This window comes from Molossus molossus, unplaced genomic scaffold (assembly GCF_014108415.1).
Source record: "Molossus molossus isolate mMolMol1 unplaced genomic scaffold, mMolMol1.p scaffold_m16_p_2, whole genome shotgun sequence".
NCBI lineage: Eukaryota > Metazoa > Chordata > Mammalia > Chiroptera > Molossidae > Molossus > Molossus molossus.
The window spans coordinates 140,364,604-140,606,745 of record NW_023425355.1 but is presented as its reverse complement, the minus strand read 5'-3'; the positions used below and the strand labels follow the sequence as shown (position 1 = coordinate 140,606,745).

General features: G+C 39.9%; 2 protein-coding genes and 1 pseudogene across 9 annotated transcripts; all 3 read right to left on the bottom strand.

The window, feature by feature from the left end:
* Nucleotides 1–5,525: 5,525 nt before the first annotated feature.
* Nucleotides 5,526–156,009, bottom strand: GPM6B (glycoprotein M6B). 6 transcript variants are annotated; one of them, XM_036271352.1, is made up of 9 exons: nt 46,597–46,643; nt 40,747–40,827; nt 38,304–38,423; nt 18,307–18,493; nt 16,464–16,620; nt 13,401–13,572; nt 11,124–11,197; nt 9,985–10,050; nt 5,526–6,729 (listed from the first exon to the last, which is right to left on the bottom strand). In XM_036271352.1, the coding sequence occupies exons 3-9, from the start codon at nt 38,404–38,406 to the stop codon at nt 6,580–6,582; spliced, it is 909 nt and encodes a 302-aa protein (XP_036127245.1). In that variant the 5' UTR covers nt 38,407–38,423; nt 40,747–40,827; nt 46,597–46,643; the 3' UTR covers nt 5,526–6,579. The 6 variants fall into 6 exon arrangements, with proteins under 6 accessions (XP_036127245.1, XP_036127243.1, XP_036127247.1 ...); XM_036271350.1 differs by lacking the exon at nt 40,747–40,827 and having other exon boundaries at nt 46,597–46,674; XM_036271351.1 differs by lacking the exons at nt 5,526–6,729; nt 40,747–40,827 and adding an exon at nt 7,651–8,287 and having other exon boundaries at nt 46,597–46,902.
* A 38,350-nt stretch (nt 156,010–194,359) lies between these two features.
* On the bottom strand, nt 194,360–218,504 carry GEMIN8 (gem nuclear organelle associated protein 8). 3 transcript variants are annotated; one of them, XR_004960663.1, is made up of 6 exons: nt 218,401–218,504; nt 208,875–208,919; nt 207,565–208,003; nt 197,808–198,039; nt 196,985–197,069; nt 194,360–194,870 (listed from the first exon to the last, which is right to left on the bottom strand). XR_004960663.1 is itself a non-coding variant. In XM_036271685.1 (4 exons), exons 2-4 carry the CDS (start codon nt 208,884–208,886, stop codon nt 197,783–197,785), a joined length of 708 nt encoding a protein of 235 aa, XP_036127578.1. In that variant the 5' UTR covers nt 208,887–208,919; nt 218,401–218,504; the 3' UTR covers nt 197,442–197,782. The 3 variants fall into 3 exon arrangements, 2 of the variants coding, with proteins under 2 accessions (XP_036127578.1, XP_036127579.1); XM_036271685.1 differs by lacking the exons at nt 194,360–194,870; nt 196,985–197,069 and having other exon boundaries at nt 197,442–198,039; XM_036271686.1 differs by lacking the exons at nt 194,360–194,870; nt 196,985–197,069; nt 218,401–218,504 and adding an exon at nt 211,026–211,097 and having other exon boundaries at nt 197,442–198,039.
* A 10,206-nt stretch (nt 218,505–228,710) lies between these two features.
* On the bottom strand, nt 228,711–229,871 carry LOC118636552 (annotated as a pseudogene).
* Between the last annotated feature and the right edge of the window lie 12,271 nt (nt 229,872–242,142).

The window sequence follows — 242,142 nt, the reverse complement described above, 5'->3', positions numbered from 1 at the left end:
GAAACATCTGTAACAAAAATAAATAAATTAAAAAAAATAAAAATGGCAAAAAAAAAAAAAAAAAAAGGAAAGGAGAAGGGGAAAAAGAGAGGAGAGAAACATCCATTGGTTGCCTCTCACATGCACCCCGACAGGACTAAACCCACTTCCTGGGCATGTGCCCTGACTGGGAATTGAACCCGAGACCCTTTGGTGCATGGGAAAACACTCTAACCAACTGAGCCACACCGGTCAGGACAAGTCCTGCATTTTTGAAGTTTCATCTGTGTCCCTTCCTCTCCAGAGCTGGGCTACTACCTGTCAAACAGGAGGCCACCTTCTCCAACTTATCCTCCTGATTTGTCCCTCAAAATAAAGACATAGGTTTTTCCATTTTAGGCTTCAGAAATAGTACAATATCACTACTGGTTTTTACTTCTGACATCTTTTTCTTTTTTTTTTTTTTTAATATGTTTTTTAAAAATTGATTTTAGAGAGAGGAAGGGAGAGGGAGAGAGAGAAACATCGATGAGCCAGAAACATCAATTGGCTGCCTCCTGCATGCTCCCTACTGGGGATCAAGCTTGCAGTCCGGGTATGTGCCCTGACCAGCAATTGAACCAGTGACCTCTTGGTGCATAGGACAACGCTCAACCAACTGACAAACCAGCTGGGCTCTAACATCTTTTTCTAGAGAATCAACCCAAAACTTTAGATGGTAAGAAGAGGATAACATTTACTGGACATTTAATGTGTGCCAGGTACAATGTTAAACCTGCACCTGTATTAACTCCGTGCTCTTACAGCCATAAGAAGTGTTGGTGCTATGACTGTCCACATTTTACAGATTAGGAAACACGAGGCACAGAGAGGTTAGAGACTTGATCAAGGTCTCATGACCGTCCAGTTGTGGAGCCAGGACACCCAGGTGTCGAGACCAGCACTGCCTCTAGCCTGGGCTGTACTGGAGCTGCTCCGGTGGAGGACATCCCAGGACTTGGAATGGCTCACCCATTGGATGCTCCTCTCCAGAGTGATGTTTAGAAACTACATATCACCCAAATCAAGGTAACCACACTCAAACACAGCACCAGCATAACTTCCACACAAGTAAGAGAATGCCTCTTTGCTCTTGCCCTGTTTCTTCATCTTTGTACACCTGCAGCTGTCAGTCCAGCATCTTGCCGTGGGAGCATCTCAGGAAAGTTCTTTCACAATACTGCTGTTGTGGTCACCAAAAGTGCACCCAGACTGCTCTAAGGGTGAACAACCATCCCAGTTTGCCTGGGACATGAGACTTCATTGCTAACCAATGGCCACCCAGCTCCTAACAAGGATTTGTCTGGTCATTCTCTCTAGGAAAATCCTAGAGCAGATCATTTTCCTTTACAGATACAAGCTGGGCTGAATTGTTTTTGCCGGTGATACTTGTCTGGCCCTTGAGTTCTATAACAAAGTGGTTGCCTTTCAAACCTTTGTGATTGTGTAAGCCCCCTTCTTTGTTCTTCGTGCTGCCCGGTAATTGAGGGTGTTTCAAGATTGGTCAGTGTCCCAATGATGAAGATCATAGCACCTGGATGCAGTTTGATTGGAAACCAGACTCTTGGCATCTAGGAAAGTATGTACAGTAGTCCCTTTTTATCTAATGTTTCGCTTTCTGCAGATTGCCACCCATGGTCTGAAAATATTAAATGGGAAATTTAAGAAATAAAAAATTCATAAGTTTTAAATTGTACATTGTTCTGAGTAGAATGATGAAATCTCACACCATCCTGCCTGGCATGTGAACCCTCCCTTTGTCCAGCGTCTGCATGCTGTGTATGCTATGCACCTCTTCGTCTCTCAGTAGCCATCTCAGTGATCAGCTCAGCTGTTGTGGTATTGCAGTGCCTGTGTTCAAGTCCCCCTTATTTTACTTAATAATGGACCCGAAACCATATACATAACTTTTGTTTTTTTTTTGGTGGTATGTGCCCCTAGCAGGAACTGAACTCAAGACTCTCTGGTCTTCAGGCTGATGCTCAACCACTGAGCCAAAGTGGCCAGGGCATTTACATAACTTTTATTACAGTATGTTATAATTGTTCTACTTTATTATTAGTCATCGTTCATCGCTTACTGTGCCTAAGCTTTATCATAGGTATGTGTGTATAGAAAAAACAGTATATACTATCTATGGTTTCAGGCATCCACTGAGGGTCTTAGAATATATCACCTGCATATAAGGTTGGACTACTGTAGTAGACCTGGGATAAACTGGCTGCTCCCTCTGCACTTGACCTGGGTGTATAGCTGTGGGGGCGGAGTGTTCTTACACCTGGTAAGAACTGCTGCCTTGTTTGCTATAGCCCTGTGGGACTTGCAAATATAAACTCTGCTGGCTGTCAGAGGCAGGCAGTCTGGGAATCTGTCCCTTGGGTGGCAGCTGCTAAAGCTGGGGCACAGATGTGTACATAAGCTCCTTCCTGGGAGCTACCGGTGATTTGGAACAGGTGGGGGAGGCATCCTTGGTTTCTCCAGTCTAGGGAGGATGGCAGTCAGCCTCTAGATGTGTGCTAAATTAGAAAGAAGGCTGACCCTCAGGCAGCAGTTTTTAATAAATACAAACAGACCCTTTTCAAGTAAAGACCAGGAGTTGGTGAGTCCTCTAGAGCTGGTTAAGAACTGTTTTTTTGTTATAGTCTTGTGGGTCTCCTGGACACAATCCCTGTTGGCCTTAAGAGCTAAGTGTTTGGGAGCCCATCTCAGGTGGGAATCTTAAAAGTGAGGACACTTGATACATGGGGTGCAAAACCCTTTGCTCTTCAGGGAGAACCATGGGGTTGGGAGTTCCCTCCTGATTATATTGTGGTATGCTGGGGATAGGGTTTATGGTAAGAGCATTTCTCAGACTGTCCTACCTGTTCCAGTGTATTTTCTTGTTCACTGCATGTATAAGAGTAGCTCAGCTAGTTTTTGGATTTCTTTCAGGAACACTTGTTCCACGTGTAGGGGTACATTCGATGTATCCATGGGAAAAGAGAGTTCAGGAGTCTCTTATTGTCACTATCTTGGATCAGAACCCTCATATAACTTCTTACTACTTTATAATGTTACTCAGTTTTTTCCCCACCTTGTATTTCAAAGCTCTTGTCTAAATAACTCATGTATACTTGGCTTTCTAACGGGGTTTGATAGCTTCTTTCTTTTTTCAGTCAACTATGAGAGTGAAACATTGATCGGTTGCTTCCTGCAGGTGCCCCAACCAGAGATCAAACCTGCAACCTGGGTATATGCCCTGAGTGGAAATCAAACCCGAGACTTTTCAGTGTAGGGGACAACGCTCCAAGCGACTGAGCCACATTGGTCAGGGCATAATAATGTTTAAATATCGAAACAGGGAGGAAGATTAGTGGGACAGTTTAGAAAATGAATGTTCTTTGCCAAACCTGACTTCTATTTGCATTTTTATTTCCTCAAAACTTTCTGTAGTTTTATTCATCCTAAATATTCATTTTGAAAGAGTTACCTGAAGTAAAATCTATAATTTTCCACAAACTTCTGGAACAAGTTAGCCTTGCTCTACCTAGAGAAAGATGCCATCATTTAGGAAAAGATGCTAATAACAAAGTGCATTGCCTCTTTTAAATCTTACAGGATTATGGCTATCATAGCATTAAAAAGACCTAAAAGGAGTTTTTTCAAAATGTTTATTGTGCATTTTTTGGTTCTTATTTTTCAATAGGCAAAGTATTTTTGTTTGTTGGTTTTTAAATGAGTAGGACTGTCCCCTAAAAGTTTGACTGTCTTTTCATGTATAAAAGTTGTTTCACATGTTTAACTAGAGAAATGGAAAAATCTCTGCTCCAGCCTCTAAAGGTTTTCACATTTGTGGCAGGATTACTGTTGATCATAGACTGCTTGTAGTCTTATCTAGCCATGATTTACACAAAATTTATTCAGGCGATTCATGTAACTTAAGAAATAATTGCACAGATGCTACATAAGCAGAAGGTATGAAGTATAGTGTGATAAATAGCAAACTAATTGGGCTCCCGATTTATTCTCCTGCTGAGTGTGCATGAAGGGCGATGATCCAGAGGCAGCACCTCACTTAGAAATGCCATTGTGGCAACAGTGACAAAAGCTGGTCCTTACTGAGAAAGGTCAGAGGGAAAAAATCCAAATGTCATCATGCTGACAGAAGTAGTTTAAGCAGACTAGAAAATGAAATCTTCAGTAACAGACTTAGCTCTGCTGCTCTAGAAAATATCATTAGCTCTAGATCTTTTTAAATATCCCCAAGTAAATCTTCTTTTAGCAAACTTTTATTCCTTGGGTTTGTAAAATTAGCCAGTGACACATGGATTCTAATGAAGGTGATTCCTTCTACTTTCCCCGAACTTAAGTTTTGTGTTTATCTCATAGGTATATTGCTTTCATTTATTGAAGCTAGTTAGAAAATTTCTATACTTTTCACAGAGAACTATAAAGCATTAATGGTACTTTATGTAAAATATAGCCCAGTGGGTGATGCCATTTTCTCAAATTGCTGTTGCTTAAAAGATTTGTCAGAAACAAGACATGTAGCACCCTCTTATAAACTCGATTTCATACGAATGTGACATCTTGATTATGCATACTATTTAAAAATGACACCATACTGAGGACGGAGAAAGATAGTATTTATGTATGTCAAAAGGCAACTGAATGAAGCTATAATTTTATTTCATTTCTCTTAGTACATCCACAACTATTTCCACCTAAATCTTTAAAATAAGCATACACAAGTATTGACTATTATCTACAAATATTTATTGTAACACTTGAATAGAACTACAGGAAGCCCTTGGCACTGATAGAAAATATTGATTCACTGTTAGGTTACAAAAATTTATACATAGCAAAATTTAATGCTCTTTACATAAAAAATATTAGACTACTTAAACAGAACTTTCAAACATTCTTGGTAGTAGCTACCAGAATTAGAAACGTAAAATTAGGCTTTAGACACTGCTTCTTCTAGAACACTGGACTCTAACAGCACCTGCACTGCTGGAGAAAACATTAAAGTCTGTCATGCAACAGGAAGACACACCACCAAGCTATTCTGCAACAACCGTTCTACACAGAAGAGAGCTTCTTCCAACTAAAAAAAATAATAATCAAGGTCCAAATAGGCATTTTTTAGGCATTAACAACAACAGAAAGAATCCAAATGAAATATACTGGGTGTTCAATTTTAATAGCATATTGATAAAGGTATGCTTCCTTTCATTGTAATACATTTCTGCACATGTATATGTTTTAAAATCCAGGAAACAGTCAAACCACAAGTTAATTCTTAACATGAATATACATAGTTAACCCTATATTATGCAGCCCCTTTTCAAAAGCACTGATGCACCCAACAGTTATATGTATCATTTCATAAAGAACAACACAAAGTTTACCATCACTAATACCCAATACCTATAGTCACTTAATATTCTGGAACACAATGATTTAGAAGGCAAGTTTCTTTTGAAAATGGCTTAAACTCAAGCAATTAGTTTTTTGTTGTTGTTGTTTTGTTTTTGCTGAACATCGAACTTCTATTATTCCAGGAAACTAAGACTTAGATAAGAAAAGGTGAAATAAATACCTACCCTAGTTTAAATTACTTAAGTATTCAAGTCTATAAAAGTAGGAGGTCTGTGGTCTATTTGTAATTAGGTTATAGATAGTTGGTATGAAACTGTAAACTCACTTTTCAGACCACATAAAAATGGTTTAGAATGGTGGTCATTTTAATAAGGTAACACTTCTTAATTAAGAAAAATGTTTGTGGAAAAAAATTCTGTGAAGGATTTTGGGTCTCCCGTTGTGATATAAGTTCTTAGAAATTTACAGCAAATACTCATTAAGGCAGAGCTGACATTTATTTCCCAAGAATGACAACAAGTGGGCCATTTTATTGAAATGAGGTCTTTTATAAAATTGATTCCAGAAAGCTTGTCAATGAGTCAGATTTCAGCTTCTTTTATGGTAGGTATAGCAGAATTGTAGTAGCACATTTTAGCATTATTGAAAAAACGATTTTGATTGGATTATGAGATTACTGTGTCCTTGTCAGTTGTAAGAATCACATTATCTTTGATGAGCCACAGTTTAATAAATGTCAGCTGTCAGAAATGGAATTTCGCACCAATTCCATTTTATTTCCTATTAGATACATCTATTTGAGGACAGATGGCATACATGAATTTATGGTCACATTCCTTGATGCTGGTATATCATGGGCCCCTATCAAGGAGTATGCCATATTCTCAGTGCCTATCTTGGAAGGATTGCTCTAGCAATAAATGTGAACATGCCACAAATTTCAAAAAGATGAGCAATCATTTTGTCAAGAGTGTTGCCTTTTAAAATGGCTAACGTATTCTCCAATATCTGTTCTAAAGAAAAAGGTTTACCTACTGGAAGGTTTTCCTAGAAATACATCCCAGCAGCTTGCGACAGACAGTGAAGTGTTTGCAGTTCTACATGAAATTGTTGGCGGGAAACATCTGTACCGCAGAGCAGCTGTCTGATGATTTGTCAGAGCTGTCAATGCGTCGGCAGAAGCACTCTGGCAAACATTTATGTATAAGAATTGAGTTGTTCTTTTGACCGGGACTGGATATCTTGCAGTTCCTGTTCTTCCTTTGCTTTGATATCCTGGTAAGCCTGCATTTTGCTGGCATCCTTTAAGTAAGCCCAGTTAGAAGACAGTATCATGAGGAAGTGGATCTGGAAAAGAAGGGTGAGCATGATGGCTAGTGAGCATGTAAGAGGCAAAGCAAGCTGCTAGGCAGATTAGACGGTCTTGACTGTAAAAGGGGGAGAGGGTTATTCTGTATTAATACTCATTCTGCGATCAGAGGCATCAGATAACTGAGAGCATGCTCTACTAGTAGGCTCGTAGGCTCAATATTAAAAGGCTGAAGAAGAGTTAGTATACAGACATAATGAACTTGAAAAAATGGCCAAAGTTATTGTTAAGGAAAGGGAAAATAAAATACAAGAGGGTGCTTTTTTTTTTTTACCATTTTGAGAGTAATTTTAAAACTAATACAGAAGTTCAGTAACACGTTGGTGGTTATTTTTAAATAAGTGCGGTGCAAAGATCTTTCCTATCTGTGGATAAAAATCAATTCCTTAAAAAGCCTAAAATTGTGAACAATGTTTATTTTGAGTAAATAATAAAAAACTACATATTTAACATGGAAAAATTAAGTGAACCAAACTTAAAAACTATAAGCAAAGTATGCAGTCTCCGTGTTAACAAATTTTTAGTAGTAAAACCACATTTTCCATTTTGTGACTGCCATTATTTCATTTCAAAAATGTAAAAATCCTATTGGCATTCTTTACAGTTGATGTGGTCAACACTTTCCCATTTATTTTTCTCATCTTTCCTGCAAAATCTACATCTCAAATTCCTTATATTTCATATTTCCTTCTCAACATTTTTGAGACTTTCAGATCCAGGAACAATTTCTCTTCCCATTAAAATCTTATGTGCAGTTTGAGAACTGGCTTTGAGGAATCAGTTACTACTCACCAAAAAAGTTTAAGGTTATCAATTTTGTGGGCTCTGAAAGGAAGGATTGTGTTATATGTAAAAAAAGAAAAACACATGTATAAATCCTTTTTTTCAGAGGAGAAAACAAATGGGTGGCCTTTATTTTACTTCAAATTTTCATCTGATTTATTTGAGGGGCATTTATTTGGTTGTCAACCATATAATCATTAAAAAAATTTTAATGAAATTTAAAATACATTTGTAAAATATTTTCTAGGAGTCTGACAAAACAAAATCTAAACTAAGATGGTTCTCTTCCATTCATCTTCGGCACTTTTTTCATTTCACCATTGAACTTGGTTATCAAGCCAGTAAAAATAATGGTGTTTCAGTTTTAATACTTCAATGAGAGTTACTGCTCAAAGTTTAATTTTAAGAAAATTAATTTTTAATGGGTGCTCAGCAGTGTTAGTAAATAACTGAATCCTTTTCAAAATGAGGAAATAGCCAGATCTCATAATTTTGTAATTTGTGTAGGTAAGTCATCTTATTAATCTCCCATGCGGAATGAGTTGACTAAAGCTATTTACAAATTACTGATACAAAACTGCAGAAACCTAGACTCTGCTTTAGTCTGTGGTGTCAGTGATATTCATGCTACATCATACAGCTCTCTAAAGCTCCTTATGGGCCTTATGCAATTTAGAATTTAGTGCAGCAATCTTCCCGACTCTTAAACTTCAAAACCGCATAGTTATATGTAGTAGCCATCATGTAGATCAGCTGGTGGAAGAGAACAAAACATGACGTAAGATATAGGCAGTGAGGGCTGGTGCCACGACACTTCTAAACTTGGGTGGGGCGGGGTACCAACTCAGCCTGAGGTGTTTCTTTTTCCCAATTACAATCACAACAGGACATTCTCATGTCTAGCACACACAAACCTTTTCTCATTTCACATATACCATACCAGTCCTCGGCTCTGTACTCGGCTCTGTCCTTGGCATGTTTATTAAAGACTAGGACGTGTTTAAAAAATGACAAGATAGAGTTCTGGGTCAGCAGCAGAAGATGAAGCTACATGCTCTGTTTTCCCTCGTCTTTTCCAAAACTGTCTACTCAGCAGCAGTTAGTCCTCTCCTGCCTGTTGTTCAACCAAGAGAGCAGGCAGCAGCCCAGAGAATAGGTCACCACTGTGACTTAACAAGTGCTGTCTTTTCCTGTACTGTCATGAGAAGGAATGACTTCCTTGGAAAACCTGGGAATGACTCATTTCTGAGCAGATGATATGCCCCCTTGCTCTATCGATCATAGGTTTCTTGAAATCACAAACTAAGCCCTCCCAAATTATGTATCACTGCATGTACATACATATGCACACCTGTTTGTGTTTATACACTTCATTATTTGCAGATGATGTATTTTTGAACTTGCCTGTGTCCTAAAATGTCTTTGTAACCAAAAATGTTGTGACCTGAGGGTCGCAGAAATTCAATCCTGTATTTCCCCAAGGAGCAATGGCTCCATGTTTGTTCAGTGTTGGAGGGAATTTTAGTGAGCATAACTGTGCACCACAAGATCAGGGCTCATAGCACCTTCACACTCATTCATGGACATGTGCAGAGTGGTGAAAAAGTCTCTCCTTCCAGCGGAGGTCAACCAAGGTGACACTGCCTTCTTGTTCCAGGTCTGTCTGCACACAAGTGTCCTTTTATAATCCGTTTAGTGGCATGTGTTTTGCATGCTTGTGATTTCACTGTTTAAATATTCCCTACTTGAAGTGTTGTGTAGTGTTTTAAAGTGCAAGAAGGTTGTGAGGTGCCTTATAAGAAAATACATGTACTGAATGTTTTCCATTCAGATATGAGACGTAGTGCTGTTGTTCAGTGTTAATAAATCAACAATGTATACTAAATAAGATGTCTTTGAACAGAATCACACAAAACAAGGTTATGTATTTGATCTGTTTGACAAAAAATGTGACTAGAGGCTCGCAGAAACTTAATCCTGTATTTCCCCAAGGAGCAATGGCTCCGTGTTTGTTAATTCAGTGTTTGGGGGAATTTTAGTGAGCATAACTGCGTACCACAAGATCAACGGTCCAAGTCTGCATGTATACTGTATATGCACATTTCCTTTTGGAAAAATGAAACAGGTAATACCTCATGTAACCATTTGTCCATGATTTAAGTCATGAAAGTAACAGCTAAATATGCCACAATGCAATGTTTCAGTTAGTTTACAGGTGTTCCAGGTATTGGTACCATCTCTTTCTTCCACAGAATCCAATTTACATTACCTATAATCGGTGTCTGGACAGCCAACTAGTATACCTTGCAGTCTAGATATGTGGTAGGTTTACATAGGTGAAACTGAACCAACCCTGAGTCCCAGGAGTGTTTGCTGGAAGGGAAATCTGTCATTGTAGAGACCGCTGGGAAGGGGAGCTAGACTAGGCCAGTCCTTGGGCCATTACTCACCAGGGCAATGACGGTGGCACCAGCTCCAGCACAGGCCACAATGAACAGGTGGTAGGACATGTAGAACTAGGAAAGAAGAGAGCACCAACATAAGCATTTCATGTGTAATGAAATGGCCTACACCCGTTCCAGTGTGCTGGCGTCATCTTTCTAGCTATCTCTGCAAGGCTGGGTGTAAGTATGCACTCCTGTCAAGCCCAGTTGGTCTCACCTGGTGGGTTTTAACATTTTCTGATGCTCAGGCTGTACCCTAGACCAATTAAATCTGAATATCTGAGGGCTTTGCCTCAGCCAGCTCCTTGATGACTGCAAAGGGCAGCCAAGGTTGGGAGCCCCTGCTTTGAGCCAGCGCACATAGTAGATATATAGAATGACCAGCCAGGTGGGCAGAGTCTCACTATTTCAGTAACTGATTGCTTTCAAAAAGCATATTAGGATGCTTACACATGCAAACTTCTAGTGCATTTGACAATTTTATAGACAGTTGTAAACCAATGCCTGATGAACATTCTGGGGCCCAGAGATTTTAAAGCGAAGTGTGTTAGGATTGAGTGCCAATGAAGGGTGCACTAGAAATAACAGCAATCACTCTGAAATATAAATGATTAACTGTGACTTGATTTATAAAAATTTGGCTTACATACAATTTCAGGGGACTCTTTTCTCTGAAAATTAATTTGTATTTTTTCTGTGACAAATGTTCTAGTTTGGAAAACTATCTAAAGGTGAAAGAGAAGAGTCTATATACAGGGTGTCCCCAAAATGTATACAGGGTGTCTGTAGATTCTAAATGAAATATATTTTAATAAACACTGCCTTTATAATTGTTCAAAGTTGTGTATACATTTTTGGGGGACACCTTATATATTCAGATTTGCAGGATTGGGATCACTCCTAAATTGTTGACAAAAGAGATTGCTAAAAGCCTCACTGAGAGGGCTGGACCAAGAGAAAGGGCCATCTTGTAGGTCAAAAATGCCTGCGTATTGGTGAGTACATACAGTTTACTCTTTAAAGTCTGCAAAAGAGAGTTTTTCTTAGCAGCCTTTAAGCCATTGCTCCTGCTCTTTTTCCCCAGGAGAAAGGACACTTTTTTGCCATGTGATCATCTGTGAGCCTCTGATGGGAGGGGGGTTTACCTCATTTGTGTTGCAGATGTTCTCTAGGGCGGAGCCGCATATTTTTCCTGGGAAAGCATTCCAAGGAATGATACCTGTGAAGTGAATCCCAATACAAAGTTAGGTATTAGTGCAAACTACAACACTTTGTGCCGTCCTGAGTCCTCACCACTTTGGAAGCCAATCACAGTGCAATTGTAGGCTATGTTCTTCATCTGCAGAACAGGCGTTTTGGAGTAATTGGTTAAGTTCCATTTGGACTATAGGGCATGAGCAAAGTCAGGTAGTCTATAAGACACTTTACCTGATATAATTTTTCCTTCAAATTGTGCTTTGTTTAGTTGAGCTGATAACTGTCAGAATTGATTTTCAAAGCAGGGTTTTCTCTCCTATGAATTTATGAACTATAGTTAAGCAGCTGCAGGATGACCCCCCTCGTAAAGCATTTCATCATGCTGAAGTCAAGTCCATTTCCCCATGAATTTCCTGGTCTGTGGCTTTGTTACTCAAGCTCTTTGTTAGTGGTTTGCCATAAGTTCCGAAATTGAGAGTCTGTGCTCAGAAAGTTTCATGGCAGTTCGACAGTTATGTATATCTTTGCTTTCATATTCATTTTTATCATTTTACATATATTTTGGAAATACTTTGGGATTGAAAACTCTGACCTTCGCCCTGGCTGGTGTGGTGCAGTGGATAGAGTGTCAGCCCATGCACCAAAGGATCTTGGGTTTGATTCCCAGTCAAGGGCATATACCTGGATTGCGGGTTTGATCCCTAGCCCTGGTCGGGATCGTGTGTGGGAGGCAACCAACTGATGTGTCTCTCTCACATCGATGTTGCTCTCTCTCTTTCTGCACCTATCCACCCCCTCCTTTCCTCCCTTCCACTCTCTCTAAAAAAAATCAATGGAAAAAAATATCCTCCATTAACAACCATAAAAAGAAAGAAAGAAAACTCTGACCTTCATCACAGAGAGTGGGGCCTGCACAGTCTGTGGTCTTTTTCGCCGTAACTCCAACTCCCCCCTGCAGTGACATTGCCCATTAGGGGCTGCTGCTCTTTTTGCCATTAATGAGCAGGTGAATGCTTAAATATTAAACACAGCTCAAATTAGATTCCTCCCAGGAGGTAAGGAAGGAGGACTTTTTAAAAAATCCTTATTTCCTCCATCTTTGTCTTGGGTCATGAGTAAGTCTTGATGCTTCAGAAGAATGGGAAATGATGAGTCCCTAAATTGTCAGTGAAACCAGTGATTTCAAATATAGATTTAAAAAAGATGATTACCAGTGATGGAAAATTTGTAGTAAAAATATTTAAGAACAGGGAAATGGCATACATTTAGACATTCATTTACAAATACTTTAAAAATCAGCTTTAGGCTTTGTTTTCAATCCATCAAAAAGAACAGTATGGTTTAGCCTTAGTCTTTATGAGAAGAGATTCTTAGGCTGAGCTTGATGGGCAGTTTAAGGCAAGTTTTGTATTATGTTGTAAGGTAAGAGGCTGAGAATAAGCCACATGGGAAAACAAGCAACAAAAATGAAATACTAGTCATTTCTCTCTCCTTCTCAAAGCTCTGACAGAATAGTTACTTCTTCTTTGATTCTAATGAAAAGCTGTTTTCTCCTAGTTGTTTCTGCCAAGAACAGGATTTCCTGCCATCCTGGCTAGAAGCACTAATTAAACCCCTTACGTAAGGGGATGTCGCCTTCTCTCATTCAGCAGGGAAATCAAGTCTCAGATTAATTGGCAGGTACAGCAATGGCCTTCTGTGGCTTGTCAAAATGAACCAGCCTTCACTGCCTATTAAGGCAATCCCATTTATTTGAAAACACATTTGAATCTGTTTCCAACAGCTAGCTTTTATAGAATATATTCTCATGACTTTAAAATACATTTGGATTTCATGTCGTGTTTTTCACGACATATTTTGGATAGAAAGTAAGATGATACAAAACTGAAAAACTGAAAAGAATATGTTACATTTTTATAGTGGACAGTCAGAAATCTTTTTTTTTTTTTGATTGAACTGAATTATGAAATAGCTTCTCATTATAAAAATTTTTTTTACTACATACTTGAAAATATAACAAAATGTGGAATGGCACCTTTTAGCAACTAAGAGCCTAAATGATTTTTTCCATACAGAAAAGAGCATATTGAGGGAAAGAGTATACACTCTTCCAATAGAAGGATGTATGAAAGAGATCATGATTAAAAAGATGCCCATGTAATAACCAAGGTACAGGCGTATGCACAAGAGCATAAACATTAATGGGGGGGATTAAAAGGAAGTACCATATTGTCGGATATCCACGCAGATCTGTTCCACACCGGCTGTCCCGTTGGTCTGGGGTGACTTGATGACTTCACAAGTTGACCATATGTTGTAGAACATAAACACAGGCACCGCAGAGAAACCAAACACGCCAAGCCAGGCCACTCCCAGCACGTAGGTAAGGAAGACAAACTAAGCCAAAAAGGAGGAGGAGAAAGAATTGTCACTGAACCTTCCAAGGTGCATCCCCTGGGAGGAATGATTCTGCATTTCCTACATGATACCAAACTTGTGTGATGCATTCAATTCAGAGCACCAGCTGGGCCACAGTAGCGACAACGCAAAGTGACAAGAAAGAGGAGAACGAAGGACTGGCAACTGGAGCAGGGTGGTCACACTCTCCAGAGTTAAAGGATGGAGAGTGTTACTACCTGAAGCGAAGTTAGTTAAAAGTCCTTCTTTTAACTAATAAACACCTGGGACCTCAAGAGGTGATCTCCCTTGTCTAAGGTCTCAGAGCTAATTAGTAACAGGACCTCCCATGTGGCACTCTTTCTAAACATCAGTTCTGTACTTACCATGCAACAGTGTCTGGGTGGTTTCACAGGCCACTTGAATTACAACTTCACATTGATTTCTCCAAAATTACCTTTATTTTATATAATACATGGGTGATATAATAGCAATACAAGAAGCCCTTTCTCAAAAGGAACTTCATTAGTTTCATGATCCTGTGACATTACTAAAAGCATTAGATCTTGAACCTATATTACAAGTTTAAAACAGCCTTGAACACAAGCATAATACACAGTGAATCTGATAAAATGGTAATTTCCCTCCGGTTGTTTTCATTTTTAAGATTCACACTAACTGCAAGCAGAGCCCTGGCTTAGGACAAAATCATCCTGTTCACTCACATGTTGCCATGGGCAATTTCAGGAAGAATGTAATCATATTGCTTTAATTTCTTCCTAACCTGCCTTGACTACCAATTTTCAGAAAACTTTAAAAGGCTGCTTCAAAAACATCATGATATTTATATTTTCAGAATGTGCACCCACAGAATGTGTGGGTGAAGGTTTGGAATCCTAGTTTGGCTTTTTAGTTTTTCAAGCTGATGCTGATGACCTGACGTTTCCATGTAACTTTCTACACTGCAGGAAATACCTGGATGGTGCCAGGCTGGCCTGGGGGTCAGGCTCAGACAGGCCACCTCCTGTTGGTCATCTCAGGAAACTGCAGAAACAAGGCATTTTATCTCAAGGACATTTACACTTTGGGAAGTGTTTGCATTTCTAAAAGTATTCAAAAGAAGCAGATTTCAGCAGTTGCATAGCCTTCCTTCCCTTTTTTTAATTTAAAAAATTTTAATCTACACCTGAGAATATTTTTCCATTGATTTTCAGATAGTGTGGGGGGAGGGGGAGAGACAGAGAGAGAGAGAAATATGGATGTGAGAGAGACACATTGATTGGTTGCTTCCTACATGACCTCGACCCAGGCCAGGGACCAAACCACAACCAAGGCACGTGCCCCTGAACGGAATCAAACCCATGACCCTATTGTCTGCAGGCCATCATGCTAACTGCTGGGCCAAACCCGCCAGGGCTTCCTTCCCTCTTTTTAAGGGTGGACTACTCCAGACTAGGCTTTCTTTTTCTTGCTATTCAGAAGAAAATGTGACTTTCTTTCTAAGAACTCCACAAAGACTTCAAAAAGGGCTGGTGGTTCTTTGCTTGGTGAGCCTTCCCTTCCTGCAGCGTCAGGGCCCCTGAGGGCAGCCAGTGCCAAGTGGAGAGGGCCCGTGGGAACATTCCAGTCCTGGTGGCCTCCAGCATCCAGAGTTCTGTTCTTAGTGACAGACCATGAGTGGCCTGCAGAGCCTAAACCAGTTGCCATCTAGCCCCATGCAGACACGGTTTGCTGGCCTCTGGTCTAAAGGAGGACAAAGCTTAAAAAGAGCTCATTAAAAGACAGCGTTAGAGCCCTGGTGAGTTTTCTCAGTGGTTAGAGCTTGGGTCCGAGGACCATAGAGTCTCAGTTTGATTCCCAGTCAAGGGTACGCACCTTGGTTGCAGGTTTGACCCCCCTGCCCCGGTTGTGGTTGTGAGGGGGGCAACCAATATATGTGTCTCTTCTACATCAATGTTTCTTTCTTTCTCCCTCCTCACTTCCCCTTACCCCCAACACTATCTGAAAATTAATGGAAAAATATTCTTGGGTTAGGATTAAAAAAAAAAAGAGTTATAAAGAATGCATCACGGAGTAACATTCAGAGGGGATTGAGTGGCTAGTGTGTGTGAGTCTTTTTTTTAAGGCTCACGCAAGGATATTTTTCCATTTATTTTTTAAGATTTTTTTTTAGATAGAATGGAAGACAGGAAGAGGGAGACAGAGAGAAACATTGATGTGAAAGAGACACATCTATTGGTTGCCTCCCATTGACCCCAACCATGTCTGGGGATCGAATTTGCAACCCAGGTGTGTTCCCCTGACCAGGAATCAAGCCTGAGACCCTTGCATCCAAGGGCCGATGCTCTAACTGCTGAGCCAAACTGGCCAGGGCCATGCGAGTCTTCATGGCCAAAATCTACATTCAAGACATGCAGAGGAGCTTTAAGACAATATGCAACTTATCTCCTTTCATTGTGGGGACTTTATATATGAAAAATCTTCAATAGCCTCATTACTTATATCTTGATGAGGGGAATGTTTGATTTAATAATATCAGCCATAGATTTTAATTTATTATCAATAATATATTGAAGGCATTTTCAAATTCCTAACTCGAAAATGTTAAGAACACTACAGGCGTACCTCGGTTTTATTGTGTTTCACAGATGTTGTGTTTTACAAATTAAAGGCAAGACTGTCCACCAGCAACAAGATTATGACTTGCTTTATGGAGATACTTGCTTCATTGCGGTGGTCTGGAACCAAAGCTGAGGTACCTCCAAGGTCTGCCTGTATGTGTGTCATGGACTCTCCCTCCACTCTCAATCGTCGCATAGCGTTTCCCAGCTACAAAGTACAGGGAGGCGTGGTTCTGGTTGTGTACCAGGTGGTCGGAGGTTCCTACTCACCATTCCACTGATGCATCGGCCGCAGGCTGTGGTTTTAAACTCCCCGTGCAGTTCTTTCACTGCGCTCGTGGTGTAAAAGCCTTCAGCCAACAGAATGATCCCATACAAGAAGAAAAAGGACGCAATTCCATAGATGACATACTGCATCAGTTGGATTCTACGGGAAGGAAGAAGAAAGCCTGAAAAGTTAAATCCTCTGCCTGGTAAACAATGTTTTCAGCCTCTGGAAGGAGGACATGGGGGGGGGGATGTTCGTGTGACATCTCCTGCCCTCTCATGGCTGCAGTGGGCTCATGGGGCATTCCGGACAGGCATCCCTGCCCACTCAATCTCATCCTGGGCCTTTTTTTCAAGGTGGGCCCGTTGTTGAGTGGGGACAGCCTTCCCAGACACTCATCCAAGTCCTGTGCTGTGTGGGTTACAATCCTCATTTTGCAAATAAGTAAACACAGGCATTGAGGAGTTAAATTATCCACCCAAGGATGCGGAGTTAGTGGCAGAGCCAGCATTTGAACTCTGGTCCAATGTACGTGTTCCTTCTGCCATGTCAAATGCCTCCAAACCAGGCCTCCTGGTTAATGTCATTTTGATAAAGCCACTAAGCAAGCACTCAGGGCTTCCTTAAGGAATAACTTGGGCAGATGTTTTTTTTGCACTGAGATTCTCACTACATAAGTGATAATGTGCAAGAGGTTTAAGATACAAAAAGCCAAGTCACAACTAATTTTGTCCTATGAAAGCTGACTGGGACCTAACCTTTGGCCGCCTGGGGAGCTTTCGGAAATACTGGTACCTAGGTGCCAGAGATTATGACTTAATTGGTCTGGGGCAAAGCATGGGCGTGGGGAATTTTTAAAGATTCCTGAAGATTGAGAGGCACTTATCAAGCTCACTAGCTAAAGCAACACACCTTTCCTGGGTTCAGTTGTGGTAAATATTCTTGGTGGTCTCTGCACGCAGTTGGATTCACTCATTAAATCACTTGTCCTGCTTGATCCTCCTAACCTCCCCTACCCCTGGTCATTTCTTTGGATTTCATTCATACGGAGAAAAAATAATAATAAAATTGCCTAAGGACTCTTCCAACATGATTTCATTATTCCATAAAAATTCATTCATGTCTTTTTCAATCGGGTGGAGACGTTTCTTATGATCACAGGACACCTAAATACTGTGAGATTTTGGCAGTCAAGGAAAAAAAATAAAACACTGAAGGCAATGGAGAAGGAGGAAAGTATATGAAGAAAATATACTGCTGCTGGGCTTGCACAGTTAGGAGAACCTGCATGGGAGTTGTTAAGACTCCACTGAGAAGGATTCCAGAATGGGGAGGCAGAGTTTTGAGCTCAACCCCATTAACTTCCCCTTTTATGCATTGGAAGATGTTCTGGGATTTTTTCTTCTGCCTGAAGAATTAATGTCAAAAGTCTTGCGCCTATAAAATTAGAGGGTAGTCCTCGACAAGGTTTCAGGGATGGTCATTTCCTGTGAAACCACTGGAGGGCGCCTCTTACTTGGGAACCATGATAACTGGTGTGATGACTGGCAGCATCAAGCTATCACCCTGCCACAGGCCCCCATGTCCAGAGCTACAATGTGTGGAGTGTCTTATGTGAGTGCTTTGCCATTCCCACATGAGATCCCAAACATCCTGGGGGCCAAACACCCACTGCATTCTTGGTCCTTTAGTTTTCCTTCTCTCATGGACCTTTTTATATCTATGTACAATGAGCTTTCATGGAAAGCATCAGCTTTCTGCCAGGAGAGCGAACTTGAGTCTTTTTGAAAACATCATGGGATTGTTGCATTTTAAATACATTTTTAAAGGAAAGCAGGTACTTACACCTCACTCAGCAAGGCATGGTCACTGGTGTTGGTGGAGAAGTGTTGCTCAAGAATCGCCACAGTGCCCGCCAGAGCCACATGTCCACAGCCACAGAATAAGGCGACCCCGGAGAAGCAGAGGATGGTGGCCACCAGAGAGGCATAGGGGACTCCTCCCAGACACTTGATGCAGCACTCGAAGCAACCTGAACCCAAAGGAGAGAAAATATAGCTGTTATGGGCAAGATGCCTCTGGTCTTCATGAACACGTTAGCAGAGAAGGTTCTACTTTTCCATCTTCTCAGATTCTATGGTTATAGTGCAATATCCCAAGGGCCAGTGGGGTAGTTGTCAACATCTCATATTCTGTGAGTGAGGACCCTGGTTCTCCGAGAGGGAACAAAGCTTAATGTGCTCAGGGTGAGTGGCAGAACAGCCAGTGACAAATAATTATACAGTAAGATACAATTCTAGAGCTCTCCGACTGACCTGGGGTTGGGGGGACCTGCTGAAGTGATGCGGAGCAATCGTTCCACTAACAGTCAAGAGAGGACAGTAGTGGAGCCACAGGTCTATGAAGAGAAGCCACCATCGAGTTCCCTGTAACCTCAACTTTCTGGGGTTCCAAGTACCTCTATTTCTGTAGCAGCCAAAGGCTTTGCCTGAGCCTTTACCTCCTGGGAAACCAGAAGAATCAAATACAGTAATTATACTGTTGCTGCATTCAGAAAAATATGAACGTGATCATTGTGGAAAGGTGATGGGTATTTTGGTCTCTAGAAGTACAAAGTCACCAAGATCCACTCGAGTGGATCCCCTCCAGTTTCACTCATGTCAATATAAGAAATACCTTCACTTTGGAATAAAAATATCCCCCAGCCCAGCAGCACAAGCAGTCTATTCATAGTCCTCCTCCCCGGCTTCCATCTGCCCTCTTCCCCAGCACACATGTTTAGAATAAGAACCCAGAACTGGTGGATGACATTTAAGTACTTGAAGAAGGAAAAGGAACAGAAGGGAAAAAATAAAATAAAAAAGACAAAATGAACATCCATGAAGTGAAATGAAGGAGAAAGAGCCACACTTCATTCTTCATCTTGAGAGGAATAAGACTTCTATTTATTTTAAAAATAAACTTTTACTTGAGATGTCCATGGAGACCTCCCCAAGGGGCAAAGCCAGGTGCCATTTTCAGTTGGGAGACATTTATGTTTCAGTAGAGCAGTGCTGGCCTCAGGATAATATCACTACCTCCCTGACCTCCCGTCCCTGTTTATATTATCCAGGCCCTTAAGTAAATGGCTTGTCAGGGAAATCGAACTGAATGCATTATGAGGTCTAACAGCAATCAAGTGCAGTTCATTACTTCAAGGCAAGCACATTAAGCCAGCTACATTTGTTTTCCCCAAATGGTCTTTACAGTAGACAGGGAATGACTACCCAGCATAAAACACTGGAGACAGGCTTTTTTCCATTTTGATGAGCATCCCGTTTTAAATTAGCATTTGCTTAAACCCACCACATTACCAGATTTCTCTGCAGTTCACTGGAAAATGAAAAAAAAAATGTCAGGACTTCATAAGAAAGCATATTTCCTTTTATTTTAGAAGACGATGAGTTGTTTTCATGAAGACCAGCCTCCCTGAAATTGATTTATGAAACTGCATAAAATGGGAAGCTGTGCACAATACAGTTCAAATTCACTAGCAAGTCGGTCCATGAAAGAGTTTCAGATACGAGATTTTTGAACAAGGATGATGGACTTCAATCTTATTTTGTCATATGACTTTCCGGGGGCTGAGGTGAGGTGAGGTGAAACAATGCAACTAGAAGTCCAAATTCTTTCCATGCTCCCAAACCAAGAGAAATCCCCAGCCTCGATGTGTCCCATTACATAAAACAAAATAGACCTGCATGTGCTGTACCTTTCACAACTTTCCCCACTCTCAGTCTTTATGATGTAAGGACAAAATAAATTCCTGCTTCCTTGGCTAATGAAGTTATATCTGGTCCTTACTGGATAGAGATGTAAGGCCTTGAGACTGTGCTGTCTAATAGGGTAGCCCCTAGCTCATGTGGCTATTTAAGTTATTTAAAATTAAATAAAATAATAAATTCAGTTACACTAGCCACATTTTCCATGCTCAGTAGCCACATGTGCTATTTGCTACCCTATTGGGCAGAGCAGATATAGAACATTTTAGCATCACAGAACACTGCTTTGGAAGATACAGTTTGACCTGCCACATATTTGATTTTCTGTAACATGAGCTGGGCTCTAATTGAGTTTTACTTTAGGTTTCATTAATTCAGTATTTTTTGAAGACCTACTGGGTGCTAAGCACTGTGCTTGGCACTGGAGACACAACTATGAAATCAGACGTCTTCTTTGCCTTCAGGGAGACCAGTCTAATGCTGCAGACAGACACAACAAAATTATTATAGTACAGCATGATAATATATAGACTGCTTCAGAGCCAGTGGATGGTGGGTGGGGAAGGGAAGAGAGGACAAGAAGGAATAGAATGTATACTGGAGAGGGATTAAGAAAGACTTTCTGCAGAAAGACCTTATATTCAGAATACAGCTCGCTGACATGGCGACATTACCATATGCTCAGATCAAATCCTCATTCATTCCTGAATATTTTTGTTATATATATACTTAAATAAACCCATATCCTTTTTCACCATTTGGAGTTAGGTTAGGTCTTATGGCATAGCACACTTTGCCCTTTAACAATATAACTCATCCTTCCAAATCCAGTTGCCACTTCAAAAGTCTTTCATCTGAAGGGTTATAGCATTCTGCTTCTTTCAAAGGAAATAGCACCGCTGATCCCTGACTAAAAACGACAAGTGGGGTTAGAAGAATGCTGTTGTTCAGTCCCAAATTCACTACATCAAGGCTCAAGTTTCCCTCCAATTTATATCTCTGTAGGACTCCATATATCCCATGCTGTGGGTCTGGTTTTATAACAGCAGGGGAAATCAGGGATTCAAGAATTTGGGGGAGCACATTAGCGAATCATAGTCTCTCTGAAGGTTTTTTTTTCCCCCTCACCCAAGGACACTTATCTATTGATTTTCAGATAGAGTGGGAGGGAGGGAGAGAGAGAGAGAGAGAAACATCATTGTGAGGGAGACACATCGATTGATTACCTCCTACATGAGCACAACCAGGGCTGAGCATAGAACTGCAACAGAGGTATGTGCCCTTTACCGGAATTGAACCCATGACCCTTTGGTCCATAGGCCAACACTCTCTAACTACTGAGCCAAACCGGCCAGGGCTCTGCAGGTAACCACCCTAATTGAGGCTATAAGGACTCTGGATCCTATAGAACAGAAGTCACCATATTGGTCATCATTCCACATGCACAGATAAAACTCTTACGGACCCTGCCCACCAATGTAAGTAAACGCTTGTGGAATACAACATGGGAAAATTTATAGGAAATAATATAGCTGGATGTACCATAGCTTATTCTAGCTTGGTTGACCAGTTATCTGCAGGGCTAAAATTGTATGTGTGGTAGATATCCAACCATCTATAAATGGATTGCTCCCCACTGTACATTCTATGTCCATCTAGAACCTATTTCTATCCACAGTGTATTTCTGTCCATAAGATATCGTTGAACACTGGGCAGTGTGGTCATATGCCACACACTTATGCCAGAGAAACCAAAACTGCTGCAAAAAGTTAGTAAGAGCCCTGACTGGTTTGGCTCAGTGGTTAGAGTGTTGGTCTGTGGACTAGAGTCCTGGGTTCGATTCCAGTCAAGGGCACGTACCTTGGTTGCAGTTTGATCCCCAGCCCTTGTTGGGTTCGTGTGGGAGGCAACCAATCAGTGTGTCCCTCTCATATCGATGTTTCTCTCTCTCTTCTTCCCACTCTGTCTGAAAATAAATGGAAAAATATCCTCTGGTGAGGATTACAAAAACAAAGTAAGAAAAACCTAAACATGTTTTCTAAATATGGATATCAATACTGTTAGTGTCCTCACATTAACAGCATTTCTCACTTGAAAAACATGTATGTGTGTATGTGACAGAGGTGGTGGTGGGGGCCACGATGGTGATATGTGTCCATGCTGGCTCATAGGCATGTGACTTGTGCAGTCTTGTGGGGCCCTGTGCTTGGTTTAATGCTCTGCTGTTGCCATCTTTAAATTCTTAATAATGTTTGAACAAGGGTCCCTGCATTTTCATTTTGCACTGAGCCTGCAAATTATGGAGCCAGTCCTGGATGTATTTGTGCAGGAGGAAGCAAGAGGGATTGTTTTTACTTTGTATGTCCACAGTAGCATTCTGTTTCATTTCACCGTGTTAGATAGAAAGAGAGCCTACAAGGCAGACACCACCTTGTCTACCATATCATCCTGATGTACAGCAACCATCAAATTCTACATAAAGGGACTAGTTTTGTTCTAGAATGAATGACTTCCCCTTTGCTCTGAATCAGAGTAGCCATACTTACTATAGTATCCAACAGAGTCAACGGTTCAGTTCTCCTAAACCAGGGGTAAGCCTATTTTTTTTTTGTAAATAAAGTTTTATTGGAACACAGCTGACATTCATTCATTTATAAATTGTCCATGGCTATTTTACCCTATAGTGACAGAGTTAAGTAGCTGTGACAAAGAGTGTATGGCTTAAAAAGCCTGAAGTATTTATCATTTACAGCAAAAGTTTGCAGACTCACATCTAGAAGCACTGACATTCAGAATATGGTATCAGAACCAGCAACATCAGTATCACCTATGAAATTCATGAAGAGGGTGGACTCAGTAATGTGTTTTAACAAACCTTTCATGTGGTTCTCACATAGGCTCAAATTTGAGAACCACTATCCTAAAGAATCCTGCAAGCTCTTTACTGTGTCAGTTCTACCTACTTTATTTTATTACCATGCAAATTCCACTATAATAAAAATCTAACTCAGCAAAATGATTCCTGGCTTCTGGCTAAAATGGATTAACAAGGATCTAATTCATTCTCTTCCCTGGAACAATTAAAACACTGGACAAAACATACGAAACAGTGATCTTCAAGATATTAGACATCAGGCCATGAAGAACCATCCATGGCTAATGAGCCAGTTATTAAAATACTCAACAGAACCAAAGAACAAATGTTAGATGACTTGTAACTTATTTTGAAGAAGCAGTTGGCACAGGTTCGTCTGAAGGCACAGTTCAGCCCTCACTCAAACAAGAGAAACTCTTCCCATAACCCTGCTATTATCATCACTTTGGGTATTGGGGTGTCTCAAAGGTCTTGTTTAATTGAAGCTGTCAGTTAAGCAGAGTAATAGATATGGGTGAGGATGGCAGCATTAGAAAGGAGGGAGCAGCTGTCTATTCACTTGTTCCATTTCACTCAATAAGTGACCATTCAATGCTCACCAAGTGTCTTCGATGTCCCAAACACTTTGCTGGGCACTGGGGACTCAAGGGTGAGGTAAGATAGGTATGGCGTACACTCTAATGGAGTTTATAGTCTGCGGGGAGACAGACACTAACCATATGGTTCTAAAGCTCAGAAGTGCTAGGAAAGCAAACAATGGGGACTGACTTAGGCTTCTGCGAGGTGGCCAGGGATGGCTTCCAGAGTTTATATATGAAGGATGAGTTTAGGTTAATTAAGCAAAGGGAGATAAAAATGGGTTAGGGAGGGTGTTTCAGGAACAGAATGAACAAAAGCTCCATGGTGGAAAAGAACAGAGTGTTCTCCCGGTCATAAAAGAAACCAGAACACAGAGTACACAGATGATGGGACAAAAAGGCAGGAGGGATCTATCACAGATAGGCCACTTAGGGTCTTAGGCCACCTTAAGGATTCTGGATTTTATCCTCAGAATGCGAAGACATTAAACATTTATAACCACAGGGAACAGAGTGTTGCAAAAGATCACCACTGAGGCTGATGTGATGAGAACAAAGTAGAAGTGGAGATGAGTAGGAACTCTGTGTAATGGTCTACACAAAAGATGACAGGAGCTTGGACCAGGGCAAAGGTGGTGGAAGTGGAAGAAATCAATGGGTCTGATAGATGATTAAGATGTCAAATGGGCACAACTTGGTATGGATTTGATTGTGGGGTTGGGGATGGATTGGTGAGTACCAAGGATGACTCCTAAATGTCTGGCACATACAACCAGATGAATGTTGTGTTGTTCTCTGAGCTAGGTTGGCCAGAAGAGGGCTAGGCTTTGAGGACAAAGATGTTGAATTTCCTTTTAGACATGTTGAGTTTGAGGTGATTGGATGTCATCTTAAGAGAGGATTTCTGGTAGGCAATTGGATATGTGGGTCTGTAACTCAGAAGAACTAAAGATGGATGCTGTCAGCTTCTGATGGACAGCAATGAAAACTTTCAGAAGTCAAGAAAACATGAGCGGACCATCTATCAGTTGAAAGTGCTTCAGATCCTTTATTTTGCGAAGTGTGGTCCTTGGACCAACAGCATCAGCTTCAGGGAGCTTGGGAGAAATGCAGAATCTCAGGCCCCACCCCAGATCACCTGAATCAGAATCTGCATTTTAACAAACCCCTGCCCCAGGTGATCTGTGTGCACAAGAAAGTTTGAGAAGCTCATTTCTAGTCAATAGCCTCATCTTCCCCTTCGCAGGAGTGGCATCTTGAGCCCGTTTAGTGTTGGTTTTGTGTTAAACCGTGCTTGGTGTTTTCCCCTTAAGAAGTGGCCCGCTGGGCTTGGCCATAACTCTAGCAAATCAAATGGCAAGTTCCAGGGGCTGCAACAAAGAAAACAAAATGTTCCAAGTTGTTCAGCTGTCTTGAAAAGAGCACAACTAGAGTGCTTTTTCTGAGCCAAGCAAGTTCTCTTAACCTCAGAATTTTGGACAAAGATGCTTTAGCACCACACCACAGATGGGGTCTGAGAAAACAGATTTCTCCCGACCCTGCCCCACCCTGGGGCTGAGTGTGCCTAGACAGACAAAGGATCTGCATCTGTGATTCAGGCTGTCCCCAGTGTGAGAAGTCACAGGAAGGCAGGAGTTTTGAAGTGTGGAGGTGGTGCCAAGCATCAGCAGAGCACCACACTATTCAAGTTGAGGCTAGCTAAGGAAGGTCAGTGCTTTTCTTGGATATTCCATAAATTCACACTCAGGTTTTCCCAAGCTTCAAACCAGCAAGGACAACATTGGCTAACGTGAACCAGAAATGGCAAGGAAAGCATTTATTTATGGCTGTGATTTATTCAAGTAAAAGTAAAAAACAATGCTTGCCTTCTAGAATTTTGTTAGTAATTATCAGTACCTCTCACTAACCCCCTAGAACCTCTTATGTTAATAATGTTGTAAGCCTTCACTTAGCCAGTCTTGCTGGCTAAAGAGAATTTTGAATTTAAGTTTTGATTCTCACAAAAACTCCAGTGTGATTAGCCTAAGACAGTTTAAATATAAACCACATAGTAGGGAGAAAGAAATACACATCAATGCTTGTAACTCTCAATGGCCAGTTTGTCTCCAGCATCTCTAGAACCTTTTGTGCAGAATAATAGAATAAAACACATTTTGTCCTTGGGCTTGCGGATGGCCGTTGCTGTGGCTGTGAGTTCATAACGGCCCAGTGATTTGCTCCGAGTTGTCTGTGATCCTGGCTGCAGATTTAATGCTGGCTCAGAATAAGGGCCAATGGAACAGGGCTCACATTCTTCCCCAGGGAATAAATGTCGCGCATGCGTGCGCGCGCCACACACACACACACACACACACACACACACACACACACACACACCATGCTCTATAAGTACAGCCTTCCTTGCTACTTTACTGATTCCTAATGAGCCACAACATTAAAAAGACAAGAAGTAGCCAAGGTTTGCAACTTTCAAACAACCAGCATCAGGAAAATGGAAGCGGCAAGAATCGAACTTAATAGAAACAAAAGTGAATGTCAGCAGCGATTCTCAACAGAGGGGTACTATGCCCCCAGGGGACATTCTGTAATGTCTAGAGATATTTTTGGTCATCACAACAGGGGAAGAGGGGTGCTAGTGGCTCCAGTGACTGAAGGCCAGGGATGCTGCCAAGCCTACACTGCACAGGACAATCCCCCGAGTATCTGACCCCAAATGTCACTAGTGCTGAGTTGGGGAATCCCTGGGACAGTGTGAACAAAAAAACGATATAGAGTTTAGACCAGTGCTTTTCAACTTGGGATGATTTTGTTCCCCAGGGACATTGGGCAGTGTGTAGGTAGACATTTTCAGTCATCGCGACTGTGAGAGCACTGTTGGCATGTAGTGGGCAGAGGCCAGGGATGCTGCTAAACATCCTACAGTGCACAGGACAGACCCTCTCCCCAGCAAAGAATGATGGGATGCAAAATATCAGTAATGGCACAGGTGAGAAACCCAGATCTAAGGTTACAATTACAATCTTGGTCTGAGACATCTACAATTTTTAAAAGAGCTTAAGCTCTGGCCAGTGTGGCTCAGTTGGTTGGATCATCCTCCTGTGTACCAAAAGGTTGTGGGATTGATTCCTGGTCATTGTACATGCCCAGGTTGCATCCCCAGTTGGGGTGTGTGCAGGAGGCAATCGATGTTTCTCTCATACATTAATGTATCTCTCTCTCTCTCTTTCTCCCTCCCTCTCTCAAAATTTCAGGGGGCGACACTCAGGAATGAGATGTTTTACTGTTTTTTTTGTTGTTGTTTTTTAAACTCCCTGAATGATTTCAATGAACACCCAGCGTGGAAAACAAGTATTACAGAGCAGGGTCGGCAAACTGCGGCCCACCAGTCATACACAGCTCTTCACATGGGCTGTGAACCAAGAATGCTTGTTTACATTTCTAAATGATGGGAAAAAAAATCAACCTTAAAGACTACTATTTCACGACACATGAAAAATATATAAAATTCAAATTTCTGTGTTCATAAAAAAGTTTGGTGGGAACACAGCCACACTCATGGTTGCCACGGATATTTACCATCCCATCCTTTACAAGAAAAGTGTGCAGATAAATTCCCTGGGGAGCTTGTGAAAATGCAGATTCTTAGGCAGGTCTAGGGAGAAGACTGTGCATTTTTTACCTACTGCACAGTGGTGATTTCGTTCTGCCAGTTCACTGGCCCTACACTGAGCCACGAGGGCAGATAACAGAGTTCTCAAAGGAGGGAGGGGGTGTGTGCAGCCCTGGGAGAGCCTGAGACTCTTTCAGAAGGGTTAGGAGGTCCACACTTTTTATAATAGCACTGCGATGTTATTGAACTCACTGAGTTGATGTTTGCACAGTCCAAGTGCTGCTGGCTTAGCATGGATCAGGCAGTGGCACCAGTATACCAATCAACTGTGCATTCTTCACCACCATGCTCTCACAGTAACAAGATAAAAACAAAATGGACAGTTTCACTTAAAAATGCAGGGAAAAAATGATAAATTTTATTACACCTGAACCCCTGAATATACACTTTTGAAAATTCTGTGTGATCAGATGGGAAGGATACAGAAAGCACTTTTGCTGGGTACCAATGCCTGATGTTGTCTTGAGGCAGAGTACTTGCATGATTGAATTACAAGTTCAACTGGCACCTTTTTTGGTGGAACATCATTTTTTCTTGAAAACATGGCTGACAAGTTACAGTTATTAAGACTTGGGTATCTGGCAGAAATTTCCTCAAAAATGTCTGTATATTTATTTTATTTTATTTTTTAATCTTTTTTCAATTAATTTATTTTTGTTGCAGATGTTTCTTTTTTTCCCCCCCAGAGACACTCTCCTTCCTATCCCCCCCCCCCAAGCATTGTTCTCCCTTCCATTGGTTACACATACATGCGTATAAGTTCTTTGGTTTATCTCATCCCTACACTCCCACCCTCTCTTCTGAGGTTTATCAGTGTGACCCGCACTCCTTTCTATGTCTCTGGGTCTGTTTTGTTCATCAGCTTTTTTTGTTCCTTATATTCCACAAATAATGTGACTTTTTTGATATGATATAATGAAAGATCTGCACAAGTCAGAGAACCAATATTTTTCAAATGACCAAATGTGTGATACAAAATTATTCTTGAATATATAGCTGAAGTACAGCAATAGATTTTAATGGAATACAGTATAAAAAGTTCATAGATATAGTTTCAGATTCCACAGAACAAATAATCTTTTAGAAACCACCACTTGTTGAATTCTGGTGTATTATCAAGAAGAGTTCCACAAATATATGGTAATGCCATTAAAACATGCCTCCCTTCTCCAGCTACATACCTGTGAGACCCTGAGTTTGCTTCATATACTTCAAAGAAAACTAGATACCCCAAGATGCCTTTGAATGAATGTAGAGGCAGATATCTGCAGCTGTCTAATATTATGCCAGATATTAAGGAGATTTGCAAAAATGTAAAATAGTATTACTCTTCTCATTGGTTTGATTTTGTTTTGGAAAATAGTTGCCTTTCCTAAATATTATTTATGTTAACATGTAATAGGTTTATTATTGGTTTATTGTTATTTTGAATCAGTAAGTTCATTGCTCAATAATAAAATTTCCATTTATAATTTCTAATACAGAAAATATTTATAGATATAATCCACATGAGCAAACATTTTTGGGGTCTTCAGTTACTTTTTTTTTTTTTTTTGCATTCACCTTCAGATAGAGCAGGAGGGAGAGAGGGGGGAAGAAAGAGAGAGAAACATTGATGTGACAGAGACACATTGAGGGGCTGGGGACTAACTGCAATCAAGGTATGTGTCCTTAGTGGGAACCAAACCCGGGTCTCTCTGGACCGAGGGCTGGCGCTCTAACCGCTGAGCCAAACCGGCCAGGGAGGGGTCTTCAGTTACTTTTAAGAGTGTAAAGGGACCTAACCCCTAAAAGTCTGTGAACCACTGGTATAACACATTAAGAAGGTATCAATAAATCAATGGATGGGGAGCTTCCTGTTAAAGAGCTAACTGAGAAATCACCTACATGATAGGTAGATTGCTTCTCAGTTCTCTCTTGACCTTCTTGTAGTCATTAATATAAAAGTTCAACTATATAATTCTAAGAATGCTGAAACTTTAAAAATAATATGAAGGGAATTGCTTTTCAGAAGACTCTTTTGAAAAGCTTGTCCTAAAATCTATTAAATAGATTAAGATCTTAAAATAAATTTACTTCTAACATTTGCAATATGACTGAGCAGTAGATGATAAGCAATTACATTAAAGTAAAGATACATTTACATGGTGAGAATAAACAGATTCAAGAAACAGACACTTCTTAGCCTCTTCCTTTGCCTTTGTGGGAACTGGCTTTAGCTTTCCTAAAGACCATGTGTGTGTCTTAGCCTAGTGAAGTTGGGGAGCAAAGAATCAGGGAAACCAGTGGTCAGTAGGAGAAGGTAGCTTTAAGTTTAGATGTCACAGATTTTAAGAAAGATCTGTAGAGTAGTCAAGAAATTTGAGAATTATCTGCATTATGAAGCGTTGGCAGCACAACCTTCCTGACCATCTGGGCGACAGCATCTATGCTTTCCTGGATTCCACTGAACTCAGTGAGTGTCTATTGAAGTTGTGCTGTATGTCAAGCACTGTAATGGGGCATGCAGGAGTTTGTTTTGCCTTCCCAGCATTGACTCTTTGGAGTGGGATGAGGGACAGAAACTCAGAAGAAATCATTAAAGCAGAATAAAGAGAGAGATGATTCAGGGACATGGGGAGTGAGGTAAGACAGATTTCCTTGGAGCTAAGGAAAGGGTATATGGTGGCAGCAGTGTGGACAGGCCTTGAAGAACAGAAGGATCCTATGGTTAGGACAGATGGAAAAGTACGGGGGAAAGAGAGCAGGACCAACCTGGTGAGGGGTGCATTGGGGGAGTTCACGGTATGGCCTAGTTTATCAAGGATGCCAGGGCAGTGTCAAGGTGGGAGCCGGAAAGCAAGTGGGGTCCTCCTGTGGGGGGACTTTCAAGCCAGCTTGCATGGCCTCATTTTGCTGGTAGTGAGGAGAGAGGGAGGGTTTGTGAGCAGGTGAGTGACATGATCCAAGGAATGCTTTTAAGAGGTTAATCTGGCCCTCGGGTGTAGGCTGGATTGGAGTGAGTGCAAACTAAACTCTTCAACTGTAGGTGGTAGCAGAATGGGTATTTTGGAGTTTTTTTTTTTCCCCAAAGTGCACAGGGTGTTTTCAGTGGAGTCAGGAAGGATGAAAATCAGACAAAGCTCAGAGCTATTAAGCAGTTGAGGTCACACAACATTTTATGGGAATGGCTTGGCAAGAAACAGTGAAAGAATTTATGCGAACAAATCTCCATAAGGGTTATTCCAGAAAATGTAAACTAATCCAGAGAGACAGCACTCAAATTAGTGGTTGCTTGGAGAGGGACCCGGGGAAACTTCAGGATTGATGAACATGTCACCATCTTGTTTGGACATATACATATGTCATAACTTATCAACCAGGCCACTTTAAATAGATGCAGTTTATGTGTGTCAATCATACCTCAAAAAATGTTAGGGAAAAAAAAGAGACCCATCTTTTAAGTTCAATTTTTACAAAAGACACTAGTAATTTTAAAAGGTTGTGAATCCCTTTGGAAACTCAGGATTGGCAGCAAAGGGCAGAAGCAACATCAACCTGGGTGGGATGTGGTTGCAGAATCCACATCCCCCCATTTGGTGATAGGTAAGTGAAGGGCTACTGTCATTGAAGAGAGAAGACAGTGCTGTATGTGACAAAGGATGCATTTCCACTTTGAATCATTTATACAGTTTGTGGCAGGCACCCTTCTAAGACACCCCCAATGATCCCGCCTCCTGAGATTCATACCCTTATGTCATTCCTCTCCCGAGTGTTGGCTGGACCTAGGGACTTGCTTCCCTGAATAGGTTTTAAAAGACTGTGGCTTCTGTCTTGCTAGCTAGCATTCTTTTTCTTGCTGGCACACTTTCTTAACCCTCTCACTTGGTCTCTCTGGTGAAGCCAGCTGCCATGTCATTAGGGAGCTGTGGGAAAACCCACATGGCAAAGAATCAAGGGAGGTCTTGGGCCAGCAGCTAGTGAGGAACTGAGACCTCAGTGCAACAGGCTGTGAGGAACTGAGTCCTGCCAACAACCACAGGAGTGAGCTGGGAAGTGGATGGTTCCTTGGTTGGGCCTTCAGATGAGTCTCAGAGACAGATCAGCTGAGCCCATACTTCCAACCTACAGAAACTGAGATCAAATATATTGTTGTTACTAGCTCCCAAGTTAAAGATTAATTTGTAAGGCAAAAACACATAACTAACACACTGGTGTTTGCCTACAGCTCAACAATAGAATCTTTTTTCATTTTTTAGATACACAAAGATGTAATGACCATATAAAAACATCAAGAGGAGTTTCTTTTTAATTCAATAGCATTGTCTACTAAAAATGTGGTGATTTGGCTTTGGAGAACTTGATAGTAAATATGTATACAATTTGCCTGTGAGTTTCAAATTTATGTTGTTCTTCAGAAAGGTATTTTGAACTGAAATAACACTTTATCAAAGATGTTATAATGAGGAGCTATTTCCTTATCCAAGGTTATGACCTTCTATGTGTATGGTAGTGGTGGTCAGACTTTAGTGTGCATCTGAATCACCTGGGGAGCTTATTAAAGCATACCAATCCCCAAAGATGGTGGGTGGGACCTGGGAATTCAAATGTTTTCCCAGCATCCTTGGTGATTCTGATTCAGGACATTAGAGGCCCATATTTCAAAAAATCACTTAAAGAAATGACCCCCAATATTACATTTAATACAATATAAATGATCTTTTCCATATCACAGAAAATAAAACTTGCTGAAGTACACTGAATGAAACAATAGACAAAAACAGCTCCATGACATCCATTTAACAGGACTTGGTTTATTATGGGAATACTCGGAGAAGGCCTTGAAAGAGGCCAGAGGGGCTGAGCTTCCACAAAGAGCCAAGGGGCCCTCTAAAGAAGGGCCGAGCTTTCCCCTGAAGCCTGTGAGACATGATCTCCTCTCCCCACCAGGGAGCAAGAATTCTAGAGCCTGGAGAGAAGAAGGTGGGGGCTCTTGAAAGGAGAAAATTTCAGGAAACTGAGTGACTAGCAAAATTCTTAGGCGTTGCCTACCCTAAGTAGATTGTATTTGCAATGTGTGCTAAGAAAGCATTTGCACTAAGTCGGTTGGCAATTTCTATAAAGGGCCAGATAGTAAATATTTTTGGCTTTGTAGGGCACATAGTTGCAACTGCTCTATTCTGTTGTTGTAGCAGGAAAGCAGCCAGCCAGGCTGTAAATGTATGGTCATGGCTGGTTCTAATAAAACTTTATTTACAAAAACACTGAACCATGATGGAGGCTCCACAATGCATACAAAATGATTAAAGTTTTGTCCCCCTTCAAATATATATCAATTGTTTTCAGAAAAGACCTCAAACTTATTTGCCTTACAACCTCAGTTTAGGAAAGAGTAACCAAAGAACAGTTACACTAAAGAACAGTAACAGCCCTGGCCGGTTTGGTTCAGCAGTTAGAGCATCAGCCTGTGGATGAAAGTGACATGGGTTTGATTCCCGGTCAAGGGCATGCACCTGGGTTGCAGGTTTGATCACCGGTCCTGGTTGGGGTCATGTGGGAGGCAACCAATCAATGTGTCTCTCTCACATCGATGTTTCTTCCCCTTTCTCTCTCTCTCTCTCCCCTCCCTCCCTTCCACTCTATGGGAAAAGAAATATCCTTGGGTGAGGATTAATCAGAGAAGGAGAAGGAGAAGAAGAAAAGGGGGAAGAAGGAGGAAGGAGAACAGTAACAATATCCAATAGCATTTCCCAGGATTCATATCTACAGGTGTCACTCTATAAAGCGGGTCCATGAGAGAGAAGTCCCAGGTTCAGCCTAGCCAGAGTCAGAGGGTTAAAGGCTGGAGATTTCAGGGAGTCTGCCTTCTCTGGTCACACCTAGGCACATTCACAGAACCAAAAGTGTGACCTAAGTCACAGCAGTGAACAAGTAAGAAATATGCTTGCCTGTCTCTCCCACATCCCTCCCTCAGGTCCCTGCTCCCTCTCTCCAGGTTCCCAGGAATCCATTCTTGGCAATGGAAACCCCAACACTTGGGCTTCCTGCTAAATTCTCTTCCTGTGAAATACCACCATTCCCCCATACTTCCCCCCACGCTCTCCATTGTAGTCTATATATGAGAGGGCTCTCTCTTTGGACCTCTTGAATTATCTATATCCATCTTAACCCAAGCATCAGAACACTTAGGATTTGGGAGATGGATGGGGTTGGGGGGATTGGTGATCAGTGAAAGGGGTGGTTTTTCTACTTCTTACCTGACAGAGTGAATGCTGAACTGCAGATTTACAGGTGCATAAATAGTCATTCTTGGCCCATTAGTTTATAACCTATATTAACTAACAGCATCATGCACATCACTGGATTGTATTAAAGAACATGATAAGGGACATTTGAGAATTTCTCCCAAGCTCCCATCAACTACTTTCTCCTCACCCTCTCTTTGACATGAGGAAACAAACCATTCACACTTTCACTGCTCATCCCCACACCCTTTCACCAAGATTTCAAACAAAGGAATAAGAGGGCATGCTTTCAGACAAGCAGATAAGAGAATCAAAGGTCACTGGCAATTCTTATGCATGCCTCTCCACAAGCAGAGAGGGAAAGCAGAATGAATACTTGAAGCAATTCTGTCTTTTTCAAAGCTAAAGAGAGGTCTAGATCTTGAGGGTAAATTCACTTCAGTTCCTTCCTCTCTTCTCTTGTCTTGCTCCTGGACTTTCTTCTAAATTAGTGTTTCTCAAACTTCAATGTGCATAGGAACCATCTGGAAATCTTGTTAAAATGCAGATTATGATTCTGTAGGTCTGGGGCGGGGCATGAGACTCTGACTTTGCAATAAGATTCCAGGTGATGTCATTTCTGCTGGTCCACAGACCACACTTGGAACAGAGGATCTAAATTCTCTTGTACAATACTCTGAAGCCTGTGTAACACAATCTACAGTAGCATGAAGTAGTCCCTACACAGTAAGCACAATAGTCCATTGAACACAGGTGTAGCATTAACTATTCCTTCTTTCACTAATGCTACGATCTCAGATGGTCATCTCAGGCCTGGTCCCTAAGGCAGCATCACACAGGGTTTCCCATGTGGCCATCCATCCTTTGATTTCTTGTAGGCCTAGAGAAGATGTGGGTATTACAAGGGGTAAAGAAGTTAAAAATGAAAAAGTAATGAAAAAAAAAAAAGCAACAGATGGTGAAGGATTAACTATCCAAGTCCTAAAAATGTAATTCTACTGGGAAGTTACACCAAAAAAGTAAAACATGGAAATATCAAGGTTAAGGGAACTGAAGCTACTGGACTTTTCCAATGGGGAATAAGGACGTTGGAAAGTTGGGGAGAGGTGGTCTCGGCTATAATAACTGCATGGGTGGGAGAAGCATTTTCCTTTGGCAAAGATCTCCTGGTCAGCTTGTATCAAAACCTCTTTGTCCCCTCCTCCACTAGAAAGAAACTGAGAACTCTGCGGGGGGGGAAAAAAAAAAAAGACAAGAGCCATATGGAATTCTCTATTTTTTCTCTCACACCATCTGGTTTGGAATCTAAGTACAGAATGGCAACTGCTTTAATTTAGAAGCCAACAAAATCTCCAAGCAACTGGGAAGGAGACAACATGGCTGGGTTCAGTCCCCTCACTCTCCTACATGCAAGGTCTCTGTGGCTGGCTCTAGACACAAATGGTTCTGATTTCAGTCACTGCACAGAAAAAGTTAGAATTACACATAGAGATCATTTCAGGATCTTGGAAGATGATTCAGTAAAACAAGTTCAGTGATTTAAAAAAAAATTAAATATTTTTCTTTATTGATTAGAGAGAAAGGAAGGGAGAGGGAGATAGAAACGTCGATGAGAGAGAACATCGATTGGCTGCCTCCTGCATGCCCCCCACTGGGGATGGGCCCCAGAACCTGGGCGTGTGCCCTGACCAGGAATTGAATCAGTGACCTCTTTGTGCATGGGTCGACACTCAACCACTGGGCTACACCAGCCGGGCAAGTTCAGTGATTTTGTTTCTCCCCGTCAGACCTGCTTGTTCATGGAATTCTCACATGAAATATCACCAGCAACCAGATACTATTAGAGTTCTACAGTTTCTCGTCATACCATTCCAGAAGTCTAAAAACTCTAAAACCTAAGGATTATTTATTTATTTATTTATTTATTTATTTATTTATTTATTTATTTATTGGTATAGGTCATCTGGCAACAAAACCTATCCTGATCTAAACTTATTTGATGCCCAAACCCGATTTGAATGGAAAAGAGGCTGTTTCCAGGCTTCCTTTACCCAACATAGGCTCCTCACAAAGATTAATGTGTTCCATTTGTGGGAGCACCCAGACCTTGCTGGTGATGTCATGTAGCTCACAATGTATGTGCCATGTTACTTTTCAAAAACCCAAACTCTTCTGAACTCTGGAATAAATCTCAAAGGTTTCAGAAAAGAAATTGGAGTCTCGTGTTTTTCTCCTCAGCTGCTATGATGCTTAGAATGTCCGTATTTTGGTGTTTGGTTATAGGATCAAAAGCACGTCTTTTTCCAATGCTCTGACAGGGAACTGCTCAACTAGTGGACAAAATTCATAAAGAGCAATTGCTAGAGGGCTTTCCTCTAATAAGATATTGATGTTTACTCTTCACCACACAATGCAAGGACGATTTAAAATTTTTTTTTATCTTGGTTTCCAATTGGCCTGATGTCTTACAACACATTCTTTTTTAAAGTTTATTTTTTATTTATTTTTTATCCTCACCCGAGGACATTTTCCCATTTTTTGTTCAGATAGAGTGGGAGGGAGAGAGAGAAACATCGATGTGAAAGGGACACATCAAGTGGCTGCCACCCGCACTACCCAACCAGGGCCGGGGACAAACTGCAACCGAGGTATGTGGCCTTAGCGGGAACCGAAACCGGGCCTCTCCAGTCCAGCGGGTCGTCGCTCTAACTGCTGAGCCAAACCAGCCAGGGCACATTCTTTTTTGTTAAATCCTTACCTAATGATATTTTTCCATTGATTTTTAGATAGAAAGGAGGGGAGGGAGGGAGGGAAGGAGGGAGGGAGAGAGGGAGGGAGGGAGGGAGAGAGAGAGAGAGAGAGAGAGAGAGAGAGACATCAATGTGAGAGAGACACATCAATTGGTTGCTTCCCTCACAACCAGGACTGGGGCTGGAGACTGAGTCTGCAACCCAGGTACGTGCCCTTGACTAGGAATCAAACCCACAACCCTTCTTCTACTTGCTGAGCCAAACCAGCCAGGGTCCAGCACGTTCATAAAATGAAGATTCTTTTCTCTAAAGTAATTTCTGATAACTTAGGGACCTTCTTGTTCCATTAATAAATTTTCTAGTCTCATTCTGTGCTACTGAAATGTGCGCATCTAATGGTGCTTTTTGGGGGGGGGGGGGTTAAAAAGCAGCTTTAACGAGATATAGCTTACAGATAAAATTCACCTGTTTTAAGTGTACAATTCAATGGTTTTGGGTAAATTTACAGAGTTGTGTAACCATCACCACAATCTAATTTTAAAACATTTCCATCACTCCAAAAAATATCCCTTGGACCCCTTAGCAGTCCAGTTACTCCCCTCCCCCAGCCTCTGGCAAACACTTTGTATCTCTATGGATTTGTGAATTCTAGAAACTTCATATAAATCAAATCATACAATAGTTGGTTTCTTGTGACAGACTTCTTTCACTCAGCATCAAGTTTTTGAGATCCATCCATGTTGTAGTATGTGTCAGTAATTCATTCCTTTCAATTGCATGGATATATCATGTCTAATGGCAACTTTTTAAAAAACCAAGATTTCAGAACCCTCCATTCTTTAAAGGACCTATAAGAACAAATATGTGATGTCCCTTCTTGCTCACCTTTTCTAGCCAGCACTGCTCAGGCACACAAGGTGTGGAATGAAATCCAAAGTCAGACTTCATGTTAATTAACCTAAAGCTACAATTTAGGTTTTAAAATAAAAATAAACCATTTTATTAAAATAATTACAGGTGTTATGACTTTATAATTCAATAGGTGTGTTACATTGTACCTCAGGATTGTTTCTTCTAGAGTTGTAGATTCTACACTGTCATTTCTGAGGTATTCCTGAGAAAGTAAGAAACTGTTTAAGAAAACTGATTATTTGGGTTCATGCAAAATTTCAAAACTATTATGTTTATTTGACCTGCCATAATCCCTTTATAGTCACATTTTATGTAACTTAAGATCACTGAATTTTAGCTCACTGAGCTGAGTTTTAAGACTTGTGTAGACTTTGGGAATGTGGTGGATGTTCATATTACTTAGCATTCTCCCCCTTCTGAGTTCCCCAATCAACTGACACACATTTCACCCAGGTCCAGCACCTAGCAGTTCTGAGAGACCAGTGTTCCTCATGGGCAAGGAAACCAGAAACTGGACCCAACAGACCTACCTGATGGAATTGGGTAGTTATCCAATCCCCATTTCATGAACTTTGACTTTCCCATCTCAAAGGCAATGATTGATGTTAAATCAGAGTAGTGCACAGCAGTGGAGCCAGCAAGAAATTTGGGGACTCTCACAGTACTCTTGGAGCCAAGACTCCTTGAGTGTCCTGGCCTAGTTCTTGATCCCAATGTGGACATGGGTGATATCTCCCCCACCATTATCAGTTCAAACACTGGAAATTCTGTGGTTAACCCAAAAGGGTAGCTCATTGTATACTACTCCCTTTGAGAAGAAGAGGTGAGGGTGAGGAAAGGGAGAGGAGGGAGAAGAAAGAGGCGAAAGATGGGGTGGAATGGACAGAAGAAGAGAAAAAGAAAGATGATTAAAAAAATTTTAAAGGGCCAAGTCCACCCATGCTCCTGTGAACAAATTAATGAATGCATCAAGCAAAACATAAAATATCACCAATTTGAAAGAACCATTACAAATAATATTAACGATAACAGTTGACTTGCTATTAGAATTCACCCCAAGGCTGTATTTACCTGGACTGCTCAAGGGGCTAGCCCTGTCCCCCAGGGTTGGCACGGGATGGTACTGGCGGTTCTTTGAGCCTGGGTACATCCAGTGGTACCTGCCAATTTCCATTTCAGCTCTGCTGTTCACTGCCAATTTCAGGTGGCAAAGAGTCAGTGTCTCTATCTCCAGCAAAGATTCTATATCAGCATTTTTAGTTATTCTTTTACCATATTGTTCAAGGAAAGGGGGAGTTTAAAAATACGCCATTGGAATGCAATCTTTCAGTACCATGTTATCAACTCAGCATGATAAATTGAGAATGTTGAAATCTGCTCCTCTGTTTTTCAATTTAAATTTACAAAAATCACCAAAATTGTCTTTTCTTTCCTTATTTTATCCATCTCTCCCACCCCTACCCCTTAGAGTGTTCATTTTGGGCAGACACTCTTTACAGTAAAAAATCTGGCTTTTTATAATAATATTTTCTTTGTTTATTTCTCTTATAGAACCACAGAGTGCCATAATTACTGCAGTTGCACAAGCAAAGGTGACTACAGTCTCACTTTCCATAATGGTACCCAGTCCCAGCCTTGAAAATCTGGCAAAGAACCCAATGGTCTGTTGAATCTTGGGTGAAACTCCTGTCCTCCTATTGACAGCCGCAATATTCTCTGTCACCTCATCCTGAACTCAGTACTTTCGAGCCTAGAGTGTTCTAGATGAAACTCCGACTCAATGATCTCCCAGTGTTTTATAGACCATGGGCTGCTGGGCTTGGACCACTGTTTATTCACACACAAGGTAACAATGTGTCTCCTGGGGACTCAGGTAATATAACTATTTGATAATATAACTATATTTTCTACTTCTTAGGTGACTGGAGAGAAAGACCTCTCCTAATTTGGCTGACACAGAGCAGGCTGTTGGTAACTATTAGCTAAATTACAGTCTTGAAATCCTTATGAAACCATAAGGTCAGTATGCCAGTTTATGTTTGTGAATCCCATAAAACCTAATAAGGGGTTATGTCCTCTGGGGTGCCACAAATATTTCAGGATAAAAAATAGGATTCTAGCACTGACATAAAAATTATTCCATCAGAATGTCAGGTTATAATGCTCCATTTGGCACCTAAGAATATTAAAGATAAGGACCAAGGAAACAACTACATTGTGAGGCAACACAGAAAATGCCCTAACCAGGTACACTTCAAAGCTCACAAAGGCTTCATGAAATCCCAACTGCACTCCCTACAATCTCTGAAAACCCTCAAGGGATTTCTGATTGGGTAGTGGACATATACTTTTCTAGGTGATGTTTTAGAGAAAGCTTTTTTTTTTTGGGGGGGGGGAGCTTCAAGTTAAAGTAAAATGTCTTTTAAAGGCTTTTAAAGACATTGAAAAGGAAAAAAAAAAGATGCTAGGACAACCAGAAATGCACATTGAAAGTGTTTGACTGTTTTTGTTGTCCATGATGATGCCAGCTGTAAGTTACAGAGTACTTATGGTGGGTGGTCATCATGCAAAGCATGTTGCAGCCGGTACCTCATCTGTCATAACCACGCAATGAAACAGGTACTATTCTTATTCTGTCTTTACAAATGAAGAAACCAAAGGTAATGAGAAGGCAAGTCACTTGCCCACAACCATGCAGCAGGGGTGGAGGAGTCTAGGTATGAACCTGGGCATTTTGACTCCATTTTCTACTCTTTTGCTGAAGTGGTGGTTACTTCAACAAGAGTTTTTCTGAAGTCCCTTTGGAGGTGAGCTATACTTCTGTGTCTCCCAAAGAAATGTTTCAGGTTCCAAGCTTCTGATGTTATGTCAGGGTTCTTAAATCTTCTTAACTCTCAGCCTTCCCTGGATTTAGATTTTTGCTTTGCTGTTCAGGAGATTCCCTCTTAGACCTGGGTTGTACTACATTTTCTGAAAGCAAAATGACTCAGTGGGGCTGGTGAAGGAACCAGAAGAAGGTCCAATCACATACTATGACCTGATTTCCTCTTGGTAAAGTGGCTGTGAGTCCTCCATATTGACCTCAAACAAGAGGATTCCATGTAGCTCTATCACCTTTAATCTTAAAAATGTCATCCTCCTTCACAAAAAATTTATCTCTATGCACAACACATAATAGGTGCTCCCCAAAATGTGTGCAGAATACATATTTTGTTGAATGTAAAGGAGCTCCCTGAGACCCTGTGGACCAAGAAATGGATACCCCCAGGTCTCTCTGCACACTGACGTCACCCAGGCCAGGCTATGCAATTCAGGGACTCTCTGCATGGAATACATCTGTTTTCTATCCTCATCTCCTCACGGGGTGGGGGAATTTCTAGGCATTCAGGCAATCAAGCACAGGCTTCTAGGCAATGACAATGAAAACCATGGACTGCCCTACACTAACATGTCTTCTGGGAACAACATGGCAGCCATGCCTGAAATGCTTAATTCAGCATAAAAATACTACTACCCCAGCAGATGTGGAGATGGGAGCAGCAAGTGGATGGACGTCTTCCAATACTTCTGGGAAGGCCTTTTTACGACAGTGAATCTTAAGATATGAAAGAAAATAAAATCATGTCTATTTCATGCATTTGAGCCAAACTTAAATAAAGATGTTAAATGTAAAATTATTTATAAAATTTCAAAGAACACAGTATGCATTTTTTTTAAAAGGACAGGGTCCTAACACTTATAAGGGAGTCACATGACTGCAAGGAGAAGCCTCAGCTTGAATGGTATATTAATATGTTAATTCTGGGCAACTGGCAAGAAATGAGAAGTTGTGCACACCCAGGATCCTGCCTTACAGAGTAAAGACTGCAAACATTCCCCTGAGAGAGTAGGAGAGAGAGATGGGCAGGAAACCAATCTATACTCTTGGAGAAGCACAAAAGACTGTGACATCTGAGATACTATTTATGGTTGGGGCTGAGGTGAGTGGTGGTGACTGATGGCCATAGACACAACTGTAGTTGGTCATCACCAAAGGTGGATATGAAACAAACAATGGGAAAATGAGTAAAGAAAAACAAATCAAGACTTTGTACACCTTTTTTCTATTTACTTAGATAATGTGATTTAGTGACGAGGCTGAATAACTGAACTGCAGACTGCTAAACTTTCTAGCATCTAGGAAATTATCACTGGAAGCAACTGAGTGGCAAAGACTGAGCTTCCTAGAAAGACCACATTCACTAGGCAAGGTCTTTGAAAGCTGTATCTAATATCCTTCATTTTTAGATACTCTTTAAAATATGAAAGGAAAGCTATAACTACACTATAGAATATAACAGAGGCCATGAATGATGGCTCTTATTTTGTAAATAAAGTTTTATTGAAACATAGCCACACCCATTGTATCCATGGCTACAATGGTAGACTTGAGTAGTTAAAACAGAGATTGTGTGGTTCACAGAGCCTAAAATATTGACTCTCTGGTCCTTTACAGATGATCCTTGATTTGAATATAGCTAGTAAGGCTGGAATATATAAAGAATTTAATGCTGCCCTGGCCGGTTTGGCTCAGCGGTTAGAGCATCGGCCTGCGGTCCCGAGAGACCCGGGTTCGGTTCCCGCTAAGGGCATGTACCTTGGTTGCAGTTTGTCCCTGGCCCTGGTCGGTCGTGCGGGTGGCAGCCACTCGATGTGTCCCTTTCACATCGATGTTTCTCTCTCTCTCTCTTCCTCTCTCTCCCTCCCACTCTACTTGAACAATAAATGTCCTCGGGTGAGGATAAAAAAAAAAAAAAAGAATTTAACGCAATTACTCAAGTCAGCCTACAAAATAGGAAATTGTTTCCTCTTATTACATGTTCTCTGAAGAGAAATATCACTGGGCTGGCTAAGAATCAAAATTCTCTCTGGCATTGTCGTCTGCTATTTACTCAGCCACTAGTCAGCAAAATTATGGTCAAAACCAAGATTAAACTACAGATAATGGTCCCTAAAATGAGTTAGTGTCCTTCTACTCCTATAACATAAGCTGAGAGGATGGAGGAAGAATAAGGGTTCAAAGTAGAACATTATTAAGTGAATAAATAAATAAACAAATGAAGGAACAACTAGGTACAATTGTGAGCTGGCACTGTGGCCTCCCTCTCTTCAAAGCCAGTGTGTACCACCTTCTTCCTCGGTCCCACAGCCATCCTGTTCCTGGCCAACCATTTCATGTGGATGTACATCTGGTCCCAAGGAGAAAAAAGCTCTCAGATACATCAAGACTAGTAAGTCATGTTGTTTAGATTACTCACTCTAAATCGACCTGTACTTCCAAAGAGCAGAGAAATAGAAATTTTAGCGTTATAATTTGAATTCAAGATTTCCACTCTATTTCAAGGTAGGCAAATACAAATGTCCAGAAGTGGGTCAGAATTCTTTGTCTAATGAAATAGCAAGACCAAGTCTTGAAAAGTATGCGAATGGCAACGATAATATAAAAAGTAGGAGATACAGCAAATGGCTCATTGAAATCTTCTCCACACTTAAATTAGTTAAAAAAATAAAATAAAAGCAAGCTGTATCATACGTCCAGCACCATCTGGCCGGTCACGCTTTTCTCTACAGCCTATCCCCCAGACACCCTCTTTTCAAATGTCCTCCTTGGCAGATTCTTATAGGGAAAAACTGCATCTAAAACATTCTCTGTACCATATTCATATAATTGAGATAGAGAACATCAATAAAAATCTTAAAATCAAATAATTCATAGATCACCAGAAATAGTGTAACATGTTAAATATGTCACTCTGGGTTTTAAACATACAGTTCATATATTCTAGAGGAGTGATTTTCTTCCTAGACAAAAAAAGAAGAGAAGTCCCAAAAGTGCACACATTTTGAAAAACAAAAACAACAACAAAAAATAAAAATAATACCTAACAACCCAAGAAATTATATCTATTTGATTAAAAGCTTTAAATGGATGTGTTAAGTTTTTAATCAAGTCAACATTTTCAATTCATTTCTTACTTTGACTATGTCCTATAATTTCTGATTTAATACATTTTTCTTCCTATGTGGTTAGGAACTTAATTTGATGCCTGTAATTCTGGAATTTATTTCAGCAATGATTCATAGGAGCTTAACTAGCCTGACTGTAATTGCTTCAGAAGCTTCCAATTTCCTACATGTAATAAAAATAATTTTTATCACCGATACTTAGATTTTTTTCACGCAATAGAGCAATTGATTCAATTGTTTTTCTACCTTGTGATTCTGTACTCCTAGCAATTGCAGATGCATTGGTTTCCACAAATGAATTGTCATCAAGTAATACTCCACAGAAATAAATAGAAACATAACTCTCCATTCTGTATTATTAAGTCTCATAATCTATTTCCTTTGATTCTAATTTGTTTCCTCCACTTATTCCATTTCAGTGAATCTGCTTACTCAATTCTCACATTTTGATTTAATTTAATGCTTCCAATTTTAAAACTGCTATTTGTAATAATTTGGCATTTCTTACATCTGTCTGAGAAAACCTGTTTGCTTTCAACAATAAAGATACATTTAAAAAAAAATTCCTGAGTAACTACCAAATAGTTCTTGTGAATTTTGATCATTCAGTAGTGTTTTGTGACAAAATCTATGAGACTATTTCAAAAACACATTTGCTTTCCTTTTTAAAGAACTTGGATTATGTTTTTTTTAAAATAGGAACAAAGTCAATCTTAAAGAAACAGCTCTCTTTGTCCTGCCAAAACACCCAGGAAGTGACACTAACCAGAAAAGTTGAAGTTGATTTATAAAGCTAAATTTAATTTATATTCTTAATAAACACTGTACTAATTACCCAAAGCCATTAATTTAGAAGCTACTGGGTAATAGCCACTGGGCAATAATACCTCAAATTAAGAGACAGATATCACTTCTATTGCTAACTATTAAAAACAAAGGAAGGAATAGAGCAGAAGATTATATGTGCATAAAAAATTGTGGGAAGTGACAAAATATATAGGATTAAATTTGGTAAAGTAAATCACTGTTGAGAAGTTTAAAGGAAAGAAAGAAAAAAGAACAGCTCTATCAGCTCAAGAATTATATAATACATTCTCTAATTATGTCAAATTTTAAATGTTAATTTCAATGAGGTTAAACATTTATTTTATACATTGAAAATGAAATCTGAAGGAATACTGGTGTGACAAACTTGCACAAATGTGTGATTATCGTTTTGTATCTGTGTGAGTTTTGACTTGTGCAGTTATGAACTTATTCATCTAAACGAAGATTAGGAGAGAAGCCACCCTCCAGAGCAACATTTATGGTAGGTGGGTCACATAGAGATCACAGCCCCAGGCTTATATTCTTACTGCAGCATGTACCATATATGTGACCAAGGCTTGTGTTAACATGGCATTTTTACATTCCTTAACAAATAGCTAGTGTTTACCAATTTTGGTAATTTTTAAAGTTCCTCCAGGAATTATCTTTTGCTTCTAATTTTATCACTAAAAGCATAGCTTACGAGATTTCATACACAGATTGTCAATGGATGTAGCAGCAACCTGTGGGTTTGGTGTTAAATAATATTTAATTGACATAAAATAATAGCGGTCTGTAAGACTAAATGATGATGAGCTCCACAATTGTGTAGTAAGGATTTCATATTGGTTCCGTGCCCCTTGCTTGCTTTGGGAGAGAAAAACGAAAGGTATGTTTTTGCGGAGACCAAAATGGTTTTGTCTGCCACTGGCAGACACCCTATTAATAAAAAGTGTGTGCTAAACAGAGTCATCTGCTTTAGGAAAAACCTGCTATCCACTGGGACAGACTTCCTCACAACAATTGTTATATTACTTATTACATCTCCAAATTTTGTTTCCGATCATCATGGATATGAATCTTTAAACTGTTATCTTAGTTCCTCAGCCTCATAAATTCTCTTATTGCTATTTGCTCATTTATGTACATTTAAAAAATACACAAACAAGAAAAGGCAGGGTTTCTGGGGGCTTTTGACTGTTGTTTGTTTTTTTGGGGAGGGCAGTTGGTTTGATGCAAGGATTGAACTAAACGACCAATTTGAAAGTTGAAGTGCTATGTACTTAATGCCACTGAATTATTCACTTAAGATGGTTCAAATGTCCATTTTTATGTATGAATATTTCACAATATTTTGAAAATAATAAATTTTAAACATGAAATTTTTCTGTTTAGGATAGATACAATATTATTGAAGTATTGAGCACAGAAGAAATCCCATGTGAAAACAAGCAGCCTCAACCCTGGCGGCATGCTGTTAAGCTGAAAACCTGAAATTGTCGTTTTTGTCATGTAAAATGGTTGACAATTTCACAGTTCAAGCTACATATTCCTAAGTAAATTCCATCCTGGAGAATTACTACTGTTTAGTGACTGGCAGTGGACCACAGGGCCCTGAGAAATACCCTCGCACGATGGCTTTTGCTATCGGAGCCACTGCGGTTACAGAATCCAGTCCTGGGCCTCTCTGGTAGTCCATAACTTTGGGGCAGGGAGATAAATGACCATGCAGTGAGATGCCCTTAACCTAACAGCAGTTGAACTGATTCTGTGGGTATCAAATTTGTAATCAGTCATTAACTAGGAAAAGATTAATTTTAGCTTCTATTTTCTGCCACTTTCTTACCACAAAAACACTGCCCCCCCCCAAAAAAAAAAACTATTCTATATGCCAAAATCATTATATGTTCTAAGATTCCCTTTCAGAAACAGGACTGTTATTGATTTCCTCCCCCAAATCTCCAAGTCATAAACAGCAGAAGACCACCCCCTTCCATCATCACTAGACAACAGAGCTGACAGACCCTCTCTCAAGCTCCAACTTAAATGGCTATTACATGTCATAGCCAGGGCCTGATACACAGAAATAGCAATCATATTCAATAAGAAAATGAGAGAATGTCTAAATCATTACAGCATGAGTAGAACCAAAGCATATTTAATATGCATGCCCCTCCAGTTCTTCCTCAGCATGATCAGCAAAACAATGCATATGTCTCTGGACTATAGCATGCAGAACATAGAACCTAACTTATGACATTCCGTTAATGGAAAAAAAAAAAAGACAGTTTCCCTCAGTCCAGCTCCTCAAGGTGACAAGCTGCTGACACCCTTCTGTGAAATACCACGTTCGGTAGGAAGATTTGGAACAGGACTGCGTTGCAGAAAGGCTGCTCTATTAATTTAACAGCAGCAAAAAAACCACCCAAAAGCAAGACCGTGTCATAGGGATTACTTCTGAGCTTTTTTACAAGCGACACAAAACCGGGCTACCCCCTTTTAAGCACCCCCAGTGAAAAGCTTTAAACAGGCTATTGTCAGCTCTGGGTACCTTTTCTCTCTTGGCTTTGTTCAGTATTTTCCTCGGCTGCAGTTTCCATGGCTGGCTTCATACCATCCACCAAAAATGCTTTTCCCCACTCCCCCCAACACACACTTTCCCCTCCTCTTCCTCTTTGGACTCCCCTCCGTCTCTTATTTACACTTGCGTGATTGAGAGGTTCTGTTCTTCACTACAGTAGATTAGTCCTTTCCAAGATGCAAAAGTCTCAGCGTCAATTTCCCTCTGCCTACTGGTCCATAAAGACAGCTGCCAAGGAGCAGGCAGCCATACGTCACCGAGGATCCCAGTTATAAAACAGCCATTCTGTGCCCGATTGTGCCTCCAATCTCAATGCGGCTCAGAGGGGGGAAGGACCGCTCCCCACTGGGCCCCTTCCTCCCTGCTCTCCTACACACGCAGCGCCCTTCTTTCTCCTTGCCAACTGTGCCCAATGAATGCTAATTAATTCTCCCAGGAGAGAAGAGATTCGTGACATCAGAGGAGGGCATGTGGAGAAGAAAAGAGCCCCCTCCTACCACGTGACTCAGCTGGCTGGCCATGAAGTATGTTCTCTCAGGAGAATGCATGTCTTCCAGAAGCAAACACTTTCTTTTCCGTGGGACTCCTATATGGGCCATCACAATTGGTTTTATGTCATTTACCCCCGACCCTGGCAGAATATAGTCAAGGGACTTGCCCACGGTCTCTATTTTATTTGCTTTCTTTCAAATTTGTCTTTCACCCAATCTCTAAGTAGATAGATAGATTTAATGTGTGTGTGTGTGTGTGTGTGTGTGTGTATGAAAAATACATGAGGGAAAACAACCCAAACATAAGTATAACAATAGCAGTGTAGCAATTTCATATTAGAACCCCTTTCCTGGTGTCTAGCTAACATATGTGATAGAAAGAAAACCTCTAGCTCAAGCCCAATTAATAAAGGGACATCTGTCCTTATTTTAAAATAATCATAATATGCTACAAATATATCTAGCTGATATTTTGGTGGCTTCTTGGAATGAAAATCAGAATAGAGTGTTCTTTCTTATTGGACGTGGTTATTTCTCTATAGAGCTTTCTTCACTAGAACCCCAGGCTCAAAGTGAAAACGGTAGTTTCAAGAGCATTCCAAAGGCTCAGCATAAAAGCTATTGTACCAATAATGATTTTGATTGCTGGTTTCACCAGCTTTCTTGCATACCCAGATACCAGTGGACCAGCGTTCTCAACGTTCTCATCCAAGCATATAAGACTTATTGTGGTTAAGCCATGTGTTTACAAGCATCACTAATTTCTGCACCATGTTTTAAGCATTTGGTTGACCCATTTAACTTCATTTTCTCTATCAAAAAAGTTTGTGGAAACTCAAATCAAATATAGGGATGAATACTTATAACCACAGGGCAAAGCGTTCCCTGACCAAGAACAGTGTCTGGCAGTTGGTTGGGTTGAGCTCTCATCTTAAAAGCATACATAAAGACAAGTTAGATCCCTGGCCAGTTTGGCTCAGAGGGTCAGGGGCACATATCTGGGTTGCAGGTTTAATCCCTGGTGACCAAACGGGAGGTGACCAATCAATGTGTCTCTAACGTTCTCTCTCTCTCTCTCTCCCCCTCCCTCCTTCTGTTCCACTCTATCTAAAAATCAATGAAAAATATCCTAGAGTGAGGATTAACAAAACAAAAAGACAAATTAGAAACAACTCTCTCCAAAAATATCTCTCCCAAGTTTTAAGGGTTTCTTGCTCAACTCTTAAAAAAAAAAATCCATAAGATCCTGAATTAAAGTCCTTTAACAACCTAACCTTTTAACACATTAGGTCTAGATAATCCTCAAAGCCTTCCACATTCAATACCTAAGGCTTTGTTAAACCAAAAAAGATTTTGAAAACCAGTTTAGCCTGTTCCAACATTAAAAAAATTTACATCTCATTTTTCACTTTAACCATTTTCCTAGAAGACCACACCCACAATCAGCTATTTTTTAAAACCATGGCCCCAGACAATTTTATTGTCTCATGGTGAGGGGATTGACAAGCATGGCAGTCTAAAATTTCAGACTTTCAAAAGGAGAGTCTTTGTGTAAATATACCACAGCTTTTTTATCCACTCATCTGCTGATGAGCACTTGGGTTGCTTCTAAATCTTGGCTATTGTAAACAATGCTGCAATGAACATAGGAGTGAACACAATACAATATAGAGATGATGTATTACAGAATTGTATACCTGAAACCTATACAATATAATTTTATTAAGCAATGTCACCCCAGTAAATTCAATAAAACTTTTTTTAAAAGATGAAAAAAATACAAAAAACAAACAAACAAACAAACAAAATCAGATTTATTTGGGATGAACTACCTCCACAGGAAAACCTGATGATGATGATGTGTCCAAATGGGATGGTCTTAGACATTTTTGCAAAGACTACTTAGGTGCATTCAGACAGAAAGATAATAATTATCAGTTTGTGACAGGTTTGTTCTCCCTCGGCAGTTCAAGTGAGAATTAAAACCAAAACAAAATTCAATTCAGCACAAAAGGGGACAATTGTGATTAGCTATCTTATTGGTTTTTATTTTAAAAGTATCTAGCTAAATCATTCAATTATAGAAGTGCAGAATAGAATAATTTTTTGGCTATGACTTAAGAATATTAATTTTAAATATTGGTAAAAGTGGGAAGGCAGAATATAGAAGATATTCCAAATTTAAGGACAACTCCAGTTCTCTAGCACAGTCATGGAAATCAAAACCATGGGACAAAATATTCACAAATTCTCTAGTTGATACCTTTGTCTACTTTCACCCTGAAAAACTCCATGTATCATTTAATGTACCATGTATAACTAAATATATCATTTTTGCCTTATTCACAACTTCATCATTTTCTTTTCATTAGGCCAATATCATATGACAATTCTAAAAGTTACCATTGTAACTTTATAACAGCCTCAAAAACCTCCTGGGTGTTTATGATAAACCATCTGAATCAGAAAAAAAGATAATAGAGAGATTGTTATTAGCACGAAAGAAGAGTAGGTGTTTATAATGTTTCTTAGGTATGCATCCACTTTTGGCTAAAAAAAAAATAGATACATAAAATGAGTAAGGATGGGAAATGTCTTGCAGAACTGAAAATTATTTATTGAGCCCATGTGTTAAGGTAATCTGACTGAAGATAAGAATACTTCTAAAAGCCAAAACAGGAATAACAAATATTGAGACAGAATAGATGTATTAGATGAAACCATACAAAATTGCTAATATTAAGAAGAACAGTAGTTTCATATGGTTCAACTTATATATTTACATGTCTTCTGTAGAATTCCAGCCTATTCAGTGAACATGCACGAATAATCTTTCAAGTACTAATAACCTTCCAAGTATTAATATCTACGATAAGCACAGACATGCACAAGAGATAGTGCTTATCTTCATGTAACACATAGACTAAAGAAACCCTCCTAAACTGGGGCGATTTTACCTGGTAGAAGCACTGTGGTATCACAACAAAGAAGATGAGAGGAGGGGAGAGAGAATTTGGAAAACCTTCTCAGAGTTGAGTTGGCTATTGCAGTTGGGTAGAAACCTGCTAGGTAGGAAAAGGTTGGAAAAGGAAAGGTAAGGAAGGGCAGGGAAGAACAGGATCGATAAGAGTAGGTAGGATACAGAAGGAATATGTAGGGAAGGGAAAAAGTGTTCCAGGAAACACTGAAAACATGCAACATGAAAAAAGGTATTGTCAAAGTGTTGGGGAGATGATTCTTTTGACAGAAGGTCCAGAGCATAGGATGTGTGGTGGGGCTGGTGGGTAGTGGAAGGAAAATAGAAGGAGATGGCTGAACCAGTAGGCTGAACACTTTGCTAATCCGGAAGGCAATGGGTGGAGATGGAAGACTTAAAAACAGATCTGATCTGTGCTTTAGAAAGTTTATTCCATTGGTCATATGAAAGAGAGTGGGACAGGGCCAGACTAGAGGCTGGCAAGCTATTAATAGTCTCTTGAAATAGTATAAGCAACAGACACTGAGGGCCTGAACTATGGCATGAAGAGGAAGTGTGGATCTGGATGATATCTGATTGGATACCTATGCATGGGGGTGGAAAGGAAGAAGGATGTGAAGGGGAGTCTGGAGTTTCTAGCTTGGGTGAGCGATGAGGTGGTCATGCTGTGGACCAAAATGGGGAACCAAAGAGGAGGCAGAAGTTTGGTAGAGGAGATGAGCATGTATGGTTTCTGGTGCCCTAGGACATCCCATAGGAGCTGTCCAGGAGGCATCCAGGAATGTGGCTCCAGAGGAGAGAAGCTGCCTGGAGATGAGGATCTGGGAGTCGTTGGTGCAGAGGAAGCCTTGGGAGTACAAGACGTCCAGCTCTGCCAAAATGTCACCTTCTCAGGGGATCCTCCCTGACTTTATTGTCTAAAATAGTAGCTCCCAAGTGCCCAGTCCCATTTCTTGGGTTTGATTTTCACTCTTGCTTTAACAATGACCCAACACCGATCTCTCTATTCTTCTATTTATTGTTTCTCATCTCCACAAGAATATGAACCCTTTAAGGGCAGACTTTTTTGTCTGTTTTGTTCTGTACTGTATTACCAATTCCTAGAACAGTCCTTGGTACATAATAGGTCCTCAACAATATGTTTTAAATAAATGGTGAACAATGACCAAGGAGAGATACAAATTACAAATATGCTAATATTAGAATTTGAGGAACATTGACTTTAAATATAAAGGTAATGGAAAACCTTTAAAGGGAGGGTAAAAAAAAAAAAAAAAGTTAAGAAGGAAAAATTAGAAAAGCAGAGGAACAAGACCAAAGTGGGATTATTGAATTAGAAAAAGATTCTATGAAGGGCATAAGGTTTACAGTGTCAAACAGTGTCAAATACTGTAGAAGGAGAAACAAGGAGGAGGAATGACAAGCAGAAAGTAACTTTTACCACCAAATAGTTGTTGGAATTTCCATAAGAGTTTTGGTTGAATGATGGGGACAGGAGCAAGACTCCCAAGTCTTTTTCACAATCCTTACTCTCAAAATTGGATGGTACTGTGGTCCAATTGAAATGTTAATCTCATACATAGGGCTGAAGCCTATGCCTGTACATCTTGGTCCAGTTTGCAACTTAAGATAATTTTGGTTTTTCCTCTATGAACTATTCCATTAACAACCTTCCCAGGTTTATTTTTATCTCTAACAATTCTGGTTACCAATTCTACTGTATATATATGTGGTGGAGGGGTCCCCCACACCACCAAGCAATTCTCCAACACCAGTAGGGTGTCCTACAATTTAACTTAATTCTTACACTATCACCTGGAGATAACATCAGATCTTATAGGTTAAGGGCTCAGTCCCACAAAAAATGTCCTCACTTCCACCCTTCAGAGGCAAGTCACAATTCCAGGTTATCACTTGGGCTTCTGAGCTTCTGGCTATAGATCAGAGGTTCAGTAGGTCAAACAACCTCCTCCTTGGGTTCGACTGATTTGCTAGGGCTCAGAGATATATTTTACTTACTAGATTTCTGGTTCATTATAAAGGATATTAGAGGATATGAATCAATAGCCAGATGTAGAAACGCATAGCACAAGGTATGAGGAAAGGGATGCAGTTTCCATGCCCTTTCCAAGTGAGCAACTCTCCCCAAGTCTCCCTCCACATGTTAACTAACCTGGAAAGTCTCTGAATTCCCATTATTTTGGTTTTTATGGAGGCTTCATTCCATGGGCCTGATTGATTAAATCATTGGCCATTGGTGATTGAACTCAATTTCTAGCCTCTCTCCCCTCCCTGGAGGTGGAGTTGGAAGTGGTGGCAAGGACTAAAAATTCTAACCCTATAATCACATTGTGGGGCTTCACTGGCACCAAGCGCCCAAAGTTAGGTTACAAAAACCACTTCATTAACATAACTAAAGACACCTTGTGTTCTCCATCACTGGAAATTACAAGGGTTTTAGGAGTTCTGTGCCAGAAATGGAGAGGAAGATTCTTAAAATGAATCATAACATCACAATCTAAGTATAGTAAATTTGCTTTATGTATCTAATATGCCTGTAATCTAAATGACTCATGGAAGTGTTGAACACAAAACCAAGGTGAGAGAATCCTGTGTATGCACTATGGACATCATCCTGATTGGTTGACTGGTTCATGCAGTCATTCATTTATTCAACCACAATTCATTAAGCACTGATTGCATGCTAAAAATTGAATCACTATTCTACATTATATGATTATGATTGTTCAGTCAACTGGGAATTCATTGAGTTCCACAATCATCTATCTACATTTCCTTATCATAGTCACATAGCTATCAATAAAGTATGTCAAATGTCTATTCCTTACAAATTTCTGGAATTATATTTTGGGTTTCTTTTGGCTTCCAAATGACCCTTCAGTGGGAGGTAATTAATAACAAAGAAGGGATGTTTCTACATTCCCTCAAACTAATTCCTCTGAAATTTTCACATTTCATAGAACACTTTTCCCCCAAAGTCCAGCCTCCAACTCAACACCTAGGGACAGAGCTTCCTAGTGGTCCTGCAAAGCCTCATTCATCTTTCCAGTCACCTCATTGGATTGTTTCTTTCCTTCTGGTGATGGATGCTTCCTCCTTTCCAATGACCCAGCATGCCCTCCAGATTCCTTAAGTTCCTTTATCTCTCTTCTGAGTAAGGAGCTAAGACTGCATTTGTGGAGCACATCATGGTGACCACCTCCAACAAAGGCAATTCAGAGCCAGTGGGTTTCCCAAGACCTATCCCTTCCACGATGTTTCTGAGGCTTAAAGGGCATTCACATGTCCCTGCATAATTCACATGCCCAGGATAACCCTTCCCCTTTGACCCTCAAAGAAAATCAATACCCAGAGCAATAACCCAAAAACCAAAAACAACCTCACTTCGCATTTTAGTGTGAAAATCCTCCACCTGATCGAATGGATGAATTTAAATTGTGTTTTAAAAGAAATTGTTAAATGACTACTATTCTCACATTACTCAAAATCAAAGATGTGTTCTAGCAGCAAATATCTGAGTCCTTGGAGAGAAGAGAATTCTGAAATCTTACATTTAAAGCAGAAAAGATACTCTTTATATAAACTAACAATAATATTCAAAACATTAAGACCCATGCTGTATTCAAAATGTTGCATAAATTAAGAAATAGAGAAACTAAACTTATAGCATGGAGCCAGAAATTTAGAATGTGATTTTCTAGAATTGGCTTCTTTCCATAATTAGATCTTCCCAAATTTTTATCAATTTGGCAAAGCTTTCTCTCCTATTAAGAGAGTAAAATTTATTTAAAACATTTTTTTTATTGCTTTTAGAGAGTGAGGAAGGGAGAGGGAGAGATAGAAACATTGTTGAGAGAGAACATGGATCTGCATGCCCCCCGCTGGGGATTGGGCCCACAACCTGGGCCTGTGCCCTGACCAGGAATTGAACTGGCGACCTCTTGGTGCATGGGTTGATTCTCAACCACTGAGCCACACCAGCTGGGTGAAATTTATTTTTTAAATTGATTTGAGAGAGAGAGAGAGAGAGAGAGAGAGAGATTGATTGATTGATTGTTCCACTTATTTCTGGATTCATTGGTTCATTTGTGTATGTGCCCTGATGGGGATCAAATCTGCAAGCTTGGCCTATCAGGACAATGCTCTAATCCACTGAGCTACCCAGCCAGAGCTGAAATTTCTAATTTTACATCCAATGTGTGTTTTAAATGACTTTTAATGCTTTATTCTTATTCTCTTTCCTGATGTATTTCCTCAATACCTCCTCTATATTCATTATACTTTCCTTTCCAGGAAATGACACCACATAAAGCTAAGAGCTGAAATGACAAACCAAATTGGATGATATATATAAAAACTCTTACAAATTGCAAAGCTCTGTAAGTATAAGCCATCATCATTAGTGTTTCTCTCTCTTTTTTTTATCCTCACCCAAGGACATTTTCTTTTTTTGCATTTATCTTCAGATAGAATGGGAGAGAGAGAGAGAGAGAGAGAGAGAGAGAGAGAGAGAGAAAGATTGACGTGAGAGAGACACATTGAGTGGTCCACCCACACAATCCCAATTAGGGCTGGGGACAAACTGCAACCGAGGTACATGCCCTTAGCGGGAACCAAACCCAGGCCTCTCTGGTCCACAGGCCGACGCTCTAACCGCTGAACCAAACCAGCCAGGGCTAGTGTTTCTCTTTAATGGTAGAGGTGGTTCCCAGGCAGGCCACTGTCACAAAACTGGCTAATACCTGATAAGCACACAGAAACCTCTGCTAGCCAATCTTTTTCCAATCTAATCAGCCGTTCATTTAACAACAGGCAGTGTCCTCAATAGAAGCGGCATGAGCCACCAAAATAGCGATTGTTCAGTTTGGCAAAAGCAATTTGAGAGGTGATGAGCCTTTTATTTCTGGAATAAAATGCCACTAAACCTCATTTTAAAAAGGAGAGCAAGAAGATACATTTGGCAGGAGCAGGCTGAGGCTTCATATGATGGAAATTGTTGTGGCATGAAAAGTTTCAATATAATAGGCTAGTGAATGGTGTGGACTGCATTTGTCTGTCCCAAAGTCAAGGTCAGCGTTGCCGCTTCTCTCCCATCTCTTAAACCAGCAATGTTCAACCTCAGAACTAGTGACATCTGGGGCTGGATAATTCTTAGGTATGGGGGCTGTCTTAGGCATTTTAGGATGTTTAGCAGTATCCCTGGTCTCTACTTACTGGATGCCAGTAGCTCCACCCTTTGGTTCTGACAACCAAAAATGTCTCCAATCATTGCCAAATGCTTTCTAGAGGGCAATGCCACTCCCAGTTCATAACTATTGTCTTAAATCTACCTTTTCTTTCTTAAGTTTCCTCTGGTTATTGTGGTATTCTGTTGGCCATTGGTTCTCATGCTTGGCTGTACACTGGAATTATTTGGGAAACTTTGAAAATACTGATGCCTGGGCCCTATCCCCAGAGATTCAGATCTGAGAGTCAGAGGTGTGTGGTGGTCACAACAAGCTTTTCAAACCTCCCCCAGGTAATTCTAATATGCAGCCATAATCAGAGCTGTTTTATAAAAATAATAGAGGGAAGTTTGATGGATGGATAAGAGACCAGAGAGGCCAGAGTCAAGGTGATCACACTCAAATGGGGAAGAGGTGGAGACACCACACCCAGTTAAGGCAGAAATACAAAACTGGGCATCAAGGTGAGGGAGAGGAGCTTCAGAGTTTATTCTGAGATGGGAGTTCATTCCAAGCTGTCAGGTTAGATGCCTAAAAGGATGGCAAATACCATAGAGAATACTTGGGAAGACCAGGCGATGTGTTCATTTCCTAGGACTGCCATTACAAAGCACAGCCAGCTGGGGGGCTTTAAACAACGGTAATCAGTCTCGCACAGTTCTGGGGGCTAGACATCCAAAATAAAACTTTCAGCAAGGCCATGCTGTCTCTGAAGGCTCTAGGTGAGCATTTTTCTTAGCCGCTTTTAGCTTCTTTCCCTGGCCATCCTTGGTTTGTAGATACATCATTCCAACCTCTGTGTCTGTCATCACATGTCATTTTCCTTGTGGGCCCATGTCTCTTCTTCTAAGGACACCAGTCATACTGGACTAGGGCCAATCCTAGTTGAGTATAGCCTCATCTTAACTTGTTTATATCTACAAAGACTCTATTTCCAAATAAGGGCATTCACAAGGTACCAGATGTTATGACTTCAACATATTTTTCTGGGAGACACAATTCAACTCACAATAGGTGAAGAGAGTTAGTGAAAAAGACCATCAAGTTTGGAGACAATTTAGGCCATATCTGTGCTGCTGCTCTGTCTAAGCAGAGTTTGGAAATGAAGGCTTGAGGGTTACCAGCAAAGAGGAGGCAATTATCATCATGGGAGTGGGTGAGATGCCAAAGGAGCTGATACAGAGGAGAAAGTCTTGCTGGTACCACCCAATTCAGGGGTCTCTGGTGAAAAAGCTATTCTCAAAGGATGCAGAGGACAATGAAGGAGATCCAGGGCAGGGCCCTGTCAGAGGGGAGGAAGGAATTTTGAGGAGGAGATGTTCCACAGTCAAGGCAGCCAGAAGGCAAGGACTTGGCAAAGGTCACTTTAAAAGGAAATTTCAATTTTCTTACCAGTGTCAGTAGAAAGGTTAGAGTGGAACCCAGTTCAAAAAGGAGCTACTGATGGACTTGGAAATGAAGAAGAGTAAACAGAGGCAGCCAACTTTCTAAAGAAACTAGACAGTGAGAGAAAGGCAAGAGAAAGATTCAGGCAGATAGACAAAGGGGGGAACACAGTAAGGAAGAGAGTCCCAAAATGTTTTATGCTGAAAAGAAGGCAGCAGTTGAAAGAGAAATTGAAGAAGATGCAAGTGAAGGTGAATAAATGATGAACGGAGATCAAAGGAGAGGTGGAGGGCCAGCTGTGGGTAGGTGGATGGAACACTTCTTTCTCTGAAGTGGGAATGCGGAAAGAGGAAATAGAGGGAAAAGGTGAAGTTGATCCAAGATTTAAGGAAGTTCTAAAAAGAGGTGGTGGTGATACAGAAGTTAAAAGAGCAACCTGTTTGGCATTAAGAAGGGTACATTTGTTAGTCCACATCACAGCCCTAAGAGGGAGGTATTATCAGCCCCATTATGAGTGACATAACAGAAAACATGATGCTCTTGGTCTTAGTAGGGGAGGCAGCTTGCCCTGAGTCTAGACTGGGGACCTGAGTCTTCAGGGGATCAGAGAGCCCAGCAAAAATCCAGCGGATCAGAGACTAGAGGTGGAGTGAGGAAGACAAACAATATTTTCCTTACTGTGTGTCTTATTATATTGGGGGGAAGTGGACCCCAACAGGATGGAACCATACCTAAAGCCAAAATAGAAACAAGGGCCAGATGATGGTTTTTAAAAGTAGTTTTGATTAAAAAAGGAAAATTTGTATGTCCTGTGTACATAAGACATACATCAGGAGCTACACAGCCGATCTACTGACAATGTGTTTCCTGATTAACTATCACATCCTGGTTGGGAACTCAGATCCCTCATTAAGAGTAACACTCCATCAATGAGCTCCCCGTCTGAGGGCTCCCAAAGAACTTGTCTACCAAGCGCACATCAGCCAATATGAAGAAGGGCAGGTCTTCCAAACCTATTAGCTGTTGAAAAGGCAGCTACTGGGATCTCAGTCATGTCTTTGAAGCAGCCAGAAACCATGGAAGCTAGAGTATTCTCTTAGCCAGAAAGAATTGGTGGCTCAATCTCACAGCTGGGTGAACCTGGGGCACTCTGCGGAGAATTTCCCTTACCTCATCTGCCAACACTCCAACTTATACTGTCTCCCCAGCTCCCCTTCCCTTCCTGAAAGGCACAGCCCAAAGCCTGCCTCCTTGGGTAACTGCACCCATTTTCTTCTTCTTTGCATTCTAACCACTCCTCAGTCTCTCAGTTATAAATGCAAGCATCTCCAAATGGCAGCTCTGTACACTGGAAAGACATCTGACTTTACCTGCCTCCCACAAAAGTGGGAGACAAAGACTTGTGCCAACTTGGACTAACCTGAACCTCCAATGTTGTACCCACAAAGAAGGTGAGTCTCAATGTCTTTGTTCTGTTTTGCTGAAGGAAGTCATTTTCAAATTCAAGGTTAAATCACAAGACATGTGGGCTGTGAAAATTCTCACAATGGAAGTTGGAAAATTATGGGATGAGTTTTGTGGGGTAGGGATAAAGATGATATTAACCCTTTCAACTCTGAGACCTCAGGTGCAGTGAGGAGGTCTTATGCTTGCCTGGATTCAAGAGTCACTGTCACCTATCCCTAAAATGGAGTCCATATGTGGATCAATGGGTTTCTACCTGCTGGGTTGCCTGGTAGAGGTACTTTCTCAGGCAGGCACTGAGAATCCCAGGCATCCCTTGGGGAACTGGACCCCCATAAGCCCATACCCAACAGTGCTCACTTCATATTGATCTGAGCAACAGAAAGCATACACAACAATGGGGTCTGCTTATATTTTCCCAGTCTTTGTACATGCTTGTCCACAATTATCATTAAGTCATCACAAAAACAAAACAAAACAAAAAACTGTAAGCACAAGCTACCAGGGACACTTGTTCAGTTCCCTTCAAGAGCTATTTTCATTTTCTATAGGTGAAAGATCTGGCTGGATGTGGAGCTCAGGGACCAAGTTCAGTGTAGTGTCCAGAGGGGCCTACTGAAATCACACGAGATATGACAGTAGCTCAGGAGTTAAAGAGAAAGACCAACACTCAGGGATGGAGATCTACTCTGTATCAACACTGCTACAGGAACTTTAATCCAAAGTCTTTCATTTCTGCCTTCATGATGGCAGGGAGAGGTGAGGTGTGCATAACCATTCCCCTTGTATAGATGAAGAAACCAAGACCAAAGGGAGCCACAGGGACTTGGTCAAGGTCACACAGCTGGTCAGAAGATGAGCTGAGCCTTGACTCAGGCCATTGGATGCCAAATTTGGGAACTCAGGACTCAGGCAAGAGCTGAGCTAAACAAGGGCTCAGGTGTCTAGATGAACAGCTGCATCAACTGCTTCTCTCAGAGATTTCAGGTCACCACCAAAGACTTGCTCAGAACAACTCTTTCACAACTTTCTACATTCTCCCCAAACATGGCAGTCTGGAGCTCCCTGCACTCATTCTCCAAAACCTCTGGTAAAATACATGGCTGCACACCTCCCCAGCTGAATAAGGTCCTCATGTCTGTATCCTTGCCCACCATCTCTTCCAGCCCAGCTCCACCATTTACCTACTGTATGATGCCACATGGCCTTTATGGGCCTCAGCTTCACCATCTAGTAAAAGGGCTCACAGAGAACTTCCTTCATCAGACTATTGTCTCAGCAGTGACATATTTCACATAGAGTCTTAGCACAATGCCTCCTACAAGGTACTTACGAAGTGTTAGTATTTCTACCCCGTAAGTGCTTCATGCTCCCACCACCATCATACAGATTCAAGGGGGAGGTAGAGAGAGGAAGGAAGAGCTGGTGATTCTACATCCTTCCAGATCTTTCCCTGTTCCTGAGGGTTTTGCTTGTCAACCCTTGTTTGGCCTGACTGGATTTCTAAGGGCATTCCCTACCCCCAAATCTCCCCCATACCTCCCTGAGGAGGTATGGCTTCAATGTGATACCTGCGATTAAGTTGCAAATAAACAAATGGAACTGAGATAAAGAAGACAATGAGATTGAATAAGATGTGCCTCCAAGGGCACTCTTTAACAAATTGTCAAAATCGAGTTTCTGGAATCTGGAGGATGTTGCAAATACCTGGGTACTCAGGACCAAATTAGATTTGCCTCTGATTTTGTTTTTAAAGCACATGAAACCCCACCCTTAGAAGGACCTCAAGCTTGGTTTAATACTTTGATGTCATTATCTTGAAATTCTTAATAACATGATCTTTGAACTTGTGTTTTGCAAATGAAGTCTAACGGGACAATGGAGCATGTGAGCTGAGGAGCTATGAGCTCCTTGCCACCTTATTTGTATATAATATTTACAATGCCCTGGTGAACCACATAGGAAGTTCAGTGGGATTAAGTCAATACAAGGTAAGCAGTTATGTCTACTACTGAAGAAGCACTGGCTCTGACACTTGCCAGTCACAAATACTTGAGCAACTCATGCCTGAACTTCCACTTCCTCATCTATAAAAAAACTGGTCAAGATGCTTTGTGAAGCCTGTCCTGGCTCTAAGGTCCTCTAGGCCATTGGTGACCACTTTCATGGTTATAAGGAATAAAAAACATCAGGTATGGAACCCTGTAACCCCCATCTCCATCACCATTCCTACTGATCTAAGTCATCCTCTAACTGTGCAGGTCAAATGAATTTTTATCTACTCTGTGTGACATCTGAATACCCTGGGATGGATGTCACTGGGCTCCTGGCATTCTTTGGAGAAAGATACCACCACCTTTTTCTTTGGAAGTATGTGGCCCAATTAACTTTTTCTCAACTTTGATCTTACTAACCTATGTCCTTTAAGCTCTCAAAGCGATTACACTGAAACTTATCTTCATATTGCTAAGAGTACAAAGAAGATGGAAACCAGTATAAAAACCATTACAAAAATATTTTATAATAAAATGTAGACCCTGATACCCACTTGGAAATATATTTTAGAAACAAAATGGATGAAACAGTGCTATTCAATAGAATATATGAACATTGAGCTTCACATTCTAATGTTTTGGCTTTTTTTGAAAACAGAAATCTGGTAGAAAGAGAGTTTTAAGATTAGTTAAGATCTCTTCGTGGACTGGTTAGTATAATTTTTAGTACAACTGAAACAATATATTTATGTACTTTTTACAATGAAAAAAGGGCGACTGATAGGCTAGGATAGAAGGACTATGACATTTGTCAGCCCTCGAACTGCCAGGGTAGATTGAGGTAATTTGGGTGAGCACATGGCTGTCACTTTGTTCTCCCTCTACTGTAGATGTGACCTTCCTGAAACTACCTACTCAGATGAAGGACACTGAATATCCCAGACAAGCAGTCTTACATCAAATGATCCTGATAAACACACCAAAGTCTGGAAACCATTGATTTACAGAAGAGTATGATTAACCAACATTTAGCCTGACAGAATATTTGGGATTCACCAATACATAGCTTGACAGAGTATTTGAAATTTACTTTCTGATGTTAGAACACCTGCTCTTGCTAGTTCAGGAAAACCCCCAGGATTTGTAGATACATAATTCAAAAGCCCTGAGATAAAAGTCTATAGAAAACTAGTGTGTATTTTTGGGTTAGCTGCTGGGTGGGCCAGGGTTGGTATAAAATATGAATTGCACAAAAATGTGAGCTATTTCAGTTAATTTATTGATGATGAGAATTTACACTAAAAACAACAAACAACAATGACAACAACCCCTACATACTTTAAAATACATTCACATTTATTCAAATGAAATACTTTATTAAATTGCTTCTTCTGTTTATTTTCTGGGATGGAAATTAGGAGAAGTAGGATGAAATCATTTAGGTCCTTTAGTCCACTAAAACAGTCAGTAGGCTCTGAAAATTGAAACCATTAGGACAACTTGAAATAACCATCCCTGCCAAGTCAGATGCAAAATATCTTAGTACGCAGAAAAGGTAAACACCAATGAAGAGTAAATGTTGGCAATCTCACCGAAATCTACTAATAATATTTTACATCCATGATTCACACATGATGTCTTCATATTGGGGAATCTACAGATTCAGAGCATCTCAATGGAAAAAAGTAAAATCTGAGGAACAACCTCTGTATGGTCTCTGATCTCAGCAATGGACATGGGAATGAGGCCAACTGCCTATTGGTATACACAGCCTTATCTGTGACTTGAGCTGTGTTTATCATGACTAAAGGGGAAAGGTGACACTTTTGCTGGAAAGTAAGTTTGTCTCCAGGCCCAAACAATAAATAAGGAGGATCCCAAGAGAACTTTTGAGTGTGACTGCACACCTGCTACAGATAATTACTGTGAAGGCAGAGAGATGCTGGGAACTGAGACAAAAACTGTCATAAATTTCTAAGGCAGAGAGAACAGAATTCTCTCTCATCACTAAAAAAACTCTACAAGAGATTTTTCAACAGGTCACTCATGAATACTCTTAGTAGAAAACTGATTTCTAGAAGCCAGGTCCTTGAAGAACAATTAACACCAAACTAACTTGCTTTCTTTTTCTATTTAAATATATAATTTGTGAATTTATCATACTTAAATAACAGTAAATTAGAAAAAGAATAGCTTCTTCCCAAGAACATTTTATGAAACAATTTTATTCAAATGATCCTCTTGTATCTTTAACATTGTTCATTCGACCAGTCAGAATCTTTGTCATCAGTAGAGCTCCACTTGGAGTCACCTACGTTTCAGAGCCTGTTATCTTTGCTTTCTTCTGAGTTGTCTGACACCCATCACATCTGAAAAGTCTGTGGAAGATGTTGAGATCTGCCCAGCGGACAAGTACCCACTCACAGGACTCATAACTTTATTTATTTATTTTAAATTAATTTTATTTTTGTTACAGATGTTTCTCCTTTTCCCTCCACTGATTTCCCCCTCCCCCTCCTTCCCTGCCCTTTCCCCAGCTTTGTTGTCCATGTCCACTGTTCATGCATACATGCATATAAGTTCTGTGGTTTATCTCTCCCCCACCACTCCCTCTTCTGGGGATTGTCATTCTGTACCCCACTTCCACATCTCTGGGACTACCCCATTCCTCAGACTGTTATGTTCATTATATTCCACAAATAAGTGAGATCATATGATACTTGTCTTTCTCTGTTTGGCTTGTTTCACTTAGGATACACAATGGAGTACTATGCAGCTGTAAGAAAGAAAGATCTCTTATCCTTTGAGACGACATGGAGAAACCTGGAAAGGACTCATAACTTTAGATGGGTCAAGTAGATTTAGTTTCTCCTAAATTATATAGTAGTCATAATTTTTACATCAACAGCATACTGGATTGCTAAAATCAATATATATATTTTTAAGATAGGATCACTAAACCAGGTGAATGTCATCTTCTATGCTGACCTTGCAAGCCACTGAATAAAACCCTTCCCATATTTTTGGAACTAAAATAATGTAATGTTGGCAACACACCAGTACACTTTAAACATTATGTTCATTCTGTGCTTTCAATCAACCAACAGTTTAAGGCCACTTACACACTCAAGTGGAATCAGAATGGCCTCATGTGCTTTCAAAGTGGTTACTAAATGGTGGATGTCAATGCAGAGAGGAAGGTTGCGTTGTGCCATTGGGTTTTGTACTTAGTCTATGCCATGGAGATGGCAATGTCACACAGGGCCCTGAGACGGCAGGCCACTTACATTCATTTGACCTCCTAGGCATGTAAGGTGAAGTCACTGAACTCATGTCACATAGAATTTCTTCACAGAAACTACAATGAGAAGAATTTTGTTCAAATCTTCCCTGATTTTCTGGCCCTGCTTAAAATGAATGTTACATGCACACAGAATTCTAAAAGCAGGAGGAAAAAATGTAAAACCATGTAGCTCTTCTGTCTTCTTCCTGTCTTCTTCCTGTCTGTAATCAGGAAAGACAGGATGAAAGATTCCCATTACTTGACTCACAGTCAAATATTCTCTTGTTTTCCCCTTGATTCTCTTGTTATCAAAGTCAATGTTCTGTTAGGATGCGGCTGAAATGCTAAATCTGCAATGCACACATTAGACACAGGTAATTCTTTTTATAATATACATCAGATCTTTGCAAAAACACACTCATGTATTTTACAAAATACCTTTTAAAAGTTAAATTGTATTGGGCCAAGACAGAGTATAATAGAGAAGACAACATAAATCTTTGGAAATCAATGCTTGTTAATGTCAATTTGTCTTTTTAATGAAAAGCCACTGATAAGCCATGCCATTGGATTAAGTGAGCTAATGCATGCCATGGGCTTTGCACAAGAGCTAGGAACACTCAATAAAAAGTAGCTGTTATGATTAATAGGCAAGGGCAGAGTGGGGTTGGAAAGGCTATTTCAAGAAGGCAATAAAGCTCCAGGATAGAGCTTGTCAACCAGCCCTGTCCAGAGCATAATGGATGGATAATGCTAACCTGCTCCACCCGCTCTTGGGAGCAAATTAGGATTACTAGCAATCAGCTCCCAAGCTGAGTTCCCACTCATTCTTGCCCACTCAGGAAAGAAGATCAAACTGCAAGGGAGTAACAGTCATGTATGATATGAATAGATGCATGCATTTATAAAAACAAGAAGGAAATCAGTGCATATGTCCCTGCTTCATTCTTACCAACAGATTGGAATTGCTCATCAATTGTACCACATGAGTGTGATACATTCCACAGCTGAGAATGGATGCTTTGGGGAGATATGAAATGCCTCTAAGCACTTCAAATGATAAAGCATTGAAGAATCCAAGCTCTTGTTGTTATATGGCTAAAGAAGAAATGCAGTAACAGAAAAATAAGAAAATTCTTGATTTGAGCTAATTCTTCAATTCCTGAAGCTAAATATGAGTTTATAGCTTTTTAAAGTACTTGCCTGACCCTAGGGGTTGGCATACAAAGGATAAATTGAACATGGTACTGTGATATAAAATGAAATTCAAATATATTTAGAGAATTTAAACATATTTATTTCTAATTTGTCATTCTGATAATTAGCTTGTATAAAATACAAAAAAATCTTGCTTTGAGCGATTTGCTACGTAACCTTTTCTGTTGCTCTGCCAGTTTCATGGGTGAAAGTGGCAGGTAATTTGTCATATTCACATCAAATAGTTGATCAGGCAATATGTTAATTATCCAGTATATTTACTCCTTTTTAGAAAGTAATTCAATTATTTTCACTATTTACTGCCAACCTTAGTGGAAGATTAAAAAGAAATGGGATATGAATTTCAAGCATGTTAACCCCATACTTGTTTTAATATATACAATGGGGGGAAGAGACAAAATATTTTACACAGTTTAATCTGCCTATGATTACTTTTATCATTGTGAATAAAAAGCAATTTGTATATTTGCTGTAATGCCTCCCAGTTAGACTGCCCTAACCATTCTCTAAAAGCTCTGCCTAAAATTATAACTGTTGAACTTTCAGCCAGAACATTTCTATTCCCTTCTCTTTGCCTTCCTCTGCCTCACCCATCACAAATACAGATCTTGTTATTTCTGGATTAAAAACATATTAAGACTCACAGTCAGAAATACACAGGAGATGACAAAGGCCAATTCTTTCTTTTTAAAATATCTATAATTTACTGCTAGCAACACCTAAGACATGTTGTAAATATTTTAAATCTTAATAACTTAGTTGTTTACTTGACACATGTTTATCAAGCATCAGCTATGTGGCAGGCAGGGATAGTACCAGGCACTAAAAAGAGAGGAGAGATGGTTTCTTATTCGAGGAGCTAAAGTGCTCTTGGGAACAGTGGGACACCAACATTCACTTCTGATTCAGCAAATCTTTACCTGTCCACTAGTGTGTGTGTGTGTGTGTGTGTGTGTGTGTGTGTGTATGTGTGTATGGGGGAGGAGGGTCACTGTCATGGTGGCTAAAATCACAGAGTATTTATCTCACCAGAATGGACAGTCCCTGAGTGTAGACTTCAAATCTGATTCATTCCTTGATGCAGGCCTAGCATCTGGCACAGGGCAACTGTTATGGGTGTTGTTGACTGGCCATCAAGAAGGATCTGGTCCTCAGCCTCCCCGAACTCATACAACCCAGGGAAGACAGGGGAGCCATGGGGCTGGGATGGAGCAAAGCTGAAGTTCAGGGGAGAATGGCAGATAAGGGCTGGGGCCGAGCTTGTCAAGGAAGGCTTCTAGAAGAAACACTCTCTGAATGGGGACCTGAGCGATAAGTAGCAGGAGTTCACTTCCTGTGATACTTTAAGGAATTTCAGAGTTTCTTTGAGAGTCTTAGACCACACTGCAAAAAGTAGGAGTTTAACATTTGACCCAACTTAACCAGGAAAGGAAGTCACTGAACTCCTCTGTCTCCCATCCTCACCCATACAGCTGGATAATATTTATCCACTTTAAAGTGACAGGGAAGATTAAATGAGAATGTAGCAAAGTGGTGGGAATAGCTCCTGGCTGCTATATTAAGTATTAAATATATGGTAATGTAGATAAAGCAAACCATTTTTATGCAAGATTTTTTCCAAGTTGTAGCACCATTATCAGCAGTCAGCCTGAACCATCAAGAACTCTAAGAGGGTTTTGCACATCACTGAGTTTCAAAGCAGGGGCAAGAAGTCTGACTTTTGGGGTTTGTTTAACTCCCAGTTTCATTCAACGTTTACATTTTTAGAGTGAAAATGTATAAGTGCATGATCACTGCCACATGTGAAAAATGCTCAACAATGTTATGCACTAGCTTTTAGCTCCTGGAGATAAGAACAGGGCAACAGCTCACAGGTATAACAGAGCTGATTCAGAAACACATGCAAGACGTCACCCAGAATGACATGGCTCTTAAATACTGGGCTTGTGCCATCAGTTGAGGTTAAACAAATGAATGAACAAAGCATGTTAAACCATTGCTTTGTGATCTCTGCAAGTTTGCATGAGACAAGTCTTGGGCTTGCAACCAGTAGCAGTTGGCACTTTAAATCACTAAAATAGGTGGCTGATCTCTCCTTCACTCTGAGATCCTTGACCTGCTGTGATATCAATCAGAAAAATAGATTAATGGTAGCTGTTTACAACCTGTGATTTTAATGCTAAAGCATGCTTACCATGTTAGCGAACAAAACCCAGACCTTAATTTAAGGTAGAAACAAATCCACAGTCTCAGTCAGTACCTGCGTGAATCCAGGTACATGAGCTACTTCTTTGTCAAAGTGAATGAACCAGCTCCAACCCTAGTTTCTAGCCAATGAAGTTCTGTGAGTGTAAATAATTTCCATTTCTACAGTGCAAAGACTTATCATCTTTTTGCTTTTCTAAATTTATCAAAAAGAAAAACATCCCTGGCTGGTTTGGCATAGCAGTTAGAGCATCGGCCCTCAGACTAAAGAGTCACGGGTTTGATTCCAATCAAGGGCATGTACCTTGGTTGTGGTTAGGTCCCCAGCCCTGGTTAGAGTGGTGAAGGAGGCAGCCAATCAATGTGTCTCTCTCACGCCCACGTTTCTCTCTCTCATGTCAATGTTTCTCTCTCTCTTTCTGTTTGTCTCTCTGTCTGTCTCTCTCCCTCCTTCCCTCTCACTCTATCTGAAGATAAATGGAAATAATATCCTCAGGTGAGAATTAAAAAAGAAAAAAACAAAAAACAAAGATGCAACATTTACTTTTTTCTAAAAAAAAAGCACATTAGAGACCATTGCAATAAAGACATCCTATATTTTTGTTTCACACCTAATACACAGTCTTCCCTCTGTATCTGTGGGTTTTACATCCCTGGGTTTTGCATCTGCAGATTCAACTAACCATAGACGAATATATCTGTGAAAAAAATCTCAGGAAGTTCCAAAGAGCAAAACTTGAATTTGCTACGTGCTGATCACTACACTGAACCCATGGGAAGGAAGTGATTTGTAGGCATATCCTACTGTAGCCTATACCCAAATACAGTCTATCCTCAGGGCATCAGTTCCAGGACACTCCGCACAACCAAAATCCCCAGATGCTCAAGTCCCTTATATAAAATGGCATCGTATTTGTATATAATCTATGTCACACACCCTCCTGAATACTTTAAATCATCTCTAGGTGACTTATAATACCTAATACAATGTAAATGTTATAGAAATAGTTGTTATACTGTATTGTTTAGAAATAAAGTTTCTGGAATTTTTTCCCCTGAATATTTTTGATCTGTGGTTTGTTGAATCCCAAATGCAGAACTCACGAATATGGAGGGCCAACTGTATAAGTTCTATGCAAATACTATGCCATTTTAGATAAGGGACTTTAGCATCTTCAGATTTTGGCATCAGAGAAAAAGGTCCTAGAACACCAAGGGGACTGTTACATCATCATTATTCACTAAGTACTCAACACAAACCTAGAATTCAATTAGCATTCATTTTATAGCTTTACATAATGGTATAAAATTCATTCATGAACTAGATAGAATACCCTACAAGTACACATGAGAAATACACAAATTGCCTCCAATGAGTCATGTAAACTTTCAGTATGGAAGTACTTTTGCAAGTCTTAATGGCTGTCTGGTAATGTATGCATTATTCTTCAGTTATGAAATTCACACATTTAAAAAAACTGAACTAAAATGTGCCCATAAAGAATTAAATAAATGTACTTCCCTGTATAAAAATCAGTCAGTCAGAGCAGGAAGGAAAACATGTTTTTCCCGTGGTTGACTATAGAATTCCACATTCAATACTGTCATCTCATTGTATAGAAATCCTGGCTAAATTTGCCACATAAAAATTCAAGCTTAACACATAAAAATGTAGCTACACGTATAGTTATCCAAGGAGAGAGCCAACTGAATAAGCCGAAGATTCGAGAAAAATAAATACAACCCAAATTGCATTAAATTGTGATAAGACAGGGCTTTGAAAACTCAAGTATGTAGATAACCATTCAATCATGACCTTGGCATAATCAAGTTGTTGCTGCCATTTCAAAACACCAACTTCTTTTTTCTTGGTTATGCCTTGTCTAGGAGGAAGGTCCCTATCTCCACCCTGAGTCCCTGCATAATTTCCCTACTCTGACACATTTAATAATTTTAAGCACACAGCTTTCCTGCAGGGGGTAGGGGGTTGAGTCCCCTATAGAACATGGCTGTCTAGCACAGATGACAAGAGAAGGTGCCTGGGGGGAGGGCAGAGCAAACCCATGAGAACCCGCTCAGCTCTGGGCAGCCCACAGACCCAAGGGGCTTCATGGGTGACTGGAGTTGTCACCCTATTCATCCCCTTTCTCCCTGCACAATAGGGAACCCAGAGCCTGCAAAAAGCCTCCTTCTCTCTTTATCATCATTCATATCTCTACTATGACAGGCCGGAAAAAAAAAAAAGACTCAGAGGGGAAATGTGCCTCAAATTAGCATATTTCTCCCCTTCACACAATGAAGGCTTTTGAGCTTCAGCTTTTTAAAAGCAGGGGAAAGAGAGGAGGAGGGGAAAGCAAGGCTGCTCTTAGCAACAGTGTCTGAATGTAATGATTTGCTTCCCTCAAAGCGGCTTGTGTTTTTTGATTTTCTTAAAGCAAGCCTCCTCTCAAATGGCCTCAGCACTTATTACAAAATATTTATTGGGCCACTGTGAAATAAACATCCTCCCTCTAGTCATTAAATTGCAATTAAACTCTTTGATTAAAAAATAATTACAAATCCTAAACTCTTCCTCCAGACCTGCGATGGAGCATGACATCTCCCTTCCTCCTGGAGAAATTGACAAAATGAAGAAAGCCAGTTATTTTAACTACTTATTGAGGGAAGTCCTCAGAGGGGACACCTTTGCCATGTTTATTTATATGTTTCTAATCTCCAGTAATAAAACAAAATAAGCTGAAAGGCAACTTGGGTGCTTTTATTACCCCAATACTGACTATGGGGTACAAGCCATCACTTGATGTCACCTTTTCTCAGAGGCTGTGCCTGTCACCATTGTCTTTGCTCAAGGAGAGTCCTAAAGCTACAACAGGCACAGGCTAGCAAACCAGACCGGAATGTTGAAAGGTCATAAAAACATCTATCTAGTAAATCTGTAAGAAGTCAGCAAAAGAAATGATTTGTATTCCATGTCACTAAATATTAATTATCCAAAAGATTGAGTCTCAATTCGAGAAGGAGAAATTAAGATTTCTGTGGCTCAGAATGAATTCTTTGAAAGGGTTCTGCCCTTTAACAATAAGTCAAGATCATAATGGATAGTTAAAATGACACCCTTCTTCACACAAGCTCCAGTGCCTTAATCATGGCCCGAGCACATTGGTTTTCAGGCTCCCAGGAAAGGCAGGCCTGGGAGATTCAGAGTATTGGAGCTCTCCCAAGGGCCACGATGAAGCCAGGGGCCAGCTCAGCTAAGCTGGGCTCTGGAAGGCAGCCCCCGCACTATTGCCTTCTCCCTTCCCAAATGGAGAAGAAAGCAGCTGAAAATAATATTGGGGCCATTTGCTTTGCCTCCCAACCATGCCCCTGCAGAGCTAGCCTCCTGCCTTTATTAAATGCTTAGACACAGCCCCCTCTCCCAGGCCTAGGTCCCCCCGATAGGAACCACTTTTAATCTTTGTGTGTGTGATTTAATTTGTACCTCTCTGGACATCCATGTCTACATATGTATAATGGTCATAATATATTCCCACATTACCATATTGTTTGGAACAATCATTCAAATTCTATAAAATCCCTTTATATACCATACACATTCTCTATCTCTCTACAAAATCGTGTTGCATATTAGTTGGCTATAACTTGTCCACATTGGATTACTTACTAGATGTGTGTGTGTGTGTGTGTGTGAGAGAGAGAGAGAGTTCGAGAGAGAGAGAGTTCGAGAGAGAGAGTTCAAATCTCTCCTTGGTCTTTTATCCAATCTCTCCTGACTTCAGCTTGGACAGTAGCAATAGTTGTCTTACTGGTAATCAACCCCAACAATCTCCCATGTCAAATCCCAGATCAAAGTGTATCTATCCAAAATTAACACTTTCATTGAGTTGTTCCCACAATCTAAAATGGAACCCCTGCCTACTAGCTTCAGTTGGCTATCAGACTCACATGGATCACCTTCCTCCAGATTAAGTCATCCATGCTCACCCTCCATGCTCCTCCTGGTTACTCACAGTACTGTACTTTTTCGTCTCTGTCTCTTGGACCAATTTCCTTCTCACTCTTCCTTCTCCCCTTTCATTTGTTCTAATTCTATTCATTTTCAAGGCATGATTCAAGGGCTATAGCTTGTGGGAACCCCTCCCAATGATTCAGTTCTCACCACATCTCAGGTCTATGCCCCCTAATTTACCACATTATTTCATTCTATCTTTTTCCCCAATGCATCCATGTAGTATTTAAATCTTACATTCCATAAAGACTTTGACCTATGATGGAACAGGGACCATATATGTTACTTTTTTGGTGCCATGCCAAAACACCTAACCTAGGTTTAGAAAAAAGTTGTCACATTCAATGAGAACTCACTGATTTTTCAAATAATAATTATCAAATTATTTGCAATGTTTATTTCCTGTGGCTTTTAAAGCAAGAGTATAACATTTCCATCTGAAAGAAATAAAAATGGACCACATAGTACCATCTCTTTTACAAAACTGGTAAGTAAATAGCACTTTATTACCAGAGAGGAAAAATCTGGAAAAGTATATTATAAAGTGTAAATTTACATATTTAACATATTACATTGGTAGGGTTCAATATGTAGAAATGCTAAGTGGTTTTAATTTTCCACCTACAGTTTGTGAAGCCCAGGGGCTCAAAATGACCTCAATGTTGAACAGGAGGCACATCCATCTGCCAGCAGTAATTGTTTTATTGACCTGATTAAAGAACAACTATTTTCATGGTCAAAAAGACCTATCCAAATCCATCAGCCTTAGGCATACAATAGCAGTAATTAGAGATGCATATTTTCCTAATTAAAATATGAATCAATAGGCAGAACATCAAATAATGTATTATTAACATTTATTCAACATATTTCTTTCACTTGTTATGATGTACGATTAAGCCAACGCCCTTTTAAAAAAAAAAGTACCCTACAATTCATCCTCTTAATGTGTACAATTCAATGGTTTTTAGATTATTCCTCCCTTTCCACTTGTTCAAATTCTATGGTTGCAACTCTCACCATAATTTAATTTGGAACATTTTGGTCATGCCTAAAAGAAATTCTGATCACATTAGCAGTCAATCTCCACTCCTCCCTACCCTATCCAATACCCCAGCTCTAGTTTTAAGCAGTCACTAATCTTTCTCTATAAATTTGCTTGTTCTGGACATATGATATGTAGTCCTTTGTAACTGGATTCTTTTGCATAGCATAATGTTTTCAGGGGTTATCCATGTTGTAGCATGTTGCAGAACTTTTTTCTTTTTTTCCTTTATTTTATTTTTTTCCATCACCATTTATCCCCATTATACCCTCTTCCAAGTCTACTCACTCTCCTCCCCTCAGCAATCACCGCACTATTGTCCATGTCTATGAGTTCTTTCTCTTTTATTTTTCTTTTTTTGCTCAATCCCCCTATCAACACCACCTCCGACACCCCTCAATTGATGAATAAGATTCTATGGAATTACATACTCATTTTGTTTATCCATTCATGCGCTTGTGAACATTTGGGTTGTCTTTACTTTTTGGCTATTATGAATAATGCTGCTATGCACATTGGTGTACCAGTTTCTACATAGACATATTTTCATTTCTCTTGGGTATATATCTAAGAGTGGAATTGCTGGGTCACATGGTCACTCGATGCTTAACCATATGAAGAACTGCCAGACTGCTTTTTAAAGCAGCTGCATCATTTTACATTACCACCTGCAATGTGTGAGGGTTCATTCTTTTCCACATTCTCACCAACACTTGTTATTTTCAATCATTTTAATTCTAGTCATTCTAGTGGTATGAGTGATATTTCATTGCGTCTTTGATTTGCAGTTCCCTAATAACTAATAATGTTGAACATCTTTTCCTTTGCTTATTCTTCATTTTGTATCTTTTTTTTTAAGAGAAGTGACTATTAAATATTTTGTATATTTTTATTTAGGTTATCTTTTTATTATTGAGTTGCAAGATTTTATTAAAAATATACTATGATGGATACAAGTTCCTTAGATATATGATTTTCAAATATTGTCTTATACTCTGTTAGTTGTCTTTTCACTTTCTTAATGGTATCCTTTGCAGTACAAAAGTATTTCATTTTGATAAAGTCAAATTTATTTATTTTTTCTTTTCTTTTGTTGCTTGTACTTTGGGTGTTGCATCTAAGAAACCATCGTCTAACCCAAAGTCATGGAGATTTACTCTCATGTCTTCTTCTAACAGTTTCATAATTTTAGCTTTTATATTTAGGTCTATGATACATTTTTAGTTAATTTTTGTGAATGGTATAAGGTAGGTATCCAACTTTATTCTTCTGCATGTGGATATTCAGTTGTCCCAGTACGATTTGTTGAAAAGAATATTTTTCCCCCATAAAATCGTCTTGGTACATATTTTAGTCCATTTCATTTGCTATAACAAACTATCATAGACTGGGTGGTTTAAACAGCAAACATTTATTTCTCACAGTTCTGGAGGCTGGAAAGTCTAACATCAAGGCATCAGCAGATTTCATGTCTGGTGAGGTTCCACTTCCTGGTTCATAGACAGCCAACTTCTCCCTGTCTCCTTACATGGCAGAAGGAGCGAGGGAGCTCTTTTATGAGGACACTAACCCAATTTATGAGGGTTCAACCCTCATGACCTAATCACCTTCCAAAAGACCCACCTGTAAATACCATCATATTGGGGATTATGTTTCAACATATGCATTGGGGGGGGGGGGGCACATACATTCAGTCTATAACAGTACCCTTGTTGAAAATCAATTGACCACAAATGGCCTTCCATCCAACCTATTCCAACAGCCTATTCCAAAAACAAAACATTTCTTATATACATAGAACATAGATTTTATTTTTCCATGCAAAAGTAAGTTGAGTATATTTGTATTTATATGCTTTTAAAAGTTATTTAGCTTTCAGCTTGATACTAGCTTCATGATTATAAACTAATTTTTAGCGTTTCTTTAAATCTTTAGTATTCTCTGACTTCTGTGGGATGCTTTAGCTTCTCAAGGCCAAGGACTGACAGCAATTTTGTAAGGAAAATTTGTATTAGCAGGTGTTGAATTTTCAGCTACATATTTTGTAAGAGGTATACATCCACACAGAACCTTGTGCAACCTCCAAATCAATGAACCTTGTTATGCATTTTCTTTGAAATATCCCCTTCTCTATGAACAAAGTTGTGTCCTTCTGAGGATTCTTCTCAAGCCACAAAGGGGCACTGTGCCCAAAGTGGTGGGTTCTTTTTCTCAGAGAGAATGGTTAGGGAGTCCTGTTCCAAGAAAAGAGTGCCAAAAATCATGCTCTCCACTCTCCATTCCTTTCTCCCTTTCTCATTTTCCACCTTTCTCTTCCTCTGCCATTTGGCTGGCTCCCTATAACATTTAAACCTATGGTTTTTACACCTGAGCACTGTTTCTATGGAATTCTGAGTTTTTCTATGGAATTCTGCATTTTCTCTATGGAATTCTGAGTTTCCACACATCTATCGATCATATCTCCCAGTCATCCCTAGAATATCTATTCATTTGCCTAATTCTGATCTGTGTCCCTGAGCACTACTATCCATGTTCTGAGGCCCTCTTTGAATAAAAACAAACAAACAAACAAAACAAAACAAAACAACAACAACAAAACTAGACTCTTACAAAATCTACTACTCATGAAAGGGCTGTCTTACACTCATTGTAGGCTAATATTTCTGTTTTCTTGTTCCACATAGTGAAGTGTAAAGAAACCTACTCTGACCAACCAGAGAAATAAAGACTTCTTTTCTCTACTACCCATCCTTTAAAAAATTTACTAATTTTTTCTTCTTTGACTAATCATCTATCCTTGTACTGATTTACACTTTTTAGGCAAATGTCAGTACTGTGGTGGACCACCAACATTCACATCAACTGCTCATTTCTTGCCCTCATCAAATGCATGTACACTAAGGGTCAGTGTTTTCTATGAACTACATCAATGAGTCCACTACTAATGAACAGAGACAAGCAGATGATTTGGTTGTTCTGTCAATGTCTATTTGTATTGAGTTTCCCTCCAGCATTCGTCACATTTCCACATGTTAAATACATAAACATGATATTATAAATCTAAAATCCCTAAACCAGTAATGATATAAAGATGAGACCTTACAAAAGTGTTTGAAATGAAGGAAGATACCATTTTATACATCTACAACTATCCTTACATGCGAGTTTTGGCCATAGTTTTCAGTGTTAAACAGAAGAATTTGGCAGAAAATCAGTTAAAAGAACAATACAGCAGTTTTTAAAAATCCAAACTTTTTTTTTTATCCTCACCCGAGGACACTTTTCCATCCTTTGTTCAGATAGAGTGGGAGGGAGAGAGAGAGAGAAACATTGATGTGAAAGGGACGCATTAGGTGGCCACCACCCACACGACCCAATCAGGGCCGGGGACAAACTGCAACTGAGGCACGTGCCCTCAGCGGGAACTGAACCCTGGTCTCTCTGGACCACAGGCCAACGCCCTAACTGCTGAGCCAAACCGGCCAGGGCCAAACTATTTTTAATATAAGTAAATAGTCACAGACTAACTTTTACTATTTACCAATGAGTTTCTCAAAGTCTACTAAAATAAGGATTCATGTTCTTTGTGGATTTCAGTATATTATTTCTAAATATCCCATCTAAACTCTAATACAATATATATTTTTTTCTTGATTGATTTTAGAGAGAGAAGAAGGGAGAGGGAGAGAGAAATAGAAACATTGATGAGAGAGAACATCGATTGGCCGCCTCCTGCATGATCCCCACCGGGGATCGGGCCCACAACTGGGGCATGTGCCCTGGCCAGGAATCAAACCGGTGGCCTCTTGGTGCATGGGTCAATGCTCAACCACTGAGCCACACCAGCTGGGCAACCCTACTACAATATTAATCCCACCTATATTTTTGTATCGTTTGAATACATTAATTATGATTCCATTCAACCTCCTCACCATTACTCATGCCCTCACAGTATCAATTTCTTTTAGAAAATGAAAGTGTTTGCTAATCCATTAGCCACTCAGCTTTAAGTGGATTAATGCTGGTGCATTAGAAAATGGCTCCTACACATTACATCAAATGAGTAATTCCAATATTGGAGTTTAAAATAAAGCCAAAAAGGCCCTCCAAATTATAGCTTTTACATTAGCTGAATAGCAGGGTTCTTTTTCAAGCAACTTTACAAATACTGTGATTTAAAAATTGATTTTTAAATGATCTGTTTTTTCTTTAATTATATTTGTTTCAAGATATAGAAGGTGAAGTACAGACTAAACACCTACATTTTCTTTCCATAGTCTAAGTCTGGAGCTACATGGATATTCAGTGGCCATTATAAGATATTAAGGGAGCTACCAAAAACATGAACTAAGGATTTCAAACACTTTCCTGGTTTACTGAGATAATTGCCCCACATTACAAATGTTCTTAACTGGAAAAAACTCATGTGAGAATGAGATGCCACTTCACATAAACTAGAATGGTCATAATCCACTACATAATAACAAGTGTTGATAAGGATATAGAAAAACTGGAACACTCATACATTGCCTGCTGACAGGAAGTAAAATGGTGCAGCTACTTTGGGAAACAACATGTAAGTTTCTCAAAAACTTAAGCATAGAGCTATCATATGACAATTCCACTCCTAGGTATATACCCAAGAAAAATGAAAACATATGTCTACATAAAAACATATACATGAAAGTTTATAGCAGCATTAGTAATAATGGCCAAAAAGTACAAACAACTCAAGTGTCTATCAATTGGTTAATGGATAAACAAAATGTGGTCCATCCATCTAGTGGAATATTATTTGGCAATATAAACAAAGTACCAATACATGCTATAATACATATGAACCTCAAAAACATGCTGAGTGAAAAAGGCCAGACATAAAAGAATACATATTAGTCCATTTATATAATATATTCAGAAAAGGCAAACAGACAAAGTCAATTAGTTGTTCCCCAGGGATCCTGGGACTGAGGATGGGAACAGGTATTAACTGTAAAAATGCTCAAGGAATCTTATTGGGTGATGGCAGTGTTCTGAAATTGGATTGTGGTGGTGGCTGTGCAACTTGGTAAATTTACTAAAAATAATTTAATTGTCTTTAAAACTGGTGAACTTTATGGTATATAAATTATACCTTAATACAATTGTTTTAAAAAATAGTTGTGGGAGAAATAGACAGGAAGCAGGTACAGTTTTTCAAGTTAGAGATGATGATGTCCTTGACCAGGTAGGAATGAAATTAGAAAAAGGTACACTAATTCAAAAGATGCTGAGAAGACAGAACTATCCAGATTTTCATAATGCCACTCCTTACCCATTTTAGCATTCTGTGAAGTCTTATGGCATCAACACTCTGTCCTATTCATTTTGACATAATCATACACTGCCTTACATTATCAGTTGATTGTGTTGTCCACACTGTCATTGCTTAGAGGCTGGACTGAACATGGGTGCACCATAAATACTTATGAACAAATGAATGGTGAAACAATTGGACATAATCAGCCCCATGTTGAATATCATTGATTACTATGTATTATAATAACAGTCATCATAATGTTCAGACAACAAAATTTAGCAATTACCTTCACATAGGAGTTGCTAAAGTCATCAATGCAAGAGTAGAGTAAAAAATAAATATGTTAGAAAATAAGCACCATAACTGATAGAAAAAGGTAACATAAGACAGAATTAGAAAGTTATCCAAAAGCAACATTTGTACTATATATATTTGGGAGGGGGATAAAATATAGGAATACTTTGAAGAACATGTTTGTCTCCTTAATTAAGAGTCTGTCCATTTACTAATTCAAGTCTTAAGCCCATGTAGTACAATGGATAGAACTGGGTCCAGGATATAGGAGTCTGAACCTTGGCTGAACCATTCACCTGACTTTGGGCAGCTTCCTTGAAATTATGTGCAGCCTTTAGGACACACAATGAATCAAAATATTACTGTTTTTATTGCAATTGTTTAAAATATTTTTAACAATCCATTTTACAAATGAATTAAAGCTATTAAACTTACTTTTTGTAAAAAAACTTCAAAGTTCATTTGAAAAGAGTTCCACCTAATAACCAATTTCTGTTCCAATTTATTGAAGTACAGGGAACAGAATAGAGATTTTGAATCAGAGCTGGGTTCTAATTTCAGCTCTGCCACTTATCAGTTGGATGACCTTGGGCATAACTTATACTCTCTATGCCTTGGTTTCTCACTTGTAAATAGAGGATGATAACCTCTTAAGCCTGAAGGGAGGGTTAAATAGATCTAATACACATGAAGCACCTTATATACTGCTGGAGACACAGTAGGTCCTTGATGAACAGTAGCTACCATCATTATTATTCATCTGAAATCACGATTATTTAAATCATGGCTTGCTTAGAATTCTACACAAAGTTTTTGTTAATCATCAAATGTCTCAAAGAAAAACACATTTTGTTCTGGAAGGATGGATGAAGTCATCTGAAACATGCAATGAAATAAACAGTTGAAATGGAGAGAAAATTACTCCATTCTGAACACTGCAGGGCTCAGTTTCTCCTGGAGAAATCTAGTTTCTACAACTTTTACCGACATGAACTTTTAAAGACAACATCTAGCCAGGGTATCATTGCCAGGAAGGTAGACTCTTCCTTATATCAGAGGCATACATATTTTTAGAAAAGAGATCAATCATTACTTTGCTTCTTAATATTTTACCAGTGAACTAATAATGCATCTTTGTAGAAAAGAACACCACCCCCCGCCCCCCCCTGCTGACCCTAAGCAATCACACAGCCCACATAACACACACCAAATTCCATGGAGATTTGTTTCAAGTTTATTGAAAAATGGCCTCTTTGAAATGATTGTCATTTGCCTTGCCTATTACAAATGAATGACCGAATCAAATTGAAATGCATCCCAACATCCTTAGGTAGGACATCAACTTTGATCAAGAAATGAAAATCACTTTTAAGTTATCATGGACCATTATCATTGAACATGATAGGAACATGATATGTTTAATGAGAATGTAGAGATTCTGCTTATACAGCCTAATGTATTTGGGTGTGTAGAATAATTAGTTTTTTAGGAAGATAACTAAGCACGTGGAAGAACCTTTGGAGTGTTCATTTGTGACATACAGAAATAATAGGAACATTCTAAATATTTCATATGTGAGCCTAAAGATAACAGGAAGGATGTTTCATAAGGACCCTATCTTAGATTGAATCCTTCCAGGAGCTGAGCCTGAAACAGGGCTTGATTGCAAGTAGTTCATTTGGAAGTTGATCCCAGGACATACGGGTAGGGGAATGGGAAATTAGAGAAGGAAAGAGAAGGTAGCCAATAAAGATAAGTTAGCAAGAAAATTATTATTGCTATGGGTGACTGGGTCTTAGTCCCATTGGAGAATTCTAAGAGACAGCATAGAGCATGGGTTGCAGAGTCATCCTACCAAGGGGCATGGAAGCAGGGGTATTTATACACCAATTCCCATCAACCATTTGTTGAGGGCTTCTCCTGGAGAGTGTTAATTCTTTGGAACTTCTGCTCTGCCAATAGATGAGCAGGATAGTCTCTGGTGGCCAAAGCCCTCATGAGATGAAATGCAAGTGCTGACACTTGGAATTCAGACCAGGGTTCACTGAAGTGGTAAGGGGAGGGGATGTGGGCAGGGTCCCACAGCATCTGCTACAGACATATTACTTAGACTATTAAAAGGAAGCTCCACAAAAACCATACATCAAGATGAGAGCTAGAACCTTCAAATTGTTCATTTTTGCTCAGAAGTGAGCCATACTATTGGAAGATAAATATAATATTCCTCCACAGAGTAGCAAGGAGCTTTTTTAAATCTTATCATCAAATGCTTTTCATATAAATTCAGTATTTACTTGATGAAAAGCAAATAAGTTAATTATGACATAAACCATAACTTGCAGTTATGGATTACATCATAATTAACTTATTTGGGTACAGGGTGATCAAACTTTTTCTGTGAAGGACCAGAGAGTAAATATTTTATGCTTTGTCCACCACATGGTCCCTGTCCCACCCACTCAAATCTGCAGTTGTAGCAGCCATAGACAATATATAGAAGAATTGGTTTGGCTGTGTTCTAAGATATTTTATTTCCAAAATCAGGTGGCTGATTCATGGACCATAACTGATACAGGCAAAGAGAAAAGTAAGTTTAAAGAATGTGAAATTTGCCCTGGCCAGTTTGGCTCAGCGGTTAGAGCGTTGGCCTGCGGTCCGGAGAGACCCGGGTTCGGTTCCCGCTAAGGGCACGTACTTCGGTTGCAGTTTGTCCCCGGCCCTGGTTGGGTCGTGTGGATGGCAGCCACTCGATGTGTCTCTCTCACGTCGATGTTTCTCTCTCTCTCTCTTCCTCCCTCTCTCCCTCCCGCTCTGTCAAAAACAAACAAACAAAAAAAAAAGAATGTGAAATTTTTGTTACTTTCAATTGTAATAATATGATTTCAGTATACTTCATCTATACTGCCTCCTCTCTGCCCTTTTTATTTTTTATTAAAAAATGTAATATATAATACAATGACAAGATCAAAAAAGCAAAACATAAGAAACTATACATTGAGAATTTTCAGTTCTCTGGCCTCTATTCACTTTCTTACTTGCCCCTCACAAGTCACCACTTTTATTTTTATTTTTGTATTTTCCTTTTATTATTTTATTTATTTTTGTTAATCCTCACCCGAGGATATTTTTCCATTGATTTTTTTTTTTTTTTTTATCCTCACCCGAGGACATTTTTCCATTTTTTGTACAGATAGGGTGGGAGGGAGAGAGAGGAACAGAGAGAGAGAAACATCGATGTGAAAGGAACACATCGAGTGGCTGCCACCCGCACAACCAACCAGGGCCGGGGACAAACTGCAACCGAGGTACATGCCCTTAGCGGGAACCGAACCCGGGTCTCTCTGGACCGCAGGCCGACGCTCTAACCGCTGAACCAAACCGGCCAGGGCTCCATTGATTTTTAAATAGCATAGAAGGGAGGGAGGAAGAGAGAGAGAGAAACATCGATGTGAAAGAGACACATTGTGATTGGTTGTCTCCTGAACGGCCCTGGTTGAGTACTGAACTTGCAACTGAGGTACATGCTCTTGACTTGGAATCAAACCTGTGACTCTTTGGTCTGCAGGCCGACGCTCTAACTGCTGAGTCAAACCAGCCAGGGCACAAGTCACCCCTTTTAATAGTTAAAGCATAAACACATACTTTCCACTCTTCTTACACAAAAATAGCATAGTATGTTTACCATTCTGCAGCTTGTTTTTTTAATTTAATACATACAAGAAATACTTATGTATATTAATGTATAACTTCCTTATTCTTTTTTCCCCCAGCTATATAGTAATTCCTAGTGTGACTGTACCCTGGGAGATTCAGCTGGCCCCCTACAGGCAGACACTGGTTCTGGTCCTTTGCTGTCACAAGTAAGTGCGAGGGGAGGGTATAATGAACAACATTCACGTGTACCATTTTGTTCAGGTATAGGACACCTGTAGGATACATTTCCTGAAGAGGGATTGCTAGATCAAAGGATCAATGAACATAGGATTTTGATAGAAACTGACAACATGTCCCCAACAATGGTTGCTCTGTGTTTGCACTGCCACCAGCAACACATGGGAGTGTCTTCTAAACCTGTTTTCATTGGGAAAAAAGCAGAAAAACTACTTTAAATATTCACTTAGGTATCTGTGTCCCCAAGACCATTCCTATGTTCAGAGATTCACTGGAAAGACTCATGGGACTCAGCATATACTTGTACTCATATCTAAGATTTATTAGAGCAACAGAATGTGAAGGGAAATGATACATATGGAGTCTGAAGGAAGCCACATGCAGGCTCCTTTATGCTCTCTCCCTCCCATGAAGAGTCACACAGGGCACACTCAGTCCTGCACAATGAAAACACAACAAGTATGAGATGTTTCGGCCCAGGGAAGCCATTAGAAAGACTCATGTTGGTCACAGAGGAACCCTCTGCCCAGACATATCAAAATTTCAGACTACAGGAAGGAAAGCAGGTGTTCAGCATAAAGCATATTGTTTATACAGTTTAGGCACCCTGAACCAGCCTTATTGGTGAGGGGAAGTTTCATATCCGTGAAGGTAACTGTTTACCAGTCAAGTTCCCAGTGGCCAGCCAAGGGCCAACCTTGCAAGCGGGCCTTGTTAAGAAGAGCAGCCTCAGGCCTGCTATGTGAACTCTTTTCTGCACAATCTCATAGGATAAAATTATTTCATGTAAGCTTACCAGCTAATTCATAGCTACATGGCTAGTGGCAGGAAGTGGATGTGGCTTTTAATGAACTCTGGTTCAGAGAGATGAGTTCTGGTTGGTGGGCTGCTTCACTTCACACCATTTGAATCCAATTGTAGCATCCAGGCACTGCCGCAGAAAAATGTGCTTGGAATGACAAAATTGTCCCCTAACAAAATTACTATTTATTTCAAGCCACTTCTTTTCAAAACCGACCCCGTTCTTTCATTCTATAGAACTATCAAGAGCCAAAAGGGCTGGTGCTGCCTTCATAGTTCTTCATGAAAGAAAAACTGTACGAGCTCATTGAGAAAGCAGACTATAGAATAAGCAATAAGCATCTTTTGGTTTACAATTGAGATTTAAATATAGAAATTTCCCTTAAGAGGAGATGTCTCTCTGTAGCATATATTTTCTAATGATTCTACAAAAGCACACATATTTTCTAATGCAATCTACCTGCACACCATTAAAAAAAATCAAAACTAAATTTTTCAAAGCTGAATAGTAGAAAGGCTTGTGAGGAGGTTCTTCTCTAAACCTTCTAATAGTCCCATTTGAATTTTTAACTAAAATATAATATATATGAATAAAATGCACAAATGACAAATATACACCTCACTTCATTTTCACAAAATGAGTATGCCCATGTAAGCTGATCCCAGATTTGTAAAGATCACTGCCCAAGAACCACTTCCCTCTTGTGCCCCTACCACTTTCCTCAAATTTAGCCATTAGCCTTTAAAAAATTTTTTTTTTCTTTATTGATTTTTAGAGAGAGAGGAAGGGAGAGGGAGAGAGAGACAGAAACATTGATGAGAGAGAACATCGATTGGCCGCCTCCTGCATGTCCCCCACTGAGGACCGGGCCCACAACCTGGGCATGTGGCCTGACCGGGAATCAAACTGGCGACCTCTTGGTGCGTGGGTTGATGCTCAACCACTGAGCCACAGCAGCTGGGCACACTAGTCTGACTTTTAACACCACTGATAACGTTTGCTCAGTTTTGACTTTTATATGAATGGAATTGTGTTTGATTTCTTTTGTTCAACATACATTGTTGTATGTTACAGTGCTTTATTTACTCTTGCTGCTGTAGAGAAATCTACTGTATGAACATGCCACAGTTCATTTGTCTAGTCTACTTGAAGAACATTTGGATTGTTTCCAGTTTGGAGCTATTATGAAGAGTTCAGCATGTTCATTTCCAAGATTCTAGTAAAAAATTTTTAAATTGATGAATAGGCATACAGTCACATACACAAACCCTAAGTATACAACTCGATGAATTTTACACACACACACACACACACACACCCCTATATAACCAAACCCAAGGGCAAGATACAGAATATGTCCATCATCCCCAGAAGACTCCTTAAGACTCAATTTTCAATTACTTCAAAAAGATGAGCAATTGCCAATCTTTAAAGCCACTGTGCATCTTCCACTGAGGCCATCAAGTGAACGTGGTCAAGCCACATGCTCTGTCATTTGCTTGTGACCTTACAAAGGTCAATCAGCCTTTGTTTCATTATCTGCAAATAATGGGGTGGAGCAAGATGGATCCCAGGGCCCCTTGCAGCAGCAAATGCCTACAAGATCAACAAGAATTACAACCTCCCCTGCTAGTCCCTCATGCCTAGACCCAAATTCTTTTTGCTGCTTTTTTATCCTGGAGCCGGCTCAGTAAAGAGGAGCAGTTAATCATCATTTCCCACTTATTAACTTTCCTGCTTCTTACATATTATTATTAAGTCATCCTTCAGCCTTCTCTTCCTCAGGCTGAATAATTGCAGCTCTTCTTCCCAGGTTGGCTCTACTCCAAGTCTTTGTGGCTCACCTCAGAACAGTCTCTAATTCTCTACATGCCTCTAGATACTAAGGAGCCACAAAGGGATATAATATTTTAGTAATGTTGACCAAAGAAGATTAAGGAGAGAGAAGCCCAGTCAATGGTTACTGCCTCCAGAGCCTTCCTAAAATCATCCCACAGCATCACCAGAGATCTCAGTACAAACGCATATGTTCTCACTCTACCTCAGACCTCCTGAACCAGAATCAGCATCGTCACAAGATACCAGATGATCCCATGCTCATTGAAGTTTGGTAGGCAAAGGATGCTATATTCAAAGTAAATCTTGAGAAAGGAAGGCTTACTAGTTTCTATTGCTACTATAACAAATGACCACAGATTTAATGGTTTAAAACATAAATTTTAAACCTTTTTCATTGCATGGCATGCGAAAACTAAAATTCTGCAGCATACTAAAAAATGTATTTTTGCCAATCTGACAAAAAATAGGTATAATTTTTATTGATTTACAAAAACAAAAAAAAATAATAGTAATTACCTATTCTTTTTGCTCCAAATTTACTTTTTCAAAAAACAGGCGCCTATACTTGTATATAAGGGTTTCTGGTACCAAGAATTAACCAATCAGAGACAACTTTATTCTGCAATGTGACCAATAAGATGAGACTTTATTATATTACCTATATATATTTATGGTTCAAGACAGGGCATTTATACCGGATGGCTATTGTTGTGTTGGCTGTTGTCATTTTTTTTAGACAATCTAAGGGAAAAGAGGTCAGTGCTCCTGACTAAATAGCCAAGTATTGCATGTTTTAAAAATTCTTGTGGCACACCAGTTGAAAATCACTGGCTTAAAACAATACAAATCTATTCTCTTACAGTTCTGGAGGACCGAAGTCCAAAATTAGTTTTACAGGGCTAAAGTCAAGATGTAGGAAGAGCTGCTTCATTCTGGGGGCTCTAGAGGAGAATTTCTTGGCCTTTTTCAGTTTCTATTGGCCACCTCCATGTTTAAGGCCAATAATAATAACATCTTAAAGTCTTTGCTCCTTTCATCTTGGCTTCCGTCCTGACATCTTCTGACTCCCCTGCCTCCCTCTTATAAGGACCATTGTGATTACATTGAGCCCACCTGGATAATCTCCCCATCTCAAGATCCTTAATTATGTCTAAAAAGTCTCTTTTGCTATATAAAGTAACATATTCACAGGTTCCAGGGATTATAACCTTGACATGGTGTTGGTGGTGGGGTGTGTGTGAACATTATTCAGCCTACCACAGATGAGGAGGAAGAGAAATAGGATAGAATGAGGCAGTGATTATTAGCCAACATCACTTATCAATGATAACTTACATAGGTAGTAGAATCAAAGAAGTCAAACAAAACTATAGAAAATGTCTATGCAGCTTATGACTTTGAGCCTTAACATGCAGCAATACTTAAAGGACCCCTGGCTTTAAGCTCACAAAGTCTGAGCTTTCCTCCCTCTTGGAATCATAGCATCTTAGACTTGGAAGAAACGTTGATAGTAAATTGCTTCAATTTCAATATTGTACAGAGACACTGAGATGTTGGCAGACTATACAGATCAGGATTTGAGCCAATGTTTTACCCAACCCAGTGCTACCTCTTTTTAATGTTTTAAGAAAGGCTTGGGTTTGTTTTATTGAACAGAATGCTAATAGATCTTTTGATAACTACATGTTATCTAAAACTGAAATTGCCTAAATTCATTCATGATTTCAATAAGCATTACTTAAGCATCTACTGTGTGATGGTAGGTGCTAGGAAACACAGAGATATAAACTTACTGGCCCTTCTGGAGTTACAGTTTTCTGTAAGCATACAGTATGAGCAGTACTGCCATAAGGATTAGTTCATGATTTCATTCATTCCACTGCTATGACTGCCTTTCATGTGACAGAAACCTAAAGAATGCCAGGAAGCACAGAGAAGGGATGACCAAATTTGGCACTGCAGGCATTGAAAATTCAAGTGCTGTATGTATCTCAAAGAAGTTGAGGCAAGAGGAAGCCCCATTTATTAAGGGTCTGAAAACACCCCATTTTGCAGAAGAGGTGCTATATCCATGCCATAAAATACTACTCAGCAATGAAAAGGAAAGCCATGTGCATACACACAACAATATGGAAGACTCTCAAACATTATGCTAAGTGAAAAAGGCGAATGCAAATATACTTTATGATTTCATTTATATGCTACTGTTTCAGTTCTCTCAGAAACTACACAAAAAGATTCCCACTTGTCTTTCAGCATTAAATATTTGTGCCTTAATAAATAGGGCTCCCTCTTGCCTCAACTTTTTAGTTGTTTCTAGTTTGGGGTTATTGTGAATAATAGTGCTCTGAATACTTGCTTTAAGTCCTTGTGTAAACGGATTTTCTTTTTATTGCTAATTTTTTTACATATTTGGTTTTTTGGTATATATCAGGCACAGTTATAAATATATTATACTGATTATCTCATTTAATACTAACATCAAGTCCAAGGGATGGGTACTTTTAGTGTATCTGAAAAAATGAAGTCAGTTGTACATGTTTTCACAGGTTGGAAGTTTGGGAGTCAGAATTTAAACCCTGCTGTCCCATATTATTGTCATAGAGGTTAAATTAGTTAATAGCTATAAAGTGCTTAGAATAGTAAGCGCTCAATAAATGTTAGCTATTATAACTATGCTCGCTCCCACACACAGTCCTACCACCCACAGAGTATTCAATAGTGTTTGAAAGTGAGGCTGTACAGCTACTGAAATAAATAAACAGTGTGTCTCACCAATGTATGCCTGTCCCTTTTTTCTTGGCTCACCTCTCTTTTCTTCCCTATCCTCACTCCCATTCCAGATCAAAAGAAAAATCCATGTTTTATCACCGTGGTAACTGATATCACATCATAGCAACAAATGAAACATCACTCAGAGCTCACGCATGCCCTAGGACAAATGTTTCAGTGAACTGAATGAAAAACTTCATTAGTTGGCCAGGTGGTTTTTATACAAGAAAGAATTTTAGAAGACAAGGGAATCCTCACAAAGATTCTCTTGAAAAAAACTATGAAATGAATAAGAAAAAAACTAGCTTTTTTTCATATTCACCTCTTTTTCCTCCCTTTAGTTATTTCAGTATTATGGATTTTAGGAATAGAGCATAAACCTTGTTGGAAAGTAAAATATGAGTAATTTATAGCGAGATGAAGGCCTGGGCTGGGGAGGAGCCAGGTGGAGGGGGGTAAAAGGGGGAAAGTGGGGGACATCTATAATACTTTCAGCAATAAATTTAAAAATTAAAACGCAGGAATCTTATAACACTCTGGTACCATGAAAGATTTAGTATAAAAGATGGCACCTGTATGAAGTCCAACCAAGGCAAAGCACTCACTAAAATTCTAGAAGATTCTTTTTAAGTATAAAAGATAGTCACATAAGGTAAGCTCTGGTGATAATAATGTAGGGAAGTGTCTTAGTATCTCTGTTCCTAATGTACTTGTCATCCATTCTTACCCTTTTGAAGCTATAAAGTAGCCATCTTGGCAAATCTAAGATTTTTCCCATATGAAGGAGATCATTAACATAGTTGAATCCTGGACATATTTATATTTGCTTTTAAATAGAGGTTTTTTTCATATTCTTTGTTAAAAATAATTCAGGAGACTAGGCAAAAATGCCACAAAGTTAAAACCACAAGGTCTATCAAGTGGGTCTTGGACCTTGGAAGCTCAAAAGCCAAAAACTTTTGTTTGCCCTCAGCTGTGGCCTCACCTTCCTGGGGATAGAGTTGTCAAGATCCAGGTGTAAAGGGGAGAAAGACAATGGGGAAAACACTGGTGGTTCTCTCTTTTGCTGAAGTCACATGCCTGAGCTGGTGAGAGTTACCTGGATACATCACAGGACCCCCTGGAATTAGCGAGTGTTTCTTCTGAACACAGGTCTCAGCAGTCTTGGCTTCTGTAACTTCTTAAAAATTATTCCATGGTTTCTGTTCTACATCCCAAACACCATTTTTATAACATAAATGCTAAGTGTAACATGGCAGGTAGTTACAATATAAATAATATGAAGCAGCAGTAATAAATAAAAGTACATTTTAGAGCTTTTGGAAAACACCCAATAAGAAAAGTATATTACTTCCCCACCCTCCAACAGCTGTCTTTTTCACTTCTGACTTTGTTTGTGGAAATATAGTTTAAAAATTGGTATAACATAACCATAGAAAACCATAAAGCCTGAAGGTAATCTCCCCTCTCCCCACCAATGTTTTGCATCTTGGATAGGCAACAAGCAGAATCTGCAGGAACAGTATCTTTCTCAGTTCTGCTCAGATGATAGGGATCTTTTGCAGTTTTATATAGTATGTAATTTCAGCAAACCATCCTTTGGGAAATCTTTGAAAAATGAGCAGCAAAAGATATAATTTCACACAGTCTTACCACATCTCATTTCTAGAGAAGAACAAATGTCATAACCACGTGCAACATCTATTTGAAATAAAAATATACCCCATTTTGTTCACTCATGCCATAGTAACTGTTTCCATCTTCCATGAAAATGGTGGATTATAATTCTACAATGCAGACTGGTTTAAAAGAAGACAGTCAGACTCAGTGGAAACTTTGTTTGAAGACAACAGGGATTCAGCCCCAGAAAAAAACCACAAAAGCTATAACACTGCAAGCAAAAATAAGCTAGTAGCAGTTATTCAGACGCCAAACTGTCAATTGTGCGACCTTTCCATGCTGGCTGCTTCCCAGGACTCATTATGAGAAAGGTTGTTCTTTCTCTCTCCTGAATGAATGCAGCTTTTGAACACAATTTTCTAGTTACATTTGGTCCCAGCGCCGATGGATTATTTTAACCATGATCTCCTAATGGGAAATTCACTTACTTTCTTTCTAGAGAAAGAGCTGCCTTGTGATAATTATAGTGGTTTTTAAAACTCCAGGATGTGTCGTGTTTTGAAAGGAAAGAGATGGAAGTCTTTGGCATAACAACAGAGAAATAATTTCCCTTTGGTCCATCCTTGTCCCTTTTCTTAAGCTTTCAGTGAAATGGTGAAAGAAACCAGAAATACTAATGTTGTAGTTTCATATTTTGTATCATATGTGATAACAAAATCAGAATTTTTCCTAAAGCAATTCTCTATAGTATCTTATTTTATTGTATCCAGAATGGATAACCAATGACTACAAGACGTGGCCCATTTATTTCTGGGAAGAGTGAAAGGTTAATGAAGGCAAGAAAAAAAAGTTGCCATAAATTGTATCAATAAAAGTTATATTAAAAAGTTCATTTGTTTGATTCTCCCCTGTGTAGTACAAAGGAACAGGGAAAATCAGCAAGAGACTTGACAAATCTGAAAGAAATCGATGCTGACCCTTAACCTTCTGCCCATCTCTCCAAGAACATGCATGGTAAAGTAGCTAAATCACTGAAGCAGATCCATGGAGCACTTATTCAGCAAAAAAGCAGAGCAGCTGATAAATTCTGAATCACCTTGCCTGGTACTGCTACCGATTCCCTCCTATGGAAAAGAGACAGGGGGCTGCTATCCTAGACCAAATGCTGATACCCTCCTTGAGGAAGAAGTTGGTGAAGTGACGGAAATCTTGGGAGGAAGTGGCTATGTCTTCTCACATTGGGTGATGGTGTAAGGTTCTTACACCAGGGCATACAGCATATGAAAGGGGTAGCTGGGCTTTCTAGTAGTTCACAAAATCGCAATTTTGAGCAGGGTCAGGGGTTTTAAAGGAAGACAGCTTTAGAGGATTGGGATGACTTCAGAAATGTATTCTGGTAATATACTCATTAACCAACCCTTAAAAGAAGTGAAAAAGAAACAGAGTGAAGTTGAATGGTTTATGGGTATTGTCCTTCCCATACAGTGTAGATGAAAGAGAGAGAAAGGGGATGTATTAAAGGACAAACAAGAATTTCAGATGATAAAGTCAGAGAGGTGAGTTTCCAGAGTATTTAAGTGTGTGTGGTAGATGCAGCAAAGGCTGCATAGGAAAAAGGCCAGGAGTTGCCCAGCTCTTCTAGAAACAGACTTCATGAAGACTTGGAAAAGTCGCTCAACCTTACATGTCACAAACTGTAACTTCAATTATGTTTCCTCATTTTTAAATGTAGGTAGTAAAATCACTGACTTACAGGGCAGTTGTAAAGATCAAATGCACATGAGAGCACTTTGTAAACTGTAAGGCAGTTCATGACATCATGATCAAAAAGAGCAAAGAGGTCATGGGCTCAATTGTGTTGCAATTCCAACAGGTAAAGGAAAACCAGATTATCTCCTCAACTTCATTTTGCTTCTGATTTCTTGGATAAGAACAATGACCTTCAGCCAGGAAAGAATAGGAAGAGAGAACTGAGGCCCCAAATTGATTAGAAAATATTCTAGAGGAATTTAAGCATTATAGTGATGACAAATTATACCCCAGGTTCTCAGAGAACTGGGAGATAAAATAGCTAAATCCTCCCCTGTAATACAAATAAAGTAGGGAAAATGCATTTGTAATTTTCAAAAAAGAAAAGGAATATATATACCACAAAAACTATGGATTGCTGAATGTGATAGCCATCCCTGTCAAGAGTCTAGAATAGATTATTAAAGAATATCTTGTGAGTGCTTAGAAGAGGGTGCAGTAGTTATTAGATGTAATATTAGCTTCTCTTTTTTTGTTGTTGTTTTTTTTTTTTTCCGAGAAGGTAATTAGATTATTGGGCTGAGGGAATTTTCTAGACATGAACTATCTGGATATGGTAAAGTAGTTGTAAAGGTCTTTCAAACTGCCCTGTTCACAAGGAAATGTGGGAGGGACAATCTTTAGTGATGTTGGGGTCCAACAGATCACAAGGCTGTGACCAGCAGTGATGAGAAGCTGCTGGGCAGTGTCTAGTCATTAGAGTGGTCTGGGCTGGCCCTTACCCTTTCATGCTTACCAATGGCTGACACCTTCTTAATGAAATCTGTACGTGATAAAAAACTAGGAAGTGAGGTCAACATATTTGATGACAAAATCATTAGATGCCAATAGGAACATGACAAAATGAGGAGAATCTGAAAAAGAGAAATGTCATGGGGACAAATGTCATATCCTAAATTTAGATTTTAGGAACCAAATGCATGATTTCAAGATGGGGGCATCATATAGAAAAGGACTGAAGGGCTTAATTGATATAAATATCAACTTGAGCCCAATGATATGTTTATCCAAAGAGGCCAATTAGAGCTTATACTGAATGACCAAAAATGTGAAACCAATATTATAGCTGTTGTTTGGTGTTCAGTTTTGGATGCCACACTTCTAGACTAACTACAAGGAGTCAAAGAACTGGGTGGAAGGGCTGGTGGGAAGATGAGAAATTATGTATGCAAGTACCTAGGATAGGGCCTCATTCTGAACTTAGATTCTGTGAAATATTTCCATTTTGCATCCAGGTTTAACATCAGAATACTGAGGAAGACTGAAATTGAGTAAATAATTTTCCAGAAAGCTAAAAGTTCTTCATAGATATTAAAATTGTGTGCGTGTATGTTAAGGTACTTCTGCAAAACAGTTATTTAAATGATGTGAGGAAATGTTTTGTATTTAAAAAAAAACTTTTAAAGTGCAATAACTGACAATTGGTAGATTTCAAAAATAAAGGATTAATACCTCAGTAAAGAGGAGGTTGACAGTTTACTTAGTTCTGAATTTTGAAGCAATCTTCACAACTGAATTTAACTATAGGAGTTTAAAATCAGATCCAAACCCAATCTTGGGTTTTTCTTGCATTTCCTACTTCCCAGAACTTTTTGCTAATAGGACATAAATTAGATATGTAAATCATCTCTCACCAAAAGTGAAATACAGGATCTGAGTCATCTTTTCTAAGATAAAATTGTCTACTGTTGGTTATTAACCAGCCTACATATAAAAGAATAACTTCTAAAATGTGATAGTTACATAAGAGTTTTCCTTTACCCCTTGGGTCAAATGAGGGGAAATTCCATGGCACAGAATAAAATGTACGCCTGCTTCCACAGAAAAGATTGTTTCCACAAAGTTTGGCAATAGCATTCTTGGACAACTAATATCTTTTCTTTCTCACACTTATTCAATACAGTGATTCATTGCACAGCTCCCTGAAGTGGTGATTATTGATTTGGACATAACATAACCCACATTTTTCCCCTTTCCGGGACTCAGGGTCATTTCTAGCCTTAATTATAATGACATTCCAAAGTGGTTACTCGTGTACATAAGTAAACAATACTGCATGAGATGCTTGAAAATAGTGTAGACACTTTATCTCAAGAGTCTATAGATGTATAGAACATGGGAGGCTGGGGGAGTATTCTACCCTAGGATTTAACGAAAAGCCATCAGAATAATATCCAAAAGATATTATGTGTCCATCAACTGAAGAATGGATCAACTAAATGTGGTATATATCCATACAATGGAAAATTATTGAATCATAAAAAGCAATGGAGTATTGATACATGATATAACATGGCCGAACCTAAAAAACCTTATACTAAGTGAAAGAAGCCAGATCTAAAAGATCACATATGATTCCATTAAAAATAAGAGTGCACATTAGGACAGAACAGAAAATGACCTATAAAGACAGAAAGTAGATTAGAGGTTGCTTAGAGCTAGGGAAGTGAGTTAGGGGAAAATGTCCAGTGATAGCTAATGGGTATGAATATTTTTTTTTTTTAGTGGAACAAAATGTTTTAAAACTAGATTGTGTTGATAGTTGTACAACCCTGCGAATGTTCTAAACAGTGAATTGTACACTTTAAATGGGTGAACTGTGTAGTATGTGAATTATTTCTCAATAAAGTTATTAAAAAAAAAAAAACTTTAGGGAGTCATGATGAAAATGTAGGCCATCAATTTGTAATCTGTGCTTATCCACCTTAGGTTCCATGTTAAAAATGTGCCCCCCTCCCCGGACTTCTTTACTCTCCTTCCAGAATACCCTGTTCAGTGACATTTAAATTATTTTCCATCCCTTTATTTATAATTTATTTTTAACCACTCTTTGAGGGGGACTGAGATAATTTTAGACTTTCAGAAGTGTCACAAAAATATTAGTTTCCTATATCCTTCACCCAGCTACTCCTTATGTTTACACCTTACATAAATACAGAAAATTTATTAAAACCAAAAAATTAACCTTGATACAAAGTTATTAAATAAAGTACACGAGTTATTTTGGATTTTCCAGTTTTCCTACTGATATTGTTGATCTAGACCCAGATCCAATCCAGGATCTCACACTGCATTTAGTTGTCACATCTCCTTAGTCTCCTTCAATCTGTGACAGTTCCTCCGTCAATGTTTTTCATGACCTTGAAGAGTACTAGTCATGTATTTTGTAGAATATTCCTCATTTTGAATTTATCTGATGTTTTCTCATGATTTGGTTGAGATTATGCACTATTGCGAAAGGAACCAGAGAAATGATGCTGTGTCCTTCGCAATGCATCATATCAGGGAGAGAACGGTATTAATATATATTACTTGTGATCTTAACCTTGATCCCTTGGCTAGGGTGGGGTCTGCCAAGATTCTCCATTGACATTTAAAATTTAAAACTTATTTCCATACACGGAAAAATGTTTATTCAATGTTTGCCACGTGTCAGAGAATACATTAAGATCTAGGGCGGTGATGCTCATTCCTGGCTGCAAATCAAGATGGTCTGTGAACACTTTTACACACACATTCCTGGGCTCACCCTCTCAAGATTCTGAACCAGTAGGTCTGAGAGGGGTTTCTCAGGAGATCCTGACAGTGGCTTGGTGGAGAGGCAGAGAGAAATAAGACAGTGGCCTTACTTTGGAGGACTCTCAGTCTGGAAGGAGGAACACAGAGACAGATAAGTCATAAAGTAATGATAACCATTCTGAGGTAAGAATTGAGGGCTGTGTGCACACAGAAAATAGAGCCTCTAACATTACTCAGGGGGAGTCTGATTCCCTGGACCCCAAGTCTTTGTAGGTGCCTGACTATTAAACAGCTCTTTTCTCTGTGTTTACTTCTTTAAGTAAGCACTTCTTTGTACAGTGAATGTACATGTGCAAATAAACGTATAAAGTAATTCACAGGGTCTGCATGCATTTTTTTTAGAAAAGTCACATGGTCTAGAACAGTCCTTTGTAAAAAGGGAAATCCTTTACAACCATGAGGCCAAATCTGTTTGGCAACTTCCAAATCTGATTAAAGATGTGAGAGCTGTTCCAACCTCTGGTAGTGTTAGGAGATTTGGGCGAGAAGGCAAGCAGGGGACCCCAACAGGGACTCATGCTGCAGATGAGTATGTGCAACACAGAAACATTCCAATGTCCACGTTACACTCTGAGCTCCTGATTTAACTGGTTTGGAGCAGGGCCTGGGTGTTTGGCAGATTTTTAAACCTTCCCAGGTGTGGCTAATATGAGCCAGGGCTGAGAATCATTGGGTTAGACTAGAGCCTTGCTCCTCTCACAGTGTGTTCCTCGGAGCAGCAGCATCAGTTTCACCTGGGAGACTTAGAAATGCGGAATTTCAGGTCTTGTCACAGGCCTACTGAAGCAGATTCTGCCTTTTCACAAGATTCCCAGGTGACCCGTGTACATGTAAAAGTTTGAGAGATATTAAAGTAGAGCGATGTGTACAATATAGTAGTCACTAGTGGTTATTTAAATGAAAAATAAATAAAATGTTAAAGTCAGTTCCTCAGGGGACCAGTGTAGGAAATTTTGAGTAGCCCTGATGTCAGCAACCAACAGGCGTCTCACCTGCTTCTCATGTGAAGATCATGAAGTTAAAGAGGCTAAGTGCTCTGCCCCTCAGTGCCCAGGGAGGAAGGTGGAGCCCAGACTCAAGCACAGATCTTCCAATAATGGTACAGAGTAGCCTTGAGTCCCAGTGCTCAGGTTCAAACCTGGGCTCCATCACTTACCAGTCAGGTAGCCTTAGGGAAGGGGCTTTTTGTCTTCATGTTTCTGTTTTCTGGTTCTTAAAAAAGAGATGACAGGGTTTCCTTTTGGAGTGATGAAAATGTTTTGGAACTAGATAGAGTTGGTGGTTGTATACCATTGTGTATGTACTAAATGTCACTGAATTGTTAAATTTAAAATGGTAAATTTTGTTATCTGAATTTTATCTCAATAAAAAAAGGATGATTGTATCTACTTCATAAAACAGTCTTGAGATTAAATGGGTCAATCCACATTAAGCAATTAGAATAAAGTCTAACACACAGTAAGCCCTCTAATGATACTGATTATGACTATGATTATATCATAGTCCAGCTGCTTTATTCCATGTAAGTGCCATTAAAATGTGCTCAAGGGATCCAGACCATACAAGTGTCTCAATTTTTGCCTAATGAATAATTAAAAACAAAACATTTATATTTTAAAATGCATTTTTTTTAGAATGATCTGAAGTATCCTATCCTCTACATTCTCCATCAAAATAGCAAGTTCCCATTTTGGTTAAGCTGTACTTTGTCTTCTAAAAATTAAATACAGCATTAAAAAAAGAGTGGGAAGTTTTTAATGACAAAAAACACTGTCATCTTTTCTTACCCTGAGCAACAACACAGGGGAATACTTAATAGTACACATTGTGCAAAAAGACACATTTCAAATTGAGCTGCCAGCGATTTACAATGGATATATTAATACTATTTTTATTCAAAAAATGGGATTAAGAAAGACATTATGAGGCAATCAAAAGCTTGGTTTCAACAGTTTGTAAACAGATGCAAATAAAGATTGAAGCGCCTGCCTAGGAATAAGTCAGAACAATTTCACAAAGAAAAGCCTACACTTTTCTGGGGCTTAAGGAGAAAAATGAACAAAAAAGAATGGCTTTTTGGGGAAATTAACACAATCAATGGCATATTCCTTGGTAATTGGATTCAACAAATATTCATTGAGCAATGAGCATACCCAAAACATCTGTAAGGTGCTGGGGAATATAGACCTGGTGAGCCACTTATAAAGTTGGAGGCTCATCAGTAAAGTAATACATATAATGGTGGTACAGGGAAGTGATGACAGCAGTCTACTCTCAAAATGACAAAGGTGTGGCAGCAGCCAAAAGCTTGTGCACTGTTGAAACTAACGTACATTGTTGAATTGTGTCCCAACAAAAAATATATGTTCAGGTCCTAACCTCTAGTGCTTATGAATGTGACCTTATTTGGAAATATGGTCTTTGCAGATTAAATCCAGTCAAGATGAGATCATAGTAGATTAGGGTGGGCCATAACCCACTGGTGTCTTTATAAGGAGAGGAAAATTTAGACACAGAGGAGAGACACAGGGAAAATATGAAGGTAGAGGCAGAAATTGCAGTGATGCTTCTACACGCCAAAGAATGTCCCAAATTTCCAGCAATATCAGAAGCTGGAAAAGAGGCATGAAATGGATTGTCCTTCAGAGCCTTCAGAAGGAACCAACCCTACTGGTACCTTAGTTTTGGACTCTAGCTTCTGGAACTGTAAGAAACTAAATTTCTGTGGTTCAAGTACCCTGTTTGTGATCTTTTGTTACAATAGCCCTAGGCAATGAATATATGTGCCATCTTAGACATACTCTCTTCAAGGCCCACAAGAGGTTGAATAGAAGAGGGGTCCAAGGTCCAGGCTCTGCAGTAAGACATTTCAACCTTGCCATGTAAAAGCCATGTACTAAATCTCTCTGTGCCTCATTTCTTTGTTTTTAAGGGGAGATAATGATAGGATCCACCTCACACAGTTGTCATGAAGATTAAATGAGACCAAAGTCAGGAAGTCTGCATTAATTTTTACCCTATATGCATAAAAATCCCTCCCTTCAAACTCCCCTTTCCTCTTTAGCCTACAATGCCTATATTTCAATGAAAACCTGAGCTTCATGAGCAATAGAATCAAACCTAGTTTTGTAATCTCCAGTTGTTACTAGAATAGCTCAATAATTAGAAAGGCAAAAATAGAACCCAAATGCCTTTGAGCATGAAGACCATGTATCCATCTCTCCTTGAGAGGCTGCAGGTAAAGAAAACAAACATCCTTGAAGTCAATAGAAGTAGGGCAGACACAAAAGATATAAAAAGCTAAAAACAAACAAACAAAAACTCCACAAAAAACTAGGTAAAGTTTCTCTAGGTAGAGTTGAATGAGAGGTATACATGGGACTGCCAAGATCGCATGAGCCATCAGAAGCTGCAGGGTACCATCAGAAAAAAATATTATGGTGGAGGCAAGTCCTAACATGGGTTTGAAAGAGAATGGACATACATGGTTAAAGAGGATTGGTGTGGTAGTTATGGTGTTTATACAACATTGTGAGTATATTAAATGCCACAGAATTGTATACTTTAAAATGGCTAGATAGTAAATTTTGTTATATATATTTCATCATAAAATAAAAATCAATTAAATGAAAGGAATAAAAGCAAGGAAGAATTCCACAAGAACAATAGCAAGAAGTCATTGTGAGTGAGATAGTGCAATGTGATATGTGAAAGGAGAACTAATGGTAATACATTTGTCACAGAGATGAGATTAACGGTATAGCACCTAAGGTAATCCTTTTAAATCAAAGATCAAGGAAAAAGCCAAAAGCAGCAAATAATGGCCATCCACAGGGCTCTACATGGCCTGACACTGTGGATCGGGTCCTACATAACTTCTGGATCACTCATAAGTATATTAAAATCTCTTTAGAAGGCCACTGATAAACTGCTGTTGATTGGCTGTTCACCGGGGAGTCACACAGGCTAACATACAAGACGTTTACATCTTTGTCTTCAAAATTTTAAAAATTTAAAAAATGTTAATAATTTTCACATGCAAATGTTCTCTGATGAATGCCCAAAGGTCCTGCATTCTCAGTATAACTGGTCACCCAGGAGTGGTACCAAAAGCTATGCCTAAGTAGATAATGGCACAGGGAACTTTAAGCTGTTCATCAGAAACATTAGGGAATGAGATACCAGCATGCAAGGCAGATGGTGGGATGAATCCAGCCAGATGGTCAAGGGTGGTCTGGAACAATCTACTGCTTGTGAAGATGGCCTGCTGCTGCCTCTGAAGGCAAAAGGAAGCTTTTGCAAGGCTGTGCAAGCTCGGGCACAGCACATCCACCTATAAACAGTGTGAACAGTGGACAACAGAATGGTTGTTTCCCAGAGGAACCTAGCCTCCATTACAGAGTGCCATATGTTCGACTTGAGTGGGCTTGTTGTCTGGCAATGTCTGAGGTGACATCATGCACATACCATGATGCTGTGTCACCCCCTGTCCAGTTCCAGGAATAATGGACAAACCACTGGGGTAATTTGGGAGCACTATCTCAACTCTCAGGCCGGATGGTGGGGCGGGGGAATCTGAGGTTCATATGAGAACATAGGAAAGGCCATTTTTTGGGTCACACAATTTCTAGCTGTGTGTCTTGATGTCATTGCAAGGTCTGGGTCATGGGGCAGGAGAGGATACTTCCCTGATCATAACCTTCCACAAAGCAGCCGCTTGCTGTACCCACACAGCTGAAGATTAAGAGGCAAATGGATACCAGCTAGATGGGTCAATGATTACATGAGCTTTCTGTCCCAATAAGTAGTGCTCTCCATCTAGAAGCAGGATGCATCCTTTAAAAGTTGAAGAGTGGAATGTGATATGGGACAAAACAAATGTACCAAGATGTCAACATTCTCTAAAATGTAAATTATGTTTCACCAAGGAGCACCAGGAGCATGTGAACTTGACAGGAATGCTGAGGTACAGAGTTTCCTTAGGGAACCTGATAAAGCATTAGTTACATATGGAGAGAAGAGATTGGGAGCCAGTGGACTACAGTCCTAGGACTATTTCTGCAGTGCAGTACTGAGGCAAAAATAATGTTTCAGAAACTATTTCTGGCAATGTGGGTCCTTTGATTCACTTGATTGCATATAGTATTTTAATAAAAATATTAATTACATTCAATTAATTACTTAATTAAATTAAATTAAATTAATTAATCGGGCAGGGGAATCACCACCACTGGGGATGTCAAAGAACAGAGCAGAGTGGTCTGGGGGGGCGGAATTTAGAGACTTTGGGAACACATAACAAATGTTGGAAGATTTCAGACTGTCACAAAAGGCCACCAGCATGTACTGAAGAGCACCTCTGTGCCACATGTATCTCATTTAATCCTTCAGGAGAACCTTCAAGAACTTTTTACTATCCCCATTATACAGATAAAGAAACTGAGGCTGTAAGAAAAGTCAGTGGCCTGCTGTGTAGGCAGAATCGTAAAATACATCTGTGTTGTTTTAAGCCACTATATTTGTGGTAATTTGTTATAGCAGCTCTGGGAAACTAATATAGCAGGAATAAGTACAGCCTTTGCTTTTACAACAGTATTTGGAATGTTCATTTCCTTACTCCTCCCAGTAGATAGGTGTAGTTTTTATTATGTACTTCAACTAAAAATCACTCTGCTTTCCTTAAGCAGTGCTATGATCTGAATGTTTGTGTCTCCCCCACCACCTCATTTCATATAGTGAAATCTAACCCCCAAGATGATGGTATTAGGAGGTGGACCATTAGAAGGTGCTTAAGTCATGAGGGTGGAGCCCTTGTGAATGGGATTAATGCCCTTATAAAAGAGGCTGCAAAGAGATCCTGCACCCCTGGCACCATGCAAGGACACCCAGAAAGGGCCGCAGTCTATGAGCCAGGCAGCTAGCCCTCACTACACATCGAATCTGCTGGCACTTTGACTTTGGACTTCCAGCCTCCAGAAATGTGGGAAATAAACTTCTGTTATCCATAAGCCCCTCGGTGTGTTGTATTTTGTTACAGCAGCCTGACAGACTAAGAAAAGCAGATAATTTATAACTAAGGAGAAGATACAAACAAATAAACAGGTTGTCTGTTTACAAACAAATAAACAGAATGGCTGGTGGCATGAGCCACCCAGGGATTACAAACTCACTGAGGGAAGCTGCAGTGTAAACAGTTCACCTGTGGGCACTTGAGAATACAGTTTTTAAATTCAAATTCAACGCTGCCGGTTGTTCTCAGTAGGAACTTTTTATCAGGACTGCCAGAAGATTCTTCCAATGCAGACTGTTAAATTTGACTCAGGGAGGACATAATTACATCAGTTCTACAACTGAGAATTCTGATAAGAAGCCAGCCCAGAAATCTTATAAATATTCTATCCTACAGTTGCATATGACAGGAAGAACCCAAAAAACATGAATAGCTAGTGGCAATTTTCAGCTTCTGTGAGGGTTTCTTTCCCCCTTGCTTTGCAAAGAACACAAAAGACCCTTTGCTTACACACCCACAGATCTCCTAGAAACGTGTGAGCACATACATGGTTATGTCAGTCTGAAGTAGCAGGCCACAGTAGGGTAAGGGCCCCACTAAACATCTGTACAAGCAGAAAATGATGCTTTTCAGACACCAGGGCTGGCACATGAGCTGGTTGCAGGGGGTCAATGATGCTCAAAGAAAGGAATGGAGAGTATGCCCAATCTCATGTTCTCATGGAACACACATAGTGATAACCCTCTCCTCAACTCCTATAAAATCCTCCAAAGTCAGAGTGCTATTTTCAAAGGCAATTCAGATCCTGTCACTTCACTGCCCCACACCTTTTACTGACCTTAGAATAACATTCCAAGCTCTGCAAGATCAGCAAAAGTCCAGCCCCAGTCTGCTCCTTGACTTCATCTCCCTTCTGTCTACACCCCAAAACATGAGTCAGCTTTCGGTACTTCAAATATAAGACATCCATTTCTCCATGAGGCCTTTACAACCTGCAGTTCCCCAGGCCTAATGCTATGCCCCAGATGTACAGCAGCTGGCAGCATCTGCTCATGCAGGTCTTAGCTCTACCATTCTCCTTGATTGCTTATCAAACTCCAGCTACTCACTGTTATGCTAATCTGTTGTAAAGACACTGAAGCTCACACTCTGAAATGTTCTTGTTCATTTACCAGCTCACGTGTTTATTGCCCATGTCCCTTCACTAACATGTAAGATGTGAGAGCAGCACTCATCCACTACTATGGCCCCAGCAATCAAAATGCTAACTGGAATGCAGAAAACTCTGGATAAGTCATTATCAAACGAACAAGTAAGCCAGCCCAAAGTGAGACATAGGGCACCAGAACAACTTTTCAATGAGGACAATGTTCATTTAAGAGCTAATGCTATTATGCAGGGTAAGGCAAAAGTAGGTTTACAGTTGTTGAGATGGAAAATAATACAATAATTAATTAGTAAGAATACAAGAGTAAATCCTGTTTCATGTACTCACAACTGTAAACCAACTTTTGCCCCACCCTGTACAGTAGCTCACTACTTCTTGTCTATTAGCTCACTTGATCCTCATAACCCTAAGAGATAGTTACTATTATTAGCCTGAGGCTTCAGCTAAAGAAATTTAGGCATGAAGAGAAATATGCCCAAGATCCAAAGCCAGTGAGTAGTCAAGGTGGGACTCAAATCCAAGTGCTGTAGCTATAGAGATCTGCACTTAACTACTGAAGTACAGTACATCCACCTCCCAATGTCATCAGAATCTGGACTTTGACAAGTGCAAACAAAGAGGATGCCCTTCCAACTCACAAGGAAACGTTGTAGAGAATGGTCTTCAAACAAAAACAAAGATTATTTATGCAAAGTGGTTTAGTTCCAAATACCAACTGTTGCAGATTTCTATCACATTTCTTTTCAAAGAACTCCTTTTCTCAATGTTTAAGTCATCTTTCTAAATCTAGGCAAGAATCTTGATTAGTTATCAGTCTCTCACTATGTGTATTTAGGAACGAAGATCTTGAGTTGTGTTGTCCACCACAGTAGCCACTGGGCACAAGTCACTATTGAGCACTTGATTGGGGCTAGTCCTGTTGAGAAGTGCTAGAATTATTAACCCTGGATTTCAAAAAGACCCAGTATAAAAAATAATGTAAATATATAACTTTTTTTGTTAATTTTCACCGGAGTCTATTTTTTTTTATTGATTAAAAAAAAATTTTTTTTTTAAAATTGATTTTAGAGAGAACGGAAGGGAGAGGGAGAGAGAGATAGAAACATTGATGAGAGAGAACATTGATTGGCTGCCTCCTGCATGCCGCCACTGGGGATTTGCCCACAACCTGGGCATGTGACCTGACCGGGAATCGAACTGGTGACCTCGTTGTGCATGGGTCAATGCTCAACCACTGAGCCACACCAGCCAGGCTCTCCTGCAACCCAGGTACATGCCCTTGACTGAAAATGGCACCTGAGACCCTTCAGTCTGAGGGCTGATGCTCTAACTGCTGAGCCAAACTGGCCAGAACAATATCTCAATTTTTTATATTGCTAACATGTCAAAATAACATTTTGGATATACTTAATTAAAGAAAATATTACTAAATTAATTATACCTGATTTTTAATGTTTTAAATAATTTGTAATAGCCATTTAATAATTACATAAGTGGCTTACATTATATTTGTATTGGACAGTGCTGGCCTAGAGTATTCTACAAAGTTCATATTGGATAAAATATTTAGAATAGTTTTTCATGTTAGAAATGCATATTTTCTTAACCAGGTTTTTATCTAGAAACAAATATCAGATCTCTATGGACTCTGAATGTCAAATGAATTCATCAGGCCTCTTAAAATGTACAAGACTAACTAATTTGATGTTCTACACTTTATATGCTTCAAGAGTAGTGCCATTTAGTAGTGATAAAGAAATTTTGCATTGTTCTGAAATAGAGGGAAAATGTTTTAAGGAGCCATCAACTGATAATGCAAACTCCCTAATCTAAAGATTCTGCAGATCTTACCTCATCTTTATTTACTCTCATTAAAAGTTTCTGGAACTATGGTGTAAGAAGAAATAACAAGCAGTATCCATTTTCTTGGCATAATTTTTCCCCTGAGAGCTACAAAATAATGCAGCATGTCATTAAGTGGGCTGAGTTTTCCCATAGACTTTAGAAAATTGAGCCTGGGGTCTTGACCAAGGACTCCAGATCAAACAGACAAAGATGTAAACAAATGCAGCAGAAGGAAATAGACAACCTCCAGCCTGCATACGTATTCAAAAATGCTCACAGGAGAACTCAGCAGTGGATGGGCCCAGAGGAGGTGACCCCAAAGAGCATTTGGCATGCTCAGAAATTTATGTGAGGGGAAACTGAAAGCCAGAGGAAGGAATAGAAAAATAACATTTGTTGATCATCTATATATACTTTGCATGTCACCTTAGTTAAAGAGAAATCGGTAACTTGTTAGTGCAGGAGTCTTGTTCCCAACTCTGCATTTCTAGAAGAAGACTTTTTGAAAAACCATTCTATACCACTTTTCTTATAAAGTCTAAAAACTGTGCATAAATAAACTATAATTATACATGGAAGACTGGTTTATTGTAAAGTATACAGGTATTGTATAAAAAAAGAAATTTCTCTGTGACTTTATTTTATCCCAACATTCCATTAATTATCTTGCTTGCCACTTAGAAAGAGAAATTCCTAGCTATTCAAATATCTAGGAATGTCCAAGAAATATAAGGTAAATACCTTCCCCCAGTAAATCTTCCCCTACTCTATGGTAAATAGAGGCAATCTCCAAAATCATCCCCTATGGTTTCACAATAGTGGAGGTACTATGAAGGAAGGTATGGTTGGGAAGTTGGCAGGCAAGGAACTTGAGAAGTGGACTTGCCCCCCATACTGCCTGCTATTTCTACCTCTCCTCAGCACAGTCTTCAGAAGCAAGTCAAGGGCATGAATGGGCATGACTTAGTCACCACCCTCAGAAAGACACAAAAGTGCTTATAACCTTAAGACTGTGCAAAAAGACCCCAGTGTCAGGACTACCTCTTGAGGTTCTACCTCCCCCCCACCTTTGGCCACTGCCATAGACAAGAGTGATAGATGGAGTAAGTGATGTGCAGTTCAGGTAGAACATTCAACAGTAATGAAGGAACAGAGAAGGAAAGTTGTGTGTGGCAGAAAAAGGCTTGCCCTTATACAGAAAAGCCATATACTATTTTGTATTTGGACTTTGAGAAGATTGTTTTAGTTTTTTACCCCATTGCTTCCAACTGTTATCATAATGGCTCCAAGTGAAAAACTGATATATCTCTTTGAAAGTTAAAACATGCAGAACAAAAAGATCAAATATGTGACAAGCACACACAGAAAAACACTGTATGCTTTTGTGATACACTTGTAATTTGTTAAATCAGCAGTAGAAATGCAATTCTCACCTTGCTATCTACCCCCTTCTCCTGATTCTACAACTCATATGCATAAAACGCTTATTGTTTTTTTTGGGGGGGGGGTTATGTGCTGCAAAAAATTTCACCAAATTAGTATTTTATATATGCATTGATGCAAATGTATTCAAATTTAAAGCAATAAATTAGAAAGCAAAATCTCATCCTGAAGTTTCAGTTTTAATCAATGATTAAATTAACCCAGTGCCTTTAGGAACTCAATTGATATCATGTAGGCTACCCCATTTTTCTCCAGTGAAATCTTAAAGTGCTCCCCTTAAATATTGCATTTCTTCATCTTTATGTTTATAGTCCTGTATATTTCAGGATATAGCTGTTTCACTTAAGCATGGGAAGAATGGTTTTACACATACACAATATTTATAAGCTCTCAGCACTGTTGACATTATAGGGCATAGAAGGGATAGAGTCTCTACATGATCCTGTCCTCTATACTCAAATTTCAAGATACATTCCATCTTTTAGCCTATATGAAGAGAGGCTATGAAACCTTAAGCTGTTATTGTCTTGCTGACATCATCACTTCCCCAGCTCTTAAATGACTGACCATCAATATAGAACCAAAGAGAAGGACTTCTTCTAGGGCCCACCTCTTTCTATGTAAAGTCACTATGAAATCAAAGATAACAAAAGCAAAATATAGAAACTCTTAATTCTCAATGGTTGATGCATGAACTTGGGTACTAAGCTATGGATGCCCCTTCTCATAGGGACCCTTGTCTTCCAATGACATTAACTATAGTCCTCTCAATGCCTACTGTGTCCACTGACAAATGCTTTGTCTTTCCACTTCTGGTGACAAACAAGTCAAGCTCAAATGATGATGACCAAAGTGGAAAGAGTTAATTAAGTTCATCACCTTGGGGGAAGACACTGATAAGGACTGAAATGAATGACATGAACTTCCTCATACCAGCCTGACTACACCAGAAATGCCAGTGGCAAGAGGATACTACCTGTCTCCACAGGAAAGCCTCAGATGCCCACAGGTGGGTTTCAATCACAGACCTGCCATCTACATGATCCCCCAGCCTTACTTCCCTCCTTGTTGAAGCCTAGGGTGAAAACAATGATTCCCAATGTTGGGAGAGAAGGACGATGGGCTAAAGCAGTAAGTCTCCATGTTGGCTGCACATTAGAATCACCTGGGGAGATTTCCACTGTCTCCCACTAGGCTGCATCTGAGAACAATTAAATTCAAATATGGGGAGCAGGGAGCCAGAGAGCAGTAGCTTGTAGAGCTGCCCAGCTGATTCCAACATACAACCAATTTTAAGAACCACTGGTAGATGGAGCATATCAGAACTGCTGAGCACTTTTTGGTTCCAAAATGATCTTTCTGCCCTCAAAATTCATGCATTACAGAGCCCGTGCTCCTAATTGCCGGGTTTTATATTCTATGGGAGGGTGGAGACAGAAAAACAGATTGAGAACCACTGAATTAGATAGTGCCTAAGGCCCCCTTCAGTACCCAAGGTCTATTTTTCTGCAATCCTAGTAGGATCTCCCATCATGTATGAACACCATAAACACTAATGGAAAATGTCAGCATTTTGAAACATTTCTGCATGCAGCCATGGATTACTGTAAAGTTCAATTTCTTGCAGAAGGCCATTTAGTTACAAGCTTGGTACTGAAAAAAAACAACAACAACTAACCTTTCCATCATAATGGATCTTACAATGCACACACTAAACTTGGGAAGGTAAAATTAATTACCTTCCATTGTCTCTCACGCAAAGCCTCAAAGCAGAAAGAAAAACACACATTTCTTTCTCTTCCACCCTGGTAAATAAAATCAGCAGTGGCATTTGTCACATGGTTTCTAACCCAGCCAAAATTTGGCAGTTCAAACTCTGTCCTTTCAGCCATTTCTATATTCTTTGTTCAGCAGCCGCACACACACTGAAGCATTCTGCTAGGGCTCCCAGGGAAGGCAAACAGGAAACACATTATTTTCTCTGGAAGAGAAAGATGTAGTTTTTTGCCTTTCATTTTTCTTCTACATGGGGCAAGATTATTTTATTCCATCCGTTTGGTTCCTGCATCTCCCACCTCCCCGCCCTTTTTTTTTTTTCTTGTTTTGCTTGGTGGTGGTTTTAAAAATGGAGATTAGAAATGAAGTAGAAAAAAAGTAGTTTTTCCTTTTGTCTCCCAAGCTAATTATCTAAAATAGAATCACAACTGATTCTGATGGAAACAATACCTCTTCCCCTGCAAAATATTTTTGCATTGTAGGTCTCTTCTAGCTCCCAGAAATATACAGCACTTTCCTTCATGGTGGACTCAACAGCTCTCCAGGTGATCTAGAATAATAGGACATTAACTAAAAAGGAGCCTATATGTTTCTCAGACTTGAATATGCAAAAAAATTACCTGGAGGCTTTGTTAAAATGCACATTGATTCCACAGGTTTGGCCCAGAAACTAAGATTATGGATCGCCAATAAGCTCCAGGGGATGCTGATGCTGCTTGTCTTGGGACCGCATCTTCAGAAGCAAGGACTGAGATGATGGTTCTCAACCTTGGTGCTCATAAATGGCTTTAAATACTACTGATGCCCATTCTACCACAGATCAACAGAATCCATGGGGAGGGGCCAAGGCATTAATAAAATACTCCAGGTGATTCTGATCCAAGCCAATTCCCAAGGAGTAACATCAGAAAAAGAGTGCTTAGCCAAAACCCTCCACCTTGAAACTCCTCTGGTAGAAAACAGATGATAGTAAATATGAATGTGTGGATAAAGTCCAATGTCCATTCCCAGGGAGGGTAACATATATGCAGTACTAGTAGTAGATCCAACCATCCAGTGGATATTTGTGGCATGCCTACTAGATACCATGGAGAACAAAAAGGAGTGGTCTTTTAGCCTCAGAAACATGACAGTTCTGGGTGGAAAGACATTACTCAAACAATCACACAAATCCTTATGATTTCAAGCCACAATAAGTGCTAGGAAGCACGAGTACCAAGTATAATGAGAATGTGGAGTAGGGTGTTGGGTTCACATTAGAACCAGGCAAACATATGGTTTATTGTCCAAACAATGATCATAGACGCTTTTTTTAATTATGATAAAGTATGCATAACAAATTTTAAATTCAGTGGCATTAAATACACTCAGAATGTTGTATAACCATCACCACCATCCATTTCCAGAACTTTTCCATCACCAGGAGCAGAAACTCTGGAAGCACTGAACAGTAATAACCTCCCCTAACCCCTTCACAGAATGTTTGAACTGAGAACGATTTTGGGAGTTTATACTTCCATAGCCTGATTTTACAGAGAAGGAAACTTAACTTTCCAGTTCAGAATCCTTGCCACTATAGTATGTTGTCAAATAGAATTAGATACTAAAGAAAAGCTATTAACTACATGCTATTAGTGAATTACTCTCTCAGTAGTTACTGAAGAAAGAAAGAAGCATTGAGCTCCCCAATCGTTGAGGGCCGGAGTTAAATCATTTATATCAGGTGACTCTATCTGGGCGCCATCAATATTATGGCTGGATCATTCTTTGATGTGGGGACTATCCTATGAACTGTAGGATATGTAGCAGTATCCCTGGCATCTGCCGACTCAATGCCAGTAGCAGCCTGCTCCAGTTGTGAAGCAAACATGTCTCTAGACATTGTCATATGTTCCCTTGGGGGCACAATGTCTTGGGTTAAGAACCAGTGAGTTAGAAGGATGCTTCCTTCCAGTGACACATCTTCAAGGGCTGAAGAACTTGGCTTAGTCTGACTCAGGACCCAAAAGGAAGACACGTCTTCCATTCCCTGCAGAAAAATCCACTTCTTACAGATGCAAAGCTATGATATTTCCAGCATAGTGCATACTAAAACCACCTGGAGAGACTTTAAAAATCTCTATGCCCAGGCCACACCCTGACCAGTTAAATCAGAATCTCAGGGGCACAGCTTGGGCATCAGTATTTTGGAAAGCTCTCTGCATGAGCCCAATGCACAGCCAAGGTTAAGATCCACCAATCTAGCACTTGCTACTCAAGCATGGCGGTCCATCGATCGGGGAGTTGGCATCATCTCAAGATCATCAGAAATGCAGCGTCTCAGACCCTACTCCAGACCTACTGAATCAGCTCTGCAGGTGATTCAAATGCACATTAAAGTTTGACAAACTCTGCTCTGGAATTCATCAAAAATAATACCTTGACTTGTGAGTAGTCATGCTAATCTTTTTTTTTTTTTTTTTTTCCAGCTGCATGAAGCAATTCAGAAAAAATCCAAAGTAAACTTGCAAATGGTAATTTTGAAAGAGCTGCTTCTCAATTTCCCTCCTCTGAGCCCAAGAGACCACATTTTCGGGGGTGGAAACACCAAGGGAGAAATGTGGCCTGTTTGCCATTGTGGACATTTGTCTGAGCTTGCAGTCCCCAAAAGGGGGCTGGACACAGTGCTATGTGCTCCGTGGGTGCTTAATAAATATTTGTTGGCTGGCTGACCAGCCCAGATGTGAGAACAATGTGTGTTTCTCTCCGAGTTGGGGGAAATTTATCCACCTAGCCATTTCATATTATTTAAGGCGAGAAGTCACAAGTCTGCTTGTCTCTTGGTTTTGGAAAGCAGTGGGGCTGGAGGAACCGAAGGCGAGGGAAGACTAGAACAGTCATACGCAAAGCAAGAGGCTGCAGAGAGCACAGAATGCATTACTGTACTCAAGGCATGAAATAAACAGAAGCAAAGTATGCCAATCACCGCATAATGAATTTGCTTCTGGCTGCCAAAGTAGGAGCTGCAGAACAATGAACAATGTGAGCGGCCTCTGTTTCCACAATACAGCCTTGTGAATGTCCACAGGCAGAAAATTTTGCCTACCATGCACTGGGCATTTTTCTTTCTGGGTGGGGCTCCAGACTTGGGCTGAAAATTGTGTACCTAAGAACCATTTCGTTTCAGGGCTCGGAAAATGAACATTTGAACCTCCTGTCCTGCATCATCCTGGGTATGACAGGGTTTCCTTTTCTGTAAACTATTTTATTAGCCAAAGCAAGTGTTCAAAGGAGCAGTGGTATCAACATACCAAAATGGTTTCTAGGAGCTCCTTGCCAACTAGACCATCTCATAGGCACAGCTTGGGAATAATCATGCTGCTTTTTAGTACTCAGTCATTATTTGTCAAACGAACTTGACCAGTCATGTCGATATGCTCCATAAATAAGTTTGACATGTATTAAAGTAGGCCATGATAATACAACCGACCCCATCAATTTATGTGTATGATTATGTCTCAGGTGGTCTACACAAATTGTCCACAAACAGGCATTTTGAGAAATCCAGGAATACTCACTTCCTCAGGCAAAAACTGGGGTATTCATTCATGCTGACCTAGTAAACATAGGATGGATTTTTATTATAGTTTCTCCTCTGCTAAACTCCTTTCAAACAACAAAATTTCTTCCTCTTCTTCTTCTTCTTCTTCTTCTTCTTCTTCTTCTTCTTCTTCTTCTTCTTCTTCTTCTTCTTCTTCTTCTTCTTCTTCTTTTGTTCAGATAGAGTGGGAGGGAGAGAGAGAGAAACATCGACGTGAAAGGGACACATCGAGTGGCTGCCTCCTGCACAACCCCGACAGGGGCCGGGGACAAACTGCAACTGAGGTACATGCCCTTAGCGAGAACCAAACCTGGGTCTCTCTGGACCGCGGGACGATGCTCTAACTGCTGACCCAAACGGGCCAGGGCAGTATCTACTTTTTTATTATTTTAAAAAATTTTCTTTATTGATTTTTTTTAGAGAGAGAGGAAGGGAGAGGGAGAGAGATAGAAACATCGATGAGAGAGAACATTGCTTTGCTGCCTCCTGCATGCCCCGCACTGGGGATTGGGCCCACAACCCTGGCATGTGCCCTGACCGGGAATCGAACTGGTGACCTCTCGATGTATGGCTCAAGGCTCAACCACTGAGCCACACCAGCCGGGTGATATCTACTTCTTTCATCACAGATTCATACATGCCTGAGCCAAAGATTGGGCACATGCTTTTCTTCCGCATAACTCAGTTTCCTCATCCATATACTGGATTGTTGGATGGTGGCTACACTATGTGACTTCTGGGGAGACAACAAGCTCAAAAGACACCTATGATGCTGCAACTATAATGAGAAAACTTATGAAAACACACAAAGGCAACCTTTCTATACCTCCCAATACCCTTTCTTTCCCAGTTCAAAGAGAAGCACTTTGGTCCATTAAATTTTCTTGAGGCCAATAGTCATCTGTGGTAACCTCTCCTTCCCTCTTTCCTTTCCTCCATAGTTCTTAGACACCCTTGAGATTCCCACATCTTCCATGGGGTACCAGTTGCTTTCACAAAGAACCTGAGGCCTCTTTCCTGAGGCTTCTATGTAAAATATGTGGTCTTCTACGTAGCACACAAGGGTTAGGAAGTACACACTTTGACCTTTTTTACCAATAGTCTCCAAAAAAGTTTTTATTGCTATACCTCTGTTTGAAAATAAAAATTCATATATTCCCAATCCACGTAAATTTAGGTACATATTATATCCTTAAAGTACTAGGAGTATGTGCATTAAATATAAAGTTAAATTTATTTATTTTTATTTTTTGACATAATTTTATTTTTTGCTTTTAAATTTTTTAATTAAAAAAATAATTTATTTTTGTTACAGATGTTTCTCCTTTCCCCCCCATTGACACCCTCCTCCCATTCCCTCCTCCCCCCACAGCATTGTTGTCTGTGTCCACTGGTTATGCTTATATGCGTAAGTTCTTTGGTTTATCTCTTCCCTCCCCCCGCCCCCCTCCTCTGAGGTTTGACACATTTTTATTTTTTTTAATAGCTTTATTGAGGGTAATTGATTTAAATTGTAGATATTTAAAGTCAAAAATTTTAAAAGTTTTGACATATGTATATACCCATAAAACCATCACCATACTCAAGATAATGAACATACAGGTCATTCCTAAAGTTGCCTCTTGCTCCTTTGTAATCTCACCATCTTGTCACTCCAATATACTGGAGTGACAAGCACTAATCTGCTTTTTGTCATGATAGATTAGTTTGCCTTTTCTAAAATTTTACATACAAAATTTTACAGTATATACATTTTTGCTTAGCCTTTCTCATTCAGCACAATTATTTTGAGATTCATCATTTTGCATGAATTGCTAGCTGATTCCTTTTTATTGCTGAGTAGGATTTCATTGTATGAATGTACCATAGTTTGTCTATTCACCTGTTGATGGGCACTTGAGCGTTTTCTAGTTCTTGGCTATTCTAAATAAAGCTGCTATAAATATTTATATACAAAGTCTATGGACATATGCTTTTGTTTTTCTTGGGTAAATACCTAGGAATAGAATCACTGGCTGTATGCGTCACATTGTAGGTACATATTTAACTTTTAAAGAAACTACCAAATTGTTTTCCAAAGTGATAGTTCCATTTTACATTTCTACCAGCAGTGTATGAGAGTTTCAATTCCTTCACATCCTCTCCAACTTAAAACATTTTTTAGCCATTCTAACAGGTATGGAGTGTTCTCATTATGGTTTTATTTATTTATTTATTTATTTATTTATTTACTATTGGTGATGTTGAGCATCTTTTGATGTGACTATTTGCCAAATGTGTATCTTTTTTTTTGTTTGTTAACCTCACACGAGGACATTTTTGAAATTATCCTCAGAGAGGGAGGGAGAGAAGGAGGAAGAGAGAAAGAGAAACATCAATGTAAGAGAGACACATCGAGTGGTTGCCATTCACACGACCCCAACTGGGGCCGGGGACAAGCTGTAACGAAGGTATATGCCCTTAGTGGGAACTGAACCCGGGACTCTCTGGTCCGAGGGCCAACAATCTAACCGCTGAGCCAAACTGGCCAGGGTGCCAAATGTATATCTTTTATGAAATGTCTGTTCAAATCTTTTATCCATGTTTTAAAAATTAGGCTGCTCATTTTTGAGAGTCCTTTATTCTGAATGCAATCATTTATCAGATATGTGATTTGCGTATTTTTTCTTCCAATTTGTAACTTAGCCTTTCATTCTCTTAACAGTGTCTTTTGAAAGCAGAAGTTATTAATTTTATTGAAATCAAATTTATTTTCTTTTTAAACCAAAGAATGTATATGCTTATATGCACAACCAATGGATACAGGCACTAGGTTGGGGAAAGTAGGAGGACTGGGGAGGAGGTGATCAATGGGGAAAAAAGGGGGAACATCTGTAATAATTTCAACAATAAAAAGAAGAAATACTAAAAAATTCATTTTCTTTTATTGATTGTGCATTTTTGAAAATAGATGTGTATTTATTACCATTTTATTATTCATATTTTTGATCTTTTATTTTTTCTTCTTCTTAGAGAAGACCTTTTAACATTTCTTGTACTGGTTTGTCAGTGATGAACTCCTTTTGCTTTTTCTTATCTGGGAAATTCATGATATGTTCTTCAATTATTTTATTTCCTTTTAATTGTATTTATTGGGGTGACACTGGTTAACAAAATTATACAGGTTTCAGGTGCACAATTCTACAACACATCACTTGTACATGGTACTGTGTGTTTACCGCCCCAAGTCAAGTCAAGCGTCCATCACAGTCTATCACCCCTATACCTTCTTTCAGCTGATGCACAATAAGCAATTTGGCATAACGTGAGGGTTTTGCTTATAGGACAGAGGCTTTGAATAAGTCAAGCAATATGATGCCTTCATGTAGCTTTGTTTCTGAGTAGGCATGTTAATAGATTCTCAGGGATCTACCAGTTCTCTACAAGCAATTTTAACTATTGGGATTTCATTTGGAAGGTCATCTAACAAAACTTCAAACAAGCATAATAAGGATCATTTAAACCAGATGTTAGAAAACTCTTTTGGGAAAGAGCCAGATAGTAAGTATTTTAGGCTTTGCGGCCACATACAGTTTGTTGCAATCACTTGACATGCTCATTGTAGTGCAAAAACAGCCAGAGATAATGTGAAAACAAATGGGCATGGCTATGTTGTAAAACAATTTTATTTATGGACACTGAACTTTGATTTTCATTTAATTTGCATATATCGTAAAAAATTATTCTTCTTTTGATTTTTCCCCTCAGCCATTTAAATATATAAAAACCACTCTTAACCTGTGAAACATTCAAAAATAGGTGGCAGGCAAAATTTGGTCCTTGGGTCATAGTTTATTAACTGCTGATCTAGATGGTTACTTTATAACCAGGTTTGATTCCAAAAGCATATACCTGAGTTGGCAGTTGTGTTTATCCTGACCAAGTAAAGATTTTCACCATAAATGTGGTATTTCTTAAGCATGGTCTCAGGGATCCTTAAGACCTCACATCCGAGAATTTCATCTTAAAGGCATGTCATTACCTTAGTTTCTTAAATGACCAGATTTTCCTCCTAACTTAAATTGAGTTACCTGCAAGAGTGAGACAGCATGGTGGCCACACTGAATCTACAACAAAACAACATTCTTTTTGTCAAATATTGGCTTCCACCTTGTCTCTGATCAACACATTACTGGAGTTGCTGACAATTTGTATAATGCACTAGCCTAAATTTTACTTCTTTTCCTTGCTTTGTGTCTGAGGGCCAATACTAATGAAGCAATGGTCATATTTGACTGAATGGCCAAAGAGGCAGAGATGGGGAGAAGGAAATCAGGAATACAAAGTGCTGTGTCCTGGGTTACTGGTCCCTGAGGAGCCAAAGGTTTTTAATAGTCCACAAGTAAGGGTTCATACTCCAGAAGCCACCTACTAGCTCATGTCTTTACTTTCACCCGTTAACTGGAGGTCCCCAAGTCAGAGAAGAGAAGTCTTCCCAACAGCTGGTTTGTTTCATTTGCTGAAGGTAATGAAGCACAGTGCATGTATGCTTTTGTCATTAGAGTGCTGTGCAAGGAGAAGAGTTTGCCTTCTGTGCAGGGACATTGTACCGCTGATGGAGGTCTCTCGCCTTTTCTCCCAGAGGGTCTTAAACATGCCTGGAGATTTAGTGTAACAGGCTGCAGCTCCACAGGGTGTTCCATCCCTCCACGTCCTCAGAGACCTTGTGGGGAGAACTTGCTGGCACTAGGCCTGGATCCTCCCTACAGTTAAGCAAAGCTGGTTCCAAGACTGAAACTCCCTGTCACTTGGGGAAGGGTTCTCTCTCCCGGACATCTCAGGGAACACACACTGTTTCCACAGGGCACAGGGGAGACAAATTAGCAAACCCTGGACACTCTGATCCCTTCCAGGTGACCCAAAAATATCTCAGCCCACTAAGCTGTTAAGCAAGTGCACAGATTAAATGAACATGCATCACAGCCACTGTATAAATGACACAGAACTCTTCCTCTCTGAATCCCGCCCCCCCCTTATATCAAAAGACTTGGAAAAAACTATGCTGTGTTATTGTGGTAAATCTAGATATAATACTGTGAAATCTAGTTAATCAGACAAGATAGACAGTAAAAGTTAATCTCACAATTGCCACCCAAATTTGAACCTCCCTATGTGTATTTGTATAGGGCAGTTCTTTTCATCCATGGATCTCTGAGTACATTTCATTTATCTTTGGTTAGAAAATGAATATTCCTATTTAGCATAGTCATCCTAAACCAGCCGAATCACATGCTGAGGTTATTTTATTGTAACTTTTTGTTAAAAACTAAATCATAGCTTCAGATACTTATTTGTCACCAATTATTTATGTTGAATGAAAATCTGTAAACTCCACGAGGAGAAATCATATAGCATATCAAAGTTGGTTAGAAACACAATGTTGAATTATTTTCTAGACAGTGATTTGCCATGGAAACACTTTATATTTTCTATGTTGCATCTGTTACAGAAGGGCCTTCTGGTTTTAACCTACTTTAAGAAAGTAGCATATAAATTTGCTAAAATTTGGAGGTTTATATAAGCAAAGAACAAAAGCAGGCCTCCCATACACTCCCCCTTTCCTCTCTTCTCTGAGGACTACTCAGCCCTAGAAGATATAAATGACAATAATAAATGAGTTGCAGTCACTGTTTTCCCTGAAATGTTACAATATCATTTTCGTGAGCTCTTAGTTCCTTGCCATGCAAATATTTTATTTTGGGGATTTTTCTCGTAATGGGAGAGATCTTAATTTGAGAGTGTCTATTGGGGCATTTTGGCTGATGCTCTGCTTTCATTATAGCTTCTAAATATACCCACATAATCACAACAGCCCAGAGGGGTCAATAAGCTCCTTAGCATCTCCCTGCTATGATCCTGCTCCACAGTAAGGCACTGACAATGGCTACAATTAAACCCACAAATCTAATTTCTGCAGAGCTCAATAATAATCTGGTACTTTTTTTTTCATTTTTAGTTGTTTTAAGATTTCTAAACTTATGTGGAAACATGCTGCTTTCATTTCCCTAGAGAGGAATAATATTCCTTTAGCAAAATTCTTAGGTCAAGCCCATGTGTATTTTGGAATGGACCAAAAGCTGGAAAAAAATAACAAATATTATCTGGGGTGGGGGTAGGGGGGTCATAGCTAATTTGTAACAAGCCATTCTGGAAAAAGACTAACATGGAACATAATTTTTCAGACTGTATATTGAGAATTGATAGGTCCATGAGATCATTAATAGGTAGGTATTCCAGTTAAATATCTTCGAAAAATGATACAACTGATATCTTCATCATGGAAATTAGTAATAGACTTGAGAAGATTAGCAAGAAAGCAATTGCTTTTTAAAATCTGAGTTCCAGACGCTTCTATGACTTCAAAATCCCCATTCTACCCCAAGGAATATCTATCAATATCTTGAGATATTGGTGTCCAGTTGATAGGACAGAAATGCTGGAATACAATTTGTTTTTTAAAAATATGTTTTTACTGATTTTTTAGAGAGAAAGGAAGGGACAGATAGGAAACATCGATATGAGAGAAACATCAAACAGCTGCCTCCTGCACGCCCCCTACTGGGAGTCGAGCCTGCAAGCCAGGCATGTGCGCTGATCAGGAATCAAACTGGGACCTCTCAGTCCACGGGACTACATTCAATCCACTGAGCCACACCGGCTGGGCAGTTTTTTTAAAATCTTAAATATGGTGCTTATTAACAATAATTTAAAAACATAGATAGCTAGAAGATAGGTAGTTCATCATTTTTTAAAACTTAAGAGAAATGAGACCTCTTTATGTTTGGAAAATAATAGAATGAACCACTGTGACTCACACATTGCGAAGTTTCAGATGCCAACCCCCAATGAAAGGTGTCACTGGTGTGAATCCATATCCTCTACAGAGATGAGAAACCCAAAAAACAGAGCCAGTTACTCAGAAAACACACATTATACCTAGCTATTACTCTTTAGCTTATAAAAGCTATTTTTAACAGAAGAATTAAAATGCTTTACTAAACAATATTAGGCTAAACCATATGAAATTGCTGATTTTGTTGGTAAAAAAGTGGTCACATATTGGCAATTTTATATGGCTCACTCTAGCAGAGGAATTACATAGAGCTAGGTAGAATATAGGGTAGTCTAGCATTAAAAAAAATAAACAAGAGAAATTGTGGTGGTTCATCTAATTAATTTTATTTTACAAGTAGGAACAAAAAATAAGGAAAATTTATTCCAGATGACAGAGTCAGCTGTTCAGCAGACATGTTTTTATTTTGTAGATAAGGTCTGGATGTTCTTGTCTTAAGTATATGTAACCCACAGGCACAACAATTCTTGCCCAATAGCCAAGCTCAGTCGATACAATTCTACTGTCCATAGGATGTTAGAATTCTACTGGCCATAGGATATTAGAATTGTGTATTTTAGATGCTTCTCTCCTTCAGGGTCAACAAGTTTTTAAATAATCTTAAATGACCCAAGAAATCTCTTTTTCCCTTCAATGAATGAATCAGCACTAGTGTAAACTTATAAACACCTCTCAGGAGCAAACTGCATATTAAAACTTTATTTTAACCCAAATGGAAAATTACACTAGATGGAAAAGAACTTGGAAACAATCCATCCTCAGATGAGCTACTTTTACCTTTTGCTATTGTTGTTTCAAAGGATACAAATGCAAACTGATGATAAGACTATACTGAAAAATACAATGTTGCCACATGTCAACCCATGAAAAAAGGCTGGTTTGTTAATAACCACACCTGGACCTATGTATCAATCTGTATTTGTAACTTTCCTGAGGGGAAACTCTTCCACAGGGAATTATTCCTATGGTAGAAAATAATGCTCAATCTGTGGGTCATAACATTGCACCACTTTCCTACTCAGCTGCAAGTCATATTCAAGAATCCAAAGGAATGTCCCAAGTTTGTTCCAAAAATGTCCAGATGGGCTCACTTGCATACCACTCCAATAAACAGTGCTGGCCAAGTGTGTGCAGCCTGGTAAGCCCACCACATTCACACTCCACGAGGTGCAGGCATTCCCATCCTTCCACCAGCAGGGTCTCCTGATACAGGCATATGTACATCTCCCCGTAGATCTCCTGATTACTAAAGTTTTTTCCTGTTAATCTACTTAACAGGAAATCTACTTAACAAGAATCTGCAGTTCTTTATATTACCATTACCTCACTCCCTCATTTAAATTGATTAGAAATATCTATTGATGTCAATTGCAGAGCTTGAACACTGAAAACTGTTTGGTGCTACCATACTGGATTAATATTGTTGTCAAGGAGGAGAGGGGGTATTTGTATTAATCTGTGCTGCCTTACTGGGGGTAAGTGTGTCATTTCCTTTAAGCAAGTTTTCCAATTTCAGCACTAGTTACATTTTGGACCAGATTACTCTTTGTGGAGGGGCTGTCCTGTGCATTATAGAATATTTAGCAGCATCCCTGGCTTCTACCCACTAGATGCCAGTGGCACCCTCAGATATGACAACCAAAAATGTCTGCACACATTGCCAAATAGCCTCTGGGGAACAAATAGCCCCTGGTTCAGAATCACTGTTCACACTTTCTGAAATTCTAAAACTAGTTTAAAGACCTCTTACAACTGCCTTCATGTTGTCTCAGGATATCACTGTTGAAAGTGGAGTCCCTGGACCAGCAGCCTCTGCCATATCTGGGAGCTTGTCAGAAATGCAGACTCTCAGGCCCCACCCAACACTGGCTGCATCAAGATCTACATTTTAACAAGATCCATGGGTGATTATCCTGCACATTAAAGTTTGAAAAGCACTAATCTATAATACCCTAGAGATTGGAATCTATCATTTAGTATCTTATAAAAATGATGATTCATAACAAAAGGTGTTAAATATAGGCTGACAAGCCAGAATAATTTATTATTCAACAGCTGGTTTCTTTCCATTTGTTTTAGGCTAGATGTGTGCTTGTTCTTTTTTCTTTCTTTCTCTCTCTCTTTCTTTCTTTCTTTCTTTCTTTCTTTCTTTCTTTCTTTCTTTCTTTGTTTGTTTTTCTTTTCTTTTCGGTCTGTCTTTCTTTCAACTAGACGTGTACATGTTCTTCCTCTCTACCTTCCTTCCTTTTTTCTTTCTTATAGAGAGAAACGGAGGGGAGCAGGAATCATTCACTTATGCCCCACTTTCTCATAGGGACTGGTTCAAAGACAGTCACCTAGGTATACTTTCCTGCCAGGCTCACCCAGAAAATGATAGGAAAGCACCCAATAATAGTACTTATGCCCGCAAACTCAAGTCTATCATTCTAAGGCAGTCCAATATTAATTTAAAAAGCAAATCTATGAATTACTTTTCATACATCTGTGATTTTCTAAATAAATATTCTCTAATAAAAATAAAATAAAATAATTGAAGATATAGAATATGCATTTTCAACAGGGGAAAATTACCACCAGTTGGATAAAAATGGGTTCTTGAGGGGAAAAAATAAAACCTTACTCTTTCTATGTATAAACCACAATATACACACAGTATATACACATACATACAGTGTATCTGTTGTATTAAGATTTCACAGGGAGGCAATTAGGAAAAATGTCTAAAAAGTCCCCTTATGGGGGCGATTAATAATAAATAAACAGGTTGACAAACACTGATTTAAAAATTGATCTCTTAAAAGACACAGTCTTCTAAAACCCCAATGTAGTCTTGGGTAACAGCCCACAGGCACTCACTCATACTGTCTTTGCTTCTGAAGACAGAAACACACAAGTTGGATTGGGAAAGATGATGAAGAATAGAGACAGAGAGTAGTCTGGAGACCATACTGCTGTGGAGAGACAGGATGCTTCTCAGCTATGAATTCTGGCCCCTCTCTTCCCAGCTGTAGGGGACTTGGCCAATTTCCTCTCTCCCTCCAAGCCTTGGTTTCCCACCACCTAAGCAGGTTGCCATGAGGATGAAATGCAGTGATTATTAGAAGGTGTCCAACATGACCTGGCATAAAGTAAGTTTGCATGAAATGTTAGCTCTCTCTTTTCCTGTTAATCATCCTCTCCAGTTGTAAGATTTTTACATGTCATTAATTTGGGATGGTGGTGGTTTGAGGTAAATGAATCTATTCCTTCTTGTTTGGATTCTGAATGGATCCTAAATAGAACTTAAATATCTGTAAATAGATGAGTCTCTTATCTCATCCCCAAAATAACTTATTCAATGGGGTAAAGTTAGTGCAAAAGCTTGTACAGTCACTTACGCTATAATGCCCCATAGGCAGTCCTAAAAATCATCATTCTTTGCAAAAACACACAATACAAAGCACAGGGCTTATGGGGCAAAATGGGGTTAGGGACACAACACTCAAAAACTTCATCAGTGACATATATTAAAAAAAGGAACCTCATAAAATGGGTTTTACATGTTACATAATTAAGAAATATAGAAATAGAACTGTGAATATTTCACTTCACCTTGCTTAAAGACCTGAAGTTTGCTTGGGGAGTAGGCATCAGAGGGGTTGTAACTTATGAGTTACTGGAAAGGGGTGGAAGGAGGGTGTTCTGAAATTGGAGGGCAGGCTGTAACCTCAGGTAAGGATGGGTGTGGATCCTGACACACGGGGAGAAGGCTTGGAGATGTGTGAAGTATGTGCATGTATATGTTTTGTGTATTCAAATTATACTCAGGTCAGTTGGGGACACTTTTCTGCTTTCATCTAATATTTTACCAGGAGAAAAAATGGCATATAAGCAGATATATAATTCTGATTATACTTATATTATTCTCTGATATATCGATGGCATTGGAACACATGTGTGATTTCAAACTAAGAGTTATAGAGAAACTGACTACTATATTTCTAACCCTGCTTAATTTCTCAATCTTGGATGTTCTGTAAAAAGAAGGGATCTTTTTCTGAAAGGGATCATTTCTGAAGGACATTTTTATTCAGGATCAGATCCATCAACTACAGTCTGAAGCCTCCAGAGACATCTAGCTCATTTCCCCCTATGACAATGCTTCCAATAGCATCTCATACCATTCCCGAATTTCCACAGAGTTCAAGAATTCACAAACATTACACAATGTGCTGAACAAGGGAGGCAGCTGGGGACAGGGCTCTAGACTTACAGAGAGGCGTCTATATCCAAATCCCTGTGTGACTTGCATCATCTCTTCACCTTGCTGAGCCCCATTATCAAATCTCTAAACTAAGGCTAGTCTGAGCATCAGATGAGATAACATCTTGAAATTACCTGGTCCAATACTTAAAAATATCAGTTGAATGTAAATCTGGACACAAATGGACTCATAATCATAAAGAAAGCATAATCCTTATCCTACTAAGAGGTAATATATAAAAAAACATCCTTTATCTTACTGCCTTGGCATAAAACGATCATTGAGGTGGCTATAAAAATGCATAGAAAATGGAAAATAAACATCCCAAACACTAAGGCAGTTTATAGACACAGGAAGACATGGGGAAAAGAAGCCACTCCATCAGCCCAGAGAGAATTTCATTTCCTCCCTCAAGGTTTTATTAGCCTTCGTCTCCCTGGTTTCTTGTGTTACAGTCTGGAATGTCCTACTTCCTTGTCTAAAAAAGAAGATTCAATCTCCTGAGTCTACAAAAATTATACTTGCTCAATCCATCCCTCTTGTTGTGGCATCTTGAAGGAACTTCAGAGTCATCTGACTTGGTTTCATTCTTCCCCTAATCCTGCCAGGAGTGAGGACCTCTTGTTCCCAAAGTCTAGCCAGACAGACAAGGTCACACTGCAAATCAAAAAAAAACTTTTACTTGCTTGTTTTGGGGACTCCAGGTTCAAATCTGCTTCTGAAACAGAAAACACACACTTGTGTCTGAAGACAGACACAGATGACAAGAACTGGGCTGTGAACTCAGTGAATTCTTCTCACTATTACTCTCCACTCAACCTGGTACGGATATTTAAACCCCAGGGAGCTTTCTCAATCAAGAAACAGATGCTTTGAAGACCAAAGTCTGGCTGCTGATTTTATTTCCCATTACAAAATAACTAAATTACCTTTGACTTTAAAATTTATTTCTAAAAAAGAATTGCTAAGTTTCATATAAAGCAGAAGGTAACAACACAAGGTTACACTAGAAGCGCACACTTCTAGAATCAAGACTCATAATTTGCTGGTCTGAGTTCAGAATCCCTGCATGATTATGAGGCTATTAATGGATGCAGAAAAATGAGGTGACTGTGCAACAGGAGTCCAAGTGTGTGGTTCCCCTGGTAGGCTCAGTCCACTATCACTATAGTAGAATCTTCTTTAACTCATAGCCTTCACAGTAGAAACACAAAAAGAATACTACTGAATAAGGTCTTTATTCCTTTCTGACAATGGGTACCTTCAAAAACAAGTGGGAAATAGTACAGGCCTAAATACATGAATGTTTCCCTCACTTAATTTGTTTTAACGGTGATCCCATAAACATGGAATGAATTTATTGTAGCGTTGACATTGCTTATTCACTTAACCATTTTAGCCACTCTGAGCTAGAGACAGCATGCTTCTCAATTGTGTTAATGAAAATGGCTTACCCATAAAATGATTTCTTAACATTACCTCATTCACTCCTCAGGGAGTGTATTACCTCATTTTTGACAAGGTCACTTAAGCACACAGAGGTTAAGTGGCTTGCCTAAGATCATGAGATAGTTAATGGAAGTCACAGCACTAACACCACCCAGGTCTCTGACCCCTTCGTCCAGTACTCATACTCAGCCACAAGAAGCCTCCACCTGAAGGCTCTGCCTAAGGGCCAACACAAAATCCACAAGGAAACCAAAGGAACCTCCGGCTTCTGCCCCCCTCTCCAGTCAGGACTCATGATCCATACTCACAACCAAATGCCAATCCAATCACAGAGAAACTGTTTCTTTTTTATTTATTATTATTATTTTTCAAACTTATCTTTATTATTGAAAGTATTAAAGATGTATCCCCTTTTCCCCCCTCATTGACTGACTCCCTCCTCTCTGGTCCCGCCCCACTCCTGCCTTCACACTATTGTCTGTGTCCACTGGTTATGCATATATGCATATAACTTCTTTGGTTTCTCTCTTCCTGTCCCCCTTCCCTTTGAGGTTCATCAGTCTAACAACCAATTTGTACTTCTTAATCCCTTCACCTTTTTCACCCATCCCCCAAGTCTCTTCCCATCTGGCAACCATCAAAAAGTTCTCTGTATCTATAAGTCTGTTTCTGTTCTGCTTGTTTCATTTGGTTTGTAGATTCAATTGTTGATAAATATGCATTTATTGCCATTTTATTGTTCATTTCTCCTCCTCTTCCTCCTCCTCCTTCTTTCAGAAGACCCTTCAACATTTCATATAATACTGGTTTCATGGTGATGAACTTCTTTAGCTTTTTCTTGTCTGGAAAACTCTTTATATGGCCATCAATTCTAAATGATAGCTTTGCAGGATAGAATAATCTTGGTTATAGGTCCTTGCTTTCCATCACTTTGAATATTTCTTCCCACTCCCTTCTGGCCTGCAAAGTTTCTTTTGAGAAATCAGCTGACAGTCTTATGGGAGCTCCCTTGTAAGTAACTAACTGCTTCTTCTTGCTGCTTTTAAGATTCTCTCCTTGTCTTTAACCGTTTGTATTTTGATGATAACATGTCTTGGTGTGGACCTCTTTGGGTTCATCTTGTTTGGGACTCTCTGTGCTTCCTGGACTTATATATCTGTTTTCTTCACCAAGTTAGGGAAGTTTTCTGTCATTTTTTTCAAATAGGTTTTCAATTTCTTGCTCTCTCTCTCTTCCTTCTGGTACCTCCACGATGCGAATGTTGGTATGCTTGAAGATGTCCCAGAGGCTCCTTACACTAGCCTCATTCTTTAAAATTATTTTTTCTTTTTGCTGTTCTGATTGGGTGTTTTGTTTCTTTATATTCCAAATCAATGGTTTGCTTCTCAGCTTCACCTACTCTACTGTTGATTCCCTGTAAATTATTCTTTATTTCAGTTAGTGCATTGTTCATTTTTGACTGGTCCGTTTTTATGCTCTTGAGGTCTTCACTAAGTTACTTGAGCATCCTTATAACAAGTGTTTGAACTCTGCATGTGTAAGATTGCTTATCTCCTTTTCATTTAGTTATTTTCCTGGAGTTGTGTTCTGTTCTTTTATTTGGGACGTGTTTCTTTGTTGCCTCATTTTGGCTGCCTCCCTGTGTTTGTTTCTATGTATTAGGTAGAGTTACTATGTCTCCTAGGCTTCATAGGGTGCCCTATTATAGTAGGTGCCTGTAGGGTCCAGTGGTACAGCCTCCCTGATCATCCAAGCTGGGCCCTCAAGGTGCACCCTCATGTAGACTGTACACCCTTCTGTTGTAGTGGAGTCTTGATTACCGTTGGCATGTCAGTGGGAGGGATTTACTCAGGCTGATCAGCTATAAGAACTGGCTGTGTGCACTGACTTCTGACCTCTGACTACCTTGAAGGATCAGCTATTCAGGGGCCCACCACACAGAACAAGACTTATTTCAGCATGGTTCTGGTACCCACTGAGTCCACTCACTGAGTGTGCCACTTGTGGAGGTGATTGGATGGTGGTGCTTCAGTGTGGTCTGAAGCTGTCAGCTGGGTGTGCTGGCTCTGGGGCAAGGTCAGCCACTGCCTGTGTTCTACCTGGGACCATCTGGCATAAGCTATAAAGTGATCTTCAGGTGGCTGATTCTTCTGCTGAGCTTGGAGGTGTCCAGGAAAAGCAAGGCTGTGATCCAAGGATGGCTGCTTCTAGTGCCAAGCCTGGGGCCAGTTAGCTAGAGGTATGGGGCTCGCTGAGGCCAGATGATGGTTATTTAAGACAATTTAGGAAAATTTGAAGCAGGACTCAAGTCAGGCCAATCCTATGGTAAGGCCGCTGGAAACAGCTTGGGTGGGCCCAAAAGTTGAGTGTGGCAGGGCCTCAGGGAATCACCAGCGTGGGGCAAAAAGTGTTACTGGAGTCCCAGACATGGCACCCGTCTACCAGCGCTGTGGGGGAAGGGCTCACCAAAGGAGTAACGGCCTCTGCCAGCATGTTTTTCTGGGAGAAAGCTGCCTTTCCAGCTCTTGCCCTCATGCCAAACAACTCAGTTCTTCCCTATATTTCTCTGGTGCCTGGAGGAAGTGGGTCTGAGTAAGTCCATGTGTAGACCCTTTAAGAGGAGCTGCTTGGGGCTCGAGCAGCCTCAGCCACCCTCAGCCTCAGTCCCCGCTGGTTTTTACAGCTAGAAGTTAGGGGACTTCCTTTCCTGGTACTGGAACCCTGAGCTGTGGGGCCTGGTGTAGGATGGGAATCCCTTGTTCCTTGGGAAGGACCTTCCCAGCCAAGGTACACCCCTGATTTTTATCCGTTACACGTGAGTGTGGGACCAGCCTGTTTGCGCCTCCGCCCCCTCCTACCAGTCTCCATGTGGCTTCTTCTTTAATTTCGTAGTCGTAAGACTTCCATTCATCTTGATTTCAGGTGGTTCTGAATAATGGTTGTTCTGTAGTTTAGTTGTAATTTTGATGTGATTGTGGGAGGAGGCGATACCGCATTTACCTACATGCCATCATGACCGGAAGTCCTGAGAATCCTCTTTATTATCCCAACAGCCATGACAATTCCAACAAGAGTCTCTGGTCTTCCCACAACCCAAGAATATGAGCTGTGGCACCACAACCTGAACCACAGGAGGCCCATGTCATTCATTCCATAGAGAAGGTAGTGAGAATCAGGATCCACTAAGATGGAAGAAGGTTCAAGTAAGGACACCCATTTGGATATTAATGCATGTGTCCATAGTTTGGCTCCACAGGGTTATCCTGGAAACATCTCAGGGCTCTCTGGGGTTGGACACTGGGTCCTAGAAATGACCAGAACCTGACATGGGTGTTAGGTCAAAACTTCATCCAAGAGGACCTCTTTAAAGAATAGCTATATGGGAGAAATTCTCATGCTTTGTCATGGTCACTCTGTCCCAGGGGTCCTCTCCTGGTCCCATCACTGCCCACAGTGACTCTAGATACCATGTACCCCATGTCCCAAATGTCTCCATCCCTTTGTCTCCCACTTAGGATTCCAAGGCATCTCTAGGGTTCATAGAGCCAGCCTCAGCATTTGAATTTACACCAGGCTAATCCCAAGTACCCAGCTATTAACCAGCCCAGGCAAATAATACCTCCCAGTTACTGAACATTTGCCATGCACAAGGCACCATATCAGGCATTTTTCTTACAGTGTATTATTTATTCTTCAAACCTTTTCAAGTAAATACAATCCTCAATTACCAATGAGGAAATTGAAGCCCAGGGAGAATACAGACACTTGCCCAAATCAGACAGTTGGCAGAATAGAGACATGAGCATTCTACCCCTAGGCTCATGTTCATCATCATTTTGTCACACAGACCCTCAGTGCAGAGCCAGCCTCCAGGCAGGGAGATATCAAGACAGCACAAGGTCATCATCATGGTCACCATCATCTAACACCAATGCATTTTTCTGACTATACAGGATTCTCCAAGGGCTGGGGGAAGTGGTTCCTTCCTCAAGGAATCATAGACTCGTTGAATTTTGGAACTGACTATCTTACTAGGTCTAGGACATAAACATAAACAAACATGACATGACCAGAAGGCAGGGCTAGGCGTGAGTGTCTGTGACTGGCACAGGGTGGCAGAGCTGGAGGGAGGCAGGGTCAGAGGCAGCCATGTCGGGCTCTGAAGGTCGGGCTGGCCATGAATTTGAGGAGGATGAGGAACCCCAGGCAGAGCTGGGGACGAGTGACCTTCAGTGGTTGGGAGAAGGACAGGATTACCTGAGAAAGTGGGTTTCTTCCCAAGACATCGCAGCAGTAGGACAGGGTTTCTTTCCCATTGGCCATCTGCAGAGCCCTCTGGGCTACCTTCTCACAATAATGTGTTCAATGCATGAAATAAAACACATTGTAATAGGAAGAAAACGAATTAAACTGAAATACAACTATCAAAATAAAAAATTTGAAATATATATCATAAATATAATGTAATCATAATAGAATTGTACATGAATGTATACATGAATGTATACATAATATATATGTTCTTTTTTTTTCTTTATTGACTTTTAGAGAGAAAGGAAGGGAGAGGGAGAGAGAGATAGAAACATACATGAGAGAGAACATCGATTGGCCGCCTCCTGCATGCCCCCCACTGGGGGATCGGGCCTACAATCTGGGCATGTGCCCTGACCGGGAATCAAACCGATGGCCTTTTGGTGCATGGGTTGATGCTCAACCACCAAGCCACACCAACCGGGCTAATATATATGTTCTTTATTAATGCTGGTGAGGGTATACAATTTGCAAGTAGTGATGAGTATAACGATATTTTGAGATGTCTGCAACAGCTGTTATGAGATATGAAAATACCTGTGATTTCTATTACTGATAATGTTGCATATACTACTAAAGTGACTGTGTGTGGTTGGTTGTCTACATTCATAAGAGAACAAATACTAAGATTCTGTTATAGGTTAGTGAAAAACAGATGTATTTTTTTCCTATCCCAATTCCTCCTGAGTTCCATCCCTATTGACCCCTTGAAGGTGTGTGGAACCTTTCAGAAGCCCTTGCCCTAGACCAGAGAGCAGCAGGCTATGGAAGAAAAGCCAAATCTGGCCTGGTGCCTGTTCTTGTTAATAAAGTTTTATTGGCACACAATCACACTTATTCATTTACATATTGTCTAGTGCTGCGTTTGTGCCACAATGGCACAACTGAGTACTTGTGACAGATCATTACTATTTAGCTCTTTACAGAAACAGTTTACTGAGCCCTGTGTTAGACTCGGTGGGCTGGGAATTCTCTAAACTTCTGGGACCAGCTGGCACTCAGGCCTGACACTCTAGAGGTGGCAGAGGGACTGAAGACTCCAAGCAGATCCTTAAGGCTTGACCAGGCAAGCACCTAATGGTTTACCATCCTCAGGGCCTCCTAAATTCTAAAATTTTAGAAGGTAGGACCTCGCTGCACAAGCAGTTTGTCTCTGGGCCTGAGATAGAGTGAGGCCAGAGTAGGCTTCCTGCAACCCAAGCCTGCTTCTGTCTTCAAGAAAAGTCAAATTAAGTGTGCTCTAAGGATGTGCTATGGTCTTTAGCAGACACAAATGTGACTCTCTTATTAAGAGCTCCTTTTAGTTTTTTAGAGTTTCTTACACTCAATAGCTGACATGGAACATTTCCTAAGTACTATGAAAAAATTACCTTTCAGAGTGGGCTCCCTTATAAAATGCAGAACTCGCTTATGGTATAAAGAAATGCAGTGATACCAGAAGGAAAGGGGGTGGAGGGAGGTAGAAGAGGGTATAGGAGGAATAAATGGTGATGGAAGGAGACTTGACTCAGGGTGGTGAAACATAATACAGTATACAGATGATGTATTATAGACTTGTACCCCTGAAACCTATATAATTTTATTAACCAATGTCACCACAATAAAGTCAATAAAAATAATAAAAGCAAAAAAAGAAATGAAATAATGTAAATATTGCATATGCATAAGCCATAAGCCATCTGTATAATATAGACATGAGCATCTCCAAGAAAGAGTTTTCCAGTCCAGCTAACCATTCCTTCTCTTCACATTGCCTTGGGTGGTTCTGAGTTGTCAGAACAGCCATATATGCAATTTGCTATAACAAAAATATCCCACGAAAGGGTCAAGGTTCAACCACAATTCCTGCCTTTCAAGTTGGCCCAGATTTATATCACATGTACTTGTTGTTCTGTGGTTATAAAGATAAAAACCTGTATTTGATCTTGGATGTGAGATTTGGCCTGAGACAGCTATGTCCTCCATTCATGAAAACAATGGGATACAACTAAACCAAACAAACCTCCGAATTCATCTTGATGCTGAGTATTAACCAAAAGTTCAGAATTTTAAAATGAAGCAAGGGCTATGTTGATTCAAGTCACTGATCTCATATTCATCTCACTTATGCATTAATCTACCAGCTTCACACACATACTTTATTTCTCCCTCCCCCCAAATAAAGAACATCTATAAACCTCCAAAAACTTTAGTGTGATCAAATCCAATATGAGGGCTTCCTCTTTTGATAATTTGAATTTGAGCAGCTGCTGCGGCAGAATTGTTTTTCTTCACTCCCTTTCACTGGGTTTTCTCTCTAGCAGCTGCTTTTGTTTTTTGTTCATGTGCCTCCTCCCACTTCCCCTCCCCTAACCAGTTACAAAGTTGGGGCCTCAGGGGGAGGTGCTGAAAGACAAAGCAGTGCTTGTGAAAAATTTGAGTAAATCTGGGCTAATAGCCAAATTTAATTCTAAAGACCCATTTTGGAGGCTCAGGACTAAAATGGAACCTAGCATAGGTCTGGCTGTTTCTAGGACACCATGTCCCTATTGCGGGGGAGGGCAGAGAAGGGGCAAGAGATTAATTTGATTCTATTGGCCACCATGGTTTGAAGATTTGATATATATTAAAAATACATCATTTCTCATAGAGCTAAGCTATAAAGAGATTTTTAATTTGAAATAATTCATGATTAGATGAAATTTTAAACTTAGTGGCTGCACCGCACATTGATCATTTAGTTCTATATTCTCCAAACCACAACCTTACTAGAACTTACCTTCCCAGAAATAGAGCAAATCTAGAATTTTTATGTGTTTTTTCTTTTAAGAAATGTCCAACCTAATGACCTTCACATTTTAGGATTAAAGCCATTAGAAATAGCTAGTGCTTCAAAGAATAAGTAGCTGTTGGAAAAGACATTAATCACCCAAGTTCATAAACTCTTTTCAATGATCAGATTAGTCCCAAAATTGATTCCAGAAAACAATTTTAATAAGATATCATTCTTTTATTAGTAAGTTATGTGGTAGTTATGGGAAACAATGTTCCTTTGTGTTTTATAGTTATCCCCAGAAAGATTATGAAATGATGATGACAAAAGCAAGACCACTAACTTGAGAATGATCTAACTGCACTTAAATTTGAGGGAATAAATGGACAAAAGAATCTGTATACTTTTTCTGTTTCTATGTCTCCTATTAGTTCTACAACCCAGTTGCAGATTAATTAGGACATAAACCAAATTGTTTACCCGTCCACGCTCTGTCAACTCTTAAGAATCCACAAGAGCCCTGTGAGGGATAATGTCACAGATAGCAGCTGACGTTTACTGGACACTTGTCATGTACAGACACAGTGCCTAACACATCCCTTATATCTTCCCATTTATTCCTTATGACAACCCAGAGGTTTTAAGTGTGGAGATGTGGCTTAGAGAAGCTAAATACCTTGCTAGGAAGAGGCAATACCAAGATTTAAATCCAGGTTTGTCTGAATTTCAAAATTATATTTAAACATTTCAATTTAAAGTTAGATTCAAAACTAGGTTTGTCTAACTTTAACATTGACTTAAATATCGCACTTCATTTTTAAAGTGAGCAGAAAAAAACTGCTTCGAAAAACATCTATTAAAGTTCATGTACTACATTGCCAGAGGGCTGTCTGAAATCTTAATTCATAGCCTATTAATTTTTACTTTACACACAATTATAACAGCTTGATTATCCCTTTATCATCCACTATCTGTGGCTGAACTCTGAAAATGGTGAGAAGGCATCATTGAGAGTATAAATGAGATTAAAAAGAGAAAATTATGAAAATGACACAAAACATCAAAAGCACAGCTATTCTGAAACCATTTAATGCTTAGGCATAATTCCTCCCATCTCATCCTTATACTGTAACATGGCACATGAGTGGTGTCTATTATCAAAGATACTTATAAAAATTAATCAAAGTCCACAGATGCCCCCTCAACCAAATGATCAGGGTTACTATCACAGTAATGAGACATATTGACATCATATGTTCCCTTATATAATATATTGCAAAGGACACAACATTAGACATTCTCTGGCATTCTTGTCCCAAATGCATAACCTCAATCTAATCATTACAAAACATCAGATAAACCCAAATTGAGGAACAAAATATCTTATCAGTACTCTTGAAAATAGTAGAGATCATGAAAGACAAGAAAAAACTGAGAAACTGTTACAGGTTGGAGGAGACTAAGGAGTTATGACAACTAAATGCCATGTAGAATTCTGAACTATATACTGAAACAGAAAAAAAATGACATTAGAGGAGAAACTGGTGAAATTTAAGTAAATATTGTAGTTTTGTTGACAGTATTGTACCAATAACAATATCCTGATTTTGATCATTGTATTCTGGTTTTGTAAGTTAACATTGGGGAAAGCTTGGTGAAGGGTGTATAGGAACTTTATACTCTTTTTACAACTTTCTTTATCTAAAAATTATTTCATCCCTATATTCATGGCAGCACTATTTACAATTGCTAAGATCTGGAAACAGCCCCAGTGCCCATCAGTATATGTGCTGTGGTACATGTACACAATGGAACACTATGCAGCTGTAAGAAAGAAAGATCTCTTATTCTTTGAGATGACATGGAAGGACCTGGAGAGTATTATGCTAAGGGAAATAAGCCAGTCAGAGAAAGACAAATATCACATGATCTCACTTATTTGTGGAATATAATGAACAAAATAAGCTGTCAATCAAAATAGACCCAGAGACATGGAAGTAGGGAACACACTGACAAATCTCAGAGAGATGGGGGTGGGGGTGGGAAGAGATAAACCAAAGAACTTATATGCATATATGCAAAACCAATCCAGAGGGACATTAGGCTGGGGAAGGCAGAGAGGGGAGGGAGTGGGAAGGAGGAGTTCAATGAGGGAAAAGGAGGGACATCTGTAATACTTTCGACAATAAAAAAAAAAGAAAAGATAAAAATTATTTCAAACTAAACAAAAATTTTAAAAAGATCGAATTTGGTTCTACATATGTATATAAATATATATTTTAGAAATAACTGCCCCAGAAACCTTTAAAACAAAAACATTTTAGTTCTTTATGAAAGGGGTAAACTTCCCATTTACTGAGCACAGAGTTGGCACACACATATTTATTGAAAAATGAATATCTCATTCACATTGAAGGTAAATACTACTGATAGTAACTTCTAAAAATAAATTTATTTTTTAGAATAGTTTTAGATTTATAGAATTATTGCAAGAATAGGGAGTTCCCACAGACCCCACTCCCAGTTTCCCCTATTATTAATATCTTACATTAGTATGGACTGTTTGGCATAATAACAAGACCCACCATGGATATTTCTATTCATACAGAGGCTAATTACACTGGCCCTTTGGGAAACTCATTACATGGATGATGATGATAAAGATCAAATTTACATTAACCATGTATTTACTGAACACTTACTATGAGCCAGGCATTGTATTCACAATCTATAAATCATTGGATTTGCCAGGGCCTGGCAGGTGTGGCTCAGTGGTTGAGCACTGACCCATGCACCAAGAGGTTGCCGGTTTGAATCCTGGTCAGGGCACATGCCCAGGTTGTGAGCCTAGTCCTCAGTGCGGGGCATGCAGGAGGCGGCCAAATGATGTTCTTTCTCATCAATGTTTCTATCTCTCTCTCTCCCTTCCTCTCTCTCTCTAACATCAATAAAGAAAAAAATTAAAATAAATAACAGGACTGTTTGTTTTAAAAAAATCCTTGGATTTAATGATCACAATGACAGAGTTAAGTAGGGGCTTTTTATTATTCCCACTAAATGGAGGAGGACACTGAAGCACAGTGAAGTTAGGGGACATGCTCAAGATCACCCAGGAGGAAATGGTGGAGTCAGGATTCACACTTAGGACTGGTTTCTAAGTACACACGCCTAACCACAGCAGCTGTCAATCAACCAAAACCTCTGCACAGCTGTTTATCTATGTTTCCTGTATCCTATATATGTTCACCTCATTTTAAGTAAAAGTAAAAGTTGTACTCCCAGCTTAACTTCATTGTTCATGTCCATGGTTGTCTGATCAGTATGCTTTGTACTGATTGATATTACTGAAAAAAATGGGGAACTGGACAGGACCCTGTAGAAATTCACCAGCTACCTCCATCCAAGGTGGTGTGGCTCCATTACCCAGCAATGTTTGAGCCACACTTCAAAAAGTGTCCACTCTGTCTCACCAGGTAGTGGCTGGTCCAGTGGTTCTCAACCCTGGCTGTACATTAGAATCAACTGTGCAGCTTAAAAAAGTACCTATAGCCAGGCAACACCCCAGAGAATTACATCACAAGCTCTAAGTGTGGACCCAGGTGTCAGCATTTTGAAAGCTCTCCAGGTGATTCCAGCACGCATTTCCTTTTATCTACAAGGAGGCCAGGGATAGGCCTCCCAGTTCTGGATCTGGGCAGTACCCTCCTCTTTCAGTCAAGTTGCCCACCAACAAAAGATGCTAGTCACCTCTAGGGTGCAAAAAAATCCTTTACGAACAGAATACTGGCCCTTGTGATTTATTAATTCCATGACCTAAGGAACTGGAGAGATAGGAACATAAATATCACCCAAGGAGAAGTTTCTCCTAGAATCTCTCAGCACTGATGTCAAGTTCATTAATTTCTTTTGAGGAGAACTAATTATACAGCTGAAATATGGAAGAACAAACCTTGAGCGTGGTGTTGAAAATAATTTATTCTCCAAAGGGACTTAATTTATGCAGGACAACATAAGCATTAAGAAACTACAACGTGGCATGTTTATATTTGTGTAGAGCAACATGTTGCATAGAGGTTAGGAAAAACACAGAAAACACCAGCAAACTGAAGTCATCATTTGTAACAAAAAATTTTGATAATACTGGATATTCTTCAGTGGATAAAATTGATGATGATGATGATGATGATGGCTTAAACACTGAGTATTTTCCATGGCATTGTTCTATGCACTTTACATATATGAAACCATTTACCGCTCAATCATACAAAGTACATACTTCAGTGTCTGTTTTTCAGATTAGAAAATCATGGCCCAGAGAAGTCACTTGTAGGTAACTAGTATTTAAATCCAGCAGTCTCCAAAGTCCACTCTCCTTTTTTTATTATTTAATTAATTTAGTTATTTTTGTTACAGATGTTTCTCATTTTCCCCCACACTGATACTCCCCTCCACCCCCTCCCCACACTGTCCCCAGCTTTGTTGTCCATGTCCATTGTTCATGCATACATGCATACAAGTTCTGTGGTTTATCTCTCCCCCACCACCCTTCTTCTGAGGATTGTCAGTCTGTACCCCACTTCCACGTCTCTGGGACTACCCTGTTCCTCAGACTGTTATGCTCATTATATTCCACAAATAAGTGAGATCCTATGATATTTGTCTTTCTCTGCTTAGCTTGTTTCGCTTAGGATAGTACTCTCCAGGTCCCTCCATGTTGTCTCAAAGGATAAGAGATCTTTCTTTCTTACAGCTGCGTAGTACTCCACTGTGTATATGTACCACAGTTTTTTTATCCATTTGTCTACTGATGGGCCTTTGGGCTGTTTCCAGATCAAAGTCCACTCTCTTAACAATAAAATGACAGTTACATCTGATCCTCATGTTAGTTTTATAATCTACACAAGCATACAAAAGTAATGGTTGCAGTATTGACATGCCCCCTGAGGCCTAGAGTGGTTCACAGATAGATAGGATCACAGAGCTTTTAAAGGCTCAAATTAGAACAGAATCATCTTTCTACTTTCATCCCAAGCCTCCTTCTTGCTATATCAAACAGTTCTTTCTTAAATGCCTATCTATAGATAGCAATGTCCAATAGAATCTTCTGCAATGGCAGAAGTATACTAGATTTGTGTTGTTCTATATAGTAGCCTCTAGCCACATGAGCATTTAAAATGTGGCTGATGTGTCTAAAGCACTGAATTTAATTTAATTTAAACTAATTCAAATTGAAATAGCTAGTGACTATCATAGAGGCCATGAAAGGTCTATCAGTTTTGCCTTTTACAATTACTTTTCAAACCAAATTCACTTCCAGCCTGTTTCTACACTCATTTAACAGCTCATCAGTCCACCTCAAGCTCTACTGAAAATAAAAGACCACCAAGGGGTTTATACAAGCATGAGCTCTGTGATCTCACTGAGTATTTGCCTGGCAAAACCACCACAGCAGGCTCAGGTATACATTGGAATACATAACTCACAAAATGTAGTCAAGAAAAATATTTCCTGAAGAAAAGCCATTACATGTTTCCTTGCATGTTGAAGATGGAGTTTGTTTTCAAAGAGCTGAAAGGTCTGAAGATAAGGCAAATGTGAGCTCCACTGACCAGTAGTCAATCACCTGGCCTGCCTGAAATACTACTGCAAACTGAAATTTAAGACATTACCACTCCAGCCCTGGCCGGTTTGGCTCAGTGGTTAGAGTGTCAGCCTGTGGACCAGGGAGTCCTGGGTTTGATTCCCGTCAATGGCACATACCTTGCTTGTAGTTTGTTCCTGGCCCTGGTTGGGGTTGTGCGGGTGGCAACCAATAGATGTGTCCCTCTCATATAGATGTTTCTCTCTCTCCCCCCGCCCCACTCTGTGTGAAGATAAACGTGAAAATATCCTTGGGTGAGGTTTAAAAAAAAAGACATTACCATTCCAAGTCCTTCCCCAGTTGCCAACCACTTAAGGTATCATTATTTCCTTTGTCCTTTCACCATTTTCTTTTCCTAGCTGAGAAAACAGATGCCAAGATGAAGGTGAAAAATCTTACCAAATAGTCATAAGCTTAATAGATAGTAAATCCAAGAATAAAATCCAAAATATTGGCTTCTGGAGGGGTTCAGAACAAGAGATGGATTTGCTCAATCTTTTCTTTTTCATATTAGCAGGGATGTGAAAGTGATGGCAGGAGTGGTGGCAGCCATATTGGACTATGAAATGGAAGCTAAGTCTTGAGTATGACAGAACAAGACATACAGAGCCTAGGTCTCTGACTTCTTTTTTGTAGGAAAGTGAGCATACCAGATGGCAGTTTTTCATCAGAAGGATAGAAGCTTCTGGCACGTTGAAGTAATTATTAACATTTTTTGGGTTCCATTATAGTAGACACACCTATAACCCAGCTAGTTAGTATGATAACCAGTACTAAAATGATGTTTTGTTCTATTAAAAAAATTACAAAAGTGTACATACAAAGAACTGTTATTCCAAGCCATCTGGCATCCATCGGTGCTGTTGAAGTATCTCCAGAGAGAATAAATAATTTACATTATTTTATTGGGTCCCCAAATGGCAGTCCTCAGGTTGGTCACTCACTTTATTCACTGGATCTGGCCCAACTGATTGTAACCACTTTCCAAAAACTTAACCCATCATCAAAAATATGCCACTATTGAGACCCTTAATACAAATGAGCTTATTCCCTTTCCTGCACTGGCAGAAGAAAATAGGTAGGAGAAATGGCATTCTCCATTCTCTCTCTGTCTCTCTGTCTCTCTGTAGTTGACAGCTCCTGTGGTTATAAGCACCAACACCCAACAAATTAACCATACCATTGAATGGTATTGACTGCACCACCTTCATCAAGAGGAGGTGAGGAACACAGAGAGTGCTGAGGTTCAGATACCTGTCTTGCCACTTCCTGGCTCTGTGACTTCAGTGGTCATTACTGTGAAATAGTGAGAATTACATTGGCTGATGCAGGTAAAGCTTTTGTAACAGTGCCTACACATACTAATTAATGACTCTGTAAATGTTTTATATGTGTGTGTATGACATACATGTGAATACATGTATGTGTGTTATACATACAACTTATATATACGCACGTCTGTCTGCATACATGTATGTTATATATAACATATTCATTTTATAAATACTGGATGTGTGTGTGTGTGACACACACACACTTATGTTTGTATGTGCACCTTCATTTCTTGACTGATTTGTACCAATATTCTGATTTCTGTGAAAGTCAAGTTGATTCATAAAAGCAAAGTGCCCTTCTGTCCCAAGTTCAAAACTTATCAAAGCTTATTCTCCTGCATTTGTAATGTAGCTAATAATTAAGTGCATCTACCACTTAAACATCCCCCAAGGGGCTCTGAAAGGCCCAGCAGGATTTTCAGCTGCTCTGGCCCAACCCCAGGACGGGGGATGTGGCATGTGAGTACAGAGCAGGAAGGGTACCTAACGTGGCAGATTCTGGACCTGCCTCACAAAGCTTTGTACTATAATTTTAATTTCTCAGTGACCAAGGGAGTTTGTTTGAGCCATCAAAAAAGGATGCTAACTTAGAAATACAAACACAATGCCAAGGAAAGAGTTCCATAAAAGTAGAAATGGATCAAAGAGAAGCTCACAATAGAAGGAGTACTCTTCCCTATACTGCCCCAAGTTTCTGGAATGAATATTTTAAAAAATATCCATTCTCCAAAGCAGGACTGATTTCTATCACCGATGCAGATACAGAAAGCAGTTCATGCACAGACACATCTACATCAATTGCTCTTCCCCACTTATCCAGAATTTGAAATATTTTGGAAGCTTCATTCGTTTGCAAAACAGTCAAGCATATAAAGACTCGGAATGGTTAACAGCTGCCACAAAGCCCATTCTACAAAGGAACCACAAAGCTCCTGGGCACCCACTTCAGGCTACTGAGTGGAAAATAATGCAGCACTAGGGACTGCTTAAGTTCGTTTACAAAGTGCATTTGCTTATTAATTTATATATGTATGTGAGTGTGTGTGTTTTAAAGAAGCTCTATCTTAAAAAAATAAAATAAAATAAATAAATAAATAAATAAATAAGACAAGGCAGCAGACTGGCTATACTGGGAGCTCTGCAACAGCACAGGGGAGATAGAAATACACTGAAATATTCAAGTCCAGCATTACTATAGGGACTCAAGTGCAAAGTGGGCCCTTCTGCCTCAACACCTGCTGCTAACTGAAGATACCCATATGGAGCCCAAGCACAATTTATCCCGAGTCCATCAGTTATTGACAACCAAGCTGTGAAGGTTGAAGGTTGTTTTACTCTGTTAACCATGACAAGGAGACATGTAAGCTAATTTTTAAATATTCAAGTTTTTAAATAGTGGAAATTTTTAATCTTTTTACTGCTTTCTAGTAATAACCCCTGGCATTTCTTTGAACAACTTATGTGATCATTTACTGACATGCCAGTTAAATGAGGAGTGACACACTGGACATGAGAAAATCATGTGTAGAGATTTTTATAGCAATCAAACTATAGATATTTTTAAAATAAGTAAGTACAGCCTGCCATTTTAAATACAAAGTTACCATGGCAACAGTAACATACCCTATCTCCTCTACCCTAAAGATAAGTTTTCATAGGTAATAAAATTATAGAAATAATTAAATAAAGCAAAGACTAAGCTATATAAGAGACTAGATTTGTCAAGCATTCAAGCAACACCTTAATTGGTTTTCAGGTTCCTGCAATAGTGTCTCCAGGCTTCTAAAGAAGGAAGCTCATGTAACAATGATGTTTCATTATTTTATTATAGTTACTGACCTCATTTATGGTTTATTCTGTGACACAACTTGTCTTTTTCATTTGTTTTATTACCAATCCTCTCTATTTTCCTAATTGCATTAAAGTATCAATAATAATTTGCTACATTCAAAAAATGCCCTTTCGGTGCTCGTGCTGCAGGCAATCGGTGTTACGGCAGCATCTGTTTTTCAACGCATGACCCAGAGAAGAGCAGTGTAGGCCTACGTCTAATCAGTAGTGAGCAGCTGGAGACAACTTCAGGGTTAAATTTACACAGATAGGAAACTCAACTGGAAACTGTTAAGTAGTTAATTCCAAATAATGCAACCATGAAGGAAACATGGCAGCTTGGATTAAAGAAAATATGAAAGCATAGCCTACCAGCGAAGTAAAGGAGCTGTCTTTCCATGGGCACTATCATTCCAAGAAATAGACAAATTCCTGCCCCGGCCAATGTGGCTCAGTGGATGAGTGTCAACCCATGCATCAAGAGGTTTGATTCCTGGTCAAGACATATGCCCAGATTGTGGGCACAATCCCCAGTGGGGAGCATGCAGGAGGTGGCCAATCGATGTTCTCCCTCATCGATGTTTCTATCCCTCTATTCCTCTTCCTTCTTCTCTCTCTAAAATCAATAAAGAAAAAAATATTTTTTAAAAAAATGCCCTTTCGCAAAGTTCTGATTCTCCCCAAGTGAATACCTTTCAGCAGGATGTTCACTTGCTGAAAGGTTCAGATAAAACTAAGTCTGATGCCTGTTAATACTGTCATTAAAATAGTCACTACTATGTAAAAAAAACAAAAATGTCTCCTCTATGGTAATACGTGTGGCAGGAACGTAGACCAGTATTGGTGCCATTCTATTACCAGAAGACAATGTTTTTTTTTTTTTGTTTTGTTTTTTAATTTATTGATTTGAGAGAGAGAGAGAGAGAGAGAGATTGATTTGTTGTTCCACTTATTGATGTGGTTGTTTGTTGATTCTTGTATGTGTCCTGACCTGGGATTGAACCCACAACCTTGGCATATTGGGATGATGCTCTAATCAACTGAACTACCCAGCCAGGGCCAGAAGACAATATTTGGAACATATTTCCTTTGTTTTAATTTTAATCCTTATCATGGTTTCTCTACTCAGAGGTACATCCCTCCCACCAGACTGTGTAGGTTCTTCATCAAGGCCAACAATTCTCTTATTCACCACTATAGTTCTTGTACTTCCAACTCACTCGTGCAATGAATGTGCACAGTGAAAGTTTGGAAGCTGGCTGGTAAAACAAGCTGTGTCTAATAATGCCTTTGATAATGTCAATAAAAGAATCAATATAACAGCAAAAAACTACCATGGATGTTCAGAGCTTGGGCTTCCACCGTTAACAGTCTTCTTTCTCCTCAGGAGTCTCTGTAGCTGACTGTGACAATGACAAAACGTTAGACCTTCTCTGTAGCATCATGAAGACATTTCCTCATGGGAATGAAAGCAGATACAACTTCCAATTACCTAGGGAGATGATCTACAGTGGGGTGAATCTTTCTTTCCTTCATAGTCACTTCCTTAACATCTCAACTTCCTTTATTTAGTTATTTGGAGAAGCCATCTAAACGCTGTTCAACTTCAGGGAATGGTCAAGAGAGGCCAAACCTTTTATCCCACAGACTTCAAATAATATGATATCAGTATGGCAGACATCACAAAGAGGGACTAGGCAAGAGGACTGGAGGTAGGGGTAAGAGATGGGAAGAGGAGAGTTTCCTGACTGGCCAATATGTGGCTGTATGATTTTTGTTTGATAATATTTTCATGAATAAACACCTGTTTCCAAATATAAGGATAACTACCATAATAAACAGGGTTCTGGTTACTTATGTTTCATATTAGGATGAACTCTTAATTCTAGGAAACCAAGGTATGGGTTTCCCCATTCTTAATGTCATCCTCAAAGAGCAATTTTATATTTATTTCAAGTAAGGCCCATAAATGTTTAGCATTTTTTTTATCCTTACCTGAGAACATATTTTCATTTTTTTGTTCAGATATAGGAGGAAGAGAGAGGAAGACAGAGAGAGAAACATTGACATGAAAGGGACACATTGAGTGGCTGCCACCCATACGACCCAACCAGGGCCAGGGACAAACTGCAACCGAGATACATGCCCTTAGTGGGAAACGAACCCGGGTCCCTCTGGACCACAGGCCAATGCTCTAACCACTGAGCCAAACCAGCCAGGGAATGTTTAGCATTTTTATAGATACAACACTAAGGCATAAGACTTTCAAACAACCAATGCAGAAATCTCAGTAGGTGAAATTATATTGGATTTTTTTCTCACAAAGCTGTTAAAGTACGGTGCACCAATTGAAAATTCGTAGTAAGATAGTAACATATTCATATATGCTTAGGAATCATTAATTGTATGGACATAAAAACTTGACAGTTGTGGGGTTGGGGGGTTGGAAGATGGACGTTTTTAAACCTTGTGTTAATGCATTCTCCAAATCCTGGGGGGTGGGGAGGACCTGGCCCACTCAGGTGTATTGGGTGCTTCATTTGCATGTGAATAAGGGTTTGTTATCTTTTGGCTTCAAGGTCTCTTCTGGTTAAAAGCAAGAAACAAAGCTAGAGTGTATGCAGTAGTGCCATCTCAAGGAAATAATTCACTTAAGTACACTTGATACCTGTGGTTACATTCCAATCTGCAAATAAAAGGGACTGTGCCCAGAGATCTGGAGCATTTGCTACCTTGCAGAGCTCCCACCCCACTCCAAGCAACCTGTGCCTGTAGTTTCATTGCGTTACACGGATCCCAGCAGGCCGAGAGACGGTAACACTTACCTGGAAATGACCACACTTTTACTAATTTCAAAAATATGGAGAAAAAAACTTTCCTGTAAATACAAACTATAGTTAATTTTCTATGCCAATATTAAACCACCTAAAAACATTCATTAAATATAAGTGAAATGGCAGACTGAAGATAACTAGAGAACTTGCTCCATATCATACTTGACAATCACACAGACAGGTGTACCACACACCTGAAGAGAATATAGCACATATTAAACCCACATTTAGAGAGGAGATAAATTGAGGGGTAATTTTTTGCTTCACCAAAGGAGCTGCTGAAGAACAACAATCTTTGGTCTTTGAGTATTTGTGAGGGAAACCTCAGGTTTAGGGACAATGAAACCCACAGCATTAGAAGACTAATTAGAATGAGACCATAGCCTCATCTGCAAAGTTTCAGGAAAAAAAAAAATGAATGGGCCCTTCTTATGTTTCACTATAATACTAGGCTGGAAATAGCCCCTAGGAGAGAATATTTAGGCTGCTACCTTCATTTTAGCTCGTTGGACAGTCAGGCTGTATTAGACTGAAACATATGAAAATGCCATATTATATGCCAAAAATGGTCTAATGTGGTCCATTTCATGTGTCTCAACTTAAGAATTTTACCAAGGATTGGGAAAGTCAGAGAACCATGATACTTAAATCAGTCATTGTACTATTCATCAGCAGCTCTTAGAATAAAATAAAAATGTTAAACCTATTGCTTGAAATTAAATGGTGAATGAAAAAATAATTGGCTCACTTTAATGTTCTATGCTGTCTTCTTTCGTTACATGAATATTTGTTTGCCAGAAGAGGCTGAAATAATAAATAAATGAAACCCTCAGGTACAAAGAATTGTATGATTCCATTTTATAACATACATAGTATTATCATTTGTTTCATTATTCTTTTGTTTTTTTTATCCTCACCTGAGGACATTTCTGCATCTATCTTCAGATAGAGTGGGAGGGAGAGAGGGAGGAAGGGAGAGAGAAACATCGACGTGAGAGAGACACATTGAGTGGCTGCCACCCACACGACCCCATCCGGGGCCAGGGACAAACTGCAACTGAGGTACGTGCCCTTAGCGGGAATGGAACCAGGGACTCTCTGGTCTGCGGACCAACACTCTCACCGCTGAGCCAAACTGGTCAGGGCGGTTTCATTATTCTAATCATAAAGAATGCCTTGCTTGTGATAAAGAGTTTAATGAATAGCAATTGAATTAAACAAGTAGGTCCATATCAGCACCAGTAATTAGCAACATCTACGACTGGGTTTTATCCACATTGAGAGAGGCTTGTCCTAATGGAACCTTCTGAACTGGGCAACTCCTTTTATACCTGGGTCCCTTTATCTGGTGTCTAGAATCTATTGCACTATTTCAGCCCAAATCCCAAAACTTGGGCTATTTGTCTTTAAGGTTTTCAAAGACCATCTTTTACAATTTTAAAAGTTCAGTTTATATCAGTATATCCCAACCTTGGAACTCTCGACATGTGGGGCCAGATGACTCTTTGTTTGGGGAGGGGGCTGACCTGTGCACTGTAGGGTGTTTAGCAGCATCTCTGCCCTCTACCTACTAAATGCCAGTAGCACCCTTCCTTCAACTCCAGTTATAACAACTAAAAATGTTTTCAAATATTGCTAACTCTCCCCTGGGGGAGCAAAATCGACTGCAGTGAAGAACCATCAGTATGAAAAATTCTCCTTCAAACAAAAAATTACTCATTGTTGCTTTTTAAAGAATAAGAGGCCTCCATTTCTCACCAGTCTCTGAAAGAATGAGTGCCTAACTCCAAATATTGCCTCCATGCACCCAGAAAAGAGCCTGCCCAGGCAGCAAGTAAAACATCTTTAAGCCACGAACCTAGCAACAACTCATTCTGTCACAGTTACTTTGGTCAGAAGTTTTTTTTTTTTCTTTTGAGTGATAACTCCCTTGTCATGTTAGGCTGAGGAAACTGCAAGACAATCACAAAGGAGAAATAGTTTCAACATTGAGAGACCCTTCTAGGACAAAAATATATGACAAAAAACATGAAAGTCAAGAATAGATTCTTATGACTGGGGCCTTTTAGGATTGCTCAAATCTAAATGTATGGAAGTGTGTGTGTGTGTGTGTGTGTGTGTGTGTTGGCTGGTGCGGAGATGGTAGGCAGTGGGTACAAAGTGTCCAGCAGTTCTGTTTTGTTCTGGCTATCATCAACAGTAAGGAAGTAATAACACTCTATTAAAAATTGCAGTTCCAAAGATATGTTTTAGGACAATTTACATTTGTGATTTCTGTTGCCTTTAAGTAAATAAAAGTTTGAGGCATTGTGCAGAAATAAGAATATTTCTGTGAAATGATGGGTAACAGTCGCACACATAATCTCACTTGACAGCTGAATAAACCACTTTCCAGAATAAATCAAGCTGGCCGTCCAGTCCAGAGCTGGCCTCCTCTTTGCAGGGTGAACAGCTATGCAAAACATATTCCAGGAATAAATTTCCATTTAACTACTTAGAGAAACTAGGTAATCTTGAAATGATCAAGAAAAGTTCATTTTCATGTTTCACCAAACATGGAAGTAACACTCCAACAGAAGAGCCATGTTTAAATCATTCTGGGGTTACCTTAGCTACATCGCTCTAAGGTATTAGTGGAAAATGGGCTTTTTGTTGTTGTTGTTATTGCTGTTCTCGTTCAACTAAGAATTTGCATCTTGAATGTAAATGTGGTCTTCGTAATGGAGCAAATTGGGTCATAATTTTCTTTTAGAAGAAATCTATATTTTATCATATTGAAGGTTTAATTTTCTTATCTTATTATAATATGTCATGGGTTGCTTTAAATAAAAATACCTCACTTTGCTTCAGTTCTTGTAACCAGGCTGGTACATGATAACTCAGAATCAGCTAGCCCTGCTTCCAGCTTCTATGTTAATCTACACAAGTTTGTCCATTCAGCTGCACTTTCAGAAGTCATAGGTCTGTGAAAGAAAATATGACATCCATGGCATTAGATTTAACCCTGATTAATTGACTTTTTCTTTTTTTTTAAACCACAGAAACTATGAGGGACCTTTAGTAGATTTTTAACAGTGTGCAAAAACATTATTGGGGGGGGGGTAAAAGAAGATCTAAATGTATGAAGAGATACATCATGTATACAATTGGAAGGTTCAATATAGTAAACACAGTGACTATTATGAAAATTATTCTGTAAATTCACTGAAATCCCTCTCAAAATTCTAGTAGAAATGTTTATGGGACATGAAAAGCTGATTCCAAAAGCAAAAAATGAAGACTGTCTCAGACACTTTTAAAGAAGGGCAAGAGGAGAAAAGTTCTCCTAGGAGATATCCAGGCATATTATAAATCTACAGGAATTAGGACAAGGTAGTATTGCACACAGATGGCAAAACAGACCAAAGAACAGAATGGAATCCAGAGATGTACACACATATACAGTAAGGAAATTTAATACATGAGAGATGCTATTATATCAAGATCAGTGGGGGAAGGATGAACGATTAAGTCCCTGGTGGTTTATGTATAGGAAATATAAAATAAAAATAGATTTCTAACACATATTATTCCAAAAAACTAAAATTGTAATGAAATAAAGACTGAAAAACAAAAAGCATACTTTAGAAAAATTTAAGAGAAAAATACACTGGAATAGAAGAACATCTTTATCACCTTGAAGATAGGAACAATTATAAAATAAGGCAAAAATAAAAGACTAACAAAAAAATAGATAATTAGGGTTTTAGTACAATAAAAATATTCTGTAGAACAAAAGATGGGTTCCACAAATTTAAAAGATAAGCCACGGAGAGGAAGATGATATTGACAACATATTTAACTAATAGTATTCAGAACATAAAGAATTGCTACAAAGCAGTAAGAAAAAAAAACAAAAGGATATAAATGAAAGAGAAAATATAAATGGCCAATAACTTACCAAAGGGTTTAACCTATAGGGAAATTCAACATAAGAAACAATGAAATACCAACTCGTACCAATAAAATTTTTCCAAAATTAAATACTGTGACAAATACCAAATACTGGTGGATATATGGAGAAACTAGGATGCTCATACACTACTGGTGGGAGTACAAAGTGATTCCACTATGTGGAAAGCAGTGGTGACACTATACAATTTAAAGCCAACTTTATGTGATCACAAGGCATTCATTTTCCTGACTACAACATTATTTCAGTCAAGATGATCACAACATTTTTCATTGAAGAAATAAAGACACATTATTATTATCTATATCCAAACAACATATGAAGAAAAGTTGTTTTGGCAAAAACAGTTCTATATCTACTTCAAAAAATTTTCCGGATGAAAAGCACAATCAGGCCTTCAACCCTTTTTCCAAGTCTGCACTCCACTTGTACTACTCATTAGCCAACAGTTGACTACTGTAATTTCAGACATTTCTAAAACTGCGTCTTCTTCAGGAAACTAATTGAAGGGAGGTCTCAACATGTTATATCCTTATATTCTGAAGACATAAAGTATTCATACTGATCATATCCTGAATGAATACCCAACATCTCCAACTTCCTCTTTATTCATAACCCCTCATGATGTACTTTCCATTCTGAGGCAAATAATGGGGATGCCCTATCTTTGTAATCTCTTCCACAGTATGCATGTTTTTCATGTACCGTTCTCATCAATTATTTTCAAAGTCCTTCTCACACCTGCTGTGTCAATGTTTTCCCCTTAAAATGGAGGGTAGGAATCAGTGGTTTATGCAGTCCCTAACATGGCTCTATGCATGTAGGCATTTAATAAATGCTTTTAACCATAATGATTTAGAAGCAGGTCTATTTTCCAAACAGAAAACATCACTGAGTTTTAAAATAATGTTACTAATGTTGATCAAAAGCTGCCAGAGATAAGAGTTCATACTGTATGATTCCAAGAACAGGCAAAGTATGTTGGCAGAAAGTAGAAGTGAGTACCCCTGGTCAGGTGCCTAAAAGGGAGTTTGCTGGGGATTTCTGGGGAGCTAATGTTCTGCTTCTTAATCTGTGTACTGGCTAGTTAAGTTTGTAAAATTTATCAAGCTGTATGCTTGTGATCTGCCTACTTTCTGTGTATATATTTCAGTGACAAATTTTAAAATGATTTTATAATATTCATGCTTCTTAAAAAAATATCTAAAAACATTTGTGACAAGATGCCATTATATGATAGACCTCAAACCAGTTTTTGATCATTCAGGAAAGTGGCTTTGCAAAATGGTAATAAGTCATGGAGTAGAAATTTACCTTTTTAATGTTTTTAATTCTGTCATACTCACCATGAAAATCCTCAGAATATGCCACATGAAAAAACTAAAAGGAGAATGTTATTTAAAATTGCTGCAAAAAGTAAAGTTATCTTAAGGATTTGAATTTCTCTGCTAATTACATTGCTCCTTGTGTGAAGAAACAGATGCCTGAGTTTAAGCTGCCATTTTATTTTTATTTTTTGTTAATCCTCACCCAAGGATATTTATCTCATTGACTTTTTAGAGAGAGTGGAAGGCACAGCGGAGAGAGAGAGAGAGGGAGAGAGAGAGAGAGACAGAGATAAAAACATCCATGTGAGAGAGACACATTGATCAGTTGCTTCTTACACACGCCCCCGTGGGAACCGAACCTGCAACCCAGGTACATGCCCTCGACTGTGAATCGAACCCGTGACCCTTTGGTGCAAAGGTCAAGGCTTCAATCACTGATCTACGACGGCCACGGCTAAGCTGTCATTTTATTTTATTTTTATTTATTTATTTTTTATCCTCACTTGAGGACATTTTTGCATTTATCTTCAGATAGAGCGGGAGGGAGAGTGGGAGGAAGAGAGACAGAGAAACATCGACATGAGAGAGACACATCGAATGCCACCCACATGACCCCAACTGGGGCCAGGGACAAACTGCAACCAAGGTATGTGCTCTTAGCAGGAACCGAACCAGGGACTCTCTGGTGGGTGGGCAGACGATCTAACTGCTGAGCCAAACCGGCCAGGGCTAAGCTGTCATTTTAAAATCTACCATCTAAACATTCTTTTCAGGGAGTCAGTGTGAAATGCCTAAACCTAAAAGAGTGACCTGATGCACATATAAAATAGCAGATTTTCTAGGCTCCTTCTAACCTTTGCTTCCAACATTCCTGCTCTTTTTACATGAGAACTATTTTGCAAGTGTGCCCAGATCTCAGAAAACACCCAACTTAAGGTCTTCATTGGTTGTAGGAGTTGAGAATGGGGGTAGGGGAGGTCAAGGAGATTTACAGACTGTCCTTAAAGGATCTCTGTGATCAACAAGGGAAAAAAAAGACCAGTCCTTTCTCTTACAATTCCTGCATTTCTCAAACACACGGAACACATAATGAAGTCAAGACTATAGACCCAAAGGATGGAACAGAATGTGAAGGAAGGTTGCCTTAAGCAGTGGTTCTCAACCTTCCTAATGCCGCGACCCTTTAATACAGTTCCTCATGTTGTATGTGGGAGGATCTGCATATGGGTGACCCACCTGGAGATGGACAGAGGAGCGGTGTCTTGGTTCTAAGACCATCAGAAATATGTGTTTTCAGATGGTCTTAGGCCACCCCTGTGAAAGGGTCGTTCAACCCCCAAAGGGGTTGCGACCCACAGGTTGAGAACTGCTGCCTGTGCTTAAAGGCTTAATCTGGGTAGATATGATTATAGCTAAGGAAATGAATTCTAAATTTGGAAAGGCCATCAAAGTAATTAAGGATGTTAAGAAATGGGACTAGATCCTTGATGTCTTTCTACTTAATGAAGAGACCAAAAGATGATGAAAATGATTTTAATAAGCAAAATGAACTTCATATTGATTTAGTCCTTTGGAAGATAAAGTGCCCTGAACATCAGAATAAGTTGCCAAAGAAAGACAGTCATTCTTTTTGCAGGGGTGTTTGGTCTCATTATTGAGATGGTTTAGGTACCGTTTTACTACAAAGAAAGAGTGAACTAGGTGCTTCAAAAGGCTCCTCCTTATAGCTCTAATTCTCTAGTAATATTGAAAAAAAAAAGGTAAAACAAAAACTTTCAGCTGGAAAATCAAGCTTCCCTTTCTGAAGGATAACACCTTCTAAAACAGAGATCTTCTCATTTTGCAGATATGTTCAACCAAGTCTTCAATAATGCCACTACTCAGATTTTATGTTGTGAAGCACAAAAGGGTTTTTTAAAAAAATGTTTTATTGATTTTTTTTTTAGAAAGAGAGGAAGGGAAAGGGAGAGGGAGATAGAAACATCAATGAGAGAGAATATCGAATGGCCACCTCTTGCACACCCCCCACTGGGGATCCCACAACCTGGGCATGTGCCCTGACCAGGAATCAAATCGGCAACCCCTTGGTACATGGGCGACACTCAACCACTGAGCCACACTGGCTGGGCACACACAAAAGGTTTTTGATCCCTTTACTCTAAAGCAGTGATTCTTAAAATGATGCAATTTTGCCCCCATTCAACAGTTGCTATTTGGCAATATCCGAAGACATTTTTAGTTGTCACAACTGGAAGAGAGGGATTGGGTAGAGGCCAGGGATACTGCTAAACATCCTACAGTGCACAGGACAGCCCCTCAGGACAAAGGATCATCTAGCCCAAAATGTCAATAGTGCTGAGGTTGAGAAACCATGCTTTACAAGTGCATTTAAAAGGGAAGGAAAGGAGACTTGTTTTATTTCAGTATCTGCCTCCAGCTGCTCCAAAGAAGAAAGTATTATTGAACAGTTGACAGAACCCAACAAATAAATATACAAACAAATACTATACAATAACTCTAATTCAAGATTATTTACAATAGGTTTTGCCACACCAAGTTCAAATGTACTGAGTTATATACAGCAATTAAAAGTAAAAATAGAAAGATCAGGTTTAAAGACTTTTTCTCTTGGCAGATTTTTGTTCTAATCAAGTAAGCAATTTTTACTTCTATACATTAAAATCCTATTTTCTGATTACTAGAAATGCACTCCTTTTTTATTAAGTGGTCAGCTCATCTCTCAGATGTAATTATCAGTTTTAAGTATCAACCTACAAAAATACATTTTAAAATAAATGGCCAATGCCCAGCCAGTGTGGCTCAGTGGTTGACCATGGACCCATGCATCAAGAGGTCACTGGTTCGATTCCAGGTCAGGGCACTTGCCCAGGTTGTGGGCCAGATCCCCAGTGTGGGGCGTGCAGGAGGTGGCCAGTCAATGTTCTTTCTCATCAATGTTTCTATCTCTCCCTCTCCCTTCCTCTCTCTCTCAAATCCATAAACAAAAAATTAATAAAATAAATGGCCAAAATCAATCAAGAAAAATAAAGAGAATACAAATTACCTACATCACTAGGAATGAACATCACTGTTGATCCTACAGACAAGAGGATTAAACTCATAATACAAGAATGTTATGCACAACTTTATGCCAATAAAGTTACTAACATATAAAATGGAAAAAGTCCTTGAAAAACACAAGTTATTAAAACTGAAACAAAGAGAAAGAGGAAATCTGAATAGGGCTATCTTTGTTAAAGAAATATAATTAAAAACATATCCATGAAGAAAACTCCAGACCCACATAGCTTCACTGGTAAATTCTTTCAAATAGTTAAGGAAGAAATAATGCCACTTTTAAAATTAATAATCAAATAAATACATAGACAAGGACCAGGTTCCATTTCACCAGCCCTTCTGGAATCACACCAAAGAATCACCCTTTTCATCCCAGAAAGGCTCATACTTCCTTTCTTCTCCAATTTACCTTTTGAAAGGGAGGAAGCAATAGACAACATTAAAAACATTTTTGCAAGATTCATTTATGTGTGTCCATTTGTAATCAGTTAAAATTTGTTACTCCCCATTTGGCTTTCTGTGCCCCTCCCCCATCTTATTTTCTACTTTCCTCCCACATGTACTCTCTGCTATGGTCAGGCCAGTTTCTTCAGGATCCTACAGTAAACCTTGCTCACTTCTACCTGTCTTCTACGTGTACCCTAATCCTTTCCATCCTTCCCAACACACCTAAAATCCAAGTCTCTACCAGAAGCTTCATGTAAACTAGAATGTCTTACCCTCTCAGAACTCCTTCTAGAATTTTATTTGGAATTTTACAATTAGACACTAGTGATTCTATCTCACTGGGCTTCTTTTATCTCTTCGGGTAGAATGTCATTTCCCTCCAGCTGTTGCTTCCCTGCTTAAAATCCTTTCATGATTCTCTGTGACCAAAAGGGTAATGATCAAATTCTTTGCTGGCCTGGCCTCTCTCTTCAGTCTCAGCTCTCCCCACTTCCCTCACATTCAGGCCATGCCCAACTCTTCAATGTGCCTAAGCTGCAGCCTCTGCCATGCCTCCTGCTGTTGCACATCTGTACCCAGGGCCTGGAATGTCCTCTCCCGGACACATTCTGACCCGTCACCCTGCTGATCCTTCCAGACTTAAATCAAAGGTTACTGCCTCCCCTGAGAACTGTCTGAAATACCACCCCCAACTTTTTTTCCTCAGACAGAGGAAATTATTCTACAGGGTCTTGTACCCATTTCTCTTATAATTGTTTATCTGTCTCTCTGAAGTGACTGTGGGGATCTCAGGACAGGGCTGAGTCTTATTTATTTATCTGTATATTTTTTGCTTCAAGGCTTAGCACAATATCTGGCTCATCTGAGTAGGATTCTGAATGCTCACAGTGTGAGCACCTGTCTTATATTCAAGAGCGTTCATGGTGATGGGCATATAACAGGAACTCAAAGGCTTAGAGACTGGCATTTGCTAGTTGCATGGCATTGCAGTGGGTACTCATTTACCCCAACTGTACAAGGTGAGAATGGAAACCAAGACTGCTGTTGCCATTTAATCCTCAGGGCAATAATGACTTTCACTGCAACAGTGTTTCACTCCAAGCTCCCTTGAACTTAAAAAATCTGACAAGAAGGAAGTATTTTGCACCAGAGAAAGAAAAAGTATTTTATAACATTAAAAGAAAAAAGCTAAAGGCAAAAAAAAAAAGAAGAAATGAAATAACACTCAAACTGCTCTTTAAATTGTTTTTGTGTCTGTGTATGCCTACAGCAATCAAATGACTTCTAAAGTGACTTCAATCTCTCAATTCTGTTATTCTGTGAATATCTGTGCCAAATGTATTAATATTATTAAAGAATAATAATTAATATAATTTGCCCTATTTAATTTAGTATAGTCTATCATAGTTTATAATACATAAATATAATCTTACATACCTTGAAACCTATACACTTATAATGTTGATAGACCTTAATAAAGTACATTTGATGTGCTAAAACCTTTATCCTTTCAACAAACATTTGTGAAGCACCTACAATATACCAATCATTTGAATGAACATTGGGATACAACAATGAATAAAACAATCTTTGTTCTCTTTGTTCTTGACAAATCTGGTATTTGAACAGAAAAGAAGGCATATGAAAAACACTAACAAGCAGCTAATAGCAATGCAAAAAATCATGTTAAAATGATTAAATGGATGATATTGGCTTAAAAATACAGAAGCTCTCTTACCAACATTCACCTAGTGAGCCATGTTTTCTATTCTTTTGTAAACCACACTGATCATTGTGCATAGAACTTGACCTCAAAGCTATTCTCAAGACATCTCTGGACTACTTCTCTTACCAGCTGAATTGTGTACCTAAGAAGAGTCAGTTCTTTGTTGCCAAAACTGTTTATGCCAGTTGTACTTGTTACTTTAACTATGAAATTTAATTCACTATTACACAAACTAATACAATGTGAGTGCCAAAAAAAGGTTTTTATTCCTTTGAAAACCAAGTCGATTGCTTTGGAAAGTCTTAACAAAGAGGAGTCACTTGGAAAAATAGTTGCAAGGAAAGGTGTAGGCAAGACAATTTAAAAGCCATCTAACAGCTTGACCCTGACATAGCACATAAGAATCTTCTCTAAGAAACCCTTGGAGGGGTCAAGTGGTTTGAGCAACAGTTTTTTTTGTTTTTTTTTTTTCTGGAGCAAAAATATACTAAATAATTAATTACTTCCTGTTTGTCACAAACAGTACTCAGTGCTATTGGGCAAGAAGGTTTCTTCAAAATTTCAGCCTGCATGGGAAGCTTGAAGAGAGTGCTCTTCAAGACGGAGGAGGGTGTACTGTTACTAGATCTTTACACTCAGAGGAAGGGAGAGTAGCACATCCTGCCTGGCTATTCATCACCATACCATTCCTTTGTTTCCAATTGTATCTGAATTACTGAGCAAACTCCCAGAACCAGACATTGTCTGTGTGGGCCTTCAGTGTGCTTCCTTCTGAGTCTTGCTTTTGAAGGTGGTCTGGGCCCTGGGTGGGGAGAGAGGAAACGCTCTCTGGAACAGCCAGCTCTAAGGAGAACAGGGCACAAGCCAGAGCTGGAAGCACTACTCCACCAGTCTCCTAAGAAGGGCCAGTTGTCCTATTGGCAGGCAAGTCAAGATGCCAGCATTCAATGCAACTACAAATGATGCCTGTGATGCTGGCTTCATGGAAACAAATAGTGTTCAATTAGGGAGCTTTTTTCTCATGTTTCTCAAGCATAACATTACCCTCTCATTTCTTTTTCTAAATTACATCCATTTTGCTCTGTAAGAGTCCCCGCAAATAATTTCATCAAATCTTTTATTTTGTAGTAAACTGAGATTAAGAAGAGAAAATGATTTACCCAAGGTCACAGCGCAAGTTAGTGTAATTGCTGGGATGGGCACCTGGGCCTCTGACTTGCCCTGGTTTTCTTGTTTCTTGGTCCAGGGAACAACAGCACCAGCAGCACCCAGGAGCTTGCTAGAAACACAGAAACTCAGGCCCCATCCAGGCCCACTGAATTAGAAGCTGCTTTTTAAACAAGGTCACAGGGGACCTCTATGCACATTACAGTTCAAGAAGAACTGCTCTAAACCAGATTTCTGAAATGCTATTTTGTGAAATGGTAAGTTCATAATCTTCACGTAAATTTCCTTACAAGATGGATCAAAACAAAGATCATTTCATATACAATTTTTACATATTTAAAGCAGGATGGATATCCTACATACACCTTATAAGAGGTTACTGCATTGAATCCATTCAGTTGCTATGCCTTCAGGCCTATGAATAAGGTAACAGAATCGAAATTCTGTTAGACAACGTGATTTCCCATCGGATAAAAACCAGAGTAACACTGAAAATGTGTGTGTGTGCACTCACACACACACAATGGCCAAATGCAGAACTCTTCAACCAGTTAAATAATTAGTTCCATCTCACTCATTTAGTTGGTGTACTGCATACAAACAATACATCAACATCTTCCCATCGTGCAAAACAACCCAAGTTACTGAATAGTCAAACACACTGCAAACATCAATGGGCTCATTGCATTTACATGAACCGTCCAGAATAGGCAAATCCATACAAAGTAGATTAGTGGTTGTTCTGGCTCAGGCTGGGGGGAGGGGAGAATGGGGAGTGACTTCTAATAGGTCCAGGGTTTCTTTTGGGGGCAATGACAATGTTAGTGGTGGTGACTGCAAAACTCTAAGTGTACTAAAAATCACTGACTCTGTACACTTGAATGTGCCAATTGTAATGGTATGTCAATTATATTTGAACAAAGCTGTAAAAAAAAATCAATCGGCTCAACAATAAAAGTGTTTTCTTTTGAGATGCATTGAAACATAAAACTGTACACACCACCACTGCTCATTATTTTATTTTTCCACCTAAAGATTTTGAATACCTTAAAATTTGAGTCTGAAGGGGCTTTATTTCTACAAACCTCTCTCATTTTACCAGGAAATTAACTGATACCAGTTTAAGGAAGTGACGTGCATGAGAACCAAAGTCCCAACTCAATGGACCAATGGTCAGAATTTTCCCAGCATTACATCATTTCAATTAAGACATTCATCGCATATGTATGTTCAGTAATTGAATACAACTGGAAAAATAAAACCAGTTCACGGCCCCGTGGTGTATTTACTAAGAATCTACCAAAGAAAATCAGTATGTTTCCTTTTTAGAATGAAGGGAACTTTTTTTTTTTTTGGTAAAAACTAAAACCAAGGATACAGGCAGAAGCAGTGAGGTATGCACAAATTAACATAAGTTGGCAACTGAAGTGTAGAACCAACAATTGTCCAAGACACAAAAGTACTTCCTTGAGAACAGGCCTCTGCTTTGGGCATTTGCTTTATGAGAACTTCTACACCTACTGAAAAATAAAACCCTCACTTAAGCCCAGGGTATTGTGAAAGCCATTCTCAAGAAGGTACCCACGTGATAATTAGAGGCTCAATTTCTAACATGTAAAAATCCCAATGACTGGCGTTCAAAAACCAGAAATAACTTTACTTCAGGAAAATTAGTGCTTCCCTCAATGCTGCACATTGTGGAACTTACACATCCTTGCCCCAAGCATTCCAAGTTAGTTACAGGCTGAGCAGCAGCTGTGATTTTAGTGTATGAACCTCACTTAAAAAGGACCCCTGAGTGATGTGACTACTGGGGGTGGGGGCATTTGAAGAAGTAGGAACCAGAGTTATAGGTCCCAGAATTCTACCCTTTCTAGAAGGACTTTATCCTAGCTCTCCCCTAACTCTTTGGTAAGAAAATTTCCTGTTGGATTCAGGGGCCTTATTTCCTTTCATATTTTGATCACCTAGTAAATTAAAAACATTTTAATTATAAAATTCATTGTGTTTCCTTTTAAACGCAAAATACTGTGCCCTCCTTACCATCCTTCACCAAAATTTCAATCAGCACAAAATTACCTCCCCCCACATACACCAACCCACACTCAATCGCAGAGGGGATATGGGGGGGGTGTAGGGGCCAGGGATAGCGGGTCGAGGGATCAGCAGCGAATTCATTCCTTAGCCCTCACCATTAACCCACGGCGGTTAAATCCACTGATTGCCTCATTAGGAATGTTTTGGAGGGGCTCTTCAGTCTGTGGCTTTCGTGGCACTGGTGGCTGGAGTCTGTCACCCACTAGAGAAAGATAACAGAGCAGGGAGAGAACACCCTTTCCCCAGCACCCAGCACGGCGCTCAAACATTTTCCGGGGTGCAGCGGAATTAGGTTGATTTCCACCGCACTCTAAGAGTTTCCCTTCTGATACAAAGTCCCCCTTTTAACGACATGTTGCTGACGGCAGCATTTCGGGGTGTTAGGAGGTGACAGAAAGAATCTTTTAGCCACCTCACATCCGCCCTGGCCCAGGTTGGAGATTCCAGTGTCCAGAGCTGGGCTTTCATCGTTACTAGTCGATCCCCAGCTGCACTGGAACCCACTTGGCACACCGTCTCCACCTGCGCCCAGGTCCGCATTTTGATACTTGGAACAGGGGACAAAGAAAAGAAACCCTCTGTCCCATCCTGTCCTTCTCCCCTCCCACCTTCCTTGTTTCAAGGATCGCGGTTCTCAAATAGGGTCTTCCGAGAGACGTGGGGAACTGGGCGTTTGTTTCACGTGGGTTTAAGGTCAAATGAACCACTGCAGGGTGGGACAGGATCGAACTCCGAGCTGGGAGCTCGGGTGACAGGGAGAGAGCGCGTCCCAGGAAATGGGCAAGAAGCTAGCTACTCTCTACCAACCCCTTAAAATAAAGCCGGAGACGGCAGCCCAGGGCATTCCGTCTGCTCTCTCTGCAACCCTCCTGGGAGCCCTCCTCTTTCCTCCTGGGAGCTGCACGCCCAAGGGTGTAGCCGAAGGGCAGCCGGGGCAGGGACACCCCCAGGATAGGGCAGAGAGGCGCACCTGGGCGTTCCGGACACCTGCCCTGCGCCCCTCCCACCTCCAGCCTCCGCCCCTGCACCCTGGCTCGGTGGCAAAGGTGCCCCAGGAGGCCCCACCTGAGCAGGGCTGGGCGCGGGGCCGGAGCTGGGGCGCGGGGCCAGCGCGCTGGCTTACCCATGGTTGGAGACGGGTGGGCGGGAGGAGCGCTGGCTCCCTGGGGACAGGCCGAGCCGGTGGTACGAGTTTGCAGGTCGGGCGGGCACGTGCGCTGGCTGGGCTCTGGTCAGGCTTCACTGGGCTGCTGGGCTGGCTGCTGGCTCCTGGCTCCCAGGCTGGGGTGGGAGAGCGCCGCGGCTCCGCCTGCACTGGGGGCCGGCCTCGCACAGAGGGGGCCTGACGTCAGCGCCGGGGGCTTTGTGAGCCCGCAGCAGGGCCCGAACCCGCCGGAGGCGCGCCCAGGCGGCAGACCCAGCTGGCAGCTTCCCCTGGGACCCGGAGCGAACCCCTGGGGCGCGGAAACCGGAAAAGCCAGCGGGGAGGTGGAGAGAGGGCAGTGGGCTTTTAGAATCTTGGAAAAGAGAACTCTTACAGCTGGAGGGGCTTTGCGGTCTTGGTCATCACCCATTGTGCAGATAAAGAAACTGAGGCTGGGGTCACTACACCAAGGATACCCAGCGTTTGACAGCGTTGCCCCAGGCCACAGTCCCGGATCCTTTTGTTCCCATAATCTACTTAATTCAGCAGGTCTACCCTGGGTTGCATGTTAGAGTAGGCTGGGGGGCTTTCGAAGCCCGATTTCTTCAAGTCCTGGGCTGGTGGGACCAATTCAAAAGCTCCCCAGGTGATTCCAACGTGCAGCCAAAGTTGCCAACACTGACTGGAGTTACCAGTGGGTAACAAATGACTTCGAAGGGCACAGGTGACGCTTTCCAATCTGGGGTGGGCAGATTTGGTGGTGTGGGTAATCGGTCCACTTGCTCCCTGGAAGCCCACCCCTGGCAGGCTCTGGGAGACGTTGCGGACTTGCCCCAGTCACTGCTTCTCCCGCTTAGGCCTCACTTGAGCCTGTAAGTGAATTAATGGTTTAACAGTGTCCAGGGTTTAAATTCCTTCTGTATCCTTAGAGAAGAATTTTCTTGTCTCCAAAGGTATTAGGAAAGTGCTGAGACCCTGGCAGTTTTTGTGGCTACTGCGTCCTCAGACATTTCTGAGCCCCTCATTGTCTATGTTGCGCTTCTTCGTTGTTTTGAAAATACGTCCTATTACTTGCACCGAGGGTTACATAAACAATAATAGTGGACAGTACATTTAAGGAACATTTAAGCCAGAAGAAAGGTTTCAGGACAGAGAATGGGTGGAGGAGGCAAACATTTCATCTATTGAAATTTATTGGATTAGAGAAGATTTTATCAAGACAGACCTCTAGAAAGTCTTATAATATTTTACATAAAAGGACAGAGATTTGTACTAGGCGGACCATTGCTAACCAATCTCGTGTAGTAATAAAACAGCAGGGAACTCATAGGTTTAACTTTTTGTCCTCCTGTTACAGGAAATCAATCCACTTGAAGGAGATGCGCGTGTATGCAGGAATCCAACTGCAGGTGTCAGTGACTGGGATGGCCTGCAAAGGGCAGAGGCAACAGGGAAGTGGGTGGGGGCAAGGAAATTCATTCTAAGTCCTGGTTTAGGGAAGAGCCCTTGGTTTGGTTGGTTCCTACATTGTAGGAGGCCCCTAGGAGACGGTGGAAACAAGGGAATGAAACTCCGCATGGCAACCTGAAATAGTATTTGGGCATAATATGACCTCACTCGGCCACTATGGAAACAAGAACGCTAAGGTTTTTGCACTGGGATAAGAGTAAGCCTTTTCGTTCACTTTCTGTCATTCCCTAGAAGTCTCAGATTTTTTTTTTTTAACCAAAGAAAAGAAATAACAGCTGTCTAAATATTGGAGCTAGTCACATGGGATGTTGTGATAAAAAACCAAGTTAGAGTGAGTGTGTACACAAAGTCAAAGGAAAGCCACATTTTAATAGAAAAGTTTACTGACTTTGGAAATGTCATGGACTGGTTTCAACTAGCAATTGTCCCAAAAACGCTTAAGAAAAACAAAGCAGCAGTTGGGAAATTAACAAGGCTACTATAGACAGGGTGCAGAAGACACCTTATACGTATACATGACTATTAGTCAAAGAAATGCTATTGGAAAGTAATAAACCATTTTTCTCATATTAAGTAACTAAAACCTTTGGAAAATCAAGCAAGTCTACCTTGCAGGTGAGTGAATAAATTAGTAGAGCCTTTCTGGAACGCTATTTGGCAGTATAAATCAAGAGATTTAAAAATATTCATAGCCTCTGACCTAATAATCTAGCTTTGGGACTCCCTCCTAACTAAATAATGACTGCTTCAGTAAAAATTAATGTAAGAAGATAGTTATCACAGAGCAAGATGTAATAGCAAACAAAACAATAAAGTGAAAACAAAAAAAGAAATAAGCAACTGTTTAATAAAAGGGAAGTAGTTATATAAAGTGGCTCAGTGGTTCTTACCTGTGGGTGACTTAGTCCCACGAGAGTTATTTGGCAATGTCTGGAGACAGTTTTAGTTGCTATATCTAGGGAGAGGATTCTACTGGCATCTGGTTGGTGGAGGCCAGAGATGCTGCTAAATATCCTACAATGTACAGGACAGCCCACCGCAGTAAAGATTTATGATCTAGCCCTATGCACATATCAATAGTGCTGAGATTGAGCAACTCTGGTCTATTGAATTGTGTATTACACAGCCATGTTTCCAAAGAATCATGTGGGAAAATGATCAGATATATTATTTTATTTTAAAAGTAGAATAACAAATTGAGTGTACAATATAATCCTAGTCATATTTATATGCACATATATATGTATTGAAATAGACTGAAAGAAAATACACTAAGGTAGAGACTGTGGGGAGGAAGAAAATTTCCTCTAACCTCCTAGGTCCTTTTGGCTAGTCTAATAATTTAATTGCTATGAGACAGATGATTAACAAGAGAAAATAACAACATTTAATTAGATATGTAAGTATGGTAACCCCACATACATGAGAGAGTCAGAAACCAGAGACCCCACATGCTGAAGTTCAGAGACAGGGCGATTGATGTATACAAGACCTTCTGAACTAGGGATGAGGTAAAGTGCCTTGGGGGCTTCAAAGGGTCATTGCAAAATAAGAAGAGCAGATGTTTAGTAAATAGAAGTTTGTCTTGCCATATCAGTGGGTCATAAATTTACTACTGGTGATAACTCATTATGGGCAAGCCCCCTGACCTAAATTCTTTAAGGGAGAGGTAAAGGTTTCTCTTAAGCCTGCAGGGTCTTGATTGCCTTAATTAAGTTCAAAATATTTCACAGCACATCTTGGGGAGGCCTGTTCTAAACTCCTACAGACTATTCCTTATTCAACAGACATGTATCTTCTAACTGGCCACACAACTGGACTACATTTCCTAGACTTCTTAGCAGTTAGGTGGGCCAAGTGTGTGCCTCTGGGAGTGAGGCCACCAAATGGGAGAAGAGAGCTGGAAGACTTCTCTGGTCCTCAGGCCAATGCTCCAACCACTGAGCCAAACCGGCCAGGGGCTGGAAGACTTCTTCATCAAGCCCTACTATTCTATGTAATTGTTGTCACATGTATGTGTTATTTATAGATATAGATATCAACATCGATATATTTAATAAAAGCATGTGTGTCCACTGGGTGTTTAGTTCTCTGCCTTCTGGGCGCCTGAGACCTTATTTTCAGATATACCCTATATGCAAAATGGGTATAATCATAGCCCCTACCTCATATAGTTGTAGGAATTTTGCAGTGCAAAAAGGGATGAACTCTCTGGTGTAAAATTTTGCCTTGTTTTCTTTTAGGCACAGAAGAACCCTCACTTGACTCTGTATCCGTTCCAGAGGGTGGAAGGAAATAGTTGATTTCAACTCTTCTATTATACTGTATTTTATTTGTTTATTTACTTACTGGTGAGGGATGGGGGTCAGGTGGCCTTGAGTAGTAAGCAAATAAAAAGTAGCCTAATGTAGCAAGAAGCAACAGGAAATTAACAAAATAACTTTCCTATGAAGTTGGACAGTACACCATTAAATTAAAAAAAAAAAATGAGTGTAAATGCATATATTTTAAGACTGCAAATACCCCCTAAGACTAAAGATCCCTCATACCTTGGGTGTGAACAGAGATGGTTTTCTAACTGTCTACATTTACATCAATAGTAGAAATATCAACCATCCTGCTCTGGCTGGTTTGGCTCAGCGGTTAGTGTCAGTCTGTGGACTGAAGGGTCACTGGTTCAGTTCTGGTGAAAGGCACATATCTGAGTTGCAGGTTCAATCCCCGGCTCCAATTGAGGCTGCACGGGAGGCATCTCTCACACTGATGTTTTTCTCTCTCCCTTCCTTCCTTCCTTCCTTCCTTCCTTCCTTCCTTCCTTCCTTCCTTCCTTCCTTCCTTCCTTCCTTCCATTTTATCTAATAATCAATAGAAAAAAAATCCTTGGGTGAGGATTAACAAAACAAGCAAAAAAGAAATAAAAAAAATATCAACCATCCTGAGAGTTGGCAAGTTGAATGGGAAGAGGGCAGACAAAATGTACAATGTACATAGAGTTCTACAAGGCAGGGGCAGTCAGTGCCCTGACAGAGGACAACAGGAGTTTGGGGTGGGAGCCTAGAAGACCTACAAGGAAGAGCTGCCTAGATCTTGGAGATGAAGATTAAAGCACCTCCAAGATGATCAACTTTGCCTTCTCCTACATTTTTCTATGTTCAACTTGGGGATGGACGAGGAGAAGATATAATTTTTGCCTGCCAGATGTTTAAGGAGCTAATTGTTCCCTGGGGTCTTCATGACTCTTCAAGTCACTTTTCCAGTCACCTGCAGGAGACAGATGGAGGTGCCTCAGCTCTCTGCACCCGTGGTCCTCCCCTGAGGACCTTCCTGAGCATCTACAGTGAGGGCCCTAGATTCCCTCTCACACTTTCCTGCTTATCTTATGGAATCCCAACTTTTCCTTGTGTTTCCTTTGATGAGGAAACTGGATCTTGGAGATGTTAGGTCATGTGTCCCAGGTCACATGAGTACAGAAAATCTAGATTTAGATTTGAGCCCTGCTCTAAATCCAAGCTCTGCCCACTTCACCACATTACAACCCAGAGAAAATGTTTCTGGATAGTAAGATTCCTGATCCGGGCAATAAAGAATAAGTGCAAAGCCTCAGCCAGGGGTCTGTTTTGGGGACCCCTTTCAGAACCAGTCTCCAGTTCAGCTTTGTTTTAGAGGATGGGGAATATGGCTACATCCTCTTGTGGGTCTGATAGAAGCACAGGCTAGAAGTGAGCAGGATGCACGCAAAATAGAACACAGATGCATCCCAGGTGGCCCAGAATTCAAAGCAGGCTGAAAGCAGATCCTGCCGTTAAACACAGGTCATTTCATGCTGTCTTTTTGTGAAGCAGGGCAGTTGACAAGTGATTTTTCTTTGGTTTGTACTGAGCCTTACACTCCGCAAGTCTGGATTATGTCCACCTCTAATGCTTGTGTCTTTCACGGGACTCTGTACTTTTGGACTGTGGCCGAGTTACCCACATACATGAATCTAGATCAGAGTTCATAGCAGGGCATCAGGAACTCACAACAAACACCAAAGAATATAGCTAATCTGACAGTGTGTCTTTGTTTCTATTTCTCTTTCTCCTCCAACACTTCCCATTTGCCTAGTAATAATGAATTTAGTAGCCTCTTGGGGAAAAAATGCTGTTTTGGGCTAGGACTTTTCTATCATTTCTCTCAAGTGGTTCTTGAGAATGTGTCATAGAATGCCTGAGTTAAAGGAACCCTATAACTCATCCAGTCCAACCCACATTCAGAAATTCCTCATGTCCTCTCTGTGGCTGTTAGCCATTCAGGTATATTTGAATACTTCTCAGGATAGGGAGCTTGCTATTATTTCTGAACTAATGTAATTGTTAAACTGTTTTCCATCCCAAGTTACTGTGAACCTCCCAAGCTTCATCACCTAACCACAAGGGATACTACCTTTATTCCAAGCTAGGTGGAGCTCCTTTGACTATTCTTCATTATAAAAAGTTTTAAAAATCTCCAGCACCCTGGTTTCCCTATGCTGGACCTCGAATTTTGCAAAGTTTCTGTTTAAGTAGGAGGCCTTAATGAGATATAACTCTCCAGATGGTTAGGTTGGACTCTTTCTACCCTTGAAAACATTTCAAGTATTACATATTTTTGTTTGTTTTTATTGAGGTAAAACACACAAAATGTAAAATTAACTATTTTAAAGTGTAGAATTCAGTGGCATTTAGTACATTCACAATGTTGTGCAAATATCATCACTATCTTGTTGCAAAATATTTCACCAGCCCAAACGGAAACTACTCATTAAGCAGTCACTCCACAATCCCCTCCCCCTCCAGCCCCTGGCAACCACACATCTACTTTTTGTGTCTATAGATTTGCCTCTTCTGGACTTTTCATAAATGGAATCATATAATAGGTGGCCTTTGTGTCTTGGCTTCTTTCACTTAGCATAATGTTGTAGCATTTACCAGAAGTTCATTCCTTTTTAAAAAATCCTCACTCCAGGATATGTTTATTGGTATTACAGAGATGAAGGGAGTGAGAGACAGAAATATTGGTGTGAGAGAAACATTGATTGGTTGCCTGCTGCATGAGCCCTGACCAGGGATCAAACTGGAAACCTTTTTGGTGTATGGTACAACACTCCAACCAACTGAGCTACTTGGCCAGGGCTCATTCCTTTTTTATGGGTGAATAATATTCTATTGTATGGATTGATCATGTTTGTTCACTCATTCATCTATTGAACATTTGAATTATTTCCACATTTGGCTATTGTGAATAATGCTACTGTAAAAATTGGTGCGCACGTATCTGTTCAAGTTTCTGCTTTAAATTCTTTTGGGTATATATATCTAGTAGAATTGGTGGGTCATGTGGTAATTACATGTTTAACTTTTTGAAGAATCGCCATACTGTCTTTTACAGTAGCTGCACCATTTTACATTCCCACCATCAGTGTCTGAAGATTCCAATTTCTCTACATCCTTGTCAATACTTATTTCACATTAAAAAAATTGTAACCATCCTAGTAAGTGTGAAGTGGTATTCTAAATAATCTATTTTTTCAGACCTTCTTGATATGGCCTCTGTGTCCCTGCCTAGGCTGGCCCTAGTCTCCCATTTTCCATGTTCCAGCTTCATGGCTCTCTCAGGCCCTTCTGCCCAATGCAGGGCCTTTGCACATGCTGATCCTGCTGCCTCTTTGCTTGGCTAGAGCCCACTCATTATTTGTCTTGCTACCTGAGCATCACTTCCTCAAGGAAGCCCTCTCTGACCTCCCCATTAAGGTTGAATGTCCCAATTGACAGTCTCATCACACTATCCACCTCCCCTTCCTAGGTCCTGCCACAGTTGCAATTTTACTTCTGATTATGTGAATATATAATGTATGTTTTTCTCCTCTGTTGGGCCATGACTATAATGGGAGTAAATTAAAATATCCTGATTAATGAACAAAAACATTTTTGAGGAACCTTGGGAGACTTCACATCCTATCTCTTCCTTCCCAGGATTCTGTTTCTATAATAATAGCCTTCTGTCTTTCTTGCCTCATCAATATCTCCCTTTTGATTTCATCATTCCTACTGGTTCACACATATATTTCAGTCACTGCCTTATTTTCTTGCTCCCTTTCTCAGCAAAACCTCTTGGAAGAGTAATCCATACTTGTCTGCATGTTCTCACCTCTCACTCTCTGAAGCCCACTCCAATAAGCCTTGTGTCCTCATCATTCTGCTGAAATTGCTCTTGTCAAGCACACAAATGATCGCATGCGGCAAGATGGGACTCTTGCAGTAGAGATCTCCATTTTTCTAAAAACAGGTTCTTACCTAAGCTTTCATGAACCCACACACTTCTGGCTGTCCTTCTACCTCATCAGATGAAAGCTCTCAGTTTTCTTTGCCACTACCTAAATTTATTTTGTCATGACTATGTTTATTTTATTTTTTATTTTTTCCCCACATTTTATTTATTTATTTGTATTAATTAATTTATTTTTGTTACAGATGTTTCTCCTTTTCCCCCGCACTGATTCCCCTCTCCCTCCCTCCCTGCCCTGTCCCCAGCTTTGTTGTCCATGTCCATTGTTCATGCATACATGCATATAAGTTCTGTGGTTTATCTCTCCCCCACCACCCCCTCTTCTGGGGATTGACAGTCTGTACCCCACTTCCATGTCTCTGGGACTACCCCATTCCTCAGACTGTTATGTTCATTATATTCCACAAATAAGTGAGATCATATGATACTTGTCTTTCTCTGTTTGTTTTGTTTTGCTTAGGATAACACTTTCCAGGTCCCTCCATGTAGTCTCAAAGAATAAGAGATCTTTCTTTCTTACAGCTGCATAGTACTCCATTGTGTATATGTACCACAGCTTTTTTATCCATTCGTCTACTGATGGACATTTGGGCTGTTTCCAGATCTTAGCTATTGTAAATAGTGCTGCTACAAACATGGGGGTACATATATTCTTTCTGATTGGTGTTTCAGACTTCTTAGGATATATTTCTAAGAAATGGGATCACTGGGTCAAATGGAAGTTCAACTCGAGGATTTTTTTTCCCATTTATCATCATATAGAATGGGAGGGAGGGGGAGAGAGAGAGAGAGAGAGATATTGATGTGATAGAGCCACATCGACTGGTTGCCTTCTGTATGACTTGACCAGGGCCTGGGACGAACCAAAACCGAGGTGCCCTTGACTGGAATCGAGCCTATGACTCATTGGTCCTCAGGCTGATGCTCTAACCGCTGAGCAAAACCAGCCAGGGTGACTATGTTTATTTTTTAATGTCAGTTTCACCCCATGGATTGGATGCTCCAGGTGGGCAGAAAGCTTGTTTATCTTCATCACTGCTATAACCTTGATACACAGAACATATCCGATGCTCAAATTTTTATTAAATGAATGACTATTTCCTCCACTTGAACCTAAAGCTCTTAAAAATTCCTGTTTATATAAAAAATATTATGACATCTTATAAGTATCATTCTGAGTGTTCGATTCTTCTCCCTAATATATTGTGAAAATGAATAAAGGAAAACCACATTCAAAATGAAGTTAGGAAGCCACAAAGGGAGGGCTTTCATGTACATACTATTTGTTGCAGCTTATTTTTTATACCTCAGCTGGAAGAAGCTTACTTTACATACCCCAGCAAGAAGAAAAAACAAAACAAAAAACTTTCTAGTTGCCCAGCAAAACTCAGCCAATGAGAAACCAACTAGAATTCTCACTCTCTTCCAATGAACTTCTTTTCAGAATGGCCCTTCCTAATTTCTTCCCTTCCCCTGTAAAAGCGCACTCCTCTCCTTGTTCTCTGGACTTGCCTATAGTTCACCCTAGTTTGCAATTCCTCTGCTGTTTCAGAATAAACTCTATTTTCCTGGCTAAACTGCTTACATTTTGTTTTAAAGGCTGACACCCTCTTACTTTTGGTAAACACTCTTTCTAAATTTTCATCCATCTTGTAGATAAAAATATTGATTCTGACAATCTTTCTTCCTTCACATTGACCTTAATTCATTGATCGGCATTCTTTGAGCATGTTTGTTTTCAGCCAGCTGGGTAATCCTTTGTGTTGACACCCAGCACACATTTCTGTATATTGTTCATAAGGAAATAACAACTTCTGTTGTGGGAAAAAACCATAATCTGTTTAGCACACACAAAGTTCTAGGTTGATTCAGCTGTTCATCTGGGGCAGATACTTGATCACAGGATGATTTCCAAAATGCACTGTGAGCAAGGACCATTTAAACCCAAGAAAGAGGGACAGATGTGACAATTATGCAACCATTGCATATTTTAGTGCCAAGAAACTGCCTCCCCTCCCCTCCCCTCCCCTCCCCTCCCCTCCCCTCCCCTCCCCTCCCCTCCCCTCCTCTCCTCTGAATGGCTATCCCTCTTCTTCAACTCTTTCTGAATTCCAGAGAGGATGTTGAGCATGTCACTGTTCTCCCATCTAGAAACTTTATCCAGGAAAGCAATGAAGCTGGTGGTGGCAAGGCAAAGGAAGGTGGGGCTGGGGTGAGAACTTCTGTGCCACAATATATGTGGGTTCCCTACAATCAACTTTCTTTTAAAAATGCTCAGAGATACTAATTGTAACTCTACCATACATTTGTTGATGCACTCTATACATCACTGAATATTTCTCCCAATGGATTAATGAGATAGAGGTAGGCAGGGTCAGCATTATCAAAAAATTTTAGAAGAGATCATTAAGACTGAGAGTGGTATAGTACCTTATCCATGGTTGTAAGACTTGTGGATAGTTAGAACTAGAACTTGTTGAATGGAGCCACAATGACTCCTTGTCAATTTCCCTTCCCACCTACCAATATCAGCAGCTAGTTAAAAGTGCAATAAAGTGACTGTTGAACCTGCTGCTGTTTTCTTTTGGGCAAGTGACCTAACTCTTTTGAACCTGTTTGTTCATGCTTAAGAGGCAGATAAGAATACTCATGGCACATACTACCTTGTGGAATTTTGAGGAGGCTCGAAGAGTATTTGAAAACACATGATTTAAGGTAATGTCCTACCTCCAGGCTTATATTTTTGTTGTTATTGCCATGATCTGTCAAATCAATGACTCTCTTTCTCTCATTTCCTTTATTCAAGATGGAGGCTCCTGCTTCAATCCAGTTTCCTGGTTCATCTTCACATGACCCAAAGAGTCTATGCTTATATCTGCAAAGACCTATATGGTCCAGGGATATAAACTGACAGGCTTGAAATCCTTTACTCATGTTAAAGGAACAGGAGGTGTTTATTACCAGCTCACCTGGAGACATCCTAAGGACTAGCTGGGCTCTTCTCCCTGTTCTCCTCTGTGTCCTCAGTCCTTCACTGATGTTTGTTGAGTGAATGAATGACTACAAAGAGCAGACAGACTTGGGATCAAACCTCACCTTGGGCCCTGATTAGCTGATCCCAATCTGTGAACTAAAAACAATAGACTTTAAAATTTATTTAAAATTAATAAATTTTATTGAATGTATTAGTGTGACATTGGTTGATAAAATTATATAGATGACGATAGACTCTTTTCAGGGTGGTAGGAGGATTTAAATAATAGCTAATCAGTATTTTTCTCTTTCCCACATTCAACTTACCATTAGTTCCCCCTTTTATAATGGTATCTGTTTTAGACTGTGTTGCTTCTTTTCAATTTTTGCTCCTTGTCATAGGCAGAAGGAAACTAGAAGATAGAGTATTCTTCTTTCTCTCTGTCATCTGATCTGCCCCAAACTAGTCTTTGTCCCTCCTTTGTCTAGTCATGAGTTTAAAAATATCCTTTGTGCTTTGTGGATCACAAATAAATGCACAGCACATACAAGGACAAAATATTAGCAAATCAGTCCACCTACAAAAACCCTCTTGTTTTTTAACAAGGCAATCAAAAAACATAATTCTAATTCTAAAAACTGTTACATTTATTTTGATTTTTTAAAATGCAATTGAATTTGAGATAAAGAATCAAAATCCTTGAAGAGAATTACACTGAAGTCACTTTCTATCACCAAACAGGTCATATTCTGGGAGCAATTTCCCAGTCTGTAAAATGAATAATTATTGCTTTACAATACTCATGATTGCATCCCCAAAAGGCAATTTTATCTCAGTTAAAATTTTCTTTGTACTGTTAAATGACTGATTCTGAAGCAATTATAAGGCTAGCATTGTTTTTCAACACTGAATAGCACACCCATTGCCCTTCACAGTTCCGAGTTTCCCTGTCATGCAGGCATTTAAAAACAGTGGTTTTATGATTTAAACTTATCAAGCAAAATGTCATTGAGGAGGCTGATTTGATAATCCACCTTTGCCTGTGTGTCTTTGTACCACAGCAAAGGACCAGGAAACAATATGTAGGCATGTGACTCTGGAGGTAGGATTAATCCCCTCTCTGTGTTTGGTTTGTACCGTTAAAGAGTTTTGTGTAGGTGGTGGGAGCAAATTGGCCATCTGAAGAAGCCAGGCTCCTTTTCCTCTGTGGAACAGAGGCTCCTTCACAGCAGCTGTGCACAGGTTTTCTTTGCCTCCCTTGTATATGGCTGCATTTTGTGTCTGTCTTTAGGGCCAGGTCTTTCGGGGATGTGATGTGTCTCCTCACCTCTTCCTGATGCCCGTTGTGTTGCGTCTTACCTTTCCACAGGTCCACTTGAGCCAGGCTCCTTCCTTGGAGAAGTTAATTATTACATACTAATAAGAAAGGCAAAGGATGCCCGTGACTGGCAGTTTATCCACCGCAGTTAAATACACACAGCTGACAGGTGTGGCCTGGTGATTCAGCTAAGAGCATGGGCTTTGCAGTCAAGTGGTCTGGGTTCAAATCCTGAAGAAGCTGCAGGGACTCCAGACAAGTGACTTGAACCTCTCTGAGCAGCCTTTCCCCCTGAAGAATGGGAGAATGATGCCTCTCTTGAAAAGATTGTTATGAAGAGGCAATGAGTTGATGCACTTAAAGAGTGTGGTGCAAAGCCTTGCTTTCAGTAAATGCTCCATAAATAGGAACTACAGTTAGAGAGCAGCCAGAGTAGCCCTGGGAGGACTGAGTGCATGTGAATCTGGCCTCATCTTCACTCCTTATGCTTGGCTTCATCAGAAGGCTTTGTTGATTGATTCATTTTAGTTTGTGTGTGAGCATGTGTTTGTATGGCCCAAGAACACCTTCCAACTGGACAGTGATCTCCAAGCTTTCACTATGTATATATACAGAAGGGTGGAGATATAAACTTATACTACACACACACACACACACACACACACATTGATACCTATCACCTTTTAGTAGCAGAAATATAAACTTACACTACACACACAAACACATTGACACCTATCACCTCTTAGTAGCATTCATTGGTGTTTTTTTTGGTTGTCTCATTGCATTAAGGTTTTAGCACAAGAAATATGGTTTTACTCCTGGAGTGGAGTTCTAAACCCAGCATTAATTTAAGTTTTCTTTTGGAGAGGTTTGTCTCCCCCAAACCATCCAGCAGGTCATGGCTCCTTGCTTGGGGTGGTGTGAGTAGGCATGCCCTCCTGCATAGAAAGGGGACTCCAAGGTGGGGGACGAGGGCCGTGGTACAGCCTGGTGGATTTGACAGAAGCCACCGGCTGCACAGACGGTTGTCCCACCCCCACCATGTCCTTGGCTCTGACGGCATAGCAGTTGTCTTCCTTGCAGCTCCCACCTCTTACTCATAATCACTGACTGTTCTCAATCTGTCTTTTCCTGATTTCCTTTTCCTTATTCCTCCACCTCCTCAACTATTTTTGTCTTTCATTTCCTCCTCTGAGTCCCACTAGCCCAGCGTGTCCAGTTTTCCTCTTTTATGCCATTCTCCATGTTGACCAGGTTTCTCAGCCCTTTCTGCTTTCCGTGAGGCCAAAGCGGTGTGATGTTGTGTGTCTGCTGGTTCTTAGGAGCAGTGGTCCTTGCTCTCTGTGAACATCTCCTCTGTGTAGCCAGTGGGCAAAACCCTGGTGGCCTAAGGGACCTATTTTATTTAGCTCAACTGATTCAGAGGCCCAGTGAGTGACCCCTCTGTGTGGGGCACTGATGGATTCGTTGGCTCCAGGGAACCCGAAAGCCTCTCTCCACCACTAGCCTGCCAGAGAGCAAGGAGTTCCTACTCTCAGTGCCACTCAGGTTAAATTTGTGTCTCTGACTGTGACTGCCAGCCACTTGATACGATCCACTGGGGATATCTGTGAAATGAGAGGCTCCTGACCTCCTGAACCAGACTCTCTGGAGGTGGCACCTGGGGTTCTGGGTGACTCTGATGCCTGCACGCATTGGCCTAGGCCCTACGGGAAGGCAGTGTACTAGTTTCCTCTTGCTGCTGTAACAAATGACCACAAACTTGGTGCCTTAAAACAACCCAGCTTTATTCTCTTCCAGTTATGGAGCTTAGAAGTCTGAAATCAGTTTCACTGAGATAAAGTCCAGGATTTGGCAGGGCTGCATTCCTTCTAGAGGCTTCAAAAGAGAATGTTTCCTTGCCCCATTCAGCTTTTCATGGCCGTCTGCATTTCTTGGTCTGTGGCCCCTTCCCCCGTCTTCAAAGTAGATCACTTCAGTCTCTGCTTCCCATATCACATTTCCTTTTCTCTCACTGCTAACTTTAAAAAGGGACATTATATGGGCAGTCTGATTTAACATAAGTCCTTAAAAGTAGAGAGCAATAGAAAACTAGCAACAGTGGGCTAACATACCACCACCCTATGGTTGAGAACTTTGACTGTGGTTAACCCCATGTGTCAATCAGGCTAATAACAGAAAGAAAGAAAGAAAGAAAGAAATGAACCAAACAAGAGGCAAAAGCTATGGGCTATTCATAGACCACTGTGATAAGAGAATAATGTCTCTGACTCCCAAGATGTCTACATCATAAATCCAGAACCTGTGACTATGTTACCTTATATGGTAAAAAAGAGACTTTTCAGGCAGGATTAAGTTAAGGCTCTTGATATGGAAGATGATGCTGAATTATCTGGGTGGGCCCAATGTAATTGCCAGGGTTCTCATAAGCAGGGGGTGCGGGGGCAGAGTCAGACAAAGGAGGTGTGAAGACAGAGGGAGAGGATGGAGTAATGTGCCCCTGCAGCCTCCAGAAGGAATACAGCCTCACCAACACCTTGATTTTAGACTTCTGATCTCCAGAACCAAAAGAGAATAAGCTTGTGTTGTTTTAAGCTACTACATTTGTGATAATGTGCTACGGCAGCAATAGCACCTGAGGGAGGCAGAACAGAAAGCTTCTCCACGTTTTAGTTTAGGAGTCAGATTGGAGAAAGTTCAGATTAGTTATCACTCAGTGAAAGCCCTCAGGAGAAAGGGAACAAGCATTGTACATTTCACAGAAAAGGCTCCTGACTCTTGATTGCTTTATTCTGTGGAGGCCAACAGCTGAGTTGCCATTTGTAGAAAGGGAAGGAATCATGGATTGGTTCCAAGGACATCTGAACTGAACTCAAGTCACTTAATAGGGAACAAAAATGTCCTTTCTGTTCATGGTAAATATTCTTACCACAATTTAAAAAATTAAATATAGTGAAATCTGTAATGATATAGAAAACTGACATTTTCTCAAGCCTATGTACATAAATAAAGCATCTTTGGGGAAAAAAAATAAAACCAATCTGGAGAAAGTTTGGCTACTTGGCTCTCCATAGTGCCAATTTATAGGAACCTTTCCCTGACTAACAACCCTCAAATAGTATTCTTGCTTGTGTGTTTGTTTGGGGTTTGAATTTATAGACAATTTGTCTCCAGCAACTTTTAGACCCTTTTCTACTCCAAGTGTGGTACATAGACCAGCAGCATCAGCATCACCTGGGAGCTTATTAGCAATGCAGTCTCAGCCACCCCTCCCCCCCCGCCCCTGCCTGCCCAGACCTGCTGGATCAGAACCCACACTTTAATAAAGTCCTTGAGTGATTTGCATGCACATTGCAGTTCGGAAACTACTGTTCCAGACAACCAGAAAATACAAGCAGTAGTTCACAGTCATAATTATTTTCTATATGGAAAAAGTACCATTTGAATTCTCATAATGATTTCAAAACATTTAAATTATTTTATCCTAAAAGTAATAAAAGCTCATTATAGAAAAATGGTGAAAAATACCACCTGCCCTCCCAACACTCTAATGTAACCACTATTGTTATATATGTACATTTCCATGTATTTACATTGTGCATCCACATCACACTGTCATTATTTCAATGGCTTCATGATAGTGGAATGGCTTACTTCACCATTCCCCAAGTTTTAGGCAATTTCTCAGCAATCTAAGCAATTCTGTGATAATACACGTGTTTGTGCACATAGCTTTTTTCTAAATTGAAGATTATTTCTTTACAATGGCTTTTCAAAAGTGAATTCACTGACTGTGTCCTAGGTAATAAACACTCAAAAAACTCATCTTAAGAAATTGGTGGTACAGTGTGTGTGTGTGTGTGTGTGTGTGTGTGTGTGTGTGTGTTAGGAGCATAGAAATCTAATCATTTTCATGTAGATCCCACTACAGAACAATGACGTTTCACCTCTACCTCTTGAACAACTCAGCCTGAGTTCAGCCTAGGAAAATGACTTAGGCTCTAGGAGATGCCCGGTGACATTGCTGTGAGGGAAGACCTGCTCCCAATTTTGGATTCTTGTCTTCTAAGACACTATCCTTGGTTATCAGCATTACCTCAGGACAAAATGGTTTATGGGACTTGCTCACCTCTATGATCATTTATGCTTCATGGACATAGATGGGTACCAATTTTACCTGTTTTGATGGATCACATTAGTAGCAGCAGTTGAGTCACTATCATTTCATTTCTGTCCCTTCATTTTTCATGTCTGTCATCAAAAGTGGGACAAAGATTTGGGGTTTTTTGGTCTGGTGTTCCTTTTTTTTAAGTGTTTCTTTTCAGTGGTTTTAAATAGCAACCATCACAATAATCAATTTTATAGCATTTTCATCACCTCTAAAAAATCCCCTAGACCTAATAGCAGTCACTTCCAATTGTCCCTAAAGATTCCCCCACCCAAGACAACCACTAATCTACTTTCTGTTTCCATAGATTCACCTATTCTGAATATTTCATATATAGTTGCCCCTTGAAAAATATGGGGTTTAGGAATGCCAACCTCCTCACCTTGTGTAAAAATACACATAAAACTTTTTACTTCCTAAAAACTTAAGTACTAATAGCTTATGTTGACTGGAAGCCTTATTGATAACATAAATAGTTGATTAACACATATTTTGTGTGCTATATGTAGTATATACTGTATTCTTACAATAGAGTGAGAGACAAGAAAATGTTATTAAGAAAATTATAAGGAAGAGAAAATGCATTTACAGTAATGTACTACATCAAAACTGTAATTGTATGTCATCTATTTATAAGACAGATCATCTGTCAATCTGTCAGTACCTACATCAATATTGTCTAACATGATACAAAACACTGTAGATGTTATATGTATTATTAACGTTAGACAAAAAAAATGGAAAGATAATCTGAAAAGAAATTCATATTTATTTATAGGTATAACGATTCATGCATTGATAACTAAGAAGCAGCAATATGACTGTTTTATGGTAGCCTAGTTTAATCTATACAATTGCTTCACTGCATTAATGAAATCTCCAAAAAATTTCCAATATATTTATTGGAAAAAAATCCACATATAAATGGACCTGTACAGAACAAACCCATGTTGTTAAGGGTCAAATGTACACTGAATCATACAATATGTGTAACCAGCTTTTGTAACCAGCTTTTGTAACCAGCTTCTCTTGTCTAGCATAATATTTTCAAGGTACATCCATATTGTAGCATATGACAGTAGTTCATTCTTTTTTATGGCTGACTGCTTGCTATTCCATTGCATGGATAGATCACGTTTTGTTCATCCATTCATCAATTGATAGACATTTGGGTTATTTCCACTTTTTGGCTATTATGAATAATGTTGCTGTGCACATTCGTGTACAAGTTTATGAATGGACATGTGTTTGCCTTTCTCTTGGGTATATACCTAGGAGTGGAACTGATGGGTGGTACGGTAACTGTGTTTAACTACTGCCAAACTATTTTCCAAAGTGGCTGCACATTTTCTCCATGTGTTCACTAACACTTGTTATTGTCTGTCTTTTTTATTATAGCCATCCTAGTGGGAGTGAAGTGGTATCTAATATTACTTTCACAGCTAATAGTGTTGAGCATCTTTCATTGTTTACTGGCCATTTATGTATCTTCTTTGAAAAAATGACTACTCAAATCTTTCGCCCATTTTTTTTTTTAGTTGGGCTATTTGTCTTCTTATTATTGAGTTGTAATAGTCCTTTGTATATTCTGGATCCAAGTCTCTTATCAGATAAATAATTTGAAAATATTTCCTCCTGTTCTGTGGGTTATCTTTACTGGTAGCCTTTTTTAGTTCTACACATAAAAGAAGCTATAGCATTCAGAAATTTGGTTTTTGGTCTATCTCCAACCACAATTTTCTGGCGTGTGTGTGTGTGTGTGTGTGTGTGTGTGTGTATTAAATCTAGACATGCCCTGGCTGGTTTGGCTCAGTGGTTGGAGCATCAGCCTGTAGACCAGAGAGTCCTGGGTTCAGTTCCCACTAGGGTCATATACCAAAAAAAAAAAAAAAATCTAGATGTTAAGCAGCTTTTAAAAACGCGTCCCAATCCCACTTCTAGGAATATACCCTAAGAAGCTTGAAACACCAGTCAGAAAGAATATGTGTACCCCCATGTTTGTAGCAGCACTATTTACAATAGCTAAGATCTGGAAACAGCCCAAATATCCATCAGTAGACAAATGGATAAAAAAGCAGTGGTACATATACACAGTGGAGTACTATGCAGCTGTAAGAAAGAAAGATCTCTTATCCTTTGAGACTACATGGAGGGACCTGGAGAGTATTATCCTAAGTGAAACAAGCCGAACAGAGAAAGACAAGTATCATATGATCTCATTTATTTGTGGAATATAATGAACATAACAGTCTGAGGAATGGGGTAGTCCCAGTGACGTGGAAGTGGGGTACAGACTGTCAATCCCCAGAAGTGGGGGTGGTGGGGGAGAGATAAACCACAGAACTTATATGCATGTATGCATGAACAATGGACATGGACAACAAAGCTGGGGTCAGCAGGGGGAGGGAGAGGAGGGGGAATCAGTGGGGGGGAAAGGAGAAAAATAAATTAATTAATTAATAAAAATAAAAAAGTAAAAACAGGGTCCTAGAGCAGGAGGCAGATCATTTGTTTGCCGGTCTGATTCTGAGGGTCTGAGTCTTATAGTGAGTGAAACTGAATCAACAGCAAAAATAAGTGTTTATTTTTTGTCTTCTGTGTCCCCTAGCCTTCCTATTTAAACATAGATTTCCAGGGATGGAGGAATGGAAAAGAGATAATAAGTCACTCACATTTTTAGTAGGATCATCTTGCAAATAACAATGTAATACTCCAAATGAGAGAATGAGTCCATATATTGACCCTGGTGAAATTCACTGCAAAATAAGGTCTTAATGGGAAAAAAAAAACAATACAAATTTGCAGGAAATTAGCTCCACATTGACAGGAAGTAGGAATGTTCAATGTGCTGGACAAATGGTCCTTTCTGAATAACACTGTGGATTCTTTCACTAATGACACATGTGTGAAGGTTGATTTAAAATGATAGCTGAGTATCTGAAGAAAAATAGGAACACTGTCCCCCAAAGGCCGCTGCCACATAATAGAGCAGTGTCAGAAAAAAGAATGGATGATCTAGAAGGTCCTTCCCCTTCTTTGTTGTCTGCACACATCTCTAATACTCAGTCCTTAAGTTTAGTCAAGTCCCATCTCTCCTCTGCATCCTCCAGACCCTCATCAACCCACACAAGTCCTTTAGCTCTCTAATTGTCCCCAGGGCATGATATCCCTTCCATACAACTTTGGACTTAATTCTCTGCTTCCTGAGATTGTTTTCTTTGTTAACATCTTGTCTACTCTATCTCCCTGCAAGTTTCTAGGGCTGAGGCTGTCACTTCTCACATAAAAGAAGGGATTCTGTAAGTGTTTGTTGAATTGAGTTATGTTATGGCTTCTAAGAGTGGGAAATGCTGCTGGGTCAGCTCACACCCTCTCATATGGTTGTGCTTTGCCACAGTTCAAAAGGGTTACTGGCAGAAGAGGGGGACAGCAGGGAACAGCAGGGGAGGGGGGCAATGCTTCTGTCACCACACTGTTTGGCTCTTCCTCTCTGCCTCTTCCCTTCCTGTGCCTCTGCTTTCAATTTGTGTCCTTTTTTTTTTTTTTTTTTTTTTTCTTATTTAATTCTTCTATCCTTTCCACTAAATGACAAGAAAAAAATAATGGTCATAGAATTCAAAGAATAGCAAAAGGAAGAAAGCCTGGGATTATTTGTTTGGTTCTTTTATGTCTTTACTTTTCTTTCTCTTCTCATCTTTTTTCTCTTATTTTTAAATTAAGTTTATTGGGATGACATCAGTTAATAAGAGTATATAGGTTTCAAGTGTGTATTTCTCTGATGATGATCTGTGGATTGCACTCTGTGCCCACCAGCCAGTCAGATCTTCTTCCTTCACCATATATTTGGCTCCCTTTACCTTTTACAACCCCCCACCTCCCTTCTCTCTGGTAATCCCCATATTGTTGTCTGTGTCTATGAGTTTTTGTTTGTATTCCTTGTTTGTTCATTTGTTACTTTCAGTTTTTATATCCCGCATATGAGTGAAATCATATGATTCTTATCTTTATCTGACTGACTTATTTCACTTAGCATGATATTCTCAAGGTCCATGCATGTTGTTGCAAATGGTAGTATTTCACCATTTATTATGGCTGAGTAGTATTTCATTGTATATATGTACCATATCTTCTTTATCCAATAATCTAACAAAAGACATTTTGATTGTTTTCATATCTTGGCCACCATGAATAAGGCTTCAATGAACATAGGGGTGCATATATCTTTGCGAATAAATTTTTTCAAATTTTTTGGGTAGATGCCCCAAATCTTTCTTTTTTTTTTTTTTTATCTATTTAGAATTGCAGATGGTGGAACGAACTTGAGATAGAGTGTGCATCTCATAACTTTACAATAAAAAAAAGGGAGGTCCAGAAAATGTTAACAAAATACGGCCCTGGCTGGTGTGGCTCAGTGGGTAGAGTATTGGCCTGTATACTGAAAGGTTGCAGGTTTGATTCCAGGTCAAGGGCATGTACCTGGGTTGCAGGTTCAATCTGCAGCCCCAGTCGAGACATGTGAGAGGCAACCAATTGATATCTCTTTCACATTAATGTTTCTCTGTCTCTCTCTTTCTCCCTTCCTTCCTCTATTCCACTTTCCCCCCAAAAAATGAATGGAAAAAATATCCTTGGGTGAGGATTAAAAAAAAAAAAAAAGGAAGAAAGAAAATATGGAACCAAGACAGTGAGGCTCAGTTGGTTGAGTGTTGTCCCATGCACTGAGAGGTTGCCAGTTCGATTCCCAGTCAGGGCACAGGCCCAAGTTGTGGGCTCGATCCCCAGTAGGGGCTGTGTAGGAGGCAGCCGATCAGTGCTTCTCCCTCTCTTCCTCTCCCTTCTTCTCTCTAAAAACAATAAAAACATACTTAAAAAAAAGAATAAAAGGAAGTTCAGGAAAGTGTCTGCATCAAATAGCCCAGCAGTGAGTGGTAGGGTCAGCTAGAGCCTCACTGTCTTGATTTCCCATCCAGAACTCTTGCCTCTGCCCATGGGGTGGAGCTTTTATGCATATGAATGACTGATTCACAAAAAAAAAGGATGCTTGATAAATGTCCTATTATCACAATTAGCAATGTCTGCAAACCTATATAGATCTCTGTTTAATGTAGGCTGATTTAATAGTCTAAAATCTAGGAATTAAAAATCAGAACCAGACAGAAGAAAAAACACAATGCATTGCTCTGACAGTTTTCCTAAAACTTGCCATGGCAGAATTTCCCAAAACTCTACAGCCTCCTATCCTAAAAAAAATGCTGGCTTTTTTTCTGGCAGATGATTAAAATTAAATCCAACACAAAAACAAAAATTGGGAGCTGAAAAGCTTGTGCAGTATCAAATTCAGAAATGAATGTGGATGCCAAGAGGCCTCTACTGGCACTCTCATGACTCGGCCCTGGCACACATGGCTTTGAGTCAGGCTGTCCAGTGTAATTAAAAATCATGTTATCTGTCAGGGGAATGGCATGTTCCAGAATTAGCAAGAAACGGTGCTGTAGGAAAAGGTTCCATAAAATGTATCTGTTTCATGGAATTACGTGAAATATATCTGTGTGAGAATCAGCTGATTGTAATGAGGGCAAGAAGGTGAACATCATGACCCTGAGAAATCCTCATTATCTTGCTTTGAGAAACTCCAATAAAAATAGAAACAGGGCTTCCTTCCAGCAGAAGCCTTAGGATTAGCTTCTTTCACTTTCATAGTCAGTAGAAACGGCATTCTCTTGTAACCCTTTCTTTTAGCATAAAAATCTTGGTTATATGATGTAAGACATGATAAAAGAAATAGGCAAACTATGGAACCAAGGCATAGCATAATTTTTCTGTTTGATGTTTTCTGAAAAGTATGATCTGATGGGATTTTAACTTCTTTCATCCTTATGATGGTTGAGGCCCTGATTGTAGCAATCACAGTCAAGTGGAATATCAGTTGAATCCACTTCCAGGATAATGCAACTCTGGGAGAACTGTTGAGCTCAGAGCTTTAGATGTAATGTTCATCATAATCCTACTGACATGCTGGTTGTCAGAGAGAGATGGTTCGTGTAGGAATTCTGGGGGCCTGCAGCCCAAAGTCTTCTGTGACCTCCTGGCTCAGCAGTATGCCTCAGGAGACCACAGTCCCTCCCCAGAGCAATGGCACTAGGGAGGCACCCATGTTATTTCAGTCCTGTCTCTTGGGCTCTTATGGTTCATATCTTACATCTCTAAGAAGGCCAGTGGAAGAAATCTCAGGGCTTATGTGTCTCTAGATTAACCATTTCTGATGTTGTAAATAAGCAAATCATGGGACTTAAGTGGTTTATTGAAATATCGAGGAGCTGGAGAGCATTTGTTCTATAAACACTGATTGAGCATCTGCTTGGAGACCATCTCTCTGTGAGAAGCAGTGAAAGCTGGGACACAGGAACCCAGCCCTCTGGGAACTTGCAGTCAGAAGTTGACTTTTGAAGAAGGACTGTGACTGACTCACCTTTTGCAAGGATGATCATTTATATAGAGCACTTTTGTGACACTGACACTGAGACACCTTAGTCCATACTACACCCCAACCCAAGAGTCATAGCTCCTTAGAATGCTGGGACTCATAATAAAAAATCAGGATCTGCCTAGTTCAGAGAATCTTAGGATAGTTATTTGCCATGTGGCATCCACCACATGGGAGTCAGATGGTATCCTACCTGGTCTATTCTTGATTCCAAGAGTGAAACTTTGTGAAGGCCTGACAAATTCCAGTATATCAGTATTTTTTCCTAGGCTTCTTCTATCCCCTCCCATCAACAAGTGCACCCACATAACACAAGCTGAAATAGGAAAGGGATCCTAATGGCTTTGTCTCATCCTTTCGTAGTTCCTGATTTGCACCACTATATTCTGGGTTTTAAAGATCCCCGATCACTTCAATTTGAACCATTAGGATCTGAGTTCTTGCCTGATTGGCTGAAGAACAGTAGAGTCATTCTAAAGAAGAAAGTGTGAGAGAGCAAGTAAATGAGACAGCAAGAGTGTGCAAGAAAGCAAGAGACTTTATGTAGATGTTCAGGAATTCCAATGTGTTCAGCCTTGAGGTTTAATTAGCTAGATCAATCATTTCAACCCCAACACTTCAGAGCATGGTTCTCAGCCTGGATGCACATCAGAATCCCCTGGGCAACTTTAAAAATGTACAGATGCCCAAGTCCTACCAGAGATGAATTGAATTTGAATATCTGGAAGTAGTTCACAGATATCAGCATTTATTAGTTTCTATTGCTATAGAATCATCAGATGACTGACAGCTGCTGAATTAGATTTCTGGTAGAGAATTTAGGAGGACCAGATTTTAAAATATCCTGCTCTTTCTGAGTATACTTCAATTTTATTTACATATAAGACCTTGCATATTAGTATCAGGCCTCAGTAACCTCAACTTGTTGCTATTCTCAACATTTTGTGTTATTAAGAGAATACTGGTTATATGTATGCACAAGCATGTTTAAGTATAGAATAATGTATTAATGAAGAAAGACTGGTTTATCAGTATGTTTCTGGGAACAAAATATATAGGCTTAATTTTTTTTTTTAAAGAATATTCATTGAGCCTGGCCGGTATGGCTCAGTGGTTGAGCATTGACCCATGCACCAAGAGGTTGCCTGCTGGATTCCTGGTCATGGCGCATGCCCAGGTCATGAGCCAAATCCCCAGTGGGGGATTTCCAGGAGGCGGCCAGTCGATGTTCTCCCTCATTAATGTTTCTAGCTCCCTCTCCCTCTCCCTTCCTCTCTCTCTCTCTAAAAAAAAAAAAAAAAAAAAAATCAGTAAAGAAAAAAAAAGAATATTTATTGATTTCTTTTTAGAAAGGAAGGCAGGGGGTGGGAGAAACATCAATGTGAGGGTGAACCATTGATTGACTGCCTCCTTTACACCCTCTACAGAGGATGGAGCCCACAACCCCAGTGAACCAGCAACCAACATTTTGGTGCATGTGACAACACCCAACCAACTGAGTCACACTAGCCAGGGTGATAGGTTTTATTTTTATCAGGGAGGCATTTGCCTCTTTTGTGACATGGGCCCTTGAAAACTCATCCATTCCTTTAGTCAAAGACCATGTGTTGAGCCTGTGCCAGGTGCCAAAGGAGATACAAAGGAGATAAGATAGCAAGTCAAAGCCAGTGGAGCCTGCCCAGTCTGGGGAAGGGGGGAGAAGAGCATGGTAGCATCCAATGAGACAGTGTTGTAGTGAGGTGTACTGGGTGTTAACAGAGGTTTGGGACTAGATGATGGCATTAGGGAAAGAGCTAGAAGGGATGGGTTTCCTGTGACTTGAGGGAGTACCTTGCCTGGCAGTTGAGGATGGAGATAAAATTGCAAGATGGGGGTAGGGTAGGCTCAGAGGCAGGAAAGAAAGACATTCCTACATGGGCCTCCATCTTGCCCTCATCTACAATACACCATTAAGAAGACAAACAGGGATGTATAATCCTGTTTCCTCCTAACTGAGAAAGTTTTGGACAGTGATTCACATGGGTGAATAAAATATAATCCTTGTCCTTTAGGAAATTTTGGTCTCATCGGGGCTCAGAATGATGTTCTGCATTACATGCTTTCCTTTTGAATAGATTTCCCCAAAAGCAGATTGTTGAATCTACTATAATTAAATACAAGACAAACCCAGTGAGAGGAATTAAAGCACATCATTATATATAAGTACTCAAAGCAGCTCGCCTGAGACTTCAATATGGTAATAAGACCCTATGGTTGTATATCACTTTGCCATTTATTAGCATATTTGATCTGCATAAAAGCTTTGTGAGGTAGACAAGACAGGACAGGCAATATCAGTCCCATTTTACTTGACTCAAAGGGTCAAGTGATTGACTTGAAGTAAGGAAGTAATGAATTGTTCTAGAACCCACATCTTCCTACTCCCTATCTCATCTTTCTACATATTTGTTTCCTTCTGGCTGAACACCAATTTGTCACAAATGACTCCATGTTATATCATTTAGAAAGAAGAGAAGGCTAGTCCTGGAATAACTCAATTTGAGGAGAATGTGTTAAAATGAAATTTTAGTCCCAATTTTGGTTACTTAGTAACCATTTATATTTAATGATGACTACTTCTATGCCTATAAAGCATACCCAGCATGCACTTGGTTTTATATGTACTACTTGAGCTAGATCATGATTTAACTGCAGCTTTGGTCTAAAAACTTTAATGATTCTTTCATACTCAGATTCTTATTTTTCACCCTCTCTGCTATGCATATGGTATGTAAAATTCTGAGATTTCTCATTTTAAAAATAAATTTTCTTTAAGAGGATGATGTTAATGAAGGATTTTTTTCTTTTTAAAGGTTGTTTATGACTCTGGTAAACTTATGGGAATTTATATAGGCACAACCTTTTAGGAGAACAATTTGACAGTGAGTATCAAAAACCTAAAATAGGTTCTCTGTTGGAATTGTGAATTCCACTCCTAAAATCAGTTCTAAGGAAAGCAAATCTAAAATGTAGACCAAAATTTATGCATAAGAATCTTCATTGATGCATCTCTTAGTGGACTGGTTGGGCTAAATTTTTATGGTCATAAAATAAAATACTGCTTCCATTAGAATAAATAATTCTTTTAGTGGTAAATGCTTATTCTACGAGATTAACAGATTAAGCAGAATACCAATATGCATGCATGCTATGAATGTCACTATGTAAAACCACATGGTTGAGATGGGAACACACCAAAATATCAACAATAATTGCAGCTGGCAGGTATACTGGCAAATTTTTTCTTGTTCATATTTTTGTTTTGCTGAAGTTTTCTGCAGTATGTGTTATTCTTGTGATCAGAAAGAAATTAGCTTTTAAAAACTTTGCTTATGTGTTGAATGTAGGTTCTTTGTATGCACTACTTTGAATAGCTCTAAGAAGATGCTTCAGGGAGTGAAGTGTGAAGTAAGAGTCATTCTGGCATTGGACTACCTGCTTCTACCCTTGACTGCCTGCAGCCTGTTCTCCAGAAAGCAGCTCAAGGGATGCATGCTCTTAAAATGTAAGAGCACCCTGTTTGAGGAAAGCATCTAGGAAGTGGTTTGGGAAAAGGGTTTAAGGAGTGAAATAACCATTCTGTCTCTAGACTTTTCCAGGCTGTTGTTCTACCCTAGGTCATGAACTTGACTTGCAGCCACCAGCCAGGTTTCCCACCTCTGATCAGCCCTGTAATCCACTATCCAGATTGGCATGAGCCAAAGACTTAAGTCTATCCTGTTGCTGCTATTTTTCCTGATTAATAAAGGCTGTAGTCAAGGAGCGATTGCTGACAGCAACCAAGGACCTTAGCTAGTGCAAATGGCAGCATTTCATCTTTTCTTATGGCTGAATAGTATTCCATTCTAAATATATACCACATCTTCTTTATCCATCATCTATCAAGGGACACTCAGTTAACTGTTTCCATGTCTTGGCCAGCAGTAAATTAAGTTTCCTTTTTCTCTACAACCTCTCCAATATGTGTTATTGTCTTGTTGATGAGAACCATTCTAACAGGTGTGAGATGGTATTTCATTGTAATTTTGACTTGCATTTCCCTAATACCCAGTGAAGTTGAGCATTTTCTCATATATTTAGCTCTGTAAGAAGTTTTCAAACTGTCTTCCAAAGTGGTTGTACCATTTTGCATTCCCACCAGCAATGAATGAGAGTTCTTGTTGCTCCACATCCTTGTCAGCATTTGGGGTTGTCAGTGTTCTGGGTTTTGGCCTTCTCTTAGGTTTGTAGTGGTATCTCATTACTATTTTATTTTTATTTATTTATAAATGTTTTAATTGATTTTTTAGGGAGAGAGAGATAGAAACATCAATGTGAGAGAGATACATCGATCGGCTGCCTCCTGCATGCCACCCCCCAGGGATCGAGTCCCCAACCTGGGCATGTGCCCTGACCAGGAATCAAACTAGCGACTTCTTGGTGCATGGGTCAATGCTCAATCCACTGAGCCACACCGGCTGGGATCATTACTATTTTAATATGCATTCCCCTGATGATATATGTCATGAAGTATCCTTTCATATGTTTATTTGCCATCTGTATGTCTTCTTTGTTGAGGATTTTTGCATACATGTTCATGAGAGACGCTTTTCTTATAGTGTCTTTGTCTGGTCTTGCCATTAGGGTAATGCTGGCCTCATGGAATGAGTCAGAAAGTATTCCCTCTGTTTCTACCCTCTGAAAGAGATTGGAAAGTCTTGATAATAAGATTTAAATGTTTTGTAGAATTCACCAGTGAACCGATCTGGGCCTGGTGCTGTTTTAGAGGATTATTAATTATTGATTCAATTCCTTTAATAGATATAGGTCTATTAAGATCAGATATCTATTTATTCTTGTGTAAGTTTTGGAATATTGTGTCTTCCAAAGAATTGGTCTATTTCACCTAGGTTATCAAATTTGAGAGAGAGAGTTGTTCATAGTACAGCTGACCCTTGAACAGCACATGTCAACGGGAAAAAAAATCCATGTATAAATGGACCTGCACAGTTCAAATCTGTGTGGTTCAAGAGTCAACTGCATTCCTTTATTATTCCTTTAATTTCCACAGGATCTAAAGTGATGTTGCCTCTTTCATTTCTGATATTAGTAATTTGTACCTGTCTCTTTTCTTAGAGTTCTTTGTTCCTATTTTTACATTCTACTTTCTTCTTGCCTTTTGTGGTTTTTATTATGCATTTTATATAATTCCATTTTCTCTCCTTTTTTAGCATATCAATTACACTTTTTAAAAAACATGTTTTAGTGGTTGCTCTGAAGTTTGAAATATACATTTACAACTAATCTATGCCCACTTCAGATAATACTACACTACTTCACGGGTAGTATGAATACCTTATCAAAACAAAATTTCGAATTCTTTTTGTTTCTTGTATCATTGCTGCCATTCATTTCACTTATATATAAGCATACATAAGCATATACATATATACACACATAAGATATATACACAAGCATACATAATTGAATACATTGTTGCTATTATTATTTTGAACCAACTGTTAGATCAATTAAGAAAGAGAAAAATAAAAATTAAAATGTAAAAATAAAATAACCTCATACCATATACAAAAATCAACTGAAAATGTATTAAAGACTTGGATGTAAGATCCAAAACCATAAAACTTCTAGGGGAAAACATTTTTTTGGATAAGCTTGTTGACAGTGGTCTTAGCAATAATTTTTTTGGAGTTGACACCAAAAGCAAAGGCAGTGAAAGCAAAAATCAATAAGCATGACTACATCAATCCATCAACAAAATGAAAAGGCAACCTAAAGAATGGGAGAAAATATTTGCAAGTCATATATCTGACATTTGGATGTTTATGTATCCAAAATATATAAAGAACTCATATAACTTAAAAGAAAAAAATCTGATTAAAAAATGGGCAGAATATCTGAATAGACATTTTCCCAAAGAAGATATACAAGTGGCCAAAAGGTACATGAAAAGGTGCTCAACATCACTAATCATCAGGGGAAATGCACACCAAAACCACAATGAAATCTCACTTCACATCACTTAGAGTAACTATTATCAAAAAGACAAATAACAAGAGTTGGTGAGGATGTGGAGAAATAAAAGGATGTGGAGAAATAAAAGCCCTTGTGCACTGTTGGTGGGAATATTAATTCGCACAACCACTATGGAAAATAATATGGATGTTCTTCCAAAAATTAAAGATAGAACTACTATATAATCCAGTAATACCACTTTTGGGGATATATCCAAAGGAAATGAACGGGATCTTGAAGAGATATCTGCACTCACATGTTCACTGCAGCATTATTCACAATAGTCAAAACAAGGAAACAACCTATGTGTCCATCAACAGATAAGTGGATAAGAAAATGTCATATAAATATACAATGGAATATGATCCAGCCACAAAAAGAAGGAAATCTTGCCATTTGCAGCAGCATGGATAGATCTTGAGAGCATTATGCTAAGTGAAATAAATCAGACAGAGAAAGACAAATACCATATGATCTCTCTTATATGTAAAATGCAACACACACACACACACACACACACACCCAATATAGACACAGAGGACTGACTGGTGTTTGCCAGAGACAGGGGTTGGGGGTGGGCAAAATGGATGAAAGTAGTCAAAACGTAAAAACTTCCACTTATAAGATTAAGAAGTCCTGGGGATGTAATGTACAACATAGTAACTACAGTTAACAATTTATATTCTATGTTTGAAAGTAATTAAGACAGTTTTCTTACAAGCTTTCATCACAAGAAAAAAATGTAACCGTGCACTGCTGGTGTGGCTCAGTGGTTGAGCATCAACCTATGCACCAAGAGGTCACCCTTTCGATTCCAGGTCAGGGCACATGCCCAGGTTTTGGGCTAAATCCCCAGTGGGGGACATGTAGGAGGCGGCTCATCGATGTTCTCTCTCATCAATGTTTCTCTCTCTCTCTCTCCTTCCTTTCTCTCCCTCTCAAATTAATAAAGGAAAAAAAATAAAAAACAAGAAAATGTAACCATGTGTGGTGATAGATGTTAACTAAACTTACTGTGTTAATCATTTTGTAATATATACATGTATCAAATTATTATACTGTATACTTAAAACTAATACAATGTTATATGTCAATTATATCTCAATAAAATATTTAAAAAAATTTTAAATGAGTAAAATAAAAAGTAAAAAAAAAAAAATTAAGGAAGATCTGTATTGGAATTTAGCTTCCAGAGGTAGCTGGACAGGTTAACAACTCATATTATTAAATGATGGGTTTTTCTTTCTGCTTTATAATTAACTAAAGTTTTCAAACGATCGCATTTCAGAGTTGTTTTTTAGCCTATGGTTAGGCCTCATCCCTTTGACCTAAATGTCTTACATGTTACTTGTTAGCTCACCAGCTGTTATCACTAATCACCATCCATTATTATGGGATGTACTGCACCATTTCCCAAAGAACCACACCTGTAACTTTGCGTAATGACTATATTCAGACATTCTCAATTTTTACTTAGGGAAGACCAACTGTAAGTCCCCCTTGCAAGAATGGAAATGTAAAGCATAACCCAATTCTCTTTCCTACAGAGATTCTATTTTATTTAAAATCTCTTTTCACACTGGTTAGAATCCTGCTTTTTTGGCCAAGCACTTATCTTTCATGTCTGGCCTTGCCGAAGCTGGGGGAATAGTAGCATACTAATGAAGAGAATTAGAAGTAGCTTGTAAAGCTTGCTCCTCATTTCTCTGTGATCACCTCTACCTCCTACCACCAGCTGGGAGAATACAGCTTTTCAGTTCAGGTGGGATAAATGCTCTGAAAGGTTGTGCCCAGTGGAATGAGTAAATGGTCAAATGTTTCCAAACTACTTGAAGATTTAAAAATGTTCCAGAAAAACAATCTTATCATGTAAAGAAAATGTTTTTTAAAAACCGCCAGAGAGTCATGTTTGAATTTGATAGAATTACATTAGAAGCTCTTAGTGTTTTCCTCAGGATAGAAATGAACTAGTTAACATATCCATCTTACCTTGAACAATGAAATTGCATCAATATTACCAAATTTTTAAATAAAAAATAATAAAAGTTTTTATTTTAGCTTCACTTATTCCTTCTTTGCTGCTCTTCCTTTCTTTATGTCCATCCAACTTTCTGACCTCTATTATTTTTCTTCTCTCCAAAGAACTTCTGTTAACATTTCTTGCAAAGCAGGTCTACTGGAAACAAAATCCTTCCATTTTTGCTTGTCTGAGAAAGCCTTTATTCCCCCTTCACGTTTGTTCCTCTGTAGGTGAGGTTTTTTATTTTTCCCTCTCTGGCTTCTTTCAGGATACTTTTCTTTATCTCTGATTTTCTGTAATTTGAAAATGATATGCCCAGGTGTATTTTTTTTTTTCCATTTACCCTGCTTGGGTTTCTCTGAGCTTCCTGGATCTGTTTGATATCTGATATTAATTTGAGGAAAATCTGTCATTATTTCAACTATTTCTTCTGTTTCTTTTTCTTCTTCTGGTATTCCCATGATGTGTATGTTATACCTTTTGCAGTTGTCCCACATTCCTTGGATATTATGTTCTGTTTTTTGTTTTGTTTTGTTTTGGTTCTCTAATTTTTGGTGTTTGAGGATTCCATTGATATATCCTCCAGCTCAGAGATGTTTTCCTTCAGCTGTGTCAGGTCTACTAATCAGCCCATCAAAGGCATTCTTAATTTCTGTTATGCTGCTTTTGATCTCTAATACTCCTTTTATTTCTTAATGATTTGCACCTCTGCTTATATTGCTTATCTATTTTTGCATGTTGTCTACTCTATCCATTAGAGACCTTTGCATATTAATCATAGTTGTTTTAAATTCCAGGTCTGATCATTTCAACATCCCTGGAATGTCTGGTTCTGACGGTTGCTCTTTCTTTACAAATTGTTTTTTTGTCGCTTGGTACGCTTTGCAATTTTTTCTTGGTAGCCAGACATGATGTACCAGGTAAAAGGAACTGCTGTAAATAGGCCTTCAGTAATGTTGTGGTGAGGTATGGGGAGGGCAAGAGTTCTACAGTATTATGATTAGATCTGTCTTTTAGTGAGCCTGTGACTCTGAACTGTGAACTTCACAGGTGCTTCTCAGTTTCCCCTTCCCACCCCTTAAATGGAGGAGGATGGCTGGAGTGGGCTGGAGTTGGGGATTTCCCATTCCCAGGTCAGTTAGGCCCTGATAATACCCCAGCACATTAAGCTCCAGTTAACTGGATTTCCCCGAGGACAGGCATTGTTAAGAAAAAGTGCTCTGAAGCATTTCAAAATGGTTCCATTTCCCCTCCCCCCGTGGAAATAGAAGGGATTTTTCTCCAATACTTACTGTGGGAATCTGGTCAAGCTCCTGGAGATAAATCTCATAATATTGTGCGGACCCCCCATGACTGTGACCCCCTGAGTTTTTAAGTCTCAGATTGTCCACACTGAGTGTCTAGCAATGTCATTTACCATTCCTGTTTCCTGCCCCAGCACTGGTTCCCACGGTGCTTTCAGCTGAGTCTCCACTGTGGTAAGCCACGACTCTTTGTGTCCCTGCTCTCCAATCGGGAGCAGTGGTTTGCTGTGTCCCCCCCTCTTACAGAGCCTGGAAGAGTTAGTGATTTTCCCATCTGTTCAGCTTTTTACTTGTTGTTAGGATGGAGTGGTGACTCACAAGCTCCTTACATGTGGAACTAGGCTCTGGCAGTTCTTAATCTCAACAAACAAACAAATGGAAGGTATATGTGAACATACTTTAAAACTCAAACAATCCTGCAAGACTCAGGCTCAAAAAAGCCCTAGTCCATACTCCATCATTCCACACCTGATTCCACTTCCCAGAAGCTACCCTTTTCAGGAGGTGATAAGTGCTATGGGCGGAAATAAAGGCAACAGAAGGGTTAATGGGTGCCTTCCTGATGGAGAGAGTTGTAATTTTAAATAGAATATTGAGAAGGTGGAATGTGAATAAAGGAGGGAGGGAGTGATTTATGTGGTTACTCAGAGTGCAAACTGTCCGGGTAGAGAAATGACAAATGCAAAAATCCTGGGGGCAGCAGTGTGCCAGGCTCTTCTGGATCACTGCTTCCCACTCTAAGAAACCACCCCTGAGGCTCTTGTTAAAACACAGATCCTGACTCAGTAGCTCTGGGGTGGAATTCGAGACACTATTTCTAATGAGCTCCCAGTTGATGTCGATGCTGGTCTAGGGACCACTTTGCTACTCTGAGTAGCAAGGTCTCCGAGTTAGATCAATAAGGCTGGAGAAAACAGAGAGTGGGCAAGTAAACTGAACCGAAGTCAGAAAGATAACAGGGAACCAGGTCTTGCCATGCCTTAAGGCCACTGTAAGGACTTGAGCTATTATTGTAAGTGAGATGGGAGCAGAGGAGTGATGTGACCTGGCATGTTTTCGAAGCATCTCTGTAGGCGCTGTGCTGAGAATAGATTGTAGGAGGGCAAAGGCAGTTAGGAAGCCATTGAACAAATCCAGGTGAGAAAGAGTGGTGTTTTGGACATGGAGGCAGCAGCAGGAATGTGAGAAGTAGGTAATGCCAACCAGATTTCTAATGGAGTGGCTGAAGGAGTGAAAGGGAAGAGTTGCTTAAGCACCTGGGAGGATGGAGTTGCTATTTCTGCCTCATCTCTCACATCTATCTTCTCTCTTCAGTTCCACTGCCACTTCTCTAGTCAAGCCCCATTAATTCTCATTACTGTAATCACCTTTGAACAGATACTGCAAATGTCTTTTTCTTGAAAAATGGCTTTGTTCAGTCCAGGCCTTTGTAAAGACCTTGCAGTTGTTTAGTGTTTATAGTCTAGCAGGGAAGACCCTTCACAAATAGGCCCGTTTCAGTACTTCTGGGACATCACTCTCCTTCACGAACCCACAATGCTAGCCCAGGTGCCCCTGACCTTCTCCCCATCACAATGTACATGCCATGGAGAGTGAAGAGCTGTGGGATAGTTTCAAGTCCTGGCTCAGCTGCCCTAACGCCACCACGCTGTCTCCATTTCAAACACTTGAATTCACTTTTGTGGATTATACTTGAAGAAAGCAAACCATTTGCGAGCCGCCTTCTGCTGTTCCTTTATTGTCATCACATTGCTGATATCAATGCTACTCAATGTAAAATCCATGATCCAGCATTATGAGCATCACCTGGGAGCTTAATAGCAAAACAGTTCATGGGCCCCACCCAGTCCATATTACTAAATCTGAATCTCACAGTAGGTCCCAGAAATCTGTTTTAGCGAGCTGCCCAGGTGATTGTCACTCATGCTCAAGTTTGAGATGTAGTGGAGAACACCACACTCCAAACTGAACATCAGTGTATCCCCATACCATTTGAGAACAGCTCAACCCTGTCTGCACATCGGATTACCTGGAGAGCTTTAAAAAATCAGCAGTTTCTGGGCCCCCACTGCCAGCGATTTTTATTTAATTGGCTAGAGAACAATCCAAGTGATTCTAATGTGCAGCCAGATCTGAGAACCTTGGGAATCTGGCAGATGGATGTACATTCTGTTTCCCATACACAACAGTATAATATGCCTTTTGTTAGTAACCTGGAGGGTGTGTCCATGTCATCTACATATCACCAAATCTATCCTCTCTAGGAATACACTGAGCCCAAATACAGCTTCTTCTTAAACTGGTCTGTAATCCTTTTCTTCTCTCAATTTCCCGAAGCCATGTAGGTGGCTTCTATGACACCTATAGCCAAATAAAATTCCTACATTGTTCTTGTTGTTAAAATGAGGCCTCATTCAATTAAAAAAAGTGTTTCTCAAACTGTCTTATGGAGTAAGTGTTCTGTCATGTACTGATACCTATTTTGTGGAACAATTGTTCTTTGGCCAAAAAAAAGAAATTGAGAAATATTAATACCACATGATTTCTGCCCATCACTCTCCAGGTTTTTCAATCTCTAGACTACAGCTTCTCAATCTTTTTTTTTTTTTTTTTAAATATTACATTTTCTTTCATGGAGCTGAAATTTATATAACACAAAAGTAGCCATTTTAGCCTGGCTGGTGTGGCTCAGTGGTTGAGCGTCGACCCATGCACCAAGAAGTCGCCGATTAAATTGCCAGGTTGTGGGCCTGATCCCCAGTGGGGGGCATACAGGAGGCGACCCATTGATGTTCTCTTTCATCGATGTTTTTATCCCTCTCTCCCTCTCCCTTCCTCTCTCTCTAAAATCAATAAAGAAAAAAAAGTAACCATTTTAAAGTGAACAATTCAGTGGCATTTAGTGCATTCTCAGCATTGTATAACCACGTCTATGTTCCAAAACATTTTCATCACCTCGAAAGGAAATCTTGAGCCCATTAGCGGTCACTCCCCATTTTTCTACCCCATCTAAAGCCATTAGGCGTGTTATTTTTTCTTACTTTCAAACTGCTCATCAGAAAACTGGGGATCATGCTTCATTGTGTTGTTAGGAGAAAGAAAGCAGGAAACATGCAAATTGTCCTGCACTATATACCTCCCCCTTTTAAAGGTGGAACGAGAGTTCCACATACATACAATTAACAAAAATCAATACTAAATTTCTATTTTTATTTTAAAACTTTTTATTTTGGCCCTGGCCGGTTTGGCTCAGCGGTTAGAGCGTCGGCCTGTGGTCCGGAGAGACCCGGGTTCGGTTCCCGCTAAGGGCATGTACCTCGGTTGCAGTTTGTCCCCGGCCCTGGTTGGTCGTGCGGGTGGCAGCCACTCGATGTGTCCCTTCACATCGATGTTTCTCTCTCTCTCTCTTCCTCTCTCTCCCTCTCGCTCTATCTGTACAAAATATGGAAAAATATCCTCAGGTGAGGATAAAAAAAATAAAATAAAAAATAAAACTTTTTATTTTGGAATTATTTTATTTATTTCTATCTTTTGTTAATCCTCACTCAAGGGTATTTTTCCATTGATGCATTTAGATAGAGAGGAAGGGAAGGAGGGAGAGAGAGAAACATCAATGTAAGAGATACAGTGATACCTCGGTTCTCGAACATAATTCGTTCCAGGAGGACGGTCGAGAACCAAATTGTTCGAGAACCGAAGCAATGAAACCCAATAGGAAATACGTAATGGAAACTGGATTAATTCGTTCCAAGCCCCAGAAAATGCCTATTTACTGGCCTAATTTGTATATAATATGTAGAAAAACATAAGTCTCAACAAGAAATAAAAGTGTACAGTATGTCTAAGGGTTAAATTCAGTGTAAAGCGTGACTCTCTCTCTGCACTCACACTGATGACGCGAGCAAGGCGCGCTGGGCCGAATGAACGCCATTCGGCTCAACTCGGCTCATCTCGGAAGTTCGAGTTCCAAATATTTGTTCGGATTCCAAGACAAAAGTTTCTCGAATCTCCTGGTCGAATACCGATTTGGTTGAAATCCGAGGTGTTCGAGAACCGAGGTATCACTGTATATCGATTGGTTGCCTCCCACCCGACCCCCACTGGGACTGGGGATTGAACCTGCAACTCAGGTATGTGCCCTTGACTGGGACTTGAACCTGAGACCCTTTAGTCTATGGGCTGACACACTAACTGTTGAGTCAAACCAGCCAGAGCCATTTTGAAATTATTTTAGATTTATAGAAACACTGTGAAGATCAGATCGAGTTCCAATATACCTTCATCCAATTTCTCATATTGTTAACATTTGACAAAACTATGGTACATTTGTCAAAACTGAGAAATTAACATCGGCACATTCCTATTAAATGAATCTGTGGACTTTATCTGGATTTCACCAGTTTTTCCACTAATATGCTTTTTCTATTCCAGGATCCCATATTGCAATTAGTCATCATGTCTCCTTAGTCTCTTCCGTGACAGCTTCTGTCTTCCTTGTTTCTCATAGCCTGGAGGGTTTTAAAGAGTACTGGTCAGGTATTTTATAGAACGTCCCTGCATTCGGGCTTATGTGATGTTTTTCTCATGATTAGACTGGGGTGATGGGTTTTGAGATTACGAGAGGCGAAGTGCCCTTCTCATCACGTCAGATCACATCACATCAGGGAGCACATTGTACCCACAGAATTTATCACTGGTCATGTTAACCTTGAGCACTTAAATGATGCGGTGTCTGCCAGGTTTTTCCACTGAAAGTTATTTTCCCCTTTCTGTGCTGTTCTCTGGAAGTGAGTCACTCATTTAGCCCCTACTCAGCGGGAGAGGGAGAATAAGGTCTGTCTCCTAGAGGGGGCAGTATCTATAGATATTCTTTGGAATTATTATTTTTTTTTTCTTTTTATACTCACCTGAGGACATTTTTCCATTTTTGTTCAGACAGAGTGTGAGGGAGGGAGAGGAAGAGAGGGAGAGAGAGAAACATCGATGTGAAAGGGACACATCGAGTGGCTGCCTCCTACACAACCCCCAACTGGGACCGGGGACAAACTGCAATCAAGGTACATGTCCTTAGCGGGAACCGAACCCGGGTCTCTGTGGACCTTGGGCTGACGCTCTAACCGCTGAGCCTAACCAGCCAGGGCTGGAATTCTTCTGTAAGAAAAATCTGTCTCTTCTTCCCATTTATTATTCAATTATTTATCAGTATGAACTCACGTGTATTTCTTTTATACTTTGGATTACAATCTGATACTCTTGTTACATAGTTTGTTGCTCAAATTGTTCCTGTTTAGCCACTGGGAGCTCTTTCAGTTTGGCTCCTGTGTCCCTCTGACATGCATCACCCCCCACCCCCCATCCCTGCCAGTATGTTAGCTTTTGATATAAAATTTGGTTTTCTTCCCCCTCATCCACTGATTGCTTTAAGGTTCTTTACATTATGGTGGTTTCTAGATTGTCGGGCCAAAGTCTCCTTTTCTGTTTACTTTACCAGACCTTTCTGTGACAGTATTAGTAATCTCTTTCCTTCAAATTCCATTTCATTTTCTAAAAATTTACTGTGGAATTCTCAAACATAAACAAAGCTAGAGAAAAGAGCATAATGAGTTTCCATGTATCCATCTTGCAGCTTCAACAAGTCTCAACATTTGGTTGATCTTGGTTTAACTGTCACCTCTCCCATGCTCTGCCACTGGAATACTTTAAAGGAAATCAAAGACAGCATGTGAGTTCAACTGTAAAGAGTTCAGATAAGAATAAAAAAAAAAAACATAACCATAAAAGAATGATCCTCTAACACTCATTCCATATTCAAATTCCTCCCCAGACTTTTAATAATTAATTTGTTCAAATTAGGATCCATACAAAGTTCATACATTACATCTTAGAACAGTTCCTCCCCCTGCTAATCAACCTCTTCTGCAACACATACTTTTAAAAAGTCCATTTGTTGCCCGGCAGGTGTGGATCAGTGGATTGAACGTCGTCCCATGGACTGAGAGGTCAGGGTTCAATTCCTGGTCAGGGCTGTGGGCTCGTTCCCCAGTAGGGAGTGTGCAGGAGGCAGCTGATCGATGTTTTTCTCTCTCTCTAAAAAAATCAATAAGAACATATTTTACAAAATCCATTTGTTGAAAAAACTGGGTTTTTGTCCTATCAAATTTCCCTCATTCTAGATTTGGCTGATTGTATCTTCAGTGTGTTTAAAATGTTAGTCTACTCCCTGAAATTCCTGTAGATTGGTACTTAGATGTAGAGTCTTAACTAGATTCTGTTATATATACACATGTATATTTACAAAAATATTTGCAATATATTTGATACACACACACACGTATTTGCAAAAATACTTCATTGGTGGTGATGTCAACTTCCTAATGTATCCCAGCAGAATGCATATTGTCACAGTTTTCTTTTTGAGACACCTTTAGCTCCTGCTTTTCCTCCTCTTTATCTTTGTCGTTTCTTCTCAGTTCCCTGCACAGACTCCTCTTACTTATGTTTTGAAGTCATGTTCCTCAGGGCTCACTGTCACTGGTCCATTCTGCCTAGTCTTTTCCATATTCCTAAGGCTGAGGACTCAAGTCTTTTTAATGCCGACCCTCTCCACTGAGTTTCAAACTCAAATATCCAGTGACTGACGAGATGTCACTTGATGCCTTGTGAGCCCTTCAAACTGTGTCCCAAATAGAATTATCCTTCTTCCCAAACAGGTTTCTCATTGTTTCCTTTACCTCAATAACTAGAACCACCATCCAAGATAGAAATCTGAGCCATCCTAGACTTTTCCTCACCTGCCACAAGTCACGAACCCATGCATGGAACGTCTATTTCCTCAGTATTTCAAGTGTATCCCTCCTTCTTCTCGCTGCTATAGCCTCAGCTCTAAAATTCAGACAAAAAGTGCAAATGCATTATCCAGAGTCACATTCTCAAGCAGAGCTAGGGCTAGGACCTAACTCTATGCTCTAGCATAGAACGTACTGGAATCCTGCTGAGGGCTGTAAGTGGCTCCAGACTCTGTGATGCTTTGCATAGTGTGCCTCACATATATTGACAGTATAGTTGTAGAGGCTGAGTTCAGCAGGATGAAGCAGCTAAAGGTGGGCAGTTTAGGAGTCAGAATATCCAGGTTTGACAGTCACTTGCACTACTGAAAGTAAACCTAGTTCAGTTGGTTCATTTCTCTGTGCTTTCAGGTTAGTCATCTACGAAATGGGAATATTCCTTCACCCTTTTTCTGAAATCCCCAAAGCTCTGGAAACTAGAAGTTGCTTTTTTAAAAAAAATAATTTATTTGGCAGCCAAACCTGACTTAACCGTAAGGATTTGATGACAAAACCTGACCTGAATGAAGTTGAAAGCAAGATAATATCTGACTTCTGAAACACACCTGACCTAATGGTTTTGGAAAACAGGATGTGTACCTGTAATAGCTACTTCATAGGTCATCATAGGTTGATTGTTGAAGAAGTTAATATTTGAAAAGCAATTAGAAGATCACAATAAGCCCTATATAAGTATTTGACAAACATTTCGTGTAACAGGTAACCCTAGAAATGAAGCGAAATGCAATATTTTGCGTCAGAATAGTTTGATGAACCTGGGGGCCTCTACCAAAGCTGAGTTCCTACCACAGCTTTTCTGTTATAAGGAAACTAAACATCAGAGACAGAAAAACCCCTTTTGACTGGCACTCCAATCCCTTCCCTGTTCATAATTACCCACTATGTTGAAGCTGGTGCGTATAAACCATTTGCATGCCAACTTTCTCAATTTTAGTACATATGTGTCCAGAGTATGTATTTTTTTTAAGAACAAAGAACGATCAGTCCCAAATGCCAATAGTGCTGAGGCTGAGAAGCCCTGCCCTCACGCCTCTCTTTCCAATGCTCTTGCGGTTCCTGAGCATGCGTCCAGCAGTGCACATATTGCAATTCTCATTGCACACCTGTCTGTCTGCCTCTCCTCCTAGAATGCAAGTTCCCCCAGGGAAGAGACTATGGTTTAGCTGACTGGAATGGAAAGGGCTCAAGTATTTGCTGAATAAATGAATAAACAAGTCATAGGTCCCTCTGATTGCAATTGATCCATGAGGCATCTGGGAAGAAGGACTGGTAGGAATGAGATGTGAGAAGCCAATGCATCCATTTGAACAACTGACAGAAACATTTCTCTATAATAGGAAGAAGTTTCATACCCAGGACTTCCACTGGCTCTCTGGCAATTTTTAAAGACAGGGAATAAATAAGTGTCAACAAGTACTGAATATTTATTGTGCGGCCAGCACTATATTTTATAGGCACTAACTCAATGTGGTCCTTACAAGGACCCCATGTGGAGGAATTAATACCCACTTGAGGATCAAGGGACATGATGCACTGAGAGATGAAAGTAACTTGAAGTCCCAAGTCACAAAGCCAGCATGGTGGTTTCTTTGGGGAAAGGAAGAAGAGTCTTTTGTAAAGAGAAACATTTCCCTCTCAAATGGCTAAGAACCGGCTGCAAATACAATTGGTTTGTATTTGTGCCTGAGTCACATCTATTTTCTTTTTGGGCATATGAGTTTAAAATAAAACAGAGAACTATTAAAGACTTGAAATTTTAGTCATGTGTCACCTCAGGGGAAATTAATCCTGATTTTTGTCTGCAATACCCAAGCTCAAATTGCAACTCCAGTAATAAAATGAGGGCTTGGAAAACCAAGCACCTGGGGCTGATGAAAGTAATGCATTTGTCACAGGGCAGGGGCTGAAATGTGCAGCTAAGTGTTCTTAGGGAAAAACATGTCAATACTAAATCTTTTCACCAACCTTTGATGGATGTGCTCATCTTCTCAGGTCAACAAGGCTGACCCTGCAATGCACTGTAATAACTTATTTAAAAGGCAGCTGGCTTTTTTAAATGGACTGTTTCATCAGTTTTTAGATTTTCATTCTCAGAAATGTATTCTCTTATTAAAACGATATTTGCCACATAAGGTAAAATTTCAATTATACCTTGTTGACAACACAGGAGACTGCAGAGGGGAGCAGGTTTGGGAATGACTGTTCTTTGTTCTCAGTTCTGTATGACATTCAAACTCTGCAGAGGTAAAGAGATAAGAAGAATGTCAGAGAGGTAGTTTCATCTCTTACAGCAGGGGTCCACAAACTACTGCTCTGAGGCCAAATCTGGCCCATGGCCTATTTTTACAAATAAAGTTTAGTTGGAACATAGCCACACCCACTTGTTTACTTATCATCTATGGCTGCTTTCAGGCTGCAAGGGCAGAACTGAGAAGTCACGACACAGACCTGTGGCCTGAAAAGCCAAATATATGAACTCTGGCCCTTTGAAACACATGCATGTTGACCTCTGCAGGAAGACAGGTGGTCACTGGCTGCATGCTTGGAGCATTTTCAGTGGGGGCTACAGGAGTTCTGGTAGGAGACCACAGCTGACACATTTAAGGCATCTGCGGAGCTCAGTTGGGTTAAAGATAGAAGAAAGCAGAAACAGACAAAAAAAACTAAGCAGTATCTCTAAGCGAGAACTTCAATGAACTGAACAGTGTAACGTATACGAAATGATCATTTTATGTCAAAAGACAATCTCTCACATTGGCAACAGTACACCCCTGCTGCTTAAAAATGGCTGACATATTACATCCCACCCAATGATGGTCCCACTGGCACTTTGGTGAACATGTTGACTTTTCAGGACAAAGTCCCGTTCCTCGAGAAAATGCTCAGAAGCAAATGAAGGAGCAAATCCCAGAGGAAGGGGGTGATGGCTGGGGACCCAGGGCCTAAGGCTCAAAATTTCAGTGGAATGACTGGCCAGTATTTGGGTCGCTTTCGGTCAAAGTGCTTGTTAAAGCTCAGCTGCACGGCGGCCTCCATGGCTTGGATCTTGGCGGCACTGTCCCCGTACAAGCGCTTCATCTCCACTTGGCGCCGCTCCCCGGGCCTCTCCGATGGGGGCTCCACTGAGCGGCGCGTCTTATAATACAGGTCGTGGTCGGCGTTCACATAGTCCTCCATGCGCTGCGCATCCAGCTGCTCCTGCCGCCCTGAGAACAAACCAACATGGTCAACTGGGGTGAATTCCACAACTGCCACACATGCAGCGGGCAGTCCTCCAAGTCCCCTAGCTTTCCCTTTCAAACTGTGAAGCCAGGCCCAGCTGTGCCAGCTGAGATGTTCTCTACCTTCTAAGGCATGACCTGCATATTCTTATTTACTTAGTTATGAAGCTCACTGAGGGGGGGTTATACACTGAGAGAAATAGCAAAAAGCCACAAGGAAACATGGCACCCCAACTATCAAACCTCTGGAAGGAGCCCTGAAAATACAGCAGAAAATGACATCACTTGGGTTCCTCTCCTCATCCACGTACTGGCCCACAGCCTTCCCAGGCACAACCTGCCCAGTGAGGAAGGGCTGGTGAAGCTCACTGGGTTTTAAACACTGAACTAGGGCCTGGCAGGTGTGGCTCAGTGGTTGAGTGTTGACCCATGCACCAAGAGGTTACCGGTTCGATTGCCAATCAGGGCACATGCCCAGATTGTGGGCCAAATCCCCAGCGGGGGCATGCAGAAGGCAGCCAATCGATGTCCTCTCTCATTGATGTCTCTATCTCTCTCTCCCTCTCCCTCCTTCCTCTCTCTTAAATCAATGAAGGAAATAATAAACAAACAAACAACACACCAGGCTGGCAGGGAAATGCAGTGCTTCCTGGAAGGGCCAGTATTGCAAGAAATTCTTCCCACCACAAAGGAGGTGGTGGGGGGAAAACTGATTTTAGGTAATCCAGAAAAAGCAAGCGCTGGTAACTAGAGAATGGCCCCAGTGACCTGATCCTGCCATGCATCTAAAACACAAACCATACCACGCAATAGGAGGTCAAGTGATTCACCACTTGCTGAAGGTAAAAGGGCTGAGCAAAGGCAATTCTGCAAATGGGTGGCAAACCTCTGATGTCTACATTCCTGCTTAGATTAACAAAGCTGTACCCAGGTGTGGAAGTCCTCGTTGTGGGATCTGACTTTCCACTTCACAGGTTGGCTTAGGTTCCACTTCAAGTACCATTGTTATGTGCTTTCAATCCTACTAATTTAAACGGACTCTTGCCCCAGCCAGGTGGCTCACTCGGTTGGTGTGTTGTTCTGTACACAAAAAAGCCTGCACGTTCGATCTCCCATTGGGGCATGTATGGAGGCCAACTGATCGATGTTTCTTTCTCTCTCAAATGAATAAACATATCCTCAGGTGAGGACTTAAATAAATAAATACCTGGATTCTTGTAAAGCAAGAAGTATTTATTCAATTTATTCTTCCCTCTCTATTTTTTTTCATAACAAGTATGGATATAACTTTTATTCTTATGCAAGTAAGAACATAAAAATATCAGCAAAGCAATGCTGCAGAAGGTAAAATTTAGCCTACTAACATACATTTTTGTAAGTAACGGTCAAAACCAGAGAAAGTGATAGTAGAATGTACACATCTGTAGCTACTATTGCTACCAAGAGAAATGCTACTAAGGAGTGAAGATGGTTGTCGGGAATAAAACAATACTATAAATCATTCTTTCCTTGTTGAAAAGAAAGTAGCAGCAGCAAGAAAGCCTAGCATGGAAGGGACCGCAAAAGTGAGCAAATCAAGTGTGCACAGAAAGATATTTATGTGGCTATGCATAGTCACTCTCATAAATCCCGTTCTTTATAAATGACACCTTGGCATTGGAGGGAAGGAGTTTTATCAACTTGGAAACATTATTAAAAATGTATGTGGCCATTTCTGTCTTCGCACATCTGCAGTTCATTTCCACATAAGGAAGCAATGCATGGATATGTCAAATGGCTGTCAAGAAAAATACCCTATCACTGTTACCTTATCCATGGAAAAGATATAATTGATTTAGTGCGAAATGCAGACCTAAACAAAAATATTGACCTAATATGCAAATGAATGGGAGGTCAACAAGCATTTATTTCTCATTTTTGGTCTTTCTGACCAGTTTGAAACATCAAGATGTAAGTGCTTCAGTCCTCACGGGTGTTTAAATTCTACTCCCCAGCCTGCCCCGCCCCTGAGGTACTACTCTTCTGAAGGCCTGGTGTCTCCACATTAGTCAGGGACAAGAGTCCCACCTATGAGACCCTTGGTCCCATTAGCAATCTTTGGGCTTTCCTTCTGTTGTCGGCCCGGAGGACATGATCCCATGTGTGGTGCTGCTGCGGCCTCCGAGCCTCTGCATCTAGAGGGCAGAGGTTCCCAGACCACAGTCCTTTCACTCTCAAGTTTGTCCCAAGACTATCATCAGCCTTCCTGACAGATTTAGTGGCACAACAGATGTTCTGCTTCCTGTCTCAATCTGAGTCTCGGAGTTTAGAAGTTTGAATAAACACTGGAATCTTCACTATCTTAGTGAGTGTTGCTCTCTGCCGTTAGGATGTGTGAACTTAAGCTTTTTACTTTGGCATCTTTAGTTTTCTTTTCCTTATAATTGAACATGGTGGTAACTATGCTTCTTTCTGCCACTCTTCTGACAAAAACTGTCTTACCGATATTAAATGGGTGTCATAATTTATATCGAGAGACATTTTCTTACTGTTGACATCTGGGGCTGAAACACTTCGTTAATACAAAGCAACCCCAGCTGGCAATCCATGAAGTCTGTACAACTTCCCAAGTTTGCACTTGGCATGTGCTCACGGGTTGCCATCGCTAGGTTTTAGTTCTTTTTTTTTTTATCCTCGCCTGATGAGGGCATTTTTTCCCATTTTTTTGTTCAGATAGAGCGGGAGGGAGAGAGAGAGAAAGAGGGAGAAAGAAACATCAACGTGAAAGGGACACATCGAGTGGCTGCCACCCGCACGACCAACCATGGCTGGGGACAAACTGCAACTGAGGTACGTGCCCTTAGCGGGAACCGAATCCAGGTCTCTCTGGACCGCAGGCCGATGCTCTAACCGCTGAGCCAAACCAGTCGGGGCTGAGTTTTAGTTCTTAACAAAGTTTATACAGTTTAAGAATAAGACAGTCCTCTCCTCTGTTCACTACTTATATCTCCTTCCCACTCAGCCTTCCTTGTGAAAATTTAAGGCCCAGCCTCATCCCCTCCCTGCCCACAGGAGGTTTGCTGGTTTCCCAGTTTCCTGCATGGTGGGTAGTTTTCCTAAAACAGAGATTTAAGGGGCAGGAAGCCATCCCCTGTATCGAAAGACTGGTTATGAGAGGGGCCTGCAGGAGTTGACTATGAGGGAGGGTCCCTGTTGCCTTTATTCACCCCCATCCCCAGCCCCAGGAGGACACAATGCCTGACACAAAACAGGTGCTCAGGAAATGATTGTTGAGAGAAAGTGTGGACAAAGGCTATACATTATTTTTTTTGTAAACAACTGTTTCTTCCAGATGCTGTTAAAGAAAAATGATGACAACCCCAGGATAGAGAAACAGATGCTCAAATCACAAAAGGTGCTGGGTAGGGCTCCCCATTCAGTAGGTTCCTTGAAGCCTTAATGTGGAGAAGCTGCGGGAGGAGGAAGGGGAAGGCACCAATGAGTTGGGGCTGATCTTGTTTCCTTACATTTGAGTCACTTCACCTCCACTTACACAATTTAAAAAGATGTTTTCTAAGGCTAGGCTATAGATTTCAAAACCAGTCAGCTTAAAACCATCCACCCGGTGTGGCTCAGTGGTTGAGCATCAACCTATGCACCAAGAGGTCACTGGTTCGGTTCCTGGTCAGGGTACATGCCCAGGTTGTGGGCCCAATCCCCTGTAGGGGGCATGCAGGAGGCGGCCAATCGATGTTCTCTCTCATTGATGTTTCTCTCTCTCTCTCTCCCTCCCTTCCTCTCTCTTTAAAATCAATAAAGAAAAAAAAAAAAAACACAAATATCCTGAGACTGGCTGAAAATGCTTTGGCATATGACCTAGGAGACCAAGCAAGCCTTAGGACAGAATAGACTCATTTGAAGGTACCCACGTATTCTGTTTTCTATTTATTATTGCTTCCTTCCTCCCATTGAAAGGAAGGATCCTCAGTCACTGGCAGTTTTTCCTCCTGTCAAAACAAGGTGAGGGCTCATCCAGGCAGACGGAGAATTAGCTGACTGAAGCAGAGAAGGGGAACAGCACACCGCCGATATAACCAAACAGGTGGCTTGTTGCAGGGAGGTGGGTCATTTATACTCAAAACAGCTGTGGGACTCAATGTTAACAAGAGATTTTTTCTTGCAGGATATTTGGTCATGGGAATTTGTTTGAATGCAAATCCCAGTCGTTTTGGATTCTAGCTTTAAAACAGGGCGGTGGTGGGTTGACTAGTGTCCTCCCCAAATCCACATCTACCCAGAATCTCCAAATGTGAACTTATTTGGAAATAGAGTCTTTGTAGATGCGATTAAGGGAAGGATCGAGATGAGATCATACTGCATCAGGGTGGACCCTATCCAATGAGTGTACTTGTGTGAGACAGAGAAGGACACACAGACACACGGGTAAAGCCATGTAAACCTAGAGGCAGGAACTGGAACTATGCTGCCACAAGCCACACAAGCCATCAAACACCAGGAGCCAGAAGCTGGAAGAAACAAGCCCTGGAGCCTTTGGAGGGAGTGTGGTCCTGCCAACACCCTGACTGTGAACTTCTGGGCTCCAGAACGGAGAGAATAACTTTCTGCTGTTTTAAGCCATCCAGTTGGTGGTCCTTGGTTACAGCAGTCCTAGGAAACTGATTCAGGGTTAATATGTAGATAGGGTTAAAACAAGAAAAACAGTCAGTATTATACAATTAAGGAAAAACTCTACTGGATTCATCTGGGTTCAGGATATTGAACCTTGCTTTTTTTGGCCTCAGTCTATACATTTACATGATGTTGCCAATAGAGACTTATAGTCCATAAAGGAAAAAAAAAATCATGGGAAGTGACTTGGACTCTAGAGAACCCCACAGAGCAGGAACACATGCATTTAGTATCCCACAGATAACTAGCCCAAAGGCAGAACATTTTGGAGGACAAAGCACTAAGACAAATGAATGTTAAAGAATGTTATTTTTCCTCATTTTCCCAGCATTAGCATGTCTTTCTGATTATATTCTCTGCTATGAGGCTAGAATTAATGATCTTAGCACAACCGAGCAAAAGCACAGACTTGATTTATACCATGAATGCCTCATTCCTGACTTGTCAGCAACACCCCGAGAATACAGGTGCAGACCTGGAGCCATGTCTGACGGGTGTTCCATTCTCACTTCACGTCCCTCACTCCATGACAAATATAAGCCAGTGGACAACCACCGTTTCCATTTTTAGAATAAAAGTGCATTTCCATCCCTCCCTTCTATTCTTCTACAGCCGTTCACATGTTTCTTCTCACTGATTGGCTTTATGCATGTCTGAACATCTGGACTAGATGAAACACATATGTGGCGGGATTATGCTCAGTCAGTATAATTCCACACTTGAATCTCATTGACTAAACCAAAATGGCTCACTAAACAATGGGCTGTGACCTTCACTATATCTTCTAAGTTTTCGATAGAGGGTGGACTGAAGAACCAAGCAGATGAGGTTCCAGCCAAATGACAGAGTCTAAAGCTCCTTGCTCAGGTAGACAACACAATGGAGCAGATGTCTCCCATTAAATGTATGAAAAACACATCTGGGGCCTTTGGTAAGAACAGCACTTTAAGCACTAAGTGGGGGTGGATATACCCCGTTTTCTTTTTCTTATTTCCAATCGACCCCATCCCTCAAAGCCTACAGCACATTCTACTTCTAGCCCGTGGAGCTCCTCCTCTGACCACCAAGTTCACTGGCTCTACTCCTCATTTGCAAAAGTGACCATGGACCACACCACAGATGTCTCTTCTACCACAAATTATCTCTTCTAGGTATTATTTTAAATTTCATTTATCTCCTTTTCCCACCGGGTTTGGTCTTTATGAATATGTCCCTGTTTTGACCCAACATCTAGCCCCAAAACATGTGATAACATGTGACCGGCTGAAGCCTGAGACAACAGTGGCAGTGTTTGTTTCGAAGGGCCTTCCTTTCTACTGGGAATGAGAACTTGCACGCGTTTTCCCTCTAAGATTTAGGACTATAACCTGGCAGTCTGCATCGATGGTTACTTATGCCTAAAATGTGATACTTTTCTTGACCTAACAATAAAGATTTTTCCTAAGAAGTAGGTGAAAACACAGCTGGCCTTTAAAACATCACCACTGTCTGATTTCCCAGAAGTAATGTTACCACTGAAGTTTTAAATACTGGCAACATCTCATTGGGACATGATGACATAACATAATGAAAAGCATGCCTGTTCCCACAGCACAAAAGTTCTTTATCCTACTTCACTTTTTGTTCTTATCAATGAAATACGTTAAATTAGAAATTATCTGGGCAAAGAGGAATCACAAGCAAGAACATGCTGTCTAATTTGAAGAGTTTTATCTTAAGAAAATGTTAACTAAGACTCAGATGATGAAATGCTAAATCACGTTTAGCTAGGTTTTCCCTTGTTAGTAAGTTTATAAGATAGTCTATGTGAATCTAAATGATTCATATTAGAAATTGAATTTGCCCTTATCGAAGACGTAGCATCTAGTGCCTCAAAGAGCAAAACAAAACAACTTTAACCAAGTATTCACACTACTCAGGTCCCTTATCTCTTTATTAAGCATTTCCCGACTGTGTATGGAACTAAATCTCCACGAATATTTCTAGTAAAGGAAATGGACTGGAAAGCACCCTGGGCATTCAAATCACTTACATCTGAATTCTATCATTCATTACTGCTCAAAGGAACATGTATTCATCCTATATACCACAAAAAGTGCTGGTGGAAAAAAAAATAATGTCGGTGAACCGCTGCCCATTATTTTATTACTGGGGGTGCAGGCCACGCCCTGGTAGCTACAGCTAATAGAGAGCAAGTCTTCAGTCATAAGATCCTGGCACTGCCTGTTCTCACCCTTGCCAGACAATCCTCACGTCTCCCAGGGACATCATATGCTTTCAGGGCAGACTGCAGGACACAGAAGCATGGCAGAGACTCTAGGACAAGTAGTTTTAAATTTTGCTACACCTACACATTTGAAAAAGCACAAAGAAGTAACTGGAAGCTCAATGTGTTCAGTGCTGTTATTAGTAATGTAGAAGTGGGTTCATTTTTCCAGCCCAAGTATTTGACTTTATTAAGTTATGCCAAGTAAGAATGCCCTTATATTGGAACTAAAAGTTGTATGATTGACTACTTGGACCAAATTGTGTTAATGACTAAATTTCACAGACACCAACATTTAATTCTTTTCTGTTTTAAATACTTAAATGGTAAATATTTAGATTAATTTAAGAGTTTGGTAAGTTCTGCCTAGAGCAGAAATATATGCCTTTTTTGGAAGTCATACAACATCTTTATGAAAAAGGTACAGAATCTGAATCAAGCAATAACCAGGATAAACAGTTCTCACAGTAGAACCAATTTATAGTTAATAATCCACGATGAAGGATGAGTTATTAGCAACTAACAATAACAGCTAATATTTCTTGGGCACTGACTTTGTGCCAAGCACCCTTCTCTAACTTTTATTATCTCATGTAATCTTTGTAATTAGCAATCCATTAATTAGGATCCCCATTTCACAGGTGAGGAGAACTGAGGCACAGAGAGGTTAGGGCAGGTGGCCAATAAGAAGATAAGAACTTCTGGCTGGTAAATGTTGGAACCCATGAGCTGAGAGTTTCCACCACAGCTGCCTCTGTATAATGTTACTGATAATATTATAAATACTGAGGAGTGAGGTCATAAGGGTTTTCATAAAATTCCCTTTTTTGTCGGTTTGCTATCTGGATCATGGTAAAAAAAATAAAGACATTTTCTTCATAGAGATGGTAAGACCTTTCCAGTTCCCTTTATGTTACACTCACAGACTGCATTTGGGAACAAAGACCATTCTCACAGCGTGATTGTAATAGTTTCCTACGGCTGCTGTTACAGAATACAAAAACTGGGTGGCTTAGCACAATGGAAATGTATTGTCTCACAGTTCTGGAGGTCAGAAGTCCGAGATCAAGGGTGGGTATTGATTTTTTTTGTGGGGGAAAGAGTGGAAGGGAGGGAGAGAGGGAGGGAGGGAGGGAGGGAAGGGAAAAGAAGGAGACTGAGGGAGAGAGAAACATCGATGTGAGAGATACACATTGATTGGTTGCCTCCTGCATGCACCCCGACTGGGGCTGGGATCGAACTTGCAACCCAGGTATGTGCCCTTGACCTGGACTCAAACCCGTGACCCTTCAGTGCACAGGTCAAAACTCTAACCACTGAGCCACACTGGCCAGGGCTAAAGTACTGTTTTAAAAATACTTGTTTGAATATACTTTCTACTGCACATCAAAGAAGTCAACAGTCGAATTAAAAGAAGGGAAGTAAAAGAAACCTGAATAGTTTAGTGAAGGAAGAATGATGGGCAAAGACACAGAAGGGTGTGATACTTTACACAAAGCTCATCACTCAGTTCCTGGCACCCAGGGGGATCGATAAATGCAAGCTCATCATTATGAAAATATGGATCTTTCAAAATGGAAATGAGACTCTTCCCAGGGTTCTATATTTGTTTACAAAAAATTATAGGTAAAATGTCATATAATTAGAGCTCAATACAAACACTATCGAGACTGGCTACTGGTTATAATAGAGAGAAAATAACAGATACTTGTATATCTATTAGAGACACTTAAAATGTAAATGGTCTGATAATCACAATAGTAAGAAGAGCACCAAAAGCATTTCTACCTCTTTGTAGTAAGAAATTTAAAAAAGCAAATTCCTGTTTTCTGACTAAAGGTTTAAGACCACTATCACATTCTCTAACCCCAGGGCACACAGTCTCAATGCAGGATCAACTAGGAAAGTTTAAGGACCAGGCATTTTGTTATTCTATTTAGGTTCATACAGATCTCTACTTGGAGGGGAGGGAGCTTAATATTTAAGATTTGGCAGCTCTGCAGTGCCAGGGAAGGCTCAGGGCTGCGTGCCAGTGAGTTGGCAACAGTATTTTAGGAATTTAGCCGCCTTAGGGACAAAACCTAATCCATTAAATTTATGCATGTGGAAGGAGCACAGGAATTGGAGTCAGGCAGACCTTGTTTAGACTCCTGACAGCAAATTATTAGTTGTGTACCATGGAACAACTCAAATGATCTTCTCAAGGCTCATTTTCCTCATTTTTAAAATGGGTTTAATACCTTGAGGGACTGTTGTATAGATTAGGGAACACAGGTGTGCACACACAGACGCACGCACGCTCTCCATCTGGTGGAGTCTCCAACATTCAATAAATGTTAGAGAAACTATCAGGTTAAGCTTTGTTCTAGAACTAAAACAAGTCCTATATTCAAACAGCTCTGGAAACGAATATAATTGAGGTGTAGTATCACCATGGCTTTTCCAGGCTTGGGATTGGATTTGGAATAGTATCTGTACCCAGTTGAGGAGTTAGAAAGTAACTTTATGGATTGGAAAAGATGAACTGCAGAATGCAGGGCAAGGGGAGGAAGCATGTGAAGGCAGCTCTCACTTACGCCGCTCTTCCCTGTGCCTTTCGGTCTCTGCAAAGTACTGGCGGAGCTCCTCAGTGATCTCCATGTTGCTCAGGTCGTACTCTATCCCCTCATCTGAGTCGGTCTCCACCTCCTCCTCTGTGGCCCAAGTTTGGTATTTTCTTGTGCTGTCATGAGGATGCTTCCCAGGCCTTGGAGAATGTGAATACTCACAGTGGGAGTCCTGGGAGGCCAAGTGAGGGTCACAGAAGGACTGAGGAGATCCACCCTTCTGGTCATAACAGCTCTGGGGAAGACCTCCAGAAGTGAAGTACCACGGGGAACTGAAATAAGACTCCACGGCCTTCCGATAGGCATTCTGGTGGCTTCGCATCCAAGCCATTGCTTGATAATAATGTTGCCAGTATCTTGCATATACTGGATGACAAGACCAAGGCTTGGTAGTTTCTGATGATTCTGCCTACAAAATAAAGGGAGGTGCAGGCTAGACAGTACAATTCAGCCTCAAGAGAAATCCCCAAATGTTTAATCAACTTATCAACACGTATTTACTGAGTATCTACTAAACACCTACTCTATATTAGGATGCTACTGTGCTAAAGAGGATATGACAGAGCCATGCCCAGAGTGGACACTGAGTGTATGCACACTTGCTCTGAAGTATGTGAACATGAGGTACACACAGGACAATTAGCTTAATGATATGGCCATAAAAAAGTGGGACCAAGCCCTGGCCAGTTTGGCTCAGCGGTTAGAGCATCAGCCTGTGGTCCAGAGAGACCCGGGTTTGGTTCCCGCTAAGGGCACATATCTCGGTTGCAGTTTGTCCCCGGCCCTGGTTGGGTTGTACGGGTGGCAGCCACTCGATGTGTACCTTTCACATCGGTGTTTCTCTCTCTCTCCCTCCCTCCCACTCTATCTGAACAAAAAGTGGAAAAATGTCCTCGGGTGAGGATAAAAAAAAAGTGGGACCGAAACTAATAATGAACATTTTAGATAAGATGCAGCAAGAGATAAGGACATGTATTACCTTGGCCCTTTCTATCCACTGTAATTAAACAACTACTTCCAAGTTAGAAACGGCCTGCCAAGCATCACATGGACTAATGATTGGGATGTTTTCTGGTCTCTCCCTCTCCGCACCCTAAACGCCTGCTGGCCTAGCCTACTGCTTAGTGCCAGAGAAAAAAGATGTCCAGCAACACACCCAGGGGTGCTTTTACTTTTCGTTTCTGATGTATTTCTTTGGTCTTCTCCATCATGAAACGAGAACAGCAATACTTTAAAGAGCAAAACTTACCTTTTTCTCTTATAAGTTAAAAAAATCTTACCTCTGCTGCCATCTCTGATTGTGAAAGTCCAAATGGGCACCGAAACTAGGAAAGAACAACCACAGTGCAACATCTGGTCAGCACAGGTGTGTGATATTCATGGCTATTTTGTAGTTGCCAAGCAGCTCCTCCAAGGGTGCCTTTTCCTAGTACTGTGCCTGGTCTTCACACAATTTACCACTACGGGACTCTGGCACCTGGGCATGGCCTTGTGGTCTGAAAAGGAGGGATCCCCTTAGGTATGATTAAGTGGCTCAAAGGACACTCCATTTTCCAAGTACTGGTTTCCCTAATTTTTTAGTGTTTATTTTTCAATTACACTTGCCTTTCAATATTATTTTGTATTTGTTTCAGGTGTACAGCATAGTGGTTAGACAATCATGCACTTTACAAAGTGTTCTCTCTGATATTTCCAGTATCTACCTGGCACCGTACATTATTATCACAATATTATTAATGGTATTCCCTATGCTGTACTTGACATCAGCACTATTAAAAGACACGCAAGATCTCCCTAGTAGCATAATGGTCATGATTTTAAAATGCAATAACATCTAGAGATTTAACTACAGAACTTGTTTCCCTATTGAAAGTAAAGTTAATTTAAAGAGCCATATAAATAGTATGTATATAAAAATAATATACAGAGCATGAATTACAAATTGACAACTATTATTTTATTTACCAATCCTTAATTCATGCCAAAACCTATTTAAATTAAACTTGCACATCCCTGAGGCTGGAATACAATTCAGCACATCTTACCAACTCACTGGAAACCTTTTTTGGGTCTTGCCTTAGGACTGGGACTTGGAGAAGCCAGCTTGGGTTGTGCCCTGCACTTTAGGTCCCCTCCATGGACCTTATTTTGGTTTGGACTGCAAAAAGCACCTCTCAGCCAGCGTGTGACACCATGCTCTCCCTGTCTAACCATTCTGCCTCTTTGCAGGGGGAGAAATTGTTCCATGCAGACTCTCCACCAAGCCGCCGTGCAGAATGCCTTTGCCCAACAGCCTTACTCTGCCTGGATTTGCTCCTTTGCCCACTACCTAAGCACTTGTGATTTACTGATATGACAGGAAATACCTAATGTAAAGTTCAATCTGCACCTTTTACAACCTATTTAAAAAGACTTCATATTTTTTCCTCTTGTTCAGGAGTTTAGAGCTACCAGAATGCACTTAAAAAAGTTAAACAAAAATAATAATACTCTCAAGTGCATGAGAATTTAGGCATCTGTGAGATGAAATCACTAACACAATGTGTCGCTTAGCAGTTACTTAGGATTTGAAACTTTAGAAATCAGATAGTGAAGGAGTCCTATTTATCCTAACTTCACTTAATAACAGTGTAGAATTTAAAAATCTCCAAGCCTTAAGAAATAAACTTGCCTTATTTCATAATCTGGATCAGATGTTTTGCTATGGGTAATGTTGAAAACTGAGACATTAAAATTACCACTTCTTTTAAGATTAACCTAAAATAGAACCATTTGCATTCTTTTTCAATATAATAAGCTTTCAAATAGGGTATTTCCAAGAGGGCTGACATGACCTTCTGTAAATTTATCTTAAACATAACCCACACTTCCTGTTCACTGTTCTAAATTCAGAAACACACACACATGCAGTGAATGTAAACCTGGAAAAAAAGTTAACAGCTGCAGTGAAAATGTAAGTGCAAATTCAGTTCACATTACTTTTAAACTATAATTTAAAGGTTTACAACATGAGTCATTAACTGAAAACCTGGCTAACTGCTAGGTACTCTAATTGACAGGCTACTAAAGAAATAGAAAACAGTCGATACGATTCAGGGGCTAATCATCCAGAGAAGTAAAACTAACCCAAAATAAAATTACAGCAGACATCAGTGTACACTTGAGAGCGAAACTATAAGGTGCAGCCTGTAAGTGGCTAATTCACTCCAGCCAGTTTTCATCTTTCTATCACTGATATGTGAATCTTTTTCTGAGAGCCTACAGCTCATGATGGTATGAAAGTGAACTCCATGTGTATCTGAATCAAATTTGTTTTAGAGATTAACAAGAAGCATAGGAATTAAATGAGAAAAGTCAAGGAGACATCTGCATGTCTTCTGAAGATGAAGAGTTCTGAATCCAGACTTCTATGCCTTATAAAATGTACTTACAACCAGATGAATGTGAATATTAATTCTTCGAAACTGAGAAGTCTGACAGCCTCAAACATGTAATGAAGATTATTGTCATCGAAGACTACTGCAGACCTCAGGAAAGCACATTTCTATTTATAATTGGGACAATCCAGCTTGGCTTTAAAAGTAGTAGTACAGTACCAATATTCTGAAAATGCACAAGATGGCGTAGGAGAAGCTCCACTCTGCAGAGTGAGAAGTGTAGGCAGATGTGCTAAAGTAGGCAACTGTTTAAGAAGCTCAAGTGTAATCCATCATGTTTGCCAGGCTGCTCAAATGTCAATGGCTGTGATTAAAAAGAAGGGGGGAAGCACTAATTTGAGGAGAGATTACTTATTTCAACAAATTCAACAAATAATTTGACAGAAGGGCTGCCATGTTACAATGCCTTAGAGGTCATGCAAGGCACACTGAACACTTTTGCTAGAAAGACACCAGGACAATGAGCTGAGATGACTGAAGAAAGCTAATTTCAGCATTTGAAGCAGAAGCAGCTCTGATTCAGCCCAATGTGCCAACTATTTAAAAAGTATATCAATGAATCAGCTAGAGTGCTAGATTAGACTCTTTTAAGACTCAGGCCACTAAGGAAAGATGATTTTTTTTTTTTTATCCTCACCTGAGGACATTTTTCCATTTTTGTTCAGATAGAGTGGGAGGGAGAGAGAGAAAGAGAGAAACATTGACGCGAAAGGAACACATTGAGTGGCTGCCTCCTGCACAACCCAACCAGGGCTGGGGACAAACTGCAACCGAGGTACATGCCCCTAGTGGGAACTGAACCCAGGGCTCTCTGGACCGTAGGCCAATGCTCTAACCGCTGAGCCAAATCGGCCAGGGCAGAAAGATGAATTTTTGTTGTTGTTGTTAATCCTCACCCAAGGATATTTTTCCATTGATTTTTAGAGAGAGTGGAAGGGAGTGAGGGAGGAAGAAGGAGAGATTCGGAGGCAGGGAGAAGAGAGGAAGATAAACATCGATGTCAGAGAAATACATCGACTGGTCGCTTCCCACATGCTCCCTGGATTGAACCTGCAACCTAGGTATGTGCCTTTGACCAGGAATCAAACCCGAGACCCTTCAGTCCACGGGCCAATGCTCTAACCACTGAGCAAACTGGCCAGGACAAGGAAAGATGAATTTATATTAATGATGGAATACAGGCAACTTTGTCCTCAATTTTAGTCTGATTATGCTTTCTGCATTGGTTTGGTCACTAAGGATATTTATAATGAAATCTGCTGCCATCCTCCAGCAAGTTTAGAGGCCTGGGGTTATATATCGAATATGCTCATTTCATCCTTGGCTTTATTATTCTCCCTCCTCAAATTCTAAAACCTATGTATCACATCCTTTTACATTTCATTTTTAAGATTCCTAAAATCCTATAGTCAATTAAAAATAGTTCCTGAGGATGAATGACAATCAATTAATCTCTCAAAAATCAAATAAGATAAAGTATAGAAAAACACATCTAAAGGAATACCAGCTTACATAGAAATTTATAATTATTATTAGCTCACTATTTCCAAATTTCTAAAGAATTACTCTGGGTATTTTATGCCAGCAATTTTTTTTTTTTCTGTAAAGGGCCAATTAGTAAATATTTTGGGCTTATGGGCTACATACAGTCTTTCTCTCTTCTTTTTTCCAATTGGAAAAAAAAAAAAAAAACCCTTTACAAATGCAAACACCGTTCTTAGCTCCTATGTAGAACAACAAACAAGCCGAGGGCTACCATTTGCCCATCTGTTTTATGTGCATACATCATTAAGCTGTACATACTCTGCCCTCAGTATGCTGAGCATCCTAATTGTTCCTCACTTTCCACTTGGAAATCACTGGAGAATCTTCGGATTCTCACACTTAGACTCTGAATAAGACGAGCGGAAGCAAGAGAACTGGGATTATGACCAACAATTTTGGTGACCAGTTCCTAATATTTGGGACAGAATAGTCATCTCCATGACTAAATAAAGATCTACACAGACATTTAAAGACTTAATTAATGAAAAAAGACCTTAAACTCCTGCAAAACAGTATCAATCCACAGGGCTTAAAATGCACATGCAGTGCTACGATTTCTGATGGACTCTACCAGCGGCCATATGCGAGACAGTGACCCAACAAAGACAGGAAGCAGGAGAGTTCCCAATGTCTAATCACTGGAAGAAGAAATACATATCTTTCCCTGCTAGCTGTATCAGTAAGCTCCCAACGGAAGGGTCCTGTTAACATTTAAAGCTGGTTACTCTTTCCATGCACAATGCTTAAGAACTTAATAAAAACACCTGGATTTCTGAAAGGTCAACATTACAATAATTCTAGACATTTAAAGACTCAAAGGCAATATGCTCACTTAATATTTGACAAAGGTGGCAACAGCATACAGTGGAGTAAAGACAGCCTCTTTAATAAATAGTGTTGGGAAAATTGGACAGCTACATGCAAAAAAATGAAACTAGACCATCAACTTACACCATACACAAGAATAAATTCAAAATGGATAAAAGACTTAAATGTGACTCATGAATCCATAAAAATCCTAGAAGAAAATGTAGGCAACAAAATTTCAGACATCATATGTAGCAGAATACATATTCTGCTACATTTTCACTGAAGGCAACAGAAACAAAGGAGAAAATGAACACATAAAACTCAAAAGCTTCCGCACAGCAAAAGATACAATCATCAGAATGGAAAGGCAACCCACTGTATGGGAGAGCATCATTGCCAATGATATATCAGATAAGGGGTTAATTTCCAATATACATAGAGTGCTCATACAACTCAACAAAAGGAAGACAAAGAACCCAATTAAAAAATGAGCAGAGGAACTAAATAGACACCTCTCCAAACAGGACATACAAATGGCTAAGAGACATATGAAGAAATGCTCAACGTCACCAATCATCAAGAGAGATGCAAATTAAAACAACAATGAGGTATCACCTCACACCTGTCAGAATGGCCGCCATCAACAAATCATCAAACAACAAGTGTTGGCGAGGGTGTGGAGAAAAGGGGACTCTAGGACACTGCTGGTGGGAATGCAGACTGGTGCAGCCACTATGGAAAACAATATGGTGTTACCTCAAAAATTAAAAATTGAACTTCCATTTGACCCAGTGATCCCACTTCTAGGAATATACCCTAAGATGCCTGAAACACCAATCAGAAAGAATATATGTACCGCCACGTTCATAGCAGCACTATTTACAATAGCTAAGATCTGGAAACAGCCCAAATGTCCATCAGTAGACGAATGGATAAAAAAGCTGTGGTACATGTACACAATGGAGTAGTATGCAGCTGTAAGAAAGAAAGATCTCTTATCCTTTGAGATGACATTGAGGGACCTGGAAAATATTATCCTAAGTAAAACAAGCCAAACAGAGAAAGACAAGTTTCATATGATCTCACTTATTTGTGGAATATAATGAACATAACAGTCTGAGGAATGGGGTAGTCCCAGAGACATGGAAGTGGGATACAGACTGACTATCCCCAGAAGAGGGGGTGGTGGGGGAGAGAGAAACCACAGAACTTATATGCATGTGTGCATGAACAATGGACATGGACAACAAACCTGGGGACAGGGCGGGGAGGGAGGAGTGGGGGAAATCAGTGGGGGGGAAAGGAGAAACATCTGTAACAAAAATAAATTAATTAAAAAATTAAAAAAAAAATAATTCTAAACATTCTAGCAGCACCACCATCAGACACCACTATCATCTCAAAGAAAAGAAAGCTATGGTTGCAGCAGACTTAGATGCCTTTTCACTTGTTTTTAAATTTTATTTTTCATTCTCTACCTCCCTGGAAGTGTCCCCTACTCTATTATATAGCCCACTCTGTGGCCTGAACAGCAACTTTTTTCTAATGGGATGGTGCAGCTGAAAGAAAAGAGATTGGCAATGTCAGGGCAGGCTGGGACCCACAGCACTACCAACCGGGCAGCCCTCCCCAGTGAGTACAATGGCATAATAGTCACTACCCAGCTGAGCCCTGGCAAGTAGAGACTGAATTCATTGTCTGTTCTCAACCACTAGAGAAGGAAGGAATAAAAACAGCACTGAGGTCATTCACTGAACACTGCCGAGGCCCACAGGCAAGACAGCGCCTCTGAGTCATCAACAATATATTTTCCTATAAAGCCTTGCTTTAAAAATGTACTCATTCTTCACCAAATCTGCTTATCCTGGAAGATATATTTTTAAATGCATAAATATACATGAATAACAACAGACAAGAGCTTTATAGCTGTCAATGGATGCACTGTGACTACTTCCATCAAATTATTTTAAAAATTCCACAAATAAGTAATGTGGCTTTGTTGAAAGCTGGTGGCATCACACACCTTCTTTTCATTGCATATTTATATTCTTATAAATACAGGATCTAGGGTGTTTCACAGCAACCAGATAAATAAAACAAAACCACAAATTTCCCTCAAAATGATAAATCTGTAACCGGATTTTCCTCATTTTGTTTTCCACTAGAATTCTAAAATGTAAACATATAAAAATTAATCTGCTTTGATTTTTGCATATGAAACACACAAAAAGTCAGTTATTAAATAAGTCATGCTGGTTAAAGCCCTGAAAGTTGAACCAGTCCTATAAGGCTCCCAACTGATTTGGTTCTCTGAGCCAATGAGATAATTCCAGGGATCTAATTAGGCCTTCAGTACACTGTTTCAAGGTACAAGGAAAGGGGGGGGGGGCGCCTGCTGGAGATTGTTCAAAATAAATGTACAGTGAGAAATCTGAATGACATAAATTGAGGCATGAGTTTCCAAGGAATCTGTATATGCAGTAATAATCCTATCGAAGTAGATGTTTTCAATAACGCACACACTGGTAGGAACTTCCTCACCTAAGAGAAATAGTGAAAAGAGGGTTTTTTGAGAGCACTGTTTCCTGCTTCCATCCCCAGCTGTGTAAAGGCTGGCAAGTTCATCTGGCTCCCTCCTGTGGCTTTGTATGGTTCCTGATTACTGTTTTGAACCTCAAAGATGGCTAAAGTCTGAATGGTCGTCTACTCTCAGCAGTCCAAGCTCCATCTTTCAGACACAGGCCTCCCAGAAGTGCATAGGCTTCTGTGTTCAGTAAGCCAACACTTTTCTATCTCTGATGGCCACCAGTGAAACTGATGGGCAAGGGAGCCCGCAAATGGAGTTTTATTTCCATATTCCCCCAACTCCAAACCCAAGTTTACTCTCTTCTGGATGATGCAATAAGTAATGTTACAAAGAAGCAGACCCTGTGGAAGGAGAAAGACTGAAAGGATGTAGTTCATTCTTCTTTTTAACACAAATAACATTCTACCCACAGAATAGAACTGTTTGATTTGTCAGCAAGAGTGATGGATTTGTGAATGCAGTTATTTAAAAGTTCACCAAATCCCCATGGGACTAATGTCAGAATCAGAAGTGAAATACGAGTATACCCAAAAACAAAGTTACTCTCTGATTCATGAACATAACAGGCAATGGGGTAACTGAAAAATGGGGACAACTGAGGACATAATAATACAACTCATAAGAGGAAAAACATTAAGATCTCTTCACTGCTAGTATATCCTTCATACAGTAAAACCTAGTGTGATCATAAAGGAATAAGTATTGAACAGTCAGGTAGTGCAAGTGAAGAGCCTACCAGCAAAACCCATGACCAGTTTAAAGTGGTTAAGACCATCAGACCACAAGATTTCAGAAGCCTTATTTCAAATTTTACTTCTATAAATACACACATGGTAATTTCATGTAACTCTCTTTTCTTAATGTATACAGCACTCATTTGGGTGTTTAATCAATTACCTGTAGGCATGGATTCTGCAATCTATTTCTTTTAAATGTCCTATTTTCCTTCCAGTATAAAATTCATAGCTAATACTTCCTGTCCTTGGATACTGTTGGGATTGTCATTTTCTGATAACACTCTCCTCCTACCTCCACCCTCCCTAAAATCACTGAGTAGCTCATCTCTCAAATAACTCTGAGTTTATTATAAAGCCCCAAATCTTTTCAGAAAGCAGACGTTATTTAAATACATTAATGTTTTCAAATCATCTGACCAACTATAGTTATACTTTCTTCACTTGTTCACTCTCTTCACTGTTCTGTAGCTGGATTTCCTATTGCAGAGCTGTAGTTCCAGGAGCTCTGTAACCAGTTGCAAACTCTCCAACCTCTCCTCCAGCTCACTTGTTCAATTTCCTCCATCCCTCTCATCTCACCATATCCTTCAGTGGTAGATCCTAAAAAAACACAATAATCCTTCACCATCTGTATAGCAGTTTTAGAATGAAAATTTCTCTCTGGAGCCTTAGTTAATATACTTTCCTAGAAAAGCAATGAGCACACATAGGACTTTTGTACACCTTAGAGTGAACTTTCCTTCAGTTATGTTTATCCAAATCTTTCAAAATATAGTTTTCTGTTTGCATTGCCATCCCAAAAGGACTAAGTTTATAAACTGTATATTTTGAGAGTAAATAACCTCAGAAGTCTTATTTGTGTTATTAATCTTTAGTCTGGACTTTCAAGTAATGCTGTTTTTATTTCAGGTAAGAGAGAGCTGAATACAGAACCTAGTCTGTGAAACAACTTTAAAAATCATTCTGAAAAAAAAAAAATTGTTCAGAACCAACTGGTCTGTATCAAAGGACTTTCTGGATTTCAAAGCTAAAAGTACTTCATTGGCTACTGGCTCAATTCAATTACTGAGGGAAAAAAAAAGGGCAAAGACGTTCCCCACCTCCACAGGTAAGGCACAAAAAACACCACAGGTGCAAATGTTCTTCACATAATTTCCACTTAAACCCCTGACTTCCCAAAGAAGGCAAAGTGCAAGGGAAAAGAAAGAAAACCCCCAATTTTTGAGTAGACGGAACAATATCCTAGACATCCCTCCAAGAATGAAGCTGCCTTGGGCGATCGTCTGTTTAGATACTGGGCTGTAAGGGCAGTCCGAACTCACCTTCCAGACCTAGCTTAACACAACGTCACTGGCACATCAGAATCACGTGGGTAGCTTTACTAAAAACACCGATGCCTGGGCCTCACTTCTGGGGATTCGAGTTTAATCTGGGATAAGGACCCGTGCATCAGAATTCTTAGAAGTCACCCAGTGATTGTGATGCACGTCTGAGCTGAGAGCTTCAGGAACCCTCCCTTATCACAAATAACCAGCAATGGTTTAGGAACCTCTGGGGCCTCTGGTCCCACTTTTTAACGCGGGATAATTACTACAATAACGTGACAGCCAAGCCCTCAGCTCCCAGGGCCTCAAAGGAAGCCAGCTTCCAATTCACTTCCCAAAGACAACCCAGCCGTCCCCGGAGTCACCTCGTGGGCTCCTGGCTTGCTGATCCTGGGCGGTGGGATAGCTGGGGTCTACTTCCTGTGGATGGTGAGTGGGAGGAGCTGTTGCCGGAGCGACTAGACGCGTACTTCCGATTCGGGGCTCTGAGCGCCGGATGTCCCGCCCACGCCGCGGCTGACGCTACATCCGCGCGGAGTTCCGCCCCACACTGTGGGGCGGGCGCAGGAGGAGGGCCTGGCTCTCGGGCTGAGCGTGGGAATCGGTGGTGGAGGTTGGTGGGTACCGAGGTCCTGTGTGCAGCGCCCGGGTCGGCGGCAGTATCCGCATCGGCCGGTGTGGCGGAACGGAACGGGAAAACGAGGGTCGTTTCTGCATGGCCCCCGACCCTGCAGTAGTTTTTGGCTCTTGACATTTCGCTCTTCCCAAGGGAGGGTGGTCGTGACTCAGGAGGAAAACGGCCGAGCTTTGTAAATAGTCACCCAGGTCTGAGTTTGAGCGCGATTCTAGCGCAGACCTCCCTGAGCCTCAGGTTCTCGCCCATAAGATGCGAATACCTAGTGTACAGTGCCTACTAACATTATTTTTCTCATCACAATCATCAGCAATACTTGCCCTGTTTGTATGGCAGAGGATTCTTTAATAACCAAGTATAAACCACTGAAGTGTAAATGGCATAATTCTTTCTGGGGTAACTTGCCAAAATGTGGCAAGAGCCCTAAAAGGGTGCATACTTTAGTCCTAGAATTTTCACTTCAGGGAATTTATTCCAGGGAAAAAGATGTGCACTGGATGCTCATTTTCGAATTATTTTAAGAAGTAAAAACTGGAAATAAATGCCTAATTAGAGGAGATGGCTAAGTCAATTTGGTGAAATTAAAGGTGTGGACATTATTGTCATACTATTATTGTACTATAGAAGAATCAAGTAGTATAGAAGAACATTAACAAAGATGTACTGGATGCCTACTATCTTCAAGTATTATTTTATATCTGCACTGACCATTGCAGCCACTCAATACACGTGTCTGTTAACAGCTTGAAATGCAGCTGTATTGAGATGTGCTGTAAGGGTAAGTTACATAGGATTTTGAAGAATTAGTATGAGAAAAAGAATATAAAAATCTAATTTTGTAATAGTGAGAGCATGTTAGGGAAGGCCTATTTAGGTAAAATATAAGATTAAAATGAACGTCACCTTTATCTTTTTTATTTAACATGGCTAGTAAAACATTTAAAATGATACATGTGGCATGCATTATCTATTTATATATGTCTATCAGAAAGTGGTATTCTATTCACTGGATATACAGTGGTGAACATTTTTTGATCTCAGAAAATTAACACTGTTGAGTAGAGCATAGGCAATAAACAGATAATATAATTGTACATCATAAGTTATATGAAAAAAATCTAGCAGATAAGGGCCAGAAAGTGTTTGTATATTGAGGCATATTATTTTAGACAGGATTCTTCCTCTACTGTTTAGGAAATGGATGTGGGACAAAATGAAGTGTCTATGGATAGAATGGGGGGTAGGGAATGGTAGGAGTGTGATGTCTTCTGGGAAGAGTCAGGTATATATTGAGGCTGATAAATCAATTGGGACTGGCAAAATCTCTGTCTTATGGAAGAAACTGCATCAGGGGAGGAAAGAAAGAAAAGATGAGGGGTAAGATAGGGAGAAGCTGAAGGACCCCTGGGAAAGGCAGAATGAAGCAGGCCTAGAGTAGATATGTTTCAGGTAGAGCAGTTACTGGAGTACTATGAGTATATATACTATAGTACCATGAGTGTATGTTTATATTGTCTCTCTGCATGGAAGATGTTCAGAGTGGTGAGGTAGATCCACCAGGCCAGGGACTCAAATTCCACCTATCTTGTTGCTTCACGCTCCCTAGTTTGTTGCCTTGGCCCACATGGCCCAAGATGGGACAACATTGTACCTTACTTGTACCCAGGGGGAAGAGCGGTAAGGGAAGCCGTGGCAAGCCTTGTCTCTCTAAGGTTCTGTGTTTTGGAGCTCTCTTGTATATTGTAGGAAGTTTAACAGCATCCCTGGTGTCTACTGACTATGAGATGCTAGTAGCATCCCCCAGCTGTGACAAGTAAAAATGGCCCAGACAATGCCAAATGCCCCCTGGGGGCAAAGTCACCCCAGTTGAGAACCACTGCTTTAAGTGTACTACCTGGAAGTCTCCAGCAACACTTTTGCTTCCATCTCACTAATGGCCAGAGCTTCATCATCCAACCATCCTAAGGGTAGTGGAGTCTTGAAATTGTCTGCTGGCCAGGTTCCCAGCCAAAAGTTAGCTGAAGAAGGTGGCAAGAAGCTAGCAGATGCTTTCACATCCTCGTTGCTACATGGAGTGGAAATTCGGTAGCTGATTGAGAAGGTGTCCCTGGTTTTTTTTTTTTTTTTTCTTCCATGCTAAGTTTTAGTCATTAATCATTTTAATTTATTTGCATAGAAGTATCGGTGGTGGGGAACACTAAGCATGAGCAAATGATAATCCCTTTTGAAAAGAATGGGCATTTGCTACTCCAGAGAACTGACCAGGGTGAGTGAGAAACTGGATTCTGAAATGGTGACTTGAGAAGGTTGGATTTTACAAGTGTTTTAGTGCCATCCTGTGGAAATTTATAAATCCTACCATTTGTTACCCTGTTGTCTGGCATTTTCTTTGATTTTTAAAATAGGGCATTAACCTCAAATTAGTAATAGCCCTTATATGGATTTTATCAAGACTTTTAAAGGTCCTTACAGATGAGGAAATCTTTAAAGCAGGGTTTCTCACCCTCAGCACTATGAGGTCTGGGGCTGCACAATTCTTCCTTGTGGGGGTGCCCTGTGCATTGTAGGATATTTAACCAAAATTGCCAAATCTCCCTTGAGAAGGGAGGCAAAATTGCTCCCAGTTGAGAACCATTCCTTTTAATGGAGCACCTAAAAATTCCACGGTCTGTTAGGGCCATATGCCACAGCAATCTCTTATCAGTGTATCCTGGGGGTGGGAGAGGCATGTCTGGGAGGCGTGGGTCGTCAGAGGTAGGAGAAAACGAGGCTCCAGCTGCAGCATGACATGTCTTCTTTTTTTATACTCTGGAAAATTCTGCTCCTGCTTGTCCCAACAGCTGGCGATCAGATTGAGGTATGCCAAAAGGCTTGGTGATAGGCTGTAGTTTCTTCAAACCCCATGGCAAGGAAATCTACAGAGGCCATTCCCTAAAGCAGGAAGTAGCACAGAATAATCCCAGACTGCGATACGGGGCCCCAAAATTCCCCTCAGAGATGTACAGGAGTGGATGATCCTGTCAGGTGTGGGAAGCAATAGCTAACTTTATGGGGCTTTTTAGATCCCTCCAGCACCCCTCTGGTACCTGAGTATCGTGGAGAAACTTGTTGGGAGCCATTCCCCTTGCCTTGGTCACATAGGTGGTGCTAACACTCGAGATTTTATTTTGAAACTGGGTAAAGGAAAAGTCAGTTTCCTAGGAGCATTCCCTAGCAGGTTGGGCTTCAGGCCTCTCAAGTTTCCCTTCAGTTTCACCTTTCTGGCAAGCTCCTGCCCCACCACCCAGACACTATTTTAGTGGATGACCTCACCTCCTACTGAAAAAATAAAGATGACCCGGTGTAGATTTTATCACCTCAAAATGTATCGTGGTCTGAACTCTGTACTCACCGTGCCTCTTGATTTAGAAGACGAGGTCTCTTGGCTTCAGCCTAGGCCAATCCATTCATGTGTTCTTTGCGTCCAAACCCACGTCCTCACAGGTACCTTGCCCCCTCGGTTATGCACCTCTCTCTTATGTCAGCACCTCTCTCTTTCCCAGCCCCTTTTTCATCAGCATCAACCTTGCTCAGGCTCTCTGACCTTTACAATAGTTTTGGTTGATGTTTCATCTCTCACTCCTTACTGTTCTATTTTTCAACCTCTCTTTGTGGTCCTATTTCTGTAAAAAAATGGCCTACTTTGATTTTCTCGCCTTCTTTCCCCTCAACCCACTGCCATTTTTCTTTTCTTTTTTTTTTTTATCCTCACCTGAGGACATTTTCCCATTTTTTGTTCAGATAGAGCAGGAGGGAGAGAGAGGAAGAGAGAGAGAGAGAGAGAGAAACATCAATGTGAAAGGGACACATCGAGTGGCTGCCACCCGCACTACCAACCAGGGCCGGAGACAAACCGCAACTGAGGTGCGTGCCTTTAGCGGGAACCGAACCCGGGTCTCTCTGTACCGCAGGCCGACGCTCTAACCGCTGAGCCAAATCGGCCAGGGCAAAACAATTTTTTTTTTATCCTCACCCGAGGACATTTTTTGATATTTTGTTCAGATAGAGTGGGAGGGAGAGAGAGAGAGAGAGAGAGAGAGAGAGAGAGAGAGAAACATCGACGTGAAAGGGACACATCGAGTGGTTGCCACCCACATGACCCAACCAGGGCCGGGGACAAACTGCAACTGAGGTACATGCCCTTAGCGGGGACCGAACCCAGGTCTCTCTGTACCGCAGGCCGATGCTCTAACCGCTGAGCCAAACCTGCCAGGGCAGCCCACTGCCATTTTTCTTGTAACACGTCCACTATAGCACAGCTGTCTCACCAAGGTTCTCTGCTGATTTCTTCCTATCTACTATCTAGTATTATTTGGCCTCTCTGCAGTGTTTGATACTATTGACCATGTCCCCTTTGTTTGTAATTGCCATATTTTCCTTCCCCAAATTGCAAAAGTAACGTGTTTCACTCACAGAACAAACCACAGGAAGAAAAACACAAGAACAAAAACACAAATGTCGGAAAACACAGGCACTTAAGCACAAAGGAAAAACAAGAAACACTTTCATTACTTAAAATAACCTCTGTATTTAGTGTATGACCTTCCAGGTTCGTTATATACTAATACATTTAAACACATACATACCACACTCTTTCTTATACACACACACATAAAACCAAATGGTTTCTTATAGATCCTATTGTAACTGTTCCCCAGAAAGCTGATTCAACAATGGAGTTTAGGGTACAGGATTTTATTAAGAAATGACCTTGGGACAAACACCTATAAAAGGGAAATGTAGGAAGCAAGGTTGGGTAGACAGGGTTTCTCAACTGTGGGCATATTGACCTTCTGGACTGGGTAATGCTTTTGTGGTGGGGGCTGCCCATTGTTGATGTTTAGCAGCATTCCTGCCCTCTACCCTCTAGATGCCAGTAGCAACCACACACATATATACATACCTCTCCTCCCCTGAGTTGTGACAACGAAAATATTTCCACATTGCCAAATATTGGAGCCAGGTAAAAATGCCCCCAGTTGGAAGCACTGGAGTAGAGAGAAGTGTGGAACTTGGATGTGGTCTAATAACAGTCTTTGTGGACCCTGCAGGCATCTCAGGAGCTAAGTGGCCCTTCTGAATTGTCAAAGTCAGGCTGAGATGTCAGGGCCTTTTTCTCTCATGTCGAGCAGTGACAGGACATGGGCCTCTGAAAGGGGGCGTGGTGTTGGGTGAGGTGGCTTTCTGATTCTGGAGCAACAAGTCCTTCATTGAAGGGGGATCTGGGCCACCTCAGTGTTCATGACACATGCTACTCCAGAATTGTTAATTTGCTTCTCAGCATCTTCCACTCAATGATAAAACCACTGAGAATTGGGGCCATGCCTTACTTTGTTCTGTGTCTTTAAAACATAGCCTACCACATGGGAATAAATACTGGTTAAATGACATAGTGAAATTAAATGGAACGATAGCTGTGATTATCTAGATATTTGGAAATTGAAATACTATAACGAAAGCCTTCATTATTCATTTTCTTGAGATGTGGGAAACTCCAAAAAGATTAATCTATACTTATATTATTATATTAAATTATTAGTACTTTCTTGGAAGTAACAAGTCACTATCAGCTGATGAACAGTACTGAGCTAATCTTTAATAGTGTTTTGAATCTTCTGTAGATGAGATTCTTTATAAGTAATTTATAAAGAAGACTAGGGGATTGGTGTGGGATGGAGCCAACTAATTTATGAAATATTATTCAGAATTCAAGTAATGAAAATGTCTGCTTAAATAGATGTGATAACACACTACATTGTAACTATGTATAGCTCCTCCACAAAACAGTACCAATTTCCATCCAGCAGAGGGCACAGCTGTACATAGTTATTGATGGAGAAATACTTTCAAAAGCAAATAGAAAGTACATTAATCTCACAGCCATACACTATAATAACATGTTATCACATGTAAATGAGTGTAACTATACATCTGAAGTTCAATAATGTGTTGTTTGTAGACTGCATTTCCAACTCTATCCCTTCACGTTGTTTTTTGTTACATCTTCAACAAGCTCAGGATTAAGTTAATCTCTAAATAATACTGTTAATTTCAACTGGCTGAAATCATTTGAGCCCAATAATGTGTAAGGGTTTTTTAGAGCATAATGTCACTTATAATATGTTTTCTGTTCTCACAAGTATTTTATAGGTCATGACAGAGAAGCATACCTACATGTACTGCACAGTATCCCCCTTATAGTTTTTTAAAAACCAGGTTAATAGTGCCCCCCACCATGTTTTCAGATTTTGCTTGGCACTGATATTGTACACAGTGAGCTCATGGGGTGAAATGGACAAAGGCGTGTTCTACGGGATGAAAGATCTGGCTTTGTCCCTTACTGGTGGTGACACCTTAGTCAAGTAATGCCTTCTCAGAGCCTCTCTGTCTTCATTTGTTAATAGAGGAATGACAATGCCCACTGGGCCCCCTTTACAGATGGGTGATATGTGCCCACAGTGTTAAGAGCCGTGCACATTGCCTGTCAGATATACATGGGGTCATCTGTGCCATAGTACAGGAGCAACTGAAGCAATGTCATGAAGTGTCCACCAGGTGGTGGTCAGTCTTTAGTTTTCTCTCTGTGAAGTCTGAATGAATCTCCAGGTTTTTTGGCAACTCAGAGCTGGGGGGAAGAAGATTTCTGCTAATCTGGGAAGGGAGGATTTGATTAGTGTTCAGACTTTTTTTTTTTTTTTTACCACAACTTCATAAAGCTGATCACTTACTCTTAAGATATGTTTCTTTAGACACATTTACTTTAGACACATTTCTAATTTCATTTTGGGGAATTTATCCTTTGATAGTAATTCAAACCTACAAAAGGACTTAATAGCTATATGTGTATAGATGTTTGTTTACTACAGTATTGTTTATGGATACTTAGTGAAATTGGAAGCAATTTAGGAACATAGCAGTCATCAAGATGAAAATTATGATTACTATATAGGTACATGGAAAGAGATACATATAAATCTGATGAATGATAAGTCAAATAAAAGCAGAATTAATTATGTGTCATGTTAATATCTATGTCAAAATTGAAAGCATATGTGGCTGGAAAAGAAAGGCAAGAAAGATGGAACAGTAATAACCCCTGACATGTCAGAGGTAGCAGTCTGTCTTTCTGTATCTCTTTCTTTCTGTGTCTCTTCTTTCTAAATCACATGATTGCTGTTATAGTGATACTTCAGAACGTGACACTTCTAAAGAGATTTTCATGCTTTGTTTGAAAAACAGTAATTCCTATGTATCCAGCATGTTAGGGAAGAAGTAGCATATTTAAATGACTTATTTAAGAATATGATTTTTTTTTCTGTTAAAATGTTTCAACTGATTAGAAGACTACAAATTAAGAAGAGATTTTTTTTTTTCCAATTTTGACTCATTTAAACACACACACACACACAGAGCAAAATCATTTTGGCTAGAAATGTTTCTAAAACATATTACATACTTTCCTGCCTCCTCCAACAGTTTCCTGGGCATATCTTATTCTTTCCTGTCTCAGGCTTGCCATGCTGACTGTCAATATCTCTCCCACACTAGAATATAACGATGTACTCATGTGCAGTTCAACTACAGGGTCATTTGCCTCTACAAAGCACGATCAAATCACTTCTGAGTTTTGATTCCTTGATTCTTGTTTTTACAGGTTTTCTTTTTTTGTTGTTTGGCCTTTTTCTCTCTTGTAGTCCCTTAGGTGGCATTTTAGTGGTTGCCGGTGTCCCAGCTTTTCGCAGCCTTATTTTTGACTAACCTCCTTTCAAATTTGCTGCTTCTAATATGCCTTGTTAGAAAATTACACAGTTGAGTTTACTAGAATTATGTGCAGAGACCTCCGAAGGGCTTTTCACTTCATGTGTTTGGACAGTGGGGAAATGGCCATATCTATTTTGGTTGCTCAGAGGTGTTTTCACTTATTTCTTAGCTCTTGACTGTTTCCTGGATACATTGAGGTCTGAGGGAAATGACCTATGCACAAGGGACATGCTGCTGCAGGGAAAATAAAACACTAGCTCTCAGAAACAAAGCATAGTAGTAGTAAATCTAGTTGACCCCAACAAATCAATGGAAACTGAACACAGAGTCAAGCAATCAATAGCCATCAAAAAACCTACGCTTGCATCTGGCTCCATTCTTTTTCCTTGTCACTTCATCCTTTCCATTCATAGACTTCATCCTGGTCCAAATTTATCTCTAGTTTAGAAGGGAGTAATTGAACAAGGAAAAACAGAAATTATACAAAATAAATTAGAGACTAATAATTTATGTGATGCAAGGTTTTTTTTTTTTCCTTAGTCAACCAATAAATCGCACATATTTTGAACATAAAGGACATACTTTAAACATATAAATCAGGTTTCTAGATGCAATAAAGATGCAAAAGAAGTAGGCATTTATGTTCCCGACCCTCATTTTTTTTAAATCCTTTTTTTAAAACCCGAGTATATTTTTCTATTGATTTTTAGATAAAGTGGAAGGGAGGGAGAGAAGAGAAGAGAAGAGAAGAGAAGAGAAGAGAAGAGAAGAGAAGAGAAGAGAAGAGAAGAGAAGAGAAGAGAAGAGAAGAGAAGAGAAGAGAAACATCAGTGTAAGAGAAACACATTGATTAGCTGTCTCCCACATGCCCCCAACCAGGGTGGGGGATTGAACCTGCAACCAAGGTACATGCCCTTGACTGGGAACCAAACCCACGACTCTTCTTTCCTCTGGCTGACGCTCTAACAACTGAGCCAAACCACCCAGGGTCCTACCCTCATTTTTTAATAAAAGACTTAACTGTAGGAGTAGAGTGGAGCATTTGTGCAATTAAAATGGAATTAAGTGTAAATTAAATTAAATTACACATAACTCTCTGGGAATGGAGGTGTTATATAAATTCAGATAATTGCCATTACCCTGGGTCAGTGCTATTTTCTTTTAGTTCTGGTGTCTAAAGTAAGACTCCAATTCAATGTTAGCCATTATGGATGTATAGGCACTCTTTTAAAGGGTATTTCTGCCATAATTTATCAAACTCCACCCCACTTTTGAAGGTATTTATGCACTTCCATGGCTTGGGAAAACTTTTAATACTTTCCAGTCTCTCATTACCCCCTCAAATACCCAACAAAATGGGTAATAACTACAAAAATATATAAATGAACACACCCCTTGATCTTCAGAGTAAGGATTGAAAGGTAACTTGTAATGGTACATAATTGTTTGTTTCTTTTGTTTAATTGTGAAGCACTTTATAGATTCCATGGATCAGTGTATGAGAAATTACCTATACCTAGATCCATGAATGAGAAATGACCATCTTCTAAGAATCAATGCAAACTGCTGGTCAATTTTTTTAAACAATGAAAGATTTTTTAACATTAAAAATCTTTATTTAAATTTGGCCAGTTCAGGTAAAATATACTGAGTCACAGAGCAATATGCATTAACAGGGTACAACAGTTCATAAAAATTGAGTAACTGTGCACACAAATTTCTTAAACATTTAGTCACCTAAAGAGAAGATGCACAATTATATGGTGGAAAAACCTGTAGCTAACACTGAAACTATTACAGTACTCCATCAACAAATCCAACTTTTAATAATAAAACTATTGCACTGGACAAACTTGGCAGTCATAAACCATATCTACTCTAACACATCTGAATGGTGCATAAACATAGTAACAGCATGAGTAAGAATGCCCTACACAGCACAGATTGTAGATAGACACAGATTTATACAGACATCATTGTGTTATGCTTGAAGATTTCCATTTACAACTTCACATCAACTCATGTAAAAATAAGCTGACCCTATACAAAATGTCCTTTTAGCAACAAGGTAATTAACTGTTACAATTTCCAAAGTGGCAGAGGTATTGAAGCAAAGAGGAAAAACAAGGAAAACACACACCCACCAAAAAAGGCAAATTGTGACAAAAGTGTGCCTTAACTTGCTGGACAGTATCCTCTCCCAAATTAAATGACGCTGTAAAACAGTCTGCTGGAAACATATTATAAAACTGAAGCCTGTACATTTACAGAGTCCAAACAATTCTGACTGTGGCAGGAACCCTCACTTGGGTTACCTTTCCCATTCAGTGTTTTCTTCTGTTGAGGGTCATGATTGGAGTGTCATTTGAGTGGTGGGTGAGAGTTTTCAATGTCCGTGGGCAAGCCTACACTTTCATATCCCACACTGAGTTGGTTTATCCTTCGCCAGTTCTCTCCTCTGAGCTGTTGGAAGCCTTATTACCATTACCTGGAGAAGAAGGAAAGCCATCTTCGGTTATGTTCCCCTCCCTGTGACATCCAGACCCAGGCGTCCTCTGCCAGGAGGAACTGCCCATTGCTTGGTCCACTGGCCAGCCGACTGCAGTCTTTACCTTGGGCTCTTTCCTACAGGCTCGGAAGGTGTAGCCCTGCTGGCACTCACAGCTGGGGCTTGAGACTTTGCTTTTGGTACTGAGACAACTGTTGGCGTGTCTCCTTCAGTTGTTGCTGAAGAACTAGAATGGTACTCTGCATACCCTCTACTTCTTCGTCAAGCTGAATGATGAAGTCATTCAATTCATCCCGACTGCTTTTAAGTTCCTCCTTATATTTATACTGTAAAGCCAACTCTGCTTCAAGTCGTGTGATATGTTCCCGGGACAGCTGCCTTCCAAGTTCTTGATTCTCCTGGATAAGCATTCGACACTTTACCATTAACTTTTTGCCGATTTGGCTATTAGGCGTAAACTTCCAGGCACTCAGTTCATTTTGGGTTTGTTCCAGTTTGTTTTTAGTCTGTTCCAGTTCACCTTTCATTTTTAGGAAAAACAAGTTGATCGTGGGCTTTACTACTGTTGACGTCAGCTGGGCAACACTAGGCTGCTGGAGTTTCTGGAGGTACTGGATTTGAGCAGTATACTCTTGCACCTCTTGCTCGTTGGTTGCTAGTCGCATTACAAGGATATTTTTCCTGTATGCAGACAGTTGCAACTGTTGCTTTAGTTTTTCTTCTGATTCCCTTAAGCCAGTTACATTAGAGTACAGATCTGTGTACTTGGCCTCCAAAGCTTGAACATATGCTTCATACTGTTTCCATCTTATAATGAGCTCATCTCGTGCCATAACTTTAAAGTCTGTCTCACTCAGTCGAACTCTTTTAGGGAGCGGTTCCTCGGTGGTCATCTTGAATCCTGTCCAGTGAGACATCATGCTAGTGCTGCCCAGTTATATAAGCTGAGGCCACGCTGCCGGATCGCTGCCCAGACGGCCCGATTGTGATACCGCAGGTCCAGTGCGCCCCTTTATTTGCCGGTAGGTCTCCCTGCCACAAAATGGCACTGAGGGAGGAAGTGAGGCACCACCACCCTAACCCCTTCAGGTTCTTCCTCCCACAGCACCAGCCCAGCCGCCACTATGCCCCCAGGATGAATTTTTCTTCAGTGTGATTGGACATGGTCTTTGGTATTGAATAAGTGATCAGAAAGCCCACCCCGTTTTATTGCTTACATACAGGTATCTGTAGACTGTCTAGGGAAGGAAAGGGAGTATATTTGGAGTGAACAGCAGTGTTGTATCTATATTACACAAGATTTGTTGGTCATTGAGAAAGAAAGCTAGTTGAGAAAACAGTTATCTTTTCCATAGTTTGAAGGCTAAGGCTATCTTAATGAAAACATATAATGTCCTAGTGTCATCTGAATAAATTGCATATTAGAAACATGCATCTATTGGATTCTAGATTATTCATGGTAGTAGGGACAAGGTTATCTTTTAGAAAAACCACTTAATCAAATCTGTTGGAATAATCCAACAGAAAGTGTTTAGAGCCCTGAAACCATTCCAAGTCACATTTTACCCAATAATTTTAAAAGTTCTTTTTACAATATTGTGAAAAATTATGAAATAACCAATATTGTTTCCATCTTTTTGTTTTCTATTGTAAATGATGATGGCAGAGAAAATGGCCCAAAGGTTAAGAACTAGAGAATACTTTCCTTCTGGCTATAGGATGCTATGAACATCTACAAATTGATGATCATTAGCTCAGTGAATGTTGAGAATAATGTAAATACTCAGTTTATTAGGTAACCATTTGGTGTCTAGTAAGCTAAACAAATGTAATCCATTTTTTATGCATAATTGATAAGGCTAGTTTAATTGTTTATTGCCATGATTGTTAGCTTGGGATTTATACTAGCAACACTTGGAGAGCTTTTAAAAACCCTAAACCCAGGCCACATCCTAGACCAATTAAATCAGAATCTCCCAGGGCAGGGAATCAGATATCAGTATTTTTAAAGCTCACTGATTCTAATATGTAGCAGAGTCTGGGAAACACTGCTTTATAGAATATCCTTGCTTACTCTCAGTTAACTTTAAGTACATTAGGGACTTTTTATTTAACAATCTTTAACAGTCTGTTTCTTTAACAGTCTTTAGGGACCATTTCTGTTCTGTTTCTTTTGCTTTAAACAAAAGCAACTTATTCCAAAAGAATAATCTTATTTTCTTTTATTCCTCCTTTTTTGGGGATGGGATCTTGGTTTTTATGCCACATTGATCAATATACCACAATATATGGCATTAGGCCATCTAGGTTTGAATCCAGGTTGGGCTATATACTAGTTATCATTGATTGGCAATTTATTTAACCTCTAAACTAAGTCCCCCATATATAGCAGCAATTCTCAACTGGAGGTAATTTTACCCCCTAGGAGACATTTAGCAATGTTGGAGACATTTTTGATCATCACCACTCAGGGGTTGTTTTTGACAGCTCGTGGGTAGAGGCCAGTGATGTTGCTAAACATCCTATGGTGCACAGGATATCCTCCACAGCACAGAATTATCTGATGCCAAATGACATGAGTGCTGGGGTGAAGGAAACTTGATCAACAGAATGAGGCTCTGGAGTCTGACTGTATGTATTCATATTCTCATTCCTCTATGTCTCAGCTGGGTAACCTTGAGCAACTTACTATTCCTGCCTGAATCCATCTGAAAATGTAATTATTATTAGCATTCACCTTGGAGTTGATGTGAGGTTTAAAGGGGCTTACACATGTGGAGCCTTAACACAGTGCCAGGTAGCTATGAATCACCAAAATATGTCTCCTATTCTGGAGCATTTATAGCTTCTTGTCAGGGTCCTTGAGATCACATGATTAACCCTACTCTGGACAATCTCAGTGTTAGTATTTCATGACTTGGTGGTAGGATGGGGAAAGGGGTTGAAGGGTAGAGTTATCTTTGAAAATGCACCTGCTTTCAATTTCAAGTGGAACTTCAGAGGAGACAGTCCTACAGACACTGTTAATTTCCTTCTCCCACCTTTCATGTTCCTCTCTCAGTTTACTATTAGAGCTTGACACTTGTATTGAGGTAGAGTGTTCAAATAAACAAGCTTGCATTAGCTCAAATAAAAAGTAAAAAATAGTCTTGTAAGTGCTGATTCTAAGGGAAGAGGGCTTAATATAAATGAATACAGTTTACTAATAAACTTTATATTTATTATTAACAAAGGACAGATAGCTACAGGAGCTTGAAACTTGGAAAAGAGTTCAGTGCTGGAAATACATTTGGGAATCATTATTACAGAAGGAGGCAAAGTTCTGGGAGAGAATAAAAGTGAGAGAGAGGGTATAGAGAGAAGAGAGAAGGGGGCTGAAGATCTAGCTAAAGAAATACCTGCTTGGATAATATTTATTGCAGACTTACTGTGCACTTGCCATTCACCTTTCTAATCTATTATACTATATTTCTCTTTTAGGGAGAGTCACCTCCTACTCCCTTAGTCCTCATCCCCAAGTGCTTTAAGTAAATAAAATGAATCTTTACTGAAGACAATATAGAATACTCACAAAAATAGCTTGGAAATCCCTGCACTGATGGCTCTACATTAATTGGATTCATTTTTAATTTTTATCATTATGATTATATAATCATATTATAAAACATTTTAAAATTTGAAATTTAAAATTTAAAATTCTATGCCTATGCTTTTCTCTAGTCATAGAGTGTTTATAACTAGGTATGATTTTTATAACAACTTTACTGAGATATAATTCACTTACCATACAGTTCACCCATTCCAAGTATATAATTCAGTGGTTCTTAGTAATATTCAGAGTTGTGCAACCATCACCACAATCAACTTACAACATTTTCATCACCCCAAAAGAAACCATGAACCCATCAGTAGTCACTTCCCATTTCCCCTCAACCCTTCCAAGCCCCAGAGTTCTTCTGTCTCTATAGATTTACCTGTTCTGGACATTTCATATAAATGAATTCAATATATGGTCTTTTGTATCTTGTTTCTTTCACTCAGCATAATGTTTTCAAGATTTATCCACATTATAGCATGTATCAGTACTTTACTCCTTTTTATGGCTGGATAATATTCTATTGTGTGGATATAGCACCTTTTGTTTATCCACTCATTAGATGATGGACATTGGGTTGTTTCCACCTTTGGGCTACTATGAATAGTGCTGCTATAAACATTCGTGTACAAGTATTTGTTCAAACACCTGTTTTCAATTTTGGGGGGTGTATATCTAGGAGTGGAACTGCTGGGTCACATGGTAACTCAATGCCTAATCTTTGAAGGAAGTGCCGGAATGCTTTCCAAGGTGGTCATACCATTTTACATTCCCATCAGTAATGTATGGCTTTTCATCTCTACATCCTTGTCAACACTTGTTATTACCTGTCTTTTTGATTCTAGCCATCCTAGTGAGTACAAAGGGGCATATCATTGTGGTGGTGATTGTATATTGTTTTTTATAATCTTATTTGATATACATTTACAGGTTGCTATCTTTCATAATCAACACTTCAAATGGCTTTAAAATATTCTTTTAAATTGCTATAATTCGCTAGACCATTCTATCTAGGGACACTTGTTTCCAATTTTTTACCATTATAGGTAGATTTTCCCACATACAGATTTTCTAATGTTTGGATTACTTTTTTAAGCTACTTTCAAGATCCATTTTGAAGTTTTTTATCCGTGAAGAATGCATAAAGAAATATGCAACTGGAAAATTTTGTGTGATGGAGAAAAATATTGTATTATGGATTAAGATTTATCATCAAAGGTTTAAACTGGCAGAAAGTTCCCAATAAAGAGGATTCCCACCAAGTAGTGAACATGAGCTTGGCCACCTAATCCATCTTTGAACAGAGAAAGATCCTCTCTAATTTCCACTTGAATAAAAATGAAGCCCTCGATGTTCACTATTGAGCTGTTTTATTACCTAAACGATAGATTTTTATTTTATAAAAACCACAAAATATAAGCAAAAGGAAAGAAGAAAAAATTCCATCCCTCTTCCTGGTAATAATCATTACCTCTTTCTACAGGGTTCCTGAATGAGCATCTTTTAATCATTAGCAGGTCTGAACTACCTCCAGTGGTTGAGCCTGAGAAAAACCACCTACAAGCAAGTCTAATAAATGCCAAGCAGCCCCTGAGCTCTGAAACTGCTGGGTTTCTTTGTGGAAATCTCCTTGGAAAAAAGTAACATTTGTTTCTATTTTCTTTGGTCTTCTGGTTCATTTGTATGTATTTAAGAGCAAAATTCATACAAATATGTGGGGAAAGTTTCACTAGGCTCTTCCACTTCAGAAACTTGATTTAAAATTAGAGTGATGTTAATTCCCAATTCATTAATTAGAGAGCTTGCAGGGTCCATCTTCTGCTAATTTAAATTATTTCCCTAAGTTCTGCTTTACCACTTGTATAGGCAAAAATATGCTGCTGAACAAATTTGATTGTCACAAAAGGGACTTGATTTTTACTGTAAAAAAAATCCTGGACCTTGCCCTGGCTGGCTCTGCTCAGTGGTTAGAGCATCAGCCCACAGACCAATGAGTTGTGGGTTCAACTCCAGTCAAGAGCACGTACCTTGGTTGCGGTTCATCCCCAACCCTGGTCAGGGTCATATGGGAGGCAGCCAGTCAATGTGTCTCTCTCACCTTGATGTTTATCTCTCCTTCTCTCTCTCCCTCTCCCTACCACTCTATCTGAAGATAAAATAAAATAAAATATCCTTGGTTGAGGATAAAAAAGAAACCAACCCAGATTTTTTAAAAAACTATGAATGTTAGGGGAAAAAAAATGGTGGCAGAGTGAATGGAAACTACACAGACCATCTCCCAGGACCAAACTGGAATTACAACTAAAATAAAGACAAATCATCAGGAAAAACCAACTGAAAAGCAGCTGGAGAGAAACCTTATAATCAAGGACGGAAAGAGGACACTAAATCAAGACTTGTAGGAACTGCGTAGGCGTGAGAGGGCAGACTGGGAGCTCACGGACAGCAGTGGAGGACTGTTTTAGCTGTGAGAAGTTACCTCTGAGAAGTCAGGGGTTAAAACCCCAAGCTGGCTCCACAGCACAGAGTGGCAGGACAGGAAAAGGTGTCCACATTACACCTGCCTGAGATCACCAGAGCTGAGGATTTGTCCAGCAAGGAGAGGCACAGGAAAAATCTGGCACTTTTCTGAAGGGCCAGAGCACTGAATCAGCTACAGCCACTCACCTTGGGATCTGGTAGAGGGAGGGCAGACTGGACTGGATCTGCATGAAGAGAGTCAGGGGTTTGTGGCTCAGGGGAGAGAGCTGGGAAGGAGGACACCAAGAGTTTTATGCTAAATCACTCCCTTATAGGACAGTAGCCATCTTACTTAATCCCTTCCCAGAGCCCCAGGGAGAGCAACAGCCCCTCTCTCAGGGATTTAACACCACCAGGCCAGGCCAGAGAAATGCAAATTCAGGTTCATTAACAGCTAGAAACTACCAGCAAACAAGGAGGAAAAAAAAAGCCATTACCCCACCAACTGGATACCCTCTTACCTTGTACACCTGAGGAATTTTTCATTCCGCTGAGGGCTACAACCCCAGGCTCATCAAGTAACTGAGACTAATAGCCTGCAGGCAAAAGCTAGAGGATAACTGAACCTTTGCTTGGCCTGAAAATCTACCCAGGAAAGGAAGACTTGACAGTGGTGTTTAACAGGGGTCCTCCTATACTCATCCAAACCCAGTAGAGTGAGCTAAAATTAGCTGAACGCTAACACTCACAGGGAAAATTTGGCAGGCTCCAAAACACACTGAGACAGCCAAAATGGTGAAACAAAGAAACAAATCCCGAATGAAAGAACAAGAGAATTTCACAGGAGAACAGATAAATAAAATGAAATTAAGCAAGATATCACAGGCAGAGTTCAGAGTAATGATTATAAGGAAGCTCAACAGCATGAGTAAAGATATAGAAACATTGAAAATCAACCAATTGGAAATGAAAAGCCACCAAGCAGAAATGAAGAATGACATCACAGAAATAAAGAACACATTGGAAGGAATAACCAGCAGAGTAGAGGAAGCTGAGTACCGGATCAGTGAATTAGAAGATGGTAGAAAAACAATCACCCAATCAGAGAACTAAAAAGAAAAAAACAATTAAAAAATAGGAAGACAACTTAAGAGAACTGTGGGAAAATATGAAATGTAACAATATCCACGCCATAGGAGTTTCAGAAGAAAAAAATGAGCAAGGGTTAGAGAATATATTTGAAAAAATAGTGACATAAAATTTCCCTAATGTGGTGAAGGAAAAAGGTATACAAGGTCAAGAAGCACAGAGAGCCCCAAGTAAGAAGAACCCAAACAGGCCCACACCAAGACACATCAAAATTAATATGCCAAAAATTAAAAACAAAGAGAGAATCCTAAAGGCAGCAAGAGATAAGCAACAGGTTACCTGCAAAGGAACCCCCATAAGGCCATCAGCTAATATCTCAACAGAAACACTACAGGCCAGAAGGAAATGGTATGAAGGTCATAAAAAACAAGGATCTGAATCCAAGACTACTCTATCCAGCAAGGCTATCATTCAAAATAGAAGGTGAAATAAAGAGCTTTCCAGACAAAAAAAAAGCTAAGGAAATATATTAGCACCAAACCAGCACTGCAAGAAATGTTAAAAGAACTGCTGTAATAAGCAGAAGAAATAGGAAGAGAAACATAACCATAATAAACAAAAATGACAATAAATAAGTACATGTTAATAATAACCTTAAATTTAAATGGATTAGATGCTCCAATCAAAAGACACAGAGTACCTGAATGAATAAGAAAGCATTACTCATATATATGTTATTTACAAGAAACCCACCTCACAACAAAAGACTCACATAGGTTGAAAGTGAAGGCATGGAAAAATCTTTCAAGCAAACAAAAAGGAAAAACAAGCTGGGGTAGCAATATTCATATCTGATAAATTAGATTTCATAATGAAGGCCATTACTAGAGACAAAGAAGGCCACTACATGATATTGAAAGGATCTATCCAACAGGAAGATATAACCTTGATAAACATATATGCACCCAATATAGGAGCACCAAAATACTTTAAAAACTTCTGGAGGACTTCAAAGGAGAAATCAACAGCAATACAATCATAGCAGGGGACTTCAACACTCCGCTGACATCACTGGATAGATACTGTAGACAAAAATGAACAAGGAAAGAGACTCTGAATGATGCACTAGATCAAATGGATTTAATAGATATCTACAGAAAATTATACCCCAAAACTGCAGAACTCACATTCTTCTCAAGTGCACATGGGACATTCTCAAAGATAGATCACATGTTAGGACACACACTAAGTCTCTACAAGGTCAAGAAGACTGAATTCATATCAAGCATCTTCTCAGATCACAATGGCATAAAACTAGAAATCATTACAATAAAAAAGCACTCAAAAACATTCAAACACATGAAGGCTAAATAGCATGTTGTTAAACAATGAATGGGTTACCAAGGAGTCAAGGAAGAAATGAAAAACTTCCTGGAAACCAATGAAAATGAACACACAACAACACAAAATCTATGGGACACAGCAAAAGCAGTCCTGAGAGGGACGTTCATAGCACTACAGGCCTATCTCAAGATTTCCAATTGACTTTCTAACCCTACAACTTAAAGAACTAGAAAGTAAACAAAAAGAAAAACCCGGAGCAAGTAGAAGGAAAGAAATAGTAAAAGTCAGAGCAGAAATAAATGACACAGATACTAAAAAACAAACAAACAAATAAAACCCCAACAATTCAAAAGATCAGTGAAACAAAGAGCTGGTTTTTTTTAGAAGATAAACAAGACTGATGGACCCTTAGTCAGACTTACCAAGAAACAAAGAGAGAGGACCCAAATAAACAAAACCAGAAATGAAAGAAGTAACCAGTGACACCACAGAAATACAAAGGATTGTTAACAAAGACTATGAACAATTATTCGCCAACAAATTGGACAATAGGCAAAATGGACAAATTTGCAGAATCACACAATCTCTTGAATCTGAACTGGGAAGAGAGAAAATTTGAACAGACCAATAACAACTAAGGAAATTGAAGATGTAATCAAGAAACTCCCAGCAAACAAAAGCCCAGGCCTGAACAGCTTCATAGGGGAGTTTTACTGAACATTCAGAGAAGAAATAACACCTATGCTCCTCGAACTATTGCAGACAATCCCAAAAGAAGGAAGACCCCCAAACTTGTGTATGAGGCCAGCATAATTCTAATTCCCAAACCAGATAAAGACACTACAAAGAAAGAAAACAGGCCAATATCCCTGATGAACATAGATGCCAAAATCCTGAACAAAATATTAGCAAATCAGATTCAGCAGTACATTAAAAAAATTATTCACCATGACCAAGTGGGATTCATCCCAGGGATGCAAGGCAGGCATGATATTCACAAATCAATAAATGTGATACAGCACATAAACAAAATGAAAGATAAAAAACACATGATCATGTCGATAGATGCTGAAAAAGCATTAGACAAAATCCAGCACCCATTTCTGATAAAAATGCTCTGCAGTGTGGGAATATCTCGGCATAATAAAGGCCATATATGAAAAACCTATAGCCAACCTCATACTCAATGGGCAAAAACTAAAAGAATTTCCCTTAAGAACAGAAACAAGACAGGGATGCCCACTTTCACCATGGTTATTTAACATAGTACTGGAAGTCTTAGCCACAGCAATTAGACAAGAAAAAGTAAAAGCGATCCAAACTGGAAAGGAGGAAGTGAAACTGTCATTGTTTGCAGATGACATGATATTGTACATAGAAAACACTTAAGACCCTGTCAAAAATCTACCAGATTTAACAAGTGAATTTGGCAAAGTAGCAGGATACAAAATTAACATCAAGAAATCGATGACATTCTTATATACCAATAATTAACTCACAGAAAGAGAAACTAAAAAAAAAAAAAAATCCTATTTACCATTGCAGAAAAAAAATTAAGATACCTAGAAATAAACTTAACCATGGAAGTAAAGGACTTCTTTGCAGAAAACTACAGGACATTGAAAAAAGAAATAGAGGAAGATATAAAAAAGTGGAAACACATACCTTGTTCATGGATTGGACGAATTAACATAATTAAAATGTCCATACTACCCAAAGCAATCTATAGATTCAATGCAATCCCCATTAAAATACCAACAACATATTTCACAGAACTAGAACAAATACTCCAAAAGTTTATATGGAACCAAAAAAGACCCTGAATAGCCACAGCAATCTTGAAAAAGGAGACTAAGGAGGAGAAATCACAATACCGGATATCAGGTTATATTACAAAACCATTGAAATGAAAACAGCCTGGTACTGGCACAAGAACAGGCATATAGATCAATGGAACAGAACAGAGAACCCAGAAATTGACCCAAGACATTATGCTCAATTAATATTTGACAAATGTGGCAAGAGCATACAATGAAGTAAAGACAGCCTCTTTAATAAATGGCGTTGGGAAAATTGGACAGCTACATGCAAAAAAATGAAGCTAGACCACCAACTTATACCATACACAAAAATAAACTCAAGATTGATAAAAGACTTAAATGTGACTCGTGAATCCATAAAAATCCTAGAAGAAAATGTAGGCGACAAAATTTCAGACATCACATACAGCAGAATTTTTCTTTTGGTTTTCTTTTTTTTTTAGAAAGCAGGGATAAAACCCAAATGTGCTGAGATGCCCTGCGGATGTTTGAACAGCAGGACTCCAGGTTTGGAGCTGAGGTTTTGCCAGTACTGGGGAGGAGCAGGAAGCATGTCAGAGAGCCCAAAGTGCAGTAAGGAGAGCCTAACTGATCTCATGAAGCAATTTTTTCCTGGTCCCTATAGGTTGGCAATTACCCTAGGCAAGTGTTTCAGAGCTATCTTCTCTTAGACTCTCTTGTGCTTCTTTAGAAAAATACAGATAGCTTGATCCCAGGCTCCATGACTGTGACTCAGTTGGTGGGTGAGGAGCCTGGGAATTTGTCTTTTTACAAAACTTCTGGGGCAATGCTCATGCACATCCAGCTATGGGAACTTCTAGTGTAGTCATGGCATGGAACTCAGTGTTGTCAGACAACTCCGCGGCACACTTAATAAAGCTGATTCCTGTGTCCCATCCCTTGAGATGCTGTCATTAGTCTTCCGTGGGCCTGAGCACTGGGATTTTTCCACACTCTCTGGGTGATTGCAATGAGCAGCCAAGTTGAGAACAACTGGTTTAAAGGCATTCAATCTTGATGAATTGTCCCTATTGCTATCAAAGTTCAAAATGAAGAAATGGTGGCAATTTGAGTAATTGAACCATAGAATTCAAGAGAACTGAGAGAAAAGAAGAAAGGATTCAGAGTGGGCAGTTACAGAGGGAGTAGGCACATCATTATCAATACAGTGCCACTAAAAGCACTTTCTCCCAGAGACAGCTGTATTTTATCATCTAAGGGGGTGAGGGGATACACTCTTTCAAAGACCTGCTGTTTCTGTAAGGTTCATCAAGTGTCCAGTGCCTTGATTATACAGCGAGGCCTTTGTTTCCAGAAGATAAGCAGTCTCAACAGTCTCTCACGGCCAGGAGAAACACAGAAAGAGCAAGATCTGGTGACTTCTTCACTGAAAGGCTGGACACCTGTGCAAAGGGAGAGGTAGCGTTCACACAGGTGATAGAGAAACTCAGCTGATTTTTCATAGACTCTGTACCTGGAACTATACATCTTGTTTCTTTTCACTTATATTTGGCATAGCAGATGGCAGTTCAATATAAAAAGAATGAGATGGATCTGTGGCTATCTCCAATGTGGCAACTAGGCCAGAGACAGAAGAGTCTCGGAACTGTGCAGCGTCTGCAGAAGCACTGTCCCATAGAACTTTCTGGAATGATGAAACTGTTTTATATCTGCACTACCCAGTACAATAGCCACCAGCCACATGAGCTCTTCAGCACTTGAGATAAGGCTAGTGAGAGTGAGGAACTGAAATTTTAATTAAGTGTATTTTTTTTTGGTTAGTTCTCACCTGAGAATATTTTTCTGTTAATTTTTAGATAGAGTATAAGAGATGGAGGCCCTGGCCAGTTTGGCTCAACGGTTAGAGCGTCGGCCTGCGGTCCTGAGAGACCGGGGTTCGGTTCCCGCTAAGGGCATGTACCTCGGTTGCAGTTTGTCCCTGGCCCTGGTCGGTTGTGTGGGTGGCAGCCACTCGATGTGTCCCTTTTGCATCAATGTTTCTCTTTCTCTCTCTGTTCCTCTCTCTCCCACCCACTCTACCTGAACAAAAAATGGAAAAATGTCCTCGGGTGAGGATAAAAAAAAGAGAGATGGAGAGAGGGATAGATGGAGAAAGGGAGAGAGGGAAGGGGAGAGAGGGAGAAAGGGGGAGAGAGAGAGAAGGGAGGGAAAGAGAGAGAGAGAAACATCGATGTCAGAGAGACACATTGGTTGGTTGCCTCCCTCATGACCTTGACTGAGGCTGGGGATAGAACTTGCAACACAGGTATGTGCCCTTGGCTGGGAATTGAACCTGTGACCCTTTGGCACTCTGGTCTGTGGGCTGATGCTCTCACTGCCGAACCAAACTGGCCAGAGCTAATTAAGTACATTTTATTTTATTTTATTTATTTATTTATTTATTTATTTATTTATTTATTTATTTATTTTTTCAGACAGAGTGGGAGAGAAGGAGAGAGAGAGAGAGAGAGAGAGAGAGAGAGAGAGAGAAACATTGATGTGAGAGAGACACATTGATTGGTTGCCTCCCCCACAACCCTGACCAGGGCCAGGACAAAACCACAACCAAAATATATACCCTTGAGAGGAATTGAACCCAAGACTCTCTGGTTCGAGGGCCGATGCTCTAACTGCTGAGCCAAACTGGTTAGGGCATAAATAAGTACATTTTAACTTTAACAACATGGGATGAGCGGCTTCCATATTAGACACTGCAGTTCTAGGGCATGAATCTTGACTCTGCCACTTACTGCATGCTTATCCCAGGGCAAATTTCTAAACTTTTTCAGGCCTTGGCTCTCTTATCTGTTTTTCTTATTTGCTGATATCTGAATCCTCTTAGGGTTAGAACTCTTT

Excerpts from the sequence above, each read along its gene's own strand:
- GPM6B (XM_036271350.1), bottom strand. The coding sequence starts at position 46,657 with ATGAAGCCAGCCATGGAAACTGCAGCCGAGGAAAATACTGAACAAAGC. Across the intron at positions 16,621-18,306 it reads CATGCCTTGCTGAGTGAGGT|AATCCAACTGATGCAGTATG; the intron begins GTAAGTACCTGC and ends TCCTTCCCGTAG. Across the intron at positions 6,730-9,984 it reads GTGCCACCGTCATTGCCCTG|ATCCACTTCCTCATGATACT; the intron begins GTGAGTAATGGC and ends CTTCTTTTCCAG.
- GEMIN8 (XM_036271685.1), bottom strand. Across the intron at positions 198,040-207,564 it reads AAGGCACAGGGAAGAGCGGC|GGCGGCAGGAGCAGCTGGAT; the intron begins GTAAGTGAGAGC and ends GTTTGTTCTCAG.